Genomic DNA, 286,680 nt, shown 5'->3' on the forward strand with positions numbered 1-286,680 from the left:
CACTACACCTCAAGATAGAAAGTCCTGATATTTCAAGATAAAAAATCCATCATTTTACTTCAAGATAAAAAGTCCTAATACTTCAAGATAGAGAGTCTTAATATTTCAAAATAGAAAGTCCTAATAGTCCTAATATTTCAAGATAGAAAGTCCTAATATTTGAAGATAGAGAGTCTTAATATTTCAAAATAGAAAGTCCTAATATTCCTAATAATTCAAGATAGAAAGTCCTTATAGTCCTAATATTTCAAGATAGAAAGTCTTAATATTTCAAGATAGAAAGTCTTAATATTTCAAGATAGAAAGTCTCAATATTTCATAATGTTGTAATGTTTACTCAACTACTGACAGCTTTTGCTTTACTGCTCAAGGCTTGTTTCTGCAACAGCTCATTGAGAATCAGATACAATAAAAACTACTCAGGACATATTTTCCTTTGACATTGATGCAGTATTAAACGAGATCGTTGCAATGTAAGTTAATAGGATAAATGTCCAGCTTGTATTTACGTTCATAAAAGTGCTTGTTTAGCTGCTAACAGACTCAGATTAATATTCTAAGTGTCTGACAACATTATGGAAAAGATTTCTAAGGAGGTCGACCTTTCTGTTAAAGATTAAGATCCTTTTTAAAACATAAAAGTCCGCGAAATTGCGTTCGCTAAACGCACCAGACTCCATGTAAATAATCAGTGATTTTAGCATCGTAAAACATGGCTTCTAAAACCTCTCTGAGCACCGCTGGCTCTGGCGGTCTGGAGCCTGCGTGTGTTGGGTGTGCGATTATCGGCGACGTTTTGTCAGTTTTTTCTTTCTTTCATACCAATTTCGGGTCTTTCAGTCACAGTGAAAACCGGGGACATTTCCGGGGACAGATCCAGCCGGGGACAGGTAGCCAAAATCGGGGACTGTCCCCGGAAACCGGGGACGTCTGGTCACCCTATGATAGGCGTGTTGTTGTGTTTGGCGGTGCCGGTTAGCGGGTGTGATGAACAGTGGCCATAACAGTCACAATAAAAGACAAAGGAACAGTGACTAGTAATAGTAGTTTATAGGAGTTCATGGCATAGCAGGGCACTGCAGGGCGTTACAGGGCACAGCAGGATATAACAGGGCGTCACAGCACGTTTAGCAGGGCTAAGTCGACAGCTGCAACCATGATTTTGGTGCCTCCCTAATCCAAGGAGACATGCTGGGCGAATAAGAACATGCGGACCGTAGTCTATGCCCTTGACATTCCACTGCTCCGTTACCGCTGGAAAATCTACCGGATTTCACTCATTTAGGCCGGGTATGCGTTGCTTTGGGCTTCCTTTGTGTTGGCATTTTAAAATCTAGTCGATGTATGAGAACTGTGGTTAACTTTTTCTCAGATCTCTGCAAGGTAAATCCAGACAGCTAGCTAAACTATCTGTTTAATCTTTTCTGTTTTCTGTTGCACGACTAAAACAACTTTTAAAGGTACACATGTTCCACCAAGCGGCACCGCAGCTTTTCTCTGATGCATTAGTTTTAATGCAGCGAGTGTTGGGTTGTAGGTAAATGTGCTTATAAGTATACAGTATGTGTGATTGCCATGCCTTTAGTTTGCTGATAACCTTTAGTTTATCTTGGCTTCATGGGTCAGGAGTACACACATTGTAGTAATCAGACAGTGAAATTTATATATATATATAATATATATAAATCTCAAATCTAATCAATGATGGTTCACAAAAACGGAAATCAGTGTCCAGACTAGCACAGGCCTTATACAGTAGTACACAGACACAGATGCCAGCACCGATCATGACATTTAATCTGGTTTCTGCAAGGCTAGGTTTTTACACACTGTGCAGTATATTTGGTTTGGCAGATTATAAAACTGCTCATAATTTTTCTGCCTTTCTCCCTCCTAGTTGGGACGGCTCTCACCATCCTGATCTCAGTCACCACCGTGGCTGCCCTGTTGGTCATGTCCCTCTGCTTCTGCCTTTGGAAGTGTTTCTTGCGCAAAGAAGGTGAGATCATGTTTGTCAATGTCAAGGTGTTAGGAATGAACGGAAAGCAAATCATCTTTCCAAGTCATACTCCTAAACACCTTATGGGTACACTCTTTGAGTCACTTAGATAAAGTGTGCAGAAGAAAGTGGGGAGAAAATGTACAGCACATATATCTGGCATACAACAAGAGATAAGAGAGCAATTAACATAGGAGCACAGGATTATAACTTGGAAAATGTTTTTTTTCACTTAAAGGTTTTGTTAAGTGACTTATTTAGAGTATGGTTTTGATTACGTTGGGATTGGAAAAACAATCAATGGTTTTGTGGCACTTGTTCGCTTTTAGTTTTGCACCTTTCCTGAAGCTTTAGTTGATCTCTCGGATGTGGCTAATTTGGGAAAAGTTCTACAGATTTACATCCAGCCTATCGCCATTCTCTTAAGAAGTCATTAAGGGCAATATAATGTTTTTTTATTGAGTGAGTAAGTTAAATGTATTTATTTAGTTCTTTTCTCAGATAAAATCACAAAGTGCTTTACAGTGACATAAACACAAACAAAGACAATGTAACTTATTAGAACTAAGGGAGCGAGCTGAGGAACCTGGGTGAAGTAGTTCAGCGTGACTGTGCAGTGCTCTATGTAGGAGTGAGAATTTTAAACTGAATCCCAGATGAAACAGGGAGCCAGGGAAGAGACTTTAAGAACAGGGGTAATGTGGCCTTAGGGTTCTCTACCTATGGTGGGCTTTGGCAAAGTGCCCGGATGTCTACAGAAACAATGAAAAGAACAGTGGCTCTACAGAATGTGCTAATGAACTAGCCTCTGTTCCACTATCTTCCGTAACTCAGTGCATTCCGCGTTTCTTTCACCTGTCTTTCTGAAACAATGAAGCATGTTCATGGGGTTTACGTTGCATATTCTGAGACAAATTACCGTACACGACAGCAGTTGCTATAAGAAATTTAAATCTTCTCCTGGCTGGCCTCCGCTTTAAGAGCGTGCCCCTGGGCGGGCATTCTTAATTGGTTTTGTCACTAATTGAGGAATTAGAGACGCAAATGCAGGCGAGGTGTTCCAGGCAGTTAAGGCAGTTAAGGCATGAAGTGAGTGAAGTAGCACACTGTTGAGAGAGACTCTATTCTAAGGCTGCATTTTTAGTTTTTAGCATAGTGATAAATGTCAATGGGATTTTGAATGAGGTTTTCTTACTTCTGGAACAGAGCCCTGGTTTACTTTGGATTTTTTAAACGAGATGTCTGGAAAAAAACAGTAATATTAGCATAAACTAAACTTTAATGCTGCACTAATCAATATTTATATACTGTATATTAGCAGTGGATCTGCAGTTCCACTCAGCTCTCTATGGAGCCCTATAGTCTCCTTTAGATAGAACAGGCAGCTGTTAACAACATTACCAATAAATCAACTGTATCTGCCAGCGCTAAAAATAACAGAATGAAAAATTAGCAACTACCTGGTGAAAATAATGCAGCATTTAAGATGTCTTTCTCTGTGGTTGTTCAAGCCAACCGGAGATATGTGAGAGCGTGACAGCCTTTTCACCTTTTTGCTACCTGCACTCCATCTGCACTTTATCCGCATGTCCACTAAATGTTTTCTGTCTGTGCAGAAAGGAAATCAACCATGGATCTGTATAGTACTACTAACTAAACTTCATACTCCAAAATAACTTACAAAATGAGGAAATACCTGCATATCAGCCTGGTGCCTTAATAGACAGGACAACTGAGACAGGATCTGGAGTGATGAGGTCTGGTGCACACCTAATGTTTAACAGCACAGTAGCTGACTGTCACTTAGTGTTAGCATCGGGTTGGATACCCTACTCTATTTTTTACGTGTTGTTGAAATGCAAAGGTTAGTTGTTAGTCTAAAATAATTAAAAATACATTAAGTTATCACTGTCCAGTAACATTTCACTCTTTTTGTGGCTTTCCTGGATTTTTTTGTACTTACAGCAGATTTTACAAACCAAAAAATAAGTGAACACAACTCATGTCTGTGGACCCTGGACTCTTTCCATTCACTCACAGAAAAACTCTAACTATAACTATATAACTGCATGATCCAGACCTCTTTACTCCAGATAATTGATTGTGCAAGCTCAGACAATGTAACTATCACAGTATACAGTGTTTTTTTATAATCCGACAGATGAGACATAATATTTAGTCAAACCAGTATGAATCTAGCTCAGTGTAGCTGTGATGTCTCTGAATACAGGGCAGTCAAACAGTTTTAGGTTTGGAGGGAATGTTGTCATTACTAGGCTTGCCGTGCTTTTCATAGCTGCACCAAGTCAAATTTGAATTTCCATTAATGGAAAATGTAAACGTGAGAAAACCTAAACATGTATAATGCATTCTTCCATTTTGTGCCATACTTTTCCTGCTCTCTCCGTGCATTTCTTTTCAGCTGATTAATCTGTCAGATGAGACCAGAGGCTAAAAAGAAAAGGCAGTGCTTCTCAGAGCCGACCTTGCAGAATTGTTGCCCTGTGTTGTCATCATCATCATCATCCTCATCTTGGTAAGAAGGGAAGATGTTCTGATACACCTCTATACAGTAGAATGTCAAATACAATCCTATTGGTGGACGCCAACAGTACCACGACATTCAGCTCTGCTCTTCTTCCTCTGCATCTGACTTTTACATAATCTCCAGGCTGTCTTCACATGGAGTCAGTAAGGAAATGTTGAGCGGTCCATGTTTTTCTTTCTAGTTCTGAATTGATTGAGGCGATTTTCTGCACCACATTCCAGAGTCACTGTATGAGAAATTAAAGTCCAGTGGTTTTGCTGTTACAACATATTGCATGTCCTCAAAATACTTTCCTGTTTGTCTTTTACCTGGTCCTTAAAGGATAAGTCTGGTGATACCATATGGTTCTTATTCAACAAATCCTATGAAAAGAGTAAAACCAACAATGAATTGATTCAACTAACAAATGTGTAGACAAAGTCTAATATAGCATACCTCTGCAGTGTTGTCTAAAATCTATTAAAGCACATTTACGAGTCACATGATGCACCGGTCACCTGTACATGGGCACTTTTTAAGGATTCACATTCTATTGTTTCCCAACCAAAACCAACTAGAAGGACTAACTAATAGATATATTTGGCATTTACATTGCAATTTAAAACAAAAAAATAGGAAAATACAGAATATGGTCAGCCTTATCCTTTAAATAACATAGCTAATTGAAACTATGAACTCATCATTACAGTAAGTTGTTCCTTCTTGTACCTCAGCGAAATCCTTCCATTGCTTCCTTTTATTGTTAAAGCTGGGAGAGTCTTCATTTGTTCAACTAGGGCTACATAACGTTTTTTTGTTTCAAAGTGTGTGTGTGTGTGTGTGTGTGTGTGTGTGTGTGTGTGTGTGTGTGCGTGTGTGTGTGTGCGTGTGCGTGTGCGTGTGCGTGTGCGTGTGCGTGCGCGCCTGCCTGCGCATGCACATTTGTTAGAGGTTAAATTCTTTGGTCAGCTGCTTGAATCAATTCCCTGAGGAAGCAACACTGAAACCTTCTTGGTACCCCTGAAAAAAATGCATGTACTGCTGCCCGTCTACATTGTAGGGTCCGGAGAGTTCATCTGTGTGAAGATGGCAGTGAGTTGGCTAAGGGGTTTGATAGTGGTTAAAAGACCAGAAGAGCCACGCTGTGTCCTTCAAAAAAACCTAAAACCGCATCTGGTCATTTGTACATTGCTCTGGATCAAATTGGCACATAAATGCCTAAAATATAATGTTAGGAGGCTTTTTGGATATCATGTTTGCATGTGTAAAGGCAGCTTTATGCTGAAATAGCCTTGTGTATCAAAGCATATGATATGATACGGCTTCCATTCATCACATTCCTCCCTATTAATAAGAGTTAAGGCAGTATTCCTCTGTCTGTATAATTTCACAGTATCCATATGGCGTTAAATATGAGCTCAAAGCTTGCTTTAGAATAATTCTAAATTGTGGTTTCAGAACATTTGCTAAAAATAAATTTAAATGCAGCATATCCATTCCTGTACAGAGTCACTGCAGTCCAATAAAAGAAGAAAATATGAAACGATGCATTATGACCAACAATGTGAAGATGGTGAAATGAATACAACAAATAGAATAATAAAAAATATTTTAAAATGATACATTTCTGAATCTTTATTATGCATAATCTTGCATTGCCACTCTTTCAACATTTTCAGCTCAGCTTTGTACCAGAAAAACATGACATTCCTTTCTGATGTGCCAGACCTTGCTGCCAGATGCTCATTTTTGGGGGGGGCTTTTTCATCCCAAGCCAGACGGATCATGGTGGACCTCATACATCAAAACACACAAACACACACGCACACACACACACACACACACACACACACACACACACACACACACACACCACACACATATATTGTGCACACACATTCACTCACAGCGCCTGCAGCACTTGCCAGTTCTGTTCTGATGTATTCATAACCTCTGGAATAACATACAGTTATACATTTATTAGTTCTGTTGCATATGTGTGTGTTTTTTTTTATACACACACAGAACGTAAAAACTAATAATAATAGACTTAGTCGCTTTACTTGGTTATTTAAAAACTAAAGTTGTTAAATATAAATTCCCAGTCACCAAATGGACAATGGTCGAAGTGCTGTAGAGTCCACACTCTCTAAATGACCTCAGACTCGATCTAATCAGGCCTGTCTCAAAGGCCGCCTTCGCACAAGCCTCCACGCTCTCCATCGCTCTGCCGCCTGAACCAGGGCTTTGTCCACCACAGAAAAAACACAGTTACCGAGTGTGTTAACAGCTGCGTGTGTGTGTGTGTGTGTGTGTGTGTAAGAGAGAGAGAGAGCGGGAGATAGATACTATGAGAGCAGAACTTGTGTGTGGGCTGTAACTACCAGACACCAATGTCGAGATGAAAAATTCCACTCATGAGACAGAACAGAAGTTCACACAATGTTCAGGACTCACGTACAGCATGTAGACTACATTTCATCTTTTCACAGTATACTGTAAGAAATATAAAAGCCAAGTCACATTATTCAGGAGCATTTCATGACATTTTCCACATGCCATTCCTTAGTGAAAGGACCTTTTGTGAGCATCTGTAAATGGATTACATCACAGGGAACACAGTGCTCCACTGAACATCATCTAAAGAAAACTGAATTAACAGTGTGTCAATATGACACACTGTGTGTTATCAGTATGATGGTGGCAGTGGTGAGTTATTTATGGTCTAAATGAGGAGGGCAATCCCTGCTTTTCTGATTTTGATCTCAAATCTTTCAGATTCACGAATGAGATTTTTCACTCAGATGTTGAATTTATTTGACGTGGAAGGAACCCAGTCACAATTTCCCTGGGTAAGAATCTTAAAAGTCACCAGACTGGAAAACAATATTATGGAGTTTCTGATTCATTGGCCAGTTAGTGATCTAGTCAGTTACTCAAAATGTAAATGTTTGGCTTTGTTTTCCAGTAATCGCCCCAAATGTCAGCAAGATTTCCTCTCTAATAGCTAATGGTCATAGAAGAAAAGTTAAAAATCACATTTTGATTATGTCAGGCTTGACAGAGACCATAAACCCATGATCTGTGACATATCATTGTTTTTAATGTTTTTCTTTTTATGGTAATTTTTTTTTTTTTAAGTTCTTTGCTATCCTCCATCCTCTCCTCTTTCTTCGTCTCTTTATGATATTTAACCTGCTGAATGAGTGACCACCATAATGATAAGGCCACTGCTCAAACAGTATCTCAGTATGTGCATTATGTGGTTGTGCAGAGGCGGAACATCTGCTACCAAAAATCGTGTCAAGAAATTTTCGGATAACCTCTTTGACTTCCTGCTTATTAAAACTAAACCACACTCGTGGTCACTGGGCCAGGTACTGTCTTTCAGTCGATGGCAGTGAAAAACACTTTGGGCTGGGTTTGAAACAGAAAATGTGTGAGATAATCTTATCTTTTAGTCTCTTAGGTTGTTTTCTTCAACAAAGAACTGCAACATGAGCAGACCAAATTATTCTTTCTTTTCTTTCTTTCTTTTCTTTTATTCTTTTTCTTCACCTGAGAGGAATGCAAAAATGAATATCACATAGCACATTCATGACCTTTCAAAGAACAAAATGTTTCCACAATCACAGTCACAGATCAGCCAAGGATTATATTGCTATGCTGACATTTATTTTTGAAAAATATAGACACCTCCAAACTTCATCGTTCAAACTATGAAATCAGACCGAAGAATGCACAATACTTATTCAGCGAGTCTGCACATGACCGATCTACTTACCCACCGGCTTTTCTACACAAAACACCAACGCTTTATCCAACAAAGTTAAATCAGTCAAAAATAAGTCGTGTAAATTAAATGAAAGGAGGGAAAAACAACAATGCCTGAAACAAACCTGAGAGTGAGAACGCTGCTTCTGGTCTAGCCTGGTTAGTTTGATACGGCCGTACTGTGGATTTGCGTGACCACATTCCTCATCCGTTCACTTCTTCTGCAGCGTGGTTGATTGCTTAACTTCTTTGCCTGTTCCATGACACCACCTCACTTGTGTACATTTTTTCATCCATGTTTTCATCTGCATGCATCTATGGCAAATCCAATATGTTCAGGAAACACTGATGGTAGCATACTGTGTTTTTATTTTGTTCACTTGCAGAAATTTTTGTTCTCTGGCAGGTATCCTAGACGGTGGTTGACAACAGCAGAAATTGCATGGTCTGACACTTGACTTTTGCCACAGCAGGCTGGTTCCCATTGGTCATCAGGGGAGGTGGTGATGGTGGTCTTCTTGCTTTACTTTGACAATAGGAGTCATACAGGACAGAAGCAGAAGGAGCACTCGCTTTAGGTAGGTCTAAATAAGACAACCAAATATTCTTGCTTGACAACAATATGACTCTTGAACATCTAGGTCAAAGGAATAGTTCGACATTTGCCAAGAGTTAGATGAAGATCGATAACAATCTGATGTTTGTAAACTAAATATGATGCTAAAATCCTGCAGCATGTTAGCTTAGCTTAGCATAACAACTGGAAACGGGGTTTGCCTGACTGTGTCCAAAGGTAACAAAGAGGCCTACAAGCAGAATGCTTATTAAAAAAATAAAATGAGCTTAATATTGTGTGTACAGACAGTAGAGTCCCTGGTTTCAAGTTTGTCATCTACCTCTCAGCAAGAAAGCAAATAAGTTTATTTCCCAAAAGTCAAACTATTTCTTTAAGTAGGCCTAGCAACACAAGATAGCATTACCTGTCTTTTTGATTGGTTTAGGTCAGTATTCCTGTAACAAAAACATAACACAAATGCTCCATTGTTAGGTTGTAAGATCTAGAAATGTTGTCGTAGTAATTCAGACTGTGGATAAAAAAGGGTGTTGAGACTGTCAGTGTGGCAACCAGAAGAGCCACGCTAGCACAGATGATGAAGTAGGGCAGCCAAGATACATCTTTATCAGTCTTGGTAGCTCATCTAAGAACATGAACCAGATCAGTAGTTACTCTTTATCAATAAAATCTTTATATGTATATATTATTTACATAATTTGACATTTATCTTACATGCATTATTGTCAGAATTTCCCCCCGCCTGGTTTAGAGCTGTAGATTAAGAAAACAGGCCAATATACAATTAATACAATTGCACATCTTGCATTATATTTTGGCACAGAGGAAGCAAATTCTGCCTACTTGACACTGAGATGTTGATGACATGACTGATCTGCTAAGACTCTCCTTTTAAAACGCATTGGCCCAGGCTGCTGTCATCAATAGAAATCTGTATTGAAGTCAGATATGAGATGAGTTTATCCTTAACGTGTTTGTCATCCTGTGTTATTTCCACATTCTCTGTGTAATTCATCCGTTCACATTTGTTGGTGTCAAACCGTTTACACCAGGCGACACTCATTGATTCTCCACAGTGTTTGACTGGACATCTGACTGTCAGACGTTGTTGTGGAACAGTTTTCCATGTCGTGCCTCGCTGGACCATCAGCTCAACTTCACACAAGGAAACAAGTCTAAAATAGAAGCATCATTTCAGAAATTAATGCATCAGAAAAGTGTATTTAAAAAACTACTAAAGTCTCACAAACACATCTACAGTATGAATATTCCATCAATGGAAGAAATGTAGTTACATGTTTGAAATATATGTATTAAAAATGCAATTGCTATCATTTAAAAAAGAATGTAACATTAACAATATTATTGCCATATCAATACACCCATTTTTTCCTGTCTCATTGTCTCTTTGTCATTTAAGTCCCTCTGAAAAGTCTTTACCCGCTTATTCTACAACCTGCTATCATCTTTCCCTGCACTTACATATAGGTACCAAATAGGCCTATGTACTGATACCCCATACATAAATAATAATATAATAACACTGTAATTTACAGGCTATAATCTAGTTTAGTGTAACTGTATTTAAGTGTAACGTTTTTCCTCGTCAACTTAATGAATACAGTCTATTCAAAATGTCCCATCATGCTCTCTTGAAAGACATATCACAAGAAAAAAAGAGTATTAAGGCTTACCTTGACCTCTCCCATAGATGCAGACAAATGTAAAACAGTTAAATATCAGCAGATGGGTGTTTGCTGGTCTATCCATTCTTACTGATGTGTTTATGAACTGAGACCTTACAGTTTATTTTAAAGTGTAGCTACTGAATGGGCTCATTTCCCTTATCAAAAGATTACCACTTCCTGTCCTCCCACATTTATTCAGAGACCACTCTGCACGTGTGTACTTCAATATGTCATGACATAACATATTTGACGTGTATTGTCTTGGCAATTCAATTCTGCAATATTTCAATTCTGCAATTCTGCTTATTTACACAGATGTAAGTCATCCTTAATGCAAACCTGAGACACATTGTTATCAAGGTCTTTAACATGGGTGGAGCTAAAGCCCCCGAAATATAACTGGTGATTTCTCTTGGATCAGAGCACTGTAACTCGGCTGTTCTGCTGATTTTCCCAGCCCTTGTCCCATGACCAATTGATGATTCCATGATGACTAAAATTCTGATACCAGCACAATTGTTTTTTAAGAAGTGGCAATGGAGCCAAAAAAAAAAAAGTGTATTGCATTCTGTGCAACTCAGTGAAACTAATAACGAATGTGATGTTTTATTTAGCAGAATTATATTATGTTCAATCGTATCTAATATTTCCTATATTTCTTGGCAGATTTTCTATGATGTATTCTGATAAAATGCCCACCCTGTCCTCCCTGGTTGTTGGTCCCCCCTGTGCCACCCCACTATAAAAATCCTTGCCCTGGTTATTAAAGTAGGCTTGTCACTTATTGTCAGGGGCTGGGGGTCACCTTTGTAAAGTGAACAGAGTGTACTATAACCAGTAACACCCCTACTTTGTCCTAAAGTGGCTCAGGAGCCTGGCGGGCGTTGTGACACCCTGGCTACATAGTCAGACTGAAGCCTTCAATGAAAAAAACTAGACATACACTTGTTTTCATCACAGGTGTGGATGATTGGTGGATATGGATGTACTGCATCATCTTTGATAGTAATATAGCAAAAGTGTTTTTATTTTTTTTTATTTTGATGCAACCAGTAGATGGTGTAAGAGGACATTTACTTTCCTAAAGTAGACTGAGTGCATGTCCTTGCTCAGTGGTATGGGAATCACTTAGACTGCTACAACAGCGCCCTCCAGTGTGTTCTACCACAAACTGTGTATCAATAAATGGTTGTGTCTGGGTTCAGTGAATGTACAGTAGGCCTGCAATGTAAATTATTATCTCAAATATGTAATATTAGACAACGGAAATGATCGAAACTTTCAGTAGAGAATCATAGTTGCCTTTTGAGACTTTCCTATATTGCATTTTGCATGTTACAGAAATATCTATGGATGATCGTTACGTCCATAAAGGTATATTTGCCTACTCTTAACAAAGACACAGTTTGTAAAGTAAACTGCACTTTCCACTGAACTTGAGAAAAGGTCAGTGACTTCCTTATATTCAACATCGAGAACATTTCCACAATCATGCAAATGAGACAAACAAAAGCATACAGGCAAACATTACACTTTGATGGGGGCAGCTTGCTGCAGATCTACTCACCCCTTGCAATGTCTAACATGCAGATAGTTTGGTTTAACTTGCAGATGCTTTGTGTTATCTTCTGCTAAGACTAGAAAAATTGACATCTTTCAGTTTCTTAGAAACAAAGTCTTGACAACTTCTGGCATCACCATCATATATATCATATTTTGTATAAATTGCTGGACTATGTTCTCTGCATGTGTGTGTGTGTGTGTGTGTGGTGTGTGTGGGTGGGTGTGGTGTGTGTGTGTGTGTGTGTGTGTGTGAACCACCCCTTGTATTTGAGGTTTTCCTCTACAACAATAATGTTAATGCACTTGTGTATGCATTGTGTGTGGTGTTAGAAACAATCAAGCACAGGAAATCAAGATGACACACAAAAAGGCTGTTGTGCTCTCTCTCTCTCTCTCTCACTCTCTCTCTCTCTCGACCTCTTTTTTCAGGCCTGTGTGCACTCAGATACAGCACCAGTGAGATCAGTGAGCTTAGGGTTGCGACCAAGCACTGGTACTTTTCACCTGCTAACAATTACACAAAATTCATCATGGGAAACTGCACTTCGGGGTAAGTAATCATCCTTTCGATGCACATACAGGACACTAGAACATGCCACAAAACAAATTTTTCAGCAGAGGATAATTACGCTCTGAAGTTTTCCTGAGAGTGCTGCATACTTTATGTTCAGACAACTTTACAACAAGTGTGAACAATTTAGTAGAAAATATTGGCAAAACCATTTAAACAATGTTGCATTTGGCCCCATGCCAAGCAGCTTCTGCATTTACTTCAGTAAGGAAATAGTGCTTGCAGGATAAGAATAGACTCAGTTCCAGCCAGCGTCAAACATAAAGAATCGGCAGTGCAGTGCAGTGTATCATAGTGTGCATTTGTTATAACAGATACTGAGATATTGACCTAGAAGCATGCAAAGTTCCACAAATTCAAGTGTGTTTTATAACAGTTGGTTATGGACAGCTGTGGGTTGCATGTGTAAAGTACTTCCTGTTGAAGTGCAGATTGTCATCTGTTAAGCCATCAAGGAAACACTGTTGTGGGATAAAACCTACACCTCTTGAAAAAGCTGTTGCAGAAATTATTTGATGTTTGGTATGATGTTTCATGCTATTGTATGATGTAAAATGCATTTTATTTATCACACACTAATGGGTTTTATTTTTCTGTTTAATGCTCTGGATGATTGTGTCCTTATTGTGGTCTCTTCATTTCAAATTATTCTACTGTCAGGATAAAGAAGAAAAGGAAAGGTAAAACTACACGTGTAATGGTACTTATAGTGCATTTGTAATGTATGGTTTTTAATTATTTTAAAATATTTGCATTTTATCTATCAGGGAATTCTGCAACAGATGGAAAAATCAACACAGATAACAAGGTAGACCTGCCCATATCAACGTTGGGTCTATTTTTGTATGATTTGTTTGCATACATTTTCATAGTTGTCAGTCCCAGCTTTTCATGGGACCTCAGTGTGTTCCCTGTGCTTTTATGATAGCCCTGTCAGAGGTGTTGACTTGTTAGATTTACATACTGGTGCATGTTTTTGTGAGCCCTCTGCTGTAAATGAAACTATTAGGCTGTTTATTTCATCTGCAGGAAGTCATAACCACTACCCACATTAATAAAACTTGCTGGTAGCAGCAGTGCTGTCTAAAACAAGTATAATTATGAATGTTGAGGAATGACATCTAACTCTGTGTATTATCTCATGACAGTCCAACGAGGAAGTAACGTATGCCTCTATAGACCACAGCTCCGCCAGAGGATCAAGTAGAACCAGAGCTACAACTGACGATGATTGTGACTATGCTACGGTTCATGTCCCAGCAGGCCTTCAACCTGAAACTGTGTCTGAGTGCTCATCTAAAGACGAATGTGCAGACGATTATGTGCTCATGGGTTAAAGTGAAACGAGAAGTTGATCCTGGCTATTGCAAGATGCAGGAAAGTGTCTGTTAATGTAATCTTGATCTTCAATGAAAAATATGTGATGAAATGAAGAAAAAAAACGTTCACGTTCACGTAAACTGGTTGTGGAGCCCCCCAAGATGTTTTGCTTCACCTTTGAGGTAAACTTAAGGCAGAAGACAACCGTGGAGTCCCTTTCTCGAGAAGACAAGGTTGCGTCATATTTGACCTCTTTACAGAAGGAGCTCAACTTCAGGAGTAGAATTTGTAGTTCTTCAGTCTGATGTGAAGCATCATAACATTAGCACATAATCTGGAATCAGTTAGTCAGAGAAAACTGGGCCTTCTCACTTACACCTTAATAATTACACCATGACCTGAATGATACTCTTATATTATAGCATATTTAATTTTGTTGGCATGTATATTTATCTGCAGTAAAATGTGTCAACAAAATTGGTGCAATAGGTTTATGTATATGCTACAAATAGATTTCTGAAACTTTTTTTCCAGTATCTGGAAGTAGTAGACTAAGTGCAATGAAACGGAACTGTCCCAAATGCATACATAATTTTTTAGCCACTCATGTAAGAGATTTTATCAGTTTTGAACATCACAAAAACAGCTAAACCAGAAGCGTCTGACAAACAATTGTTAGTTACAACATAATGTGAATGACTGAGCTTCCATGTTAAAGCCACTATCTTTTGAATTGTGTATTGTTATTTTGATGTTTTGTTTTTTAGAAAAAAAATGGTCTTCAAGAGTGGTGTATTTGGTGTGTTCCTCTCAGTTTTCAATGTGTGTGTGTGTGTGTGCTATAAAAGTGGGAGGTGCTTTTATTTAAAAACTTTGTTTATTATTCTATTATATTACTCACTTGCATCACTAAAAGAGAGGTTCCATGCTACATTTCAAAGAGCGAATTGTTCACCAAAAATGGACAAGTGTAAAACCTGTCCTGTGGACAGCAATGCGTTGTCAGTTTCCTCTTTTCTCTTCTAATGATCAGTGTAGGTTGATGCCTACAATGTAATATCACAATTCAAACACAATGTCTAGACCAGGGGTTCGTAACCTGGGTTCGATCGAACCCCAGGGGTTCGGTGAGTCAGTCTCAGGGGTTCGGTGAGGTCAAGACACACACCCGACTCACATGATTCGGATGACACGCCGCGCTTGGCCATCATCAGAAGGGTTCGGTGAATACGCATATGAAACTGGTGGGGGTCAGTAGGGCCTACCTCCAACAAGGTTAAGAACCACTGGTCTAGACCCTGGCTGTTGATTAGGGGACGGTGGATTTTCTCCCCATCACTTCCATTGGAAGCACACAAGGAGGGCATCTCCTAATTATTGGGAGGAACTGATGTAGCAAACATGTTCCGATATACATATTGGCACCTGACAATTGTTTTAACACATACCGTTAGCATTTATCTAACACGGACTGTGATACAGCACATAATCATGATGGTGCATGTTCTGAGCTCCACCAGATGGCAGAACAGACGTTTTTTTCCTGTTTCCATTTCCCAATCTCTAGATCAGTTTCTTCAGAAACAGGTTTACACTCATAAGAAGACTGAACCAAAATCCAAAACTCACCATTTATTTTAAACGGTCCAATGCTGATAATCGTCATAGAGGTAACAAATGTATTAGTTTGCTGCATGTCTACAAAGAAATCATCTTGACATTTGTTCTTTTTAAATATCAGGTCTAACCACAGCAGGAAATCAATGTGATGTGTAGATCACAGACTGCTTTTTACACTTGATCCAAAATACATTTTAAACAACATCCTGTACTTGTTTACTTGTTCTTGTGTAGGCTGCTATTTTTAATGTTCTTTATAATTTCTTAGAGCTTAGCCACAATAAAACCAATGTGTGCAGATGCGTTTTATTTTAAACAGATACATAATACATTAAGACAGTACATGGATACTTAACATTATATTGTCCACATCATCTCAAGGCAATTTCACACCTGTTACTTTGGACTTTCACTGGTTTTACTTGCAAGAATCTATTAAACGGTGAGCATAAAAAGTTCTGTAGTCTTGGCGCGCTAAGTCCGGCGGAAGGCAGGATTCTTTGCAATTCAGCGGTTCATTGCATTTGTAGTTTATTATTAATATTATCCATGACATGTAAAACCAGTGGGCTGCATGCTGTGCATTAAAGCGCCACTGTGTGACACGTACACGCCCTGTTCCATCAGTCAAGAGTTTTGTTTTGAGTAGAATTAAACGTAGAGGCTTCCCTGTCTTATCGGAAGTCTTTCATCTCATTCTCTATCTTTACTATTTCACCATTTTTCAGTTTCACAGCCTTCAGCCTTCAGAGTGTGATGCATCGTTTTATGTGAACAAATCTGCAGATGAGCAATAGATAGAGTTCACACGTTGAACATAGCTGGCGTAAGGCTCCACTTCCTCCACATCTTCTGTCTGTAAAAACCAGAGAGAACAAAGTTTAACAACGTACCGTATGAGTAAAACACACAAACCTATAAACTGCAGACATACAGAAAGATTTCCTACCGGTGGAGATTTAGATGGTGGAGTTTCCGTCCACTGGCATCGCCTGGAGAAAGATGAATGACAAAACCAGCTCAGTGATTCAACAAAATAGCTTGCAAGTAGTCACTGTAATTCATTTATTATCACAGGAAACATCTTACTTCAATGTTGTAAGTTTCTTTTGTGCAAATAATAAAAATCCTGCCAAAAGCGCAATGATTACAGCAACAGTAAGGATGCCCAGCCAAGGACTATAACCTGCAGTGAGAGTGGAGATTAAAGGTTTGTTAGTGATCTGCTGGGTGTTAACACAACACATTGCATCTCTTAACAAAGTTGTAACTACCACTATAATGTGAAACACCAAGTCAACATGAATTAAAAAAAAAAACATAAAATGACTTGAAAAATGTAAACATTTAAAAGCGGTATCCACTTGCAAAAGCCTGACCTTTTTTTAACAGTTTTTTTGGCCTCAAAATGTGTTCCTCTTTCCAGTACGGGTGCCTGATGGCACAGCTCAAGTTTTCTTTATCCATTTCCTCGAGCAGCTCCAGGCGACTTTCTACTGTAAAAAATCCATCTGAGCTAGTTTCCACGGAGGATGAGTTTCCCGCATGACTCCAGCTGATGTTGGCAGCGGGTTTTCCTCTGTCAGCTTTGCACACCGCCACCATCTTGTTGTCCTTAAACTCTAACCAGGCTGATATACTGGGACTAACTGGGCCAGGGGAGACCAAACACAAGAAATGAGACTCACAGAGGGCTTCAGCTGGCTGTAGTTCAACAAAATCACTTACACATTGTAATATGGGCTGAAATATGTTAAATCAGAAACTGAATTTGAATCATTGGGGCCTGAGAACCAAAAGCGGCAAAAGAATTATTTTTCTTTCTTTCTTTCTTTTTTTCTTTCTTATTCCGGCAAATTAATTGCCTTTTTGAGGGGCTTAATATATTCGAAAACTCTCCAAATATGGCGGTCAAATAAAGGCTGGTGAAAATTTACGTATTTTAAGGGTTTCGGGAATAGAAAAATTAAGAAAATTGAGCCCACTGCAGTATTGTTACCGTAGTTACGAAACTTGGTACAGATATGTAGCATGGCAGGTCGGACATAAAACTCCACTGGAGCCATACCCTGAACCCAACAGGAAGTCCGCCATTTTGAATTGAATGTTCGAAATTAGTGCAATTTTGGCCATTTCCACATGTCGTACTTTAACAAACTCCTTCTAGAGATTTCATCCGAACGACTTCAAACTTGGTGTGTGTCATCTTAACATGTTAACGAGGAAAATGTATTAAAAGAAAAACTTATATATATATAACTTTGTTATAGGGCATGGCCGTGGCGGGAAGGCCCTTTTGTGCAATTCACCTTTTAAACAGGAAGTGGATGTAACTTGCGTGTACATTGTTCAATTGGGTCAAAACTTTTAACGATTCATCAGAGTCCGACCCTCACGACGTATACACGCCGATATTGGCTCAAAGTCATAACGCCCCCTAGTGGCAACGGGAAGTAGGCCTAAAAGACAAGGTGCTATACTTCAACAAACTCCTCCTATAGATTTCATCATATCAACTTCAACACCTTAGCGATGAAAAGCCATTAAAAGAAAAACTTCTCGTGAAACAGTGTGGGTGTGGCATGGCGGCCATTTTGAGTGTTTAGCGATGAAGGAGAAAGTGGCTGTAACTACAGTGTACATTGTCATATCTGCTTGAAATTTCCCACAATCAACATCAATTTGCAGTGTCTGAGTGCTGCATAAATGCACGGTCGCAAGGAGCAGCGTACGCCAGTAACCCCGACACGCGCATGTTAGCGAGGGCCCGTCCAACGCTGCTTGCAGCTTCAAGCCCACATACGGACATACATACGGACAAAAAGTATGGTGGTGGACTGGTAGCTGGAGAGGTGCCAGTTCACCTCCTGGGCACTGCTCAGGGTGCCTTTCGATGGGCAGCCCCGAGCATTAGTGCATGTATAGGTACTGAGCATGTGTGCGTATTTCAGGCCTGCGTGTAATGTGCGTGTTTAACAGTTTCAATTGTAGTTTCCCCTCGTGGGACTGATAAAGAACACATTATTATTATTGCATCGAAAAACTGAATGGATAGTTTGAAATTGAAGTTGTTCGTTTGGAACTGAAATCCAATAACAATATGACCATCAATGGAAATTCAACTCTCTGTACAGTATATCTTCACATTCAGTCTCACAATTCGAATTCAGTTCCTTAAAATTTAATTTCAAGTTACTGTGACAAACATCCGGGTACTTGAAGGATGAAGAAAGAGCAATCGAACACAGATCAGTGTGTCTCTTTCGCGCTCCAAAATCACCCACAATCCTATGCTTTGCCGGCTTGTTATAAAAAAAAAAAAAAACACAATTGCGGAAGTAAGCGTAGCAAAGCATCGCTGACGGCGCAAAAATCATTTAAATGTAAGTAGCCTACCTTTAGTGTTTTCTGTACATTTGTTATCACAGTTAACGTGTTATAAAGCGAAACGCCTTAATGCTGGTACAAATCGTCATTAATCATAATAAGGTAGATAACGTTGTGCTAACTGAACCTAGCATTTAACTTTAGGCTGTTAGCCTGTTCGCTGTCTTTTGTGCCATTTGTGTTTGTAAAGTTCAATGTCCGGTGACATTTTCATTTATTTTTACATGCTCTACATGAGATTTAGAAATTGGTAAATTTATCAGTTGTAGCTGAGGATTGTAGGTAAATCTGCACCTTGTTTACTTTACTAGCAACGTTAAAACGGATGAGTAGATTCCCACGTAAAAAGTGAAACGTTACGTTACAGCATTTATAACGGTGAACGTCTTTTTCTTGTGTTTGCTGTCTTTTAACAGGGAGTAAGGAACAAACGGAGGATGGAAGCCACAGCAGCAAGTTGGCCCTGGTTTTACTCAAAATGGTTGAGGCGTTAGGACAGTCTGCACCAGTGGGACTGTCCCGATCCAAGAGGACAAACCAGGGCCAGGCGCTGCACTGGCATCACCAGAAGGGTGAGACGAGGGACAGAGAGAAAGCAAAAGACAAGAGAGCAGGGAGACAGAGGCCAAAGAGAGATGTTATATTGAATAGATTGGCGTTTAAAAAAAAAAAAAAAAAGCATTAAATAACGGCTTGTCTGGTCTAGTTAGTGTGGATAAAAACTTTTCAATGTTATTTCCCAAATATAAGGTACAGGAATCAAAAAATAATGGTGCTACCTTTAACTTGTTGTCCTGGTCAATTAACATTCGTTTTCATACAAAATGGCCTCGATAGCTGAAATGTCATTAGAATTAATAATTTGGAAAAAAACATCAAAAATGACCTATACTTCACAAATATGAAAAATGTCAAAAAAGCGAAACTTTCTGTCAAGGTTGACGGAGACACACAGGGTTAATAATTTGTGGGTATACATGCTCTAAAAAGACTAACACTATGTGCGTCTATCTTCACTATAACATTTATTCAAACATTACTATATACTGTACACACAAGTGTATATTTAACATTAAGCGGCGATAAGACTCAGCTGCCGATGATGGTGTTGCTTCTAGACAGCGGGCTGAAGGAGAAAGCTTTAGGTTAGTCCAGTAGTTGTCTAACCTGTCCTGATAAGATTAAAATTGTTTCACAAGCATATTTAAGCATTCTGTAGCATGAAGTAACTTTATGTAACTGTAGTGGTGTAGTTTCTTCATCATGGTCTCAACTGAACTTAAACTTAACTGTTGACCATTTAACATACTAACACCTACCTTTATTGTGTTAGTGGGTGTTTTTTCAATGGTGTTATTATGACTTCATTTGTTGGTTAAAGCTCGTGTGTCTACAGTACTATTTAACCTTTCTCACATGCAATTGACTGCATATCATGTGGTAGCTCATTAGCTGGTAGCGGTTGTCTTGCAGTTTCTGTTCATATTTTGCACCGCATTTGTTTGAAAGCTAGAAGCTACTGAACAATGAGCTAATGTCACATGTAGGCAGTAAATTACAAGCTAATGTAAACTGTTAGCTACTGTAAGATTAGGGGCGGCTGTGGCTCAGTGGTTGAGCGGTTGCCTGCCAATCGGAGGGTTGGTGGTTCGATCCCCGCCCCTGCAGTCATTGTCGAAGTGTCCTTGGGCAAGACACTGAACCCCGAGTTGCTCCCGGTGCTGCGCATCGGAGTGTGAATGTGTATGAGTGTTTATCTGATGAGCAGGTGGCACCTTGTACGGCAGCCCCGTCCACAGTGTATGAATGTGTGTGAATGGTGAATGTTTCCTGTAGATGTAAAAGCGCTTTGAGCAGTTGTTAAGACTGGAAAAGCGCTATATAAATACAGCACATTTACATTTACATTAATGAATGCAATTCTTCTTAACCAGTAATTGTTATGACAACTACAAACACAAAGTCTCACGAGGCTTTCATTTATTAACAAGGGATAAAAAAGAGATAACGACTACTGCTGACATCATAGCCTGTTGGTGTTGTTAATGTTACCCAGCATTGCACGTTGCGGTCTAAGTTGCCGACAGTAGATTCTCCTCCTGCAAGCAGACTGACTCTGATTCACAGCACAGTTCACAGTTCCACAACCATCTCATCCACTGTTTTGAAATGCAGCGTGCACAAATGACGTGCACTTGCTAGCCTGTTGCGTTTACGTGTTCTCCAAATGCAACAGAGGAGCCTGGCCTAGTACTGAACGACCTGACGTGGAAGGACCATAGGCAGTTAAAGAAAGAAAGTAGGACCACCCTCAATTTACATTACTTTTGGAAGATGTATTGTTTGGATTCACTCAACATGATAGAAAGCTTTGTTCAGAGTATTACACCATAAATCTAATTTAATATTTTGACCAAATTTTATATACATAAATCAAAGTTTTTGAAGAAGAAGCCAAGCTTTGTTGAGCTGGCTGCTAATATTAAACAATACATTGTTTCCATTTCTACCTGTACAAACAAAAAAGCTGTTAGATCATATGACCTCTGTAAGCTTTACAAGATATTTGTATGAAGTGTTTTGCTTGTTTTGTTTTTTCTTTTTCTTTAGTAACCCCCTGGCTCTTTTAGAACGTAGACTGTTAAGATGTACAAAAGATGTTCCTTCCTTCTGTATGTCCTTTTTCTTCAATAAAATTTGGTTAAAAAAAAGAAAGTAGGACCAGTCCTACCAAAGAAGGATCCTTGACTTTGAGAAACGTTGTCTACCCTGTCTATGTGCCTATCTATTGATCTGCGCTCTATTACTCGTCCTGCATACGTCAAGTACCCGGATGTCTGTCACGGTAACTTGAAATTGAATTTTGTGAACTAAATTTGAATTGTGAGAATTGAATGTGAAGATATATAGTTGAATTTTCATTGATGATCATATTTTAATGGATTTCAGTTCCAAACAAATAAATTCAATTTCAACCTACACTATTCAGATTCAGTTTTGCAATGCAATGATTCAAATTAAACCATACAATTTCAAATTATGTGATCCAAATTAAGTTTTTCAATGCAATTATTCAAGTTTAGCATCATTCAAATTCAAATATAAATTATTCAAATTCAGTTTCTGTTGGCACATATTTCAGCCCGTATTGTAGTACCTAACCATGCAAGTATAAGTAAATTTGCTTACCTATATTTTATATTGACTGTGAAATAAAACTAGTTATCAGCCAGTGCATTAATCAGAGTACAGAGACATTGTGTAGAAAGGCAAAATGGTTTGGGGGGGGGGTTTCAAATGTTACTTTTTCAGAGACACAGCAAAAAAGGAAATCCCATCAGGCTATTGCCCCAATTTTGCAGTGGAAAAAGGTTAAGTAGCCTAATAAATATTCCAAAATCTAGGCACGTTAAACAAAAATTGCTGTCTTATAAAATATTGAGTGAGTGACATTTCTTAAAGCTGAGCTTTTAAGAAATGAACCTTATTGATTACCTTGAAATCATCTATCTTTGTGAGGAGAAAATTCCTACCTGTGATATCCACGTAGATGAGATAAATGTCGTTTCCTCCTGTGTAAACAGACTCACACTTGTAGACCCCCACGTCGTTATTGGAAAACTCAGGGATGTGCAGGTATGACTGAGCGCTGGATGTGTTCTGGAGTGACTTTCCATCGTTGCAGAAGTCATCACTTCGGCCTTCATTAGTATGCCCGATCCTACATTCTTTGTTTTTTAATGTTATAGTCCAGGTAACAAACATCATTTCGTTCCATGTTTTATTGCTGCATGTCAGGTTCACTTCACTCCCCAGGTTGAAAACTGAATTTCTGACAACTGGAAAAAAAAAGAATGGAAGGAAGAAAAGTTTTGAACGCACATAATGGTCTAATGATTGTGCCGATGACATAGTTTGGGTTTATTCTTATAAATATATAACAATATACACAGCACGCATTTCCTAACAGAGTCTACATAAGGATCCTAAAAGGATCAATAAAGAGAATTATAAGTCTAAGTCTAACAATGCAAACGAAGCAAAATCAAAACATGTTTTTATTTAATTTGTATTTTAAGAGCTACTGAAGTTTAATTACTTTTTCAAAGTGGGCAAACATTTGGTAAAGCTTCTTGATATTTCATAATGACATTCCAAAAAAAACTAACAAATTATAACTAACCCTTTCTTCTCTACAAATAACTTGTTTCAAAATGTTTTTAACTCTTTCAAGTCATTTCAACAACAACAAAAAATGCTTTTGAAATCGGGATTAATAAGGAAAGGAATGATAAAAATGAACAGTGTATTGACATGATTTTGTGACTTAGTCTTACTTCGTAGTCTTAGTCTTATTTATTCTGTTACTCATACGGCGAAATAGCTGGAGAGAAAAAGGGTGAAAAGAGTTTACCAAAACCTTTAGGAGAAGAAGTGCTGGAGTTCACAGAGATACTTTGATTAGTTCCTGAGAGAGCTGGAGGTGGATGTGAGTAACAGAAAGCAGCTGTTAGTGATTCATTTAAACGTGATTCATTCAAACGTGTTCAATCAGCAGTGCAACAATCAAAGTGTATATCTGTTATTGGTTATTTAGATAGTTAAGGTCTGAAGGGATTAAAAAGTGGTCTGACATGACCAGGAGGGCTAAATCACAGACGACACACTACAAGTATTTACTGTCTTCAGCTTTTGTAAAACAGAAAGCGTAGCTGGATGAAGGAAAACCTGAACATATAAAAAAGGCAAATGTTGCTGTCATGATCTCCCCCATTTGCCTGTCTACACCATAGAATAAGTTAGTACAGTTAGTATTGATTCTCAGAGAAATTAATTGAAGAATTTCCGTGTTCATTGATTGACATCACTGTGGAGTGTTATGGGGGTCTGAGACTTGTTTACGTCTGACAGGTGTAAGCAAAACAGCATGCTTGAGTTGGGATGTCGAAACCACAGATCTGAAACAGATGGGTCTCCTCCACCTTTCAAAGACCACACAGCGGAGAAAAGCTGCCTCAGAGCGTTTCCCTGATCTGAAATCATGCTTTCCACGGAAGAAGTGGCAGTGTGCTGCTCGTTCATGTGTTACGGAAGATTTTCCTAGGTTATCAACTTCTGCGTTACCCCACCTCCGGGCATGTTCCACTGACTGCCTACACTAAATCACACCACAGACAATGTACTCTAACAGAAATCTCACTCTAATGCAATCTCATTGTATGACAATACATAAAACATATTTACAGAATTATAAAGTACCACAAATGACACATTCCTACAGAAAAAAAACTATCATTTGTTGTTGTAGTAACATAAACAATGTTGCTCAGTATATATATATAATATATATATATATATATATATTAAGACCTTACAAATTCATCTTCGTGGAGGTGCAACTCTAAAAAAAAAAAAGCATGTCTATATATTTAAGCTGTAACTGTAAGTGCTTACACCAAATACAAGTAAAATGTCTTAATGTTCAAACCTGGATCCTGGCTCCATGCTTCAGACAACGAGAAGATAACCGCGGCACAAATCATCATATCCCTCATCTCTAGTTGTCGTCGGGATCCTCTGTTAACTGTCAACCACAGAGCCTCTCACACCAGTAAGAAACACATCAGGTCTGAATAGCGTAGTTTAGCCTAGGCTATCACACATTTACCCTAATTTGGGAATTTCACTTTCTCTATTTAAACCCAATAAGCTCAGGGTTTGATTAAAGCAGGTTCTACACCCAATCCAGACAAACTGAACATCCTTGACACACCTCATAATAAAGAAATATAAAGGGCATGTGACTAACTAATCCCTCCCTCGTTCTTTCTCTTCCCCTCTCTCCAAACGGCTTTCCACCCAAAGCATCTGCATTTTTCTCCCACGTAGGATGACATCTGTCAAGACAAGAAGACACCAGTTTCCTTTCACATGATCACCCTTTTTTCAAAGCAGTATGTGTGTGCGTGTGCGTGTGTATGTGTGTTTGAACACTCCAAGCTAGACAAAATTATAAAGCAGATCCGTTAGGCACAGTCCCAGTATGTATTTGTATTGTATCATTCATAAAGCCTTAGCCCAACATGGCTTTGACTGCCTTACTTTATATGAATACATAAGAAAAACTAATACAACATAATTCAACAGCCCTGCAATAAAGCCTACCTTGTCAGCATGTAACATGAGTAACATTCAGGTTTTGTTTGAACTACAAAAAAGTCCTTTACATTTTGGAGGCTGTAGTTTAACATATTGCATTGTACTGAGAGATTTTTCTAATATCTAGTCAATTTGGACAAATATAGCACCTCTAGCATATGGCACATCAAATTTAAACCGCAGCACAAACTATACAGGCCCCAAAGTTAAAGCTGACTCAACACTTTTCTAAAAAAATGTTTAATCAAAACACAAACATTCTAACCTTCCTGAAAGTTTAGAGTTATTATGGAGAAGAAATCTTTCTTGCTGAGTAAGTGTAATTGGTTGTGGTCTCATATCTGCTGGTATATAAACTGCATGGTACACAAGGGTTAGCCAATGCAGAGTTGCTTACATGTGCTGTTTATGGAGCATTAATGCGGATGTAGATGTTACTACATACTCCATCCCCTGTTTGCAGATCAGAGATTAAGTGACAACAAGGCATTATTCCGTGTATGTGGTTATGATCTGCAAGCTCTATGTGAAATTTGTGGTTCATGAGTACATCTTGCAATGAGACATCCTGATATTAACTGCATCATATCAGAGCAGAAAGGGCGGATGAAAAGTACATAAAATCTTCTGGTTAAACACTGATACAAATCAACCCCCAAAGCCAGAACAGTCACAGAAAAGACACATTTACGGTAGTAATATTTGCAGTAATGCTTGCTTATACCAGGCACATGGCCGTTCTCCTTTTTCTAAGCTCTATTATTAGACAGTGTATTTAACATACCATATATAGCAGAAGTTCAGCTGACTGTGAGCTGGCATATTTGGCACTAAAACTAAACTCAAAGCTTTTCCACAGAATTGCAAAACCTTCCAGCTATGAAGTAATGTTGCTTTGCTCAGCTGTGTTCCTCAAACACAACAGAGCTTAAAACACAAAAACAAACAAAACATCTTAAAGAGTGGATGGATTAGGAACTTTGAGAACTAAAATACTCTCTGTGCCATCTTATGTGCGTGCGTGCATGTGTGCGTGTGTGTGTGTGTGTGTGTGTGTGTCTGTGTTCACTGTTTCCCTCTGATAACCCAGACTTCCTGTTGATGTCAAAATCAACCTTTTTTGCTACCCAAAAATTTGCTCTGGAGGGTAAAGACAAAACTGAGATGTATGAAGGAAAAAGAATAAACATGTCCTCTGAAAATGAATAATAGGCACAAACAGATACTGATGCACATGTGTACCTACTGTAGAAATGGTTTAGGCCTACCCAAAGTAAGAAGTGACTGCTGAACATTTCGGAAAAAAAATCAAACAACTGTAATTATACTATTAAAACAGACTGTAGCCATTCAAACACCTGATTTCTTTTTACATAACCAAATAAACACACTAACACATTCTACAACCTGGTCTATGTGCCAGAACTAATGGATGCCAATTTTTGCCAGTAAAAGAAATGAAAGCAATGCTATCCATGCTAGATATGCCACCTCGGCACACGAGGCGCTTGTTACTGAAACAATCTCATGGTTTTGACTTTTTACTCTCATAATTATAACTTTTTATCTCATCATTTTAAATTTGTATCTCCTAATTTTAACTTCATATCTCATAATTGTAACTTTTAATCTCATAATTTCAACTTTTATCTTTGTTCAGACTTTGTATACAGTATGTTTTACCTTCCATCCCATACTTTTTATCTCAATTGTGACTTTTTATCTCATCATTTAGACTTCTTATCTCATATTTGGGACTGCTTATCTCGTAATTTCGACTTTCTCTCTCAATTTTTGTCCTACAATTTTGACTTTTTTTATTATAATTATAATTATAATTAAATTATTTTTATCTCACATACCATGGAGATACCTTTTATCATCAAGACTAAGTTTTGTTTTTTTTTACTGGCGAAAATGGGCTTCAATAAAATGCTGTTTCAGAAAATACATGTTGCAGCGCTGCACCAAAATATTGTGACTGCAAATATTGATAAATGTCAACTAGATGTACAAATACAATAGAAAAAAAGAATATTATATATATATATATATATATATATATATATATATATATATAAAATATATTTTCTTTAACTGCACTAGGGTTGTATCCACTTCACCAAAGGAAAATGCAAATTCTGAAGGTGGGGGGAGCATCCAGGGGAGGATCCGCTGTTTCCGTTCTTGTTTCTTCGTGTTTTCTTCAGTTTTGGTACTGAGAAGGCTGAGGCTTTTACGATGCCCATGAGCCTCAGCCACCGTTGCGAGGAAGTCTTTCTTTTACAGTCTATGTTCTCTTAATACATCCATTGGGGAAGTAGTCAACGAGTCAGAGCTGGAGCAAAGAACACTCACTTCGTCGATGCAGTTGGAAAGAGAACATTTACCAAGAAGCTACTGATTTGAATCAACTGAAGGTGTTCTCGCCATTTACCTGACTATTGTTTTAGCTTTTGTTACCGTGGCATCAGACTGCATTTTACGTTAAGTGATTGGATCGTTCTTGCCGAATCACTCTTTTAGAACAATCCTAATTTACTTCTTCCCTCGCATGTGTTCCACGCATGTATTATATGTTTGTTCGGTACATTAGCGGCACATTTGACTTTCATTTGACAAAGAACAACCCCAAACGCAGTTACCCATCATCTTAGTTGCATATCGGCCAGTGCTCCAGCAACTGCCAGCTGCTTCCGTTTTGCAGTTTAGTGCAGAAACTGAAATAACGCCTCCCACGTGGGAGGCGTTATTTCAGTTTGCCGTCTCTATGGTTACATAAATACTGTAACGTCCATGGTCGTCGTTGCATTGGGGAGAAATTAAAGAGAGAGAAAAAAACACTGGTTTTAATTGAAATTAGAAAATGAGTGTATCTGTGACTTGCGCAATTCCTAAGAAAAATGATACTAGTAAAGTTATTAGGCGGCAACGGGCTTATGACCACTTGTACGGTAAGTAAACTTAACTAACTAGGTAGCTAACGTTAAACCCCAGCTGGCGCAAGCTAGCTAACTAGCTACAATTTGAAAACGTGCTAGCTAGCGTTAGGCTGACTCATTTGGTTGACATTACATGAACTGTTTTGCTACAGATCCAGTTTACACAGTGTCATCGGAGGCAGACCATGCCAGGTCCACACTCAAAGCCTATGCATCTAACGACCGAATCGTAAGACGTTTTTATTGAAATATTGAACCGTGTATCGTTAAATGTAACGTTATTTATTTTCTTTTACACATTGAACACTGAGCTTAACTCCTTTTTCACCTACTTCCTGTTTTGCTACCTCTCCTCTACTATGACTGACTCATGGCCAATGTTGTTTCTCAGTTGTTACTGTTTACACATGAGGAGAAAAAAAGGACTAAATGTGAAATGCACTCACAGACTGTATTTCTCCCTCCCTTTATCAGAGGAGAGTACCTGAGTTTGGGTCTATGTTCAGTAACCTGTTCCACCACCCACGGTTTACTGTCCAACTGGACCCTGCTGACCCAGTACCGGCCTTTATTGATCGGCGCTGGCGAGGCCACACAGAACAGCGCAGAGAGGCACTGCAGCAGCTGGCTGGGTAACACCAACAGACACCATTTAGTTGAGCAGCAACAGCAGCTACTGACTTACTCATTATCATTACAAATATAAAATGTGTCCCTTGGTATTATCTTCTTGACAGAGTTATTCCAAGTGCTCAGTCATGGCAGAAAAGGGAGGAGTGCCATGTGACCGGAGCTGATCGCTGGAAATACTTTAAACGGTTTGAATAGCCTGCCTACACACTGAATCTGTGAATATATTGGATAACAATCATTCTAACTCTGTTGTGCATCACTTACACGACCTGATATTATGTCCACCGTTAACTAAAGATAACCGCCACAGTTCCCACATTAAATATTGACATAGTTCCATTTTGTTTCCTTTAGCCCTCTGATTCCTTTTGCACAGCAGGTTCCCCCAGATGTGATTTTTGCATTGCCTAAGTAAGTTCAACGGTTTCTCACGCTTCTTATTTTGCCATTTCGATTGTGACCTTTTGCTGGTCGAGGGTACATCCTCCTTTCCACACTTTTTGTCTCATCAGAGAAGACTTTGTATTAACTTGTGGAACAAATGCTGAGCATCAGCCCACCCACTTCACTGTGGGGGTCCAGACAGACTACAGGGAAAGTGAAACACAGACAGACCCGTACAGCCCTGAGTATGTGGTACAACATGGAACAACTCCCGCAGAGCTCCTGCAACTGGCAGCTTTGACTTGGGGTACATCAACTGTTGAGATCTTCATTACATAGACTATACTTTGTTCAAAACATACATGCAGCCTTATGCTCTCCATTCCCCTTAGGTCATGGTCTACCTGCAGGCCTGGCAGAAGTGGAAATGATAGAGCGGGCACGTGCCAAACGAGCTTGGGAGGCCACCCTTCCTCCATTGAATGACCTTAGTCAGCTGGACAAAAGGAGACGTATAATGGAGGAGATGGAGGTCAGAGAGTGGGCTTTCAGAGAAGGAGAAATCGAGAAGTGAGTGACACTCACGCTTTTTTGTTATCATTAACTGATAAAGACAAGATAGGACAAATAGAGAGGTAACTACAACACCACAATTACCACTACAGCAAACAATAAAATCCCCAAACTTGTGTAGCTCAGTGCATTACTGTCTCTTTGTTACTACCACTGGAGTTGGAAATTTGCTGACACATGAGTTTGAACAAAGTTCTTCCATTTTAACAGTTTCTCTTATCACAATGCCACACACAAAGTACTGTGGCTGAGACTGTTAATCTAAGAACTGATTAAGCAGTCTTGGTGAACCCTCCTCCCCCTTGTTGTTCCTGCTCTCTGTACAATGCAACTTCTGCCCTTCTGTAATGCTCTCAATTTCTGTGGGTCCTGTCCAGGTTGCAAAAGGCCCGTCTTGCTTTGCTGAAGGACCTCTTGAGGCAGAGAGATGAGGCCCAGAAAGAAGTCACAAACGAGAGACTGAACCAGATATATATTAAGCACCAAAAGGACAAAGAGACCAAGCTGCACAAGATTCACAATGACTACAGCAGGTGTAAGACAGCCGCTGCCTCTTCTCTAAGATAATATCCAGATCATAAATGTATTATGTAAGGCTTTGTTTAATTCCTTGTCATTTATCTCCTTTTTCATTGTTGTGTTGTGGGCAGCCCTGAGAAAACTGGAAGCTAAGAGGAGAAATGTGGAGGGGAAGCTAGAGCAACTTGGCATTGTCAGAAAATATACAGGTTTTCAGACATATCACCCTCGGAGCCGCAGGGATACATTTACCAACAGGAACACCCACAACAATGAGTTAAAAAGCCACTACTTAGACACATATGAAGGTTTGAATCTAAATGTTTATGGACAAGTAGAATTAAGTGGATAATCTCCATACTAGCATCAGAGATTACAGTATAATTTTATTTAGAAGATAACTTTTAACAAGTTTGTCATCATCATAGGTTTGCTACAGCTCGAGGCAGGACTCTCTGCCTCAGTCAAGCAATGGGAGAAAAGACCTAATCCTAAAGTCAACATCATCAAGAATGTGATCAATCACCCTACGAGCAGAGAGGTAGAACTGATGAAGAAATATAAGGTAAAGCAGAAATCAAGCATATCACTTAAGTTCTAGATACACATGAATTTACAAGTATGGTTCTGCAGGCCCTGAGAGAGGAGGAGAAGGAGCAAGTGTCCAAGGAGTCTTCACGTTTTCTTGTCAAGAAGAAGAAGCCTGTTCCTCGTCCTTTCACTCCCAGAGTTGGGGAGCCTCCAGAGGTCAGCTAATATCTCTGACTGTAATTGACGCAGACCTTGTTCATCCTAAACGTTTAATTTTGTTGATGTTAATTCGTTTATACGTCCCTTATTAGGAGGATGAGGAGATAGAGCTTGCAGTCATCAACTTGCAAAAACTACTGAGAGGAAGGAGTATCCAATACGAGGTCTGAACCTGTCTATATGCACGTGTGTGCGTGCTTACCTGCATGTGTGACTTTTATATGCCTGATGTGCCTACAAAAATGTTTGTATGTTTCAAACTGTAAGGACATCTTTATTCATGTCTACCTGTGCTGTCTTCTGACAGATGTTTAAGGGCAAGAAGAACCATCTGGATCTTATTCAGGAACTAAGGACCGTCCACGCCCTGCAGAGGGAGGAACAAGAGCTACAGAAAGCTGACAAAGGGCTCGTAATGACCCTTAAAAAACAGAGAGATACACATAGACACAAGGTGAAACATACAGACACATTCACATACAGAAGTTAACAAACTCCAAACAATCTCATTACGCCTTTTCTCTCCCCTCCCAGGCTGCTCAAGAAGAAGCATCTCAGGCCAGAGTGGTTGGTGCAGAGCTTGAACGCCTGTTTTACGCCTTGTCCAAGGATTTGATTCATCTCCAGGAAGAGCGCAGGATCCATGCCTTTACACTACTGGCTGAGAGAGACCGTCGCCTACGAGAGGCGGAGGAGAGTGGGAGGAGACAAGTGGAGGAGCGCAGACGCAGAGAAGAAGAGGAGATCTTCAGACAAGTGCGTAGATTAATTCAGTCATTCAGTCATTTTTTAGCCATAGTAATAGGAAGTGTGTGTGTGTGTGTGTGTGTGTGTGTGTGTTGTGTGGTGTGTGTGTGTGTGTGTGTGTGTGTGTGGTGTGTGTGTGTGTGTGTGTGTGTGTGTGTGTGTGTGTGTGTGTGTGTGTGTGTGTGTGTGTGTGTGTGTGTGTGTGACATATTTTAATGCATGTTTTGTGTCCTTAATGCCTCACAGGTGGTGCAGGTACACCAGGAAACTGTGGATTTGTATTTGGAGGACATCATCCTAGAGACCTTAGAGCAGACAGCTGACCAGCAGGCCAGAGAGGAGATCCACAGGAGAGCAAAGGAGGTCAACGACATTGCTTATGCCATGGAAGAAAGGTAATGGATTCCTCAGCATGTCTTCTAATGTTTTGTATTTAGAAATGTAAACGATAATAATCAACAGGAATCATTTTTTTTATGTGTGAGTAGCCAGAGCAATCTTCAGTCGGAGGAGATTGTGGCAGAGTTGGTGTACAGTTTCCTTATCCCAGAGGTCCAGAAGATCACTGTCAGACAAAAAGGTTTGGGAGATTTTTATTTTTCACACAGAATTCAAAATCTAAATGATATTATGATTATAAATAGACAGTATTTGTATCAACAATTAGAAATGGGTAGAAAAGGAACCACATTTATTAAAAGTGAGAGATCATTTATCTCTTACTTTTAGGACCCTTTCTCTTAATAAAAACAAACAAAACATGAAAATGGAATGATAAAGTTAAAGGTCAGATGCTTTGCTCACTGGTCTAACCTTATCATTTCTCTCTTCCAGTGCTCCAGAGTCAGCATAGACACTTGCAGGCAGCTCGGAGCATCATTCACAGAACTGCAGAACATTCTGGGATCCTTCCTAGTACTCTGGAGGCCCCACAGTTGACCTGTCCCTCTGAAAGAGCCTCCAACCAAGTCCTCGAGATGATTAGCCATGTGGAGCAGGAGAAGGGGAAAGAAACGGAGCAGCACCACATTCAAACTGAGTAAAGAGAGGACTACAAATCCCCAAAAGTACTGAGATGTAGTCTAATGTCTAAATTTGTTTATATTATTAAAGTAGTACTTAAGTATTAATTCATTTCCATAATCATAATTTTAAGTTTAGGGCTCAATTGTAACCTTTTGATTATTACTTATTATTACATATCTAGAATTTACAGTATAGTCCCACCATATCTGACAGGATCAAGTACAAGCTCCATTTCAATCTGGGCAGTTGGGCTGCTGTGGGGGTATGGAGGATTCAGGTGTCCCTGATTAAGCACTTCTGATTTTAAGTTGACAGAGAGTGACTTAATAGATATCTGAGGATGTTTCAGCGATGCATTTTACAGAGGGATTTATTCATTTGGTGACTTGTTTACTGAGAAGAAAATGTGCTTTATAAAGGCATAGAAAGTTCTCACGTTATTACGATCTGAGGTCAGTTACATTCTCTATTATCCTATACTTTGATTTAACCGTGACAACTAAAGTATGTCCATCAACATAAAAGCCTTATAGAGTGATTGTTGAGGGCAGAAAGACTCCAAACCATAAACTGTATATTAAACAGTCTATGCTCCAAACCAAACATCCAATGGTGTTGTAAATGGTAGTGGATTCCTATCAAGTTGTGGCGTTAACTGCCTAGGGTGCGCATCTTTTGCTCAGGCCTGTCAAGATGTCCCACCAGGCAGGCACCTTCAGCAACAGCTCAGCACTGGTTTAAGAAATAGAAAAAAATAGAAAGAAATAGAAATGAATATGACATAATCACAAATCAGCTTTATTTGCCATGTATGAGGATACATACAGGGAATTTTGCAATTACAAAACATCATACAAAACAAACAACTTATCCAAAGACAAACCAATGTGTGATTGTACAGAAGTTACTAAATGTGGTCACTAAATAGAAACCAATGTACTGCCAACAACACAAAATAAACTTGGTAGGACGTATGAAACAGAAACTCTAGTTTACCTGTTTGGTGATGTACATGATGTACAGCATGTGCAATGTGCATAAGGTCAAACTCCATGAGGAGAAAATTAACTATTAAACACGTGTATAAAGAGAGAAGGCATGTGCTACTATGTGTGTTACAATCAAATCAGATGTGGGAAACAAAGGGACAGTTGCCTTTATTACTTCATACTTTACTACTACTACTTTTCTATTCTCTCATAGAAGCCCATACAATATAGAATAATCTTAGAGTGGCATTAAAAAGAATTTGAAGACATTTTACAACAGAGCTTAGGAGAAATTCAGCTCTAAAGTCAAAATACATTGTAACACATTTGTTACATATCTGTTTTCTCATATTAAATATTTTCCTTAAAAGGTTTGCTAAACATGTCAACACATTTAAATAAAATTTAGACGTATATGATTTTCAAACATGTTTAGTCTAGTCATTGCACCACGATGCCCCAGCCTTGGCATCGGGCCCGACCCGCGGGCTGCAGCCAGGAAGGCGCTGTATTTGGAGCGACTGGCCCTTTATCAAACAACAAACAACCGGGCCAACAGGAGTAGCTTACTGTAATGAGATACTCCTTCTCACCTGTTGAGTGTGTAAATCCACCGGGAATTAAGCTCTGCTAGGCAAAACCCCGTGGACTACAGATAGCTGTTGGACATCTGAAATCACCAAGTCAGTGGAATTTTTATTTATTTATTTATTTATTCATTCAGGACAGTGCACATTGATGAACATGCACAACAGTACATGTAAATGTGCCAGATTGTAGCCCAAGGGCTAATTTCCATCTGCAGTCCATGAGAATGATCTCGATCACTGTTTGATTAAAACTTGACCTTTCGCCAGGCTAAGGAGAGGTACGAAACTATTTTACACTTTGTTTATTAACACTATTGCAAATATGTATTTGCTGCACGTCAAGTCGAATGCATGTCGGTAGTCGGTAGAGGTGCGTTGCCCAAACAAATCCTTTTTTGGGTATCGATAGCCTACATGTTTTCTAAGGCGCTCTATCACACGGATGTGTAAACGAAAGTTACTCGTTGGTTGTGCACAGTGTAAGGCGTGTTAAGATTAAGATATTTATAAGATATATAAGCCTATACATACATTTAAATAAACTTTTCTACCTCCAGCGTCACACGCTGGCCACCGATGAAATGGCTCCAACAAGGTGGAATCGCATGAATGCCAAAGTATAACCAAGTCTGCAGTACTGTACTTAATTCAAAATACATTCAGTGATGGTTGCAGCTTAAAGCAACACTATGTAACGTTTCCCGCTTCAGGGCCCCTACAGGTTGGTAAGCGGAACTGTCCCATCATGTCTCATTGGAACTATACATCCGCTGCTCGATTTGGCAAACTTGCAGAGTGCGGTTATAGCCGGTGGATGTGGAGCTAGATCATCTTTCTTTATGACATTCAAGAAAATAAATGATCTGAGAGAAGAAGAAAAAAAATGTGAGAGAAAAAGTTATCACACTGATAGCAAAAAAGCATTTTATAAGAGAAAAATCAAATATTTAAGAGAAAAGGTTTTTATACCAATAGCAAAAAATAATAAGATTTGAGACAAAAAAAGGTTTCAATATAAATTTTAAATTTTAAAAATTATTTCTGAGAAAAACAACTCTCTCAAAATACTTTTTCAAACTGTCAAATATATATTTTTGCTATCAGTGTGGAAAAAAAATTATCTAAAAAAAGGTTTTCTCTCAAAACATTTGTCGTATTCTCTTCTTGACGTTATTGGTCAACGCTAGCTTGCTATTCCACCGACACTGGCGGTGAGCTCCAGGGGGGTTGTGCCGCTGCTACCGGGTGTGCGGAGCTTTCCGTTTCCCACTGGTAGTGATGGCCAAATGAAGCTTCATGAACCAGTGTCTTTATTTTCTGAGCCCACTAGATGGCGCTCTCTGTTCACCAATTGGTTGAGAATACACTGAATTGCAATGCCTTAGGCCTTTCTCTTAAAACCAAGAGCGCCATCGAGTGGACTCAGAACATAAAGATACTGGTTCACAAAGCTTCATTTGGCCATCACTACCCACTGGAGCTCCGATCAGATCAGGTCGAGGTCGGCAGCGAAGCTTTCTAGCAATGTTTCTACGCTGGTGGAGCCCCACCGATGGCGGTCCGTCTGCGGCTGCATAAAGTGTTTAGATAACTAAAAGGTATTTATTTAGAAGTGGGCTGGCTGCTAGTTAGCTAACACTAGCTTCCGCACTCAACTATGGCAGCTCATCTATGGTGACAGTGGTGTAATGATTTAGATCGCCTCCTAAGACAAGACGGTGCTCACCTGACTGGCCTAAAGGAACGTGGCCCCGCCCATGACATTATTTTCACATCGAGAGAAAAATCATCAGCAAAAAAATTGCATCGAGAGCAAGGACTTAGGTTTTGAGAGCGAGAAGAAAAACGTTTTCAGAGAAACCCTTTTTTTTTTTTAGAGAATTTTTTTTGATACTGATAGTAAACAATATATATTTGAGTTTTAAAAAGTATTTTGAGAGAGATTTCTTTTCTTTTCAGAAATTCTTTATAAAATTTATATTTAAACTTTTTTTAGTCCCAAATATTATAATTTTTTGCTGTTGGTATCAAAACTTTTTCTCTCAAATATTTTTTTTCTCTCATAAAATTCTTTTCTGCTATCTGTGTGATAACTTTTTCTGTCAAACATTTTTTTTTTTTCTCTCTCAGATCATTTATTTTCTCGCATGTAAGAAATAAACAAATCTAGCTCCATAGTAGAGAGCCACCAAGCGAATGCTGACGTGCCGTTCACCCTGTTACGAGTTGATGTACCACTGAAACGATTTTGGAAACATTATTTTAGGGTACGAAAAGGTCTCTAGTGTTGCTTTAATGCTCAACAACCCTGAAAAAGGCTGGAAGTTCCAGGCTGGATAGAAAATCACCTGTAGAGGCTAGAAAGACCCGGAAGAGACCTCCGTAACCGCTAACTCGTCAGGTTTTAGACACAACTTCTGGTGAGTCGCCAGCTGTTATGGTTATTAAATGATTAAACTATGAATCAGAGGTGCTGTTTAGGCTCGTGGGCTTCGTCGCTTGGTCTCAGAGGGTTAAAGGTGCTGTAGGTACGATTGTGAAGATCAGGATGACAGACGGTGTAATGTGACTTGTGGAAGAGTGTTTGCCACAATGTTGTTGAACTAGTGTTGTCGGTTTCTTTTCTAAAGTTTAAACTGAATGCATTCACTGTCTTCCAACTTTATACTCACTACCTTTGGCAGGCCAAATTTAATGTAATTTATACTCTTTATTGATCCTCTATGGGGAAATTGCAATAGAAACTCTGTTATTACACACTCCAAACAGGCCTGAAATACACACACATGCTCAGGTCCTTTTACAAGCACTAATGGAGAGATGTCAGAGTGAGTGGGCTGCGACTGCTGAACAGGTGCCCTGAACGGTTGAGGGGTGTTCGGTGCCTTGCTCAAGAGCATCTTGGCAGTGCCCAGGAGGTGAACTGGCACCTCTGCTGCTACCAGTCCACACTCCGTACTTAGTTCCGTACGGGCGACCGTCCGGTTCCCAACCCAACTCCCTACAGACGGAGCTACCGCCACCTCCTTTAATGCTGGTACTGAGGGCACTGACTTTCACAATGTTCATGGGATATGTACAGTACGCTTAGGAAATAATTCAGGTCACACAGAAGAGTATTCTGATTGGCCAGCTGGTGTCTGTTAAAGATTCACGTTACGACACTAAAAAAGGGTGCAAGGTATGTTCAAATGTACTAAACCATAGCAACAATGCGTATTCTTCATGCTACATTAGCACAGAGGATACAGTTACTCTGCCATATAAAGACATCTTATTGTGACAAAGTTTTCACATTGAGATATTGTGGTTTAAGTGTGTCATATCTTGGGATCTTAAAAAATAAAGGCATGCTTCTTTCTTTCTTTTTTTTAAATAAAGACATGAAATGCCCATGCCCAAAAAACTCTTTGATGTGGCAGAAATTCAACCTTTTATTTCACATGTCACTTGTTTACCAGGTTTGCATTTAAAACTAATGTGATCTTTAATACTTAGGTAAATATTGATCTCAAGGAAACAATATGTTGTGATAGTAATCCTGATAATAATTGTCCATATAACCCCCTTTATGTACAGCAAATACTTAAAACAAACTTCCAAAAGCATTTGACATCCTGAAATATTCAAAGCCGTCCCATCACAGCTGAGGTTACAGACGGTTTGAACTTGTACAGGTTGTTACTGGAAAGACGGGAAACAATGTTAATGGCTCTGAAAATGGTAAATTTAGCATAATGGATCTTTCCCCGGTATTATTTTATTCAGAACAACAACTCAGGCTTATTCCACTTCAATCTGGTTGTGTGGTGTGAAAAAATAGTGAGTTTAGTGGACATCTGTAGCCCCCTCCTCCCCACTGCATCACGTTGGATCTTTTTAGTGTGAAATAGATAAAGAAAGTGTGTGAATATTAGTAAATATAGATAGATAGATAGTAAATATGAGATAGATAGTAGATAGATAGATAGATAGATGAAGTAGATAGGTAATAGGTAGATAGATAGATAGATAGATAGATAGGTAGGTAGGTATAGATAGATAGATAGATAGATAGATAGATAGGTAGGATAGATAGATAGATAGATAGATAGTAGTAGATAGATAGATAGATAGATAGATAGATAGATAGTAGTAGGTAGATAGATAGATAGATAGATAGATAGATAGATAGATAGATAGATAGATAGATAGATAGATAGATGATGGAGATAGGTAGTGATAGATAGATAGATAGAGATAGAATAGATAGATAGATAGATATAGATAGATAGGATGGATAGTAGATGATAGATAGATAGATAGATAGATAGATAGATAGATGATAGATAGATAGATGATGGATAGATAGATAGATAGATAGATGAAGATGGATGGAATAGAAGAAGATAGATAGATAGTAGATAGATAGATAGATAGTAGATAGATCAGATGATGATATGATAGATGATAGATGCTAGAATAGATAGTAGTATATATAGAAGTAGCATAATACTTTTCACCCGAAGGACATACTATAATTTTTCATAGGATCTAATATAGTTTAAAGTCAAGCAAAGTCCCTATTTCATTAACATGTACCAAGTACGCACTGTGAGTACATTAGATAATTCCCATGTTTGGATCTCTGTACATTTCACTGTCTGTACCCTGTTTTTCGTTTCACGGTCAATGTCACCACCTCGCAAGTGGGTTGAGGAGAAGGTTGTTCTCATGCAAACCACGTCCCTGTTTTCTCCAGGTAGCAGCAGGTCTTCATCCCTGTCCATGATAACCCATTATTTATGAACCCTGTAAATATTTCAACCCTAGAAACGGTGTACATTTGTACCCAGCCCATCTTTGGATTAGTAGATTTGTTTGTATCTATCAGACCGTCCAGATGTGCAGCAACCCAGTGTGATTGACACGCTTCATGAAAACTTGGCACTGACAATACAAACCTGGATTTACTGTAAGAGGACAGGACCAGAAAAACAGTACGACATCTACTGTACATGGACAGGACCCGCGGAATGAGCTCTTTGATTTAAAGCAAAGTATTCAGTTTTTGCTGTACAAATGTGTGGAAATACAAAAAAGATGCATTTCCGTCATGTGATAATCTAAAGCAGAGTCCACTAGGGTGTCCTCAGAGTTGCTGCAGGGGGACCACCAAATTATTGTTTCATAGTTAAAAAAAATTAAAAAAAATATAAATACAGTATATATATTTAGTATACTGTATATATATATATATATATATATATATATATATATATATATATATATGTCTGAAAATATGCATGAAAATGAATCCAACATATTTGTAAAGATTTTTTAAATATAGACAACATGGATGATAGGCTAGAGCTGGGCAAAAATCATATATCTCGATGTTGATATTGTGGCGATATTTTGGGGTTGACAATTATTGCTTTCACAAAATATGCACACAATGAGATTTTTGATAAATAATCATCAGTTACGTTGATATAATAACTACGTAGGTAAAGGCAAATCTTAGAAGTTTGAACAGTGTGGTGTGTTCAGAAAATTACATCACTCTACTGTAAGGCAGCCTTTAAAACCAGGAAAAGACAACACCCGTCATATCAGGATAGTACGATATCCAAAATGTACGAATACAAAGTTTGTTTTATTTACTGGTTACAGTTCTGGTGGATTTGCCATATATGTGTTATTTGTTTTGCGTACATACAGTAAGTACACATTGCGCGTGTCTATGAATGAATGTTGACGTAAACTTGTGAGGTGTGATGTTTTTCTTAATTTTGAGAGACCATGGAGTATGTACAGTATTTTCTCAGAGAATGGAAAGAGCTGTAGTTGCAAAGACAATCTTTGTGTTTCATATTTATTACCTCGGGTTGTTATTTAGTATTTTTAATTATGTGCAATTATGTGAAGCAAAAATGCTCTGTAATTATGGTAAATAAAACTGCTCCACAGATTGAAGTGTTTGATGGCGCCTTTATGTCATTAACAGCATAATAAGACAAACACTGCCGCACTGTGGTCACACTAAGACAAAGGTGATGCCAGCTCAAAAATCGTGTCTGGTTTGTACAAACTGTTAAAGAAATGGTCCTAAGAATAGTCAACATTTGACCATTATAGTCAAAAAAATAAGTAGGACTTACAAACAAAAGACATTTCCAAGGTTTTAGTGCAAGTTTATATTTTTTACAAATATTTTAATTTGCTGTTACTGTTTTTTTTTTTTTTCAAACTCAACAGAGTTCTTATATTTCATTGCTCAACTAATATATAGCATTACTGTACATGTAGAGATGGCAGAGTTGGTCGGTCAGTCCACCTCTTGGGTTCATAATATACTGAATCTCTATCTCTCTGTCACCATGACATTATGTGCAGACATTCAGCCCAGAGGATGAAGCACACTGATTTTGGTGTTCCCTGTTTTTTTCCCTCTCGAGCCACCATGAGGTTTCCATTTGTGGTTTTGAGTGAAATGTGTCAACAACTATTAGATGGATTTCCATCCAATTCTGTGCTGATGTTCCTTTTCACTTTCACTTTCCCCTGACTTTTTTATCTAGCGCCATGATTTGGTCATTATTTCAGTGTGTACATACATGCAAGACTAACAACATTCCCATCAGCCTCATCTTTACTTTGTGTTTAGTGCTAATTAGAAAATGTTAGCAGGCTAAGATGCTAAACTAAGATGGTGAACATTAGACTTGCTAGACGTCAGCATGTTCACTTTGACATTGGTAACTTGCTGATGTTAGGATTTAGCTAAAGGCACAGCGGGGCTTTGAACTAAATGCTAAATACAGCCTCACAGCGCTGCGATGACTAGCTCTTGTTATCATATAAATATCAACATTTTTAACATGAACATTTGGAAGAATCACACTCCAATACAATACAACTTTTTCATGTAGTGAGAGTATTGGGGGGAAAAAACATTGTATTTTAAATCAACTTTTTCACAGTTTTCCAAACGACATATGTTAAGCGTGTAACGTTAGCTGCTGCTTCTGCAATTTGTATCGGAGAGCAAGTCTTAACACTTAGAAACATTTAGAAAACATTTAACAATCTCACTTTTCTTAAAATATTAAAATATTGACCAAGATACTCTGAACGGGTTTGATATTGACCATGATTTTGCACTCGCACTAAAAGAAGATGGGACAGACAAAGAGGCTTGATCATTTCCAGGCTATCCTACTCTTTATTTAATGCAAATTACAGTACCAGGGAACTATTCCTCAGAGCACGCAGAGGGAGTATTTACAGAGGTGCACATGTAGCATACCTTCACAGAACAAAAGAAAAAATGAAATAAAAATGTCAGTCACAAACAGAGGCATTCAAGTAGTAGTATTGTTATACAGGATGTTTGTGGTATTTTTTTAATGATTTTTCTTTAACCCCAGTTAGCATATCAAGCTAGTATATATGCTAGTACTTGCTCATCTTCTTTTTTGGTAACCTTCGTGGTGTTTTATTGAACTGGAGTTAGGGCTAGGGTGAGGTGGTCAAACTTTCTGGTGTAGCAACACAAAATAACAGCAAGCAGGAGACACGAGAGAGGCTACATGACTCAAACCCTTAGGTGCTACTGAATCCCGCTCCTAGTATACAGACAGGAAGGAGAACAAGTAAGAGGACAGAGGAACCACCAAATATCCAGAGAGAGAAAAACAAAACAAAACAAAACAGATTACATTACTGCCCCTGAGGATGGCTCATCACAACTACATCTTAGTTGGGCTTTGGTAACGGAACAAATACTGTGACTGTACTGTATATTTACAGTATGAGGCCTTTTGAACCCCTGCCGCCATCCACAACGACCCCCCTCCAACCCACTTCATGCCCCGGAGCCCGTGCCAGGACTGTGGTATACAGGTTTGTGCGTGCACGTGTTTCCAAGATAAAACATCTATTAAAATAAACACTCATCTGCTTGTATCTTAAGTCAAGGAAAAAAATCCTTAAAATGTCTGTATACTGCATTAAGTGTGCAATAAAGGGGAAGCTGTGCGAGTGGAGGTGACTGAAAATCAAGTGGGAGAATGCATGTGTTGCAGGACATTCAACAGCACCGAAGGGAGAGTCACAATCGGGGGGGGGGGGGCAAGGCGAAGGTGTATGAAAGCAAAGGCACTCCAAACTATAGTTACACTATACATGACTAGTTCTTGTTACAATAATACAGCTGTCATCTACTGTACAGATAAGATTGAACATATGGCTGGATAAAGCTGATCATCATCATCTACAATATCCATGAACAACATCAGTTTTGCCTTGATTGTTTTGTTTTGTAATTATTATTTTTTTTCATTTCATTCCCTACCTTTTGTCATCTTGTTTTTGCTCATTAACAGTACATGGGTCTGTGTGTGTGTGTATATATATATATATATATATATATATATATATATATATATATATATATATATATATATATATATATTATACACACACACATACGCATATACACACACACACACATTCATACCTTGGCAACATGAAAAAAAGAATGAACATAACAACATAAAAACATACAAGTCAGAATTTTGGTGAGGTGCATTTATACTGTATATACAAATCAGCTCTTTTTTACGTGTGTATTCTCTGTAAATAAGATGCTTCAACACTGTACCGAGTGGCTCTATGTGCGGCAGGTGGAGGAGAAAGAACGCTATGCTAACACTTCAGTCAGTGGTCACAACATGAGAGTCAGAGGTGAGCCAAGGAACCACCGCTGGGACTTCTAAAAGAGTTGAGGAAACAAAGTGTTAGGAAAACATCTTGAATTCTTCACAGAGATGGAGAGCAAGAGCTAGATGGGGGAAATGTTGTGTCTAGACACTGCACTGCCACAGAAACATTGTTACAGACAGTCAGTGCAAAGAAGGGGAATAGAGCAATGCCCTAAAACCATCTAGACCCTTATACAGACAACACGGGAGAACAGGGTGACTGCTGGAATCTAACAACACCCTAGCAAAGAAAACAAAAAACACCACCTTATCTACATCTATTGTCATTAGGAAGCAGCAAATATTGCCACTGCTCTGCCAGATATGAGCTCACCATAAATGATTTCTGAACCATTGTAGTTAATATACATATATCTATATATACTTTTTATACATAAGGAAAAGTAATATATAAACTGTGTATGTATGCGTGTTTGTTTTGTATGTATATATTAAAACAAGCACACAGGACCAGATACATGTCATATCCATTGCACATGGCAATCCAAAAACATCTGCCCAGGAGTACAAAACAAAAATTAAAAACCAGGTCGAGTAAAACTTTTCAGACCATTTAAAAACGACCCTGGGCAAAAAAAAATTTAAAAATAAAATAATAATAATAATAATAATAATAACCTGTCCAAACGGTACCCCTGCAAGTGGACTGCTTTTTTCCACATACATCAGGATCATCATGCACCCATGTGTGTGTATGTGTGTGTGTGTGTGTGTGTGTTTGTGTGTGTGTGTGTGAGTTTATGAGTGTGTACGTGTGTATACCCGTGCGTGAGCCTCATGCCTTGTCTGCGGAAGTGGAGGTGAGAAGAGAGAGGGTGGGCTGACCCCCGGGTGATCCTAACCATACTCAGACCATGCACTACAGGAGAAACCAAAAGGGGGGGGGGAATCAACCAGGGGACACATGGGGTCAGAGGTCAAAGGATGAGGATGCAGAAAAATGGGACAATGTGGTGGAGGACAAAGGAGGAAGACCATATAGGGATGAGGGCCAAGGGGGGGACAGCTTAGGACTTTTTCTACAGATTGTCCTCTTACAAACATAGCAGACTAGCATTGTGTATACATTTACAGTGTACTTTTATCCATAGTACAGTCGACAACACCTCTGGCCCTGCGCTTTCCTTCCCCCATTGAAAGGGCACTGGGAGACGCCTTTGACGGAGGATGGAGTAGAGTTCATACAGCTAGATGAGGGGCCAGTCAGGGATAAAAGAGGCAGACTATGGATGCGTGGTTTGCGGTCATGGCATGGGGCTGTTGGCTAGCTGTTGAACCCGGGCTGCTTCAGCATCGCTCCGCTGCTATCAGGGAGGAGAGCAGGGGAGAGCAGAGCTGAGCAGAGCGGAGCTCACCCCCTGCCCGGGGCAATGGAGAGGCCGTGGGTCGGGGCTGAGACCAGGGAGCGGGGCGGGTCGTCTGCGGGCTCAGGAGGTGGAGTTGGAAGCCGAGGCAGAGGCGGTGGTGGTGCTGGGACCTCGCTCTGTGCTGCTGCCATCTGTGGACAGGAAGAGGAGATGATCAGTTCCAGTTACACACAAATAAGTGAGGAGATTAGTAAGTAGGGAACGAGTTACAGATCTACTGCTGTGAGTCAGAGCGTATGTGCAGCAACACCTGTAACGTCCAACTGAAGCTGCTCCGTGATTACAGGTTGTACTGGGCTCCCAGGCATGCATTGGTGAAACTGAGCCAGTATGGTTCAATGTGGTGGAAAATGTGAAATGTGAAAAACTTCCACAGCAACTTTTATACACCAACTTTTAGCACAAGTTACATTCTACACAACTTGACACACTTCAAATTAAATATTTTAACCACAAGAGCTTAACACTATATTTCAAGACAGCAGCAATATAAGTCCAAACCAGTATTTCCAACAGATAAAAAGAGCCTTGAAGCTGCAGTAAAGAAGTGCCTGTTAAAGGAAGCATGCCTCTAACCTGTAGTGACAGAGGTGTTAGTTGGGGTAGAGGCAGTGGCCTGGCTGCGGGCATGGGCAGGGATGAGTATGGAGGCCAAAGAGGGATTACTGGATAACTCTGAAAGAAAAAGTTACCAGTTTAATAAAGTTCATGCAACTCCTGGATAGATAATACATGTTAGCCATCGATGGAAGCGGTGACTTGTACGTAATAAAAAAATAAATAAAAGAAGCTAGGAATATATTCTAGTGGGAAGAGGTATCTAATGCTTAATAATGCTAAACAGTTTGAGATATGTGTGAATAATACTGTTGAAAATCTGATGGCAAAAAAAAAAAGATTAGGCTGAGGCAAACAGCAGAAGTTCAGTCAGTGCCAATATCTTTTTGAAACTGGAACAATGACTGCATTAAACGCTTAGTTGCTCAACAAAAAAATGTAGTAGCAACTATTTTGATTGAACTGTTAGTCATTCTGTTAAGCAAATATTTTTTTCTGTTTGTTTTAGTCGTCTATACTAATGAACAGAATATCTTTTGTCTGTGCGTACCCTGGGTGGTGAAATTGAAGAGGGAGGGCTTCTCTCTCCCATTGGGCAGTTTGACGTTGGGGTCGCGAAGCTCGTCAAAGAAGGAGTGTGCGCAGGCCTCTAGAGGGGTGAGGCGGGCCCTGGGGTGTACTCCAGCAGCGAGAGCACAGGGCGATGGCCTCTGGAGGGTACGCGGCCGGAAAAACCCGAACAACATTAGACACAAACACAGTTGTCAGCAGTGTTCGCATTAAGTCTGCTCTCAAGTTTACAACAACACACCCCACCAAAACCACACACACACACCACACACAACACACACACACACACACCACACACCCCACACACACACACACCCCACACACACACACACCCCCAAAACAAACAAACAAACACACAAAATGAACTTGGCTTGAAAATGAAATAAATAATAATTTATAAAGCCTAATGTACTCAGTCAAATGTGAAGGGTGTTGTGAATGAATGAATGGCGTTGACTGCTGAAGCAGTGAAGTCGCACTGACTGAACGCAGTTACACAGAGCGACCACAGCACGGCGCCTGAGAGGCCAACAAGGACCTGCTGCAGCCTGCTGATTGGATGACTGTTATCCAATGCAAAGGCTGAGGGTGGGACTGCTGAGGGAAGCCAGATGTCCCTTTACTGTTTCCCACCTGTTTTATTTTCACCATGAATTAAAACAGCTAAACTGTGAGCATAAAGTGGAAAACCTGTCTTTCATAAACTGAATGATAACCCAGAGCAAAGTAAGGACCGGCTGAGCAGGATGGACTTTTGTGGTTCAAGACACGGTGCTGCAACTGAGATGACACAGGTTCAACACTTAAAACCAAAAAACATGTTTAAGAGCCAGTCAGAAGCATCTGCCAAATAAATGTAAAGTAACGTGATGTAATTACCCATAGCATGCTACTGTTGAGGGGTGAAAACCTTGTGCAACAAATTGTCAAAAACTAAGGAAGAAACTCTTTTTATTTAGCCTGATGGACATTTTCAGTTCAAACAGCAGGATTTGAAAGGATTTTATGGCATTTCCTTAATCTACGACCTCACCTGAAAAATGTAAATGTGACAGTTGCTACCTTTCTCAAGGCTGTTCAATAAGAAGCAAAAACAAGAGAACTCTTCATATTATATAGTAGAAATCTTAGAATGCTTCACATGCATAAGAAAACTATTAAAAAGAGTGTTAACGGTGTAAGATTAAGTCTTTGTCTGTGTTTTAGCAGTCATTCATAATGGCTCAGAGCGGGCTATCAAAGGTGCTCTAAGCGATGTCACGTGTGTTTTAGGCTACAACATTTTTTAGTCACCTACAGCGAACATGTCCTCACTATCCGCTAGCTGCCTGTCCCCTGAACACAATGTAAAGAAACGTGGCCTCTGTAGACAGCCCAGGGTCCACAAACGGCAACAAAAACAAAAACGTGCCAACCTGCACCACGAATCATAAACAGTGTTAGAGCTTAGAGCCCCTTTAAGGCCTCATGCAACTCTGTTGGGTGGATGTGATGGATGGTTGGGAGCAGCATGCAGGTACGTTGACAACACACGCATGGGAACGAGAGATGCAGCAACAGTGAATCTTAGAGAAGTAAAAGGGCTCCTGTACCTGTTGACTCACCTTAGTCCAAGGGTGTGCCTTAATCTGGGGAAATTTGAACTCAGTGTAGTTGGGGTTCATCTCACGGATCTGCTCTCGGGTTGGAGTCCCGAGAACCTGGTAAGAACAGGACAGACAAGAGCGTGACATAGTGTGTCTTTAACAGGAATTGATCATCACTTGTGAAAGAGAAACAGACCCCTTCATTATTTTTACACCCTGTGGGTCACACTGGGCAATACCTTTATAATTTCAACCAACTGATCCACCCCACTATCACCAGGGAATATTGGTTGTCCTAGCAACAGCTCTGCCAGCACGCAGCCGGCTGACCACACATCTAAAAAGGAAAAAGCAGGTCACAAAAAAGGAGTCAGATACAAGCAAAAGAAGGCCAGAAATGACCACGCTCCTCTGGATATCTGGCAAATAATACAGAACATCTGATCACTATTGTCTTTTTACAATGTTTTTATATTTCACAATCAAATACAATCCCGAGTAACATGTAATATAATGTATTTGCTAAGCTTACGCTTATTTAGTGTCTTAAGGGTTAAAGTGTTGACTGTGACCGCTGGAGTCAGCCTACCTATGCTGGACGTGTAGTCAGTGGCACCAAAGATGAGCTCCGGGGCTCGATAGTAGCGAGAGCAGATATAGGACACATTGGGCTCTCCGCGGACTAGCTGCTTAGCACTGCACACAAAATCAAAGAACATAATCATTATCATCACCATATTCTACTGCATGTTAGCCAAAAGAAGGGATATACAACCCTAAAGAAAAGCCTGAAAGACATTGGGATTCACACAGAAGAGTGTGTGAGTGAAAACCGAGTATTGCTAGAATTGTGAAGGAGCATCCAACATATTACAATCCCTTTCAGTGCTAGGAAAAACCTGACTACTGTAGCTAGCTACCATAAATGTAGGCTACTTTTAAAATGCCATATTTTCCCTCTGGGCGCTGGTTAGCGTAACAACTCAACATTAATTTTGTTGTTACTTGTTAATAATGTAACTGTTATTTATTTGTGTGTGTGTGTGTTCGGTGACTTAAGTCTACTTATTATTTATTTAAGTACTTTAAAACGTTATTCTAGTGTTACATTTCAATAATTTTCAATTTAAAAAAAACTAAAAGAGTCTTTTTTGATGGCATTTTTCAGTTTTTCAAGAATCGGTTTAGGAATCAGAATCCCATTGCAAGTACGGGTTCGGCATCGGAATCGTAAAAGTCCAAACGATACCCAACCCTAGTCTCACCTGCCGAAGTCACAGAGCTTGAGCACGGCAGTCTCTGGATCCAGCAGCAGATTCTGGGGCTTGATGTCCCGATGACAGATCCCAAACGAATGGATGTAGGCCAGGCTCCTGAACAGCTGGTACATGTATAACTGCACACAGAAACACATCAGATTAAGCACACACAAACAGCAAGCTTAGTTTTCAGAACAGGGTTAAACTTTGGAAACAACCACTTAAGAACCAAGTGCAGCCCAGTCAAGTACAAAACATTTTATCAGCAAATGTTTGGACAATAGCATCTCACATTGCCTCTTTAAACTCCTAAACCTTATTTTTATATTATTTTTTCAGGCATTTTATGCTTTTCTTTTCCATAGCACAGATGAAGACATGAAAGGGGAGAGAGAGGGAGGATTGACATGCAGTAAAGGGCCGCAGGTCCAATTCGAGGAGTAAACTTCCCCGTATGTGCGCCTGCTCTGCCAACTGAGCCAACCCGGCCACTACTAAACCTTGTTGACAAGGCCTTGTACAGATAAAACACAGATGTGTCTGCAACTGCAAATCCTTTTTTCTCCCCGCTGATTCTATCAGAAACTATGGATTTTGGTGATTACAGATATACAGTGTGTGTACAAAAATTGATTCTCATGTCCTTTGTGCAAAATATGTTTAGCTACCAGAAATTCTTTTAAAAACAACATTTCAAATAAAAGCAGGCAACATTTTTATATATTAACCGGTTTTCTTGTGAGATGACAAATATTACTTCAATGTGATAATACGGTAAGCCAGCATGCAAGGTGCAAGGTCTCCCCCACATTTCCTGCACTGATTAATTTTAATAGTTGTGTAGTTAAAAGGTTAACTGAGTGCTTCCTCGGCTGTGTGGGACTAATTAATCAGCGGGTTTTCCAATTACGGTTTTTCACTGAGATAGGAACATCATTTGAACTGAAGAGAGGAAACGTGCAGCGTTTGCCTTTGCAAATTATTCTCACATTTGCATCTGTCCGAGTCGGGGAGATATTTTATAAAGTGACAAGTGATTGGTGCACAGTGTGGAACAGAGAGATCATATTTGAGGTGGGAAATGGGAAATATGCAGTGCTGTGAAAATACTTGCATATAATTTACTGTATTCTACTGAGATAGTATTGATGATGTATTTCGATTACATCTTGTGTGGGAGTTTGATTAAATATATAGTGTCTTTCCCAGTTTGCAAGGTTGTGTTAATAAAGTGGAGACACACACGCGCACCCACTTAAATACCTTGACATAAACCATGGGCAGAGTCTGTTTGGCTCGGCTGTAGTGTCTGGCCACTCTGTAGACAGTCTCAGGAACGTAATCCAGAACCAAATTCAGATACACTTCATCTTTCTGTTGGGGAGGAGCAAAAACATGAACATTAACATGAAAAATATTTTAAAAATCTATGATAAATTGCAATGTCAAGCAGAAAAGTTAAACACTTAGCCACCTACAAATGTGCACAACCATGAACATTCCAGCTGCCTAATATGTCAATTGATTTTGGAGAACGTGTTCTTTCCACCCCTTCCTCTTCTCCCTGTGTCTGCGGTTAGCTCTTTCCTTGCTGAAACAAGCTGTTTGTGAGCAGATGTTTTTTTTCGCAGTCTTTCTGGGAATCCATTGTGTAGGATTTGTCCCCCGATGGCAGGAAACACAACATGTGTCATGACGTCCTGTACTCCAACAGTGGCCGCAGATAATGATATAATTTCCTGGTTGGGAGGGGGGGGGGCTGTTTTGGAGGGCAGGGTTGTGCACAATCTACTCTTGAGCACAGTGACCCTAAAAGGATGCTGTATCTGAGGCTTTTCCACCCAATTATTCTAGCACTTCCTTTTTCCTTTAATTCGGACCTGAGTTAGCTGGCACTGAGTCATCGGGTGTTCCTTGTGAATCTATTCTTTGAGATCAAGTCAAATCTTGCTCATAGCTCATGCTGAAATGAAACCGTTTGTAAATATTTTTAGACACAAAACCCCTAGATTCACAAAGCGGCTGTCCCTGATGAGTTATTAGGAGTAACCTAGACTTCAGATGACACACTTTGCCTGATTAATTGGATAAATTCATGAGTAAGGGTGATTTAATCATCATTTTATCAATCATTTCCCTCAACAGCATTTAAAGGATAAGTCAAGCAATATTATAGACTACCAAAACCAACAATGGTTAAGTCAATCCCTAAATACCTTTTGACCTCCCTGCTCTGCTTGTGACACACTGCCCAAAGCCCATTGGTTCCTACTTTTTTTTATTTTTCAAAGGCTCATAAATACATTTGTAAACACCATTTTGTATCCCCATTATATAGCCAGGAGTGTTTTGAGTCATCCTGGCACATCTGTCACTCATCTTTAATGAAATGTGTTTAGTGGTCACTCAGTGTTTGAGAGGATAGCACTATTGAGCTGGATGTCCTTTCTCATGGAACCAGTACTGTTTCCAACCATTAACCACACACCTGTGAGATATACTGCCTTGAATTAATATGACAGGGCTTCAAGCCTAACTTAATTTAATTATTCTCTCTCGCCTATTCGGTCTGGGAACGAGTGTCCACATCCCTTTGCCTCCCCCATCTGTTAGCAGTGTTAACACTCTGCCCGACATGCAGCGCGGGCGGTGGATGGAGCCGGCTCCCTGCAGGTCTTCAAGGCACAATGAGCGAGCTAGGCCCGTGAAGAGCTCTCCCAGACAGACTGTGTGGTATAATTCTGTCAGCTCAATGCCCTGCTTTGTACTGACTGCTCGCTCCCTCTCACACTCAGACAATTAGACACATATATGGTGACTGAATGAAATGGGCCGTGAGGACTGTGAGACCCAAACGGATAGAGATATCAGTGACGATGAGCAACATTTCTGAAACAGCTCTCAGACACGGGTAGCTTTGTTTGCACACTCATCCGTCACTGGCATCACCCTCCCCCGACACTCATTCTCTGTGTGTCTCTCTCCTCCAGCCGTGTGTGTGTGTGTGTGTGTGTGTGTGTGTGTGTGTGTGTGTGTGTGTGTGTGTGTGTGTGTGTGTGTGTGTGTGTGTGTGTGTGTGTGTGTGTGTGTGTGTGTGCGGCGCGCACCCACAAGCAAAACACTCATTGATAACAATTGTGATGAATAGAGGGCCGCCCTGCCTCCTGCTAGCACGATCAAAGCTATATTTAGCCTAGCAACAGCGATGACTCACTTCCTGCCTTACTACAAAGCCACTTCCTTTGCGTGTTCCCAGATGGTTAGCAAGGCGGGGATCTGATTGGCTCCTTTGTCACGCCTGGCTCAATAATTCAACCTCTAATTTGCAGATAAAAACTGCTTGCACCTGAATAACGTTTTTAGCTATAAATCAACATCGATTGCTATGTCACACTGTGTAAGAGTAGGATATCGATGGAATCTGTGCAGAAGTATACTTATTTTGAAACACACCAATAGTTGCAGTTGCACTGCATCATCAGCCTACGGATCTAAGAATACGTCTATAATTATGTGCTATGGCCACAGTCAGGCTCTGTCATTGCCATAAACTCTCACTTAGCAAATCCTGTAGGTCTGCTGACTACACACCAAACCTGGATCACTACCTGGAAGCAATGCTGTTCATCCACAGTCTGTCTATTACCATCAGTATGTGTATTGTGTTAGAATAGTGGCCACTAGAGAGCAACATTGGGATGGCAAGGGTCACATTAACCTGCTAGAGGGCTGCCGGGGCAAAAATAAGTTGTGGACCCACCCATCCCCCTACTCTCTGTGTACTGTGTATGTGCCCAGTCATCTTCAAATGACCAACTTGAGGCTATGGCGCAGCCTGGTTATTTACTCAGCCTAAAAATGAGATCTCAGTGGATCAAACATGAAAATACAAAGATGTGTCAGTTCTGCTTAAACTTGACATAAACTTGTCAGCACATGAAAACAGCTCAGGCAGTTCCATCCCTCTACTCAAGGTTGGATAATCAACCACACAAAGTGTAAAACAGCTACAGGGGAACTACAGGGGCCCCAAAAGCCCCAAGTGTCAATATATATGTACACTAGGGATGAGCGAGTACAGCATTATCTGTATCTGTTTACCACATGAATTATCTGTATCTGTACTCGGACTGGGAAGTGGACAGAATGAAGTGGGTCGGGTTGTCTTGAAATGGGCGGGGCTTTAACCGGTATGTTATTTTGAGCATGCAATTGATATGAGTTGATCAAAAATTGTTATATGTATTGCTGTTTAGAAAACTATTTACATGACAGCATCAGCATTGAGCTTCAGATCAATGGTGTTGTCATGGTAACAAACAAACTATATACAGAACAAGTTTTGCAACAACGAATACAACACATGCAGTTGCAATTATGAAGTAAAATGTAATGAACAAGAGTTTTCATACTCAGTATAACTTTCTTTTTTTAACTTTTAATTTTTTTATGATCAGTGTGATTTTTTTTGTTTTTGTTTCTTTTTTTTAAATTTCCACACCAGGTATGTGTGTGTGTGTGTGTGTGTGTGTGTGTGTGTGTGTGTGTGTGTGTGTGTGTGTGAGAGAGATAAGAGAGAGACACACGAGAGAGAGAGAGAGAGAGGAGAGGAGAGAGAGAGAGAGAGAGAGAGAGAGAGAGAGAGAGAGAGAGGGGGGGGGGGGAGACTGTGTTCTAACGGATCAAATAGATTGAATAAATTAAAAAAAAAAAAAAACTCTGACGCAAGTCGCATTCTAACCAAGTACCATGTCTGAACAAACCCCACGTTTACCAGAAATCTACTGGTTAAGTAAGTACTACAAACCGAAATAAAAAACAAACCTGAAGAAACCCTAAACGTTAACGGAAAAGACCCGCGGACCTGAGTGACTGAGGGAGAGGGAGAGAGTTGTTCACTTCTCAGTGATCTTTCTGACTGCATATTTTGAAGAGGTAAAACTTAAACCTCTATTTGCCTACCTGTCTACATTGTTTGGACCTGTGGCCTTCTGTTTGAACAGTATTGTACAAGTCGTTAAAGGGTAAAAGCACACTGTGTTCGTTGAGCACGCCACATGCCAGCAGTTACATAAGACTACCTGGGCACATGCTGGCAGCTACAGCTGCAGCAGTCCTAACCTGGTTCACAGCTGCACCCAGCACGAACCCTCCCATCAGTATACCACTGGCATCTACACACACCTGACCTTATCTTATCTCAGTCTTGCCTACACATCTGTCATCTTTCAACGTTTCTGCAACTTTCCATCCATCCCCATACCTCCCGACACAGGTGACATTACCTTTTGCCTACTTCCCTAGCCCTCCCCCCTCTCTCAAGGCTCTATGGGTGGTAAATCCCCATACCAACAATACGTTGCCAGTCTCCATAATTAGCCTGGAGGGATACCGTGAGGGGGAGGGGGGGTGTCACCGCTGTCAGTATACCAAGAATTAGCTGCCATTCCCAGAGGTCAGTGACCACATGGCATAAGGCAAAGGGTGGGAACTGGGTGGAGCTTACAGCATGGAGGGGAAGGCTCAGGTGAGTCTATAATTAACCGATACCCCCTGGTCTGACAAATAGATGCTGCCTACCCTACCCGTCTCTCGGCCCTCTTTACTGCCACCCACCCTAATCCTCACCTCCCCTCTATAAGCCCCCACAGCTTGCCTTGGCCTTGGTAGGTGTGTGACATGGAAGCATTCCTAAGTGCAGAGTCATGGGTATAGTCCTATCAGCGTGTCTGCCAAGTTCATGTCTATATTTGACATGTGGACCTCTGCCTGCTTGTCAGCTAGTTGAATGTCCAGCCTTGTAGTCTTTAGGGGACCTCCAATGTTTGACAGAGACAGGCAGCATGGCCGGGCCACGATCAAAGAGAGGGACTTCCCTGTCACAATCCACTGTCTGCACTAATGAATTTGTTAAGGCCAGAGCCTTGTCTAGATGGGAGATGGTGCAGCTGACAGAAAGAGAGTTCAAAAGGCAACACAGGCAATACAAAAAAACTCAAAGAGGCAGAAAAAGTCCCAGGAAAAGAAAACACAGACTACGGCTGAAAAACAATGGCATAATTTCTTACTATTGTGCTTATTAATAGTCATGACATTCCTGAACATGGGAGAAAGCTCAATTATTTTACTACTCTGATTAAAACCAAGGAATCAATAATGTAAAACATTCAATAAGCCCAGTGAACCTTAGAAGATGAAAAAGCGAGTACTTCAATAAAAATATAAACTTCAGTGTGGTATTAAACATTTAAATATGCAGCCCAGAGACAAACCTCAAAACACACTCAGCCAACTGACCTTGTCTCCACTGGAATAGAAGAAGTAGCGCAGGCGGACTATGTTGCAGTGGTCCAACTTCCTCATGATCTGCAGCTCACGGTTCTGCACAAAACAAAAACACAAATGACACCTTACATTTTTTCACATTACATCTAGGTTTCATGCTCATGATTCAAGAAGTGAGTCTGTGGACCTTATGGAGTCCTTGAAAGCTTTCTATTGGACCCACAGCACAATGAGGGGCAATAAAGTGTTATCTACCTAGAAGTTAGTTACATGTCACTAGCATGGTTTAAAGGTCCCATGACTTGGTGCTCTTTGGATCCTTTTACATAGACCATAGTGGTCCCCTAATACTGTATCTGAAGTCTCTTTCCCAAAATTCAACCTTGGTGCAGAATTACAGCCACTAGAGCCAATCCCACAATGAGCTTTCCTTAGTATGTGCCATTTCTGAGTCTGTAGCTTTTGAGGAGGAGAGGGGGGGAGGTGGAGGTTGGGGGTGTGGCCTTGACCAACTGCCACTTTGCTTGTTTGAAAGCCATGAAGCCACTCTCAAGGGTGGGCCAAATTCTCTGGGCGGGCAAAGCAGAGAAAGGGGAGGTAACCTTGCCCCTTATGAGGTCATAAGATTCCAGCTCGGCCCATCTGAGCTTTCATTTTCTCAAAGGCAGAGCAGGATACCCAGGGCTTGGTTTACACCTATCACCATTTCTAGCCACTGGAGGAACATATATTAATGTTAAAAAACTTCAAACAGTGAAATTTTCATGCCATCACTGCAAATTATTTGGTTCTTACCAAGATAGAAAAAAAAAAGTTATATTTAGAAGTGTAATTTATCTTGTTTTAAGACTGAATTTCTTATTTTAAGGATTCAACTTTACACTATAATCTTAAATCAAGCAAACTTGTCAAGTGAAATTATCTTGCTGCATGGACAGATAATTTCACTCATTTTGAGTACCTTTTCCTTCAGATTTATAGTTTTTTATCTTGTTTTTAGACACCCCTTTTTTGCAGTGATGGCACCTTTACCAGCACGGCTGTATTATGGCCATACATATAGTGCTTTAAAAAACTTCAAATTGGCGTGTCTTGTGACAAAAAACACATATGCCACTAATCCCCTGTGACACAATGATCTTATGGTAAGCCAACTCACTGTCACAAGCTCAACGTGCTAGTTTGTCAGGAATTGAGATTTGAGAAAATCGAATGTGGTGGCAGCTAAAGAATGCTGATAAATGGTTGAAAAGGGTAATTTATTGCTATACAAAAGGATAAATCTCACAGGCTAAAACGGTATCTCACAATTGCATATTGTAGGCATCCTGTCTGTTCACATCAAAATCAGCAATAATTGCAAGGGGAGGAAAGCACCCGGAAAGCAAAACGAGTTCACAACACAGACCCAGAGCAGAAACATTTTGAAGAAAAAGATGCAAAAATGAAAGCATTAAAAGGAAAAATTGCCTTGAGGCCCTGTAGTGTGACGAGCCACGGGCTCTCACAGGGCCACTAGAACGAGATGTAAGCATTGAACCCTGGTAGAGCACTCCATCTATATTCATATACAGTGTGTTCATGCAGGAAATGGTTGTGCATAAGGACTTCAACATTCTCAAGGGAGGGCAGGAATTTAAGCATTACATAAAGCTCTAACAGCTTCATTACAGTTCATATTTTATCCCCTTCTGCATGTCTCCTCCCCTCCCCCCTCTTCTTTATTGCATTGCTTTGTGTTGACTTGTGTAACATTTGGAGAGAGTGGACTCCACTGCAGAAATTGCATGGGGAATGGTCACAGAAAACAAAAAGAAAGCCGAATACAGAGACACAAGTTAACATCAGACTGTGGAAGAGTAGTAGAGTCACTCCATAATAGTCTGGCTTTTGTTTTTGAGTCTGTGAGCAGCTTGAATAGTAGAATGAGGGGTTTTGTACTATTGATTGTTGTACAAAAGCAGCATGGAGCACCCACACTGCAGTGACATGCATACTAATATTTTTAATATGAGATTTATTACAGCAAGGCCATCAGGATGTGGAATTACATAATATGATCACATGTTTGTCCATCATATTTGCATAAATCTGCATAATATGAAAGCTAAAAAATTTTGGTTTTTTTATATTTCAGATTATCCTTCTCTGTCTACATCAAAGTGTTTACATGTAGAAACTCAATGGAGTCGAAAATATATCTAACAAGAATGTAATCAGCTTACAGCCTACATTTATTGAGTAACTCCAACTGACTAGTGTGAGTGACTAACCAGTAGTCTAGGTCCAGGTCCATAGTCGGACTGCATTTATGTAGCGCTTTCCAAGTTGCCTCTAATTCTCTCACACATATCTTTAGCTTTAGAAAAACCCTGGACTTTTCAAATTGACAAAATAATAGAAAAGCTGCAGCCCAAAATCAATTAAATGTTGTAAAAAAAGAAGGAAAAAAAGATTAGTGGAGTCCAAGGTGACTCTTTAAATTGCTTGTTCCTTCTGACCAACATACTAAAATCCAAAGGTATTCAGTTTACTACAATAAAAGATAAAGAAACCAAGCAAATATTCACATTTGAGAAGTACATTTGTTGTATTTATCTTAAAAAATGACTACATTATTTGATTGACTGATTGGGTGACTAAGGAGATCCCCTATTATGTGGGTCAAGGCCATGTTAGCTCGCAAACGGAGATACGCTGCTGTCCTTCCACACTTTTCGGCCACTTTATGAGGACTCAATCCCCTCTTATTCAATTTTTAACAGAGCAGGGTGAGTCATCTGTCCACTAAGCAAGACCTCATTGTGTCGGCAGCAACATCTTTTAGCTCAATTGCCTAGTATAGACTATCAACCCAGCCTAATTCACTTACAAGCAGATGGTTCCCACAGTCCTGCCCATGCATTTTCACCCCTTACACAATCATCACAAACCCAACACAAACACCACCACACACACACACACACACACACACACACACACACAACACACACACACACACACACACACACACACACACACACACACACACACACACACACACACACACACACACACACACACACACACACACACACACACACACACACACACACACACACACACACACACACACACACACACACACACACACACACAAAAGTGACATCATAGTGTGTCACAGACTAGCCATCGAAGACATTGTGCACTGCAGGCAACGCCCTCATCTTCTTGCAGTGGCTTAGTGGGAGTGTTTAAGGGTGTGCCTGTGTGTGTGTGTGTGTGTGTGTGTGTGTGTGTGTGTGTGTGTGTGTGTGTGTGTGTGTGTGTGTGGTGTGTGTGTGTGTGTGTGTTATGTGTGATAAAGATGGTACCATATGGAGGAGGAGCAGCAGACAGGCTGTTCAGTATAGCCCTGCCCAGCTCCAGTTATACTGCAGTCATTCCTGCTGACCTGTCATCATCCAGTGTGTCAGCAGCCCTGCCAGCAGAGGCAGAGAGAGACAGATGGAAAGAAAAAGAGAAAGAGAGAATACCTCAATTGCAAGCTGCTAGGAGTGCTACACCTTCATGGTGTCAGTGTATATCAGACAAAACAACATTCAGTTTCTGAAAAGGTTAAGAACATAGAGGAATCACATACCACTCACTCACTGTTTAACTGGTCTGCTTTGGTTGATAGTGAATGTAGACAGGGGATCAAACTTAAGGATAAGGGCAGTATCATTCTATATTTTTCTTATTTTCTAAAATACCAGAAAACACTAAACCAACAATGTACAACGCCCTGGTCACTCCAAGAAAAAACACAAAATATATGATGCTCCAGTGGCTTGGTAATTAAGTGACTGCTCACGCAGATAGTTGGTGAACTACTGTAGCTGGTGAGCTAACAACTAACACGCGGGCCTGCCAGTAACAAGCTAGCATTAGTCATGAGTTTCTTTCCATTTTCTCTGTACTAGACGTTTACTTACCTCTGGCCTTTTGTTCTCAGGGTTGTACATTATTTTATTCAGTTGTTGGAGACAGGACAAAGCTCTCCAAGCCTGCAAAGTTTCTAAATGTCAGTTAGCATGTCTGTAAGCTCAGTCACTAAAAGGACAATACGTTCACACAATTTATTCAAGTCTCTTTTGTTGAGCAGTTAATACTCTGAAAGCTGACCCAGCTTTTGATATAGCTTTAAAATCAGTACGGTCAAGCGTCTCCTTCGGAATGTAATGATTTCCGTCCAGGCCTTTAGTCCATCTCTAAACACTTTGATTTCCCTGTCCTCTTGTCTATGAGCAGTCTCAAGCCGGTTTGCTACTACTTTATCTTTAAAAAAATAACATGCATAATTTAATTTTAGAGTGATATCCTTAACAACCAAGGTGTAGTTTTTTGCCAAAGTTACTTAAACTGTAAATGTATTGGGAACTATATATAGCTAATACACATTTGGATCTCCAGTGTTTACAATAGCAGGATAGTGTATGTGAGATTGTGTCCATTATTATTGTAATGTCACGTCACCCATTGAAACAATGTGACTCAAAAGGGCTGTTTTTTAAGATTATTTTTGGCCATTTTGGCCTTTGATGGATAGGACAGGAAAGTGGGAAGAGAGGGGATAGACACACAGCAAAGGGCCACAGGTCGGATTTGAACCCTGGGCCGCTGTGGCAAGAAATAAGCCCCGGTACATGGGGAGCACACTCCGCCAGGCAAGCCACCAGGGCGCCTCTCAAAAGTGTTTTTTAATACATTTTGGAGAACAATATGACACAGGGGAGTACGCTTTATCAGGCTTTGACTGCACAGACAATACCATTAGTCAGATACATTGATGGTTTTGGTCTTTTCATTGTATTTGTTGACACATTGTATTGTTGAATAAGAAAAAAGATACAGAAAATCAACAAACTTGCCATTTACAGAGTCATGCGAGCCCCACTACCAGCAGACATGTTCTCACTCTGTGTGCATGTGAGTGAGTGATGGTTCTAATGTGCGCCCACATTTTCCAATAGGATGATATGTGATCTCTCCGATGGGAGTAGAGAAGGACCTATCCCATAAGGCACCAGGAGCGGATTGTAAACCCACCAAGATTAGGCTTGTTTGAGATGAGCCAGGTCTGTGCAGAATCGATGACCGGCGTTCGCGGCCCGTTGCACGCCGGTTAGATTTGTGTCTGACTTGATCTCGACTTGCTCTGACGTCATGCGCACGTGGGCAACGATAATGGGCATGAGATCAAGGCAGCCACAGTTCTGACATGCAGCCAGCGCAGTTGCTGTTCGCTGACTGCAAGACCCAGGCGGACCCAGGGCATGCTGGTAAACGCAGGCCTCTCAGCTGATTGGTTCACAATCAACTCAACATGAAAAATAAAAATTATGTCTATAATAATAGCCGCCTGTATATATATATTCATAGTACATATTCACCTGTAAACTCTGTAGACCATTAGTATATTATGTTCATAGTACACATCTGTAAAATTTCTACTTATAGTTATATCCACTTGTATATTATATTCAGTACATATCCAGCTGTAAATCTTGCTCACAATACTTGTTATCTATATTTTATATTTATAGGACAAACCCATCTGTAAAATTCTGATTATAATAGTATTCATTTCCATATTTATTCACTTATGCACTTATGAAACCATTGTATATATCCTGCACTTACTGCTATTGCACTTCTGGTTAGACCCAAACTGCATTTCATTGCCTTGTACCTGTACATGTGTAATGACAAAAAAGTTGAATCTAATCTAATCTATTGATTTTGAATTGGAGGGATTTTACCTGCTAATTTAGGCTCATTCTGTCCAGAACACACGTGTGGCTGATAGTAATGTTAAGAAGTCAGAGACTAAATCCGTTCAGATCACGGATCAGCTATAGAGTGTTGTTAATTCAAAGCAGCAACAGAATGCATGTAAAGCATTTTGAGAGCTACTCTGTCATAATTAAAACAACTGGAGACTGTGCAACAGCTGATATATGTGTCTGATAACATTTTATTAAATCAAAATCGGACCACAGGGGTTATGTCACTTCCTGTTCAGCATGAAGGCTGCTAACTGTCTATGGCTGGAATCGGCTGGAAACTGTCCGACTTTACCGCAGTTTTATTATCCCCGTCCCTGGCGGCTGCCGACATGGCTCTTGTCCACTGTACAGGTGAGCGCAGGTTCATCTCGAACGAGTCAATGTCTCACACAGTCCATCACCTACAGCCTACACAGACCTATTCACGTGATTACCCTGTTTGTCCGTTGTGTGTTGTTGTTGTGTGGTCGGTTTGTGTGTGTGTGTGTCTGTGTGTGTGTGTGTGTGGTTGTGTGCAGTGTGTGTGGGTGTGTGTGTGGTGTGTGTGTGTAAGACGTAGTGGTATGAGAGAAAATAAAGCGCCTAGACTGAGACTAGCATTCGCTCACTTCACAGATTAACACCAAAATCAGACAGGAAAAACTTTTAAAGAGGTGAAGAATAATAAAACACACAAAACACTAATTGGCTTGCACTTAGCATCATGTGAGGGGCTTGCATATTTGCCTTCATTTTCGTGACAAGCTGTTCACAAGGAAGGACAGGCCGGGCAAGTAGGAGACAACAGAAAGCCAAAAGAAGAAACCAACCCGTGTGATCACAGCTGACCAGTGTTTAAAGACGCAACCTGCTAGCGTTTCATGTTAACCACAGGCTAACAGGAAGAGCGGGATATAACTTCATCATGGCCAGCACACAGTCACAAAGTGCATGTGTACCCTCTGACCAAACGTGTATTTTGTGAGAGATGGTCGACCCACACACCATTAGGAAACAAACTTTATTTTATCAGGTTTTGAATAGCAAAAGACTAGCACCTACTAAAAGAACTGTGTTGATGCCCCAAAAAGGTTAAATCTGGGGCATTGAGCTACTGTAGTAATTAGCCCAACATGCTAAAACACAACAGATAAACACATCTGACTCAACTTTGACAAAACTTCAGTGACTCTCACAGGGGCATGAAGCAGGAAGGTTGGCCGTCTAGGAGAAACCTAAGCTTGTCCTGCCTTTGAATGAATGAATGAATGGATGGATGGATGGATGGATGGATGGATGGATGAATTGGTCGTAACCAAAGGGTAGGGTCAGAAGCTTCAGCTGAATGAATGCGTGTGTTTTTTTTACTTTATTGACAATAGAGCTTTCTGAACAGCCTGTGGAGTAGATCCATAGACAGTTAAAGAAATGGGCCAACTGATCCCGTTGCTCTGGACGGAGACCAGTGAAGGAAAATAGAAACACTTTTCCGGTGATGGCTAGGCGTTTCTGCGCAGCCTCCAACTGAGCTTGACGACGTAGATGTGACGTGAGCAACCTGTCTGAAAGTTGTAAGTCTTCTGGTAGCTGTGGCAAGAAAAATCTCAATCATTCCCAATCAGCAGAGACGGACAGCGTAGGTATACGTATGTGAGGAGATAACATAGACACAGGCTAATTACTGCTAACTAACATGGTAGTTAACGTTAGTAATTAAACCTAAACAGCTGTTGTAAGTCCAAACTGTCTGCAAGCTTCTCCTGACATTACGGTGGTTTGTCGACTATGCAACTGCAAGTCGCATGGTTGTGACACAATCGTCCTCTTGCCCATTTTTACAAAAACGTCAGCTACAGAGCCATAACGTGAGATGCGAGGTAATGGAGCCGTTCATACACTGTTGTGTTTCTTTAGAAATAAACAATGCACAAACAGAATCTTGAAACGCTTCAGATGTAAAAATATTCACTGTCAAAGTGACGCCAAAATGAATGGCAGTCAATGGGATGCTAACTGCAGGTGATGACTTGGTAGCACTAAAATGGCGCCATGAGAGAGGAGAAGCTTTACCCCAAGCTTAGACCCCAACAGACCCCATTGATCTATTGAATAGATCAATGGAAAGGAGAGAAAGCAGAGTGGCCGTAAATGACAGCAAAACTCGGGAAAGACTCTCACATTGAGCTGAAATGGAAACACTGTGCTGCAATCTTTTTATACAGTTTATGGCTGCAACATATGTTGTGAGGTTTAAGCTGATGTTTGTCGGGGGTAACACCATTCACTTTACCGGTGGTACTGATAATAGATAAAGCCACCTTGTCTTGAGAAGCTCAAGCTTGCTGTTTTATTGTTCGCTTTTAACTCACTTTACATCAACTTCTGATATATGGGATGATGGATCTGATAGGTTTTAAAAAAATAATAATAATAATAAACCTACCTAACATAGGTATGTTATTTTTAATGAGTACATACATATATTATGCTATTTTTAAGTATGGCTTGTATTGTTGTTTTCTTTCTTCATGTACCTTTTTGACATGCTTTGTTGAATTGTTAATTGTCAGTTGTTTGGTATTACCTGCTATCATAGAGCTTGTCAGCGTATTAATGTTCATGATGTATAAATATGGATGTTAGTAAGTAATCAGTGAAGTAGAATTGAAAAAAAAAATTGTCATTATTAAAACTTTTGTGGCATGGAGTAAGTGTAAAAGTGTTACCGTTTCTTACTTCATAAAACTTACACATCACTCAACAGGACAATTCGTACAAAACCAATGGCGAAGGGAATGATTACCACACAACTTCATAATTACCGTAAAGACATGAGAACAGTATCAATTCTCTCATCTAATTCTTAGCAAGAAAGCAAAAAACACCTACTTTTCAAACTTTTCCGTTAAGGGGCCTCTTACCAATTTCTAATCTTCTCTATTATAATTACAAGATGTTTTAGAGCCTAAATCCTTCAAAGAACAGAGTAAAGGTGTGTATGTCTTTCACCGCACATATGGAAAACATTATAGTCACACATTGAAGTATTGCATCATCTTAACTGTGTACTTTGGCAGTAAATGCTGGGCCTTGTTTTGTAAAAAGCCAGGGAATGTGCAATACAGACACAACAAACTAGTCTTTTGCGTGTAAAAAGGGGATCAATGCAACCCTGGACATAACATTCACAAACACAAACCTTTTTTTCCCCTATGGCAGGTGAAGATCTCTGCTGTTGAATTGTACTGTATTACACTGAGAGGACTTACTAATAACTTGTCCAACTCAATTAACCGTGTTTCCCCTACAAAGCTAAAAATCCATTGTGTTTCTTCTACATTCATCCTGCAGTGACGCACTGCGGTGAGTCCCTGAACGAGGCAACCGGTTAGTTCCCATCTGTAACGGCAGGCTTGGAAGTAAACAACAGGCTAACGTGCTGATGGATTCGGTGTTTTTGCTAGGGCTGGGTTCCAAAACCTGGTGCTAATATGGCACCGGTGCTCAAACGACAGGTATCTACCGAACCAAATAGCCACGTGGATTTCGGTGCCTCCTTTCAGTGCCACTGAAATGCCTGCGCTTCTATCTGATGCTCCGAAACAGACTTTACAGGCAACAGAAGCATTGCTGCTTGTGATGCTAGATAACACTACACTTGACAGCAGGTAATGTGAGCCTACCATTAGCTAGTAGCTGGATTACACACACAATTACCATGCTGACAGCTAACGTTAAACGGTGTGAAAGTGTGACTGTAGAGGATTGCAACAAGGGGACATAACAGTCTGCAACTGCCATTGTCGGAAAAATACCACAGAAAGTTCAATTAAAACTGGTAGCCTAAGCCCCGTTTTGTCAATCTGTCGATTAACAGCAATTTACTGGTGAAATAAGTTTTTGTCTTTACATTATTAATAAATCATTTAATTTTGACCACATTGCCTTAGCAATAAACAAATCGTTCTTTAAAGTTGCTGTCTTCGTTTTGTGCTACACATACATTGTTTTTTTTTCCTTTTTAAGTAGCGCTAAAAAACACATTAAAACAGAAGAATAGCTTTCGGAAAAATAGCCTTTTAAATGCTACATTGCTTGTAAGGAAATAACAAGTAACAGGTTACAGCCACTCGCTTTATAATTACATATTTTTAGGTGGATGTAGGTGTACCTGTAGTGTATACGTCATCGAGTTTTACTCGATGTTTTACGAGTCATACGAGTTTTTATCAGACATCATAATGACACTGGTCAACAGCACGTATTTTGGTATTACCCAATAATATGACAGTTGCAGGCACCATAAACTTAATGAGAATCTAAACAGCTGTCCTGAAGGCTTGGCAGTCTCAGGTCTTTTATCAGTGAGCTGTGAGCTAGCAGCAGGGACACTGAGGCAAGCCCCCCCCCCTTAGTCAGATCTATTCAAAACACAGAAGGAGGATCCCAGCGGGGCTTTGCAAGGAAGGAAATATGATGTTTCCACGGTGGCAACTGAACTAAACTTGACAGATGAGTGTAAATGGGTTCAAGTTTGTTTGTGGGAGATAAGACCCCTACCACCACTGCCATAACACACACACACTTCCTTTAAGAAAATACACATATTAAAGCAAGAATGTGTCATCAGAAAAAAAACAAAGTTTGGCCTTTGTTTTTTCTTAGTTGGTCAGCTTCACTGATTTCTCTGTTCTTGTGAAAGATCACTCCATTTGTGCCTCTTTCACAGTCACTCAGTCACATTCATTAATTAGAGAGTATGAGTGCTTAATCATTTATACATGCTGCTTTTCTCTGTCCTCTTGGGTCTTGCTTTTAGTTGATAAGAGAGAGAGTTGAGTAAGGTGAAAAATGCTTTGAATTTGTGTGTGCATGTTTTACCTTAAACCTCTTGTCTTGCAGGACCTTTTTGATGGCCACCATCTCTCCGGAGTCGCAGAGTTTAGCCTGATAGACAACGCCGAACGAGCCGTTGCCAATGACCTTAGTGTCCGTGTAGCTCACTTCCTGTGGCCGGTCGGGGCCTTGGCCTGGGGTGGCTACAACTGTTGTTACCTTGCCTCCATCTTTATCCCCTAAAGAGAGAGATAGAGAAATGCAGATGCTCAAAACAAAGTAGTGCTATGCACAAATCCAGGTGTGGTAGAGAAAGAAAGAGCAATGTGACATTAGAGATATGATAGATTAAGGTACTGTAAAGCATTACCAATGCCAAATAATAGTACAAAAAACCAAGGTGACATTTTCAAATAGCTTGTAGTGTCCCACCATACACTACAAAACCCGAAGACATTACATTTACAATAATATAAAAACCAATTCATCAACCAATTCATCATCTGTCTTGTAGCATCTATTGGCTCAATAGCCTCCTTGTTAGAGAAGCCTATTTGTTGTTAGGCTGCAGGTTTGAATGCCTGCTTACACATTTCTTGGCTGAGAGAAACAAAACAATACAGTCTCCTTCTTTAGCCACAGCCAGTTTAACCCCTCATTTGTTCCAGCAGTACTTTCTTGTGGTCAACAGCTGTGGTAGTAGCGATCAGCTCCCAGCTGACTGGCTGAGTGGGAATCATGGCGAAGCGCAAACAGAGCCTGCAAGCTCCAAAGCTTGTCTCTGTAAGTGAACGTGAAATTTGTTTGCAGTGTTTAGGTCTACTTTGAGTAGTAGGACATTAGAGAGCAATTATCTAGAGGAAACAATTAAGTGTGCAACTGCTATCTTACCCGCTACAGAGAGAAAGACACTTGAATTCTGCCAGTTGCATTGCCTGTTTAAACGCTACAGATCATTATTTTTATATAACAGGAAGTATAGGTCCTTTTATCCAAATCAATGCATCAAATATTAGCATACCTCAGGGTGAGCTTTCTGAGACTACTGCCATAAGACTCATGGTCTTGGACAGATTCACCAACCACTGTGTACAGACAGACCAATGCAAGTCCCAAGATTAATAACAATGGAAAGTCATAAGCTAATAAGACTGTGAATCTGATGCTAATGCACTATAGATCGGAATCTGATTTCCCATGCCCCTCCTCCCCTTTATGCCTTTCTCTCTAGTCAGTCAGGAGCTGGCTCTGCTACCCTGAGATCCCGACGTGGAGGCCTTTCCTGTTTAAGAGGGCTCTCTCCCCCTCCTCCTCACAGAAGTGTCAAGGACCAAAATTCACATTAGCTGGCAGTTAAAAGACCAACTGGCAAGATTGTGTGTCGTGAGCCTGTCCCTTTATTTCAATCCCTTGACAGGCTCTCAAATTAAAACGCAAAACTTTTGCACAACCTATGCGACTAAAGCCGACCGCAACACAGAGTCAACCCTCTCAATCTACATATTAGTCTCATTAGCATTGCTCTTTCACACAAGCCGTAGCAGAAAAAGGTGTGTAAGAGCTCAAACACCCACACACCTTAAGCAATTAAAAGTCTTTGTGAAATGTATCTAAATTTAGATTTGAATGAACCCATTTGTCCACAGTGGGTACTGAATCATATTGATGGGTGGATTAGTGCTGCATAATAACAGTGACGTTCTAGATCATGATGTTATTTGACAGAAACTTTGTACGGCACGCAGTGGCAGCAGGACACTTGAGGACACTTGTAGGTCACAGCGCCCTGTCCATATGAGAAGGAAGTAACCATCTAATGGTGACTTCTGGCAGTATCAGTTAGTCTATGTGGGAGTATTTTTTTAGTGTCTGTGTGAGTTTTTGCAGTAACAAAGCCTATGTGTCTATGTGTGAGTTTTTGCATTAAAAAAGTGATTGGGTTAAGTAAACCTACATGGCTTAAAGTACTTGAACACCAGAAAGTTGGCCTTTTTGTCCGAGACAGTAACACCTCAATACCTTTACCACTGTGTGACCGGTGAGTGGTCCAATTACTGAAGATGTGATTATGATCAAACAGTAGGGGAAGGGAGTATAAGGGTCTGAGAAACCAACAGGACCGAGTCTAGAAAGAGAAACTGAAGAATGATTCTGTAATGACAGATATAGACTTTCCAGAGAGAGAGAGAGAGGAGAGAGAGAGAGAGAGAGAGAGAGAGAGAGAAAACTATGACTGCCTACATATTCCAGCAGGACCATTTCTATGACGCCTCTGCACTTCCTCAAACCGTGAGAAACACACACAGTTCACAGAGAGATCTTACACTGGTGCAACTCAGAATAACCAAGCAATCAGATTGCAGTTGAATGATTTGCATTTCAAGAAAGTCTGATTGGAAGTCTGTGTGAAGCATGAGCTTTCAACACTAATCTGGCATAGCCTTAACACCTTGAACTATCAATCTTCACACAGATTTCCCTCCATTAGGATATACTAGTAAAAAACAATCAATGATGATGAAGATTTTTTATTTCACTTGTTCCAAGCTAAAAGCACCTTTTTATTAAACTGAATTATCCCTAGTGAACCTCCTGTAAAGTTAAGCGTTAAAAATGTCTGTTAGCCTCACATAAAATGAAGCAACAATGTAAATCACAGCCTCTACAGAGAAAAGCAACACCTTGAAACGTGGGCTTGCAGCATTGCCATAATTACTTTGTCAATTTGCCTGCCGTGAGAAAATAATTAGCGTGACAAATCACAGTGCAGGATTTCCTGTACATATGCTGTATCACTTAAGTAAAAAGTGACACAAGAGGGACAGCTGCTGCCACTTTCAGCCAGAGGCATCAATACAAGTCACCAGACTAGCTCAGGCCACAACATGTGTACACCGGTGGGGCCAGAAAAACATCACTGTTGAGCAGTTGCAAGACACGTGGGACCAAATCGTATCAAAAGATCCTAGCAGTATGATCCAGGTTTAAGTAAAGGAGACAAAACATTTACTGCTATATTATAAACACAATTATTGGTAGACACAATTTAGAAAACGGAGTCAAAAGTGGGTGTATTTTCCTGACTGACGCAAAATGTATTTGACACACTACCCACAGCATATATTTTCTACACATGCACAAACGTGAATTTTACGTGCAGAATTTTTTCACAGGTTTGCAGTGATATACAACCACAGGCTTTGAAATTACTGCACACTATTTTACAAGCTCAAGATTTTATTGACCTTCATTGGATATGTATAATATGTCACAAAAGGTTAGATTTTATTTCCATCATTTACACTTTCAAAATAACAGAAAACAAAAAAATGGCGTCTGCAAAAGTTTGGGCCTCCTGCAGAGTTTATAGCTTGCACCGCCCCCTTTGGAAAGCTGAGACCAGACCGTGTCATGGATTGTTCTCAATCAACGTTTGGAAAGACCAGGTGATGTCAATCTTAAGGTTTTAAATGCCCAGACTCATCTGACCTTGCCCCAACAATCAGCACCATGGGTTCTTCTAAGCAGTTGTCTAGAAAACTGAAACTGAAAATAGTTGACGCTCACAAAGCAGGAGAAGGCTAGAAGAAGATAGCAAAGCGTTTTCAGATGCCAATATCCTCTGTTCAGAATGTAATTAAGAAAAGGCAGTCATCAGGAACAGTGGAAGTTAAAACAAGATCTGGAAGACCAAGAAAAATATCAGACCAACAGCTCAAAGGATTGTGAGAAAAGCAAGTCCAAACCCACGTTTGACTGCACAATCCTTCCAGAAAGACCTGGCAGACACTAGAGTTGTGCTACACCATTCCACTATAAAGAGATACTTGTACAAACATGGTCTTCATGGAAGAGTCATCAGAAGAAAACCTCTTCTACGTCCTCACCACAAAAATCAGCATTTGAAGTTTGCAAATGAACATATAGACAAGCCTGATGCATTGTGGGAACAAGTTCTGTGGACTGATGAGGTTAAAATAGAACTTTTTGGCCGCAATGAGCAAAGGTACGTTTAGAGAAGAAAGGGCACAGAATTTAATGAAAAGAACCTCTGTCCAACTGTTAAGCATGAGGGTGAATCAATCATGCTTTGGGGTTGTATTGCAGCCTGTGGCACAAGGAACATTTCACGAGTAGAAGGAAAAATGGATTCATTAAAATTTCAACAAAGTTTGGACGCTAACTTGATGCAATCTGTGAAAAAGCTGAAGTTAAAGAGAGGATGGATTCTGCGAATGGATAATGATCATAAACACACCTCAAAATCCACGGTGGATTACATCAAGAGGCGTAAACTGAAGGTTTTGCCATGGCCTTCACAATCTCCTGACCTCAACATAATTGGAAATATATGGATAGACCTTAAAAGAGCAGTGTGTTACAGACAGCCCAGAAATCTCAAAGAACTGGAAGACTTTTGTAAGGAAGCATAGGCGAAGATACCTCAAACAAGAATGGGAAGACTCTTGGCTGGCTACAACAAGCGTTTACAAGCTGTGACACTTGCCAAAGGGGGCGGTACAAGGTAGTAACTCTGCAGGGTGTCCAAACCTTTGAAGACGCCGTTTTTTTGTTTTCTGTTATTTTGAAAATGTAAATGAAGGAAATATATATTTAACTTTTTGTGACATATTATACAAAAGTCTGATCTGTCATTTAATTCATTTTGAAGATTTTTCCATCTTTTCCTGGTTTCTTTATGCACATTAATACAATTTCTTACCTGGGGTGCCCAAACTTTTGAGCCCCACTGTACACAGTACGTTGTGCCAACTCAGAAACATGCATGATTATAGCTCAAATTAAAAGTTAGCAGTAACATACGTATATGTACTGTATATAAACTACAGCTTCATTAAAACAGTGAGGTTAAAGAAAGCCAATGACTTTCGAGCCCCACTGTATTTGCCCAAATAATCCACCATTATTATGTGTTCTAACAAACTATTTTTTTTGTAAACTGCCTTAAGATTGACTCTCATATGATATGATCTCTGAGACAAACAATTTGAAGGAACTCAAAGCCAGAACACTTATGAACATTTCTCATTTAGAGAACACATTTCATTTAGGCTATATTCGGAGGACCATTAATCGTATGGGTGCACATTTTCCTTTTGGAGTTTATTTAAAAATGTCTTTTGTTCGACATAGGAGCCCAAACAAAGAAATCAATTCCAACAATTTAATACTAGAATCCTTCTGACATGAGCCACCAACATTTAAGGTGCTATGGGGTAATAAATTGCAGTGTTCATTTGTGAGCTAACATTATCCATGGATTCAATGAGGAATATTTTTCACACACACAACTCATGTTGTATCACTACGAGTCAATGTCACAGCCTGTGCACCTGCCAAACTGTCAAAGTGTTCCTTCCTCTCTGAAATTTGGCAAACACATACAATCCTACATTAAGCGTGTATTAACAGTTTGGCACAGTTAAATGATAATATCACACACACACACACACACACACACACACACACACACACACACACACACACACACACACTGTGACCTCAAACACTTTGGCTGATTACTATCATATTACTATTACTATATTAATCATTTCCAACTAATGCACTTACTTAGGTTAAGAGACTGTGTTAGTATGCCGGATATATTATTAGCTATCAGACTACATAAATCACAGTATGTGACTGACTGGACTGCAGGGAAAAGTGACATTTGTGAGGAATGTATTAAGAGATTTGCTAAATACCTGAACAACTAACACAGGGGAGCAAAGGACGTAGAGTGTTAATGTGTGCCGGTACTAATGCAAAGTGTTCCACTACTGTTGCCAGGCTGATGAGATAATGCTCCACATTACAGGAACATCCAGTTACAGGAATGTCCCCGCTGACACAGATATTTGGCTAAGCAATGTTGGATCAAGACATCAAGGTATCAATGGGTTTTTGACCAGACAGGATAGAGCTGCCTACATCTTAGATATAACAGTGGTGTGCCGCCTGCAGAGCCACACTGACTACACCCAATGAACTCCACAGAGATTGATTGATCTTCCCCTATCTCCATCCCTAAAACTCAGCTCTCTTTTAAATCCTGTGAGTGATTCTGCTGGTTCTTGTCTACAAGTCCTTTCCGTTTCATTTAGAATCAAAGAGTATAATTAGTTCATTTTGTCCCATCATCACACAGGGCCAGTGACGAAAGGGGGGGGGGGGGGGGGGGGGGGAGGAAAAAGTGGAAGAGAGAGCTGTGCTTTGAAATGCTAATAGGTTACTTATTGTTTCTGGACAGCTGTCTCGCCCCAAATAACAAAACCAAAGAATGCTCATGTGGCTGTAGGCTAACATACGTACGTACGTACGTACGTACGTATGTATGTATGTATGTATGTATGTATGTATGTATGTATGTATGTGTGTGTCTCTAAGTAGGAGGGGCAAGAGCATTCTCTCCAGGATCATACACTTCAACGAGATAATCAGCCAAATTATTGTGTGTGTGTGTGTGTGTGTGTGTGTGTGTGTGTGTGTGTGTGTGTGTGTTAGTGAGGTCAGGGTAATGGTTGATGATAAAGTAGATAATAATGGTAGATGATAAAGTAGATAATAATATTGTGACATGGCATTTTAAATTCTGTCAAAAGTACAATCATGACACATCTTAATTTGCAAATCTGTTTGACTGAGTGACAAATCATCTTCTTCTCTTCTTACTGTGAATGAGCAGAAATTTGCCACCAATTGTCATAAGCCCGTCAACTTTTTGATCAAAATCAATCATAGTGAAGCCAAAAAGTAGAAAAACAAGCCACAGTTGAACATTAGCATCCCTTTGAATTTTGCAACTCCAGCTTTAGCCTTTCCTGACTGATAATCATGTTTTGACTTACCAGATGATTCTCTTGCAGAAAAACTTTTTCAGGTTGAGAAAACCCCAGCGAAACACTTGTGTAAAGCTCATACAATTTTAAGTCCACAAGTTCAAGCTCACATTTGGTGCTAATTATGTAGCTTATGTCTGAACAACAATAATGCCAAAGACCTTCAGAGTCCGACAGTACTTTTACCTGACCTATTGACGAGCACATTTGAAGCGCTGTAATTTCATTGTATACCCAATGTGTAATGACAATAAAGCTTCTTTTCTTATTTCTTTAACTGTAGAGCATTCTCCTTTTAACAGCAGCATGTGAACATTACAGACTGACAGGAACACACCAATGCTTCAACACCCATATCTGGAGCAAGTGGGTGTGCAATGCATGTGTGTGTGTGTGTGTGTGTGAGTGTGTGTGTGTGTCTGAGTGGTTTCCAGTGCCAAGGCCTAGAGGAGAGCCTCAGCCTCACCCTACTAACACACATCATCATCCCATCACAGCCCTGAAGCACCACCAACATTCCTCAACAGCCTAATTCTTTTTCCTCACAAGATAAGAAAAGGTATGTACAGTAGATGTCTCCACACTCAGTACAGTCATCATTAATGAGGATAATCTCATCAATAATTAATTTCACTTAGCCAGAACAGTCTAAAACACATTTCGTCATACAACTGTAAGGATAATTGTGTTACTAGTGTCATATCTCTATATCCGTAATTGATTGTCATATAGTCCAGCTCTAATTAGGACAACCTGAACTATCTGCAATTTAGCACACTTACAGGGTGATAAAATGCTTTCAGATGCCAGTTTGCAAAAATTGAATTATACAGGTAGTGGAAAGGTGATAGTGTGAAATGCTTTGAAATAGTAGCAGTGGTCATATAAAGCAGAAATTTAAAAGAGATATGTGTATGGAACAATTACATCTCTACAGCCAGTCTATAACAAGCACGGTGCCACTGCTGTGGCTTCCAGAACAGGATACTGTCTGGGTGTCACATACAGGTCCAGTCGTCGCCACGTCTGATTTCGAAACGGCCCATAGACTATCGGATCGGTGAACCAGCCCACCCCGTGATCACGTCAGTTTCACCCGAGTCAACTATGGGCACACCATCCGCTTTGACAGTTGCTTAACAGACCGGCCCTATCGCTTTAACTCAATTACGCATATGGTTGGTGATATGTAGTAAAGCCGCTATTAGATCTAATCTACGTTCAAATGGACAATAATCAGACAGGATCTGCAGTATAAAGAGAAGGCTTGATTCTTGCCCTGGGTCGGTGCCAACCCTACCCTCCTCTGGCCCGGCTCGGCCCGGCCTGCTAACCTGGTCAGGCTGGCCAGCCCCGGGGAGGCGCGTCAGAGCGCAGCTGTGTGTGTGCTCACACCGAGGGGAGCGGTGTGTGCGTGCCACTCAGCACCGGCCAATCTCAGTCAGTGACACAGATATATGACAGGGCTAAGCTATCGGGAGCTAACGTCATGCTCGCTTGACACATTTTCTGCTTGGCTAGTGAGGAGACATTTAGCGAGGATATGTAACCCACACTGGGCCTGGTGCATGCAGAAAAGGTAGGCTACTCTAGAATTACAGGGGTGTACTTACTGCTGACTTTCATGCTGCCGAAAGCCGAGGGCTGCGGCACTGGTTTGCAGCTCTCCGCGAAGGATGTGGTCCTGGGCCGACCCGACATGATCCAATCCCTTTGATTCTCTCTCGACTCGGAGACTGTGACTTGCTAAACGACAGGGCCGATCGTTTCGTCTAAACTTCTCATCCAAAAAGGATGAAAGTAAATGAATATCACTTTAATTCCCAGGGAGGACAGGCAGAAAGCGATCCCTTTCTCCTTTACTCTGGTTCCTATCACCTAATAAACTACCCTTTCTTGCCCACCAACGGTCAGTCAGAGCAGCATTTCTTCCTTATATTCCAGGTTTTCTTTCAGCGGGCCTCTGAAGACACGTCTCCGACTAAAATAGTCATGAATCTGGCCTCTCCCTGTGCCCCCCCACCCCCCCGATTAAACCCAATTGCGATTTCTTTCTGGATACAGAAGCAATTTCACAAAGATGAAGAAGGGTGATAGCAAATATTAAGAGAGCTGATCCAATGCGGATCAAAGGTAAATGCGGCGTTTTCTTGACGATTCGGGACACATGCAGTTCCTCTTCATATCCCGATGTGGAGGCTCAATGATCCGACTGCCATGGCGGCTCCCTCGCTATACCCTAGCCTACAGACCGTCCAACGGAAAATCGGCCAGTTGCCACAGTCTTCCTCAACGAATAAACGGGTTCAAAATCCGCCCTCGTTGCCGTCAAATTTCGGCTTCTTCACCGAAGCTCCGGGGCAGCGACCTCTTCAGAAAATGATGGTCTTTAGGTACAGAGTGCGACGATACTGAATTTCTTTTTTTTTATTCCTTCCCCATAGGTTTCGGGCTCGCTGCCTTTGTCGCTGCGCACGTTAGCTACGCCGTTTCCGTGAAAGGTTACAGGGATTGCTCCGTTTTCACGGAAGGAGGTTCACGCTGTTGACGTAAACCGCGACGGAGAATAGAAAAACTGTGAACGCGCAAACGGCGAATCTGGGGTGGCCGATTTAACCAATCAGAGAGGGTATCCTTCAGAAATGGGCGGTAACCGTACTCATGTGATCCTATTAGAACGCTCCTCTTGAGCACCACATGGCACAATTTTCTTGGCACCGCCCTCACGACTTCAAAGGATTTTTCCCATGCCGCGACAGGGACAGTGGGCGGATCTGCTCCCATGATTGATGACTTTGTCGGCCAATGGAGCTCCTGAACCAGACTGTCAATTCAACTGGACCCATGCTGTCAGAGGTCATACAGCACTGTTGCTATGTTAAAGGTCCCGTGACATGGTGCTCTTTGGATGCTTTTATATAGAGCTTAGTGGTCCCCTAATACCATATCTGAAGTCTCTTTCACAAAATTCAGCCTAGAGCCAGCCCCACAATGAGCTTTCCTTAGTATGTGCCATTTCTGAGTCTGTAGCTTTTGAGGAGGAGGAGGGGGGGCTGGGGGTATGGTCTTGACCAACTACCACTTTGCTCATTTAAAAAGCCTTAATGTCTCTCTATCATAGGTGGGCCAAATTCTCTGGGCGGGCAAAGCAGAGAAAGGGGAGGTAACCTTACCCCTGACCATGACCTCATAAGGGGCCAGATTCCAGATTGGCCTATCTGAGCTTTCACTTTCTCAAAGGCAGAGCAGGGCTCGCTTTACACCTATCACCATTTCTAGCCACTGGGGGACCACTGGGGGACCATAGGCAGGCTGCGGGAACGAATAATAATGTTAAAAAACCTCATAAAGGGAAATTTTCATGCCATGGGACCTTTTTAAAAGTCACAGAAGCGGGTCAACTATTGCACTTCCAAACTTTTTTTATATATACACGCAGCCCTCTGGCACATCCATTTAGTTATTGTCAAAATGTTTAGTAAATTTAATAACATGTGTTTGCATACGTGCATGGCTGCCGTCATATAGGTTATTTTCCCCTCTAGGCCTATGTCTTTATTGTGTATGTGGTAGTCTACTACCCAGAGTGCCCTTTATAAAGAGTTAATGAACTGTAAATAAATGACTTATCACATCGCTATATCCATCACTTTGCATTACCCTCATTCCCATGACTACATACATTTGTTTGCACCACAACTTATTATATACATATTGCAGTGACGTGTAAACACTTTACACACAATTAGTATAGTTTCCTTAGTAAATAACGTGCAGTTTCCTCTTTCAGTTTTACTATTACTCAGTAACTATTTTATACTCTAATACTGCCTATTATATTTTATTATCAATGATACATTTTTCTTAATATCGTTACTTATGTATACATGTTACCAGTGTGTGGTATGAATGAAACTCTCATTCCTTTGTTGTATAATGACAATAAAGCTGAATCTTAAACCTTGCTCATGCATGCAGATCAGCTGCTAAAAACACATTTTGGGTTTCCAGGTTGTGAAAAATTCCTTTCGCTGGTATTTCTTCTTCAAATCAAATCAGGTTTTATTCTCATTGCATGAATACAGTGTATTAAGAAAACAAAATTCAAGGTGCTGCTCCAGATCAGTGCTTTATATGTTTGGTAATCACATTCTTGTAAATGTTGGAAGCCATTCATTCTGAAAATGTTGTGACTAGTAATGTTGTTAATAAATTAACTTTGGTTCCGATCCATTGGAACCGTTTTTGTAAGGGAAAAAAAAAAAAAAAAGTTGAGGAAATGTTTTTATTTTTTTTTACAATCTGGCAACCCAAAATGTTCTTAGCTTTAAACTGAACAACAAAGCATTAGTAAATACTTTATTAACCATTATTAAAGCCATTAGTCCCTCTATTCTTTCCTTATGGACTATTGTGTTATTTTGAGAAAAAATGATTGAAACTATTTTTATTCCACAATCAGTAATCCCATCTTGAACAGAATGCAGGTCACTTGGCAGGAAAGTCTTTCCTCCTGCACAGTGATGCTGGTACTCTGTCTATTGTGTGGTTTATTTATACTCTGTTATGCTCTATATCAAAGGGAATTTCTCCCAGGCTACACTTCAATGGCTCATATGCAGAATAGAGAGCAGTAGTGTCTTCTAAAAAAAAGCAGGCTGGGGGAAAGTGTGGGGGATTAATACAGACTCATTTTAGCCCCGTCTGTTCATGCTGTGGTGGCTCATTTTCCACAGTTTAAAACCGGAGGAGATGCCAAAGTTTCTTTTTTTTTTTTTTTTTTAAACAGGGCTTTAAAATCAAAGGTCAGCAGGGCAGGCTTTCTTTCTTATGCGCACACACTCCAGACAACTGTACCTTTGCACATTAAATACTCATTGAGTCAGGACAATAATACGAAGAAAATATTGAAGTGTGTCGAAGGGATAGCAGTGACCTGTTTTCTCCAGTTGCTCTGTTGTGGGCATGCTGTCTCAAAAACCAGCTATAGATATAGAAAGCATCAAATAACAAATGTTGAGCATAGTAGAGGCAATCTAGGAGAAGCAAAACTTGAACAAAACGCAGACAATACAATAAAATGGCATAACAACACTTTAAGGAATGTGTATGAAAAAGCAAAACAATAAAAAAATGTGGACAGAAACTAATTATGTACACAAAACACCTTATTATAAATATTCAAATAAATACAGCTATTACACAATAGCTTATGTTTCACTTGTTCTGTGAAAACCTTTAACTTTGATTTCTTTTTATTTCTTACTCTAAATGTCAGACTTTTTTGGAATGTAAGGAATTTCACCGGACAGTGGAAATATACAAATAATGCCATAAGTAATATCAAAAAGTAAACAGCATCGCGTGCTTCTGAGCTACACAAGTTTACATACATCTAACAAAAGAGCCACTCTGGCCCACAATGAAAGTTTCAAGAATACCAACGTTCTTCTTATACAGACTGCAAAACACATTCCTACTGAAAGCTTCAGTCAAATGATCTCCCATTCGAGATGCACACTATGCACAACGAGCTTTGCACCTGCTTTATCCTAAAAGCTAATTTTGTGCAACCTTTCTTAGGACATGAATTCAAGTGGTGGAAAAAGGATAAACATGTAAAGTGCAGTGAACCTGTGCTTAGACAAAGGTGGGTTTGATGTCTTCTTTAAATACCACGGGGTGGGGGGAGCGGTACAGGCTGGTGTAGCCTTCATACTCGCTGTCACAGGAGTCTGAGGAGCTGTCTGAGGACAGTAGCGAGCCTCGCTGCAGGCAGGAGTCACAGTAGGGACGATGGTAGTAACAGTAGTCTGTTGAGCTGCTAGAGTCAGAGTCCCAGTACCCACAGGAGTCTCTAATGTGTCTATGGTGCTGCTCATTATCACCACCCGCTTCCACATCAGCTGGTGCTTTGTATTTTGCACTGGGCAAGACTGAACATCTGTGGAACCTTGAAATATGGCTCCGACATTTTCTTATCCCTTCATTCCCTTCCGCATCTTCCTCCTCCTCCTCCTCCTCCTCCTCCTCCAGCTCAAGGTCAGTATTGTGAACCTGGAGGAGGGTACCATCCACAGTGACACCGTCAGTGTGCTTGCCTGGATTTTGGTGTTCACAACCAGCAGCCTCTGACCCTGCAAAGAAGCAGGGTGGGTCCAACCCTCTTCTGGGGGAGTGGAAGGGCGGCCGACGTTTCCTCATCGTGTAGGGGGAGATGCTGGGGTAACGGAAGAAAACAGGTGGATGAGGGGAGCGTGGTGTCCGCAGGGAGAGAGGGGAAAGTGCGGAGGCTTCAGTAAATTTGAGCTGAGAGGGCGTTCTGGATGTCTGACCGGGTGATCGAAGTGCGATTTCCATGACTGCGTCCACACTCAGCTCCTGGATGATCTCCTGCAACTGCTCACTGCTAACAAAACCAGTCGGTCTGGCATTTGTTCCCAACCGGGATGTTAGCCCACTCTGATTGTTGAAAGTTTTAACCTGAGAGGGGTTTAGCCCTCTACGGGATTGTAGGGAAGTGACAAAGTGAACTGTCTCCTCTGTTGTCCTGAGTGAGCCAGGGGACTGAAGGGACACATGCTGTTTGAGATCCTCCCCTGTTCCCTTCCCAGCTGTGTCTCTGGCTGTAGGGCCAGCGGCAGAGACACCTTTCTGGTTTTTAGTATTATGAATATCATCCGAGAGAGGAGAGGAAGCAGCAATGGGGGATAAGGAGCTTGTAGCAGCGGGTGGCTCAGAGGATGGCATAAGAGCAGCAGCAAGGTGAGAGGAGAGATGTGGCGGCAAGAGTTCGGATTTAGTGTCTTTCTGAGGTAGAGAAGAAGAAGAGGGGCCGTCAGATTGAAGCTCTGTGGTCTGAGTGGAGGTGGAGTTGAGGTTGGTGTTGGAAGAGTCCATGTCCTGGTCCTCCTGTGGCCTGCTGGCTGACATGAGTCGCAAGAGTTTATCCTTGGCATTGTACACCTGCTCCTGCAGGCTGTCAATCACAGCGTTCTTCTGGAAATTGCAACAGAAAACACAAGCTTTAACACTCCGACACATGGAGAAAAAAAAAGTTTGCACATGTCAGCTACCTTTTGGATGTTTTAAATCGACACAAACAGCACAGTCAAGCTCTGGGAGAAAATTGTCACGTATAAATTAAACAGGCGGAGTTATTTTTGATTGGCCTGTTGAAATTACAATGTTGTCAGCCAATTTCCATTGCTATTGCAATTTGATGGTTATATGCACGTCCCAGCTAACAGACACCACTAATAAAAGCAAAATCTGTCTGTCAACATTTTTTTGAAGGATTGTTGCCAGTTCGAGACCACTGTTGGCTTCACTTGAAAAGGTATCATGTCTGATGAATTATCTTGCTTAAATCTGGAGAAATTAAATGACTAAATGTATTTGATGACTAAAAATACAGAATAACTCAGCAGTAGTTACAGTAACTGAGATTAATGCACAACAAAGCCTAAAAAGCTCTTTTCCAAACATAAAACCATGGCAAGTTGTGTTTTGTATTTAATAAAATGTGCTCTGTTATTTCCATCTATACTTTATATGTGCAGAAATCACCAGAAATAATAAGTAGGAAAATTAACAACATATTAATTTATGCCAAAACCAATATCTGTATCATCATCACATTATAAGAGAATTCCAGACCAAGGACCAAACTGACATAAATAATTATACTGAATGTTTTACAAGATGTTTTTATTGAATGGTAGTTTAAGTTAAAAAACAACAACAACATTACAGTACCTCGTTAAGGAGTTTTTTCATGGAGTTGTTCTCTCCCAGCAGGTAGTACATCTCATCCTGGCTGTACACAGAGGCCTGGCTCTTACTGGGGCTGCTGAAATACTTGGCCATCTGACTTGGGTTGTTCTGGTCCTCTTCAAACTGCCGCCACTGGGTCAGCTGCGTGAAGGTGAAACAGCATGTCATGCTAACTTTTAGCTGTAGATACATTACACACACCAGTAGGAAATGTAACCACGGTCATTTGACACAGGGCCCTTGACCAGGTGTGTTTGAGCGTATTGCTCACGACCCAGGTATTTCCTTCCTTTCCACTGAAGATGCATTCCTTATTGTAACATAAACCCACTGCCAGACAGGTAGAGAGCCATAAAACTGTTTGCAACATCCTTTGTAGTTTTGACTCATTCACACCTTCCGTGTGAGTCACAATCCACTGATAGACATGTCAAATTGTCACGCATACAGAACAGAGGTGTGGGCACCATAGTCACTGATAGAATTACTGCTTTTGTCAAATCAAAGAGAGAAAGTCATACATCTGTCATGTATCTGTCTATCTAGAGTTTTAGTCTGGTTGACTGTTTTTCCATGTTTTCAGACATAGTATCTTATAATTAGATGACAATCCCCCTCCGTAGTGGTTTCTGCTTTAGAGATACTCCAAAAGTGCCAGTGTCATCATTACCAAAAACAAGCAGATGTCAGAGGATAAAGAAGAAATCTTGCACTTTATCCAAAGCTTGCAACTATAAACTTTTTTAGTTTTTGTTTGATGCATTTTGTATGTGTGTCTTGAGTCATTTTCCCTACCTGAGGCACAAACAGCATGCAGTTGGTGGCAAGTGTGCAGATGAAAATGGCTCCAGCCACAGTGCTGTAGACAAGGTTGGGCCACGCCTGCAGAAAGATGGACACAGGGACGGCCACCGCCGAAAAGAGGGTGACCAAAGTGACGGTTGTTATGATGGTGGGAGACTGGTTGACGGGAGGGTGGCTGACGTTGCTGGTCAGACCAGCTAGATAAGTCCCATAGAGGAGAAGACAACCCTAAGGAGAAATGCGGGGACAAAGTAAACACAAAGGCCACAGAAAATGTTAATCAACAAATCCATAACAAGAAGGAACTCAAAGCAGTCTTTTTAATTTTTTTCATAATTTCAATAGAATAGAGATTACTTACCTTCTGAACAGCAATGATGATAACCCAAAGATCTGAGTATACAGAGGAACAGGTGTCCAGCTGAGTCAAAGAGTAGGAAATGTCTCTCTCCACCACCTAGATCAGGAAAAACTGTATCATAGCTGAAACCTGAATATATTTGGCTATTCATGAACAAGTCTATAATTAAAGCCATAGTGCATAGTTTCTGCCGCACCCCTGAGGAATTCTTAGTAATGACAACAAAACTGTTACCGCGTCCACATGATACAAGCCTTCCGTGACCAAGCGTAAACTGTTCTGAAATCAAACAAAACAACCTGTTTTACAACTTGCTTTTCGGCTCCAATTAAATTCTACCTTGACAACAGCTCCGACAGATCGTGAACACCGGATGGGATCTGTGAGGTTCCAGGCGGTGAGAACCAGCATGTCCACCATGATCAACAGAGCCACCATACCCATCAGCTGGATGTCTCTGATGATCTGAGACAGAAAATAAAGTCACCAATCATGTCACTGTCATACAGCTACCAAACAAATTTAATAATTGTTTAGCATTTTCATCCATATCACTGGAAGACACCAGTTAGGATACACTGTAAGGCTTTTATGGAAGTGATTCATAAAAGAAAGTTCTAGAAAGGACATATAAGCATGCAATAAGGCTTGGGAATGCTCTAAATTGGTAAATCCTCAAAAATCAATACAAAATAAAAATACAAAAATATTGGGATATATGTGCCAGAATTATTTTTTTCTAAATGACAGCAGTAGTTAGTGAAGATTTTTTTTAAAAATTTTTTCAAATGAATCCAAACCAAAAGCAAACAACTTTGGCCCATGGCCTAAATCTTCCCTGATATCTCATAAGATTATTTTTGGATATCCTGTAAACTCTTAAAGAAACATAGACACAAACAAGTGACAAAATATGGCATCCTAGGTGGATGGAATAAGTAGAAGATTTCACACACAACCACCAGGAGGCAGGGGGAGCATGCCTACCACTCTCTTGTCAGGTACTCGCTGGGTGAACACTCTGTACAGTCTCCACGTCTTCCCCAAAATTGGACCAAACACCAGAGTACTGCCGACACAAAGAGTCCACACCCGAGCCTGTAGGAAAGAGCGCTACATTATTATCCAACATTGATTTATTTAAGAATATAATGAAGCATTTACGGGAGACTGCGGGGCTTACTTGCAGCACGGCTGTGGATGCTGCCCCTTGTGAGTGTGATCGCTCGCCAATGGCAAACAGGAAGCCGCTGCTGTAGGTGAGGACACTTCCAAAGAGAGTCAGGACATTCAGGTTGGGACTGGACATCTTCACTATCCTGATAATACAACATGTGCAAACATACGCACAATAGATCAATTCATTCACTTCATTCAACATCTCTTTGGTGTTCATGGATGTGTCTGACGTTGTGGTCTACCTGTTGTTTTTGAAGCGCAGGGTGAAGAGCAGGAAGCAGAAAGCCAGCAGGATTCCACCGGAGAGCAGCGTCCACACCACAGCACTTAACACCGGGGACAGAGACCGCCTTGGGAGCTCCACTGCCATCTGCAAACACACGTGCAAACCCCTTCAAATCAAGTCTAAAATATTACTGTGTAGCTCATATACATGGGCCTTATTTGATTGCTTTTGATGTTCTGAACCCTCAGTTCTGTAAATGATAGCCAAGCAAAGAACAACAAACAACAAAAAGAAGCTCACAGGATTCAAATAAGTAAACAAACTTTATTAAAGCAAACAGAGCCACAAACATCATGCTGGACCTATGCTAACATTTTATTTGAAAATGACAAAATGATAATGAGTAGTTGAAAGCATGCAGGCAACAGGAAGGGATAAAAAGCCCGATTTCAGGCGTTGACAGGCAAGATGATCAGAGGAGCAGAGTTGACTCCGCCATGATTACGTCGAGGGTTAAAGTAGGGGAAAAGTTTTTCATTGAATGAGTATCCAGTGAATGAGTAGATGTGTGAAGCAGAATCCACGTCGTAAAAAGACACTTGCCCCCACTCCATATCTACATACACCCCGAGTCTCTGGGGCTTCGCGACCAGCGGCACACGGGTAGGAGTGCTGCTGAGGGCCCAGTAGCTTTGGTCCTTTCTCATCCCCAGGGCCCAGAAGCCTGTTTCAGGGTTTAATGTATTCCCTCCTTTTCTGTTGATAGATTGAAGCCCAACTCCAACATCCCACTCTGTCTTGCCTTTCACCTGGACCTCAAAGTACAGCCTTCCAGAGGAGAAACCCTCCTTTCCCAAAACACTGACACCGGGATAAAATCTCTCTGGGTTGTCGGGGAGGTTCAGTGCTACATCACTATGATGGACCTGTTTTTTGTTTTCAGACAGCATCAATTTGGGATGAGCTGTATGAGGGTCCAGAGTCACATCCACAGCACACTGCTGAGCCCTCTGAAATTCAATCTCACATAACCTCTTCACCTCAGCCTTTACTATCTCCTCCAGCTGACACGCTACTCTCCTGACTGCTCTCCTCACCGTGCCCACATACACAACACTCTCTACGCAGGTGTCAGACCAGTCTTTGGTTGCTGGCAGTGTGGATAGAGCTGGAAAGCTCCAGATAAGGTAGAGGTTGTCTTTGGTGTGGGAGAGCTGCTCCAGCTCAGCGTTTCTCTGTCTCAGCTCATCGATCTCCTGCTCCAGTCCCATGATAAGTCCCCTGGCCCTGCCTTCAACTTGCTTCTGCTTTGCACCAATCAGCTCCACCACCTCAGCTTGACCTCTCTGGAGAAAGTGGAGCAGACTGCTGAAGACTTGCAAACTCTCCTCAATCTCTCTTTCTGTGTTTGCTCTGCTGAGCTCAATGGTTTGATTGATTTCGCTGATTTTCTCAAGTCGAGCGTGGATCATTTCTTCCACCTCTGCATTTATCCTTCCAATGTGAGCTTTCCTGTCTCTGCTCTCATCCTCTATAGGTACAGTGTGATGACCACTGTGGTCTCTCTTAATGCAGATCTGGCACACATACGTCTGGTCAGTTTTACAAAACAGGTGCAGGAGTTTTTCGTGCTTCTTACACACTCTGTTTTGCATGCTCATCATGGGGTTGATCAGGTGGTGGTTCTTGAAGGTGCCTAGAACATGATGGGGCTCCAGGTGAGTCCCACAGAAGGAGGCCAAACAGTCCAGGCACGATTTAAGAGCCTGGACTCCTTTTCCAACACACACATCACACAAAACAACATCTTTATGGCCTGAATGTTGGGCCACGTTACTGGCTTCATTTTCATCTTTCTTTTTAAATGACTTCTTGAACCAAGAAGCCACCTCCGATATGAAAGTGTTAACTTTGAGCTCAGGCCTCCTGCAGAACTTTTGCTTGCACATGGGGCATTGCGACAGATTAGTGCTCTGCCAGTATCCTTGTAAGCAGTCCTTGCAGAAGTTGTGCCCACAAGGAGTAGAGACTGGTTGGTTCAACAAATCCAGACAGATGGGGCAAAGAAGCTGCTCTTCAGTGAGCACACTGCCAGCAGTAGCCATATCTGTTAACACATCCAGAAAGAAAAGCAGGTGGGATTTTATGAAAGAAGTTGGCTCTGGTCCTTGCATGTTTTTCTTCCCACTATACTGTCAGGGTTAGAAACAGTTGTGCCTGGTGGGCTGTTTACGTCCACAAATAGTAACATATGCATGGTGTTACATTTCAAAGGATATTTCACTCTAGCTGAACCGTTTTCATGTCCACTAAACTCAACAGACAATATTGATAAAGGACTTGTTAGGACATTAAAATAAAATAACATTACATTGAAATACAACCTTGTCAAATAATTCATAACAAATAACAAAGCAATCACAGTGCAGCTCAGTGTTCCCTTCCTCCTTAGGTGAAGAGGACATCTGCACTTTGAGAATAACAAATGCATAAACCATTTAGCATTAAAACAATGAAAAGAGATAACTTACCTCTCCTTTATGTGGCATAACACCAATAGGGAAAGAGTCAATAGGAAAGTGTTTGTGTTCCCTGACACAGTGACTCTACTACTTAAGTTTCTATTTGGAAAGACACATTAGATTTTCTTGTGCCCGCCTCATGTTGCTGAGCTCCGCTCACTCTCCTCTTAAAGGCGCCAGTGACTGAGACAATACTAAACACAGCCTCACTCGTCAACTGCTTTACATTTCCAGATCTCTACTATTGAACTGACTCATGAAGTGGTATATAACACATTTCAAGAATGTTTTAATAAAGTATTTAATTTGTGTGGGTGTTTTCGATGACAGAGATTCCTCAAATGTTTGGCTATAGGCCCACGTTATCGACGGAAGTGAATGTGTTGACAAAAAAAACTGCGTCCGGTAAGCTAACTAAAAGTAATACAAAAAATGTCTTTTATATTATAATTCAGCTTTGTATCATTGATGTGTTTGATTTGTTACAAGCACTGTACAAGTACTGTCTAAAGTAAGACTAAATATTCAATGGAAGTTTTTAGATGTAGACTATGATGGACCAAATGTAGGAGGGCCAAAAATATTCTGATCGTCAGCCATGCTGGATTTCCTTAAACTATCTCTTGCCTACGTGTGTGTGTGTGCGTGCGTGCATGTGTTTTTACCGTGCTGAGACTGCATAGTCTCTGCAGAATGTCTAGGCCCTCCCGCCTGTACACTCCTGAATGGATGAAGCAGAGAGGGGAATCACACTGGGAGGTGCAGTTCAGCTGTTCAGGCTCCATGACTGACCCCAGTCTGTCCAATTTCACACACACATCCTGAGGAACAGATAATATGACGGATATGATGACATGTGACAATTAAGCATACAACCCTTTGTAAAACTGACCCACAACCATTCAGAGGGCATATGCAAAAATCCTTTGTCCTCGGTTTGGTCATAACATTTTCACTGCACCTTTATATATCTTAAAAGTAAGAGCACTCACTGAGCTTCGAAACATAAGGCACTGGAACACATTTTGATGTGAAGTCCTGCTTCTATTTCTAGGTCTCACAAAATAGTTGTACGACTTGTAGCCACCACAGTGTGGTGCTATGGCAGAAATCTCAGAGGAAAAGCGATGGCCGCATGGATGTGATTTTACAATGCATTGATATTACACAATGGAAAAAGCTTGAGATCATAAACAGAAATAAACCCAACAGTTAATGTTAATTTTGAGGCTGAAGTTAGGGTTAGAATAAAAATGCCCAGATAAAAGTGTCAGAAATTCATCACCACAGAAGTGAGAAGCCTGGACTGTGCCTGTGTTACAGGAAGCCTGTGTTTTTCTGCCTTAATCCTCAATTTCCACCAGCCAATATACCAAAGCAATACAATTTGCTATTTCGGTGAGGCCCACACAATCTGCAATCAGTCAGTTTATTTAAGGCATCTGAGACTGAAGAAATACACTTTGGAAAACATCACCAAACAACTGTTTGTCACTCTTGCCACAGGCATTTTTATAAGGCTATCTGTGCTGCACTGACATGTTGCAGTTTTAATTATGCGGCATGGCATGACCCGATACTGTGAGCTGTAACTAGCACAGACTGATCGCTGTAAACGCTGCAGTGACTCAGCAAGTTGTTGAGTCCATGTAAAACCACTTGTATCAATACAACTGTCAGACAGGTGAGTGTTACCGTGTTATTTGGCAACACACATCTTGTCATTGTCTGTAGAATGACTAAGATACCCAAAGTGCTCTGGGATAGTTGGATTACAGGGTTCAATCACAATAGAGCAGGGTGGGAAATCGGATTTGAATGTTGGACGAAAACTATTTGTTAGTCCTTCCAACATAAAATTAAGATATTCTGTATGAAAGATTTCCTAGGTGAAGGTCTATTGAATAAAGCCACAGTGACTCATTTCCAGAAATGAATGGTGTCAACAGAACAATGAAGCCCACCGAACAGCCTATCTGGGAATTGTCTGGAGTTCCTGTTCGTGTCCTGTCGTCACTTTCCAAGTTTAGATCACAGTTCTGCTGCATCCCGCAGGAAAAGCCGGCAGAGAGAGGCATTTCCGCCTTTTTTCAGAATCCTGCTTCCATAGTTTTCAGTTTGGGAGAAAACCTACCACCCTCCAGAGGTCAACAAAGGTCAGCAAACATCCAGCCATGGGGGTCACTGTGTAAGCACCGAGAACAGGGCCCTTCCCAGGATGAGTTAAGTTTTATGGACATGTTTTGACAGTTCAAAATAGTCATGATTAGTGTCTTTTGAAGACCTTAAGGCTAAACCACAAGTAATACCTTAGCTACCTGTGGCCTTGGATGTCTTTCTTAAATGTAGGGCGGGCCTTACCTGTGTGCAGCTTATAGCTTTCACTTGCTCATTTGCCCTTGGGTCTCACTTTAAGTCTAATTTTTCATTAAAACTATCTGCAATATTTTACCCATTACTGACAACCTCTGTGCCTAGACAGAATGGAGTTTTATATGGCCTTTACCATAAAATCTTTATAAAAGAAATGGAGTGAAGCCCATTCATTGTCCTGCCAGTCTCTTTGTTTCCCTTTTAAGATTAGAGAGGGCGTTACCAGATGTAAAGCCTAGAGCCCAGTTCAGAGGCCAATATTGAAACATTCCTCCTCAGTCAGTAATCCGTTTAAAAGTTTATTCTTTAAGCTGAGTTAGAATGCAATTTGCTGGGACTGAAATCCCGCCTCAAGCCTGAGCAACGTCATTTGTGGTTACAGGGTGCATTTAACAGCCTGGTTTTATATTAGTCACCCCAATTTGTCATTTGGCCAGATCTGGAGAGTCTGCATCGGGGCTGCATGTGATCACTTCAAGCAAAACACCTGACGAAATGCGTCACAGTGGAGATGTTACTTTTGGTGTTAAATTGAAACAGGAGTAGTAGCCTACATAACTACAATATGGGAAGATCACGATGTAGACTTAAAAATGTTACAATAGTATTATGTGGCGGATTTTTTTTTTATTATTATTAATCCTTTATTTAACCAGGAAGTCCCATTGAGATTCAGAATCTCTTTTACAAGAGAGACCTGGCTGGATTAATTAAATGTAGGCGATCCTGTTTGGTGGAAGAGATGCGTAAAAACGTGCTCACCCTCGACTGCATAGATGCAGTTGCACGGTAAAATATCAAACCTGTCAATCAAATTGCTTGAGACGTAGGCCAGTAAAAGAAGAAAGAAAAAGAAACCAAAAGAAGAAAAGTTTAAAAGAGCCAACCTCGGTCTCCAAAGCGCACAGAGGATCCCATCGTCTCGTCCCGCTCCAGGCTCCATCGCGCAAGAAACTTTATAGTAATAAATGGAAAAAAACGAATGGATGCTATGTTGTCTAACATAGCTACAAATATCCCATGGCTACAGACTTGTAATGAATTCCACGACTGTGTCCGTCAAACTGTCATTCCACAGCTCGAATAGATCCTGTCACTCAGAAAAAGCTCAGCAGACTGACTGAGTTTTCATTTGAGCTTTGAGGGAAGGAGGCGTGTGTGTCAGGGACAAGGGGTGTGTTCGTGTGTCTGAGTGTGTGTGTGTGTGTGTCTGTGTGTGCGTGCTCTCTACCCCTCTCTCTTTATTTGTTATGCTTTCCAGCTCCAATTTCTCACCAAAATGGGTTTCAGAGTGTGATATGATCCATGTGGTGCAGGAGGGTTGAGACAGTGTGGGTGCATCATGTTGCAGGAGCGCCGGGGGGACTGGGTAGCATATGGGACAGGGCGGCGCACTCTGTATCCACAGTGCAAATAAATACACTGAATAACAGCACTTGTTTTAATGGAAAGAGAAACACACATCATCTCTATTTTGTTTTCCAAAAGCAAGCCTACATTATGGATGGCAGAGAGATTGTCAAAGAAGCTGGTTGGCTGGTAAATGGCTGGTAAATCACTTCAAAAGACAAAAAAAAAAGAGTTTCTAGATGACTGCAGTGATCCAGCAGAAACATTTTTGCATTTGTTCCGCCAGCCATAAGAAGCATAAAGGTGTTATTAAGTCGTCACAGAGATTTATAGTGGTGAGCCTACACATACAGGGTCATTCCTGATGAGGGAGTGTCACCACCACTGACAGCTGCAAGTGGGGAGCAGAGAAGAGAATATATAGATGTTAATTCATCTAGTCACCAACCCCACCATTCAGTGTCACACACACACACACACACACACACACCACTGTCTTTGTGTTTTAGCCTGGTGAGAAGGTCCAGTATGACGAATTTTACTGTAGAAAAATGAGAAAATACTTTTTATTTTAAAATCTGTAAAGAGCTGGAAGCGATCACGCGTCAGGTTAAGGATCACAATCATTCACATAATGCATTTATGTAGTCAGGTTAGTGAAATTGCCATGCTGTACCTGACAACAATCTTATTAAATGTAGGCTATAACTAGTGGAATCCTCTGTTAAAATGGATTGATCAAAATTGTATAAACAGTCAGCATATCAAAGATGAAACATTCTAAGGAACAGAAATAGTAAAATCTGGAAAAAGAAAACAGCCTATAACTAACTAACTAACTAATTAACTAACTAACTTGTGCTTTCAGGTCAAATAACACCACGTTAGCACGCCACTGAGGACCTGAAAAACTGCTGTCAGCTCTGTTACATCCAAAGCGTGGCAATCACTCTCAGGTTTCCCCCAAGATCAGGTTCAAGATAGACCGCACCAGTGGCAGGTGGACTACACCAATGCTCAGATTACCAGGAGTTTGAATATTTAATCTGGGGACACGGAACTGTAACTCAAAAAGCAGGAGTCAAAAAACTGGATGGAACCGGACACGTGTTGTTCTACTGAGGTTACAGGGGATCAATTCTACCATTAAGATGTTCTAACTAAAAAATACAGTTGTCACAAACAGTCACCATCTGTTTCTGGACAGCCATATTGTGCACATGTATCGACTGGAGGTCCACCAACCAAAATAAAAAACAAGCAAAGCTTTTAAGCGGGTGACACACCATTTCCTGTTGAACCACTCCTGACAGGCAGCAGCACCGTTTCCTGACGTGGAAGCATCTGCAGCCGTGAATCAACATTGGACCACACTGCCATCCAGTCCCACTATTCTGCAGTGTTTGAAACTGTGTGGGTGTAAATGCATTGTTCAGTGTGTGAAGCATCTCCACCCCGCTCCAGCCCTACACTGCCCTTGCCAGAGCCAGGACGCTCCCCTGTGACATGCCCAGGTTTGCCCACTAACATACCCAAAGACAAATCCCTCTCTGAAAGGCTGCAGCTCCTCCTGCAGTGTTGCTATGGACCTGGATTAGCTGCACAGGATCAAAGCTCCCCTGCGGGCTCCAGTAGTGTTTCTATCAAAAGCAGTGATAATGATAAATGTGTGTGTGCAAGGGGGGGGGGGCTTTCAAAATTTATTCAAGAGTTTAACTGGGGAATAAGCAGCATAGCAACTGGTGATGCAAAAACTGCCAGATAAGATGCTAGGTGACCCCCCTTGCGAATGAGTTGAAAGCTTGTATGCAGTTTAACATATTACACCAGAAAGTATAACATATCAATAATTTACTTAAATTAATTATTTTTTTGGCCACTTAGACGCAATGGTCACTAAAATATAGTGAAGTTGTCTACACAACAGATACATTTTTTAGAGCTGTGTGTGTACACAATAATTCCCTCTAATTTGAGCTCTGTTTTGATCACCACCATCTGAGGAAAATATTGTCTCATTAGCTGCTAAATGCAGACAGACAATGTTAGCAACCAGCAAATGAACTAAAGATATTTAAAGTATTTAAATTGAAGTTGTACCTAACAGTGAGACTTTACGTACTTCAGTTTGTCAAAAGTTTAACAATGATTTGAGTGTGAAAGTCTTGTCATGTTGTTAAAAAAAAAAATCTTAACTTCAGGTACACTAACAATCTGGAACTTTAAACAGTAGTTAGACAAAATCAAGGTCCGGCTTCCTAGCTTTTCCCACGATTTTCAACCACAGTTCTTATCTCTCATCAGTTTGATGGGTAATCTCCATGACAGGCGAGCAAAGATGCAATTTAAGTTCAAGGAAAAGCTGAAGAAGATTGAAGTTGAACCCTCAGGGAAAGCAAAAAATGGACCAGTTTTATTTTTTTCTTCTTTTGCAGTAGTGTCAATTTAAAAATGTTACACCCTTGGTGTCACAGAGGTCTGCGGGCTACGGAAGAAGATTAGGGCCACATGTGAACAAAAAGATTTGAGTTCTTAAGGTTTTTTTTCTTTTTCAGAATTCTGATTCTGACTTTTTTCCCCCTCAAAATTCTCCCTTTAAACTCAGAACTCAAATACATTTTTTCACATTGGCCCTAATCCTCCACCATAAGAGGCTAAGACATTTATATGAACTGCAACATCTCTGATTCAATTCCATCTGGTCACTCTTCCCATTCTCTCCTCACATTTCTTGTCTGCTTCAATACCATCACTATGGAAAAATGTCAAAAAATATCGCACAGCTGGAGCACATTTTCTTACATTATGAGGATATTACACTGTCAAAGAGTTTGTTGAGATGAATAAATACGGGAATGATGCTGGGTTAACAGTGACTGAGACAGCATACATTTTTCAAAGCTTCAAGTTATTCACCATAGCAATCAAGTGTCAACACAGTGGTGGATTATTCGCCAACCACTTCTTTTCTTTCCCCCTGTGATCACCTCCCCCATCTCCTCACTGCTCTGGCCTTTTGTACTTGTAGGATTAGCAGTGCAACTCTGAAGACAACGTCCGATTGTTATAAGGGCATCGGCAGCGTGTGTGGCTGCCGTGTGTAGAGGCTCAACTGAGTGTAAATTTAAAACCTGTCATGTCTGAGGTCTGGCATGCATGTAAATGCACATCGGCTATAATGTGGGCTGATGTGAGCAGGTATGCCTTTGACGTGAGGGTGATAAGAGGCTTAGAGTATAAAAAAACGCGTATGTCAAAGAACTTTGTTCTTAGATCTGCAGATCACCTGCCAAATGGGTGCACTGTATTGCTCACTGTCACTGTGAGTCGGGTGCCCCCATGACATCCAGCAACCTAAAACATAATATAATGGAATTAATTCTCAAGTACAACAGGAAACAAGATGTATGAGAATATGATCACACAGACACACATTGACCTTGCAGATGGCTAAACCAGGGACAGCATTGTAAGACCTCATCTGCTTGTCACAACTCCTTGCTTCCAGTTCATCATGGTTGCATTTGTGAAAGCACCCTCCTGTCAAACATACAAAAACATGCAGAGTGTAAGCGCACGTGCACACCGGCGATGTAACATTGTTCCACACAATGTGCCTATAGTTTCCTAGGTGCCTGTTATTGGTAGACAGGCTCTATCTGCATGGGTTTTAAACACAGTGAAAAAGAAGGGGAAAGAAACAACTGGAACCCTGCTGTGTCTTTGTCAAAGACCATTTTAAACAAACGGAACATATGAGACTCCAAACACCATCCTTGCCAGCCAGGCTGAAAGAAACAGTGAGGTGCAGAGGAATTGAATGAGATGCTGAGATAGGAAGTGTGAAAAGAGATGAGAGAAGAAGAAACACAGTAGTTAGTGGCTCTTGGCAGGTCATGTTAAAGGATTAGTAGATTGTGCGAAGCAGAAGGCACTCGTCCTGGCAGCTCTTGGTTCGAGGTTACAGGGAAGGTCTGTCAGCATTCAGCCTCGAGAATCAACTCACCTTCATATGCAAATGACACCCGGGGACATTCAAACTGCAAAATGTTTGGAATGATTGGTTTATGGATTAGCAAACTTCAAACTCTTCAATAGTTCTTGTGCATCTTTTGTGCACAACAACCACATTATATTATATTCATAAATGTCTTGCCTTTTAGCAACTGGCATTGAAAACTTCTAATGCCATGGAAACTTAAAAAAGGTTAAACCGTAAAATATGAATAATTTCTAAATTCTCCTAAAAGACTAAACAAATCACAAAAGGCCACAATACAAACACATTTGAAAGATATTATAATCTGTCTTTATTATTTCCATTATATACTGTACAATCTACTTACATTATCTGAATGGGGTACAAGTAAACACAATTAATTTATTTTAATGTAGTTTCTGTTCAAGTGCCATCTATTCTGCAGGTCATTTAAATATGTAGTGTTTAACATTTGGAAAATTATTTCTATAAAAGTACTTTATTTTGTTATAAAAAAGATTACCTGTAATGTTAAGCAGAGTACAAAAATCAATTAGAAAATGAATTTAATTCTTAATGTTACTCTTGTCACATTTCAGGGTGCATATATCACATTTCTGCATACTCTGTTTCACTCTAACACTAAGGTCACGATTAGTAAGGCACTTACATGCTCTAGTATAGGTGTTACTGTAACAGAGAGGAGCGTTCTTCTGATTTCTAAACATAAGGTATAATGTGAAGCCAGTTATTTTTACCTCCTCACTCATAGACAAAACCTTCCTGGGATGCTAATGACATCTCCCAGCTTTCCACCCAAGGAAGGCAGAGCAGAAGTGTAACCAGGAACAGAAACATCCATTTCCTGTTAGAAATTAAGGATTCTGTCTCAAAAAGAATCAATTCAGAAATAAATTATCTAACTGTGGGCTCTATTCACACTAACATATTACTCTTGTACTTAGAGAAAACTGAAAGCGCTGAACATAAACATGAAGGCTGCCACTGTGTTTTGCTTAACAGCTACTGTTTCCGTGCCAACACAGAGAGGTTTTCCCTGGTCCACCCCATAGCCACTTGTGAGTAACTGGACAGGCTTTCTTCCACATACTTGCAAAAACCATATTCTGGATTCATTTTAAACGACAATGCCAACATGGCAAAAATGTGTAAGGCTAGTGTGCACACAAAACCAGATAAATCTTGATTTTTTGACATTGTGTGGGATAGCTTAACTGCACAAAACCTTTGTCCATTAGGACCACACGCAGTGCAAATAAGGCCATATCACACATCGTATTCAATCTATTTAGAATAATGTAGTGTAAAACTAATGATATAGTGTCTGCATACATATTTAAAAAACATTCTAACAATTTTCCTAGTTGGCATGGCAGTTTTGAAGCTCGCCAGGTAAAATAAAAATCTGTGTGTCATCAGTAGCTGGACAAAAAAAACTACATTGCTCATATCCAAACATTGAGAAAATGTTGAATAATGCGCTTGTGCTACTAAGAAGCACAAAGTGTGGTATGGAAGATAAAGTAAGCTGCCCTGAAAAAAGAAAAGAACCCTGCCGCTCCATTAGTCTTCACTGAGTTTCAAATGCACTCCTATCCTGGACGATGAGACCAGCACTGACGGACTGTGGACCTGCATGGCTACATGGGAAATGTGAGCTTTCCTTAACTCATGTTACGTGAGTGATGTGTTGTGAGAGAAAGTTTCATAAAAGTGGAAGTTAACGCGTTTTCAGAACACCAGGAGGAAGCCGTTCTCCATACAGCCATACAGGCTGACTGACTGTTAAACAGTGTTACGGTTTGTGTGTGTGTGTGTGTGTGTGTTTATTGCCACATTTCCACTGCATGGTGGGGCTATACTCAACTTGCTCTTTTTTGGTTTTTCATTTGCAAAAGTTGTGAGTAGTACCTGGTACCTGGTACTTTTTTGGTACCACCTTGGTATGGTTCCAAGAGAGCTGAGCCAATACTAGAAAGTGGAATTAAAACACTGCGCATCACTGATTGGTCAGAGAGAACTGTCACTAACAGCACAAACCCGCCTTACAGCTAACCTACTGTCAATAGCGACTGCAATTTCTTTATTCACTCACCCCATATTTAAAAAAAATGGCAGCCCACAAAACTACGCTGTACACTTTGTTCACTACGCTGTACAATTGACAAAGTGCAGACATTGTTGCCAATGAAAAGATCCACAAGCGCCGCGTTGAAGATGACAGGCCAGGGCAGTTTCACATGGCATTGCTATGGCAATCAGCTGAGAATGCTGCCGAGACTGAGGGGGTACTATCCGCAGCGGAAAACAAATTGAGAAAAGCACCTGGTACCAACAGTGAGTTGAGTGGAGTCAAGTTGAGCTGAACCATGCAGTGCAAATAAGGCATGTGTGCAGTAAAGTCTGACGGCAAAGTTCATATCTGTATAAATGTTAAACACAGTGACAGACTGACTCGTCCAAAGGGTCAGGGGCTGCTCCATGTCATACTATCCCAGAAGCACCCTCTGCAGGCGGTAAGCAGGCACGCTGCTCTCTTCCTCCGACTCCGCATCACTCTGGGGGTTGGAGCTGCAGGGAGAGGTGCACTCTGGGGAGCACAGGTAGTGCATGAGGGGCAGCCGGTACTTTCCACAGAAGTCCACAAATTTGATCTGCCGCACACAGGAATCAAAGTAGACGCCTGGAGACAGTAGATAGTGACAGGAAAAACAAAGCCAGGTTCAAGTGGCAGGTCAGTGACTTAAATTATTTTGTGCAGACAGACAGATAGATAGATAGATAGATAGATATATGCACATGAATGCTATCAACATAGTACAACAATATTCATCCATTACATCATCGTCATAAACTGTAAGCTGTACACCCAGGTAGGAAAAAGTAAAAGGGAAAAACAAACACAGGATATGTTATCAAAGTGGTTCTCAACCTGGGGATAGGGACCCATATAAGGGATCACAGGACAAAATGAAGGTGTTTCTAGATCATAGAAAATAAAATGCTTTTCCCCCCCCTCTAATCTTTGCTATTTTTCCAGAGCAGTAAATAACTAGATATAGTTTACTTCTTCATGTCTCTAAAAAGTATCTAAACAGCACAAGGTAGGGAAAATCAGTTTTGGTTAGAACTGGTCAAAATTGGCAGACACGCAACTGGTGACAAGGAGTCACAAGTGAGGAATTCCTTATTTTATGGGGTCACAAGCCAAAAAAGGTTGAAAACCCATGCGTTTTCACATGTTGGTGGAAAAAGGACAGAGCTAAAAGACAAATCTTAACATGTCATAGAATTAAAAAAATAACCTCAATCTGTGCATTCCCTTCAAATACTTTGAGAAAAAAAAAGGGTTTTACCGGCACACTTGGGGTTGGGGCACTTGCTAGCCAGGTCTAGGTAGCGCATTAGGTTTGACGGCAGGTCGTATGGGTAGTAGGGAATATTTCGGCTCTTGACGGTACGTCCTGCCAACTCTAGCAGTGACGGAGGGTCGTAGGTCATCTCCTTGACAAAGCGCACCACCAGGGGATTGCCACGGAGACTGAGCTCTTGCAGGTGCACCAGGCAGAGGATCTCCCTCGGCAGGTAAGTGAGCAAGTTGTTGTGGAGACTTAAAGATCGCAGCGAGTGGAGCCTGGAGTGAGACAGAGTAAGGTTTTCACCAACAACAAAAAAACATGACTAGGGGAATGTGCAATTTTGAAATACGCTGAACATTAACATATGGCTTTTTACTGCAGGTTCCACTGGTAAGATAGGGGTGGTGTATGTGCGGTTACCTGGTGAGCTGCGGGGGGACACTTTGGATGCGGTTGTCACATAGGACCAGGTAGCTGAGGTAGGGCAGGTTAGCCACTTCTGGAGGAATGGCGGTGATGAGGTTTCCACCCAGATACAACAGCTCCAGACTAACAGAACAAAAAAAGTCAATTTTGAGTTTGCTATGTTTAACTCATGTACAGAATATCACACACACTTTCACTCTTTTTTTTGTTGTAGATGCTCTTATCTTATGAGATCTCAAATTAAAAGGGAAGACTTTTTTCCAGCTTCAATATTTGCAGTTTGTAATACAATTTGCTGCAGTGTCAAAGTCAATGTAGCCATGTTTATACATAAGAGGAAAAGATGTTCTAAAAGGAAATTGTTCTAGCCAACAAAGCTGAGTGACCCCAAGTTAAAACTAATACATACCACAAGGGGGAGCTAAAGATGCACTGTCTTGCTAAAGAGTGTGTGCATACACTCAAAAGTCCAAAATCATCTTAGATTCTCAGTTTTTTTTTTTGTACAGTAGACACATTTATTTAGGAAAAAGTGTGCAAATATAATGTATGCAATACATTTGCATTTGTATTCATGTGATAACAAATAAAAACTTACATTTTAGACAATAAAATTGATACGAGCATGAAGACAACAAAGGACCCTGGTAGGTTAATGGCGGTATGGAGCACACAGGGTGGTAATTGGGAGTGAAACAGAGACAGGGAGAGAGCAATGTATGGCTGGTCAGCAAAAGTAAGCTGTCAGGCCATCTGCCTGCTGGAACTGATGACACAGCGACGGTGAGACAGGAAGCCATTATACTGTCCTTGGTGGCTAAGCACTGAGCAAGCCCCCTCTGTAAAGGGAACTGAGACTTTTAAGGTCTGCGCACTGACACAAATCAGCCACCAGAGATCAAAAGGATAGTTATGGTGTGTGTGGGGGACAATATAGAAAGCTCACAATTTAAGCCTTTGTCCTGGGCCATTCCATCCAAAACACACTGGGTCAAGGTTTCTTCTCTAAATACATCAAGACATATTATATCATGTAGTTATATAGTAGTCGCCCATGCTTAGGCCTAGTCTACAAGTCTATGGGTATTTTTTAATTGCTTTTTGTGCGCGTTTCTGCCTTTCCTCAACACACAAACTATGTTTTAGGTCACTCTTTTAGAAACGCTGTTTGTGTGTTATCGTGTAGACGTGGAAAACAGAGTTTTAAGCTTGTAATCTCAGAGTGTGCGCTGCTATCTCCTTTGTGAGGAATCACAAAGGAGATAGCAGCGCTTCTTGTAATGGCAGATGTAGCAAAAATAGTGCTGGCAACATGCTTGAAAGCAGGATTTTTTGTATTGTGTTGTATTTTGAAACAGAGGTGTCAGTATGCGCTATGGAGGTCACTGCTACATAATCCAACACTACCGCAACACAGACCCCCCCCCCCCCCCCCCCCCCCCCAGGGCCACGTTGCCAGTCTTGGAGCTTCGGACTTGTAGTTGGTGGGTTGTTGTATAGTTACAGCTTTTTTTTTCAGGTTTCTGATTGGTCAACATCCTCGTACAACTGGGGTTATATCGCATCCTATTGGCTTGGCATTCTCTTTACAGCGCTTCAATTGTGTGCGTTCAATTGTGTTTTTATGTGGGCGGAGACTTTTCTTAACTGTATGTGTGGACGGGATTGTTTTCATAAAGAACAAAGAAAAAACCCTGTTTTTAAAAATGCGTGTGGACTAGGCCTTAGACTGTAAGTCTTTTGTAATTCAAAATAAGTATGCTTTATGACACAAAGAGAAAAACTGATTTGTCCTCTGTGGAAAAGGTCAATTTCTCACAGGCTGCACTTCCTGTCATTAGTAACTACTGTTACTTTGTTTGTTTATCTCCAAAACTGTCTATGGTTACAGGAACAGCAATTATTAGTGAGCAATTATCCTGCACACACTGTGAATCATGATCTTTACAAGATAAACTGCCTGGAAATGACCATGACACATACAGATAGACATAAAAGTGGTATGGGAAATACCATTAACTCCATTAATATAATACAATTTTGTGTTCTATTTTTGACTTATATTCAAATTATATTTTATACAATTCTACAGGTTGCCTGAGTGTGACTGTGAAATAGATACTGTAAACAGTTTAAAAAATATTGATGCCAGGTGGGTCAACTCCTTTGACTCATGCAAAACAGCAGGTTAAGAATGGCTGAAGTGGTTTTATAATACTTTCTACAAGACAACCGACAAAAGGGAATTCAAAGCTTTCCATATGGAGCATGAGCTGCAGCATACAGATAAAAGCTGACTCCGGCATGTACCAAACACTTAAAATGTCAGGGTGAACTTTTGCAACGTACCAAAGGTAAGGACTAATGTTTGGCTGCAGGCCGAGATGGCTAGAGGGATAACACTGAATGTGTAAGTGTATGCTCATGAATCACTTTAACAAGCCTACATTGTGGTTGACGTAGTGCTGCAACTAACAATTATTTTTCATCTGATAATTATTTTCTAAATTATGCGATAGCTCGATTTTAGCACAGTGCAAAACAAATAAAGAGATACAAACTATTTACTGTTGATCAATTATCAAAATAGTTGATTACCTTTTGTTGATCTGCTTTATTTCGGCTGTACAGTTTATTGTCACAGAAGACAAAGAAAAAGCAGGAAATCAATTTGTTTGACCAATGACTTCAACAGATCAATTACTTATCAAACAGCACATTCATTTTATGTGAGTTGACTAATCGATTAATCGACCAATCGTTTAAAAGGTCTAAAATGGTTATACATATATTTTGATTAGCTGGTGGTTGCAAGTTCAAAAAAAGAACAAAAAAAGTTCAAGTCAACAGTCCCCCCCCCCCATTGTATGTGAACGCATGCATTTAATAATTACGGTAACCATTGCGACATCACTTGGTTTCCATGCTATGTTAGGGTGACCATATTTTGAATTCCAAAAAAAAGAGGACACTCGGTCGGCCTCAACACACATTTTAAGACAATTTTCTTAGAGGTTAATGAACATTATACCTCAATGGTCCAAAAATAACTTATGTAATAAAATAAAATCTTTAACAAAATAATAATACGCTTTTCAAATAAATAAACAAATAAATAAATATGAAATAATGTTCTAAATATGATCTATTCTGTGTTAGCTTCAAAATCCTGCTTTAACTAACCATCTCCTTTTCAATGTAATAAGATAAGGTTATTCGGTGTCCGTGTGAGCTTTGAGATCTCCAGCACCTTTATTAGAAACTGAAACATATGTGTTAGCTTTGCACACGGTGCACTCCGCCTCCCACTTGTCCCGACCGGGACGGTAAGTGGAAACAATTTTTGCAGTTCAACTGTGAAGCTGCACTTACGCTTCGGCATTTTCTGTGCAACCGCAAGGCAGCTTCTTTTAACTGTCTACGGCAGCCTCTCGGGAATTACAAGTACCGTAGTATTGAGTGCAAAGCGCCAGTCAATTTAAGTACACGCTTAATGGTCTCATCATAGAAAATCATGGACATTTTCAAGAGTGTATAACCCCCCTTCCCCTGGACGCCCCGGACAGTACGTAAAAAGTGGACATGTCCGGGCAAAAGAGGACGTTTGGTCACCCTATGCTATGTCCCAGTTGACTGAAACGTACCACCAGCTACCACAAATAATATGGATAACGGTAACGTTATTGTCATTGGTATTTAAACTCGACAATTTACTCAGGGGTGGGCTAATACAAAAAAATAATAGAATCGGAAGGGAACTTAGTTTACTTCTTCATTGACCAACCGGGTCCATTATTAACGTATACGTGTTAACGTTATGGATTATCGTCGATTATGGCCAACTATAACGTTAACTACAAAGAGTGTAGAAGTAGGCTAGCTACACATTAACATTAATTGACAGTAGGCCTACCCCCTTATTGCTCAATACCTGGCCATGCCAACGATACTCTGACATTTACCAATGGTTGTAAGTAAGGACAGCTTCTGACGTTACCCTCCATTACCTACCTGGTTAGATTTTCTATCTCGTCAGGTATACTTTTCAGTCTGTTTCCGCCGAAGGAAAGCGACTGCAGACGCAGCAGTTTCATACACTGAAGTGGGATCTCCTCAAATCGGTTTCCACTAAAGTTCAACACCTCCAGCTGCAGAGAGCCAAACTCTTTGGGCAGCGAAAACTCGTCTAGGCGGTTGTTCTTGGCTATCAGGGTTTTCAGCCTCGTCAGTCGCGTAATGCCCTCACAGATGGCCGACAGCCCGTTGTTGCTGATGTCCAAAAACTCAAGGTTGCAGAAAAGGCTGACCGACGAGGGTAGCGAGCCTAGTCTGTTGTAGTTCAGGTAGAGCTGCTTGGTGTCCCTTTTCCTCTCGTCGCTGACACTGTTAAGGTTGAAAGTGGTCAGACTCAAACGGGAAAAGTCAAGCACGCTGTCGCTTGCTACCGCTGCTCCTTCGTGAATCTCCATGTTGGCAATTTTAGCGTAAAATTAAAACTCTAAACAAAATCTTTGCAGAAGTTTTGCTGTAGGTTAGCTCCAGGACTTGTCTATTTTTGACACGGAGAAGGGAAATATTTCTAGACAACCGCCCGTAACATTTAACCACATTTCTAATGAAAATCTAGGTCACTAATTTAGTACTAAGGAGAGGCTATTGTAGCGACATGTACCAACATTGAATGCGAATGTCACTCTGCTACAACACAGCCGTTCTTTGACGAGAATATTTGCTGCTATGTTTAGAGATTGGCTCAATCTAAAACAAACCCCGCCCACGCAACCGTTGATTGGTTAGTCTTCAAATCTGTCATATTACAAAAGTATTAATTAAGAGATTTGTTACACGTTTATGGCACCGTTTATTGACTTATTTTATAACTGTACAATACCACGCTGTCGTGTTTAATTGCGCTGTTTTCCATTTGTGCAACAACGGACTAATAAAGGCCAATGATCCATCATGCCAACTGCCCAGTGCGGTCTGCCATTACGCAACACCCCTCTTCTGTTACATTACGCAATACTCTGCTGAAGATGTGCATAGAATAAGAAAAAGGTAGGCAACCGGATAACTTGGTTCTTCCCACTGTATTCACATCTAACCATAGGCCAGTTGTCACATCTCTATTCTGTTCACGGAACTACGAGGAGAATAAGGACACATTGAAGGGGGGGGGCACTGTCTGGCCCTTACAACTTATACTTGAGTGTATGTAGCTTAAATGTATATCTATTTAGCACAATACAAAGCATTACAAACACAGGGGTAACAAAATAAAAATATTTAAAAAAAAAAACAGAAGTTAAACAAAAATATTAGTTAAAAAAAGCAAGGCAACAGGCAATATAAGACTATACACATTGATTAACTGACTGGAGAGACTTTAAATCACTTTGTGTGCACAATTGAGAAATGTACTCAGAGACTTCACTGTGTAGCACCTGATACAAAAATATTGAATTCTAATGGCAGATAAAAGCATACACATACAAAGGGACAAAGCCGTGTTGTGGTGTATGGTTTTTATTGGCATACATACGTACATATTCCTTACAGTCTCTGCACTTCTAGTGAAATATAAAGATTTAGCTTGAACCTACTAATGCAACTTTCACACAGACATTTATCAGAGATAGAGTCACAAAGCATTAGTTTACTGCTAAACTAAACTCATTCATTCCATGCCACATGACATAATTGCCCACGTGCGGGCAAAGGTAGAGACCTACACTTTTTGCAGGTCTAAGGCACTGAATTTTTAGTCAATACTCCCAATTTAGGATACAGGTTTTTAAACAAATAAAACACGTTAAACAGACCAAACTACTCTCAACACACACACACACACACACACACACACACACACACAAATAATGCACCCAGTTATTGATGCGTCTATGCTACTTTAGCTGACAGTGAGGCTAGTCCTTCTGTTAGAGTGATTTTGAAAGCACAGGTATAGTGTTGTTGCTGGGTCCAAAGTAATGTTTTACTTGGAGAATTTTGTACATCATTCAAACACTTCATCAAGACTTTGGTTTTAGTTTTCACCATGCTATATTCAAAGATCAGGTCTCATCTGGGTGCAGTTGTGCTGCTCCATATTGATATTAGAATGTTTAACCAAAAAAGAACCAGAGAGACTTGCCTGAGCATAACATGGGAACAAGATGAGTTCCAACTCAAGTCGATTAACATACTGTACATAGAAGCAAACTATTTTGCAGCAAAATTAATACTTTTGCAGTAAGATACAAACACATTTCAGGCTTGTGATGAACTAAAGCCTAAGAAAGCTAGACAGAAAGAAAAGACAATTGCATTGGTCAAGTAGTGGCCTATGGTGGCAGTTCTAAATGGCAAAAAAATATAAAAATCACTAGTAGCTATACCCTCTTAAACCAGGTCCTTTTAACCAAGCTGGAAAAACACGCTGCACTACGTGTCAAGTAGTCAGCTATCTCTCTACTCCGATGAAACAATGACTTCCATATTCCAAAACAGTGACAACTTGACAGTTTTTTTCATAATAACTGTAAAAATATAAGGATTGTCGTAGAAATAGCCCCAGGGCTGGTGTAGAGGCGCAGTAATACAATCAAAAATGACAGTACTGAACACAAGGGAATCCTATGATACTCTTTGATAGCCCCTGAATCTAACAAACATCAACACAAACACTTGTAAAACATGTATAATAATTAAAATAGCAGAGAAACATGAAAAAGTCAGTCTAATAACACATGGCCGCAAGGTCAATCAAGTATGGAGGAAGGGGGATGACATGCATCCTCTCCTTCATTGCGTCCTTTTTTAGGCCTCCTTTGTGCTAGTCTTCATCTTCTGAACTGTTTCCTGTATTTCATACAATGAAAAGAGTTGAGAGAAACATTTGTATAAGTATCTATGAGCTTTTTGTTTTGTTAACAGTTTTGGATGAACACACATCACTTGAGTACTTGATCCATTTAAGGCAACATTGTATTTTGAAGCAAGGTTATTATGACTGAATTTAGCGTGCACCTGATCACTCCAAACCTGTTCCCACAGAGCCACATTTGTTTACAATGGCATTATAAGCTGCCCTTCTGGAGTACAGAGTACATGGCCTCGAGCCAGAGCCCCAGTCCTACATTGTTAGCCTCATACTTTCATTCACCCCTTTAAGCAAACACATACACACAAGAGTAGACATGCCACAAAAATATCATGAATGTAGAGGTTCCAGAAATGTACATAGCTTGTCAGGTCAGGTTCTAGAACTTGGTTCTAGAACTTCACTTTTGGGCTAGAGAGGTTCTAGATCACGATTATTCGTCTATAGAGGTACTAGAAGGAACAATGGCAGCATTATTCCAATATGTCCTAGGTGATACCAAGTCCCTTTTAAGGCTTTTTATGTAGCCTGTGTTAACTATCATTGTGCTACCTCATTATAGGCTATGTAATACTTCAATTTAGCATTGCACTCCTATAACGTTGTCAGACTCTCAATGGACTGTTTTGTTATTCAACACATTCTTCTTACTTGTCAAAACCTGGTGCCTACATTACCCACAATGCAACTTGACCACCAACAGTCGCATTTTTTAATTTTCAAACTTTTAGTCTTCAACCCCAACCGGCGTTGACTTATCACTTCAGCCAAAATTTTAGACTCCACACAACTCCCTTCATAGTCATAAAAAGGCTTGATACAACCATTTTCACAGTAGTACTTCACAAGTCCTGTAAGCATACTTTGATGTGTAAAGTTGTTTGTGTTCCCCTTCGAGACGGCTAGATGCTGGCTTTCCTAATTCCAGCAATGTATTATTCCCTCTTAAGGCTTTATGTGCCCCAAGGCATAAAGAAGATGGTAACAGGTAACATATTTCCCTCTTAGGAATAACTGATTATATAACGTTATAATTTGGAATCATCTACACAAAATCTTAGTTAAGTAGATCCCTTTCGAAAATCTAAAATAAAAGGGAAAATATTAGTGATAATTTCTTCTGCCATCTGCCTTCTATTTCATATCCATTTCATAGTTTTATTGACCTAATTTACAAAACACTTATTTATTTCCCAGCTTTTGATTTACTGTTTCAGTTTTTAAGCCAAGAGTCATAAAGCTGCTGATACCCTTGCTCACTGAGCTATGTTAGGTTGGTACTCACACAATCACATAAAAATGTACCCCTACCAATTCCCATGTGAATTATTTTGTGCTGGCTGAGGGGTTTGATTCGTATGCTCTTTGTCCAAAAAACACATTGCAAACAATCAAGGTTATACCCTGAAGGAATCTAAAAACAGACACTTGTTATGGCTCATGTGAGTGACATTTCATGGATCTCATAACCAAGCGGAATCCTATGAGCAGTGGGCAGCTTTGAAATACACTTTAAAAGATGTGACTATGCCTAGGTGATTTGTCCTTTTCTGTAGGGAAATCCTGACTATACTACTAATTCTGATTTATGTTGACTGATTGATATGATGAGTATGTTACATTTTTTATTGCTTACAGGGGTTTTCAGAGTGCAAAGACATACCTGGTGCTTGTTGAGCTCAGCCACACGGAGGTTCCACTCCTCCTCAGTCATCTCCGCCCCAGCATCTGCTGACTCATCCACAGCTGCTGTTTTGTCTAAACAGATAACAAAATGGTCATGGGGCATTTGTCTTAATGTGTGAGTGTGTGAATAGAATGATCAAAAGAATAAAAAGGAAAAAAGTCCCATCTTGTATTTCAACTTACCAGTGCAGGTCATAGCAGTGCAGACCCAGTTACCACATGCACAAACACATCGGTTACATTCTACTTGAGTCTCTGCTCCGTCCTCATATGTCTCATCCTCCAAGGCGCATTCTGCAGAAAGACACATGGCAAAATATTAAGCCAAGACCACAGATAATAGACTGTGGCAGAATGTTAATAGAAACAGCATTGCATTGTAATCCATGACAAAGGCTTGTCAGTGTTTCTGAACACCACATCATTAGTCTAGTAGCTTCGTTTGAAAGTCACAAGTTTATGTGCCAGAGATTAAAATAAATAAATCAATTCAAGACATGTTCAGAACATTCAAGATGTATATCATCTTCTTTCAGGCTTGAAGGTCTTGATTTCCATGACCAAAGAATTCCTGTACACAAATTCAACCAAGAGTGTGTGTGTGTGTGTGTGTGTGTGTGTGTGTGTGTGTGTGTGTGTGTGTGTGTGTGTCTTTGAGTCTGGACAAGCTCAAGATTACAGTGCTCCATAGCTAACTGTAAAATGGTCGCCAATGCTTCCTGTGAACTTTGTCCCAGATATATCGTATATCACATGACTGAGCAGACTGAGGTGAAAACTCAAACTAGTATGAAAAGCAATTTGAGGCATTTCCCTGCAGTTTGCTGGGTGTTGGGATTGCCTGAGTGAGTTAGTTTCAATGAATCCATACACTAAGTCTACTGGTGTGTAACTTTATATGACGTCAAAGTACACAAACAAGTACTCACTCTTCTCTGGTGGATTGAAGCCAGGCTTCAGGCAGTTCAGGAACTCATCAAAGCTCAGTTTCCAGTCGGCGTTTTCATCAGAGAGCTCAATGAGGGCATCCACACACAGGCTCCTGGGAAGCACAAATATACATGCAAACATTAAATAAATATCTGATGGTCCATACAGTGGCAACATAACATTGCTGAAAAAATAAAGAATTCAGAAGAAATGATAATTGGTTTAGAGTGTTATATCCCATGGAGCACAGGGGTTTATGCCAGCGCAGGCTCCCACAGGAGGCCTTCAGTAAAGTTTGCACTGTTTAGATAGAGTTCAACGACTTTCACTGCATAGCTTAAAATAGCACAGCAGCAGATTTGGATCTGTATGTGCAAGCACTACCACAGGGAAAAATGCCAACAGTAGCCTTTTTTACTCCACCCTGCCCTTAAAAACACTCTTGTAAGCATGCAAACTGACAAACAATCACACTGACCTGAGCAGCTTGTTACTCTCTTGGTCTGCATAGGACTGCAACTCCACAACTGAGTCATTCTGCTGGATGAATTTGAGCAGCTCTGAGGAGTCCAGCTGAGAATCACCATTGTCATATGACTACAAAAAACATGGACAGACATGAGAGAGGCACGGTTAACGACATGCATGTACAGTAGAATATGAACAATAAGACTAAAATTTCACAATGAACTTTTAGACTGCCAGATACAAACATTACATCTTCAGGGGTCCCACTATATTGTGATCAATTTGTCATGTGCTTGGAAATATTACTCATTGTTTTTCACTGTTAGACAGGTCAGTCAAATGGGTGTGGGTACATAAAGAATTCATTTTTGGCATGCATTTGTTTTGTTTTTTTAACCTTTAATTCCACAGGACAGATGAAGATGTGAAAGGGGAGAGAGCGAGAGCGAGAAGGGGAATAACATGCAGCAAAGGGCCACAGGTTGGAGTCGAGCCCGTGGCTGCTGCGTCGAGGAGCAAGCCTCTACATATGTGCGCCCGCTCCACCAACTGAGCTACACCAGCCACATTTGCATGCATGATTCATTGCTCATAATAAATTAATATTGTAGCCTATTCTGATTTTCCATACTTTTTGTCATATCTATAATGTTGAATGATAATGTATATATTGAAGCCCAAGTGGGTCGAATGCAAAAAAACGCCCAAATGTAAAGTGAGACTCTTCCTGCAGCTCTTCATCTCCCTTTTTTGTCACACAGGAAATGCATACGCAGAACAGCCAATAGGAAATAAAAATGACCTATGATTGACATTTGATGGCTAGATTTTCTACAGACTGAATACAGAGCCAGGAGGAGGTGCAGAAGTCTAGTCTTGTCTCTTTGACCACTTTAATTACCTTGTGCTGAAAGATTATTTTGGAATTTTTGCTCAAAAGGCGCCAAAAATTAAGAGCCTACCACAGTTTTCAATGTGGCCAAAGCTTCAAATAAAAAGTTAAACATATTTAAAAGAAACCCTTGTGATCCAAAATCATCTGGAACTGAATAGCCCAATTCAAGCCTGTTCGTGACTGGTACCGACAACGTTCAGTTTTAGTTTTACTATACACTGTTTTTACCTCTCTCATGTCTCTCAAAATAGAAAGTAGTACCAATTCCCAAATGTTTTATATAATAATTAGCTGTCTTCAAAATAAACATGCTGTACATAATAGGGTAGGACTCCAGCTTACAGTTTGCTATTTTGACTATTTTTTGGTGACGGGCTTAAAAAGACAAGCCCTCTGACAGAGTGTCTCAGACAGAGGGTGAATCCAGGTGCAGCAGCAGCAGCACCAGGGGCAGTATGAGAAAATGAAGTATTGTTGAACATTAAGGCATGTAAATAAGTTCTAGTAGAAACACAAAGTATAAGTAGGAACCTGAACAGTATATAACAGGTCTACTTCAGCCAATGCTTTTGAAATAGTTTGGCAGTAATAAATAAAGTTAAAGTAATAGTTGGACCTTGAGATGCTATATAAACTTAAGGGTAAGTATCCTCTCAAAATATGAAACATATTTGTATGGTTGTAAACTGCTGTTTACACAAACTGTTTTTAAAAGCCTTCTGTTCTTCTGCTTTAATGCCATTCATGTCAGCCCATAGAGCGGCAGGGGTCCTCCTCTGCAGGACCTCATTAAACAGAATTATAACCATCAGCTTGAAATGAATACTTAGACACAGCTTTATGCATCAGGGTGGTTGGACGAGGCCTATAAATATAAATAAATACACTGGGGTATTCCATTTAAAGAATGGTGAAGGAGCAATTGTGTGCACTAATTGAGACTATGGGACCATTCTGTCCTGTTCAGAGAAAAAAAACCCACCTTGAAGTATTTGAGCAGGATGTCAGAGAAGTTGGATCCCTTGGCAAACCAGCCATCTGGGACAACCTCAGTCTGCAGCCACTGGACCACACGCCTCCTCAGCTCATTGCGGTCAGCAGCGTAGCAAACCACTGCAGGGTTGGGAACATATCCATAGGTCAAAAGCACTAATAACTAATCCAAAGCGTAACATTTATCTTACAGGCTATATCACAATTGGCCCCTGTCCTTTTGTGCATGTGTCAGTATTAGCATGTTCTTTAAGTCCTTTCCATTGGACTGTACAATTCTGTTATTATCATAATAGCCAATCTTAACACCAGACCAACCCAAAATGCATCTATAAACCACAAATTAAATCCACTGTCTCACTTTCAAGTCTGCAGAACTGAATATATAAAATATACACAAGAATGAATATATACAAATATGCAATACAAGCAAGAGTGCACACACACACACACACACCCACACACACACACAAAAACTCACCAGGGCTGGCAGCTGCCTGCTCTGCTTTCTTCTCTACAGGTGATTAAACAAGAAAGAAAGAATATAACATTTGAAGCAAAAAAAAAAAAAAAAAATCAATTGAACATTGTTGACTTGATTCAGATAATTGAAGATAAACTCTGTCTGTCTCTGAGCACTTGGCCAAAGGTCTGCAGAGGAAAGTATGACACAACTACTACCACTGGGAGCATTGAAAGTTCACTCAAGAAAAGACGCTTATATCAGATGCATTAATAGATAAGTTAAGGCTGAGACAGGAGTCTGCCATGATGTGTGCGTGGCATTATATGTTGTCTTTTTAACCTCACATATCAGTTTCATTAATATCGGCTAGTTCAGAGATCACACAACCAGTTCAATTTAATGTACCTTCCGCTAGCCAGCCTAGTCTTTCAAACCCCCCAAACCCCCCAGTCTACCTGCCTGTGATTACAGTTTTATCTGCACTTGACAGGTTCAATCTGAATCTAATCTAAAGTGTGGTCTGACAAAAAAATGATAGAAAATCATGTTGGGACACAAAACATAAGAGCTTACTGTCCACAAGGGGCCATTGCTGAAAGAACCAAACAATAACAAAGTTTGGCTTTAGTATTTGAGCTTCCACCGTGCATTTGACCCCCGACTCCCCAATACAAAACACTCAGGAAGAGGGATGCCCTGATCTGATATGCCATATTGGTATTGGTATCAATACTGACCTTTACACTGACCAATTTTCCATAAATGCAGTTTCTTAGTCAATGGCCTTAAAAAGTCACTTAAACCACCACCAGTTAGATCAATTGAGTCATGGAAGGCCCCCATGACAGTTTTTAGCTCAAAAGATGTCCGTGGTCTTATATTATCTTACAGAAAAAGTATTCTATTGAGTTCTATGCATTGAGGTATATTACATTTAGAAAAAAAGAGAGCATTGGTATTGAATCAGTGCTGGGTCAATGGTTACCCTGGTGACAGCAGCTAATAAAACTACTACAGGGGTTGAGAAGGAACTTTCAATCTAAACTTTGAGGTCAACATAGATGTTGAAAAAAGGACATCTACAATACAAGGACCACTGGGCAAACTCCATTTGCTGAGAAAGATTGTGTGATACAATGGAAAGCTTCATAACAACTCCTGGTGGACCCTGGGGTGAGAGAAAGTGACATCTTGTTTGCTCATATCTTGTATCTGTTTATCCAGTACTTGGAGTGACAGACACACATGTTACAAGAGGACCATGGGGACCAGAGGGGGTCCCATTCTGTCCGCCAGCTATTTATGGATGGCGAAGCGCTCAAATGCACTGGTGTACCCTTTCCTTATTTAAAACAGAAACTGAATGAGCCATTTGGTAATTGCAAAATGATACATATACAGTACATATGAATTACATATATAGGTGGCTTTTTTGCTAGTAGAGAAGTTTCATCATGATTTAACCAAAATGTCATGTGCTGCTGCTCGTACCATGGCAGTGTCCATCATGGGCCACCTGTATCTTCAAGCCAGTCAGACAAGCATCCCTGTGGAGCTCACAGTGATTCCTGTAGGTCTTACCATTGCTGCCACACACTGACCTCTTGTGGGGCTTACAGCTCTGGAAAAAGAGAAGGAGAGGGAGGTGGAGAGATGTGAAAACTAGGGAAAAATTTAATTTATTTCTTTAAGATGAACGTCTTTTTTTCTTCTTACATTACTACTCCTTTCTTGTGTGAAAGTAATGTCACATGGTCTCTGCAGAGCTGCACATCCCAACACTTACCTCTATACACAGACAGCTGGGCTCCCCTTTCTCTGTAACAGCACACTCTCTGCCGGCCCCACAGAACACATTTGCACACACTTTGCTCTTGCTCTGCAGCTCCTGAAAGAAAGTAAACACATTGTTGGCACTTTAGAAATACCATTGCAGCAAGATATCTCAAAAACAGAAATTGTCACTGTCATTCATAAATAACTACTCTCTTATAACCCCTGACTTGTGTCATTTACCCCTGAATTAATTGGTCTAAAACATATTTATCCATAGGTATTCTCCCTAAATATATATTTCCAACATTTAGAATTTATTTTTTGCACAACACCTTTTCCACCACTCCTCCCTTTCAATTTTTTTTTATTTTGGTAAATAATTTAACAAACTTGCATAACTCCAAAATAAACAGTAAGTGTAGCCTATTTGACATAAATTACTTCTTGAACCTTTTAATTTTAGCCAATTTAAAAATTGCATGCACATGTCAACTCTGAGCCAACCTTCAAAGATTGATGACATTTCCCCTCAAGGTGGCGCTACCTCACCAGCAGGATAAATTAAAATGGCCATGACTTTGTGGTTTACGTGTTTGACTCACTTGAACACATTGCATCCTTGTGCAAAGCCTGAGTATTCCTGAGACTGAATTTAGATTTTTTTAAAAATATGGCTGCAATCTTACCTATCCAGTGTTACCTTACCGATTATTCTGTATTTCAATTTAGATTTGGATCAAGTTGCATATTTTAAAGGTCCCATGACTTGGTGCTCTTTGGATCCTTTTACATAGACCATAGTGGTCCCCTAATACTGTATCTGAAGTCTCTTTCCCAAAACTCAGCCTTGGTGCAGAATTACAGCCACTAGAGCCAGTCCCACAATGAGCTTTCCTTAATATGTGCCATTTCTGAGTCTGTAGCTTTTGAGGAGGAGAGGGGGGGAGGTGGAGTTGGGGGTGTGGCCTTGACCAACTGCCACTTTGCTTGTTTGAAAGCCATGAAGCCACTCTCAAGGGTGGGCCAAATTCTCTGGGCGGGCAAAGCAGAGAAAGGGGAGGTAACCTTGCCCCTTATGAGGTCATAAGATTCCAGCTCGGCCCATCTGAGCTTTCATTTTCTCATAGGCAGAGCAGGATACCCAGGGCTCGGTTTACATCGTTCCCTATTTCCAGCAACTGGGGGACCATAGGAAGGCTGGAGGAACAAATATTAATGTTAAAAAAATTTCATGCCATGGGACCTTTAAAATCCAAACATTTCTGTTGTTGAAGTAACAGATTATTATGATTATTATGCTTTCCAGTAAATGCTTTATCCCTGTTCATGTTTTATTGCCTGTCCTTTTGATTAAAGTCTCTGGAGAGCCACTTACGTTACCACTAATGTTGCAGACTAAGTTCAAGAAGTGACAGCTGACCATACTTCACTTAGAAATGCTGATAAAGGGGATTACACAAGGCAATGCTGCAAATTAAAACAGATAGAGTGTTGACAACAGTTTTAGCTCTGTGTGTAAGTGTGCTAAGGGAAGCAAAGACTGAAGACAGAATGAGAATCATAGGTAAGCATGATGAGACCTTACAACACTACAACCAAATGTGTTTTGACACTTGCCTTTGTCTCTTTGTTTGTTTGTTGAAAGATATCGCCAGAGGACTTGCCAAACATGGAGTTCACTAGAGCTACAAACCAACCAATCATAAGATGCCAAGCGGAGCTCCAAGAGTTGCTTTATGATCCTCATTACCTCCTCCTTTCCCTATCTGTGTGTATGTGTGTGTGTGTGTGTGTGTGTGTGTGTGTGTGTGTGTGTGTGTGTGTGTGTGTGTGTGTGTGTGTGTGTGTGTGTGTGTGTGTGTGTGTGTGTGTGTGTGTGTGGGTTGTGTTTGCGTCTGTACAGGGTGTTTCCACATCTGGAGTCTGAGCTGTGTTTTCCTTTGGGCCCATTCCCATGCTCTGAAATCTTTTCTCCTCCTTGTTTTTCTAGACTCCCCTCCTCCTCCATAAGCTGCAGTTTCCTGTAAGAGCGGACTCAAAGTTGGCCCTCTGTGTGAGCGCACGTGAGCTGGCTTCCAAGCTGCTGTGTGTGTTGGTGAGTTCAAAGTCTGGTATTTAGGTTAAACTATTGCTGGATTCTTGTGACCTAACTCTCATAAGCTCACCAATGATAGAATATAACAAGATGGATGCAGGACTGGGAGAAGGGACGCAGTCACATGCAAGCATCCCAGTGGTGAGAGGAGAGGGTTTTGCTTCATTCTATGCATGCTTTAAAGACAGGCACACACTTGCACTCCAAAGTTAAGGTCATGAAAATCTTCAAAGCAATTCATGTGGCTTTGAGCGTGGTGGACAATTCAATTTGTTAGACACAGCTGGGCTAGGAGCCTGTTAGAACCTGTAGAACCGCCGATGAGAACATGAATAATGGATGCAATGCTTCGGTGAAAATGGTATAAAACGTAAAGCTCTGTCTGTCCAGCTCTCTCCGAGCATCTGAGGATCCCTGACATTCAGCTTTTTTTTCTCCAGATTATTCAAGTGGGTTGTTGCTATGGTGAGAGCATGTACAAGCTCCTGTTGTTGCAAGAGCACAGAGATGTCAATCAAAAGAGGGAAATGGAACCAAGCCCCATAATGAGATCACAGCCCAGTGTGTTGTTCAGAATTTATGATTGACAAAGACTGTAGAAAACAACCGACAAAGCCACTATAATGACCCTAAACCAACCTTCAACAAACCAGGGACAGGAGAGTTCCTTATGTGGTCATAAAACATGCCTGCAAGGCGCCTTCATTGTTGCAATGAACAAGACAGTGCAGACACACATCATCATCGAGTACATTAACTTGGTTTAGATTATAATTTGGAATATGGCCTTTACATGGAACCTAGATAAAGCTGGTTATTTGACTCGCTGTATACATCATTCTAATTATATCCAGGTTTCCGGTGCTCTAACTCTGACATATCCTTGCCACTCATTCCGGGAGCAAGGACAATAGAAATTTTAGCTATTAAATGTTAGGTATTGGTATTTTTGTACATGATGGCTAATAAGTAACAGCAGTACAGGAATGTAAAAGGTATGTTTTAGGTGATTAAGACACAATGTTATCCCTAAAGCATCTATTAGTTTATCCGCCAGAAAGCACTAACCCACTCAGTACATATCATGGTCACAGAAACAAAAAAAGTGTGGGAAACATTTTTATTATGTTTCTTGCTGAGAGTTAGATGAGAAACTCTTAACACTCTGAGATCTGTTCGCGAAATATAAAGCTAAAGCCAACAGCAAGTTAGCTTTGTTTAGCATTGAGGCTGGAAATAGGGGGAACCAGCTAGCCTGGCTCTGTCCTACGGTTAAAGAAAATCCCCAGCACCTCTTAAGCTCCCTAATGATATTTAGTTTGATTAGTCCATACAAACGTAAACCACAATTTGCAGTTACGGGGGTTATTTGCCACACTATTTGTTGGGAGCAGTGACTTCCTGGACCCTCTGCTGGTTGTCTGGTGACATCACAGTTACATTAAAACTCTACTAGATCCAAAATGTTAATTAGTGAGTTTTAGAGGTGCTGATAGCCAGATTTGTTAGTGTTGGATAAACTCAGACCAGCTGTTCCCCTGTTTACAGTCTTTATGCTAAGCTAAGATAACCGGCTGCTGGTGGTAACTTCATATTTAGCGTACGGTCACAAATTTTCTTTTAGCATTTCCCAAATTGTTAAAGTATTCCTTTAAGATTACCAGTTTTAGAAATGAAAATTGAAAAATTGAGAACGCTCATTCACACATGGCATACTGTCATTAGTACTAGATACAGTAAGGTGTTTTAACACCAAAGTATCCCAATTTATATCATACAAACAGCATAGTCAGGTGCCTCAAAACCAAGATATGGGGTTATTTGGGTTTCAGAAATTAAGATGATGATGTTTACATGACACATAAACACTTAACCAGGATTCTCCACAAACCCCGCCATGACTGCGATGCTTAAGCACATGCAGACACACTCATTAACCCAATCACTATCAGACATTGGGACAAAATTTACAAACTCAGCACAAACGAAAACAAACAAACTCGCTGTGGGTGTCCTACTTAAATAACATCCATTTTTCATTATAGCCAACAAATGACGCAGTTATTTATTTCTCTCCCATTTAAAACCAATCACAGGAGCCAGAGCGCTGATAAGTAACTGGTGAATCATAACAGATTAGGCAGAGACTTTCATACAGAAAGCTCCCTCAAGCATAAAACGGATTGTATATACATTTTCCCAGCTCATTTTTCTTGACTCCTGGCCCTTTTCCTTCACATTTTCTCTTTTTTTTGTAAGGAAGTTAAACTTATTTAAATGTTTAGAGAAGATAAAAAGATTTGTGGGATATTTTTCAAAACCCCTAAGTGCATAATTTAATTCCCCTATCTCTGTGTGGTGCCTCTCAATTCAAGTCTAGTGTACTTTTATTTCTCCTCTGCTGTAATTCTCCCTGTCTTGTCATCTTCTTCTCAGTGCCATGCCCTTTTACGGCTGCAAGAGACATGCCAGTGATCCGTGACCAGTTTTGCAGAGCTAGATAGAGGAAAAATGTGAGCACAGAGATGAAGAAGAGGACGAGGAAGATGTGCAGAGAGTCTGACTATTACTAAGAAACAGGTAGATGTGGAAGATACAAGAGGAGAGGCAGGGGTTGTGTGTGCTCTGAAGTCAATCTCTCCCTTGCACTGTGTTCAATGGCTTCATGCTGAGACAGACTGGAGGTAAAGGGCAACGTGTTCTTGCTTCAGTTAAAAATTTAAAAAGCCTATTTCTACTGCTGATAAGAGAGCAGGCAGTACAACAGCAGCAAGGCTAAATCTGCACATAATAGCACATGGAAAACACATTAGAACATCTATTTGCATGTCTTTCTACATCTGTGACTTTAGAGCCATTGTAAATCCATTCCCACAGAGAAACCTGCCCCTCATTAGCATAGACAACATTGATTTACTGATTGTAAACACCCTTACGTGGATTTACCTACAGTGACAATGGACTAATGGATGTTACTTCAAAAAATAAATACATTAAAATATAGCACTTAACCTTCCTGATAATGAATTGTACAACAATATGACTTTCTATAGCAATCAAAATCAGTAAATCAGCTTGATCGGCTTACTGGGCGCATAGAGCTTCATTTAATGGAATCCAATAAAACAGCCCAGCAGTAAATCCTGTTTATATTGAATATTTCTTGAAACTGCGTTAGAGAGATGTTGATTCAGCGCTATGCTTTTTGTGGAGCGTGTACTTTCCAGTGCTGTTTAATTGTATTGCATTATGAAAAGGTGAAAGGTGGTTTAGCTTGAGTAGCATCAGCCTCCCTATGACAAAATTTCAACAATATTTGTTGACAAATATAATAAGTTTTATAATAATAGGATTTGTCGCAGGGCTTTTTTTTTTTTACAAATTTGTTAAAGGCAGCTAGATGTATCTAGCTGCAACTTAGCCCAAAAGATACAAATGTTTGACAAAACATTTTCCTCTTTCCCCTAAGGTAGAGCAAGCCTGGTAAGTGTTATTATGAATAAAATATTATGATATTTGACAACTTGAAATATTAAAATAAAATGGTCCCAGAAGGATGCAAGAATATGAAGGAGTGAGTGTTTCTATTAATTCTGGTCACTAGGATAAACCCAAGATAAAAGCCTTTCCGTTTTTACACTCAGAACTGCTTCTCCCTCGGTTTTGTAACTGAATAAAGAACAACGATCTGAATGGAAGCAGTTAATCATGTTTGAATTTTATAACAACTAAGGGCATTGTATTGAATGAATTAAAAACTGCTCAGATGTTTTACGTGGTAGCTTACCCCCCAAAACTCAGTTATTCATCAAAGAAATGATATTTCAAAAATCATTAGAGAGTTACAACGATGCTGACATGAGCAGATGAGGCAATAAATAAATAAATAAATAAATAAATAAATAAATAAATAAATAAAATCGAGGCAGGCATTAAAGCTCCCATCTGTGTCCTGAAGGCATCAATCTGTCTCAATTTAGAGATCTTTCTAGCTGGCATTTATAATCAGCAAAGATTTGTGCTTAAAACTGAATTATAATATTGAACACTTTATTTGATATGGTTGTCATTACAGCTACTGGGAAATTATGTACACAATGGCATGAAAGGAATAGTTTGACATTTTGGGAGATGCATGTATTCAGTTGCCTAAAGCACAGAATATCAATACCACTCTCAAGAATATTAACATGAAGCTACAGCTAAGAGAATAGCTTATCATAAAACTACAAATCAACTACCCTGGCTCTTTAAGGCATACGGACATGACGGTGGTGTCACTGGTCACCAAAAAACTGTTTCACCAAAATGAACTACTTGTTTATATTTTGTGCAGTCTGTCATGAGAATACACGTACACTGTAAACCCGAATGCTCAAAATAGTTAATTGGAATAAGTACTGTACACTTAAAATTTGTTAAGCGGATCTACTTACTTAAAACTGTGGAATGCCAGTAGCATATACTATCTTTTGAGTTTAGTAAACTCTTTATTTTTTGAAGTTAATGTTGCTGAGTTATGGTTAATTAAAATGACTATATAATAAATATTGTGTTTAGTGAACATGAAATACTGAGTTGTTATACTTACAATTATTTTAAGTAATGTTAATTTAACATCTTCTTCAAGTTGCATATACTAATAATATTTGAGTTGGCTTTAATTTTCTGGTAATTGGGGTGGCCTCTAACTCACCCAGTAAGCACGGTCGCCCCACGTTGGCCGAGTCCTGCAGCGGCCTGGGTTCCAATCTGACCTGCGGCCCTTTGCTGTGTGTCACCCCCCATCCATGTCTATCTACTGGCAATAAAGGGAAAAGCCCCAAAAAATAATCTTAATTTTTTTTTTCTTACTGGTAATCAAAAAATCTAAGTTCACAGTACTCCAAATATTTAAGCTCTAACAACCTCAAACTTTGTAGTTTAAAAACACCATTTAATATAGAAGGTGTATGTGTGTGAGAAACCTCATGTGGCTGAAAGCCTCATGTGGCTGAAAGCAAAACACTAATAGTGTTTGTTTTTACCTACACTACACTGATTCCATTTCCTACAGCACTTACTTCACTACCGTGAGTCTCAGACCGACAGATGGACAGACAAATGCATGCACAGCATGGCGACTTCTCCCTCACAGCCTCAAAATGCAACCTACTGTTTGACAAGGGTGTAAAGGAGGTGAAATGAAATGTGAAGGTGAAGGATGTAGACGAGAGACAGAATCAAGATGGTAGGGGGTGTACATTCCTTAGCTTTGTTTGGCCTCAGCTGGGGTCCGACAGAGTTTATCTTGAGCCAAAAATCTCCTCAGTATCTAGGTCAGAGAGGTGCCCCTGCTCTCCCCCGTCCCCAGCATTTCCCAGCTTCTCCCTGTGTTGTCTTTCCAGCTCTAGATTCTCTAGAATGGCTCATGCTTGTCAGCTTACAGAGAAGTGGGCTCATGCCAGGAGCGACGAGAAGACAAGGAGGGCTCACACCAAACAGCTTGTCTCCAACTACCCGTGAAGACCTTCCTCTTTTTTCCTTTTTACCCTCTAACCGGGCCTTACCAGAAGAGAAGTGTCCTTTAAGGACTTCAATACAAGCTTGTGTCTAAATTTGTAGCAAAGGGGAGAAACATAACAGAGTATCATCATCTCCGGTTTTGAATCATTACAGAAAGCTATAGCATTTTCCCTTAATATTTAGGCTTTCATTCTAAAATTCCTTGCATTGTCTTCCTTCTGAATCTATTCAACTGTACACTTTGTAAATATCAAACCTGGTTCAGTCTCATTTCATCTGCACTTGACAGTCTCTTCAGACCAGAAACAAACTTATTCAACACCTCAAAATGACATGTTTCCTTTGAACTGTCTGCCTAGAATTTCATGGATTCAAATGACAATAAGCTGATAATTAAACTGGCATGATGTGTCCTTGGAAAAATGAGGCCAAAGTAAGACTAATTTGAGTGTGTAATAAAGATATGAGCTCTTTGTATAAGCTCTTTGGGTGGTCTCAAACACTCCCCGGGGGTACAGGTCTGAGATTAAACCTGCAGAAACAAAAGGGACCCTTAGTAAAAATTAGTTTACACTGATCTGCCTGTTTTATTCCCCTTATTCAGTGTAAAAGGAATGCACCAACGGACAGGATGACATCACCCCAGTCTGCAGCCTCTTATTTTACACCCACAGGCCCCGTTATTCATGAGGTAAAATGTACAAACTACACCCTGAAAGATCAAGACGAAATGAAAGGTAGAAAGACAGACAAAAAGAGAATGAAAGAAAGGAAGGGAGGAAGAGAGAGAGAGAAAACTGAAAAAGTGAGAGAGATAAAGACGAAAGAAAGGCAGGAAATAAGTCACGTTCTGGGCAGAGACACATCTGCTAGCAGTTAAAACGTCAGCGGAGAACATAAAATGCTATGAACACAGCACCACCCCCAGCCTCCCCTCCCCTGTGCACCCTGTTAACACACTGCTGGGACAAAAGTGTCCCCTGTCTCTACCACCTGACCCACAGAAATTGTCCCACCTTCATCCATCCAATCCTCTAAACATCTATTTTTCTCTCGTTATCATTTTCTGCATAAAGTAACAACTGTGCTTTTTTTGTTCACTTCTGTTCTACCTAATCTTCCCTAATTTCCTTCAAATTCTTTGCCCTCTTTTTCTCTCCATTCACTTCGTCACCTTTCCCTCCCCTCTTTCCCACCCCAGCTCTGTTCTAGGGCATTTTTCCACTCCCAGGAAAAGAGAGAGGAAGGGAGGGAGGGCCCATGGTAGGCTAAGGCCAAGGGAATGAGTAGAATCCCTGCCTTCTTTGAGGCCAGCATTGGGGCAAACGGCTGGAACATGTTTGTAAAAGGAAAATGCTCATTTACCAACTGGAGAATGTGTTTAGTGTGTGATGTCATTTAAAATCGGTTCTGAGGCTTCAACCTTCATGTCAGACGGTCAGTGGGGCCATGATGATACATCCGTTCAACTTAATCTGTATCTTAATTTTTTTTTCATAGTCCCATACGCCTTGTTCAACTTTGACAAATAAGCATGAGATGGCCAAAAAAAAGTCAGGATTTAATTAAGCTAAAATGTTTAGTCAATTAATTATTTAATAATTAGTGGATGGACAGATAATTAAACTGCAACTATTTTGATAGTCGATTAACTGTTTTTCCAGCAAAAAATGCAACATTTCCTGAAAAAAGCGTTAGGGTTTGTTGCTCTTCTTTGCTGTGTGCAATAAACTGAATACACAGTAGGTTTTGGACTGAAGATGCCACCTCTTGGAGATGGAAAACAACGGCCATTCCTTACTATTTTTTATACTATGGACATTTACAGACAAAAAGATGAATCTATTTCTTTGTTGCAATCCTAAATTCAGTGTCAATTGTGCCAACGTACTCAGTGATCCTATATTAATTTATGTACCTTGTGTGTTGATCATATTATTAAATAATTTATTTTTGGTATTTCTACTTTGAATTTGATCATAAACAAGACATCTGACCACGATGATGCATGTCTGCTGTGTGAGCACGCATCTCAGATCACAAGAAAATTTTATTAGTTACAGAAACACATTCAGAGTTAAAAGCTACAGCAGTTGTCTTGTTAATGAGAAAAAAAATGAACAGTGACATTTGGAAAGAACAGTTAATATCTCATCCCACAGTGACCAAGCAAACTGCATGTCAGATGCAGGGCTTGATCTCAAGGTGCAACCTCTACAAAGGCTGCTAGTTACAGGACGATGTCTGGTGGAACCAAATGGGTAGTATACGTTTTTGACAATTTATCGTATCAGTAAACTATTTTAGTTCCTTTTTAAAATTGCCTTTACAAAGTGCCCAACAATTATTTAACAGGTCACACTAAAGTTGTGGATTTATTGCCTTTCACCATGAGCTACAAAGGAAAACAATGGGAAATGGTCACCCTTTATAACCGGGATTCAGGAGGCTTCTTTTCCTGAGTGAACTGATTCCGCACCTATACGTACGTTTAACTTTTAGTATGAGTAAGTTAGCATGTAACATATTCATTATCTCTTACTCATAACCCCTTGAGTATACTTTCATGCTGCTCTTTGTCATTTGTGTGTGTGTGTGTGTGTGTGTGTGTGTGTAGTGCCTTTGAGTGCACAGTGCTGGTAATGAGAAGATACCAATACAGCTGGAAAGCAAAATGAGGACTCCTTTTAAGCCAAGCCAAAAGTGAAGAGAATACACTGCAGGGACATGAAACACAGTACACCTCCCTCTTTCTGTCTCACTACACAAGTCTTACCTCACCCCCAATCTCCCCTGCTATAATTGCATGACTGTGGCTCCATCTCCTTTCGGTTTTACATCACTCTATATCACCGCCCTCAACAATCCCTGCGCAGGATCCATGACTGGATGTTGGGCTACAGTAATTAGAGCAGGCTGATACAGACAGAGGACACAGCGTCCCCTTATGCTCATGTTCCCTCCACCTGGGCAGATATTTTTAGCCCACCTTGAATGAGGGAGAACAGGCATCAACATGGCAACGGTCGGCTACAGATCCAAGGCCTCAACAGGGGAACCAGCTTCTTCTTCTTTTTCTCCTCTTCAATCTGTCTTCCTCTCAACTCTAGGACTGTCTTTAAGGAGAGGATAGCGTGTCTAGCTAATTTGTTGAGATGACTTCCTCTTGACATTTGTGTTTTTCATTATCCAGAGATACTGCAGATAACTAAATTAACCATTGTGTCATTCCACCCTGTCACAGTGAATGATACAGTATAAAATAATAACACTGCATGCCATAAAACAGAAAGATAAACACTTATCCCTCTCTGTTTATATGCAAGTGTGTGTGTACACGTCCTCAGAGGCTGCAAACTCTTATGACTTTCTGTATGCCTGCATCTCGACCTCCTTTACATATCAAGCTTGAGTAAAACATCAACATTTCAACCATAAGATGTATATCTCCTTCCTGTCTATACACACACACACACACACACACACACAAACTTTGTTGACCTCTTTTAGACTGCGCACAGGAATACTAGTTCAGGCCCTTCCCACAACAACAGGCCATATATTATCAGGGTAATTACCTTTGGAGAATAGATGCCTTTCTAATGCCTCCCCATTAACTTTGTGGGTACACTCAACAGACACTGCTGTGTGCTCTGTCTCCACCATGCCATACCTCACAGATCATGACCATGAATTCAATAAAGGCGCACACAATGGCCCATTTTCTAGCCAGCGAGCAAATGTAGGGAAAGGTCAGCAGGGAGGACCCGCATGTCAGGCTATGAGTGATGTCGTGGCTGTTGAGACACTAATGTCCATCTGCGTAAGGCTATAAAGACAGACTAGACAGCAGACAATTGGTTTATCTTGTGTTTCACGTTTGGCATAGCTCTTTAAAAAAAATCTATCCTCTAGGCTACAGTTATTCCCCCTGGTTATTTCCTCAGCATGCAACTGTTGTTCAGGTCAACAGCGGAGTCAACACAGAGCCAGGTGTTCAACAGCTGTGTCTGGTGAGGTTAAGACCGTCAAACACCACCTGGTGTGTGTGTGTGTATGTGTGTGTGTTTCTGTTTCTTAAAGGAATAGTTTGACATTTTGGGAAACTGACTTGTTGGCTTTCTCACCAAGAGTTTGATGAGAAGACTGAAGTGGTCGTCCCTCTGTGACATCAAGCCAGCCTACCTAATATTATCTCTGTGTTTACTCAGAGGTTGGACTACTTAGCACTGCAGTGTGAGAGCCATAAGGTGAGTATTCTCACAACTCTTGAGAACACTCACCACCCCAGTGTATAGACAAACACACATGCTCTCTGAATGACCACCCAAACACGCTGTTTGCTATTAGAGCAGCTGCCAGTCGGCAGAGCGTTTGACACTGAAGCCTCCTACAATATTGATGAGGGTCATCAAACCCCAAGGCGAGCAGGGCATGTGAGATATTCACAAACACACTAGCAGCTCCTTTTTTTTTTTTTTCCTTTTTTTTCCACAGCTGTCTGTCACTCTTGTATTGTTCTTATGGCAGAGTTCTTCACAACACACACACAAACATATCTAGGAGGAGCCTTTCTACTGTGGTCCAGCAGGATGCAAAATGTGTGTGTTTGTTTCAGGTTGCAGCCAAAGAAATAAACATACACATGGCTATCAAACTGCCATCAATATGCACAATAATTGTCAGGATTAAGAATGATGTCACTATTGCAAGTAACTGTCCCAGTGGCAATTTAGTTAAACTGGAAGCCGATTTGTCTCCACAATGGAGCTCATTATTGCGCATGAGTGGTAACAATATTGGCATAATTGGTTCTCTTTAAGAAGATAAATACTATAACAAGCTATAGGCTCTGCACAGTCATCTGTATAAATGTCTGATATATATATATATATATATATATATATATATATATATATATATACCCCAGCACCGTGTCTGTCGGATGCCAGACTGATTCAAACCCTTTTCCAGATGTGTTTTTCTAGTTCGTCTAGCTTTGTGAACAACGCTGCTGTTAATGTTAATGTTACTCCATACGGATAGCTTCGTACAGAAAAGTGTTCAGTACAGATTTAAGGCATTATTTTGGTAGGCTACACACGTCAAACCACACAAAACAAGGATTATAGTTTAAGGGTAAAAAAAAACAAAGCCGTTAATGCTAAACTTACCTCAGCGTTGGAGACAGCCACGGCCAGCAGAAGGAGAGCAGCGACACTTCGCAACATCTGGACACGAAAAAAGAAAAAGTAAGAGTTTAACACGTAGGCTACTTCCATCCGTTTCCACACCAGTTCCTCAGCACGTTAAGGAAACTTGAGGCAAATGCTACTTTAGGGTACGTTACCATTTTAGTTAAAGCTGCTCGGCTCGGTTATGTGCACGGAGGAGGAGGGGAGCTGGTCTGGATGTTCGGTCGGGGCGAAGGCGAACAGGAGATCCGTGATTTCAAGAAATTCGAGGAGCGCTGAGGAATTTGTGCCAGCCCGTCAGTCTCTCCTCCTCCTCTCCCCGCCGCGGCCAATCAAATGCAAAAAAAAAGAGTAGAGGAGGGGAGGAACAGAGGAAAGTGTGTGTGTTCTTAGTAAAACCATAGTCCCTTGAAAAATTACCTTTTTTGGGAGGGGGGGGGGGGGGGTTATCCAGTAGTTTTTTTTTTTTCTCCAGCTTCTTTTTAAACTAATTTGTCTTCTGGCTTTGGCAACTGCCACACGCCGAGAATCAAAAGCAACACACCTTCACCGTTCTGTGGGGGTGTCGCGTTAGGTCACGGCAGTTGACTAGGTACTAATCGGCAATGGAAAAAGGAGGACGGGGCGCCGCAACCGAGTCGAGCCGAGTCGAGCCGAGTCAAAGCGAGCTAAGTCGAAGCAAGTCGATACGACACCAATAGCGCACCTCCACGATCTTAATCTTAGCCTATATAAGATAGTTTGCTGTAAGATAAATTTGCATGCATCCTGTAGTCCATTTTTTTCTATATTGCTGAAAAAATACAAGAATTATTATCTTTAATGGTCATTTTGGTTTCACCAGTAAGGTAAAGCTGCATTATTGCTTTTGACCCAGTAGGAGGCAGAAGAACTTCAGACCATGCTAACAGATGCACATCCTTAGATAAAACTAGTATGGGTAATGCAAAAAAGTTTCTGTTTCTGTATCTTTAGCTGTATCCTGGCACAGTGTCATTCAGTTAGATGCATCTATAGAAGTCCCGATGTAGCCTACTAAAAGATTAATGTTCAAGGGTCCTTATGATTCCAGTATTTCAGGATTACAAACCACCATTTTGTGTCCACCTCGCGGAACACTGAATTTTGAAAAGAAAGAAGCAGATGATTTTTTTTCCACTGCAAGCCATCAATTATATATAACTTCATCCCCTTTGAGGAAATATACCTGTTTAAATAGATGCTGTGATTATTTGGCATTCTGAGGCTTTTTGTATAATCGTGTGTATTTAAATGGGTGGGTTCTAAATTTCTTTCTTGAAGAATGAGCAGTGAAAAACAAGCTGAATTTAGTTTTCTGCTGCATGCATATATATATATATATATATATATATATATATATATATATATATATATATATATATATATATATATATACATACAGTACAGGCCAAAAGTTTGGACACACCTTTTCATTCAATGCATTTCCTTTAGTTTCATGACTATTTACATTGTAGATTATCACTGAAGGCATCAAAATTACAAATGAACACATGTGGAATTATGTGCTTAACAAAAAGTGTGAAATAACTGAAAATATGTCTTATATTCTAGTTTCAACGGACCTGAACCCAATTGAGATGGTTTGGGGAGAGCTGGACCGCAGAGAGAAGGGAAAAGGGCCAACAAGTGCTGAGCATCTCTGGGAACTCCTTCAAGACCGTCGGGAAACCATTTCAGGTGACTACTTCTTGAAGCTCATCAACAGAATGCCAAGAGTGTGCAAAGCAGTAATCAGAGCAACGGCTACTTTGAAGAAACTAGAATATAAGACATGTTTTCAGTTATTTCACCCTTTTTTGTTAAGTACATAATTCCACATGTGTTCATTAGTAGTTTTGATGCCTTTATTGATAATCTACAATGTAAATAGTAATGAAAAGAAAGAAAGCGCATTGAATGAGGTGTGTTCAAACTTTAGACCTGTACTGTCTAAATATATATATATATATATATATATATATATATATATATATATATATATATATATATATATATATATATTCTATTGTTTTATATAGTCTCACTTATTCCATGACCTTTGTTGGCCTCCCTGTTTTTCCAGCATGCAGGAAGCTGTGTGAAAGGAGAAACAAAGTTGTTTGTTAGTTGCAATGTTTGTTAGTTGCAATGTTTGTTAGTTGCAATGTTTGTTAGTTGTATTGTTTGTTAGTTGTAATGGCGAGGTATGAACAAACTGAGGTAAAAGCGCAGACTGCCTGTTGCAGGGACTGACAATGGTGAATTGCTTTTCCGTGTCATGCATATGCATTAATGGGAGGGTGAAGGGGAAAGTGGGAGTTTCCCATATAGAGATGGGAGGGGAAGCGTAAAGTGTACCTAGTGTGTGTTCTGTGTCAAATATAAAAACTGCAAGTGAAAGCGCGCCTCTATTTTGCTGTGCAAATTCTCCACCTCTTAAAAGCAGGTGTAAACCTGCTGCAAGCGGGTTTCCTCGCATATGCCCCCTGGTGAAATGGCAGCAGTAATCCGAGCGAGATGAAGCCATAGGCCAAGTAGACAAGCTGAAAAGTTTTTTGCCAGGTCGATCATACTTTTTCAGTTAAGTGAACACAAAATCATTGAGTTACAGATTAAGCAGCCATTACAGTTACTGGAATAAATCAAAGATGACAATGAATCTCCGACTCAGCGTTCACATTCCATTCAAGCAGTTGTTAAACTCCTCGCTACATTACAACATTGGCATCAGGATCATTTCAAACAGTCATCAGCAGTGGTAGTACCGCAGTCTGCACTCAGTCGTATCATAGCACAAATACTTAACGCTTTCGCTCAATTGCGCGTTTTGCGCGCAATTTACGGTATAGTGGGAAAGGCTGTGTTTCCCGATGAACTGCAGGTTTGGTAAATACAACATAAGCTGTATCACAGAACAGATGCTTGGAATGAGAAAGGCTATATTTCTTGTTCTGCTGCATCAAGATCCTTTTTTCTAACTGTTCAACAATGTTACAGAATGAAATCTAAGTCTGTGGAGTATTCTTTTTAACACACAGTATTGTAAGTGTTTACTGATGACCCATTTTATTAGTTTTCCCTTCGTTTTTGCAATGCAATATCTGCTTGCAGCAACTGCAGTGTGATTACTGTGTTTCACTGTTTTATTTCTATACTCACCGCACAAGGTTACGGTAAGGGACAGGTTGTCATCTTGGTTACATTTTGAAAAAGTCTAAAGTAAGTTGAAGCACAAGATACTGGTTTCATGAACACTTAACTGAAACCACAATCTTGCCTGAACTTAACCACGTGCAACTCCCAATGCAAACCCTGGTCTATGGTCTCCTGTGCTTTGCACGTGTGTATGTGTAAAATCAGCAGTAAATGTTTCTGTTCCTAACCACTTACGCGGACTTTACCTTTTTTCCTATTCATGTCCACATCCATCAAAATAAATAAATATTGTATATTATTATATAATACATTTATTAGTAAATAAATAAATCAATTGTAAAAGATGCAAAACAAAATGTTTTTAGGAGCAGGTGGATTGATATGTAATGCAAAAGTGTAGATATGGTTCATCCTGTCATCTGCTTTCTCTTACTCTTTGCCTCACAAGCACATACAGATATGTGTGAAATATTAAACACAGACTCCAAAAAGAATGCACATTTACAGCCGATTTGCTTTCACCATGTTCTGCAAGCAGCTTAGAGGAGATGAATACTTAATCAGACAAACTGTTTAATCTCTCCTCTTGCTGTAACGTCCAACAAACAATAAATATTCTCCAAGCCGTCGGAGTAAAACTGCTCTCTGCTACCCTGATTTAAATTCATGCACTGTGCACATACATACAAGCGAATCATACAGTATTCAGAATGGAGAACAGAGGCATTTGGTCCTCTGATGTCTCCCGTGTTCTGCCAGGGGCTTTCCGAGAGGCATCTCAAATATTCACAAACATCCATCAATGCCTGAAAGGGTCAGAGCCACGATCACAGAATCACACACATACACACACTTGCAGGCAAAAACACACAAGCAAACGCATGCATACACCTTCAATTTTTTTATTTTTAAATCACGTTGTTTTTTTTCCAAGGCCTGCAGAAGTGTAATTCAAAGATGAGTGTGTGTGTGTGTGTGAGTGAGTGTGTGTGTGTGTGTGTGTGTGTGAGGTTTGAGGGTTCTTGAAGTAGGTGCATTTGTGTGTGGGAGGGCCCCACAGAATCTGATAATATGATCATGCTTATGCTTAAGGTTTTACTCTGTAGTGCTCACAATATTGCTCTGCCCTCATGATTTCCCGGTTGCAAATATCTACATATATAACATATGTTGTTGTTGAAAAGCAGTGTTGTCTTTTTGTGCTTGTTAGCCTGGCCTCTTCTCACTCAGTCTCTAGTAAATATGGTCAAGAGCGCCTAAACGAAAAAAATAAAGAAAACCCTTCAGTATATACATTGCACACACACACACACTCACACACACACAAACTATATATACAAACTCATACTGCAACATGAAACACATATATGCTCCACAGGGTATACAAAGTGGGAGGGGTCAAGTGTATACAGTATATGGTGCAAACCAGCACAGGTATTACAGCAGACGTGAAACATCTATAAACACTGATGTTCCATCACACACACACACACACACACACACACACACACACACACACACACACACACACACACACACACACACACACACACACACACACACACACACACACATCCTCAAATGAATTGAAGAGGCTTACGTTTTTTTTCTTCTGGCTGACCTTTGCAGCCCTTTGTCAACCTGTGACCTTTAAATTGAGCTTCATCCTATAATCAACTCAGCTTTAAGACTGAGAGAGACAGTGAGAGATAGAGAGAGAGAGAGAGAGAGAGAGAGAGAGAGAGAGAGAGAGAGAGAGAGAGAGATGACAGTGAAAAATCTTACACAGTAACCTTTTATTATACATCACACAATTTACAGTGTAATTCCATTGTTCTACCAGTTCTTACTGGCATTTAAATGTACAGTGAGGGAAAACAAGACTATGGAAAACAATTGAGTCTTTTACAGAAAAGGAGAAATAAATTATACTCTATAAGAATATTTGTACCCCATAGGTATATAGACATGCATAATTATTCTGAACATGTCGACCTACTTCTTTGCTCATGTGAGGAGAAGTATAGGAATAAGGTGATTACAGCCGCCCCTGCTGGTACACAGTACAACTAAAGCACTTCCTCACCATTCACTGCTTCAAAGCCCTCAGCTTTTTACTCGTTACTCACCTCCACCACTGCTTTCCCTCTCCCCATACATAATCAACTCTGCTTTGAAAGACTGGGGCATGCACAGCCCAGTGTTTAGTATGCTATATGCAACACTTCCTGGCAATTAAATGACAATCTGAAAATAATTTTTCTGCATGTGTCACCTGACGGATCGAAAACCTCTACGTGCAAGTTTCCTGTTGCTTTTTGTTCTTGACAACTGACTACGTGGAGAGTGTCTCTGGGCAGAAATAAGGAAATAAGAGTTGTCTTTGTGAAGCCTTTGAGTGTGTGGGCGGTGGATGTATATATATATATTCCTAAAAACATCAATTGCATCAAGGAGCTTAAAACCAGAAGTTAATATCAAGTCTATTTTTAAGCAAATTCCAATACTTTAAATACAATTAAAATGCAGCATGATGTAAGTTAAATAAAAGCTTAAATTAAGAAAATTCAGTGAATTATAAATTAATTCATGTAAAATGTAATTTTCTATTGTAAAAGGATGAAATGATACATAATTATGATCAAATAAAAAATGACACACACAGCTATTTACTTTTAAACGTCACTTTTTGCCACGGTACGGTTTTTCATGTGACATTTGCAATAAGGTAACTACAGAGAGTGCACTTTTTGTTACTTGAATCATTATGACTTTTAAGGCCCACACAGGAGTTTTCAGTTAGCAGTTATAGTAGTTTCAGTTAAATTATAGTTATGTATTGCATATTAGACTTTATATCCCAAAATAGCAAGAGCAACACAACGAACAGGAGAGTCAGGGTGTTTTTCCTACAGTGACATGTCAAAACGGCTTCTTAGAGAGGGCCTGTGTCTGAAAGTCTTTTGATGCTTACGGTTTGTGGTTTCACACTTATAGTGCAGTGCAATATTTGTTGTATTATATTACATAGAACTAGATCAGAGCCTCCAAACATGATAAATGTGAAAGCTCACTCCTCTATGGTCATTATGTGGCTAAAGTGTGTTCAGCACTATGCAAAAAAGGTTTTCCTGCAGTTGAACATTGCACATGTATGTGCATTTTTCATTTCCTTTTATTACATGACCTTCAAGAAGGAGCAAGTTTCAGGTCTCAATTCCAACCTTATGACATCCAACTGCATACACGCGGCACAACTTTATACTGCAAAAAGACCAACATGTGCATTGGTTCTGAGCAGCCAAATCAGCTAACTAACTAGCAACAAACCACTTCCTCTTCTTTGCGCCTCCTCCACAAATACATCTCAGCGCTGATGTTGAAATTTCATTCTGTGTCTGATGGTCATTATGTTCAACCGAGACCAAGCAGCTCTGCTCGCCGTTCGACTATATGTTATGTGTCAGGTCTTTGCAGGTACAGTGAACAGTTGTGGTTGTGATGCATTTTCTGTTGATTCAATTCATTTTTGTATTTAATTTAATTGTATATTGATTGATTGTTTCCCTCAATGTTAGAGATTCTTTCAGGCACAGTTGAGCACAGGAACATGCTGGTGTCCAGGGGAGACCCCGTCATCCTCACTTGCAACATATCAACGACAAATGCAACACAAATCACCTGGACCAAAGGCAGATTTGTTTTTTCTTATGTAGTCTTCCTCAATTTGACTTTTTCAAATTTCACCTTTCACAATATAGACGTAAACCTACCTACAAAGCTGAATATTTCTAATGTTCAGTATGATGATACAGGACTATATAAATGTGATATTTCTGACAAAAGAGGTTCCTGGACTATCAAGTGGAATTTAACGGTGTCTAGGGAACCTGAAGGTACGTAGGGTACAAAACAGGGATCCTCATCTCTTTACCAGCCGTAGTGTATTTTGAAGCTCAAACTGCATGCTGCTTAAATTAATTCACATCTGATTTTGTGCAGAAATCAGTCCATTGTGGTCTTTTCTACACATACTCACAGCTGTAACTGGATTACTATGTGTCTTCACTTCAGCTGTCTGCCTCTACAGGTGAGTGGTACCTTTTAAGCATTGAGTTTGTACAAATTGATTTGACTCTTCCCTGCTGCAGAGCAGTTTTCTGGACTAGGAACTTAGGTTGATTTTAGTATAGAGCTAAATCCCAGATATTGTGTGTGTATGTATTAAAAGATTAGATTAGATTATACTTTATTTATCCCACGACGGGGAAATTCTGTTGTTACAGTAGCAGCATAGCAGCAACAGCAAAAGTGTCAGTTAACGTAAATTACAAACAAATGATAATTTCTGACTCACCCCTATGTATCATCCTACCTCTTGGGCCCGTGACTCATAGACAAGGTGGCTCTTTTCATTTGTATGCTGATGATAAGCAGATGTTCCTGCTTGTTAGATACACAGACCTTGGAATGTCAAAACAGAGATCTATGTCATAGGTTCCCAGCACATAGCAGAACAAATTCTGCTACAACTCGTCCCCTATTAGACAACATCAAGCCTCGTTTGACAGTTTGAGTGGCACTCCACAAAACTGGTGCAAACATATTTTTATTATCTTAAAATATGAAAAAATATCTATATGATCCAACTTAACTTTTAAAGACACTGAGACAATTTTACATACCTCCATCTCATCCCGCCTGGATTACTGCAACAGCCTCTATACTTACTTGAACCAAAAATCTATGAATTCAGACTGTACAGAACGTGTTTGCCATGCCTTAACCAGAACCAATCTGTGATCACGTTGCTCCTACAAAACATATCAAACTGCTCAATGCAGCAGTGTTGAATAAAAGGCTTTGCCTACATAAGATATACGCTAAGGTTAGAGATATTTCCCAAACTAAATCAGGAAATATCTAATCAAAGAATAAGTCGAAAAGCTGACAAAGAGCTGACAAAGCTTTCAACATCGACTTTTGAAGCACTTTTCACTACTCTGCGCTATGGACATTTTGATTAAGGATTGAAGTTGGAGATTTGATACCCAGCCATCTGATTATCAGTATTTCTCCACCGTCAGTTTCATGCCTGGCCGTGTTGAAGGTTTTGAAACATTTAGACCTTAATGCTGGGAAAATAAATGTACACATTTCAACATAAAATATGACTAAAATTAAGCAAAAGAAAAAAAGAAATGTAAAAACTCAAAACATTTGAATAATGTATTTTGGACTTTTGTGGACGGGGCCCTAAAATCCTGGCTAGGGACGCGGTTGCTACGGAGCTTAGTCTGTAGTTAGCCTTTCTGAACACGTGCATGAGCTTTGATGCATCTATCTTTAGTGAAGCTGCACAGAGACTGTTTGTATGTTATGATGTCAAGATTCATGCAAACAGAATAACTATAAAGACTTGACAGCTGATGCAATTTAAGCAAACTATTGCTTAAATTAAAGCATTTCCAACAAAAGCATTGTTGTCATACAAAAGCATGACCACATGATAGTGAATGTAAGCCTATAATTGTAATCACTATAAAATAAAATAAATAGATAGTAAAAAAAAAAACGTGTTTACAAAGTTTACAGGAGTCAGTAATCTTTTTGTTACACAAATAAAAAAAACTAGTAGAATGTCTCCACAAAGGTAAAGACACATTATTGCCCTTTGCTACATTTGTCATGATTGGCCAGCAATCAGAATCAGCTTTATTCGCCAGGTATGAGTACACAAACGAGGAATTTGTCTTTGGAGCATCGTTACTCACACTGTGCTTACACATACATATCAACCAAAACAGAAATATACGCACTAATATATACACAATATATACATACTCAAACAGCAATTCTATTCAAGAGCACAGCAACCTGATGTTGTCAAACAGTATAGGATGTATTACTCACATCTGAGTACTCCTTCCATAACTGTTTGTGGATAAATTGCCATTAGAAGACTTTCAGTGCATCGTTCTTGTGCTTACCTTTTGAAGTTTATCACTACAGAAAACTCAGGGCCAGGACACCAAACCAGAACCCAGTCCAGGAGCAGTTGGATCTTCAGTCAGAAGAGGTCAGAGGATCTTTGTCATCTTTGACACACTCACATGTCTCTTCTTTTTGTATTTATTCTCTGAGACAGCGATGAACTTTATTTTTTTTACTTCCTATTTCTGTAGGTGGGTCTCCCTCAGCCGCAGGGTGTCACAGACGGTAGATCTTTCATGGGCAGGAGTCAGTACATGGAGAGGCTCAATTCAATCTACGGTCTCTAGTCAGCTGACAAGGCATTTAAATGAAAAATACAACATTTGCGAGATGGATATTATTTTCAGGAGTTATGACGCTGCGTTGAAGCGAGGTGCTGCCCCGCCTCTGTCCCCGTGGTCAGAGCCAGAGACGGAACGGACAACATCTGTGTCCCAACCATGGACAGTAAAAGAAAGTCCCATCAGGTGACGTCAGCGCGGACAGCAGTGTGTCCGAGCGGCTGACAGATAGAAACATGTCGGGAAGTAACGCTGAGGCTTGTTACACATACTATCGTATATATAATATCATTGCATTTTATCAGCCGTGGAGAGGAACTGTGTCTGTAGTGGAATGGCTTCGAAAGACGACCGTGTCTTTTACTGAGACCGTTTGATCAACGTGTTGCAGTTTTACAACTTGGAAAATGAGCAACTTAAGCTCGACAAACATGTTTTGCATCTAGCGTCCCACATTTGTCTAGGTAAGCTAGCAAGAGTACACAGCAGACAACTTCCGTGTAGGTTGCTTCAAAATAAAAGCACTTTCTGTGACGTTCGCAGTAAAACTAAGTTCCTGTTAAATAAGGTTATGTACCTTTTCACATATCAGCTGTAAATCAAGTACTGTAAATCATTTAAATAGTGAGTTTTAATCACACTACAATTGACCGTTTCCTTTAGACTACCTTAGTTTTAAACTGAACAACTTTAATTTTTTATTCAAGTACTTTACAAACATTTTACAACAATTCTGTACTTCAATACAACTGTAAGGTAGTTTTAATTGAGTATTTTCATTTTCACCTACTTGCCTATTCTACGTTTTAATTATCTATTTGTATAGCTTTGCTTTACATATTCATACACATTTTACAAATTATTATAAATTAAATATGATGTATTAAAGTGGATAAAGAGGAGATTTTATTGATCCAGTAGGGAAATTCACAGGCTAGCTGCCGAGACAAACTCCCGGTGTTATTTTGGTGAAAGTAACTCAAAAGCAATGCAAAAGTAGTGTAACACATTACAATTTAGAGACAGTAATATTGTAATACAACTAGTTACTCAAAAATGACAGTAACTAGAAATCTATATTACATTTTGGAACTAACTTGCCCAACACTGTTTATGAGTTGTATGCTGTGTTGAATGTTTTCATGTCTGTCAATGTCAATGTTTGCTGTAATGAGAACAAAGGAATCTCAACTCAACAGGCTTCCACTGGGCTCCATGCCCCCTGCTGTTCTGTGATGGAATTACATGGTGTATTTTAAATTACAATAAATTGCATTAACCCTCATGTTTTTTTTTTAATTCCCCCCCAAAATATGATTGATTCCACACAACACACATTGGCAAATACAAATATCTACTTTCATTAATTTTGGGGTGTCCTATTAAATTTTTCATTTGGTTTTGAAATAGTTTTAAGTAAAAGTTGACATATTCCAGTCTGTGTTTATCTATCAACATCCATTCCTTTAATTTTTGTCTAAATAATTCCTAATTTTTTGTTTTTCTAACTCAAATATTAGGTTTAATTTCCCATAAATTAGGTTTATTGAACTTAGATTCCAAAAATAACTCTAAAACTAAAGTTAATAAGTTATTGTTGAGTGTCAAAAGTGTTGAAAAATGGGACAAATATGTGAGAAAAAGTTAAAAACATCAATTAAAAGTGTCAACAAAAGTGTTGATTTTCAATTTTGACATGAAGACAGCACAAGGGTTAAGAGACTACAGTCAAGTAGAGTTTTATGTTCAATTATTCCAGAGGAGGACATCTCTGAGTGTGTGTTGCTCTGCTGTTTTACTCACGGACAGGATATTTTGTAATTGTAAAGTAAGTTCTTGTTCTTGTAATAGTGTCAAAGTGTGTTGTGGTCAAAATAGTGAAGAATGCCTTAAGTAGAAGCTGTTGACCCTTCTGGGGCAATGCATATGTACTCCACTGAGCAACTGCTCCTTTATTAGTTCAGGGTATTCTGTTTCTTATACAAGCATCAAAAAGTAGTTGACATGTTGACATGAGCGGTGCTTTTCCTGCAGTTGAACATGTCTGTTATGCGCATTTTAATGATGAACAATTAAATTATTGTTACGGTATGTGATTTTTATTTTCAACATGCTCTAAATGTACACTTTGCACCTTAGGTCTGAGGAGCCAAACAGCAGCTAACCACTTCCTTTTCTCTGCGCCTCCTCCACAAATACATGTACAAAATGATGATGAAGTTTCCGTCTTAATGATGGCCATTATGTTCAGCCTGAACCAAGCAGCTCTGCTCTCCTTTCAAGTATTAATTATGTGCCAAGTCTTTGCAGGTACAGTGGACATTTGCTTGTTTATGTTTAAGATGCAATCTTATAGATTTACTTACAGATTTCCTTTAATATTGATTGTTTCCTTCAGGCACAGTTGAGCACAGGAACATGCTGGTGTCCAGGGGAGACCCCGTCATCCTCACTTGCAACATATCAACGACAAATGCAACACAAATCACCTGGACCAAAGGCAGATTTGTTTTTTCTTATCTAGTCTTCCTCAATATGACTTTTTCAAATTTCACCTCTCACAATATAGACGTAAACCTACCTACAAAGCTGAATATTTCTAGTGTTCAGTATGATGATACAGGACTATATAAATGTGATATTTTTGACAAAAGAGGTTCCTGGACTATCAAGTGGAATTTAACGGTGTCTAGGGAACCTGAAGGTACGTAGGGTACAAAACAGGGATCATCATCTCTTTACCAGCCGTAGTGTATTTTGAAGCTCAAACTGCATGCTGCTTAAATTAATTCACATCTGATTTTGTGCAGAAATCAGTCCATTGTGGTCTTTTCTACACATACTCACAGCTGTAACTGGATTACTATGTGTCTTCACTTCAGCTGTCTGCCTCTACAGGTGAGTGATAGTTTTCATTTTGTGCTGTGTGTGCAAATTGTAATTATAAAATTGATATAGTGTATTTGCTTTATTTTGGAACAGTTCAAACTAATTCATGTGCCTTTTCTTTATCTTCGCTCATAAGGACTTCCTCCACCCGACCCCATTTGTCGTTATGTATCCGAAGTGCAGCCCTAGTTGCTTTGTAACACATTTATGTATTTTCTACTAAATATATTTCACACAGTATACTATTGTTTATCCAATTTAAATAAAATAAAAAACTGTTTCCATTGCATCATGGTAATTTTAGATGACTTTAATGGTTTACTGGGACATAGAGACCCTTTCTATGGCAGACATTTTGAAGTGTCAAAGTAGGAAGATAAGCGAGATAGATAGATCTATTACATCATGGCCCAGTAAGTCGTGCCAGTCAATGCACACACAATACCGGAGCCCGGGGCTGGCTTAACTAAATGGAATCCAGCCATCATGTTATTCATTTCACCTTTACTTCTCCTGCTTCAACAAGTCAAAAGGTCTGCCGTGATACGGGTCTATTGTTGCCACTATGACAAAACATTTTTTTTAGTTTATAATTTTCTCCTTTTAGCAAGATACAAAAGGAACTTTACAAGTTATATTTAAACAAGATTTCCCTTTTATTATTTAATATTTTATAACCGTGTGTCATATTGTTTTGTCATGTTCTTTATATTGTTATGTTGCAAAACTTTCTCAAGAGATGTTTCTACTTATTATAATAAGACAAAGATACTTATCTCATTAAAACAAGATTGATTTGCAATAAAAGGGTGTATGCTGTAATATCAAAATCAGAAATGCTTTATTGATCCCTGCGGGGAAATTGGGTTGTGTTACATTTGCTCCATTCTAAAATAGAGATTCTTGCTGACATGAGAAAGAGATCCCGTCCAGTAAACAAACTTTAGAGAATGTTGGAAACTTGACAGTGCATTATTGAACAGATACACGAGTCTTCACACAGGCTTCAAACAGGCTGCATGCTTGACTGTTGGAATGGGAAAATCTTAGCCACATAAAACTGACAGATTTTAACCAAGAGATTATCTCGACTACTGTAGGTCAATGCAGCTTGATTGGGCTTCTGATCTGAGAAAATGAAAATTAAAAGACAGAATAAAAGTGCAGCTGTCTCTAGCTTTTTAGCAGCAAATTTTTATAAAACGAAGCAGAACACAGAAAATCAATACGGGCCAGAACAAATAGACTCAGGGATAGATTATGTCCCAAAGCTGTCACCATACTCAACCTACACTCAGACTTGCACTAATGTATTGTATATTTATGTATGTGTTATTAATGTGTGCACTTTTAGAGAGTTGCTCTCCAAATGTCATTATACTGGTACAATGACAATAAAGGCTTTCAATTCAATTCAATTCAAAAGGATAGGGATAAAAGAGGCGAGTAGAGTCAGAGGCAGAAGAGACTGAAAGGAAAAAAGGGAATTTGGGAATCAGAAATTAGAGAAAGAAGTCTGAGAGATGAAGAACAGGGTGAGTAAGATGAGACAAGATCAGAGAGAGGGACAAAAGCAGAAACTAATGGAGAGAGACAAAACAGTTAAGTAAAAGAGCAGATCTCAAATGAAAGCATCAATCAAATTATCAACTTTGCCTTATGTAATTATGTGTCTAAAACAATTGGAAGGTTATGAGGGTTCTCATTACTGGTCACAATGTATCCCTGCAGAAAAAATTGGACCAAGACCCCAAACCAGGACCAAGAAAGCTGGGCCTTGAGCTACGCTCAGTTTCGTGTTCAGTTTGGAAAAGAGGTTAGAACTTTGTTTTTACTCAAATTATGTTGATCTCATGCCTCATAAAGCATTTCTCAGCAATCTATCCAAATTGATCTGCTCTTTTGTGTCTTGGAGTTATAGTGAGTTAATTTCCACTTTCTGTCTATACAGGTGGCTCCTCCTGCTCCTTCCCAAAGTTGTGCAGAATACACAACACAGCCCAGACAGAGGGAGTCGGTTCGTCTAGAGGCTCAACTCAATCCTGACAAGCATGATGTTCAGTATAAAGCTGAATAGCAAACAAGAGGTGTGTTGAACAGAAGAGAGACAACACATTTGATGATGGCAACTGCCCTCCTTGGTGACCCATGTAAAAAAAAAAGTGCAGCCGTCACATGCTGGTTCCCTTTACTTCTTTTAACGCCAGCCCCGCAGACAGCCTGAGTCTACCAATTTTGTGTTTATGACTTCAGTATTTTATTATAATTATCTTATATATACAGAAAAGATGGTATTGTGTGTTACATGGTGTGTTGTAACTCAGCCAAAGCATATGTATACACATATTGATAGCTGTTACCAAACATGAAGCTCACATAGTATTCAGACAGACAGGGTCACGCAGTGTGATAGCGGTGACACTGATGTATCAACCTTTTCAAGCCTTCCACTTTGTGACACTAGAGGGCAAGCATAAAATCGGATTTCTAATTGAAAGTCTTGATCTTCGTGGCCGGGTTGGTTCGGTGGGTGGAGCGGGCTCGCATCTGCTTGAAGGTCTGTGCCTCGACACAAAGGTCCGGGGTTAGGGTCCAACCTGTGGCGGTGTCCTGCATGTCTTCCCTCTGTCTCCCCTTTCTCACCTAGCTGTCCTATCTAATAAAGGTACAAAAAAATCATATTGATCTTCAAGCATACAAATGAGTCTGAATCGTAAAATGTTTGAATCTGTATGTATTGTAATGTATGTGATAAATTGACCAAAGGCATAGAGCAGTAAAAGTCAAATTTGTGTTTCTGATGGTTGTGTTCAGCTTACATGTTCATTATATTTGATTTGATGCTTTTTGGCTGATTTCTTTGGCGCTATGATATTGTAATGTAATGGTGTCGAGTGGCCAGCAGATGGTGAAAAAGTGTGTTATAAAGGGTCCACGATGCCACCGTTATGTCACGTTACAGCAACAAGAATAACTTGTAAATAACTTGTAAATAACTTGTAAATAACTTGTAAATAACTTGTAAATAACTTGTAAAACTTGTAAGTTTAGGCTTTACATGGTTGAGATGGATGAGGTATGTATGATTTGCTAAATTGTAGGTGTATGGTTGTTAGGAAAAGAAGGAACTTGGGACACTGCATAAAATCAAGATGTAGAAACTTGAGTCGGCTTCCCTCAGGATGGGTCAAAAGAACATGATAACACCTGAAATCACTGGCTGAATAAAATCAGAAATTATATAAACAACGAGCACATTTCCATTTACATAATATATGTCAACATATAAAATATGTCAACTCTTCCTCTGTGGACAAAAGGCCAAGACAATAAGAAAGCATTTTTTACAGCTAGTTTATTCTGATATTAAAATCTAATTAAAGATTTAAAAAAATTAAAAAAAAGCTTTGAGGTAGGCTACTAACACTTCACTTGAGTATTTAAATGTTATGCTAATTCATTGTTGTGGTTTGGGGTTTTTGTTTGGGGTTATTTTCCCGTCTGGCCTTCCCTGTGTTTTCGTCCCGGTTTTCTCCCTAGTCTGGTGTCATAGATTCAGTCTTATGTTTCCATGTGTGTGTTTGTTATGCTTCCGCTTTATTTTGGTAGTCAGCTTCCTGTCTTGTCTTGTCTTGTCTAACTTCACTTTGTTTGTCTGATTGTCTAGCCCCGCCCTAATGTGATTCACCTGATGTCTCACCTGTTCCCCATTACCTCGTTACCTCTTGTATTTAACCTCTGTGTTCCCATTGTCTTGTGCTGCACCATTAGTTTAGTCCACGAGCCCGTTGTGCTACATGTGTCCTCGCTCCCGGAGTTTTCCCGTCCCGTCCGTTTGTTTTTGCTCTCTGTGAGTATTCCCCTGGAACCAGCCCTGCTCTGTTTGTGTGTTTTGGGTTTTTTTGATGTTCCTTGGTTTACCTGTTTTTGGGGACTTTGCCTTTTCTGTGTTTTCCCTTGGACTGCAATAAACACGTTTTTGGGTTCTACCCGCCTGCCCCGCCTCTGCTTTTGGGTCCTCCTCCTGTTATGTCCCGTAACATTCATACTTCAACTTCACTACATCTAAGAGGCAGATCCATTGTACTCCATTAAGCCCTACATTTGTTTGACAGCTGTATAGTAGTTAATACTTACTTTGGAGATCGGAAGAGTTGAAGATTATACACACTAAACATCAACTGCGTGCAAAAATACGTTTTAGAAATACTGAGGTCCAAAATCCCTCAGTTCATCCCTCGTGAGTAACTTTTTAACAATTTGGTTAAGTGATTTGAAGTTTTAACAGTATAGATTTGAAGAAAAGTGAGGAAAGGGTTGTTAATGCATAACAGCAACAAATGCGACACTTTTTTTAAACAACAAAAAAGGCTAGATCTAAGGCCTGATTGCAGATGAGTCCGTTTCCCTCATGCGGTGGCAGGCAGAGATCCACTGTGCTTCAATAACACACCTCTCTTTCATTTACCCTTGGACGTTTTCTTAACAATGGGTAATATCTTGTACTAGGCTGTTTATATGCAAAAAGAGCAACAAAACAATTAGAGGCAAATATGGCAGTAAATTGTAGACTTGAAGTTGGCTGCATAATCAAAGCCGAAATTAAAAAGAAGCGGCAGGAGGACTGGAGCAGGGAATCTAAAGCTAGAAGGTTCGACAGCAGAGATCTTCAACAGGAGGTCTGGGACACGTTATTATGAAACCCACACAACTTCTAGGCAAGACCCTTCAATAGCATTCACTGGCCAGGTCTGGGACCCCCAGGGGGTAAACTATTTTATAAATATTAAACTGGAATAAAATAATGGATCTACTCTAGCAGTCCCTACCTTCACAGGTAAAAGCATTTTTTTTTTTATCTTCACATAAAGGGTCTTTTAATAGCTGGAACTGGTCCACCAGAAGTCAACCCACAAGCAAAATGTGAATCCTGTAACAGATGTCCTGGTGTTACTGTCAGGCCTGCTGCTCCTAGGTTCTCTGTCTCCCCCCTCTTCCTCTCGGTCCTAATTGCAGGAGTGGAGTCTGGTGTACGAGAGTCAGGTTCCAGCTCCATCTCATCTAGCACAATCCATCTCTGCTTTATACAGTATCCCGGCTGATTCCTCCACTCTGCATCAGATCATAGTCACAACAACCACAGTTAGTCTTGCTCATGACTAACCTTGCTATCTGTTGAGTTATGTGTGTATTTGCCTGTCCTTATCCTTTCTCTTGTGCCTCCGCTACCATTGGAACCTGACTCCTTCCATCCACTGTACCCACCAGTAACTGGCTTACTGTCTTCCTCTGACAGACTCGCTCCTTCCCGGAAACCACCAGACCTGTTCACCCTGGACGTGCTTTTTCCCCTCAGAAACCTAGACTCGATACTTCAGTACTTTAAACAAACCAGTTAATTCACACTCCTGGCTCTGCGTTCTGTTCACCATTCAAACCTAACAGTTGGCACTTCAGAAGTATGTACTGTAGTAGGCATATCATTTATATATTTTATTGGCTGTATGCATGTTTTATTGTATTTAAACTGTTAGAATAAGATTTTGACATATGGCCTTGTATGGTTTTTAGTTTTCATACTTTAAAAATGTCAGTGCAGTAAATATCAGGTATATTTGATTTAATCATTATATTGAATAAGTTATTTTTTCCTTTGCAATTTGTGATCATACTTTTGTTATGAATTTACAATAACCCTACAGATTAAACAGCACCTAGTGCATTTTCAATTACTTCAATGACTTAATTACAAATTTATAAAATTACCACTGTCTTCTTGAGTGACTACAATACTGTATGTCCCTATAGTTACTTCAGAAAAAAAAACAAATTGTAGTTCTATAGACCTTTATTGCACATTGACATGGGCATTAAGTTATTTTTTAACATATTTTTTAGAAGTCAGTCTCAACACAGCAGCTAGCTACGTAAATGTATTGCTCTGATAAAATACTGTATAAGAGAGGGCCAAATGTTAAAATGAATACTGACGTTGTTACGTCGCTGGCGGGTCCGTGTACGTTTTGATCGTTTGTTTTTTTGTTTGAACCACAAAACGAAATAAGGAGAAAACCACCGTTTTTCGTTTGTCGTTTCAAACCAAAAACAAAGAGACGGTAAAATGAGAGCCGTTCTTCCGTTTTGGTTTCTGAAGTCAAAAAACGAAAACGAGTAAACCAATTTCAAATAACGGACCGTTTTTTGTTTTTTGAAATTCTTATTTTCATTTCTCCGTTTGAAGATCTACATTACAAGAAAGACAGGTGGGCCGGAAGTAATAGTAATATAGCCTATAAAAATAAAAGCCAAGTTTTTTAAACGGGTAAATTGTGCTGCACTAACGTTATACCAGAGTAACGTTAGAAGAAAAAAAATCAATCAATAAATAGGCTGATATGAACCTGGACCCAAAGAAAATGTTAGCAACAGTAGTTTATTATAGTTATTTAATATCGAGCCTATCCACGTGCACATCACCAGCCCCGTTTAATGAGCGCATTGTTTGGTTAAATACAGCTGGTAATAGAGGGTAGCCTGAGAACTTGTGTGTGCAGAGTTGGTACTGTTAGCGCTATATTAAATAATTAAGTTCATATTTAATGTGGTTTCCCCACAATGGACCAAACTGTTCCCCCTTTCGACCAGCAGATGGCAGTATTTAAATGACTGACTGTAATGTGCCTATGGGAACTGTTTTAAATCAAGATTACTGATACAGATGTATTTGTTGTTGTTCACTTCATTTGGTTTTTGATTTTATTTGTAACCTAGCTATCACCATCATCATCATCATCATCATCATCATTATTCACCCCAATCCCAGAGTTAAACCTGCATGCCCTTCTGTTTTAACCTGATTCTAACACTGCTATCAGCTTCTTAGCAGCTCAGACAACAAACTCACATCAGAAATGTCCTGATGTAGGCCATCTGGGGTTCCTCACATGAGCTGCTTGCTTCCTCATCCTTCCACAACATTTCAATCATTTTAAGGTCAGAACTTTTGACTTGGCTTTTCCAAAACATTCATTTTATTCTTCTTTAAGGTAGGTGGGTAGATTTATTTTGTCACAATATAACAGGTTATATAGTATGAAGTATAAATTGAGTTTGTAACTCCCTTCTCTCATAGCAGAAAATATAAGTTAATATACTGTAGAAGCAATTATAAAAATGGTAAACAGAAATAAACTCTAGCTAGTGGAGCAGTGCTGGGGATGAATTAGAATGTGAGAGTCTGAGAGCTTTGGAAGAAAAGCTGCTCTGCAGTCTGGTGGTGCGGCAGCAGAAACCTCCATATCCCTTCCCAGAAGGCAGCATGGTGATCAGGCTGTGGCTGGGGGGGTACTGTCCTTTAGGATCCTTTGGGCTCTGCGTATGCACCTCACTCCCTGATATCACTGAAGCTGGGGAGATGGGTACCAATGATCCTCTGAGCAGTTTTAACCTCCCGCTGTAGAGCCCTCAGGTCCTGGTCCTGGTCCTGGTCCTGGGCTGTGCACATCCCATGCCAGTTTGGGATGTTTCCAGTCAGGATGCTTTCTATTGCTCCTCTCTAAAAGCTGACAATAACTTGGCGTGGGAATTTGGCTGATGTAGTCAGGAGTGTGTGTAGTTTTTATTTTAAGAGGGTTGTTGTTGGGGGGCCTGTTAAATCGAGTTATGTTCATCTGTTGCTGACCATCGGGGTGATGTCATTTTAGGCAAATGATAAATTATTAACTTGTTCAAATTTTTTTCTATTATGTTCACTTGCAGAATAGTTAAGTTTAGTTGAAATGTCCCTTTGTTGTTAATCTATTGTTATTTTATGCAAATAATAAATGAATCAATTTATTTATTAAAATGTTTAGATTATGTTCACTTGCTTGTTGTCTATTACACACACTAGAGCCACACCCTCCACTGGACTATAGGCCTATATGTGAGACATGTTTTTAAATTTGTGAGTGTCACAGTCAACTCCTAAAACAGTTCACGCAGTATAATAGCACACATGGAAATCAGCCAAACATTATGACGAGAAAGAGCTCATTTTGGTTAGTAGGCTAATGACTTAAGCAGCAGGGCTGAGAAACGTGATTTGTGAAAGCACAGTTATAATGAAAATAATGGAAAATGTTTAGCTTTCCAAAGTTACTGAACATAAAACTTAATTTCTCTTTCATCTTTATATGACAGCAGTTTGCACACAGCAGGCATGGTGCGACACCTACTGGTCTGTTTTTGTAATCGTTTTGAACTGCCCTTGATGGTCCATTACGTGGAAACCACAATAAAGATACATTTAATTATTTAATATAGCGCTAACAGTACCAACTCTGCACACACAGGTTCTCAGGCTACCCTCTATTAGGCTACCAGCTGTATTGAACCAAACAATGTGCTCATTAAACGGGGCTGGTGATGTGCACGTGGATAGGCTCGATATTAAATAACTGTAATAAACTACTGTTGCTAACATTTTTCTTTGGGTCCAGGTTCATATCAGCCTATTTATTGATTGATTTTTTTTCTTCTAACGTTACTCTGGTATAACGTTAGTGCAGCACAATTTACCCGTTATAAAAGCTTGGCTTTTATTTTTATAGGCTATATTTACTATTTCTTCCGGCCCACCTGTCTTTCTTGTAATGTAGATCTTCAAACGGAGAAATGAAAATAAGAATTTCAAAAAACAAAAAACGGTCCGTTATTTGAAATTGGTTTACTCGTTTTTCGTTTTTTGACTTCAGAAACCAAAACGGAAGAACGGCTCTCATTTTACCGTCTCTTTGTTTTTGGTTTGAAACGACAAACGAAAAACGGTGGTTTTCTCCTTATTTCGTTTTGTGGTTCAAACGAAAAAACAAACGATCAAAACATGCAAAGGCCAGTAAAATGTTTATGAATTTTGTAGCGAATCTGTCGACGTGGGTAGCCGTTGAGGTTTACACGGCATCTGGACAGCCTCGGAAACCAGTAGGTGGAAAAACCAGAAGGCACATAACACCGGTGTTCCGGTTTAACGAGAGTCCATGTTAACTGGCGACCGTCAGCCAAAAGCGTCTGTTGTTGCCGTAGTGACGACAGCTGTTGAAAACGGGAAGAGAATACGTAGCTGTCCGCGTGAATGCCTTTTTGTTAAGTTGTCGTTAAAATGTTCAACATAACGACGTGTTCATTACTTCTCTGAATTCTCTTTGGAATCTAGTCTGAGGAAACTTGTCCGTCGCGTTAGGAACGTGGTTTGCTAGGGACAACAAACACAGCGTTGCTCTTCCTGTTAATGTCAAGAATACGTTTTATTAAATACACCTATTCGTCTTCAGAGCCTGTTTAAGTAAACACGTGTCACGTAGAAAAGTATTTAGCGCTTTTAAAAGTGGAAAAAAATGAATGTACTAATTTGGATTCGAACTCGTAGCTGCCTATGTGAGAAAACATATAAGTTTCAGCGGCCTAACGCAGTGCGCCATAGCATCGCAACCGTAAGTGTGGGGCATGGTTTTATATCAACTTAAACGTTACACAGCGTCTCTTAAAATGAAGAGGCAGCCAGATCAACTGGTGACCACACCACACTGCGTGCAAATAACTCACAAGTTGCTCTTGCTCAGAAATTGTCTTTACTTTGTTTGATTCCCACAAAATACACGCCTTTTTATGTTTGTCAATTGTAAGCACGTTTAAATCCACCTGAAACTCAAATGTCCATCTCTGACAAAACTAAGTCTCAGCTATCTCATACATCATATCTTTAAAACAGGAGGCAGTCAGATCCAGTTGTGACCACTGTAGCCTTAAGCTACTAACATTAATATAAATTATATAGGCTATTTGTGTTAGTAGCTTCAACTTGAGGTTATAGGCTACTTAACACCTCCTTTGGTCACCACTCCTTCCAGTTCTCAGCTGCAGATGACTGAAATGAACTACAAAAAAACCTTTGAAATTCATAACCCTTATCCCACTTACTGACTTTAAAGTACGGCTGCCTGCGCACCTGTCTGATGACTGTACGTGCTTACTGTTCTGCATCTGCACTGTACTATTCATTCAGCACACACGTGTATGTGAAATCATGTTATTTATTATTTGTTTTGTCAGAGATGGACATTTGAGTTTCAGGTGGATTTAAACGTGCTTACAATTGACAAACATACAGGGCGTGTATTTTGTGGGAATTAAACAAAATAAAGACAATTTCTGAGCAAGAGCAATTTGTCAGTTATTTGCACGCAGTGTGGTGTGGTCACCAGTTGATCTGGCTGCCTCTTCATTTTAAGAGACGCTGTGTGACATTTGAGTTGATATCAAGTCATGCCCGGTATCTTTTGATGCGATGCTATGGCGCGCTACGTTAGGCCCCTAAAACTTATATGTTTTCTCACATAGGCAGCTACGAGTTCGAATCCAAGTTATTACTCATTATTCATTTTTTTTCTACTTTTAAAAGCGCTAAATACTTTTCTACGTGACACGTGTTTACTTAAACAGGCTCTGAAGACGAATAGGTGTATTTAATAAATCGTATTCTTGACATTAACAGGAAGAGCAACGCTGTGTTTGTTGTCCCTAACAGCAAACCACGGTCCTAACGCGACGGACAAGTTTCCTCAGACTAGATTCCAAAGAGAATTCAGAGAAGTAATGAACACGTCGTTATGTTGAACATTTTAATGACAACTTAACAAAAAGGCATTCACGCGGACAGCTACGTATTCTCTTCCTGTTTTCAACAGCTGTCGTCACTACGACAACAACAGACGCTTTGGCTGACGGTGTTTCGGTTTAACTGGTTTTTGAGTTAACTGGTGATAGAGGCAGATGTGGTGTAGGCGTGGTCTCTCAGGACCCATTCCCGACTAACCAGGAAATAAACATTATTATCGCTTTCCTTCTATTTCACATTTATTTGTCAGTGTCTTGTGAAACTTTACGATAAAAACGAGTTGCTGAGCATTAATTCCTGCCCCGACAGACATTTATGCAAACACTTGCCGTTGTCGTTACGAACTATCATCCGTTGTCTGGCGACTGTGTCTCTTACTGCACGTCACGGTACACCCCGATCGACTTGTGACTATAACACTTCACCGTTAAAGCACTGTTTCTGAAATGTAAGCAAACTGGTGTATTATATAGGCATACTGTTGGAATGATAAATGTGTCGATGTATGTTAGCGGGGGACGTTTCATGTTATCTGTTATTTATTTGACCCTATCACTTCTATGTTTCGAAATGGGATTTTTTCATATAGGCCTACTGACTCAACTCAACTTCAGATATCATTCATAGCATGATGTATGTAATATTTAAGGCATAGTGAAGTTTTGGATATTTTAAATTACACTATCTGGAATGTTTTTGTAATTATGGATATCTAAACTTAAAATAACTATTAACAATTGGATTGTACATATCTGAAATTGCATTGTTTCCTAACTATAATGTTGCAACTATTCAGAACATTCATAAGATTGACTTTCTACAACCAACACTTGCTCGAACTCCGGCACTTCAAGTCAATTCTACAATATGTGCCAGACACCCAGAGCAATAAAAAATACGTTTCTCTCCGACCCACTGTGCTATATGCAATATGCGTTTCAATAAGCGAGAGGTATCATTTGTATCTGGATGAATGAGTAGGCATTCTGCACATTAAGGAACGTGATTGTAAGGTTGCAACTTAACATAACCCATCGTAGCCTACATAAATATAATTACATCTAGCCTATAAATGCCTATGTATCACAACGTAATCTGAGCGGATGCACATGTTGCCACATCTGCATTCAGCTGGGTGTAAACCTCATATGTAGCTTATGTTTTACTTACAGGCTGTATTGAAATGTAACAGATATCAAACACGTAATCCATGTTGTAGTAGGCCTACTGTTATTAAATTAACTTGTGATGCCGTTGCAAGAACGAAGACCACAACGTAGGTAGCTGCAGTGATGCCTGTTTGAAATACTGCAAACGTCAATAAATCGACAAAATGTTCATGCTGTCATTATTTGTGTCATAATTGTGTTTAAAGTAATGGTAATGACGTTTAGCATTGAGTCAATGTATTTCCTTTAACACGACCTAGATCTTACATTGCATATTGAGTTTGAATTTGTGCACCATGTTGACGTGTGGAAACTTTGGTTTTATTTTCTACAACACAGCTGTTGTGTTGCCCATGTTAAATATTAGGTATTTGTAAGTGTAAATGAATCGATATGAGCCTATGACCGATGCTAGTACTTGTTGTGACACAAGTTAATCGGAGCGCACTGAGCGCTGTTCTGCTTATTTCAGCGGTCTTTATTTGTGTTCCATCTGCAGAGTCAGCAAACACTTCAGAAGGTTTAAATAAACGTCATTACCAACACTTTAAACACAATTATGACACAAATAATGACAGCATGAACATTTTGACGATTTATTGACGTTTGCAGTATTTCAAACAGGCATCACTGCAGCTACCTACGTAATCATTTCTGCGGAGTTTCTCATGGCACACCTACACCACATCTGCCTCTATCACCAGTTAACTTAAAAACCAGTTAAACCGAAACACCGGCCCACCTGTCTTTCTTGAATGTAGATCTTCAAACGGAGAAATGAAAATAAGAATTCCAAAAAACAAAAAACGGTCCGTTATTTGAAATTGGTTTACTCGTTTTTCGACTTCAGAAACCAAAACGGAAGAACGGCTCTCTTTTTACCGTCTCTTTGTTTTTGGTTTGAAACGACAAACGAAAAACGGTGGTTTTCTCCTTATTTTGTTTTGTGGTTCAAACGAAAAAACAAACCATCAAAACGTACACGGACCCCACTAGCGGCCTCGAGCTCTTCTGTTGTGAAAGCATCTTTAGGTAGGGGCATTTTCTAGTTGCCTTTGTTTTCGTGGTTTGTGTGGTTTTCTGTTGGTATCGTGTGGGTTTGGTTGTGTTGTGTGTATATGCAGCGCGTTTGCCGAACGCTGCTCACGTAATGTCAAATTATTAAGTTTTTTTTCTTTGTGCATCGCGTTTGTCTGCTTGGTTACTGCAGTCAGGGCTGTAGCCTACGGAGCAGCTGCTGGATGTCTAATAAGGAAACTCATGACAACAACATGGACATCGTGTTTCTCCAGAACCAACACTCTGCCTTTATTGGCATTTACACTGATTCTGAGGACAGTAATAGAAGGTAGGCCTTTTTTTTTTAAACGATCATATTACTGTGGCAGTAACGGAGTTAAAACCTTTAACACCTTGTCCACATCCGTTACAACAGCATGTTTCCCAGCATTCATTTTTTTTGTTCCCAGAACGTTCGTTTTTGGTTACAGCGAACGTTCTCGGAACGTTCCCCTAACGTTCTCTAAAAGTTCGAACATTTCGAGAACGTTGCAACCTTTAGCGAACGTTAGGCGAACATTTCGAGAACGTTGCAACCTTTAGCGAACGTTAGGCGAACATTTCGAGAACGTTGCAACCTTTAGCGAACGTTACGGAACAGTCCCTTAACGTTGCAACCTTTAAAGAACGTTAGGGGGACGTTCGCTGTAACCATAAACGAACGTTCCCAGAACGTTAACAAAAGATTACATTCCCCTAACCTTTCAAAAAACTAACACCCGTACCATTTGTGTGTATGTATGTACTATACACACACACGTACATACATACAAAAGTTATATTAGTAGGAATGAATGAACAGGAAAACATGATGGCATGTACAAAACTTTAATTCAAACAACAACAAAAATAAGATGTAGTGCAAATGTAGTGCAAGATGCATAAAGAAGTTTGTTAAAGTGTGTGCAAAATAAATCACTAAATTTTTTAAATATATATTAATACAAAAATTTAAAAGGGGCTCCATGGTTTCACGGCTCAGTCCTTCTCAGCTGGCCTATAAAGAAATAAACAAAAGTTAGACATGTAATACTAAGAATGAACACATTGACAAAAGATTTTTTTTATGAACTTTATATGAACATCACGCAGAACTTCAATTTACCGTCTGTGTGTGTCCTCGTATAAATATTAACAATGTCCTCGTATAGATAAAAGTGAGGGTAGGCTACACAAATAAAAATTGTTTTATTGAAATCACAATACAATAAAATACAATTCAGAGGCGTGATCACGACAATAATGATTGTCTGTCTTTGAAGAGAGACAATCATTATTTATTACAAGCCTCTAAATTACTTACACTTTTATTGGCAGACATAGCCTACTAAGCCAGGTTTGACTATGTTCAAAATAGTGACATAGGCTACAAAGAGGGTTCTTTTATTGGACAATAACCAAATTTGCACGTGTTATCTGGCAACAAAGGATGACACGAGCCTGAATGCACAAAAGTATTTTTTTAAACCAAGTAACTAAAACGTGATGATGAGATGTAACGGTTAGGAGTGAAACAGTGTGGAGAGTGTATGTAACGTGTGGATTAGTTGTAGTGAGTTTAAATTTAGCAAACCAAAGTCCTTTCCTAATGCTCTTCAAAAGCACGTGTTCAAACAAAGACCCTACTCAACTTCTCCCAACTGTTTTTGTTTTGAGTACATAGTCCAACATTTCAATGTGCCAGATTTAGCCCTGCATGGCGCTTTTCCACAGCGTGGGATCTACTCGACTCGACTCGCCTTTTGTGGTTTTCCATTACAAAAAAAAGTCCCTGGGACCTGCTACCAGCTACTTCTTTTAGTAGGCTACTACCTCAGTCGAGGTTCCAAGTTTATTTTTCTTTATTTCTTTATTTTTTTTTGTTGAGTTTTAGTTATTTATAGTCCACAAACTAATGCAATTTATACAGTTGAAAATGACAACAGAAAGCCCTTCTGACTACATGGCTGCATTGCTGGCTTCCTACATGTGCAATCATGCTGATACAGCTGACTGGCTCAAAGAAGTAGCAGTAGAGATTGTTGGACAGCTGGCACAGCATAAACAAAGAGTAGGCCTATTTCTATTTACTAAGTGTTAAGAAACAAATGCACATTTTGCACAACCTGCAAATCAGTTTGAATTTTTAGAACTTTTACCAAATGTGAAACCTTATAGCAAGTTGCTGTAGCCAAAAACGAACGTTCCCGGAACGTTAGGAAAACCTTCCAATTAACCAGCAAACAACCAAAATACAACCAAAACAAACCTTCAGGGAACGTTCCCGCAACCAACCTTATAACATTATCACATCTGTTCAAATTATTGGTTTGCATCACCTGTTCACCTGGGTTTTTGGGACTTTGGCAGAGATGGGGTTATCCTGGGAGTAAACACTTTCTGTTGACCGCCACACTAACACACTAATTTGGACTCACAAAGAATCTTAACATTTGGCACCTGCAGTGCTAGTTGTATTTTGAAGCAATAAAGCACTGCAATACAATCGCGAGCGCGTCACAGTGGCCCTCGTTTTATGAAACGTGTGTACGACCTAAAACAGGCGTAGGGCGGGCGTATGACGATTCCTACGCAAGGCAAGACCTTTATCAATTTAAACGTAAGCGTAGGACGCAAAATAATCTCATGTCTGGTCTGAATTTGTGTACGCAAGTTTTTGAGTCTGTGTGGTCTTGCGGTACAGCAATAAGTTGATCACTTATAAACTCTGGTACTGTGTGATTATTTAAATATAGGTAGACCTACATGTAGGCCTAAGAGATTGCAATGTAAGCCTGTTTATTACTATTAGGAGTATAGCATTAAATAAACTTCAGCTGGTGTCTGATTTACTACGGCAACTCTGTAGTAGTAATTACTTACTAGACGTGATTCCTAAAAGAAATAGGCCTTATACTTATTTAATGATAATTACATTATTGAAGACTGGAAGTGCCTGAAACGATGATAGTTAGAAATGTAGGTGAGTCAAATTTAGGTAGAAATGGTTTATTTCAATATAATAGCATTCTTCTTAAAACAAATACACTCCTAGTTACCTTAAAATTCGCAAATGAAAAGGGGAAGTGGGCAGATGTGGTAAGCGATATAAGACGCCAGGAGATCGGCTTATGCTGCTGTATCACTAGTGGCATACCATCAGCCACTTTTCAATCTCTGCGTCACTCAAGCCAGCTAGGTTTCCAAACCATCATTTAGAAAAATCCTGAATTTCTCCTACAATTTTCCTGAATTCATGTGTGTTTATACTTGTGTTTTGAACCTGATTGTCTGATGACGTTTTATGCACCTTACAGCTCTCCAGGTTATTGGAGGAAACATAACCGTTGTGCAAGGAGAGACCGCTATCTTACCCTGCAAACTCATCGACACCACGGAGCACCTAACCCAGATTTCATGGCAGAAGATGACCAGAGGAAACCCCATAAATGTTAATTTCTTTACCGTCTTGGACGTAGATGGACCACAGTTTGTCAACGGACGGGATGATCGATTTAAATTTATCGGGAACTTTAAAGAAAACATTGCAACTCTGCAGTTATCCAATGTCAAACTGATGGATGAAGGCACCTACACGTGTATCTTTACTTTGTTCCCCAGTGGAAATCACAAGACAGACATACCTCTAAACTTGCTTGGTATAACGTTTATTTTTTTTTAAAATATGTGTTTGTGCAACAGAATTGTTCTTACCGTCATGCTTGCATATTGACTTTTATATGTACTGGAACTTTCCTAGTGCCTCCGGTCTCAAGCCTGGAGGATAATCATCCTACTTTGGGAAATGAAGAGGTTTCCCTCGTCACTTGCATAGCTGCTAGTTCCAAGCCTCCTGCACTGGTAAGGTGGCTTGTGGGTTCTCTGGGAGAAACAGTGAGGGAAACGACCAACTTCACCCAGCATGCCAATGGTACGACTACCACAACCAGCTCGCTGTTTGGAGTACCTACCAAAGAAGTCAACGGTCATTCTGTCCAGTGCGTCGTCACCAGTGCAGCCACGTTGGAAGAAGAAACCTTGTCCTTCGACATACAGGTCTACTGTGAGTATACTTACTCATATTACTTATTATATTATTTTTTTGTTATTTATTAAATTCTCCATCATGAATGATGTAGTTTAATTCCTTTGTTTTACTGCTTGTTACTGCTTTTTATGGTGCAAGAAGGCTCTGGGGTCTCATTTACAGTGATGGGAATAACGGGGTTATAAAATAACAGCGTTACTAACAGCGTTGCATTTTCTTTAACAAAAAGATACATTTGTGCTAAACATGTAAACTGATTTTTCACAAGAAGTCAGTCATTGGAGAAAAGCTCATGGACCGGATCAGTTTCATATTATGCATTCATGCTTGCAAAGCCACTCGCCATCTACATCACGTCTGTGAAATGTGCAAGAATAATGTGCCATGTCACTCTTCATTTGAAAAGGTTACTATCAGGGATTCTAGTTTTGCTTAAGTGTATTTTTATTAGTGTATGGCCTAAACTGAAACAGCTAACTAAAGTGTAAAGAATTTCTGCCTGTCTGTCCTTTTGATTTGTATTCGACAACTGTTCATCTGACTGACTTATGAACTATAAATGTTAACATTAAAAATGTACGTGTAAATTTTATTTTTTAGCAATAATAACATGATCCGTACTTGTGCTTGTGCACTATGACATGTCAGATGTATTGGTCAGCACCCAAGGAGGCAAAATGCCTATTGTCAAGTTGTTTAGAGGAAAGGTTGTAGAAAAATCTGCTTGCAGCACACCAGAGGCCAAGCCCACAGCCCAATCCGATCAGGCACATTTTGAATGGGCACTGCACTAGTAATTTAAAATGGCTAAAACAACCAGATTCTTTTGATGAACACAACCAGGGGAATCCTTTCCAATTCACCCAAGTGTGAAAATGCTTTACGACAACAGTAAGGATCAGAGCATGGAAGTTATTTCCTAATCTACGGGGAAAACAATATACAGTCGTGGTCAAAAAGTTTGAGAATGACACAAATATAAATTTTCACAAAGTCTGCTGCCTCAATTTTTATGATGGCAATTTGCATGTACTCCAGAATGTTATGTAGAGTGATCAGATGAACGGCAATTAATTGCAAAGTCCCTCCTTTCACTAAAAATGAACTTAATGTTAAAAAACATTTCCACTGCATTTTAGCCCTGCCACTAACGGACCAGCTGACATCATGTCAGTGATTATTTTGTTAACACAAGTGAGAGTGTTGATGAGGACCAGGCTTGAGATCACTCTGTCATGCTGGTTGAGTTAGAAAAACAGACTGGAAGCTTTATAAGGAGGGTGGTGGATGGTGGTGCATGAAACCATTGTTCTTCCTCTGTTAACCATGGTTACCTGCAAAGAAACACGTGCTGTCATCATTGCTTTGCACAAAAAGGGCTTCACAGGCGAAGATATTGCTGCTAGTAAGATTGCACCTAAATCAACCGTTTATCGGATCATCAAGAACTTCAAGGAGAGAGGTTCAGTTGTTGTGAAGAAGGCTTCAGGGCGTCCAAGAAAGTCCAGCAAGCGTCAGAACCGTCTCTTAAAGTCTATTCACCTGCGGAATCGGGGCATCACCAGTGCAGAGTTTGCTCAGGAATGGCAGCAGGCAGGTGTGAGTGCATCTGTACGCACAGTGAGGTGAAGTCTTTTGGAGGATGGCCTGGTGTCAAGACGGGCAGCAAAGAAGCCACTTTTCTCCAGGAAAAACATCAGGGACAGATTATTATTCTGCAGAAGGTAGAGGGATTGGACTGCCGAGGACTGACAAAGTCATTTTCTCAGATGAATCCCCTTCCCGATTGTTTGGGGCATCCGGAAAAAAAGCTTGTCTGGAGAAGACAAGGTGAGCGCTACCATCAGTCCTGTGTCATGCCAACAGTGAAGCATCTTGAGACCATTCATGTGTGGGGTTGCTTCTCAGCCAAGGGAGTTGGTTCACTCACAATTTTGTCTAAAAATACATCCATGAATAAAGAATGGTACCAAAACATCCTCCGAGAGCAACTTCTCCCAACCATTCAAAAACCGTTTGGAGACCAACAACGCCTTTTCCAGCGTGATGGAGCACCTAGGCACAAGGCCAAAGTGATAACCAAGTGGCTCGGGGAACAAAACATCAACAATTTAAGTCATGACCAGGAAACTCCCCAAACCTTAATCCCATTGAGAACTTGTGGTCAATCTTCAAGAGGCGGGCGGACAAACAAAACCCCACAAATTCAGACAACCTTGGAGAATTGTTATGCAAGAATGGACGGCCATGAGTCAGGATGTGACCCAAAAGTTAACGGACAGCATGCCAGGGCAAACTGCAGAGGTTTTGAAAAATCTTTGAAATCCAATCCTTGTGTCATTCACAAAACTTAAAAAAGGGAGAGCTATCAGCATGCAAGATGAGAATCTTGTTTTACGAGGATTTACAACACTGCACAAATCATGATCTGTTCACACGCTTCTGTCGTTAGCTTCCACCGGGAAGCTAATGTTAGTTTAGCTAATAGCTAATTTGGCTAAATGTGCACTAACCGCTGTCTTGCATTCTCAATAGTAGGCAGCTTCCATGGTAAACCTAGAAAGCTGTTGTTTTCTGTTAAATTCCAGTCAATTTCAACATGTAGCTCTGTTTTTTTTAAATGTGTAGTGCTGTCAGTAGCGAGAAAAATGAAAACCATTGGTGCTGTCTACACCGAGTTATCCTCCTGTCAGAGTTGGCACCTAACAGGCTTATACAGAGCAAGTTTTAAACTTGTTTTTAGCCTCTAAACATGCTCAAAATGTCATTACTAGTGCCTAGCCATGTGCAGTTATTCCTTCCAAGTGAACACAGTGAATTTAACTGCAGTAGATGTGACAGAAAGGCATAAAAGTTGTGTTAATTCAGCTACTGCATATACCTCTGTTTATTTTCCTGTTTTTTTTTCACCATACATAGAGATTGACATGGTGTCATTTTAGTTAGCTTAATAGCTAGTTTGATTTGCATTGAGAGATGATCTTATTGAACGTTCCCATGCCTGTCTCTATGTGTGGTGAAGGGTATGTGATGATGTGGCGCTATTTTAATTACAAAGATAAAGGGAACTTTATCCGGATGCATAGTATCCTGGATCCATGAAGTAACTGGCCTTTAAAAATAAAATATACCTGCTTCTATGGGAATTTAATATAGGGTTGTGTATACTTATGCCCCCTGTATTTTAAGAAAGAACATTTTTTTATTTACAATACATTATTTGTTTACAAAGAAAATTGGTGTCTTTAAAAGGTTGGATTTTCCTAATTTGTTTAATTAAGATCAATTTCCAAGATGTGTTTTTTTTATTCCTCTTTTTAATCAACTTTAGCATGGGTGTGTAAACTTATGCAAGCCACTGTAAATCACAATAGTGTGCAACAACAGCATCTGCGCCTAGTGGGTGTGAGCTGTTCCTCACCATTAACTACCCACGCAAACCCCAACTCCCAAGGCAGGCAAGGCAAGGCAGCTTTATTTGTATAGCACATTTCAGCAACAGGGAAATTCAAAGTGCTTTACACAAAATCAGTTAAACAGATAAAGCACAAGTACAAACAGTTAAAAATCATAAGCATTCAAAACTAATAAAACACATTAATAGACAGTTAAAAACAAAATAGAAACATTAGGACACATAAAACACAAGAATAAAAGTTACAGTGCAGCATAAGAAATTTAAAGAAATGAGCAGTCATTTAAAGAAAGGCAGCATCAAAAAAAAGGTCTTCAGCCTTGATTTAAAAGAACTGAGAGTAGCAGCGGATCTACAGGTTTCTGGGAGTTTATTTATTATTTATCTATTATTGTAGCACAATGCTTTACCACCACAAGTGTGTGTGTGTGTGTGTGTGTGTGTGTGTGTGTGTGTGGTGTGTGTGTGTGTGTGTGTGTGTGTGTGTGTGTGTGTGTGTGTGTGTGTGGTGTGTGTGTGTGTGTGTGTGTGAGGGAGAGAGCAAGCGGATTATTGCATGCTATGTTCGTACAAGTTATTGATAACTTTGGCTAAACTGAACACTTCTTTGTCACTGACATGACCATTGATTGTAATACTGCCATGCCAGCTGTCCCTTTCACACAGACATCCGTTTGTCTCTGTTACAGCTCTGTGAAAACCTTCGCTGCCACCGCAACAACTCTGTCCTCCCGTTCTGTCTTTGTAGCCTTCACACAGACGGCAAAGCGCAACAGTCTCGTCTTAACCTAACAGGCCGTGTGAAAGGAGCTACTGATTTCTTAACTGCTGTTACAGGAATGACTAGTTTGGGTGCGTCTACATTTTGTTTTTAGAATGTACAGCGTATCCAAGATCCATTTATAGAAAAAAAAATCAAAAGCCTGTATTTCTCAACTTAACAAATATCTACAATTCACAAGTCCCTTAACCATTACAGCTGGCAAGCGCTGGAGTCTTCATGTTTACACGGAACTATTTTTTTAAGATTTATCTTTACTGAGGCTGCTGTTTCCCAACACTACGACAGAGTCAGTAAATCAAGGTGAAGCCTATTCATCACACAGCCAGGTTTTATTAACGGACAACAAACAGTTGAAACTGTATAGTGGATTATTTTATGGCAGGGCTGGATTCTGTTACTAGCTCACTTTTGGGATAGTTTCATGGAAGGGTCGGGTGGAACAATGGAGAAGTGTTCAGTTTGTTGTTGTCATGAGTAGGAGGGGAAATTCCACTAGCAACAGAAGATCAGTTGTACTAAAGGGTCCATTTGAGCTTAAAGGAGAATTCCTGCTCTGTTTTTTTTTAAATGTGCAGTGCTGTCAGTAGCGAGACAAATGAAAACCATCTGTGCAGTCTACACCGAGTTATTAGTATTAGTATATCCCTGAATTAACGCTCATTTTCTCTTCCTCTCTGTTTCTTGCAGTTTCACCCACTGATGTGAATATCAGTGAAAGATCTAAAGGCTCATTTGAATGTGTGACTGAAGCCAACCCAAATGCAGACTTTATCTGGAGCAGGTAGAGTATTTGTTTACAAACACTAAAGCAAAGAATAAAAAGACATATTTGTGTGTTCAGTGTCCTCTGTTCATGTAATTCACATCCTGCTTGCATAAGGTGGGATATTTATCTGGTTCCACTGTCTCCATGTTTACTATTTGAAGCCAGTGCACTGCAGAGTCATTATTGTCTCAGGAATGGAGCTGGACATTACCAGTGCCCAAAAAATGAACAAAGCAAACTTAATCTTCCAATGAGATCATTTAATTTAAATCACAAACTACTCCAGCACATCAGCCCCAGTTAAAACCGTAAATTATTGTTTACACTTCAGTTATTGTGCAGAATAAACATTAAATATATATATATATATATATATATATATATATATATATATATATATATATATAATTACAATAAAATAAATATATATTTATAAAATATAAAATGCTATCTGGTGAGTCAGAACAACAACACATCTATCCGTTAAGAGAACAAATAAATAACTAATTATTGAAATTCAACTTTTGGTACAACTCAACAGTTTGCAACATTTTTCTGACTTGTGGTTGTATTTATTAGGCTGTCCATTGTCATGCTGAGCCTTGTTTGTCTGTTTCAGAAAGAGCCAGCCGTGGCCCCAGTTGGCTGTCAAAGTAGATGGTGCAACACTACAGTTCCCGAGTATGACCTCTGACCTCAATGGCCTCTACCAGTGTGAAGCAAGTAACCCTTATGGAAAAAAACATAGTTACCTCTATGTGCATGTGACAGGTGAGGTCTGGTTTAATTTGGCTTTGGGTTTGTCAAATGAAGTTGTTTGACTCTGTAATTTGTGTCTCTTATTTTTTTAAAGTGAGTGGTTAAACCTATGGAAGAAGGTTGGACATCCACGGCTGGAGTTGAATTTATTAGGATTTCTCCCGGGACACACTAGAGAATGTGGTAGCACATTAAATTCCACCACGGTAATAACATGGTAATAGTGGGATAACAGTATGAAAATAAAGAGGTAATATATAGGTAATAACATGTAATTACCAAGGTAATAACAGGGTAATAAATCACAGTAATAATATGTAATACTGGGGTAATAAGGTGATAAAAAGGTAACAGATATAATAACATGCAATTACCAAGGTAATAACTAGGAATGGTTCAATGATAACCATATGTATATCCGGGTAGTTGTAATAGAGTTATATTAATATTGTAATAACATGATAATAATGAAATTCAGCCACCTTTTATGTTCTAAATATTTCCCTTTTGTTTCAAGGTAATACTTTACAAATTATGTGTAATCTTGTGTCTTCTTACCTGGAAACATGTCTGGTAGTTTCTGGTAGTAGAAGCTTTGCACCCTGGGATTTGGGATGTCTGCTGTGAAAAGGACCTCTCTACCTTTTCTAATGAAAACAAGTTCTGCATTTAATGTATTTCATATTTAATGTACACTACCGTTCAAAATGTTGGGGTCACATTGAAATGTCCTTATTTTTGAAGGAAAAGCACTGTACTTTTCAATGAAGATAACTTTAAACTAGTCTTAACTTTGAAGAAATACACTCTATACATTGCTAATGTGGTAAATGACTATTCTAGCTGCAAATGTCTGGTTTTTGGTGCAATGTCTACATAGGTGTATAGAGGCCCATTTCCAGCAACTATCACTCCAGTGTTCTAATGGTACAATGTGTTTGCTCATTGGCTCAGAAGGCTAATTGATGATTAGAAAACCCTTGTGCAATCATGTTCACACATCTGAAAACAGTTTAGGTCGTTACAGAAGCTACAAAACTGACCTTCCTTTCAGCAGATTGAGTTTCTGGAGCATCACATTTGTGGGGTCAATTAAACGCTCAAAATGGCCAGAAAAAGAGAACTTTCATCTGAAACTCGACAGTCAATTCTTGTCCTTAGAAATGAAGGCTATTCCATGCGAGACATTGCTAAGAAATTGAAGATTTCCTACAACGGTGTGTACTACTCCCTTCAGATGACAGCACAAACAGGCTCTAACCAGAGTAGAAAAAGAAGTGGGAGGCCGCGTTGCACAACTGAGCAAGAAGATAAGTACATTAGAGTCTCTAGTTTGAGAAACAGACGCCTCACAGGTCCCCAACTGGCATCTTCATTAAATAGTACCCGCAAAACACCAGTGTCAACATCTACAGTGAAGAGGCGGCTGTGGGATTCTGGGCTTCAGGGCAGAGTGGCAAAGAAAAAGCCATATCTTAGACTGGCCAATAAAAGAAAAAGATTAAGATGGGCAAAAGAACACAGACATTGGACAGAGGAAGACTGGAAAAAAGTGTTGTGGACGGATGAATCCAAGTTTGAGGTGTTTGGATCACAAAGAAGAACGTTTGTGAGACGCAGAACAAATGAAAAGATGCTGGAAGAATGCCTGACGCCATCTGTTAAGCATGGTGGAGGTAATATGATGGTCTGGGGTTGCTTTGGTGCTGGTAAGGTGGGAGATTTGTACAGGGTAAAAGGGATTCTGAATAAGGAAGGCTATAACTCCATTTTGCAACACCATGCCATACCCAGTGGACAGCGCTTGATTGGAGCCAATTTCATCCTGCAACAGGACAGTGACCCTAAACACACCTCCAAATTGTGCAAGAACTATTTAGAGCAGAAGCAGGCAGCTGGTATTCTATCGGTAATGGAGTGGCCAGCGCAGTCACCAGATCTGAACCCCATTGAGCTGTTGTGGGAGCAGCTTTACCGTATGGTACGCAAGAAGTGCCCATCCAACCAATCCAACTTGTGGGAGCTGCTTCTGGAAGCGTGGGGATTACCACAACAAATTAACAGCTAGAATGCCAAAGGTCTGCAATGCTGTAATTGCTGCAAATGGAGGATTCTTTGACGAAAGCAAAGTTTGATGTAAAAAAAATCTTATTTCAAATACAAATCATTATTTCTAACCTTGTCAATGTCTTGACTCTATTTTCTATTCATTTCACAACGTATGGTGGTGAATAAGTGTGACTTTTCAGGAAAACACAAAATTGTTTGGGTGACCCCAAACTTTTGAACGGTAGTGTATGTTTTCTCTGTTTCATAGCATTTAGTTTTATATTAGCCTTCATTTTACATTTAGTTGACTAACATTGCATTCAAACACCATGCAAAAATCCCTTGCTAAATGTGTTTTGATAGGATTTCCCAGCAGGTCCTGGGTATAAGAAGAAGCAACAGACACATGAAATGAACATGACCAGAACATTTCACATGTTTGAACATGTGTGTTATGTGACTTGTGAATGGATAGTCAAATATTTGTAAGCATTTAAATAATACATAAGAATGTGTAAGCACGCCATGATCCTGAAGAACTTGACGCCACTCTCAAAAACTGAAGCATTTAGTGTACCAAGTTGTCCACTTACTCTGAACATACGATCAATCCTCAATCATTAAATCACCATTCCAACAACTCAGCTGTTGTTGGATGTTTTTCCTCTACAGTTTCCACCATCTTGTGAAAACTCAGACTGTCAAAGGAGCTGAGACAGCTCAGTCAAAAACGAAATAGGATAAGCTTTAAGATGGGATTCATTGCAGGGTTGTACCTTATGAACTGGCAATTTATTACAGTATATTTGTATCTGTTTCCTGTGTTCTTTCTGTGTCCTGTCTTCATACAGATGCCAGCAATACTGGTTGGATCTTATTTGGTCTTTTGCTGATTAGTCTTTTGCTGATTGCCCTTGTTGCTGCGGTTTGGTACTTTTATTACTCTGGGAGATTTACAAGGTACTGTATACAGTAGTACTGCACAAGTGTAATTTACAGCACTGCTAATTATATAAACATCTACTGGATATACTATATACATTTTTTAGTTGTATGTTAACTGTTGATTCATTATCCAGGACAGGAGAGCACACACGCGGGGAGAGGACAATGGTCCCAACAACTTGCAACTCACCCGAAGAGCCTCAAAGAGTAGAAGAGGAAGCAGTAGAGGTAGAGGAAACATTGATAATATTTGTTTTGCTACAGTGTATACTGCCTCTTTTTTATTATCCGCAAAGGATAGGATCTGTGTGCCTTATAAAAATATTTTTTGTGTGAATGACTATAAGGTGCAATATGTAATACTGACAGCTAGTGTTTAAAATACAGTACAAATTAAAAATACTGGAAAGAGTCGTCTCCCCCGCCCCCTCCTCCCCAGGCTCACGGAGGTTGCCAGGCTGAGACCGCAGCATCCACAACAATGTTGCTAGATGCTTGTCTCACATAGCCAGAAATTACTTCACAGCACAGCAGAGTAGCTAACGTTAGAGGCTGGCTATATTGACAGTCATAAAAGCTCGTCCTCACGCAGATCTCTGTACCCAACTAACAGACATACTTTTTCGGCTTAGAATAAAGAGAAATAAATAAATTTAACAGTAACTCACTGGCAACAATTGGCCAGAAAGTTACTGTAAATTATTATGTGAACCATTGGGTTTGACAGCAGCAACGAAGCAGTCTCCATCCTAACCCTTAGTAGACTGGCAACTTTTTTCCTTCCTTTGTCGACTGTGGCGTGAATATGTTGCTGGGCAGAATTCAGATTTACTGTCCATCACATTAACAATGTGTGTAATGTAAAGACATCCAGACGCTCAATAAGCGATGCCCAAACGATAGATGTGCAAAGTATTCTTCTGTTATAAAAAACTTTCAAAAAAGTAAAATTTGGTGGCCCTCCTTGCAATAACTCTGGTTCTTTGATAAACTGTTATAATAATTAAATTAAATTAATATAGCCAAAGTAGGAAAACATAATATAAATTATATTTACCTGTGACCATAATAATATTGAAAAAGTAAGTACTTGTAATGGAAAATTAAAAATACAGATAATAAAGATACACAGAGAGTGTGTTTGGTGAATGAAAAACAGGAACAGAAACAACAACATTATCAGGTAGTGCAGGTGTTGTAGAGTCTGACCGCGGTACCTCTCCTTACACCGTGGGTGTATCAGTCCGCTGCTAAAGGAGTTGCTCAGGGACCCCACAGTGTCATGTAGGGGGTGGGAGGTGTTGTCCATGATGGATGTCAGCTTAGCTAACATCCTCCTCTCCCCTGCTTTCTCTATGGGGTCCAAAGGACAGTCCAGGACAGAGCTCGCTCTCCTGATCAGTCTATTGAGTCTGCGCCTGTCCCTTTTGCGAGTAAGTAAACAACTCAGGTACTATAGCTATATAATTCCATGTGAGTACACAAATGTTGAAATGACATAAAATGCCCATATTTGTAGCCGTGATAAATTAACCTGAAGCTAATGCTTACCTGTTCAGTAGGAAATTAGCTCCTTAAATTAACTCAATGTCCTTTTAATCTTTCAAGTACATCTCCAATATCTACCCGGGGTTTGTTATCTCTGGTTTCTAACAACTGTTAGAAACATGCCGTTTTTTTTACGTTGGGTAGTCTATCTCCGTTAATCCCGGTTGTTTGTTTGGTACTTTCATGACTGTATTAACATTATAGTTGTAGCAAGCTGGTTTTACGTTTTTACAGGTTAATCTGGCAACCCGGCCTGGCTGTCAAACTGGGTAGCTGATAACAACACACAGGCCAAAACAAACAGAAATTCCTTCACGGAACGGAAATTACAAAAGGAGAAAATACTGGCATCAGCATTGTGGTCAGAAACGATAGTCTTTCAACTTAGCATGTTTCCTTAATATCTGATGATGCATTGTGGTCATTTTTGGATTTATTAAAGTAAATATATTACATATTGGACCTTTAATATAAAGCAGAGATCTTCAACAGGGGATCTAGGGATCAGAGTTACTGCACGGAGGGCGTAGTTATTGTTACGTTTTTGAAAGTTTCTATAATGTGAGACTGGTGCGTCGTCGGATAAGTAAATCACAAGTTTCAAAGAAACTCCCCAACACTGACAAAATGTATAAACTATTACATACATGTAATAGTAAGCTTACTGTAAATGGACTGTTCTTATATAGTGCTTTTCTAGTCTCAATGACTACTCAAAGCGCTTTTACATAGTAAACCATTCAGGAACCATTCACCATTCACACACTGTGGCTGAGGCTGCCGTATAAGGCGCCACCTGCTCATCAGATAAACACTCACACACATTTACATTCCGGATACCGGATTGAACCACCAACCTTTCGATGGGCGACCGCTCTACCACTGATCCACAGCTGCCCCTGTGCTAGAGCGTCATCTGCCAACATGAATGAAGGGAGTTCCTTTGCAACTTTTGAAAGTTTTTCAAGAATTAAAATGTCTTCACATGAATCCAACATATATAAATCCCTATATAACTCAGCCTAGTTGTAAAAACAAACAAAAAAGATATAGCCTATAGGTAAGTCACTGAGATTCATAGATAGTTATTCCAAAGGATTCCATCCATCCATCCATCTTCATCCACTTATCTGGCATTGGGTTGCGGGGGCAGCAACTCCAGCAGTGGACACCCAACTTCCCTTTCCCGAGCCCCATTAACCAGGTCCGACTGGGTGATTCTATGGAGTTCCCAGGCCAGGTTGGAGATATAATCTCTCCACCTAGTCCTGGGTCTTCCCTGAGGCCTACTCCCAGCTGGACTTGCCTGGAACATCTCCCTAGGGAGGGGCCCAGGAGGCATCCTTACCAGATGCCCGAACCAACTCAACTGGCTCCTTTCGACGCAAAGGAGCAGCGGCTCTACTCCGAGCTCCTCTCGGATGACTGAGCTTCTCACCCTATCTCTAAGGGAGACGCGAGCCACCCTCCTGAGGAAACCCATTTTGGCCACTTGTACCCTGGATCTCGTTCTTTTGGTCATGACCCAGCCTTCATGACCATAGGTGAGGCTAGGAACGAAAACTGACCGGTAGATCAAGAGCTTTGTCTTCTGGCTCAGCTCTCTTTTTGTCACAACAGTGCGATAAACGGAATGGAATACCGCACCGGCTGCTCCAATTCTCTGACCAATCTCCCACTCCGTGGTCCCCTCACTCGTGAACAAGACCCCAAGGTATTTAAACTCCTTCACTTGGGGTAAGGACTCATTCCCTACCTGAAGAAGGTACTCCATCGGTTTCCTGCTAAGATACATGGCATCAGATTTAGAGGTGCCGATCCTTATCCCAGCCGCTTCACACTGGGCTGCAAACCGATCCAGTGAGTGCTGAAGGTCACAGGCCGATGACGCCATCAGGACCACATCATCTGCAAAAAACAGCAATGAGATCCTGAGCCCATCGAACTGCAACCCCTCCCCAACCCTACTATGCCTCAATATCCTGTCCTGTCGACTATCGGCCAAACCCTCCTGAGGCCCCTACTGGAGCCCTATACAGGACTCCATTCAAGGTCTCCAAGAAGGCTGTATATTCAGAACTCTTGTTTGGTGTTAATGCACAAACAGTCAGTTTTCCCTCCCATTACCCACAGGCGTAGGGAGGCGACCCTCTTGTCCACCGGGGTAAACTCTAACGCAGCAGCGCTCAGCAGGGGGGTTGTAAGTATCTCCACACCCCCCCGGCGCCTCAGACCCTGGGCAACTCCGGAGTAGGACAGAGTCCAACCCCGATCCAGGAGTATGCTTCCAGAAAAGAGATTGTGCATAGAGGTACCACTAGATCTAGAAGAGAACTGGTAGCGCTTCACACAAGTTCCGGCTCCTTCCCCCACACAGAGGGGACATTCCAGAGCCAGCCTCTGCTGCCTGGGTCTGGTCCGTCGAGGCCCCTGACCTTCACTGCCACCCATGTGGCAGCGCACCCGATCCCATCGGTTCCTCCCACAGGTGGTGGGCCCATGGGCTGGAGAAAGAGGTGCCATGTTGCTTTTTTGGGCTGTGCTTCTCCAGGTGCTCGCTGATGAGCCCTCTGTCCGGGCCTGGCTCTAGACGGGAGCCCATTCGCTTCCTCCAGACAGGGTCCCTCGATCCCTTCCTCGCTTTGTCATAGGATCTTTTGAACCATTCTTTGTCTGGCCCCTCCCCTGAGACCACTATGCCATGGGAGTCCCTACCAGGAGCACAAAGCTTCCAACAACACAGCCCTCAGGTTCCTAGGGACACACACACCTCTCCACCACAATAAGGTGATGGTTCCCAGAGAGATTCACTGTGCTAAATGTATGTTTAACATTAAACATGATTTATAAAATCATGCCAACAATTCTTTTATTAGCTTAGGATTCTATGCACTGAAAAAAATATGTATAAAGGCTTTAGGTTGCCTACACATTATTGTAGGCCCAGTTTAATATGCAACTTCATTTTGTACAATATATGTAGTAGAGGGTCCCTGCTCCGTCTCACTCACAGTTAAAGGGTTCCTTGGCTTAACAAATGTTGAATGCCCCTTATTTAAAGTACAACTGTCTATCTTTTCAGTGTATTGTTTTTCTTAAATGTTCTTTTAGCAGAAACCTTAAAACTCTTTTTAGATTCTTTTGGAATTAAGCTCTTGGTTTTAATAAAACATTTTGAATTGTCTGCCATAGGAATCTCTTTGACATGCAAGGCAACAACAAGCTGGACGACCGTTGGACTGGCGTATGTGTCACTCCTCACTCAGCTGGTTAGTCAACATGGTACAGTGTAATATCTATTGCTAATAGCATTAACATGATTCTATAAAATGCTGTACAACAAAAGCAACAAAATGGTAAATGAAGATTGCAAACTGTAGGTAGAGAATGAGTCAACCGAGTCAGTGCCAACAACAGTATCTATGCAAATATGGCTTGTGACTGTTTTTCTTATCATTAACGGTACTGCAACTCTGTTTAACCACCAACTGCATTAACGATTGATAAAAGCAGAGGACTATGAAGCATTTATGCCTGCACACAACTAGGTTGAACAAGGTTTCTTGCCAAGAAATTATTCATGAGAAATTTGAAAAGAAAACTTGAGAATAAGCAATGAATACATACTACAAAATACTGTATTGTGGCGGAAGAGGCTCAACACACTTAAACTTGAGATAAAAGGCACAAATTGACAAAACAGACATATTAAGAAACGTTCTGCAACACTTTTTTTCATTTGTTCGTGCTTTCAAACAAATCAATTTGGAGAAACACTATGTTTTTTTATGAAAGTGCTGTAGAAGTCTGCTAAGTACAATTTATTACTTTGGTTGTTTTAGTATTTGAATGTTGCCACTCTTGTCATCTTTGACAATGTTATTGTTGTTTCTTTTCATATTTTTAGCTTTTTTGTCATTTCAATTTCTCATTCCATTTTGCCCTTGAGTTATTTCATGAATTATTTCCTGACTGAATACATATATATATATATATATATATATATATATATATATATATATATATATATATATATATATATATACAGTACCATGGCTGTCCTCTGGGAAAGCCAACTGGCAGCTACATCTTTCCTGAGAACCTCTACAGATGACACACAGTCTATATATGTTATAATATTAAACATGCACTGTATGTAAGAAAAATACTGTCAGATTAGTGTAGGGACACTGGTGTAGTGTGTACAACAAAACATGTTATTTGCCAAGCCCCCAACGGATTCTGTTTATACCAGCACTTAACTTAAACCTCTTCCTTTATCAAGTCGGTGTCAGCATGCACAATGCTCCGAAGGTTCAGTCACATTTAAAAATCCCAGTCATTGCTGTGAGCTGAATTTCTGAAACCCTAAGGCCCTATCCTGACCCGGTGCAGTGCAGCACAAAGCCCAACGCAAATGTTGTGTGCAGCACACAAACATGCAAAAGAATAAAAAGAAATACATTTAACTAGTAAAATGATAGGATCTGCTTGCATGCTTTTACTTGCACAAGCAGATTAGTTTCTTCTCTTGAAAAACTTACCTCGCTCCCCCAGGAGTCACATCAGAGTCATTTATTTCTGTTACAGCTGTTACACTCACAACTGTAGATATTGTAGTTACAACAATATCCTTTTACCATATCCCCCTAATAAACTCATCAAACTGTTTTGCAGGTGCAAAACAACAAACCAAATATGCCTTTTTATTCTGACGAATAAACAATGTACGCTTATTTCTACTAAAACTGTAAATGTGTGTGTGCAGCAGTTGGGTCAAAAGGTTAATATAGCACAGTTTATAATTACAAGCTTTGTATAAAACAAAAAATAAAAACTTAAGAAGAACTTCTGAAGACTTTTCAAACACATTTAAACTATGTAAGGAATCCTTTATGTGAAGATTGAGTATTTAAAGCAGCTAAATGTGCAATGAAAATGTTTAATTGGGTTCAGTTTTGACAATATTGTAATTATTTATAAAAGATAAATTGATTGACATTGATTTTACACATCAAATATTAATGGTGTTTTGAATTGAAAACAAGATTAAAAGATTTAAATCAATGGGGAAATGCTGTTGCACACTGTTGCAGCAGCAAGGGGAAGGGATGTCACTTGGCATGGGTTGGGTCTGATGACTTCAAATCTGGGGGGTAGAGTTAGAAGATAGTGAGCTTACCATACTTTTGTAGTCTGTCCTTATTTTCTTTTAAAGCCTTAAATCATACATTAATTGTGTGCTGAGTGTTTTGCTTTTTGCACTAATAGGTTTAGGAATTTAACAGTTTATTGTATCCGTTAATGTTTATGGTCATAGTTTAATATTTGCTTTATTATGCTGTAATGCTTTAGCATTCGTTGAAGTAAGAAATAGTTAGTTGCATCTGTAGTTTCCCGACTGATGTCAAATGTCATGTGCTTTGTGGGAAAATAGTCATTGTTTACTTTTTAACCTCTGTTTTGGTGGTAGGGCAATGTTCAGCTTGTCAATTACTCTTCCTTTGTTCTCCAAATAAATATAATAAACATTACAAATGCCTCAAGTATTTCTATATATACAGTGTGTACACAGTTTGGGTTGGTCAGTGCTTGAAAAGTAAACACAGTATTCAGGATGCATTGAGTTGACAAAGCAGTAGAACAGACTACAGCCTCATAACTGGAAGTAGCAGCTGTCTCAAGGTCAGTACCAAGGAAACAAACATGTCCTTGTCCTTGCAAGTCTTATGGATAGTAAAGTGATGTGACACATAAGACTGGTGATACAAAAGCATCCATTTCCCATTCTTTTAAAGGATAGATTGGTGGTTAAGATGTTTTTTAATTTATGTCTTAATGCAACACTCACATCCATATGTACATTGAGTTACTGGACACTACAATCATTAATTTCAATAATCATTTGCAGAGCCCATTTCTCCATTTTAAATATTTTGTTTAATCAGCTTTCACTTGAGAGTCAGTCACTCAAGTTTTTGAAAGTCTAATACCAAATGACTGGAGAACCCCTTTAAGCTCAACTACCATTGTTTACAAAAATCACAAAGAAGCTAAACTTTAATGGGCTGTTGAACATTTACTCATCTTCAGTTCTCCCTGTCTTTGTAGCTTTCTTACCTTAATGTTGTCTTTTACTTGGTGCAGCAGTATACCGTTTACTGATATTTCATATTTCAATTGTCTTCCAAATGCTTACTGATTTGTACCCTAAATCAGTAGGCTTAATGTATAATCAGAAGCTTAACTATGGGTCTTATGATGTCTTATGACATATTTCCAGCTGCATCACTGCAATTTATTTAAAAGTGTGTTACGCACTAATATTTCTTGCGTGGGATATGGTTATATTTAGGCCATGATCTTGAGCATCTGTGATAGTATAACCATAAACTTTATGGAACATAGTAAAAAATACAGTAAAAGGACTAAAGTAATTCAAAGTGAAATTTAGAGAATAATTTAGAGAGAGGATGAGAAAAAAAAGGTTTTAAGACTTTGTTTATATTTCATAAAGGATGTTTGTTTTGTAAAATGAGCAGTTTCACACATGTGCCCACTTCCAGTACTCCATTTCCATTTTGTTCTCTCTCTTTGGACTGTGCTTCCTGTCAGTGAGCCCTGGGTTTGCAAAAGTGAGGCTTATTATAGCCACGTCGTTGACCTTCCAGGCAGTTTTCATAAATATCTTCTTCTTGGTTCTGTTGCTGAGAAAAAAAGGGATAGTACAAAATTCTAAAATTCTACATGTTGGTTTACAACAAAACTGTAGCTCAGTTTAATGTGAGGATCTCTGAAAAACGTATTGTAATAGGAATTGTCTTTAATTCACTTTGTTGTAATTCACTGTGAACCTCGCAAATGGCAACGTGATTAATACAATAGTTACCATTTCTGCAGTGTGAGAATGATCCCTGAAAGAGAGACATTTTGTTAAAACTCGAGCAGCAGCCTATGATGTCATTAGTCATACGTCTTCTTGAGCAAACAATCACATGTTGGATGTCACTTACTCTGAACGTTGTTTGCGGACTCTTTGCAGAATGATGAAAGCCAATGCAAAGGTCAGGCAACACACACAAGGAACAACAGCTGCCACAGCAATCACTAGCTTGTCCATATTTCCAGCTTCCTCATGCTCTGCAGGGATTAAAACCGTATTAAACCCACTATAGACTAAGTCTAATATGCAGTTAAATTAAGCGCAACTTCATTTAAAAACAGTGATATTTGTCTGTGTGAGGTCATTTTCTCATAAAGGAAATTTAAGTGGTGCTTGCATATCCTGTGGCCTCTAAAAATGTCCCAGTCACCTACATTGTGTGCCATGTTATACTCTACAATATCCAAGCTCAACATAATATATGAGAAAAACACTGACAGTTTAGCAAAGGGAGTTATATTTCTCACTGAAACGATTGTACACTATGTTTAACAGTAGGCAAACCTGGAAACAATACCAGTGTAGCCAGCCATACTGTACCTATGTGGTTCTTTTTTAACTGTTTCACCTTATTCACTTTAGATTATCGCACGTGTGTGTGTGTGTGTGTGTGTGTGTGTGTGTGTGTGTGTGTGTGTGTGTGTTTGTGTGTGTGTGTGTGTGTGTGTGTGCCATGCAGTTCCATATTACAGCAGTATCACAACTGTTGGCTCTATTGTCCTTATTAACCCCACATTCACTCTGTTCCTTTTTTTCATTGAATGTCGTTTTGCTTTTGACAAAGGGATTACTTATGTTTCATCTAATCTTACAAGGACATAATATTACCACAGATTAGTTTACCTGTTATTATCAGATCCCACCTCCTCTGATCTTCAATTCCTTTAAAGGTGTTGATATCACAGGTGTAGTTTCCTGTATGAGACTTCTGGACTCTCTCTATGACCAGTGCGAACATCTGGCTCTCTGACATAGACATACTTATGCTCAGGTTGAGAGCTATTGTACTGTTGTGTAAGGCAGTCTTTGGCTTGTAACTAAACAGGATATTCTTATTCATTTTCCATGTCAGCTGAACCAATGTACTGTTTGACTCGTAATTGCAGGGCAGGGTCACTTTGGAGCCAACCACCTGTGAGATTGTGTTTCCTTCTGTGAGGGGAATTAGATGATAGGTTTATTTTTACTTCAACCATGTTGTCATGTCACACTTTATGCTACAGTAAAAGCAATGTTTCTTCATTTTCTTAATAAAAGTTAGATAAGAAGATTGATGCCACTCCCATATTAAGTCTGGTAAATATATAACTGCTACCAGTTGGTAAGATAAGCATAAAGATTGAAAATGAGGGGGACTGCTAGCCTGGCTCTGTCTATAGGTAGCCACATACAAGCACTTATGATCACAAATGTACACCTTATATCTTGAGAGTGGTATCAACCTTCTCATCTTGGCAAGAAAGTGAATTACCATATTTCCCTAGATGTCAAACTATTCCTGAAGCTTATATTCGCTGTCAGAGTAAACTGAATTTACCTGCTGGAGAGAAAATCCAGAACATGTAACATATCAGAGAAAAGGTCCTGTTGATGCCCAAATATTTACAAAAAGCCTCCATCCCACCTTGAAACAAAGAAATTTTCATTGTAAACATCATGTTTATGTGGGTTGGTCAGCTCAGAAGGTTTAAATGTAAATATGGTATAGGTATTTGGTATTTTGCCAAAATATTTTAGTTCTTATTCACACTTTGTTTACCAGGAAAGCCTCACTAAGATCAAAAATCTCCTTTTCAAGAGTATCTCGGCCAAAATGTGCAACAATAACAATTAAGTCACAGACTGACAAAATAAAAGTAACAACACAAAATATGTCACATGATCAGTATCAAACAAATGTGAGTGCAGAAGATTAATGAAAAGATCAGCCCACATATGATACATTCTGATAGATATAGCAACCACACTTACTTACCGGTAGTGAGTATCGCAGCTGCTGTTTTGTCTCTTCCTGAATACCTCAACTCTAAACTACAGCTTTAATGTTACTAAGACAAAAAAGGAATAAATTATATATAATTATTAAGAATATTTTAATCTCAATTTACTCATTTCTGCGTGCAATACTGTTGCAGACATGAATGGGAAGTTTCAAGACTAAACCTGGCCAGACCTCCCACACACACACCGCACTAGAAATGGTTTCCATAGAGGAAGTAAATGTCATGACTTTGGTGGTCTCTCGCAGAGATGGCAAACGTACTGACTTCCTGTACTCAAGAAGAAGTACAAATAAAAGTAGAAGTACTGATAGAACTTCTTTACTCAAGAAATAGTAACAAAGTACAGGCTTGAAAATATATATTAAGCTTTATTGCAGACACAGGTCCATTTAACACATCAAACAGTATAAAAAGGAGATTCAAACATACTTAATAATTCCATATTTGCCTATAGGATGTACAGGTTATTGCACCAATGTCATCTTAATCTAAAAGTGTATCTATAACAGCTTTTCAGAGGACTGACAAAGGCTTCAATTATATGGTTCTCTGACTTGTCCAGACGACACATACAACTAAACATCAGTTGTCTTAAGAGTGCCTCGCAGGTTGGCACTCTAGTGGACACAAACAACTGATTGGCACTGTGCCATACTCTTTTGCTTATAGTTCGACCACAGTTGAGCAGTATATAGCGGTGTGATGTAGGTCCTAAACAAAGAGCACTTCATAGAGCCAGAGCACATAGAAAGCCTCCTTCGAAGCATGTTAGCTTGAGAATAAATTTTACATTGCTGTCGGTGGAGGTCTTTGTCCTCCGTCCAGTCATTGGATATGACATGACCTAAATATGTGTTTTCCTTACATGCAACAAGAGCACTATCTGACAAATAAAAGGTTGAAAAAGTCAATTTCCCTATGTGCCTTTGTCATAATTAAGGCCATACTGAGAGCACTCCTTCAGCATCTGCTGCAGCCCAGCACTACAGTCGGGTCCATAAATATTGGGACATCAACACAATTTTAATCTTTTTGGCTCTATAAACCACCACAATGGATTTGAAATGAAAAAAACAAGATCTGCTTTAACTGCAGACTTTCAGCTTTAATTTAAGGGTATTTTCATCCAAATCAGGTGAACGGTGTAGGAATTACAACAGTTTGTATATGTGCCTCCCACTTTTCAGTAAAGCACATCTCGTTCATTTCATTTCAAATTCATTGTGGTGGTGTATAGAGCCAAAAAGATTAGAATTGTGTCGATGTCCTGATATTTATGGACCCAACTGTACATAAGAGGATTACCAACATTGTTGCCCACAAGACAGACAGTTTTTAACCTATTTAGCTGATTCGATAAAGTAGGAGGATATATAAAAGTAAAGGTAGCCTTGCAAATGACACAAAATGGTACTAGAATGCAAGCTGAGACACTTCAGTGAACATGGAAAAAAGGCTCTTTATATGCCATTGCCTACATCTTAAATAGATGTCTGCCGATAGGCCTAAAACATCACATATATGATTATTGTGACAGAGACTGGGGCTCCAGGTTAATAAGATTCTGACTTAGTAGCAAGATGTGAATTCAAAAGTTATTCTGTGAGAATTCACAGGTCCAGTTTTTCCTTTTTTAATCTTTCCATTAACATTTAAAGGAATCTACATGTACAGTGGTGTGAAAAAGTGTTTGCCCCCTTCCTCATTTCCTGTTCCTTTGCATGTTTGTCACACTTAAGTGTGTCGGAACATCAAACCAATTTAAACAATAGTCAAGGACAACACAAGTAAACACAAAATGCGATTTGTAAATGAAGGTGTTTATTATTAAAGGTGAAAAAAAATCCAAACCATCATGGCACTGTGTGAAAAAGTGATTGCCCCCTAAACCTAATAACTGGTTGGGCCACCCTTAGCAGCAACAACTCCAACCAAGCGTTTGCGATAACGTGCAATGAGGCTTTTACAGCGTCCTGGAGGAATTTTGGCCCACTCATCTTTGCAGAATTGTCCTAATTCAGTTACATTAGAGGGTTTTCGAGCATGAATGGCCTTTTTAAAGGTCATAACACAACATCTCAATAGGATTCAGGTCAGGACTTTGGCTAGGCCACTCCAAAGTCTTCATTTTGTTTTTCTTCAGCCATTCGGGGTCGGACTTGCTGATGTGTTTAGGATCATTGTCCTGCTGCAGAACCCAAGTTCGTTTCAGCTTGAGTACACGAACAGATGGTCGGACATTCTCCTTTAGGATCTCTTGGTAGACAGCAGAATTCATAGTTCCTTTTATCACGGCAAGTCTTCCAGGTCCTGAAGCAGCAAAACAGCCCCAGACCATCACACTACCACCACCATATTTTACTGTTGGTATAATGTTCTTTTTATGAAATGCAGTGTTCCTTCTACGCCAGATATACTTGGACACACACCTTCCAAAGACTTCCACTTTTGTCTCATCGGTCCACAGAATGTTGTCCCAAAAGTCTTGGGGATCATCAAGATGTGTTGTGGAGAAATTGAGACGAGCTTTGATGTTCTTTTTGCTCAGCAGTGGTTTTCTCCTTGGAACTCTGCCATGCAGGCCATTTTTGCCCAGTCTTTTCCTGATGGTGGAGGCATGAACGCTGACCTTAACTGAGGCAAGTGAGGCCTGCAGTTCTTTGGACGTTGTTGTGGGGTCTTTTGTGACCTCTTGGATGAGTCGTCGCTGCGCTCTTTAACGGCCGGCCACTCCTGGGAAGGTTCACCACTGTTCCATGTCTTTGCCATTTGTGGATAATGACTCTCACTGTTGTTTGCTGGATTCCCAAAGCTTTGGAAATGGCTTTATAACCCTTTCCAGACTAATAGATCTCAATTACTTTCTTTCTCAATTGTTCCTGAATTTCTTTGGGTCTCGGCATGATGTGTAGCTTTTAAGGATCTTCTGGTGGACCTTACTGTGTCAAGCAGCTCCTATTTAAGTGATGCCTTGATTGTGAACAGGTGTGGCAATAATCAGGCCTGGGTGTGGCTAAAGAAATTGAACTCAGGTGTGGACAACCACAGTTATAGTATGTTTTAACAAGGGGGGCAATCACTTTTTCACACAGGGCCATGATGGTTTGGATTTTTTTTCACCTTTAATAATAAACACCTTCATTTACAAATTGCATTTTGTGTTTACTTGTGTTGTCCTTGACTATTGTTTAAATTGGTTTGATGTTCCGAAACACTTAAGTGTGACAAACATGCAAAGGAACAGGAAATGAGGAAGGGGGAAAACACTTTTTCACACCACTGTATGTGTGCATGCTCAAAATATGGCTTCTAGAAATAAAATAAAGGATAAAATATGAATTACTAAACATATATTAATTAAGAATTCCCCCGTATTTTTTTAAAATAAACCATTCAATTTGGCACTTTCTGGAGAATTTTGTGCAAAAAAATGGAGAAATTGAGTCATACATGATATGTGCAAAACTGCGAGGTTAAGAGCCTATGCATTGTTGTAGTATCAACAGAGGGCAATTAGCATTTACATTACTTTTAATCAGTCATCACTTGATTACACATTGTATTATCTTGTTACGATATAAGAAGTGGCCCATACATGTGCCAAACCTAATGTGCCACGTGAAGAGACAGTGCAGTACATGACAGCAACAACAGCTGAGATGATTTGGGTTTGTGGTGACCAGGTCCCCTTCAAACAAACTTCCGTTTCCCATTCTCTCTCTCTTTACTAGCCTACTACTAGTACAACTCTCTCACACACACATACACACACACGCCGAGTGATTAGATTGAACTCGGTATTGATGACGCGAAAAATAAAATCGTAACTCCACTGAAATTATTTGAAACTAACGTGAGCATGTTTTGTAAAATGTAAGGAGTAGAAAGTATCAATATTTGTGTTCAAAATGTAAGGAGTAAAAATAAAAAGTCGGCACAAAAATAAATGGTAAAGTAAAAATATCTGAAAAATCTACTTGAGTACAGTAACGAAGTAAACTATGTGTCTGAGGATGCAGAACATGTTGTGAACCTTTACTCAGACTTTTGTTGAAGACATTATATTGCAGAAATATAGCTGTGCTGTACTTTTCTACCCAAATGACCTCCTGAGTATGAGAGGCTTTAAATCATATAGCACGTTTTATTTTTTTATGTTTTGCTGTGAGGCAGAAGTGCTAACCACTTAGCCACCGTGCTACCCATTAGTAGTCAAGGGCAGGATGTAGCCTCTGTAATGCAATAAAGTGAGGCCACTCTTCCTGTTGGACTTGCTGGCCAAGAGCGTCTGGAATGTGTGCTTCTGTTCTGTACTTTTCAATCCAGACCTATTTCTTCATGTTTTTGTAACATTGGTCGAGTATTGAGGGAGAACCCTGTAAAGTAATCATATGGGGCAATTGCAACTGGAATGTGGATGCACATTGCAGTAACAGATTGAAACAAAAGATTGTTATTATAAGTGTCTAACTACATTATGGAAAGATAGAGAAGCTGCAGTTATCCTGCCGTGTTTTTCTTTGTAATTTACTGATGACCGATCCAAACAGTAACGTTATAACATTACCTCTGCTATGTCTGCAGCTCTCCACTCTTGGAACAGCATTTTTCTTTAGGGAAATGTGCTTTGATAAAGGATTTCTTCCCCTCTTTCACTGGAAATAATGTTAGTCATCTAGGTCAAAAAGGTCACTGCAGACCTGATTGTCTGCAAGGCACAGCATGTGGACTGAAATATTAGGATCTATTTGTAGCTGTATAGCTAGCACAACTAGCCACAACTTTAGCCCAAAAAGTAACGCCTATGAAGCCCACAGGACGTGTAGCTTCACATTTTGTTGGCACAATTCAAAATAGCCAATTGATATTTGTTAAATAAATTGTTAAGAAAACACTAAGCTAAACTTTCTATACTTCAAAACAACTACCTCTCCCCAGCACTCCTTTTTCCATCTCTCTAACTTACGTTCCACATGTGGATGAATAATAACAAGTGATACGAAAAACTCATAGCTTGACTCTGGAGAAGTTAAGAAGGTTCGGGAGACAGAAGCATTTTATGAACTCTCAGTCTAGGAGTCTTGGGATTAAGCACTACAGTTTAACCACAATGAAGTGTAGTACTGCCGTCCTAACCCTGAGGTACTCTGCATTCAAGGTTGGGTTATGCAAAAATAGCGGTGTTGCCATAACAGATGCAAAAACACAGTCCCACCTAAATATTGTTGTTTGGCAAGTCCAATGTTTTGCCCCTAGCCTGTTTTCCAGTGACCTTCATAGGATTGACCTGATGTTAACTCCGTTTTTCCCTTGTCTCATCTTACTACCACATGGTGTTTTTCAAAATTCCACCCCAAACGGTTCCACACCACTGTCTTCCAGCAACAAGTCACCCCAACACAAGATTTCCCTTTAAGCAGTCAGACAGAAGACAAAGATAACTGTGCTGCTTTTATCACAACATGCATAAGCAGACCCACCCTTCTGTAACACCGCATAATTATTGGGTGGATTTCTAAATGTGCATTTACTCAACTTAGTGGGCCTGCTGGCATTACTTGGTTTCCACAAACCCTCAAAAGTCATTCTTGTGGCTTGTTCTAGAAACTAGAAGCATCTCATCCATACAAGTCACAAATGGCCGGTTGAGTTAAGAATGGTCGGACAGAAATGTCAGAACAGATATCAGTATATATAGTTTGCCGGTGTTGGGGCGACATCCTGCCCTTCTAGATTCTTTCAGGAAGAAGGGTTCAAGTCCGTAGGTTGGATGAAAGAACGTTTAATACCATGGAATATTCCAGAGACAAGGTTAAAGAGAATTATGCATCCATAGCTCTCCCTAAGTTTGTCTAACTCTTTTCCCTTTCTGCATGATCTTATGTGTACCTGGGTCAGTTCATTTGTTACCACGTGACATGTTTGTGCGCTGTGTTTTGTCTTCAGAAGGTTAGTGCCAAGCAGAGCTTGGCCTGCAAAATAGATAACAGGTCTCAGACTGCTACTGGAGAGGACCTTCACCCTATAACAGGTCTCAGACTGCTACTGGAGAGGACCTTCACCCAAACACAGGACGTGTCCCTAACCACCCTTGGCCCTGCTTTTCAGAATTAAACTCACTAGGCAGAGCTATGGTTGGACACATTGTACCAAAACAACTTATTAAAAGGTCACAGTGAACTTTATGAACTATCACACTGAAACCAAGAAGACTATGTGTAATGCTTTTGCTCTTTAGCTCAAAATATAATGAATTTAACACACATGATTAATATAATGCACTACGTGAATATAATGATGTTCATGCACACATGATATGAATATATTTAATTCCAACAATCCCCCTTTTGGTCCCACCGGGACCACCTTTGTTGGATACCTATTCAGTGATCAAAACAAAACGACAAGCGTCCCGGCACCAATCATGGAGCATCCCAGGACACATTAAGAAGGTTTCCACTCCCCCTTTTGATCTTTTTTAAAAGATCATCATTAACTAACCACCTACTGAACAGATCCCGGAAATTCTCTACACAAAATCAGAATCACAGTCACAATTACAACAGATATTACAAATAACAATGCAAAACGCTTCATTTGGGAATGGAATTTCATCTTGACTGTTGACTGGGATACCTTTATACCAGATTCAGAACCTCTAACCTGGGCGTTTTCAACCTTCACTCTTCGTCAACCTTGTGTCCACTTCTTTCTTCAACCAGGGATTGGACTAATCACCTGGAGTTGGAGCTTGGGAGGGGATTATTCTGCCCCTTTGCTGGTCCCTTTGCTCTTTTCCGCTCTTCTCTTCGTCCGAAGGGATGCGTGCGCCTCCTTCCAGTGCGGCTTGCACTTCCCTCAGTGTCCGTCCTGGCTCCTCCGCTGGCGTGCACTGACTCCAATGATTCCATGTTTCCCCCTTTCTGCGTAGTTTCACTGCATGGCTGGTGCGTTCAGTCACCTCGAATGGACCGGTCCACCTGGGTTGGTTCCACTTCCTTTTTATCTCTCTGAGGCTGACCCAGGCAGCCTGGGGGAATGTGTGGGCTGTGGATCTCTCACCTTTCTGTTTGGAGAACCTGGACACAAATACTTGTAAATCATAAAAATAGGCTTTGGGCAATCTTTTTACTTTACTTTCTGCTGGCCCAGTAGCCGCCGGACCAGGAAATTTTCTGCCTTTTTCCAGCTCAAATGGGGTGAATCAAGTGGACCTGTTCACAGAGAAACAAATTGTCATTAGAGCAATAGGCAAAGCATCAACCCAATGCATCCCAGTCACACTGCAGATTTTGCTCAGTTTCTGCTTTATGTTTAGGTTCATTCTCTCCACTTTTCCCTGTGATTGTGGATGGTACACTGTACCAAACTTATGCTGGAGCCCCAGCATTTGTTCAACTGTTTGTAGGTCTGAATTCTTGAAGTGGGAGCCGTTGTCGGACCTTATCCTAGAGGGGAAACCATGAGTGGGGATGTAATGGTTGATTAGACATTTTACCACTGTTTTGCTGTCTTCCCTTTTTGCTGGCCAGGCTTCAGGCCATCCTGAAAAAGAGTTTACTGCCACCAATAGGTATTGGCACCCTCTGCTGACTGTCCCCATGTCAGTAAAGTCAATGATTACCTCACCCATTGTTTCACATGTCAGTGGGAATGCTCCCATTTCTGGTTTCACTGTTGGTTTTGGGTTGTACAGCAAGCATGTCTGTCATTCTTCTACCTAGTTTTTTGTCATGTCTTTCATGTGTGGATGCCACCAGTGACATAGCGCTCTGTCCAGCTGGTTTGATCCCACATGTCCTAATCTATGTGTTTCAGTCAAAGTCTGTCTGGTAATGCTAAGAGGTAACAGTACTCTCCTGTCAGGTCCGCGCCAGATTCCGTCCACCTCTCTAGCTCCTCTGTTTTTACACTATGTTTTCTCTTCTGGGGTGGCTTTCAAATGTAATTCTTTTAGGGTGTCTGGTGTGTGTTGGATTTCATCCTCTGGCCTGCACACTAGTTGTCTGCCTGCACGGCTGTCGTATCCTGCACTCCTCTTAGCTGCTTCATCTGCCATCCTATTTCCTTCTGCCTCTACTGACTTCCCACTGTCATGCCCCCTACATTCAATCACTGCCACTCCTGCAGGTTCCTGTAAGCGATGCACTAACAGTTTAATTTCCTGTTCATGTCTAATTGGCTCTCCTGATGCAGTTACAAACCCTGTTCTTACCCATTGCTGGAGGTTTAAGTGACAAGCCCCTACCACATATGCTGAGTCAGTGCAGATGTTTACCGTTCGCGACGCTCTAGGTCTAACGGGAGACAGAAAAAGCATTAGCCAGATCAATGCATGTGAACCATTTTTGTGTAGGCAACAAATTTGTAAAGGCCACATAGGGATTTGGAACGGGGCACGTAGGTGTTCCCAGATTAGCATTTACTTTTCTCAAGTCGTGCACCATAGGCCTTGTATTGTGTGAGAAATACTTTCAATAGCCACTGGTTTAATGGGGTACTGAGGCTGTCTGATCGGTAGCAAAGTTTTCATTTCAAATGTGACAGGTTTACAATGCACCAACCCTACATCTGTGGAGCCAGTACTCCATGGATTCAGGAAGTGAGGTCACCGGGGCAGCCGCGTCAGGGTGATCAGTCATTTCTCTACCATGTGACCTGGAAATGAGACAGTTCTCCAAAAAAGCAGTATCATGCACATATGGCGGGAACATGTGGATGGAGTATGTGTCAGTGCTGGGTGAGTAGAAAACAACGTCAGTTTGAGTGCGTCTAAAATCTTTAGCAGCTACTGCAGATTTAACCATTGGGCCTAATTCCTTAGCTTGATGTTTGGGGTTTATTGCCTGAGTAATGTGGGGAACAGATTCACCTGACATTTTATACCAGGACATTTGTTCAGGGGTGAGTTCTACCTCAACAGCTACACCTTGGTTACCTGCATAGATGCTAGTGGATTTTAAATCCCACTGTTTACCAAATAGGTTATCGGAAAACTCATTATAATAGAGAAGGTCATTTTCTCTGTCATAATGGAGGGTGAGGTGTGGAGGGTCAGCAGGTGGTACATACGGACGGAGGCTGCAAATCCAGGGTTTCCATTGATGTTAGGCAGACAGGATGCCAGTGTGAGTGGGTGTCTCAGTGAACAGAAGAGGAAGTAAAACAGGCAGCTTCTGTCTTTTCCCAGCGAAGCCTACAACAGTCACAAATCGTTCTGATAGAGGTGCATTATTTGTGTCATTCAAAGTGGAGTAGGAGCATCTGAATCCACTAAAAAATGGATAGTCTTTCCCACCTACTTCCACTGCAAGGAGAGGTTCTGCCAAAGCCCTCTCCGTAGCTTCCCCTGGGCCCCCTCAGTACATACCCTCATACCATCCTGGAGCCTGGTCACCTTCCTGTGTCAGGGGATACTGGCCTGGGTGTCCGTAGCTGGGAGCAATGGTGGGGTTTGGGCCTGGTGCCCCCCTCGTTGTCCTCTGCCTCGCCCTCTCTGCCTTGGTGGAGCATGTGGGCAGGCAACTTTCCAGTGGTCCATGGCCCCGCACAAGAAGCATCCACTCTGTCGAAGTGGTTGGGGTCTGTTGAAACGAGTTGCAGCCCCCCCTGTATGTACCCCGGAACTGACCTCTGGATGGGAAAAATATCCCTGGGGAGATAGGAAAGCAGTAGGATAGGCTTGCTGAGGAGCAGGAAAGGGAGGAGGGATCTGGGGGATAGGATCACAAGGGAAAGGGGAGGGGTTGACTGGAGGGTATGGGTTAGAATTAGCAGGCATTGTGACAGACATTTGTTACTGAGCATCTTTTTGTTAAGTTTAGCTTTTGCTTCTGCTAACTGTAGTTTCAAAATCTGTGTCTGCAGCTCTGTGTTTTACTCCCCTTTTTGTCAGCTTTACGTTTAGCAATATCTAAATGATGTCTAACATGTTTCCGCCACACCGCATCTTCACAATCATCATCTAAATCTGGATTTTCTTCCAATTTTACACACACCTCTGATGGCAGCCCTGCAAACACCGCCTTCCTGAACCACACAGATGTATTGCCCTTTTTCTCTGGATTTTTTCCTGTCCCTTAATTCTTTCTCGCGCCTTCCCTCCAGAGTGTCCTACTCCCTGCTTGTGGCCTGTGTTACTCTGTTTCTTGTATTCCTCCAGCTGTTCAAGCCTCATTCTCTGACTGAATGGAGCATTCTCATAACTTTCCATTTGCTGCTCTGAGAGTGCGCGTTCCTGTTCTACAGAAGGAGAGGAGCAGAGAGGGGAGGGGCTCGGGGGCGCGCTTGGCTCTGTCTGTCTGGTCTGGTGTCCTGAGTCAAGGAAGAAAGTAACTGTGCCGCTTGTCACATCTATTATTGGGTATAGTCCGGGGGTCTGGGGGCCTTTAGTTCGTCAGTCTGAGTGTCGGATGTAGCAACATAAGAGGGAGGCTTAATGTCATGTCTGGGTTCTGATTCTGTCTTGTTCTGAAACATAGGACCTTTGGCTCCCTTGACTCCCTCGTTTTTTTCTGTTTTGTCTGACATGAGATGACTCACACTTTGGCCCATTAATGCTAATTCATGAATTTTCAGACCCTGGGCCTCTAATTCTTTTACCTTTTTCTTGAGTTTGGATCGTGGTATCAAAGCCTTTGAGTCACCCAATTGTTTCTTACATTCTTCTAACTCCTGTCTATATCTATTTCTGACTTTCCACAAATGTGCCAATAATGTAGTTGTGGTGTCCTCTGCGTTATCCTGAACGAGAGGCCACAACACTGTCTTTGTTTCTTTTTTAACCTTTTCCTGGTCTTTTTCAGCTGTCTTATCTGCCATTCCGCGCATTATCAATTCCATTTGTTTTTTCCACGGTTTATAGGGCCCGCAGCCTACGCCGGTAATTATATGATCTCTTTGGGCCTCCATTACTCCAAATTTATGATTATTCTTATTATTTCTTATTATTATTTTATTTATTTTTTACAGAGAATTACTTTAAACTTGAGACTACCTTTCACACTAAATAGTCAATGTTAGTGCTATCCTTCATGATCACCTCAGTGTCACTACCTTTCACGACTCTATTTTTAGAGATGTTACTTTTCGCCTCTGACTCTTCTTCACACTGATTTAGCCAATATAGTGCTGCCATTCATGTTTACTTCGACACTACCCCTTCACACTTTTTCTTTAAAGTGCTACCCCTTGAGTCTGACTTTCCTTAATTTATTTTTAAACTTGAGACTACCTTTCACACTAAATAGTCAATGTTAGTGCTACCCTTCATGATCACCTCAGTGTCACTACCTTTCACGACTCTATTTTTAGAGACGCTACCTTTCGTCTCTGACTCTTCTTCACACTAATTAAGCCAATATAGTGCTGCTTTTCATGTCTACTTCAACATTACACATTCACACTTTTTCTTTAAAGTGCTACCCCTTGAGTCTGACTTTCTTTATATTATCACAACAAAATTAGTCACAATATGGTACGTTCCTAGAATCCAACCTCTATGTCTTGATGTCAAGATTAATCAAAATACCTTTCTAAATTGTCAACCAGAACCAAGGACCTCACACATTCAATTTAGTTTTCTCCAATATAGCAGATTTGATATAAACAGGTTCTGCTTACCTTTTAGGTGGGCGCCCTTGGTGAATGATCAGAGTGTCCGGTTCTGGTTGTTTTGTCCAATGGAACCTCTTCCTCCTGGCTAGCTCGCCAAAATGTTGGGGCGACATCCTGCCCTTCTAGATTCTTTCAGGAAGAAGGGTTCAAGTCCGTAGGTTGGATGAAAGAACGTTTAATACCATGGAATATTCCAGAGACAAGGTTAAAGAGAATTATGCATCCATAGCTCTCCCTAAGTTTGTCTAACTCTTTTCCCTTTCTGCATGATCTTATGTGTACCTGGGTCAGTTCATTTGTTACCACGTGACATGTTTGTGCGCTGTGTTTTGTCTTCAGAAGGTTAGTGCCAAGCAGAGCTTGGCCTGCAAAATAGATAACAGGTCTCAGACTGCTACTGGAGAGGACCTTCACCCTATAACAGGTCTCAGACTGCTACTGGAGAGGACCTTCACCCAAACACAGGACGTGTCCCTAACCACCCTTGGCCCTGCTTTTCAGAATTAAACTCACTAGGCAGAGCTATGGTTGGACACATTGTACCAAAACAACTTATTAAAAGGTCACAGTGAACTTTATGAACTATCACACTGAAACCAAGAAGACTATGTGTAATGCTTTTGCTCTTTAGCTCAAAATATAATGAATTTAACACACATGATTAATATAATGCACTACGTGAATATAATGATGTTCATGCACACATGATATGAATATATTTAATTCCAACACCGGTTAAGTTTGTCAACCAAAAGTGCCCTGAGAGTGGAGCTTGGGATGGGCCAAGATTTCCCTTCAAAGAACAGCTTCACTACATTTAAAGCTCTATGATGACATTTTATAACCATCAATAAGCAAGGGCGTAATTTTCACTGGGGAGGGAAGGGCATGTCCCTCAACTTTTAAATCCTGTCTAGCCGCAGAAATTATGACGAGAGAAGATGGGAGTTGAGAAGAAATATTAACATGCTCATCTGAGTCACATTTAGATACTACCCTGCACCTAAAGCAATGAACTTAAAAAAAAAGTGCAATGCTATTTATTGGAAACATACAAAAACATTATATTATAATGTCGCAGGTCTCTATCAATGAAACTCCAAATGACCAGATGTAAAATAACACACTGATCCAGACACTAAAATACAATCTAGTTCTTTTTCCCTGTTATCTCAATTTTTGTTCCTATTCAAACCGGTTTGAACCAGCTTTTGACTGGTCCACAAATCCTTTTACAATACTGCCCCTTAGTGGTGACTTAGTTATATATATTTATTTATATTTTCTTTTTATCTTATCCTGTTGTAAAACAAGCAAACCCCTGTGCACTTAATGTTTTAAGCCTGTCCTGATGGAGCATGCGTTATGACTCCAATAAGTCCAAAGTGGAGTTTGCATTGTCTCCCTGTTCTGACATTATTTTCCTTCCACAGTCCAAAGACATGTGGATCGGTCAAATGTAAATGTATTGTCCTTTGATGGGTGTGAAGTACATTTACTCAAGTACTGTACTTAAGGACAGTTTGGAAGTACACTAGGTTGAGCATTTCCATTCTTTATTTCATACTTCAAAATGTTAGTATGTATGTATTTTCCACTCCACATTTATTTACTTATATATTTATTTGACGGCTTTAGTTGCTTGTTACTTTGTGGATTCAGATGAATGAAAATTAATTAATCAACAAATAATTGAGGATTTCTGCTTGATGAGTACTTTTACTTTTGGTTCTTGAAGTACATATCGATGCTAATACTTTGTAATTTTACATAAGTAGAAAGTTTGACTCTTCCTTGTGAATGTAAATGGACTGTTTTTATATAGCTCTTTTCTAGTCTTAACAACTACTCTCTACTACGCAAAGCACTTACACAGTACAGGAATCATTCACCACTCACACATTTACACACTGTGGCCAAGGCTGCTGTACAAGGTGCTACTTGCTCATCAGATAAACACTCACACACATTTACACTCTGATGCGCAGCATCGGGGGCAACTCGAGGTTCAGTGTCTTGTAACAGTATTTCTATTTTATTTATTTATTTATTTATTTATTTATTCATTCAGGACAATGCACATTGATGAAAATGTGCAACAGTACATGTAAATGTGCCAGATTGTAGCCCAAGGGCTAATTTCCATCTGCAGTCCAATAGGCAGGTTGGAGTTTACGCAAAAGACATAGGATAGTAACATTTAGATATAAAAAGAAACAATTAGCGGTGGTTACACGTTTGGTTAGCTCTAAGCCACAGCTTTACCTGGCTCTTAAAGGAGACCAAAGTGGGACGCTCCCTTATAGCTGGAGGAAGTGTGTTCCATAATGCACTACCTTTAATAGATAGTGCATTATGGCTGATGGAGGTTTTTCTGAAAGGAACCTCACAGTCCCTGTTTACCACCGCTCTGGTGATCCGCATTTGTCTATATTTAATAAACTCCAGCAATGGGGGTGGCGCCAGACCATGAAGCATTTTATAAATTAAGCACAAAGAGGAAAATTTACAATAATTATCAAAACTCAGTAAGTTATATTTCTCTAAGATATTGCAATGATGATAAAAGAGAGGTTTTTTATCCAGAGTCTTAAGCGCCTCCTTGTACAGAAGCTCAACTGGTTTTAGGGTAGTAGTACCCGACATAGACCAGCTGGTGATACAATAGTTCACATGTGAAAGTATCATTGAATGCAGGAACATCAGAGCAGCTGAATCTGATAGAGATCCTCTAATTTGTTTAAAATTATGAAGATTCAATTTAATTCTTTTGGATATCATTTTAACATGGTTTTTAAAAGAGAGTCTAGAGTCTATAATCACACCTAAATATTTACATTCATTAACAACTTCCAACTCTTCTGTGCCCAACATCACTCCCAATTGAGCAGGCATAACAGTGGAAGATTGCTTCTACACTGCAGATTTGCTTCTTTCAGCAAAAAAAGAAAAAATGTCCCCGTATGAAAACAGTCCGATCAGGACAAGGAAAGGCCAGCAAACACTTTGGACTTACACGGAATCTCTTGCCACCTGAAATTTCGTTTTAGTAAGTTTAGGTTTTTTTGTGCGTGCGTGTGTGCGTGCGTGCGTGCATGCACTTAGCATAGAAACCCTGACAGTGACACTTCTTGACCACGTGTGACTTTTTATTGCATTTGTTCACATTCCAAAAGAAGATACTGCCACACATCTATCAGCAAAGAAGACTACAAGTTAGTAAAAATGTTTTTTTTGTCTTTTTTTAAAGATTAATCATGTCTTCTTACAAACATACAAGCAATGCAACAGTCTTAAAATACAAAAAATCATACATTACCAGTCATATTGATGTACACAAAGACCAGCATCATGCTTTAATTGTAACACTGTGAAATGCTTAAATGTGTTCAACAATTTGGTGATTTAATGAAGGCTCATTTTGTTTCATATTACACAGCATTGGATTATGGGAGGCAAAGGGATGTCTGGGGGTTACAAAGGGGTCACAGCTGCCTTCTCTCTGAGTTCCTCTAAAGCCATTTGATCATACCCCCAAAAACGCACGTGTGTGTGTGTGTGTGTGTGAGTGTGCGTGCGTGTGTGTGTGTGTGTGTGTGTGTGTGTGTGTGTGTGTGTGTGTACACATAATGGCAAAAGAATGGGCGAAGCCTGCACAGTTTGAGTGTGTTCATGTCCTCAAACATGCCACTTTATGCCCTAATATTTGAACATCATGAACATTATCATGTTTACACTTGAAAATAAAACTCAGATAATAAAAATAAAAAAGAAGCAAATAAAACATCAAATTCACATAGGTCCCAGAGCAATGTAAGCACTTGCTACAATCTTACAACATTTGAGAATTTACATATACAGGTAAGGCACAGAAAATCATACAGTGGCAGCTGTTTGAATTAACAAAGCCAGAGAATGCGAGAGGAAGATTTGTGATAAACCCAAGGCAAACTTTAAGGCTTAACGTATACTTGCCAATGATTCCCAAAAAAATCATCTTTACTCAGACAGATGCACAACACCGCAGTGAGGGAATTTTCTTCTACTATATTGTGTTTGTGAGATTAAATCAATATTGTAATCACAATGAGAACTTTTGTGATTCATCTAGACAGTGAAATAACTGAAAACAGCTGCTCTGCACATTATGTGCATTTTCAGACATGAGATAGGGTATTATGTACAGCGGGAGTTGCCCCTAGTTGTTTGTTTCCGTTTGAATTTGAAAGCATGTCATGAGTATTGTTGTTTTCCTACGGGGTAAGGACCTACTATGGTCACATTAAAATCAAGTAGAAAGATTTTTTCACAGCCAGGTCAAGGATGCTTGTTTTCATTGATGTGTGGTTTCTTTTTATTGTCTGGCCTCCAACAATACTTTGTGCTGATGGTGCATGATCTTTATCGCCCGGACGCCTGTTTGTACTGCACGAAAAGAGAGGATTTGGCCTGAGGTCGCTACTATAGTTCATTCTCTGATAGGGCAAAATGAGCCCTGTTTTCTGCCATGGTGCCAACTGATATCACAGTACACAGTTCTACTTAAATGCTACAAAACATGAGCAAATCTAAAATGAAGATATGCAGAATCACATTGAAAAAAGACATTCAACATGTGGTCTTTTTTGGGGTTTTTTCCTCACTTACTAAGCTCTGGCTGTGCTATCTGGTATATAAACATGAAAAGGAGAGAAATACTCTGAAATTGATGCACATCTCTCTTCACTTGAAAGAATCCTGTGTAAATGGATGCATAGATGAGGTGTTATGAGGGTTAAAGGCCTTGCACAGAGTCTAAACCTCTGAATGTGCAAAAACAAAGGTATGCTCTTCATAACCTGAAAATGGACTTTTCTTACTCTTCTCAAAGAGCTGTATACCTGTAAATGTACCAGCACTTAATCGTGTGGTTTGTGTATGCGTGAGCCCTCTCACCCGTGCCGTGTGCAGCCACATGCTGCACATTTGCAGTATGTCGCTGTCTGAATGGAAATTTAAGTCAGTGCCTAACTACAGCAAAATTACTGATTTGCAGACACACAAGTATATTATAACTCTCTTTCCCCTGTCTACTCAAACCCCATGTACACATGTCTAATCTTTCATTGTATATGATTAAAACTCTTTCAATAGAAAAAGATGTTTTTAAAAATTGAACATGGATTTTCATCAAGTAAAAACATTTCCCCCCTGCATGTGTCCTTTCCACATTTTTTAAATATAAGAACACGCTTAATAAAAAACCTACTCCTCCCCTCTTTAACCTCTACTTTTTATATTTCATTTTTATCACAAACACGCAGATTTTTTGTCTCTATGTAGAATTGTTGCTTGTGTCTCAAAGGTTTTAATCTATCCCTGTATATTTAGTTTTTCATCCATTGGTTTTTGACCAGCCTATTCAAGAGTTGTGTTGTCTTGAGTTGTGTGCGTGTGTATGTGTGTGTGTGTGTGTGTGTGTGTGTGTGTGCTCTCTCTTATGTTGAACTTTTTGTGTGTGCAGGTGTACATGTGCTCTCTCTCACAGGTTCATACGGTGAGATCGTCTGACCTGGCCCTGCTGCTGGCTTTGCTTAGTCGGCTCAGCGGTCTGGTGTCTTCTATCGTATCCGTGGCCTTCATTCCTGCCCCCTCCCCTTTCACTGCTTCCTCTACCTCCACATCCTCATCAACAACTTCCTCCGCTCTCTCTGCTTCCACCTCCGGCGGCTGCACCTCCACTGACTCCTCCTCGTGTAATGTTACCCCCGCTATCTCAGTGGTCTGGGCATAGGAGGGCAGAGTCTCATCATACACCTTAGAGATGTCCCCCATGGGAAGCACCTCCTCCACCTTCTCCTGCAGCCCCTGGAAGGGTGGGGCCCCTCTGCCAGCCTCCATGCCCACCTCAGCCAGTGGGTAGAGGTGAGTTATGGGAACTTTCTCCTCCTCCAGCAGCTTGTAACCTTTTGCTCTCTGCAGGGAGGGTACAGCCATGGGGGGCAGGCTCTTCCCTTGTGGCGGCAAGGGGGCCGAGCCCTCACCTTGGGCTGGGGCGGGGGCCGGCTTGCGAAAGACAAAGCGAATCTTCTTCAGGCCCAGGTGACTGATCTCCACAAAGTTGAGGAAGAGTGAAACACAGGCAACAGCCAACATAAAGATGATGAAGACGGTCTTCTCCGTGGGACGAGACACAAAGCAGTCCACTGTATTGGGGCAGGGCCAGCGGCTGCATTTGTACAGCGGCAAGATGCGGAAGCCATACAGGAAATACTGGCCCACCACGAAGCCTACCTCAAACAGTGTCTTGAAGATGATGTGGCAGATGTAGGTCCTCAGCAGTGTGCCCTCCAGCCGGAACTTCTTGCTTCCCTTTGTGCTGGTCTCCTTAGTGGTGCGGACACTTCCCTGGTCAGGTGCCAGAGGGAGACGCTCCTCACTCAGCTCTTGCTGCCGGCTAAGTTCTGCTTCTTCTCGCTCTTTGCGTTTCTCCTCCATGTGGACATGGTGCACAGCATGACCCACATACACCAGAGATGGAGTGGACACAAAGATAATCTGCAGCACCCACAGGCGAATGTGGGAGATGGGGAAGGCCTCATCGTAGCACACATTTTCACATCCGGGCTGCTGTGTGTTGCAGACATAGTCAGACTGCTCATCGCCCCACACAAACTCTGCCGCCGTACCCAGAATGAGGATACGGAAGATGAAGAGCACCGTGAGCCACACCCGGCCGATCACCGTAGAGTGCTCGTTAACTTCCTCTAAAATATTACCCAGAAAGCTCCAGTCACCCATGATGGGTCCGTAGCCCTGCAGAATGAAGGGTGGGGTAGGAAGGGACACAGAGGGAGCAGACAGACAGGGAGGGTGGGGTAGGCAGGACAAACAGGGGGAGGGGAATAGACAGTGGCAAAAGTAAGAAATGTAGAAAAAACTCTAATTTGCCAAAAAAAATCAAACATATAAGCCATCATTGTATGCTACCAAATGTAATTCTATTAGAAAACCTGAAAAATGTAAAACCTCTAAAGGGTGTTTGAGTCCATTCTATTCCCATTAAAATTAGATTAAAACATTGAGTCAAATATTAAATAAAACATTAAAAAACTTAGAAAGGTATTGATTTTGTTGTTACACTGTTTACGATGTTAAACAAAATGGTGCAAACCAAAAAATACCTTGCTCTAGCTCTTTAAACGGTTCCACACAAAAACTTCCCGATAAAAACAATAAAGAGAGATCAATAGGTAGAAAAGAGTCCCTGCTTCTGTAAGGTATGATATAGATTAAAATGTAATCAAATGGGCAACTTGCCACAGCTGCGGCTCCGGCAAAGTTGAGTCCTGTCCCGTTCTCTTGGCACCCAGCAGGGAAAAGTGAACTTTTTTCTGCCCTCTTTCCCACCTAAAGCCCCGTCCTTGTCGCCCCACTGAGCAGATGTGAATGAATCGGCTCTGATGGTTGGTTTTTAGTTTCCTGCAATATTTAAGCTTGGAGCCAGACGGCCTTTATTTGCTGGGCGACGTGTGGTGACGCAGGAGACAATAGGATCAACAGAGCCAGAGCGGGGATGTATGGGAGCAGGCCTCAGGCTCCCACTCCAACATGGACACCGTACGGCCAGGGCACCGAGTCCACAGAAGAGCAGTCCAGCTCCATGCATGCAGTTCCCTCATACATACGTATGTAGAAGCACAGATACAGTAGATAAAACAACAACAGCATCTGATGTGCCTCGAGCTGCACTGCCAGGCCTAACATTAGAGCAGGGAGGCAGGTCAGTGACAAACTATCGGCTCAGGCAGGGATGAAAGATAGTTTATGTCCTCCTGAATTAACACTGGACATTGTTGTTTATACAGCTATTCAGTATAGGCAGCAGTAGGTTTTATTTCAACTATGGGTTCAAAGAAGAGAAATTCTCTAATGTTGAGCCTATTATTTTCTGTTTTCGTTTAGAGGAGCTGGTGTCCCGTTCTTTATGCATGAGCTTTGCAACACATCAAAACTACTAAATAAGTCTGAAAACAATGATTTGGATAATTTTCCCAATCAGATTTTCAGACCGTTATATCTGCAACAAAATTCCTAAATCCCTGACAAAACATTTACTAGAATAAAACTGGAGAAATCAATGTAAATATTGATAAAATAGTCCATCTTGCTTTCTTTTCCAGGCTGTTGAAACAAAGTTAGCACGTTAAAGTGAAACAACAATGGCAATTGTTGATCATCTTCATACAAGGAAATGTCAGGGTTTTATTGGGCCATTTCATGCAAAATTTATATTCCTGAATTGTTGTACAAAACAAAATTCCACTCACTCTCCACTCATCCCAAATCACTCAAATAATCTGTTTTCCTTGTGAATATCATTGAATCTGCCAACCTCAATAGCCAAAAGAAGAATACCAGTTGTTAACTGTGCAACTAAAGGGGAGACATGTAATTCAGAAGCAAACTTTTGATTAATACGCAGAAATGTCCATAGTTGTGAGTTTTTGTTTTTTTGAAAATCACATTTAAGCATTTTGTTTCTTATGTAACAACACATTTATTTAAACAGTGCAGTTTTTGCATTTTAATTCATAAATTCTCACTTGACCATCACTATTGTTATCAAATGTGAGTTTTAACATCGTCGATAACTGAGTCTCCCTCTGTGTGCGGTTGTGTGCGTGTATCATCATATCTGAGTCACTTAGCTGGAATGTGAAGAATGTGAACCATCTAGTGAAAGCGCACGCTGAAATGTCTCTATTATTGATGTTAGTCAAACTTTCCCAGTCCAGGGAAGCAACACATTCAGCAACAGTCTTTGATCTCCGATTCATTCCACAGATGTTTGAATAGAAGAAAAGCTACCGCAGAGCATAAAGAAAGCTGACTAAATATGTTAAATTCTCATTATAAAATCTCCTCCAGGTTTGCACAAATGCAATGATTTACCTCTAAAATATTAGGGATAAATTGAATAATGAAAAACGTCACTTCTTCTTGGACACTGACTGCAGATCTGATTCATAACACACGGGCAGGTTTTTTTTGAGATTATTTGTTGTGCGTTTTAATTTATTTGTATAAGACAGGTGAAGACATTAAGGGGGAGAAAGAGGGGGAACAACATGCAGCAAAGGGCCGCAGGTTGGAGTCGAACCCACGGTCGCTGCGTCAAGGAGTACGCCGCTCTACCGGTTGAGTTACCCAGGCTCCCCACACGGGCATCTTTGACCCAACAAATGTATTGTATGTAAATACATCATTTAAATACATAGTTTGGTGTATGTAAAGATATAAACACACACAAGTACAGCAATGTAATTCCTGTGCACCTCGAGAATTTTATATGACCGTATAGTGTTATTTATTATAACACTGCCATATTTCTTGTCCTGCCTATGCCCTACCTGTCTATACTTGAATATCACATTGCACTTTTGTGCTCTTTTGCACTTCTGGTTGGAAGCAAACTGCATTTCTTTGTCTTTGTTGTTGTACTCTGCACTCTGCACAAAGTTTAATCTAATCTAAACTTTTTTTCTTTTTTTTTGGGGGGGGGGGGGGGGGCACAATTGATTTGGCGGTTTAGAATCACTGTAATATAATCAATAAAAATAGTAATACTTTAATAAAACTAGTTATTTAACAATTATAATATTTTGAATAGGATGAACAAATTGAACAAATTAGTTTAGAGGTTGTTAGTTTGAGTGTTGGAGGTTTACAGCTGCTTCCTTAATAGTATAGTGTTACTGGTGACTTGTTTGTTAAACTGGGAAACGTTCTGCTCTGTCACATTTATAAGATAATGGTGTTGAGAGTTTTAAATAAAAAAATGTGGCTTTATTAACATCCAACAGCTTTCCTACGTCCATATGTTTTAAATGAGTCTGTCAGCCAATGGGGAACAGGATGTTGTTGTTACATTAGACACATACATTATACATTATACATTATACATTTACATTTTACCACACATTGTTTTGAAATGCAGAACTCAACAATGTGATTTATTTGTGCCAACATTTAATATTTCCATTTACAAACAGTTGGACTTTGGAAAAGTTTATTTGAAGAAAGCTTTTGTTTGTCTGCGATCTAAGCTGTTGAAAACGTGTTCTCCCAGTAAACCACGGATGCACCAAATTGAAAGGAAGGAACAAAACAATTGCATGGCAGTCTTAAACAAGACAGTTTGTTTACATTCACGCAATTCATTTCCCTTTGCACAATCTAATTTCCAGGTTCCACAATTGTTTTATTTCCCCAGGACCCAATGAAGTTTGAACAGTGCTTTTCTGTGAAGTCTGATTTGCCTTCAAAACTGGTATTTGTAAGTTGGAACAAAAACACATATAGTGCTTTTAATTAACATATTTATATTTAACCTTTAGTTAAAAATTAAAAACGTTTTTTTGTTTAGAGTTAGTGTTTAGTCTGAATAGAAAACGTGTGAACTGCATAAATGTGTCTAATGGTTTGCTGCTTTTTAAGGCGTACGATTCACAGCCTCCATTAGGTTTTAAGGAATCTGTCCGATAAGTCTACTATAAATGAATAATTTATAGTTTATAATAGGAAATGGCAATCTTTTTTCAATTCATAAATAACAAGGGTAAAGAAAGAAACAGCATCTTTTATTCAGTCATTGTATTTGTATTTGTATTTTAATCAATTCCTCATATGGACAATGGAGGTGGCCTCATTCTATATCAACCTGTATCAGAGGTAAAAATCAACAACCAATATTCAATAGAAGTCACCACTCCTTTTATGGATGGATCTTCACTCTGCCCATAATATCATGGCCAACCCTCGCTGTATCTCACCCAATTGGGTTGTCTGTCCTAGGTGACATCACTGGGCTGGTGAACTAGAAAGTCCACCTCTTGATGCCTGGTCTCTGATCTGTGGGTTAGTGGCAGACTTGGCCTCCACACTGAGCTTCACTGATCCCACAGCTTTTCACAAATAGATGATGTAATCTCAGAGCAAATAACCAGTACAAGATCTTGTTAAATGTCCCCAAATCACTTTCTACAGTTTCTCTCTGAATAACATAACGTCCAGGAACATCAGTGTGTATGTTAGCTGATTGGAAAGCTAGAACCATTCTCCATATATCCAGGAGCAGGGATATCTTCTCATTTAAAAATGTCCCCGACAAAAAAGCCCAAATACTCGCTCTCCTCTGGGCCCTGGATGGCACATGAGCTCAGTCCGTTGGGTCGGAGGATAGAGCTCTGTTCAGAGCTCTGTGGAAGTATCAGGGTGTATCCACAGAGCTGGGGGACCAGGGGACTCCCTTTAAAGAGCTGTGTGTTGGTATAGTTGACGCTTGCATGCTAAGCCCTACGGTGGGCTCGTGAATGGCACCAGGATTTTACACAAAGACATGATGTCATGATGCAGGGTGCGGACTCTATTGAGCACGTGCAGTGAGCCGTGGGGGCCAGATTAGACCTCCGAAGCAGGGCACCAACTGACCGTTAATCAGAATGCTAACACGCTAACAAACATATCGTACGGCGATCTGCCTACGGCGGAATGGTGCCACGCGCTTCCTGCTCACAGGGCCTTTGACAGACAGGAAGTAACTGAAATCTTACTAGTGTAACAACCTTATCAATGTGCTGCAATTTAAGACACACATTTCACCTAACAATGTGCTTTATGGGATTGTGACACGTGGTTTGTTTTTGCCTCCTGGTGACCTCTCACACGATGAACATCTCTCATTGCTCCCTAAAGGTTTTTTAGGAAAGGCATTTTAGGAAGGAGTAAGTTTCTTTTACTGGACATAACCTTTTTCCTTCACTCATGTCCTATGTAGTGAGCATGTAATGATGTCCTTTTCAAAACAGATTTTTACCTTCTGATCTATACCTAAAGTACAAGGTAGTTTCTGTTTGAGGGTTCTGGATACAATCTTCTGCAGCGGTGCTTCTGGTTTGGCCACATCAAGGGTCATGTCTTTGTTGCAGCACATGGTTGCTCTGTCTCTTTCCATCTGCACCCTTCTCAGGACAACTGCAGCACAGATGGAACTGGCCGTTCCAAATGGCATATATGCAAGCAAACGTTATTCACACTGCACCTTTTGGAAGAGAAGTTAGATATACAGCATGATATATTGGCACTGCTGTGCTGGTGTTCATTCAGTTGTGGTTGACAGTGTGTGGGCTCTTTCTCTAAGCTCTGCTCAGAGGATAAGAGTCAATGCAAACTTTAATGAAAGGCGAGGAATCACTCTGACTTCAGTAATAGCTAACTAATATTAACTCTCATTTAACGCTCAAAATAATTGCTTGAAGTGTCTGAACCTCCTTTGCATTAGTGGAACGGCTCAAATATGCTGGTTATAAATCCTCCATTGAGTAAATGATTCAGCTTCAATAGATCACACAAATTAAGTGTGTAATGCATGAAGACCGCTGTATCTTGTGACCTCAGCATTTTTAGCTGACAGCGAAACCCGTTTCACAGTACATCCTAAAAGTACAGCAGAATTGTACTGTACCTTTCAAGATTATCTAGCAGCTGGAGCAATACCTTACATTAAAGAAAAAAGACTGGCATTACTCTAGATTTATTTCTCATTGCTAACAAATGTTGAAAAGAAACCGGTTACATAGATTCCTTTCTAACAAAGGTTCTTTCTCTAAAACAGCTGGGAGCTGTAGTTTTTACAGCAATTACAGAGTAACTTTAGGATTAATTTAAGTAATATGTCTATTTAATTCATGAAATAACTTTACTTTGCGTGATGTAGTTGTATGTCAGTAGCCTACATTAAATTGCGTCCCCCTTCCATTTAGCATGGACATTTTATCACTTTTAGTCCGTTTTGGCCTACTATTTGCTTTTCCCTTGTCCCCCTGTACTTGTGTAAAGCATCATTGGGTTTAATGAAATGTGCTAACTCAATAATATACAGTGAGTAATACAGCACCATAAAAGAAAAGACCTTTGTGACAGCAGGTGTGGGAAAAAAAACACACTAGAATCAATGCAAACTGAAAGTTGCATATGTAGCCACTTTAAGTATCAAAATTAAAAGGATACATATTCTACAGAAAAAAGTATTAATGTGTATTAGCCAGTTTTCTATTATATCATCACACGTTTATTGTGTTTTTAGCTTTGTGACAATGCCATTTCCAGCTGATCCATGTTTTTTAAAGTAGTTCAGACAATTTTTTCAACACACTTCATCTTTTAGTTTTTAGAAAAAAATCCTGTTCAAAATCAAACTTGTAGACTGATTAGGAAGGATATGAAAAATTGTAACCTGAAAAGTAGCATGCAGTGCTTTTGCATTGAGTTATTACTACTTTTACCTGATTCAAGTAATTACTTGTTATATTGTCTTATATTTATATTATATTACAATGAATCCATGACATGGATTGCATTAAATTATATTGTTCAAAATTGATATGACCACACAGCATTTTGAGGGAAAAAAACAAGCTCATGTGCCCAAGTGCTTTTTGTGTCTTTTTTCTCGCTCACTATTTTAATTGTCTGTGTTATACATAGTGTCACATACACAGAAAGGAGGCATTCATAGCGGGTTTAAAGAGATGGTATCAGCGATGCCCTTCACAGATACAACTTGACCTGGGGGCAGCGCTGAGTCCCATGACATAGCACAACACTAAGACCTCAATGGCATAAGGCTTACGCTTAAAGATAGAGATCCACTTGTTTCTAAACACGTCTTTGTTCGGTGTTCAAACATGAGTCCATATATATTTGTGCCCATATGTGTGCCATCATTTGTCTTTGTGTTATAGTGACCTACTGCCTCATTGACAAAAACTTTAGGTTTTCTCTTTTCATTAGTCATCGGTTTAGAGCCACTTCCTTTTGTTTTGAATGGAGCTATTAGATGTCAAAAGACCAACAATTTGCCAAGCAGCTTTCCTTTGTTACACAACCGCTTTTACACAGACCTTTCTCTCTCACTTTCACAAGTGTGAACATAATTTTCCGACAATTCCTCATTTCCTCTGAGAGCCAAGCAGTCGTTTATTTCCTGCGATGGTGAGAAAGTTTGAAACTCAAAGGCATCCAAAATTCACAAGACAAACAATGGTGATACTGCGGCTACTCGCTTCGATATAAGACAACAAAAACTGGTGAGAGGATTGATAAAAGCTGCACCTTAGGAGCTTGACCCTGTAATCTTAAACTGAGTCAGAAAGGTACAGTATGCCAGTCAGAGTGAGTTTAGATACATGCTTATATGTACTCACATGTGTGTACAGATACACTCAAATGAGGTACATAGATGCGCGCACACACACACACACACACACACACACGCAGAGAACATAGTCCCTACAACATGTGTCACATCTGGTCCATTGTTTTTTTGAGGGCAGAGTTCTTGCCGCCCAGCTGGACTTGGGTTAGACCATTGTGTTTAGGAGGTCAGATTTGTTGAATTTGGACCAGCCCACTGTCCCTCCTGTGCTCAGCCACTCACACAGACGTTTAGAGCATGGAAGTGTATAACCAGGCCTGTTAAACACACTTTACTACAGGAACTGGGGCACAAAACAAAATTTTAGAGCTAAAAGAGGAACATGCGTCACTATGAATAAAAAGTGTTTTTCAGAAATTAAAGTTTGTTCCTTAGTAAATATTTTTCACCGCCTATTGTATGACAGTTTGTTGGAGAGTTAAGTACAGATTGATTGTTGGTAAGATTACAAAAGAAAGCGGTGTATTTGATGGGGAGGAGATTGGACTGTTTAGACTCACTACCTGCATTTGTGCTTAAGGTTTCCCCTTCCATGTCCTGCTACAACACAAGTCTGTGAGTCTGGTGTTCAGATCTTAAATGCATGTGATTTTTATCCAGGGAAGTTTGGTGAACACATTTGGATTTAGTGCCTGCCCTTTCCTGGATCCTGTGAGCAAGATTTGAGACACCATCAAATGTTACCAACAAAGAACCTAGGGTCCAAGTCGGGACCAACACCACCAAATAGTAACTTAAAATTATTAGAAAACAGTAGAGTTTTTATGGGGAAAAGTGTGCAAAGGGCCTGATTTTGTGAAACTACTCCCTGCACACTCCCTCATTGACACGTTCAGTGGCTCATGTAGCACCCAATGTAACAACTTGTCAGGACCATCTTAAAAATGGCATGATGCCTATCATCCCGTGATCAATACTTTGTTCAGCTTGTTTTATGCTGTTCATTTGTTTGTGCTTTCATTGTAAAATTTCTTTCAATCCTATTTTCTGATCCTGTTGTTGCTAAATGTAGCTCAGCGTAAATTCTATCAGGGAGATTCAATAACTTTATCACTTATATCCTATACTGATCAGCTGTTTTGTGGCGCTACTTTCAGTTAAACCAATCAGTATCGGTCATGTGTTTACAAGCCAATCACAGCGGGACATCCCTGTTGTAAAACTGTTCTCTCCTCTGCGGCTGTTAGATGTCATTTCAGGAAGAGCGTTTCAAGTTTAATTTCAAGTTTTGATTCTTTATTTTTAATATACTATTGTAAGTGTGTTCATGTTGTAAAGCAACTTAATTCCCTTTTGTAACTGTTGTTTATAAAAGTAAATATTATTTTATTTATTAGTTGTGCATGCCCCAAGGCATCTCTACAAAACAAAAGAGAGCCAACTACACGTGTAACATGCTGGTCTCATACTGGCAGCTGCATGTAGTCTGGGTTTAAGATAGAGAGAGACGGGAGGGAGGGACAAGGCATAAATTGTTCTCACCAGTGAAGTAGGAAGTGGAAGGGCAGCTTCCTCTCTGTGTAACGCCAAGAGCACCATGGGAGGGAGAGGAGAATTGATGTGCACACAATGGAGAAGAGGTGGGTGAAGGGCAGACAGGAGGCATTATTGGAGGGAGGATGTAAGTGCTGCCTGGATGTAAGAAGCTGGATGAGAGAGAGTGAAGTTTAGGATGACTACTGAGAGGTTGAGCGGATGGTTGGAGACAGGCAGGAAGGTAAAGGAACAGCTCTCTTGGACTCCTGTATATTAGCATTGTTTAGTTTGTGTAGCTTGTTGTTCCCACTTTCCCACAGCTTGACTCATCAACTTACTGATTTCCTCGATGTTTCCCATAATGACTTACTGTAGCCTGGAAACTAGCTCATGTTTCATTGGCTCTGGCAAATAATAGGCCCCCCTCCGATTCCAACAGATGTCAGGCCATCCAGAATCTGGACGGACCAATCACAACCGTTTATCTCACATGGGGCAGGTTTAAGACAATGACAGAAGAGCGTAACTCTTGGAAGTAACTGGCTTTTTCATTCCAGTGCAATGCACCAAGCTCACGAAATTCAGATCTAACTATGTATTGCATATTTCTCGGTTAAATTGTTCGTTTCACAGAGGCAATTCAAAGTGCCTTACACACACAAATAAAACTCTTCAAGCAATTTAGGAAAGACAAAATAAAAATCAAGATAGAATCAAGAGATTTTAAAAAAAAGTTAAATGAATAAAAATACAAATAGACCAGAAGCACCATTGTAGTGCAATCCAGTGAGGATTACTTTAACTATAAGCAACCCTTTACACATAGAAATAGCAATAAAGAAATATTGATTAGATTAGATTAGATTAGATTATACTTATTTATCCCACGCGGGGAAAATTCTGTCGTTACAAGTAGCAGCATAGCAGCAACAGCAAAAAACAGAAAAACAAAACAATAACACACAAACAAGTAAGCACGAAAGAAATACAAGGCAAGAATACAAGGCAAGAAATACAGGCAAGAAATAGACAATGAAAATATGGTAGACTGAGTAAGTAAAATGCCGTCAAACAAAAGGATTTTAAAGTGCGGTTGCCATGATAAGAGAAACAATATTGCGGTGTAAGTGACGTTAAAAATTAAGTTAAGTTGAATGTGTAATTAGAGCAAAGAAGCAAGAGTCGGTAGCATAATTTAAATTATATTAACCTGAGACCATAAATATTGAAAAGTAAGTACTTGTAATAAAATAATATAAATACCAATATTAAAGATAAACAGAAAGTGTGTGATGTAGATGGGAGAAAAACAGGAACAGAAACTACAACACTATCAGGTAGTGCAGGTGTTGTAGAGTCTGACAGCGGCCGGGATGAAGGACCTGCGGTACTCTCCTTCTTACAACCGTGGGTGTATCAGTCTGCTGCTGAAGGAGCTGCTCAGGGACCCCACAGTGTCATGTAGGGGGTGAGAGGTGTTGTCCATGATGGATGTCAGCTTGGCTAACATCCTCCTCTCCCCTACTTCCTCTATGGGGTCCAGAGGACAGTCCAGGACAGAGCTCGCTCTCCGGATCAGTCTATTGAGTCTGCTCCTGTCCCGGTCCGAGCTGCCCCCCCTTAGATTAGAACAGCTTCAAGATGTGAGACCAAGTCTGCATGGTCATATAACATGCTAAAATTACTCATTGATGCTCAGGACACTGCTGCCCTGCAAAGGCAAAAAAAACCTAACTTGCTAGAATGTGAAACTAAGAAAAATGACTTTAAAGTTTCTGTTTTGTTCAGACAAAAGTTTACAAACTAGTTGTTATAATGAAGAAATGTTTGTATGCTTAAAAACTAAGCTCAAAATTGACCTTTGACCAGGAACGTGCACAGGTATGGGCTGTTGTTCCCTGGGCAACTGCCCGTTTGTGTTGTGGTGAATGGGGGGAAGGAGGACCCAAAGGCAGAGGAGAGCAGGCAGGAGGGAGCTTCAAAAACCGCTTTATTGACACAGTTCAACAGAAACAGGGAGCGAAAGGCAAAAATCCAAAAAAAGTCCACATCCCAAAAACAGGCGCAGGGCAGGGAGACAAAAACAGGGTGGACTTCAAAAAGGAAAACTCACAAGGGCTAACCAGGGAAAACTCACAGGGAATGAGGCGGGAATGAGACAGGATCGAAGACTCTACCACATGGACGAGACGTAAGAATCTGGCACGAAACAGAAGAAACACTGGGGTTAAATAAATGAGGTAACGAGGTACTGGGGAACAGGTGACACATCAGGTGAATCATATTAGGGTGGGGCAGGACAATCAGACAAACAAAGTGAAGCTAGACAAGACAAGACAAGACAAGACAGGAAGCTGACTATCAACAACAGGAAGCAGAAAACACAGACACAGAGAAACATAAGACAGAATCTATGACACCAGACCAGGGAGAAAACCGAGACAAAAACACAGGGAAGGCCAAATGGGAAAATAACCCCCAAACAAAAACCCCAAACCACAACACGTTTGTCCTGATTAAATTAGCTGCCCATCTGGCAAAAGAGCCTAAATAAACTTTTTTTTCTTCTTTTTTTCTTTCTTTTTTTTGCATTTCTGGCCGCAATTATTGCGATAATACGCCCATCATTACTTAAGTTAAATCAAATTAAATTTAATACATCATTCAATCTTGCTTTCAGATTTCCTGGGCCCCCAGTCACGTGACTTTGTTTATGTTCTCCGTAGACTGATATTCTCACACACGGAGCAGCGCAAACCCTTCTGCCTTCATGTGAGTTTTTAAAGTTATGGCTATTATAACAAATGCCCTGTGAATAGTAACCAAGATGCTACATTATGACGTATGTTGCAGCTGCAGGCTAACGTAGCTACATTACTTCCGTTACATGAGTGTGTGTTCTGTAGTGAAGAGAACCCAAACTGGGAAGGTTTGGGCTCTTGAATCATGCTAGGTCATACATTGTTTATTACATTTTTTGTTATGAGATGATAAATGAATGTCCCAATTAGTTAATGTAATAAACTTTGCATTAAAAAAGTGTAGCCTATTGTTAGTTTTGTGTGCTTAAGTATGCCTTCACAACAAAGACAACTGAAGAAAAAGGAGAAAGAGCTCAATGAAGCAGCTAAAAGATCTGAAACTTTGCAGAACTGAAGCCTGGATTAAAACTGTAAGCAGACCAGCTGTGAGAGAAGCATTTGATAATGTCAAACAGCCATCCCACATTATTCATTTAATGTGAAGTAGGCCTATTTGATCTATTTTATTAAGTTGGAGAAGGCTAATGACTCAACTATTTCAATAATAATAAATTCACCGTAAATTGTGTCTGGGGCGAATATGGCATTGTGAATTAGTTATTATTTTATGTATAAAGAGCACCAGTTCACAGAGCATTTAAAAATCTGGGGATCGAGTAAAATAATTTTACTAGCTGTAGTGATGTTGTAGTTGTTCTTTATAATATCTATCTACTGTATATATCTCTATATCTATATATGAGAGAGAGTGAGAGAGAGAGAGAGAGAGAGGAGAGAGAGAGAGAGAGATAGGTGAACCAACAGCAATAGTGTCAGTGTTCAGTTTCTTTCTTTATTTTTATTTTTATTTTTTGGGGGGGGGCTGTTGCCTTTTTCCAAATTAGAGGAATAGCCCCTCCAAATGTCTGCATGCCCCTGCCTCTGACCTTTGTTTGACAGTTACTGTACTCTGCCGTTGTATTGTGCAAAAAATAAGAAGTTGTGCAAAGGCAAAAGGCAGTAACTGGCATATAATCAATATTTGCTTGCTCTTCACCATAATTACAGCAATTCTACCATACTAACATCCATTATAAGAACACCTAACCAAGGTCTAGTCATCATGGTGTTTGTTTGAAATTATGTAGAAGACTATGGTTGTTCCTATTTAGTGCTATGATGATTAGGATAGTGCGGCAACACTATCACAGTATGACAGATAAGTTCATTTGCAGTACAGTACGGATAAATACAAGAAATATTTTCTCAATAAAGTTAAATTAATTATAATTGAATACAAAGGGATATTTATTTGAATGCAAGATATAGAATAATAATTATTTAAACCAAGACAACACGGGCCCTATTTTTCACACGGCGCAGAGCAAAACCCGACACAAGTGTCTTTGCTAGTTTAAGACCGACGCAGTTGTCAATTTCCCGTTCAGCGCCCTGTTGTTTAAATAGCAAAAACCCTCCTGCGTCCATCTGTGCACCCATGGGCGTGCTGGTCTTACAGGGAGGTGTGTTCAGGTGGATTCTGGGTGTATTGCTATCTTGAGGCAGCGTGAAGTGATTGGGCCATTGACCAACAAAACGTGGTCTGAGTTTCATTGTTATTTTAACAGCAAATTAGTAAAATGTGCCTAGGCTTGTGCACACTATGCCTATTAAACATACAAGGACACACATGGAGAAGACTACAGGCAAAAATATATTATGGTGCAAATCCGCCATCATAAGAACAATGCACCAAGGTACAAACGCGCCTGGCTTTTAAAGTTAACGGGAGATGACACTCTGATTGGTATTAGTGTAAAAAAAATGTTAGCTGACGTTGTTGTTCAGTAGCTAGCTCAGAGATTATCGGCTACTAAAATAAATGATTTAATGGGGGGTTGGTATAACTGTATCCGTTTTACGTTCTCATTAGGGGCTGAGTACCCCTAAAAGTCTGATCCTAGAATCGTCCCTGACTAAGCGTTAAGGGCCACCAAACTGCTCAAACTGCTCAAGATGCACAGTCAGCAAACTCCACTATGATTGCTAGCCTACTTTTAAATTCTGAGATAACAGAGTCAACCAAAATTACGAAATTACTTTTACCATTTAGATTTGTGTAAGATAAGAACCTTCAAGAAGGAAATATGGCTCAAACAAGTTTGGATTGCTGTGGATACAGCAGATGACGTGCATTGCTATGGATGATATCTTTCATGGATTATATCGGATTGCATGGAAAGGAAGGATGTGTATTTAATAATTGTTTTTTGGCGTCTGATGTGAGGCTCTGCTAAGTGAGAAGGTGTGTCAACGTCGGCGCTAAGTGACACAGATTAAATTTAGCTAGCTCCAGGCTGTCACTGACGTTGACAGGTCTGAACCATCACCACTTTATTTCAAAGATGTGTTGTGTGTGTGTTACGTGGTTTGGTGACAGTTAAAGAGCGACAAAGTATAACAAAGCCAGAGTACAGTAACATCACGGCAGCACAGTAACATCTCTTTTAATGCCTGGCTAAAGAAAGTCAGAACACCTTAAGTCAACTTCAGCATGCCAGAACATAGGCCAAGAGCCCTAACAGCTGTTACGGCGTTCTGCTGTCGTTTCTCATATGATTTTGGAAGTTACGGTTTTCATAGCCCTTTATTTTCTCCTTAAAACAATCAAATTGACTCACGATATTTAGTCACATGATAAAGGAGATCTCAAATACCCCGAAAATGACACTAACTCATTTTTGACCAAACAAAATGTTACGGCGTTTTGCCTTTGTAGGGCAGATAGGCCCTGGGAATATCCATATGGGAAGCAGTCAGAAGTTGTTAATGGATTTATGCACTTATGAGAAAACAAAAAGATTGTGAAAGGAATTGGGAGATTTTTGATAAAACTGCATGAAGGGGGATTAAGAGTACCTGAGAAATGCAATGTGAGAGGGAAAACTGGGTGTGCAAATCGCTCAGGACAGGAAGAGCTGCCTGAAGGGCTCGAGGTAGATTTCAGAGGAGGGTAACACCCTCCTTGTCTCTATCGCAGGAACACATGGCCTGACACAGGATGATTTCATGCCTCCCGGTCCCCAAAGTCAGCCAGCCGCCCAACACAATGTTATCTACGGATAGGAGTGCCGGCACACACGGTCACACAACCATCCACCTGCGAACACCCACAAGAGTTTCTCACACATGTTCAGTGGGTAAGAGAAATGATTTACAATTTAATGTTGTTTCCTTAACTGAAGCAGAGTCACTTTAACAATGACCAGGACCAAAAGGAAGTCATAAAACATTGCCATTGTAAAGTCTATAAGACAGAGAACATGATAAGCTGCCCCAAAAAATATAAAATGATGATGATTTTATTTAATTTGTCAAATCCGCTGTAAAATGGCCCTTTAACTTTTATTTATTTGATTCAGAATCATTCCAGTTAAAGGTTCAGCAGGGAGGAAGGGGCTGTATTGAAAGCCTGAAAGGCTTTTTGGTTGCCATTGGCCGGGGACTACGTGTCGCAAGTCTGCTGGACCTGATGAACAATTCCGTCCTTTCATTCACTGTTTGTTTTCAGGGATGTATGGTGGGCACATAAACACACATACACCCCTTGTCTGTCTTCAGTCGTCGTACACACATAAAACATATACGTTGGACAAAGTCAATCTGTTCACACACGCATGCGCGTGCACACACAGCACCCGTCTGTCCTCATATTAGTTGTCTTGGGCAAAGGGTCTTGTAGATATCCCTCTTCCTGCATTTGTTTAGGCGGCTCCTTCTCCACGACTGCACACTGGGATGCTGTAACTCCAAAATATGGCATTAAGAGTCCAGAGTTTCCTTCGGCTCTCTCCATATCTTGATAACCTTGTTCTTAGTAGGGCGTAGGAGGAACTGACGGTTTTGTTTGCTTTCATTTTGTTAAACTAAAAGTTATGACTCTGCACAAAGAAACATTGTAATCAGTTATAAAATCCTATGATATAAACATCAATACATCTGCAGCCTTGCTGATACTGGATATTTGAGGCCAACAGGTTCTTTTCACAGCAGACATTTTGACTTGTAGGAAAAGTCCTGGGGACAGGCTATTCCAATTAACTGTGCTGTGATATACCTTGTAAATGTTGAGGAGGCTTTACAAACCTGGCATTATCTGGGTCACACTCAGTAGGCTGATGCATGTATGACCCATGTATGAACCAAATATGCCTTCATGAGCTCTTCATCATCAATGCCTTCTGTCTGGGACAGCATTTCAGTCAGCCACAGGGTTACAAATCAGCTGGTAAGAATAGCATCAGTCTAAATATGTAGACAGTGTTCGAACAGAGTCTCAAGTAACAAAAGTCTGAAATGCACGGCCGACTGTCTGCCATGTCAGCTTTTTGCAGTCCCTCACCTGTTGGCTCAAAGCTTTGTCACCCTATAATGAGTAGACAGCACAGATCATCGTTTTGCCGCCTGTCACCATGTGCTGTCTTCTTTGGGTCGGCTTGTCAATGGAGCAGCACTGGTTTATCAATAATCTGGTTTAAAAGGTAAAGATATTGATGAGATGAGCAAGAGAATTGGTGTTGACGTTCCTTTACTGTCACAAAATAAACAGAGATGAATGCACTTATACAGTTGGTGTCACTTGTCCTGAGATAGTAGGAACCTGTCTCCCATACTTCATAAAAGATTTATAAATGGTAACAAATGGATGTATTAATTGATAATAATTAATCTTCAATGCAATATCAATAATCAAACAATTATTGCCTGATTAGCCAAAGCCTGACACAGCTTTTTCCTCTGTGCCATAGAGCTCCATTGTTGTTGTCAAAATGATTGAAAACATGTCAATGAGGCGCACTGTAGTCGATTGCACATACGCTGCCCCATCATGTGTACTCTCAAACAATCAATATGTGTATTAATCAACAGCTAAAAATAGTTCCCTTGAACCTGAACCCATTCATTCAGGGCCAAGGCCACACACAGGGCTGAAATGTATGGAGTAATATAGAACACCACCAAACTGATTCTTCCAATTTATTTTTAAGTTTTAAGATGTTAAAAAGTTGGAAAATAAATTGACAGTGTTTCAGATGCTCTGTAGCTTCACATGTGGTGAAACTGTCCTTTACACAAATTGGGCTGGAGGAGGATATCCACCGACCAGGCGACAAACCTTTTCCTTTTAAAAATGACTTATTGCGGAGTTAAAAATCATTGATATATGGTTTATTAACCATCCATAGAGCCCTTAGATTCATCAAGAATGTCTGATTAGAAAGTGTTATCCTCAGTTGGTTCAAGTGCTTAAGCATTAACACATATGCATTTTAATAAAAGGAAAGTTAAGAAAGAAAAAAAAACAGACCTGACGACTGTGAAAAACTGATGTATTGTTTTTGCATTTCATTAATACAACAAATTATATAAAAGAGAAAAGTGTTCCCAGAAGACTGCCATGCGAAGGAAAAAAAGAAAAAGGAGAAAAAGGCCAAAATAAATGAATAAAAAACAAAAGAAGGTATTAGGAAAGACAACAGGATGTTTTTGACTGAGTTTCATGCTACCTTTTACTGTCATATTAGCAGCCACCAGTGCATTACAGAGATGAGTTAGGGGGGTGCTCATGAGTTTGTGATGGCTGTTCAGGAGCACGTTTCTATCAAGCCTGGTTTCCCTCAGTCGGCGGTAAGGCAGGGCTGAAATGGGTTTGTGTCACAAGCAGAATGGCAGGCAGGGGTCAGGCTGGTGGGCGGGCAGGGTGGGTTACACTAATGCATCCTGGCAGTGTGCGCTTTTTCCATCAAAAAAAACACTCAAGTACACATACACTATGTTCACACACTGGGGAACACATGAACATACAGTTGTTGTCTCCCTTCTCTTGCTCTTAATCTCTCCGTAACACATACACACACACACACACACACACACACACAATCAGTCCTCATCCTGGCATCGCTGAGAAGCTGCAAGTGATGAGATTAAGGGAAGTCGTGGAACATCACTTCTTTGTTACTAATCACTTCATGCTGATTTTCTGTGTGAATGCTGTTCCACTTCTAAATCCATCCTGATGAGCAGCACAATGGAAAAGTCAGAGTAGACTTTAAACTGAAGAAGGCTACATAATTAGGAATAAGTAACAGCTTTTCCATCCCTTCAAACGTGCCATTAATCGGTGTAGCTGACTGAGGCCTGAGGGGATGTTAGGTGTGCCATGGATTTTTGTTTAAGGAAACTCGGAAATCACAGGAAATTCTTACCGATGACCAGCAACCTTTTTTAGATGCTTTAGAAAAAAAAGTGTTTCAGCATTAGTCCATGTTGATGTATCACATGACACTGTCCTCACAAAGATGCTTAGTTTTGTCTTGAAAGAGCAAGAAAGAGAATGAATCCAACAGATAACCAGATGGAATATTTTTGGAGGGTTACAGCAGAGATGAGGTATCAGTATGGAGTTAGATTCCTGCCAAAGGTTGTACACAAAAAATGTGTTTCACACAAATAAAGTTGTTTGTACATAAAAAATGTTTGCACACAAATAAAAGTTGTTTTGCAAACTGTCTTCAAACGTTACACCACATAAAACTTGTTTTACAAACTGTCCCCAAACGTTGCACTCAAAATATCATTTATAAATTGTCCCCGAGTACAAACGGTCTCTGCTCGCTCAAAACAGCCTCTCCTCGAGTACGAAACAATTCCACACCCCTCTGTGGCAAATTTCTGCCAAAAGTCACATGATACATTAGGAGTAGTTCTGATTTTGTGACAGCAGGGAGCGCTCTTTCACAGCTAACACCATGAGCACCCACAGGGGAGTTTCCAAACTTTCACGGTGAAATATTAATATCTGACCCTCTGGTTAGCTTCTCCCTTTATTGTGGTATTTTAAATAGATAGAACCAGAGTGGATACCAAGATAAGGCATTGTTAACAGATCATAATTCGGGTTTTATGTTGTTGTTTTTTAACAAAAAAATAACTGTCTATTGTATAGGCACTTGAAGCCTACAACAATATTTGATTTGAAAAGTAACATGGTCCCTTGCCGTGACATAGCGGTGCCTTTAACTGAAATTGTAAATGCTCTATCTGCATAGTTATGGCATAGTCAGATATTAATATTTCACCGTGAAAGTTTGGAAACTCCCCTGTGGGGTGCTCATGGTGTTAGCTGTGAAATGCCGTCTGTCTTCCTCAGCCAAACCGGGCGTTTCAATTGTTTTGAGAGCGCCCCCTGCTGTCACAAAGTCAGAACTACTCCCAATGTATCATGTGACTTTTGGCAGAAATTTGCCACAGAGGGGTGTGGAATTGTTTCGTACTCGAGGAGAGGCTGTTTTGAGCGAGCAGAGACCGTTTTGTACTCGGGGACAATTTATAAATGATATTTTGAGTGCAACGTTTGGGGACAGTTTGTAAAACAAGTTTTATGTGTGTGTAACGTTTGAAGACAGTTTGCAAAACAACTTTTATTTGTGTGCAACACATTTTTTTATGTACAAACAACTTTATTTGTGTGAAACACATTTTTTTGTGTACAACCTTTTGGCAGGAATCTAACTCCATATATCAGGGTCACAGCTCCCGGCCAGAGATCTGGCAGGGTTTGTCATGAGATCCTGGTTGGTTTGGTTTCTCCTGCTAATTATACATAAACATTTGCTCTGCTCCGTGGTCAAAGGCGCAGTTGTTTGAGAGGAGAATTTAGCCATTCAGTGAGTAGACATCACTGATTTGGCCATGACATCAGCAGGGGGAAGAACATTAAGTAAAGAGCAAGAATGAGGGGTGTCTTTGATTGCACTTAAGTAACAATTTACTGTTCACTGAAATAAAGGAATAGTTTTGATTTAATTTTGGGTAATACACATATTCACTTTCTTGCTAAGAGTTAAATTAGAAAAGACGAAGATTAGCAAAGTTTCTTTAAGTCTCTTTAATTTTGATTTTATTTGAAATGGACATCGCAGTAACATTATAATTGTGACATACAGTACATAAACACAAACAAACACTGTTACGAAATACAGTTGTCTGCAAGGGGATTGGGCGTGAGAACAATGTTGTTTCTCTTGTGAACCGGAGGGTCGCAGGTTCAAGTCCACATACAGACCAAAGTATGGTGGTGGACGGGTTGCTAGAGAGGTGCCAGTTCACCTCCTGGGCACTACCAAGGTGCCTTTGAGCAAGGCGCCGAACCTCCAACTGCCTGGAGTGCCATTCCATGGGAAGAATGAGGGTTGTCTTTGATTGCACTAAAGTAAAAAGTTACTGTTCACTGAAATGAAGGAATAGTTTTGAAGCCCCCTTACTCTGACATCTCTCCATTTAGTGCAGGTATAGGTACTTGGCATGTGTGTGTAATTCAGACCTGTGTGTAATAACAACAGAGTGAAAATTGTAATTTCCCCTTGTGGGACTAATAAAGGATACGTTATTATTATTATTAATAGTAATAACCGTGATTCAATACCTTCAATAAACCCATTAAAATTGTTTAGCTGTTTAGCTTTACGGTGCTAAAGCTTTCCTGGCTCTGTCACAAAATAACAAAATCCCAATGAGTCTTCAAATTAAACAATGAAATACACCCTTGGTCCATGATCTTCAGTATGGCAATTTTGTGACGCTGACCCCAACACAAGACAACATGGTCGTTCCAAAAATTCATTCAAACCATTTCCTAATATTAATTTGCTATGGTGAAGGTTTGGTTAGGTTTATATTTTTGCCTTAAAATAACTACTTTGTTAAAATTAGAGAAACGCTGTGGTTTGAAATAGTTGCCAAACTGTGACTGTTTCTAGTCTTAGAGCTAAGCTAAGCTAGCAAGCTTCTGGCGGTGCCTTTACATTCGCCAGACAAACATGAGAGTGGTTTCATTCCTTTACTCTAATTCTGGGCAAGAATGTCAACATGCATATTTCCCAAAATCTTGAACTATTTCTTCCAAATGAATTCTTAAATAGAAAGAAAAGAGTAAATTTGACACAAGTGACAGATGTAACCTTGGCCAAATCAAAGAACAATGCAAATGTAGCATTAAAGTCACACCTCTAGTGAAAGTACATTAGAATTGGCTGTCCGTGTGTGACTGCTCATATGTGCTGTTTGCCCTCACCACATAATTACTGCCATTTGAATACACGTTGGCCTTTCAGCAAGGAGAAATCAAACCTAAAAAATTCCCATTATATAATGCAGCATGTATCTGCAGGCTGTGAAGCAGAGAGATTTTCCTGGGTTAATACTCACACCCCATACGGCAGACTAGGAACAGAGGAGGAAGCTGTGCTCTTTGAGTTTTGTCTGTGACACTATGTTCGCATCCCAAACTTCAGCAAGTGGCTTCAGACCTCGTGCTGGCTCCTCTTTTAGAGAAGGAATGAGGCTAGAGAGACGAACAGACGAACAAAGCAGGTACAATATTTACACCTGACTTCATGACTGTTTCTTCTGTGTTTATTGGTTTATTTGTAGCTTCTGGAAATCCAGATTGCTGTGAATTGTCTCCAAAATAAAGCACAAATCCATTCTTTTACAGTTTGTCTTTGCTTGAACATACTTCAGAATCATTAGAACAAAACACAGAAAGGCTTTAAGCATCTAAATATTAGAATTTAATTGTTTGTAAGCTTTTTTTAAATCTTGCTTTATAGGAATTTCTCCATGCCCGGCACTGAACACAGCACAGACAACAGAGCTGTAAACCTAAAGGATCACACAGTAAATAGGAGCACTCTGGACGTTTACTCTGAGCGGAATTGCCATTGATCCCAGAAAACAATTCCACTTCCCCTCCCGTTGCCGAAGAATGCTTCCCAGCAAAAAAAAAGAGCACCATGGTTGTAAGAAGAAAGGGGGAGTGGGGGGGAGGAGATGGAGGAGGAGAGACAGAAGGGAGGGCCGTGGGGGGGAAACACTCTCTTGTGATGCCCCTGCTTTTCTTCTTGTGCCCCCTGAGTGGACCAACAGTTTGGCGTTGGGACGATGCTGAGCTCAGACGCCATCCTCAAGAGCCAGATGCTTTTGAGGTTCACAAGAAGAAGAAGAAGGTAGTCCCACCATTGTACTGAGCCTGTGGTCCTCTGCTCATTTCTGCATCATCACCTGCCGTTTGTCCGTTGATTTTAAGGAAGAAGTGTCCCATCAGATAAGGAGCCGCTACAAAAAAAACACAGCCTTCCAGACAACTTTCCTGCAGCAAAAAAGCAGGTAAGCCAGCAAGTTATCACAAAACTACAACAATTGAAATATTAAAATGATGCAGACATTTAGAGAAACATTTTGAGCATCCTGATACAAAACTGCCGGGAAGGCAGGCACAGCTGTCCCCCCGACTCGCTCTCACTCCTTTCATCTTGCTCTGTCTGTCTCTCTCTCCTCGCTGCTCATAACTCTCATAAGAGACAAAGATATTCAAACAAAGTGCAGCACTGCAGACCTTAAAACACAGAGCCACCAGCAATGTGTACATACTGTAAGATGAGTTGTTACCTCTGTGGAGTCTCAGGGACACAGGCTGTTTATACAGTTGTACAATAATCTGAATTGACAAAATGTGTAAGGACATATGTATTAGCTAATTTGCCAAAACGTGAATGCTTGAAAATTGGTAAAAAGAACTAAAAGGAAAATGCACACAAAGGGGGTGAAAGCAACACACTGATAAGTCTGATGCAATCTTTTTATTTTAAATTCTATAAACTAGTTTTAGGAGAAATATTCAGATTATTTACTTAAGTAAATGTATTAAAATCCCAGTGTCAAAGTCTTGTAATAAAAAATGTGTAGAAGTGTTATCAGCGAGTGTGAATGTAAAGTACTTAGTGTGTAGGTAAGATGACCTTAGTTATTGCTACATTGGTATATACCGTACCATTGGATTATGACGACCTATACATTAACGTGTAAGGAGCATTTTAATGCGCTGGCTGAGGTGGAGTTGATTCTGCCCATTTTATACTATTGAGTAGTTTAATTTACTGTGTTTAGCACATGCAAACAATGTATTATTTCTACGCTCATATACGTGTTTTACCATCTATAAACCTGAAAAGTAAAAGTAACCGTAGCTATCAAATTTAGTACAAGTACAAGTGAAAAGTAGCAAAAATTGTAAATATTTGTGCAAAAAATTACCTCATTACTGTGCTAGAGGTACAGTATATATGAGTATATATGATTCTAGACAATATTTCAAAAAGCAAATTATAACTACAAATTATAACAAATCTTAGACTCAGTAACTTCAAGTCTTCGATCTAAGTCTTTGTCACTGTTCTCTTGTTTGAAACTAAAGAAATAGCAACACTGAAAAAAACATTAATGTAAATCCCAGCTCCCAGTACAGTCATAAAAAATACTTTATATTTCAGTGGAATCAAATACAACGAGCTAAACAGCAGGTGATTCATGTAAAGCACCAGATAAAAGATTACAGCCTCACTGATCAAATGATATTGTGCCCATTATCAAAAATGGATTTACATCACTAACTACTAACATAGTCTCCAAAATAAATAAAAAAAGATAAAATACAAAATACAAACACAAGACACACATTTAATCTGTCACTCCCCCAAAATAGCAGACATCCAAGAATTTTAGTCAGGAGTGTGTTAGTCAGAATTGTCCTCCATGAAACACCTTGCAGCTGTCTGGCCTGAGGGCTCCAGTGTAATGCCATATGCAGCAAAACAATAGATCATAACATGGCTGTGGGTCTGTGTACAGTAGTGGGCAGATGAAGAGCCAGACAGCCATGTAAGGTAGCAGGCAGCACATCGGCCCGCCGGCTTCTGCTGGTGTGAGTGATATATGGCAGCCTAGATCCATGCTGGCCTGCAAGTGGTGGCAACAGGTGACTCGCATGAGTGGGAGGTATTCTCCCCCTCATCCTGCATCAGATCCAGTTTGTAGGTCATACTATCCCTAAGTCACCCTCCACCATGCCAATACTGCTAAACTTAAACATGCTTTTCCTTGATTGTAATCCCGGCACACATGGGAGAGATACACACACCACCCCTGCCTGCAGCCAAACTGCTGCAACGTATACTGTGATTGACCTTCAACATGTGTTAAAATTCAAGTTTAAAAGCCATGCTTCATTTATATTAAAGCATGGCTTTTGAGTTTGAACCTTGACACATATGTGGAATAAATAAACCTACTGTTTTCTTTATTAATCACTACAGTATGAAACCGCGTCATTCACAGAGTCAAAATAACAATAAATAACAATCACTAAGCTGAATAACTGCCGCCTGGGTATGTTTGGCATCCTGTATGTAGGTCTGTTGATGTCAGCTGAGACTGATGCAACCTGTGTATAAATGCGTTGGCGCAGAGCAGTTGTGGGGTTGGATTGACATTTTCCTTGTGCTCCGCTGTGGCTGTGCACTGAAACATTGCTGAGCTGTCACACCACTGTAAAGTGAACTGTTACTGGCAAAGATATGTTGGTCATAGAGCTCCTGGCAGGGGCTTTTTGTTTGGAGGTCATTATGAGCTGTGTTAGAGTTGGATCTACCTTAGTAACTCAATCAGGGCATCTCTTTTTAAGGAGAGAAAAAATATTTACGTATATATAGTCGGACAACCACACAAACGGCATACAAGAAACGATAAGTCAGATAACAATCAAGTGACAAAGGGAATTTTAAAAAACAATTACAAAAGTCATAAAAACTTCAAACATAAAAGCATTATATCCAATAAGGTAAATAAAAGAACTTGAGAAAAGTTTGCAGGTCATTTAATTAATAAAAGGGGCAGCTGAAATATTTCTTCTTGGGTTAAGTAGTTAACTTGTACAGGATTTTAATGAGGGAAGAGAAATAAAATAGCTTGCGAGCTTTAACAGAGAGTTATAGATGAATATCATGAGATGATTATTCATTTTAAACCGTCCAACTTTGTGATACAGAGAGCAATGATGACTGTGAAATGTACAATTACTGATAATGCATAAAGCATATTTCTCCAGAGATGAACATACTACATAAGTCTTTTTAGTCTTTCTTGAAAATTTTGCAGAGATAAAGTAAAATGGTTGGTTTCCTAATTTTGAAAAACAAAACAAAAAAACACTACCAGAACATTAGAAGTGATTAAACTCCTGACATGAGATTGCAACATTAACAGTGGTCAACAAAAACACACCTCAACAAGAATGTATCAGGTAATACAATTCTCAAAACCACATGTATTGTTATCATAATTCACTCAATGCAAAGATTATGCAGCCATAAAGTCATAATATACAAACAAATCTGATCTGGGAGAAATGATCAGGCCATGTAGTCATAAAGATGTCCTATGAACAGAATTTCCTGAGGCCAGCCAGCCACATTTGGCTCTCCACATTTTTTTTAAATGGCCCTCCAGTGTGAACCTGTGTGGCCAAATTTGTCCCTCTAGAATATACTGTATGTCAAACACTGTAGACATTTTCCAAGAAAATAAATTAGTTTTCTTTCTTACTTTCTAATGAAAACAATGAATTAGTATGTCAGGTAATGTGGTTTTTAAGCCAGCGAGGTGAGATCACTTTCGAGATTGCTGAAAAATGTACCTCATCCCTAGCAAATCCTCTCGGACACACATAAAAGTACTTAATGCACAACACCATGTAAACACTGTTACCTCCACTGATGTTAGTCTAAACATGTGCCATTAAAGGGGAGCATGCCAAGAAAATGCATACCTTGCCATCTAAATGCCTGTGTGTTTATGAGGAAAACGCAGAGCAAGCAGTGTATCCTGGTCCTCTATGAGGATCCAGAGTCTGTCAAACAGGGCTTAGTGCTGAAAGGTGCTGATCACTGAAAGAATGTTTAAATCAACCCTGCCCCCTGTTGTCCCTAGCCTGAGGATACACTGCAGGCTGTGGGGAACCAGCTAGTTTTTGGAGAATTCAACTTTTAAACTCATCGATGTTTAATCAGCAGCGGCTTTTTATTTGGTCTGAAAAATCTGTTTTGCTATTCCGAGAGTTAAAAACTCCAAACTGTCCATCTCTGCACTCTTATGTTATGTTTCAGTTAAAGATTGTACTCAATGATTCTGTTAGAGACATGAATCTGAAACCATTTTTTTATGTGCCACTGTACAGCAATAAAAACATCTCTTAATAATCCCATAAAACTTCCATTCAGGGGTTTCTCCAGCCTGAGATGCTGCCACAGTCCTGACTGATTCTTGAACCAGACTCACCGCCCTCTAAGGCAAAATTGAGGGCAATCCAACAGACCAGAGGATTTATTGTTGTGTTGCAGGGCAGAGAAAACACACAACATGAATTCCTGTTGCTCTGCAGTGAGTCACAGCAGCAGCCTTCGCTTCACACATGATGCAGTTTAATAGCTGGTATTTCTCGCTTCTCTGGGCTGCCTGGCTATTATCCAGACTAGCTTAGGGTCAGTGCATGCAGATCTGACTGTAAATTTAAATACAGCCACGTTTAAGAGTTGATACTGAAGTGGTGAAATGACTGTAGTTCTTGGCTACAGTTCATACAAAGTCTACTTTTTTGCTTACATTATCACAATATCTCTCTAGCACTTGTTCCATGGAACTCTCACCATCACAGTTCCTCGGTGCAGGACACACACACAAAAGAACACACAGAGAGAGACAACTCAGTGGTGCATAATACTTCATTTGCGTAGTTTACCATTTTGAAATACGTTACAACCAGATTGTCCATTACTCTGACACAGATTATAAAGAAATATGATAGCCACGATGGTCTACAGGCAAACCAGACCGCTCAGCGAAGGGCTCAGCTGTAACCCCTCCGCCCCCCTGCCTCCTTTTAATACCTTGTTCCTTTTTTCCTTCGGAAATCATATTGTTTGAGATTGTTTCCTTTGAGTACAGGAAGAGGCTGTTGAGGGAAGGAGACAGAGACTAAGAGACCGTTCATGGTGCCCAGAGGATGAATCTTACTAACTTTGGTGATTATCACCTGAATTTCCATCAATCACCACCATGATGTTTGCCTGTGGTTTGACTATTGACTGGGACATGAAATATGGTACAGACATTCATGTTTCCCTCTGGATGATTTGTAATATGTTTTTGGGATGCGTTGACTTTTCATCTAGCACATTGTTTAATTTTTCTTAGCCTTATGACCAAATAACAGCAAAACCAATGACATTCCTATCAGCCTCAACTGTACTATTCAGCGATAATTAGCAAATGTTAGCACGCTCACACACTAAACTAAAATGGTGAATACAGAAAACATTACACCGGTTTAACATTAGTATGATAGCATTCTAGCTTAGGCAAAGCACTGCTTTGAGCTAAAAGTTTAAGTGCATAATCATGAAGCTCTATAGCATGGCTGTAGGCACTTAGTCTTGTTTTTAACATTAAAACTTACATGTTAATGCAACAGTGATAATAATCCAACAATATCATAACATGACACTATGAAAGGTACCATTCTGCAAAGTTAGTTTTGCTGTTGATACTTCTATTTTACACATATATACTAAGTTTTCTTAAGTAAACTTTTGAAGATGGGACTTTTACTTGTAGATGAATATTTTTACATAGTGGTATTACCGCTGAGGGATCTGAATATCGTTGCATCACACCAGTGACAGATCAGTAAACCTAAACTCTTTTCATGTTATCACATTTTACCACTCAATAGATGACAAATGAAGACATTGTTTTACAAAAGTAGTTTTATTGTCTCCCATCTAGATCACTTTTTACCGTATTCTGTACTTGATACCAAACATTTAGAAGCATGTTATGATAATGATTCAAAATAATCCGAGACTATCTCAAAGGTTAACTTTGAATTAGTCCAGGGGTCTGTCTGCACAGGTGAGGAAAGCCTGTTGTCAGTGTTAGATGATAGGAACATGGCTGCTGTTGCTGTAATGTGTACCATCCTGCTATTGTGCTGGCTGGACTTGCACTCCCTTCCTCCTCCAGCTCTTTGCCTGTTTATGATTTACTTCCAGTTAAGCTCATCAGCTTTATCCGAGAAGGGCTTCGCCCCAGTTCACTGAATAAGACGAGGACCCGTTTCACTTACTCATGAATCCAGCTGCTCTCCAAATGTGACCAGTGACCAGTCAGGGTATTATGTGCATGTTGGAAAACAAGTGTCAGACCACAAACTTTCCTGTGCTATGTATTGGTGTATCAGCCTTGGGCGTGGATATAGGTTGAACATTTTCTTGCCCATATGTTCAGATGGGGATGTTTACCATCCCTCCATGCTTCACAGATAAAGAGCACAACGCTCTGATTTTCCATCTTATTGCCATATATATACTTCATAGAGACAATGAGGGAGGGGGAGACAGACTGAGGGTCATTTAGACCAAATCTCTCTCTCACACATAACTAGTGTCGGCCAGGCAAGTCAAAGCCTTGCACAGTGGACTACACAATGGGAGTAACTTATTATGGGAGCAACTGCTCATGGATATGAGGTGGTAAGAGAGAATATTAACTCCCTGTTTGGCTTTTTTTGACACTTTGTGATTGTAGTGATTAGACTGTATTTCCTACCTGGCACACCATTAAAATAATAGTTTGTCTTAACTCACAGCTTTTGAGGAATGTATGCTATGTTTTTATAACATTGCCAAGTAGGGCCGTAACTTCAGATGTGTGACATGTTGGAAAAACATGTCAAACTGTTACTTTTAGCCCTCCTAACAGTTATAACTCATCTGTCTTTGATCTGTAATTGCACAGTAAAAGCTGGCAGTAGGTAAAGGTACAGAATGCATTTAGATGTTGGAGGTGAACCCTCAAAAGAGTTTGATGTGTTTTCTTAACCCCTCAATTATGGAGGTCAGTTACTTATGGCACCCATAAAATTGTCGGTTGAACTGCCTTATAGGGTCATTCTTCGCTGACACTCACCAGCCTGTCTCTGCCATGTTTGGGCCTTACCAAACTCTCCCTAATGCTGCAGGTGCACACACACACACACACACTGAAGAGGGGGACATATCTGATTGACGCTCTCAGATGGATCTAGATTGCAACGTAGGAGTTTCTTATTATCGCAGAGGACAGTGAACATCAAAGCTGATGTTCTATAGTGAGTGAAGTCTGTTGGTCATGGTCCAAAACAAAGATTGCAGCTCATGGCCAGGTCACAGCATTAAAAGGACAAAGTATCCTAGCTTTGACTTGCCCCTTGGTTGCTTGTTACCCTAGCTGTCTGTCATACATAATTTGGAATTGGACATGGGAAATGTAAACACACATATTACAATATTGAGTCATTTTTCTTAAAACAACCTCATTATTTACTTTTACATGACTCTGAACTTCCTCTCTCTCTCTCTCTAGCTCATGGGAAATTGGTTGTTCTCATGCCACGGTGTCCAGTGCTCAAGCAATTCACAGGCAGATAAGCTATTTTTATGCACATGATGCCACACACACATGCCCAGGTCATTTCATCTGCAGGAATATAGAGGACCTACAGCTGTCTATGACTGATTGTCTGTGATTCTATTTTCTCCTTTTTACCGTGAACTCTGTTCTGTCCATCCTCCCCCTCTTTGACTTCACCTTTTCACCTCTAGTGCACTTCTTTCGCACACTCTCTCCTCCCTCTTCAGTCTTTGTGTCTCAGGTGTGTGTTCGGCTTGTGAGCAGTGATGGGGGACTGGAGTCTCCTGGGGAATTTCCTAGAGGAGGTCCAGGAACACTCCACCTCGGTCGGAAAGGTCTGGCTCACCGTCCTCTTCATCTTTCGCATCCTGGTGCTGGGCACAGCAGCTGAGTCTTCCTGGGGCGACGAGCAGAGCGATTTCCTGTGTGACACTCAGCAGCCCGGTTGCACCAACGTGTGTTATGACAGCGCCTTCCCCATCGCCCACATCCGCTACTGGGTGCTGCAGATTGTTTTTGTCTCCACGCCGTCCCTCATCTACATGGGCCACGCCATGCACATTGTGCGCAGGGAGGAGAAGCTGCGGAGGAGGGAGCAGGAGGAGAAGGAGGAGAGGGAAGAGAGAGGGGAAGGCGGAGAAGACCTGGAGCAGGAGAAGGAGTACCTCCAGCAGAAGGAGAACAGAAAAATTATGGTATCTGATGGGACTGGCCGTGTTCGCCTGAGAGGAGCACTGCTGCAGACTTACATCCTGAGTATTATGATCCGCACAGTGATGGAGGTGACATTTATTGTGGTGCAGTACATGATCTACGGGGTGTTCCTCAGTGCGTTGTACCTGTGCAAGGCCTGGCCTTGCCCCAACCCTGTCAACTGCTACATGTCCCGGCCTACAGAGAAGAATGTCTTCATCGTCTTCATGCTGGTGGTGGCCGGTGTGTCTCTGCTGCTCTCTGTGTTGGAGCTCTACCACCTTGGCTGGAAGAGCGCCAGGAAGTGTTTACTCAACAAGAAGATGCAGAGGAGCAAACACATGGCTGTGACGGTGGCCGTGTCTGCAGCCTTGGAGCCCAACAGCCCACCTCTGCCCACGGCCTCCTGCACCCCACCTCCTGACTTTAGCCAGTGTCTGGCAGCACCAAGCTCCATGAATCCCATGACGTCTTTGGCCTCTCATCCCTTCAACAACAGGATGGCGCTGCAGCAGAACTCAGTCAATTTGGCCACAGAGCGGCATCATAGTTGCGACAACATGGAGGATGAGGAAGATTTCCTGAGGTTGAGATACGACCAAGCGCGCACAGAGCTGCCCAACAGCTGCTCCGCATCGCCTCTGCTACACTCCGGCTACATGAAGGACAAACGCCGCCTGAGCAAGACCAGTGCAACCAGCAGCCGGGCTCGCCAGGATGACCTGGCAGTATAGACTCACAACCTGAAATAGTGGCAGACAGGGGGCAGGGGGGGGAGCCTTCAAAACCAAAGAGAAGGGACAGAAAGATCAGTTTAGAAAGACCCAAAGAGAAGTCAATGTGTGATTACTGCAGAGCGAATGGGTAAGAACGTGAGCACAGGCTACCTATGCAGCTCTGGCATTGAAGCCTGACACTTGAATATAGAAGATGGACTAAGTGTTCACTTTAGAAAGAGACACTGAGATCTGTGAGTGGACCATGTAAACTTGACATGTGTGAGCTCTATGAGCGGATAGTGTTTGTGAAACAATCCGTCCCAGAGCTAAAAAAAAACTGACAACCAAACTGCAAAAGAAAAATAATTTTGAATGAGAACAGGGTAATAGGTGATTATTAATACCTGATAATTGCACATTTTATATTTTAGTTAAACAATTAAAGCCAAAAATTAAGAGAGATAAAGAGACTATTAAGTGGGAGTGCCGTGATGCTGGGTGTGAGATGACTTAGGGAAACCATTTCATTAGAAAGCAAAATCTGACACAAATCTCAACTATTCAATAATTCATAGGTTGTGACTTTCGATAACAGAACCATCTGTTTTCTTGTTAACGCTGCAAAAAGTTAGAGAAGCATTAAGAGAAAACAGGGACTTACTATGCAATAAACTGTGAAGCTTGCTGGTATATAAATTGGATTTATTGGTTTCATGCAGCATCAGCAATGAATCAAGGTAAAGTGCCTTAACAAGACGTGTGAAAATATATCTCTTTCCATATAAAATGTTTTCTATGTATATTTTTTCAAAAGCCATTGCCAAGACTCTACATCTAGATCAAGCCATCTGTTGACTTGCTAACCTGATTGCACTACACCCGCAGGTCAGCAAACATAAAATGAAACTAAAGAATAATCCCTTTACAATCTAAAAAAAAAGTGTGTTAAACTGTATTAATTAGCTACATATTTGATAGATATTTGCCTTTGTGTGTAGAATGAGAGAATGTAGCCTGTTTGCGTGAAAGGAATTCAAGGGAAAAGAAAAGGAAGAGGTCATGCTTGAATGCTGTTATGAGGAGATCCGGCCACTAGCTGGCAACATTGCACTTACGTTTTTCCGTTCTCTCCTGGAGCCAATGTGTACATTTTGAATTTGTCTCTATGCAATATATGATTTAGTTATAATGTCTTTGAATGTATTTCATTTAATGTCTGGTTGTTCTTACTATATGCAGAATAATTGAACAAGTTGTGTATGACAGCAGTTTGTAAATGAGCATCTACTCCAAATGGGAGTTTAATCCTACATATTTCCTACAGCAAATAGCATTTAAAACACAGAAATTGTGTCCATCTTTTTTGGTTCTTTCCCACATACCTTTATGTAATAAATGGCATCACTAACCCGTCACAAATAAACAAATCATCAACTCTACAATCTGGTCTGTTTTCCTCAAGGTGTGTGATGAATTCAAGTAGTTGTTATGCAACATATGCAACAATATAGATCAGAGAGAATTTACATTTAGACTAACTTGTACCAAATCAAAACCATGTGGCAAATAGGGAAATATTGTAAACTAAAGGTTAAGTTGAAATGAATAAGAGGAGATGTTGAAGAGCATAGATGAAGGGTTTCCTGCATTAGATGAGAATCCTATCACCACTTGCATTTACCAGTCTATTCTCGCCAGAATGGACTTGCAGGAGACAGACTGGAGAGGCTGTGCAGTATTTACACAAACAATCCCGCCATCTCTGCCAGGAAGCTGAGCGCTGATATCCAACTTGGTCTGTCACAAGCTGAGTGAAAAGCTGCAGTAGATGCTGATATTTTGTTTGTTGCAGATCAGATCCACCTCTGCAAAGTTACCCTCATTTCATCGTCATTGTATAAGATTATGCTATATAGAACACATACAGTATAGGCTATTTGAACAGTAGCCTGGATGATGACGGGTAAAGCTGAGGGGATGCTTTTATGCACTGGTAGGGGTAGTTGTCTGCTCTCCTTATTTATTCAAAGTGTAACCAAGATGAGCATTTAAAGTGACTATGTGTAACTTTCAGTTTGGGTTGATACAAGCGACCCTTTTGGACAAAAGCGGTAGTGTTTTACCACACCTGTTGTTGTAAGGCTCTTTTAGAGTCAGCTTTACTGGGAGGTCAAATAGTTGCAATAAATGTTTTGCTCAGATAGAAAATCACTTAAATACAATAAGAGAATACTTAACCGATGCATCGTTGCATTTCAAGTGTTGCATACAGTAGCCTGACTTAGCCTACTTTGGCTGTATTGTGAGCTAAACCGGGTGTTACTGTGTCAAGACCATAGACTATAAATTACTAATATACAGTCTATGGGTAAGATAAGCCAAAGCATGAGTGAGAGTTTGTAGCAACCAATCTAATAACAATAGGCTAACAATAACTTTGATTAACATAGGCCTTTCATGAAACCTAAGGATGCTTCACACCAGTACAGTGGTTCAAAAAGAAAGAAGTGGGCTAACACAAACACGAACTGAAGATGAATCCAAACTGGGCACAGGAGACATCTCCTGCTGCTTTTTACCTTGCTGGATACTCAAACACAGGCTTTTCCGGTGTTAGACCGAAATCTGGGACCCATTGGAGAGTGTGACTGTAGAGCTCATATACTTTAAAATTAGTGGACAGAGCTTGTGTGACGTCAACCATTGGTATGCGGAGATCTGCCATCCGTCATTGAGTTTGTCGTTACGGGCGCTGCCATCCTGGTTGTGGATGTGACAATGATTTTAGACGAGAGGGAGGAGTGAGGGAGGAGCTGCTTACACTCTACGTTACGTTACACACTTTCACTGACACGTGATAGCATCATAGCATCTAAAACCCCCTCTGCTTTATCGCTGCTTTTAAAATTCAAAAAATGAACATCATTCTGTGTTGCAGAAGACTTCAAACTAGCGATTTAGAAAACCACTCGTTATGGAAATGTTTACTGAGGTAATAAATCAAGTGAGAAGTGGGTCACTTTCTTCTACAGAAACCGACCTCCTTTTGCAACTGCACGTGTCGCCCCCTGCTGAAATTCAAATACAATGCAGGTTTAAGCACTTCTGCATAAAATAACTCGCAAACCGGATGCTTTGTCCATTAATATACAGTCTTTGGTAGAGTCACTCTGCCTGCCGTAAATTATTTTCTGACTTTGTGGAAAAAATCAGACCCAGACAAAGGCATTAATAAAACTATATTTAAAAAGCGTTCTTTTCACTCTTAATCTGGTTTGCTGTTACAGGTCATCTATGATCACCAGATGGAAAATTAAACTGTTTCAGAAACATTGAAAAGTTCCTCGTAGCTACTTTAAGATAGACTATGCTTCTCAGTTTTCAGTCTCTCATGCTGTCTTGTTATAGACAATACTGCAACTGTATAATATTTATTTCAATTGATTGACACATTAGAGCTTGCATATTAGAAACATCTGCATTCAGGATGGAAGGTGGGTATTATTCAGTGGTGAAAGAAGTATTCAGATCATTTAATTTATAAAAACTAAATCAAAATGTAGCTTGAGTATAAGCCGCCAAATCTCCTTTCTGAGTTTTATATGGTAGGCTATTACATAATACTGGACTATCACTTACTACTTTTACAACAATAATTTATAAGGTTATAATATATTTGGAAATTTTAATCTGTAATAGGCTATAGGCTAACTAGTAAACATGGCTGTCAAATTAATGCAGTGGAATACAATACATATACAAAATTTTCTTTTGGAATGTAGTGGAGTAAAAGTATGAATGAAAAACAAGTTTCAGTTTCAGTTTGACTATGAATAAACACAGCATCTCCTCAAGTGAAGTTCCTGTGACTTGCTTCAAAACATTACAACCCTGCATTTTCTGTTTTTTGGTTGTCCCAGGCTAAGTATTCTCTGTATGAATGGAAATGGAACATATTTATAGAAAAGTAGCCTATATTTTGCACGTAGGCAATGCAGTCATGAATACATGTGCATGTGTACAGTACTCCATCCATGAAAAACAGGGCACCCCAGAAAACCACAGGGTAGGCTAATTTGAGCACAGGAATTCACCATACATGTTTTTTTGTCTAAATATGTTGAATATTGAAAGACATAATTCTTTACATCAAAATATCTATATTATATGTCATTCATTTATTTAGTGCATAGTATGGAAGAGGATTAGGGCCACTGGTGAAAAAGGTATTTGAGTTCTGACTTTATTCTTAGAATTCTGACTTTATTTATTATTCTGAGATTAAAGTCAGAACTCAAATACATTTTTCACCAGTGGCCCTAATCCTCTTCCGTAGCATAGACCCACTATATTTCAGAATCAGAAGCCAAATCAGAAGTAGTTTATTGATCCCCAAAGGGAAACTCTGTGTTACAGTTGCTCAGATATTAGAAATATAAGAAATATAAATAAAGAAATAAAGAAATATAAGGAGTGTGGATATTTACATAGTTAAAGGTATAATATGATACAGTATTTACATAAATAACATAATTAAGGTGTTGCAATGGTGAAAAGTAATAATAATAATGATAATAATAGTAGCAGTTGAGTATTGCACACATTACAAGCCAGTGTTATTGCACAAAACAGATAATATTGTCCAGTTTCAACCCCTCTAAGTGTCTGTGTGTCAGACAAAAGTGGCAGATAACATTTCTAATATATGAATATGTGCCTGCCACAGGGGCAAATAGTAAAAAAAGTGAATCCAGACCCTGTATAAGTATGTGAGTCACTACACAAGTACACCCATCTGGAAACGTCATTGTGACGTCCACTTAGTTCCTGTTTGCAGCAGCAACCCAGACACACACCTTCCATTAACCGTCTATGCAACACACTGATGCATCGCCTGTACAGCACATCTTTTCAAAGAAGAAGAAGAAAGATCAGCTTGTGATGTGGCTGTCGGGAAATGTAGTTATATTGTCGTAGCCATCGCATTTACTAGTATTGTAGGGTGGTATTGGCTACCCTACAGTTCCCGAGATGTCCTTTAGATTGAAGCGATGGCAAGAGTTGCCGAATGACAAGTGAATTTATCATTTACTGAACGCTGTGTGTTTCTATCGAGAGAAGTAAGTAAAGGAAGTAGCTAAACTAGCTAACGGCATTTAGCTACATAATTGTGCTTTAGGTTTACGGTTAAGACGGAGGTCAAACTTAATGCTGTCACGTTCTGTTGCAGTTAACGTTATCTAGTTTGAAAGAGTTAACGTTAGCACTCATGTGCGTATTGGTGTTTTCTTAACGTGCTTCATGTAGCGTTGGTAGCGAGTTGGTGGTGTAACGAGTTAAGCAATGTGTGTTGGCTAGCTCAGGATTTCAGTAATGTGAATAGTCCTTATCTTACAGTATTTGGGAGTTTAATGGCACAAGGTCATATTAACTTATATAATATTTCACGAGTGAGGAAACGTTTAAATTGAAGTAGCTGACGTTAGCGTTAGTTGTCATCCGGGTCGTCATACAGTGGGCAGACATCGTTGGACTTGACATGAAGTTTAGTTGGATCAGTTTATCAGGTTAGTACCTAGCTACATGTATAGTGTAGCTGAAGGCAAAGCTAAGTCAGTTAAAGTTATATATTTAAAAAAAAATTGTGGCATTTCATAGAGAAAGAAATCTGTAGATGAATTGGTAATTTAAAAATACAGCTGCCCAAACTAGGATTAACGTTAGTTGATTCCTCGGGAACAATTTAAATAACTTGACTTATCATTTATGTCGTTATATTCTTCTCACATATGAATATTTTGGTGTTTTTGTAGTCTTTGTGAAGTCAATATGTTTGGGTTATCAATAGTCTCTGTCCTAACATATATATGTTAGGACATATATATATATATATATATATATATTGTTATATATATATATATGTATATATAATATATGATGTGTATATGTATGTATGTATAAAGTGGATATAAAAAGCCTACACACCCCTTTTAAAATGCCAGGTTTTTGTGATGTCAAATAATTAGAAAAAGATAAATCATGTCAGAACCTTTTCCACTTTTAATGTGACCTATAATGTGAACAGTTCAAATGGAAAAACCTGTCGCATAAGTGTGTACACCTTCTTATAACTGGGGATGTGGCTGTGTTCAGAATGAACAAATCACATCTTAAATCATGTTAAATAGACGTTATTACACACCTGCCATCATTTAAAGTGACTCTGAATAATCACAAATAAAGTTCAGCTGTTCCAGTTTCTCCCCCTGGCATTGTTAAAAGATAACAGTCAGGAGAAGGGTACAAAATAATTTCCAAAGCATTAAATATACCATGGAACACAGTGAAGGCAGTCATCATCAAGTGGAGAAAATATGGCACAAAAGAGACATTACCAAGAACTGGACGTCCCTCCAAAATTGATGAAAAGATGAGAAGAAAACTCCTCAGGGAGGCTTCCAAGAGGCCTACAGCAACATTAAAGGAGCTGCGGGAATTTCTGGAAAGTACTGGTTGTGTGCTACATGTGACAACAATCTCCCGTATTCTTCATATGAATGGGTTTTGGGATAGGGTGGCAAGACAGAAGCCTTTTCTTACAAAGAAAATAATCCAAGCCTGGCTGAAGTTTGCAAAAACAAACATCAAGTCTCCCAAAAGCATGTGGGGAAAATGTGTTATGGTCTGATGAAACCAAGGTTGAACTTTTTGGCCATAATTCCAAAAGATATGTTTTGCGCAAAAACAACACTGCACATCACCCACAGAACACCATAGCCACAGTGAAGCATGGTGGTGGTGGCAGCGTCATGCTTTGGGGCTGTTTTTCTTCAGCTGGAACCGGGGTGGAGTGAATTATGAACAATTCCAAATACCAGGCTATTATGGAAAAAAACCTTCTAGCTTCCATTACAAAGCTAAAGATGAAGAGGAAGTTAACCTTTCAGCATGACAACGACCCAAAGCACACATCCAAATCCACAAAAGCATGGCTTCACCAAAAGAAGATGAAGGTTTTGGAATGTCTCAGCCAGAGCCCAGACCTGAATCCAATTGAACATCTGTGGGGTGATCTTAAGGGGGCTGTGCACAGGAGATGTCCTGCATGCAATAGGACAGATTTGGAGCACTTTTGCAAAGAAGAGTGGACAAATATTGCCACGTCGAGATGTGCCGTGTTAATAGACTCCTACCCAAAAAGACTGAGGGCTGTAATAAAATTAAAAGGTGCTTCAACAAAGTATTAGTTTAAGGGCGTGCACACTTATGCAACCAGGTTATTGTACTTTTTTTTTTTCCTCAAATATTTAGGTTTGTTTTTAAATTAAATTGTTCACGTTATAGGTCACATTTTAAAGGGGAAAAAAGTTCTGATATGTTTGTCAAATTAATTTCTTTCATCACAAAACCTGGCATTTTAACGGGTGTGTAGACTTTTTACATCGTGTGTAAACCGCAATAATCCCGTGTGTAGACAGGAAGACAATGGTCTAATGGTGTAGAGTGCAAAAGGTGCTTGAATAAATAGAGGGATTAATGTAACTGGCTGCTTTGTATACATGAGGTAGGTGGATATGACAGTATATGCACTTTGTATAGCTTTGTATTTGACAGTGATGGTGTTAACATTAATAACTGTGTGACATTATGATAAAAATAAAGTTATTTTAATCTTATTAACCCTAATGCATGTGTAGTTTATTCAGACACGTGTCTGTTTTGCTCACAGCGCAGCCATGAGGAATCTTTGGACCAAAGCAGGTGTTTTAGGTTCAGTGTCAGTGGCTTTCGGTTCACTACTGTGGTCACAAAAGAAGACTAAACCGGACCAGGTTGGTTCCAGTTGCTCATCTGCTGACACAAATCCCAGTTCTCAATATGAACTTAAACTGGTCCAAGTCTTGTTCCGACATGGTGCTCGAACGCCACTGAAGTCAATACCTGATGTGATGGAGGTAAAACGCTTTTTAAATCAACTTGTTTAGTGCTTGTGGGTGTTAAATGTAGCGTGACATCTGTATGTAATAATTCTTTGTCTGGGCACACTTGTCTTGTCAAAGGCCCAGTGGGTGCCAACGCTCTTGGAGCCTCCAGCCCACACCCACATCAACTATGAAGTGACAGATCTTCATGGTGGCCCCAGACCCCCTGCTCCTGTAGAAGACAGCTATCGGAAAAACCTACTGAACGTTAGTATGTGTGCTGTTGAGTGTGGTCAGACAAGAAAAGAGCTAAATGGAAATAAATTCAAGTGCTGTAACTTGTGTAGTTGGTTCCTGGTAAAAGGCTATGCGGGAGAGACTAGCCAATTACGTACAGTACCTTTTAATAGCAGACATTTAGACCTGTAGCAACTGGAAACATGTCATTCAATTCAGGTGTGCTTGTGCAATCTGCCACAGTTTACTTAAGCTGTTTTCACATGAACTCTGGACTATGTCTGAGGAACTGGTCCTGACATAGTCCAGCTTTACACATTGAGCACACAACAGGAGATTGTCCGTGTCACATGCTTTCTCACTTACTGGAAATATTTGATTTAGGGTTGGCACTGGGTAGAGCGTGCAGCAGACAGGACATGACGGAACCTCGTCACAGAGCCAATCAGCATTTGGTCAGAAACAACCAAACCTTTTGCTGTTCCTTGAATTATTCAGACCATTTCTGTTGGCCCTTACCGACAGACGTTCCCGATCTCGTTGTGTCTGCATTTAGATGTTTTCGTTGCTGTTTTCGTGTAATTCACCCTCCTTCTTCACCGTTTTTTTTTTTTTTCTGGTTTTGCACGGAGACTGTATATTTGGATGTTCTTGCCCTTCATAAATGTGAAGCACCATGTGGATTCAGAAGCCTTTTTTCTCTAGTGGCCACTAGGATTCATTACGAAGCCTTGTAGATGATATTAAGCACATTCATTTATTCAACTCCTCACTATAATGCCACTAAACTGTGTACAGAGTTAACCAGTGATATGTTTGCCAGCCAGCGTGTCCATAGAGAGAGTTTCCTGTGCTACTCTGCTAGAGAGGTTTACTGCACTGCATTTAGCAAAGAAACCTGAATCGGACAATATGGGCTCTTGCCATCCTTGAACCACATTCACTCTGGATTCCTGCATGCCATCGCAGGTTATGTTTTTGGCCACATCTGTAAGTAAAAGCTTATCCTGTTTGTGACTTGGCAGGGTGGCACATTCCCTGGTCAGCTGACCACAGTGGGCATGCAGCAGCTGTATGAGCTGGGCAGGAGGCTGAGGAAGAGATACATTGAGGAGATTCCTTTCCTTAGCCCAACCTTTAGCTCACCCGAGGTCTAGTAAGTGTTGCAAATTGTAAAGGGTAGCAAGAACACAAACACTATCCTGCACACTGCAGTTTTGATACATTGTGGTTAAGAGCACACTACAAAACATAGCCTAAATGCTTAACTATTTTGAAGTTTGCATGACCTTTTTTTGTTTTGTTTTTCTTTCTATTTTTAGTGTGCGCTCCACTAACATTGCAAGGACCATTGAATCTGCCAAGTGCCTGGTAGCAGGGCTGTTTGAGCAAAAACAAAAAGGTATGGTAGGAATACACATGTGCATGATGTGTGTTTTATTCTGGATCTCATCAAATCTGTTTTTTTATAATGTTCTGTCCTATTCAAAGAAATTCTGCCTATATTAACAACGGAGGCAGAATCTGAAATCCTGTATCCTAACTACCATGGATGCAAGCTGCTCAAACTCCTTGCCAGGTACGTAGAGTATATTTTCATACCAGGCCTCAAACATCCTGTGCACAAGCTACTTAAAACTGGAATCTAGAATAATGTGTTGTGCAAAGTGATAGCACAGTTGAGATGCCTCTGACAGGTTGTCATGGCGTGTCTGTGTTTTGAGGCTGACACTGTGTGTGTTCTGTGCAGCCACCGCTGGGCAGAGTCGTCCACTCTGCCAGACATTGCAGCAGATCTGCAGAGCATCCAGAGTGCGTTGGGCATTGCTCCTCACCAGCACATTGACTTCATCCTCATTAGGGACGACATGGTTGCCAGAGAGGTGACACTGCCACATCATGATTCACATGACTTTTATTAGGTCTCACCACAAGCTATCAGAATACATATGATTATTATGAAGGCCTGGCTTGTGGCGGCAACCCAGCAAGCTGCTAGTTATGTAAGATGACAGAGTTCATCAAGTTTCTAGAGGTTTTAACAAGCTAAAATAACAGATTCAGCACGGTTTGAGTCTAAACATTGAAAATACTTACTCTTGGCCGTAATTGAATATATCTTAAAATAATTCCTTATTCAGTCAGTGAAAGAAAGTCATTACTGAATGAGTGAGTCATTTTTTTCAATTGTATATCAGACTATTTCAAATAACCATCTTTTACTGTAAATGTGCACACTGGGGCCACCACAAGAGCTGAAACAAGATGAAGGGGTAACGTTTTTGGCCTTTTCTGTATTTGCTGATTGTTTCCCTCTCCCGCCAAAGCCAAATACTAAAGCCCTATCTAACAATCTGGTTGATTATGTTCAGTTACAACTAATTCAGACTAACTGAAGAATTAAATCAGCACATTTCTGAGTCAATACATCTAAAACCCACAAACAGAAAATAAAGATACTGGTATATTTTACTGTCACTGCTTAATATCTACACCCTCTTTACTGTAAGTTAGCCACAATAGAAACTATTTTGGAAAATAACTGAAGGGGAAAAATGGGGAAACAATGATGTCATAATAAAATGACAGCTCTGAAAAGAGGTCTTGCAAGTTCCTTTTTTAGGTTTGTATTGCTCAACAGCAGAGCTGATACTGACTGTGTCAAGTCTCTGCACATTAACAGGTGCACGGCCTGCCCTGTCCATCAGTGCTGGACAGCTGGAGGAATAAAGTGGAACAGAGAGCTGTGGACATGATCTGCCACGTGTATAAACCCAGCAACAGGTTAGACTCAAAGTCAGCAGAAACTTTTCTTTTTTTTTTCTTCTTTTTTTTAAAAGGGGCCACCTTTAAATATTTCCCTTTTTTGACAGGGAGAACTTGCAGCTGTGTGTGGGACCCCTTGTACAGACATTGTTAGCCAACATTGAGGAGAAACTAGGGGGCATCTCATCGGAGCCAAAAAGGTTGGACATCTTTTGTCACCCATTTGTTGCATAAACTTGCTTGTGTTTGGTCCCTAAATGGTTTACTGTTACAATCCTCTCTCTTCTAACAGGAAGTTATTTTTGTACTCTGCACATGACACTACTTTGATACCCTGTCTGATGTCTCTGGGGATTTTTGACATGAGATGGCCACCATATGCTGCCGATATCACTCTGGAGCTGCACCAACACCGGCAGACCAATAGGTCCTTTGTTAAAGTGTCATACGTAGGCGAGGTAGGGGGTGAGAATGTGTCTGTTTAGTTGATAAGTTGTTGCATTTTCTTCACCTTGTTTTTTTACTCCAAGTCGCTTGTCTTTCTGTAGGATCAACTTATACCAGGTTGTAGTGGAGTCTACTGCCCTCTGGAGGAGTTCAAGCAAGTGCTTTCAGCTTACTCCCTGAGCTCTGAACTCTACCACTCACTTTGTAACAGCACAGAGGGCTTGACCCAACCCTGAACAAACCTTCACAACTCAGCACAGTGCTTACACTCCAACAGATACCAGGCATCTTTTCTTTTTTTTTAATCCTCTGTTCTTACTCCATCCAGCCACCATCAACGTGGGAAACTTTCTTCTCCTGGATTACAGCCACCTTTGAAGATCTTTCAGTTTACATCAGACTTTTAATTGAATAATTCCCGAGCTTCTTGTATCCATGGCAGTAAAATGTTTAAATCAGGTAGATTGTTATGGTATATTGACAATTTTAAGTGCAGAATAATTTGTCAACAAACTCCAGAAAGACTCCAGTCTGCCCCTCTCAAGTCATAAATCTTCTGAAGACACAAATTCATAACTCTTTTCTTTTTAAAGTCTAAGCAATTTGCTAAAATAGCTGGATAATAGTTTTAATTTTGAGTAAATTGTGCAAATGTTGGTGACTATTATTTTCAGCTGTATATTGGTAAACACTTGGTGTTCTAGTATGGATTTGCTGCACAAGGACAGTGTACAGTACATATGATTGACTCAATAAACTACAGTGCCCATGTCCATTGCAATGAAGTAACATACTCCTGCATGTGTCTAATAGTTTTAGACAATAGTGCAGGTATATGGCACAGAGGAATAAACTTATCACGGTTGCTTACACAGGTAATACTTGTTTGTAGGATGTTTTTTTTTCTCTTGGGGATTTGTTGAAAAGAAAGTTATCAGCCTTTTCCTTAAAAGTTCAAATCATTGCTGCAATTCATTCTTACACTTAATTATGGATATTTTGAATGTTCACCAATGTGGCACAAATGCCAGTATCTGATTGCTGATGCAATTCTGTCAATTTGGTTGTCTTCACAATCAAATCTCATATTTAATTACTTTATTCCTTTGGGGAATACTAAGCAGTTGATGTACTGTATCTTATGTTGGGGATAAGTTGTGTGTTAGGGACATGTTATAACCATGGTATAAATATGTAGAAATTGAATATTTCTGCTAGTTTGTGTTAAGAGTGAAACAGGCTGCTGTCTTATTGGGATTTCTTGGTACCATCAGACCACAGTATAATGTATTAATGGATACATGCCCATAATTGACTTGTTACAATAACTGGCATTATACATTACAGTGGGCGTTTACCATGCTCTGCTACTTAAAATATAAAGGTTTGGATTGGTAAATTATAAATAAACATTTTGATCAATGTTAAGTCTCTTTTCTTTGGCTGATGAAACATAAGGGGCTCTGTGCTATTCCTACCAGCTAAGTAAAATTCAGGTTTTAAAAGCACAGCTAGTTTGTTAGTTTGAATTCACCATCATGCTTGCATCAAGTGTGGTGTTCTAGTAGCTTTTATAAGTACCTCCTGATAAAGTGTCAAATTGGCATGGCTGCTTGTCTGTATGACTTGCTCTCTTTGTTCTAGTATGATGTGTGGAATGACAAAGACCCCCTGGTCCACATAACTGACTAAATGTGAATAGTCAAGAGCCACGTGCATCCATACATGCATGCATACACACACATTCCATAGACATGTATATACCAAAACAATATCTTTTATTTGTAGTCCATCACCACAGCCCTGGTAGGCTATTCTGCACCAAAGCCAATGGAGAAACACATGACAAGCTTATACAATAGAGAAAAGAGAGGAAGTCAACTGGATGGTAAGCAGTACGTGTTTACATTTCAGCGTGTCTCACTCTGGACACCACACCTGCCTTACAAAATTTTACCAGATCTACCTAGCTCTAGTTCTATAATACCTGGCAAACCTGCTGTGGCATTCAGCCTGTCCCATTCTGATGACCATTGGGGTTATTGCTGTGGGAATGATAATTACCCAGAGTCAACAAGAGTCAAAACAAAACAGGAACACAAACGGAACAAGAAGAACACACAGCACATCTGGGTATTAGCAGTATTATTCACGCTGACGAAAGTTGATTCCTGAAAGTTTTGGAGCACCAAATCAAATGTCATTGACAACTTGAAATGGACAGGGGACTATCATTGTGCTGCAAAGCTGCCAGGATCCTCACACACACACACACACACACACACACACACACACACACACACACAATGTGTTGCTCTCAATGGTAAAAATAGAGAAAAAAAAGACGCTTTCTGCAGACGGTCCATGTTTGTGCTTTTTTAATAATACTATTATCTTAATGAGGTCATAGTTTGGTTTGTTATACACTGGAGTTACAAAGTAAATTAAAATAGACTAAAGTTCGTATAGCCCACCAATGGTAAACAGTACAGTATTTTTAGGGGGCATTCCTCCCCCCAATGAAAGTTGGGTAAGAGGAGTTGAGAGGTCACTGATAGAATGCCTATACATACAGACACATACTTACATACATACCACACAAACATACAGTCTGTCAAGCGCACACACGCGCACACACACACACACACACACACACACACACACACGTATATACTGTACAGAAACAGTCAAAACAATAGAGCGAGAGACAAGATGGAGTTCCACTAAAGTCTTCACAAAGCACAATTTCTTATTCCTTTCTCTTGTACCACTTTCATGACAAATTTGTTTTTTTTTGTTGTTGAAAAAAGTAGACATATACTGTAGCATCTCCACGCTGACTTTGAATTAGGTTGATTCCTCTTTGATGATGAAAGTCATCTTTATAGTCAAATACTCAAAAAACACAAGAACAGTTTTGTGAAATTGATGCACAACAATCCCATACATTCTGAAGTTCATGAGTCAAAATTAAAATGTTCTTGTGGCAAAAGTACTCCAATCTGGGCCTGTCTGAGTCTCCATTGGAAAAATTCCCACATGACATTACCAGGTGACGGGTTAGCTCCATTCTGTTCATTTCTGGGTACATCCTTTCTTGTATTATACGTCCTTTGCTTGAGCGCAGCAGAGTTTTCTGAACATTTTCCACACACCATCACCTTTACTCCATCCTTGTGTATTGTCCAAGAACATTCTACATACAAGGTTTCTGTTGGATTAGAACATTCCAGGGCCTGGACTGAACCCCATGTCCATGTCGCGTGGCCTCATCTGACCCCCCATCATCATTGTCTGCTGTGGTGGGCCACCCATGCCCTGCAGTGACATCATCATATTAGGTGAGCCACCAGGGCCTGGGTGAGCCATTTGTCTCCCCTGCATCATCCCTCCCGGACCCCCAGGAGACATCATCCGGTGCTGGGGGCCCATCATGCCTTGGCCCATGAATCCTGGTGGCCGCATAGAGTTGTGGCCAGGGTTGCCCATTGGCATGTCTTGGGGGCAAATTCCCCCACCAGGCCCTCCTGGCATCCCCCCCATCCCATGCATGGACATTCCCATCCTCGGTGGTCCATCGCCCATCATGCCCTGCATGGGGAAGCCAGAGGGGTGTGGTGGTTTTCCTCCAGGGTTGTCTCCCCCACCTCGGGGGAAATAAGACAGAGTCTGGCTGGGCTTTTCTGATGGGATTATCCTGGACAAGTCAAACTCAGGAATGCCAGATGCTCCTGGTCGCATCACCTCATGAAGATCTGCATCACTGAATCCACCTTGCATGTTGTTAAACTCTGGCCCTCCTGGGGTATTGGGCTTGCACATACCCCCATCACCCCCTCCTCCATGAGGCATGTTCCCCATCCGTCCTCCCATAGGTGTGCCTTCTCCCTGGAAGCCCATGGGATGGCCAGGAAAACCTTGGGGCCCAGGACCGTTGTGCGGGGAGAAAGGGCCCTGCTGGGAAGGGGACTGGGTGAGGGGGTACGGCTGGCTTCGGTGAGGATAACCCATGCGTCCCTGGGGCATCATTTGGGGGTTTCCCATACCAGGGTCTTGGGGATTTGGTGCTATCATCATGCCATGAGGCATCATGCCTGGGCCCATGTTAGGGGTATTGGGAGAAGGCATCTGTGGGGGCATACCATGGGAGAGGGGCTGGGATCCCATTGGATTCATACCCAGAGGGCTGAGGGCCGACATGGATCCAGCGTTTCCGGGTCCCATCATACGTGGATTGCCTTGGTGATTCATTGCCATGCCTGTAGATGCAAGCCAAAAAGAAGTGATTATGTATTCAGTACATGCACTCAGAAAGCAGATCTAATGTATGTTAATATAAATATGACCCGAGGCGGATGTAACTGAAATAAACTAAATTACAAACAAAAGAAATATTAGATATCTTACCATTGTTCACTGACGGCAGGTTAGGGGAGCGAGCCGGCGGTGAGTCGTCATCAGAGCTGGCAACGGTCTTTATGGCATCATGGTAGAGTGGGGTGGAGCTGGGCATTGCAAACTTGGACATGCGTGACATCATGATGGAGAGAGGGTTCTGGGATAGAGTTGGCTCAGGGGGTATGTTGTACGGACTGCCAGACGGGACGTTGCCTGGGAGGGACATGGAGCCAGATGGAGCCCCTGATGAAGGAGGGGCTGAGGGAGGGCCGTTACCACCTAGAGGACGGCATGATGAAAAAGAGAGATGACTTTTCCTTTTCTGGCTGATTGTTTTTATCTGTGATATGTAGCAATAGTGCGTTACTTAAGACTCAGGGAGATCTAAATTCTGTGGCCACAAGAGGGAGCCACTGGACCACAAGCCACCCAACCCCACCCCTCATACAGATGTGTTAACTTGAATAAGTGAAAGATGCACTTGATAAATAACTTCCACATGTATATTATTTACATTTATTTTTGTTTCAATTTCAAAGGACTAAAATGGACAGATATGTGTTATTAATAATCACTGAGATCAGTGACTGAAAAGCAATACAAATCAAATTCAACACCAAACCATTTACAAAAGACATCTGATTATAACTGAATGCAATTAAAGATAGAATAAAGATGCACTGGACAAAAGACGTAGGATTAACCCATTTGTGCTCAAAGACTATATTCAGCAGGATAAGGAAAATGCTGACTGGTCTCAAGTCTTAAAATCCAGTAGGGACAATTTTTGGGCAGGTTTTATTGGAACAGTACCAATAGGATTTTTTTAGATCACATAAAAAAAATAATCACACTTTAATTAATAGTCAAAGTCTGTTTTTAAAAGATTTGGAAAAATGCTAAGGTTTTTATTAAAAGGTCTTTCATTTATTCGTTTATGTTTTGTATTCAAGTATGAGTTCATAGATACCAAATACTTGATTGTGCTTTGTGTAATTTCTGATATACAGTAAAGACATTTTCTTACCATACTACTACCCAAACGGTTTGAAATTTCTAGTCTTCTGATTTGTGTTTTGAGTGAGAAAACTTCCAAAAGGAAATTCCTAATTTCAGTTGAGGGCACAAATAGGTTAAATATTGAAAGCATAAGAAGGGACAGATGTGCTGCCGAACATAGAAAATGGAAGAAAGAGGCCGTTATACCTTGCTCCATGCTCCCCATCATGTTTGGCGAGGTGATGCTGAGGGGAGGCTTGCCACCCTGAGGTGGTACTCCAGGACTCTGCATGGGTGGTTTTGGTGAGGATGCCCATCCTGGAGAGGGGTTAGGAAGCGAAGGAGACCTCATATGAACAGGAGAGGCACCAGCTGATCCCATCATGGAGTGGGGGGATTTCATTGGTGCTGAGGCTGTAGGAGGTGGAGGGGCACTGGGACCTGTGGGACCAGTAAGCATGCCAGCCAGCTGGGACGGTGTCTGAGGGGATTTAAGGTTTCCAGAGGGAGAGCCCATCATGGGGGACTGCACTTGCCTCAGAGGAGGGGACTTAAGTGGGTTGATACTGGGAGAGTTCCCCCCTCCTGCTTGGACATTTAGGTCTGCTGGCTTGCGGCCCCTCTGACCTTGTGAAGGGCCACCAGCAGGGGGGAGGTGGTTAATACGGCCATTACCTCCTGTTGGTGTAGATCTGTGCTCTGGACCAAAGGCTTGGTCTACATGTGGACCCCTCATTCCTCCAGGCCCCCCTGGGAAGGGTCGCCCAGGCCCCATAGGAAAGTCTCCTGGCTGTGTCTGCTCAGGGAAGGGTGGACCCTGCATAGGCCGGCCTTGTGGACCCATGCTCTCCATTGGAGGTCCTCCACCTCCTCTCATTCTCATGATCTCATCAGGACTCATATTCATGGAGGGATCTCGTAGCTTGGCAGGGTGCATATGAGGTCCTGGGCCAGGGCCAGGGCCCATGCCAAACTCCGGTCCCATTTCCCTTCCCCCCATTCCTTGGAGCCTAGAGGATGGACTCATAGGACCATCACCAGGCATTCTGGGAAACATGCCCATGCCATTACCAGGTTCCATTCCAACTCTTTGGTGTCCCATCATCCTTTGCATGTCCATCATCATACCTGGAGGGATGCCCTTCTCTCCACCCATACCTTGGTGGAACATTGCTTCTTGGACTGACTGAGGATTTGGGAAACGTTCACCACGACCCCCTGGACCAGCAAACATTCCCCCAGGTCCTCCGGGGAAGCCTCGTGCATCTCCCATCCGGGGAGGCATGTCGTCAGGCCAGCCCATTCCAGGCCTTGGATGTCCCTCCATCTCAGGATTTATCATGCCAGAAAAGCCAGGCATCCTCTGCATATGTGGGGGCATACCCCTGGGGCCAGGGCCCATGCGTTCCTGGTAGTGCTCTGGTGGACCACCTGGTCCTCCCCACATCTCTCCTGGGCCCATCTGGTAGGGAGGCGGGGGGCCTCGCATCATGCCACGTGGACCATGGGGGTGCATCATCATGTCTGGAGGAAGTGGCCGGTGTTGCATTTCTTGCTTCTTCCTTTTCTCTTCATAAAACTCCTGCTGTAGCTTCAGCCAAGCCACCTGTTCTGGCGTCATCTGATCTCCATCTCCACAGCCCCCTGGACCCCCCATGTGTGCACCCATTTCATCTTGTGGAAATGGGGGCATATCCCTGGGACCATGGGGTGGGCCATGGGGTGGGCCAAAGGGTGGACCTTGTGGACGAGGTTCTGGCCCACCTGGTGGTCCGAGGCTCTGAGACTGTGCCATCATAGCTTGTAGGGGGCCTTGCTCCGACCTACGGGGTGCACCATCAGGACCTCCATCATGGGGTCCACCATGGGACGGTGGGGGCCCAGCTGGTGGGGCATCACGGTCATCAGGGAAAAGCATGCGCTGAATATCTCGCAATGTCTGCAGGGAGCGCTGGCGATGCTCCAACTGTTCTTGGGACAGACCCTCTGTGTTGGCTTCCATGTTCAACAGCTCCTGGGCCAGCTGCTGCTGTTGTTGCTGCTGCTGGGGTGTCAGACCCGCTACACCAGAGCCTCCACCCTGCCCTCCTTCACCTGCTGTTGGAGGGTTGAGGCCTGCCTCAGGTTGGGGGACGGGGGCCTGGTCAACTGGCGCTGTTGTGTTACTGGGGCTACTGCTGGGAGGATTTTTGGATTCCATGCCTGCAGAAGATGACCCTTCCTGGGGAAGAACACCAGATTGGCTCCCTTGGTTTGGCTGGGGTGGGGGCGGCTCTGCCATGCCAGGTAAGGACGATTTGGATCCAGGCTGGTGGCTCTGATCTTGGCCATGGGACGGGGGTTGCTGGGGAGGCTTGGCGTCATTTCGGAGGGCGCTTGCTGCATTGTTCTTTAACAGAGAGTGACAGAAATTGGATTAACTTATGACACTCTTGTGCAAGATGTTGGTGTACGAAAGCATATATGTGTGCATTATAAAGAACCTGTGTGTACCAAGAGGAGGTGAGCTTTGTCCTTGCTGTTGGAGATGTTTTTCATGTGGAAGGCAATGATGTTTTCTGTATGACCAGTAAGAACTGCATCAGCTGCCCTGAGGACAAGAAGGCAGACAGTCAGATATCAGTCATCAGACACATTACTTTTTTCTGTCTGTCTGTCTGTGTGTTTGTCCCTCCATCTATCATTCCATTTGGAAGACGGTGAGCCAGATGAATGAGTACTAGATGGGACCATGAAGGTAAAATCAAGGACAACAGACTAAGCGAACTACTGCGCACGCACATACACACACCACTGAATCCATTTTTTAATCTAAGTGTATGCTCCCATTGAGAAACACACATGCTTGTGCAGATACACAAAATGGATTTAGGCTATAACTGGGAACATTGGGGGTAGAAAAGAAGGGGTGGGAAGAAAGTATCTTAGTGCCATACACACACACACACAAACAAACAACAACCACTGATGACAGGGGCACAGATATACTTCAGGCAATTGACATTGTTAGTAATTCCATTTAATTTTTAACTGCAATTCCACAAAGGGTTTCACCGTGGGTGTATGTTTTTCTTATGTAAAAAAAGGGTTTAAGTACTGAGATGATGATTTAATTACCCGGTCTAAACACATTAATATTCCAAATTTGTATAGATAAACTTTAACTGTAAAAACTAATAACTACAGTGCAAACACTAGACATACATGCACAGTATGGGCATTGGGCACTAAAGCAATTCAGGTTTTGAATGGCAAATAATGGCTGAGCTACAATTGAAGGAAAGATACTACCGCGACAGATACAAATGGTAACTCTCAGCTTCCTTACTTGTTGGCCATCTCCGTGGTGAAGACATAAACGAGTTTTGTGCCTGGTTTCTGGCCACTAGCAGTTTCTGTTGTGGAACCCTGGCCTCCCAGTGTATTGTGGGAGGGTGTGGAGGAGCGACTGAGTCCGGCATTGGAGGTAGAATGTGTGACGGAGTCCTGGGGCTTCACGTCACTTGAGTTACAGTCTAGAAGGAGACAATAGGAAAGACCATGCCTTTATGACCAGCACAGGCCTATGGGTAATGTAGTTCTACTAAGGAGCTGTCATAAGTCAAGCTGATCAGCGGAGGGACTGCTATGCATGCTTGGATGCACACATTAACACACTTACTGAAGAATCCTTTGTCATCTTCGTCACTTTCTCCTCCAGAGCACCAGTCAGCTCCACTGTATGGCTGCCTCCTCTCTGCTACACACATCCTCTTTACCCTGCTGCTGTCTACACACACACACACACACACAACACACACAAGTGGGCTTTGGTTTATCTGTGCAAGTGACAACAATTTCAATTCAATTTTATTTATAGTATCAATTCTTAACAAGAGTTATCTCGAGACACTTTACAGATAGAGGAGGTCTAGACCACACTCCCAAATTTATAAGGACCCAACAGTTCTAGTAGTTCCCTCCAGAGCAAGCAACAGTGGCAAAAAAAACTGCCCTTTAGGCAGAAACCGGATGACAAGGTACTACAAAGTATATTTTTTCAAGATGTCCAACTGTTGCTTTCTCTAGACGAAGAGAAAATAACTATATGCACAGGACTTTTAATAAAGTAGTGCAGTGGTACAGGATAAAAGGAACACAACAAACGAACTACAAGCTATAATTAGGACGAATGTGTGCCATTTCCCCCTTAATCAGTGCTTAATAAATCTGATAAACCATCTCTCCAGGAAATGAAACGTGTAGTATTGCCAGATGCAGAGCAACAACACAACTGATGCACTGCAGACATGACACTGTTTAAGCGCAGTGGGTTTTCTATCCAACAGTTCAAAGCAGATGTAACCACAGATGTAGTTTTGGTAACAAAGTATGAAAGCCCAGCTACTAACAACTCCTAAAAACATAATCAAGAAAATGATTAACCTTGCCCACCTACCTTAGTTCAACTATTTAATTAATTGTTGAAAATAAAAAAGATTTAAAATAATTTTTAGTTTCTGAGATTTAAATTGACTGACTGTAGGGATGGGAATCACCAGACCCCTCACAATTTAATATTGTCACAATACTTGTGTCACATTACGATATTATTGTAAATTTAAACATATTGCAATATATTTCAATTTATTACTTTTTTCCCCCAACTTCAATTGTTCCCAATTTCATATGATGTCGCCAAAATGAAAGTCTGTCAACATCGGTTTTGTCTAAAAAGATAAATTTCTCTATTTTTCCATCTCACGTCACTTTTATTGTCAAGCAGACAAACTGACCACCACATGAATAATCAAATGCTTGGCGTATCGATACACTTTTTTCCCCCACCCCTAACTGACTGTAGCACTTCACAAGAACTATTTCTACATTTCGGATCCCAGCTTCCTGCTGGACATTAGATGGTTGGATGATAACGAGTACTGGCTGCTGTGGTTCTTACCTTTTTCCTCACTAGTGGGTGTGCCAATGTCGGGCTGTTCAAACGACTCAACTGAGGTGCTTCTCTCCCTTTTGACTTTAACCTTGGAGCTTGGGCCAGAGGTGAGGCCCTGGCCATTCTTCAGCCCCATGCCCCCTGCCACATTCTGAGTCCCTTTGGAGCCTAAGGTCTTGGGGTCGCAGGGGGAGGGCTGTGATTGGCTTCCAGTGCTCCCTGGTTTACCCTGATTGGGCATTTTAGAGTCCATCTGGGTTGCAGTAGAGGGGGACGTGACGGGAGGTGAGCGTACCATGGCCTCCGTCTTAGGTTTAGGGCTGACAGACAGAGGAGAGAGGAAAAGATCATCGGCATAATTAATAGAGAGAAATAGTGAAATGTGATTGTTCTTTTTGCCCTCTTTTTTTCCTTTGCAACTGTTAAACATAATGTAATTATGGGTTCTGGTATGCTTGTCTATGAACTCAATATTAGGTTATTGGTATTAGGAATTCCTTGTGCAGAGTTAAACCCGAAGGAACAGATCATACACAGGCCATCTCCAAACAACTGCTGCTCACTAGTTATGAGAGCAGCTCAGGCAAGCAGGACAATTGGCAGAGAACTCCTTACCACACCCTAATCTCCTTCTCGCTCTCTCACACAGACACACACAGACACACACAGACACACAAAGTAGTATGAAACAAATGCCAACATGTCCAAAAAGCAAAGCCACAGCCTTGCATGTACATTCACACAGTAGAGAGAAAAAAAAATGAAAAGCCCAAATTTTGGCAGTCCAGATAGCTGTTTCCACAAGCTCCAGAACCATGAGTCAGCAGGGAAAACTTGTACTCCCTGACCTTAGAACAGCTCTGGATCATGCATCAAGACCTTTCAGGTGAAAGAATAAAGTGGAAGACCTGATCTCAGAACTGCATTAAACCCAACATACACTTGCTCTCTAAACAACACAGGTAAGACCAAAGTGACATGTTCAGTTTTGTGTCCATCAAGACTCAGTTTAACTTGCAATTGTACGTGGCTGAACGGCCCAATTCATAAACACACACACACAGAGAAATACACACACGCACGCACGCACACTCGCACACACTTTGGTCTATTTCAAACAGAGGGTTGAGTGTTTGTGTTTATTCTCTCTTCATAACTGTTAAAAAACACTGACAGCTAATGTTTATTCATTTTTGATAATGTGAGATGATTTTTGTAATTTATTTGAAACAGGTTTATGTACTTTCTCAGTAAAGCCTGTTTATATGTTAATGATGCGAGTATATCATTCACCAGTTGTTAGTACCCTAACAATACCTAGGATAAAAACTGGATTTTGATTGGTGCAGCTGAAATTTTACTTCTACTTGCTCTGCATTTGTGCTGCTTTTCATAGAAAACGTCAGGATTAAATGAATCATTTTAATCAACATTTAGATCAGCATTTGGCTGATCAGGCTGTCAAAACAATCGTCAGGATCTCACACGATTATAAACACACAAACCAGTGCTTGCTTATTATCACCATCACAGCGCTACACCCGCAGGTGGTCAGTGTGAGTCCACTCACCTCTGCGTGTTGGTGGACGGGGAGTTCTTTAGCCTATTGGAGTGCATTGATGGGGCTCCCAGGACTACAGAACAGGGGGAAGTGATGAGCTGGTGAGGATTGCCGGTGTGTGTGAGCGCCGCTTTTGTGCGCACGTTCCTGGATCCAGGAACAGGATTCCCGATATTTGAGAGGTTTCCCCGACCGTCCTTGGCCTCCTCTCGCTCTTTCTTCCCTCGCACCTTCTTACTGAAATGTGTCGCTGCTGTACCTGCCGCCGCTGGCCTCTCCTCTTGGACCTCCAACATTCTCTCTATGTCCTATGTCTGTATGATGGTGTGTGCGCACGTGTGTGTGTGTGTGTGTGTGTGTGTGTGTGTGTGTGTGTGTGTGTGTGTGTGTGTGTGTGTGTGTGTAAGGAAATGTGTAAAAACAGTGACAATAGTTCAGGAGTCTTTTCTTGTTCAGTGTGTATTTATGAAACTCCCAGAAGGGGGCTTTCAACGGCCCTTGGGCACACTGTTGAGAGAGAAGAGAGAGGAAAAAGAACGGTTAACAAAACTGGGAAAGAGGTCTGAACTGTAAGTGACACTCCTCCCAAAATCTGAATAGTATCAATATACTTTTGTCGGCTTGAAAGGTGGTTGTTTAAAGATGTTCATTTCTATCCTTTACAGTGGCTTTGGTCAGCTTTAAATTTATGTCAGCAGGAATGGAATCGCATTTTCAAAGAATTAAATCAAGGAATTCTTACTAAAAAACATTTTTTATTTTGTTAATTTAAAAAGATTACTATTGGCTCATATCATCAGTTTTAACCTTAATAAATATCAATAATGGTATTGGCCTAAAAATCAGTCAGGTCAGTCTTTGATACTACTAGTACAGTGCCCGTTGAAAATGTGTTGATTGCTTGGCCTGTGGTATTGCTGCTTGTAGAATTCATCAAAACCAAATTGTACCCCAAAATGACTTACAGAAGTACTCCAAACCACTTAATATGCAACTCCAATGTATAGCCTACCACTGACTTACTGTATAGCCTACTTCTCCATCAGAGGAAGACACTGTGCTACTATATTACCTGACAGAGAACATTGCAGATTAAGAATTTAGTCACAAAATATCACAATGACAATGTGAAATCAGACATTAGCATCATTGACTCATGGCAGTGTGCTACCCACCCGGCCCGTTATGAGTGCTAATCAGCACATATCTGCGTTAATCATCAACCAAAAACAGAGCAAGTAGCTTATAGAGACAATCTCATATTTAGAGCCAAACTGTTTGTCTGTTAGTGGTGTGTGTGTGTGTGTGTGGTGTGTGTGTGTGTGTGTGTGTGTGTGTGTGTGTGTGTGTGTGTGCGCAGAGAGAGAGAAACATTGTAGCGTTGTGTTTTCGGTAACGATACTGCATGAGATCACCAGAGTTTAATGACGTTGTCTAGTCTTATCTCTCATACAATGTCCATGTAAGCAAACCGCTGTTGCTCCAGAAAGCAAAGAAAAGTTTGGTTGTTAACATTATGTCCAGTAATCGAGTAACGCCCCCACCCCCACCCGATGCTGTACAGAGTGTCAACATTTTCGAAAAATTGCTGCAGTCAACCTTGAGGAAAGACTGTTCAATACATTAAAGTAGTCTGTGTGTTGAAGCTTGTTCCCCCGTCAAGAACTTTATTAGGATTGTAGTAATCTATTGGCTGTAATAAATTTAGGGTTTTTGTGAGGGAGATATAAATTACAGGCATAACGTTGCAGGTACCCTTGTAATAGGCATATGATTCCCTATATTTAAATGGAAGTATTAACGTGGTGGTTAAATCGTGGTTAAAGTGGTGAAAGTTAGAGGCAAATTTACACAATAGTTTTGATGTTCCTGAATGCTATCTGCTTGTGCTCCAGAAAAATGAAGAAAAGTTACTTTGGTATATCCAGCAATCATGTAACGTTGGATGTAACGTTTCAAGCAGAAAAAAAAAATACTGGAGTCACAGCCGGTAGCAGGCACCCCCTCCCGCTGCAGTAAAGCGTTTTGTGGGCGGCGTCTGCCTGTGACATGCAGGTTACCTTCCCCCGAAAGACAGACACGCGCACATTCTGTTTGTGTGTGTTGAGCATGAGAATTGCATGAGAATCCTGTTTAAGAGAGCGGCCTAGTCATACAGATTACATTGTCATCCTGAAAATATTTGGGAGCTCTTCCAAAAACACCCAACATTGTAACTGGCTCCAGAGTTCCCCTGGTGAGAAGGAGGTGGAGTGTTGAGGGGTGGGGGGTGTCACTGGGAAGCAGACAAATACGCAGACTCCTGCTACAGCAGCAACACTAGTCTCTCGCTGGTTGACGGGAGAAGTGATTTACAACTATCAGGGCCCACATATTACTACTGCACACGAGCAGAGGCTGGGTTCTCCACAGGGACAGAGAGGGGGAAGCACAGAAGAGCCTTGTGTATCCAAATTACACTGATTAGACGAACCTCCAAATATTAAAAAAACACTGACACAGGAGTGGAGGCTCTTCAGAGAAGCAATGGGATGATTGATTGCTGAAATTGGGATTTGACTCCATATTTATTTGACTCTATACATATTTATTTAGAATAGAACTGCTTGAAATACCTCTATTCTGGTGAAATTACATGTTTCTGTTTTGCAACACACTGCGGTGTGCACATACAATCCTAAATGAGTAATTCTGCAGCAGTAATGTGCAGCACACAGAAATCAACAGAAATTTCACGAAAGGGCTTTTGGCTTAAACTATTACCTGGTATAAACGTTCACAGTTTAAATGTTGTGTCTAAATAAGTTCACACCATCAGCAGAACAGACATTTTCTACTAGAGTCAAATCAGTACTTGTTGCTAGAGTTGGGGTTTTGTTAGAGCAGACTTTTGAAAAAAAGTGAAGAAAGACTGTGTGAGGGAGGACAAGAAAGTGGTAAAAACAGAGATGCAGTTTGATTTTGCTGTTGACTGTAATTTGCTCATTAAAGTGATACACTGACTTGCGTAAATCACAGTGGAAAAGACCTGCCACACAGTAGCTGTGAACCACAACACTGTCAATAACATTTAGGAATTTATGCTTTATGCTTAAATCCCCTCTATTATAACATCAGTAAGGTGTAGGGGAAAAGGCATGTCATTTAATTAATAAACAAGAAACTGGGTTCAGATTGCTAAAGGGGATCTCATTTTACTATATCAAAGAACCGGCATCCTACCTCATTCAACCTTACCAAGAACATATGCCCTCCAGGGGTGTTATCTAAACCTAAACCCCAATCGTACACAAATGTGTGTGATATGAGTATGTACACGCATACAGACGCAAACTGCAAGACCTGTCAATCACCTGTTCCCTCCAATCGCACGCTAACGAGGCACTAATTGGGGAGCTTGCTGACATGCCTGTCATAAGGAACGCAATGCCACATACACATCAGGAGGGCACACTGCAGCCCACCGCACACACAACAAAACACCATAGAGGTAATCACAGAGATTTCTCTTTCTCCATCTCCAGTAAATATGCTGAACTGTCTATCACAGCACACACTGGGAGCTGCAGTGCATGAATGTTAATGGGAAAACAGTCTAATGAGGCTCTAAAATTGAGCTTCTTGCCTCTGATATAAATATGAGGTTCCACATGAAAAGAGGGCAGAAAATAATTCAATTAGATTTGGGTTTTCCAATGCGGGTGGCACTAAAAGGGAGCATTTAATTTCATGCTTATGTAACAGTCATCGTACGCTGGCTGAGCGCAGACCTTCCTTGCTACGTCACCCAAATTCCTCTGATGGGAGATGGGAGGTGCTATACCTGTTACACACTGGTAAATTAAAGTTTTGAGAATACAGTGAGGAACCTTGACCTTGCTACTAACCCACAGGCTTGCATTTTTAAAGCAACAATACTACAAAAGACATTCTTTTAAAGAGATTGTGGTGTGTGCGCACACACACACACACACACACACACACACACACACACACACACACACACACACACCACACACACACACACCACACACACACACACACACACACACACACACACACCAACACACACACACACACACACACACACACAACCACACACACACACACACACACACCACACACACACACACACACACACACACACACCGTCAACCCTCATCTCAGCCCTGCTGTTGGCTGTAAAAGGGAATTGCAAATCCCATTTTGCAGTTCAGTCACAATGGAGTATTGCTCTCTCTTTCTTGCTCTCTACCTCCCCTATGCTCTGTACGTCTGCTCGACCTCCATCTCAAGAATTTCTTTAGCCCATTATTTGTTTAGGCCAATATTAGACACATTATTTCCACATCTCCTCACAGTTTTCAGCAAGATTATACAAACACGCAGAGCCAACAGCAAGGAGCTGCACCTCTCTTTACACAAGGGCACAACTTACATGCACCCAACATTCATCAAATCTAATTACCATATATGAAGTCTCAAGTCAAAATGTTGTGACAAGACCACAATAAAAAGAGGATTTATAAGTCTGATGCTCAATTGATCAAGTTGTGCCTCAAATTCCTTTCTGAAAATGCATTTAATATTTCTAGTTTCTTTGTTGAAAAGCAGCCACAGGTAGTAATTATGAGATATTGACACATTCAAATTTTGCACTTTTCCCCAAATTCTCCTAAGGTATTGTTTTAATGCCATCATCAAGGTCTTGAGAGCAAGTGTAATGAGACAGAAGACAGTCAAGTCTTCCGAGGTACTACGGTGTGCGTTTACTTCCCAAAAGTGTCCTGCATTTTTATCTAATAAGAGGCTACGCACTGAAACGTCATTAATTAAATAAGTACAATTGATCGCCGGTGTGCCGGATATTTGAGGTTCTTTCACACAGGTTCTTTTCATCCAACGCATCGGTCTATGACATATTCTGACATGCAAAAACTTTGTAGCAATTCTTGATAAACCTTTAGAGAGTAGAGACATAAAGTCAGTGAAGTGACTCATGAAGTTAGCAAACATTAGCGACTGGTTGTACCCGAACAAAGACAAACAAAAAAACCTGACAAACCCAGAGTGTACTGAATTAAGGACATGTGTTTTTTATTTTATGAATTAAACTTTATTTGTACAAAAAATAAATGTGCTACTATTTATTTTTTGTTGCATTAAATTTGAAACAATGCTGAAACTTTACTTTTTGTAGCAATTTCATCATTATTTTTTGCTAAACATATGACTAATATGAGGATAATATCAATCCCATATTTATTCGGCTGTCTGAAATCAAGTCAAAAGCCCAGTTCTTCCTTGTACATAACCGGTTTCCTTACTAAAACTAGTTCCCACACATACCTCTCTGACTACTAGTGAAGCAGTAACTAACTGCATTAACTCTACTTAAAGAAACTACAACAAAGCAAGACTGCTGATTTCCAAGTAGAGCTGGGCGATATGGAGAAAATCAAATATGATGATATTTTTTACCAAAAACCTGAATATCGATATTGTGGCGATATTGTAGGGCTGACAATTATTGCTTTCACAAAATATGCACACAATGAGATTTTGAATAAATAATCATCAGTTATGTTGATATAATAACTATGTGGATAAATGCAATTGATAGAACAGCTAGAACAGTTTGTGTGTTACATCACTCTACTGTAATGCAGCCTTTAAAACCAGCAAAAGACAACACTTGAGTCATATCAGGATATTACGATATCCAAAACTGAAGATGATATCTAGCCACATATATCAATATAATATCGATATATTGCCCAGCCATACTTCGAAGCAAAGATCTGTTGGACATCTCACAGTACCCTGGCTGAGAAAACACCTGCATGCTCACCTGTTGAGGTGGCTCCCTGAGAGCATGCCACACCCTGCAGATCGCACTCATGACTCATGCTTGGTACATACAGAATGTTAGGAATGCAAAGTGTCACTAAATATAGAGCTGTGACGCCTCATATGTAACATTAGACATAATGCATCTACCATGACAAGAACAGGGGCTCTCACCAACATGACTGAGCTCCAAGCTACACAAATATGTAAAATGAACATTTCCGCATTCTCCTTTTAACACTAACTGCTCCCAAAGTACAATAGCTACCATACATATCTCCATCTGTCTCTACAGCCAGGTTTTCTCTTTTGCTTACCTGAGTGTGTTTTTAGTCCACCCCCCCCCCACTCACTCACACTGTTACTCCCAGCACCAGCTGCCACTCCCCTGGTCTGTCTGTCCCGCATTTGTGAATCAACTCTCGCTCCACCATCCTCGGTTCATCCTTTCCTCTGGTCTGCAGACGATGCCCCTCCATCCCCAGGGAGGCGACATGTGTGTAATGTCACATTTTGTCATGTCATATCGTGGTGACAGACGCCTCGCCGTGTCCATCATAATGATGGAAGTGGCAATGAAAGCAGGAGGATTGGAAAGGGGTGTGATACAGATTCACCCGTAAGAGGACAGGGGGGTTACTACACAAGTCTGTGTGTGTGCCTGAGACACACATGCACACAGCTGACTCACTAGTGACACATCTGCTGGCGTAGCCTGGGCACAGGGCCATGTGTGGCGGCCAGCTCCAGCAGCAGGACTGGCAATCAGCACTCCGGCCTGCTCTGATCTCCGTCTCACACACACAGCCTGCACTTCCATCTCTGTCCATCTGCCCTGTGTCTCTGGATCTCTGGCTAAGTGGGTGTATCTTGCTTGCACACATCTCCCTTTCACATATCTACTCAATACATGACAAAGACACTAGCTAACAGGGGCGGGCCAGAATCAAATACTTAAAGTACCATTTCTGCTGCCAAAAATAAAAGGTAAAGACTACAAGGTTAACATCGCATTTACCTTAAGTATTAAACATAAAAGCTGAACAGTAAAGTGTATATTGCAACTTTTGGACTTTGCAAAAAGCCTAACATAATATACACTTTAATACAGCATTTAATACAAGAAGGTTGGTTGGTCAATTTAAGGCAATTGACTGGAAATTTCTTCTTCTTTAATTATCTCCTTTGGTAGTAGTGACAATGCCAAAGCCAAAATGAATAACCATGAGCAGACCTGACCTGTGAAGACAAACAGGCCAATGCAGTGTGTGCAATCTTGAGGCAGCATGATTTCTTCTTTATCAGACACATAAAATCATGCTCTTTTGCGTAACATTAGAACTTTGTACCCACAAACTGGTTACCCTTCAGTGGCCTGCAAATGTTAGCATAGCAAGCCATGGCTACGGTAGCTACAGATTGAAAGACAAGGACTCTGACTCACTGTCTAACTGTGATGCACTAGAGTTTTCGTACTGTAAATGATCAGTAGTAAGCAGAGGTCTCACAGGTCTAATAAGTGAGAACAGACCCTGGACCCAAGTTGAGCTAGGTTAAGATTATGCTAAGTCATACTCGGTACTAGAGATGGTCCGATACCATTTTTTGCTTCTCAATTCCAACCAATACCGGAGTACTGATTGATACCAGTGTGTTATGTATTGTATTATGTTTCAACAATTGTATACTACTATCCCTGTATGGATGTGATATGATGTTATTTTTTTTCAGTCTGGCTCGGGTTAAAGTCTTTGTGAAACATGAACAAACACAGACAATGAACGCTGTAGAACTTACTTTTATCATCCAGTTTGACAGTCAGAACGGAAAAAGAACATAAACAAACTACTTTAACGTAGATTTTATTTAGGGCTTTATTAGGTGGTATCGGATTGGTGCATAAACTCCAGTACTTCCCGATACCGTTACCAGTGTTTCAGGAAGTATCGGAGACATCGGAACATCTCTACTAGGTACAGGTCTTTGCTCTATGAATCAATAGACACAAACAGATCATCCTAGCCAATTTCCAATCAGCTCTGATTATGTGGTGTTTCAAACTGCAGAAGAAAATGTTTCTTGAGGCAGGAAAAAAAATACTACTATAGCTAGACTACAGCTGTTTTTCTTTTTAGGATGTGTAGAAGCAATACTGGAAATGGGGGCAGAGACAGGGAAATGACATGCCACAAAGCTAGAATCGAACCCAGGACATTGCGGTAATGTGGCATGTGCACTCAGCTACCAAGGCACTCCACTACAGCTGCTCGTTGATTGGTGGCCCAGCATGCTACACCACCAATCAACTGTCTGTGGTCTCTTTTTTGGCTCGTTTGGGTCAACCGCATTTAGGATACGTTCCTAAACGGCCTCAGGTCTAGGTCAGACCAAGTCTGAATCTGTTCATATCCCTTCCAGATTGAGTCACGTTTTTTTCTTAATTTATGCACATAGGGTCGAGGAAGGCTTTCCTCAGGATCAAAATTTTGAACACATGTAGATCTCTAGTAGAAGGACACTTCCTTTCTGTGATTTGTTAATAAAATGTAAAGCAAAACAGAAACTCCATTTGCCTAAGAGAAACTCTGCATACCCCTTATTTCCACCCATCCCTTGACCATGCTCTCTGGTCCGTGACTCCCTCCCTCAATCCTGACAGTCGCTCCCACACTCGGGCCACATTCCTTCCTTGTTCATGCTGGGAGGACGTCTCCCTGTGGCTAAAAGCACTGTGGGAAACCCCAACGGCCAGGCCCTTCAGAGGCCGAGCAGATCATTGAGGAAAAGTGCAAAGGAGGCTTGAGTTACTCGCTTGCTGGTCAAAAGGCTCTTCTTGCAAGCCACTTGCAATTATGTAAGTGTCACTTATATCTTAATGCTGAACCTCACAACACAGAAACATCAAATACCCACATTAGAAACAGCAGTCAATCCAACCCACACTTTGCAAATCTTCCATTTATAGTCCTAAGAACATTAAGCAGGAAAGGAATGAAATTTCAAGATGTGCAGCCCAAATCCTTGTTCTCCATAGATTATTTTTTTTACATTACCAATCACTATACCAGAAGCAAAATGACTTCTCAACCTGTCAGACCATGTGACACAGTTGAGGCATCTTCACTGACCTGGCATGGCATCAAACCAGCATAGACATAGACATTACTTAAAGAAGAACACTCACAAACAGAGAGCGTCTACAATACATGTGCCGTCTCCTCGCCTATCCTACAACAAAATTAGCACTCTGGAGAGAATATGAGCCAGATTGTGTCCCTGAATTACCTCAGTTTGCACTTGTGTGTCATTCCCATGGAATTTTAAAAACACACTGGCTAAGACCTCTTCAATTAGATATACAGGCACATTGTATGCGGCAGTAGTAGCTGTCCTAATAATGTCTGAGATGCTCCACAAGTTTATGGCATCCGCCATTCCCATGAGTCTGAGCTCGCATGCCTCTGAAACTATAAATGCTCGGCAACAAGACATGTCTACCCAGCTATTTCCCACATATTAATACCGGTATGTTGAAAGCATACAGTATAATGCCCATGTAACCCAGGTAAGATGGCTTGAAATGCAGTCTGCCCATTAATCCTAATATTAGAGAAATATTAAACTTCTGTTACTCTTAACACCTTATCTTTCAGGAAAGAGATGATTATGTAGTTACACTCTACTTGTCACACATCTTGTAGGTTTGTATAGCTCTAGTTGCTGCTCTCAAAACATCAATGGTGACTTGAATAGGAGGGGGAATGGGAGAATTAGGACTCTAGAATCAACATTTTTGCCCGGTATGTTTGAGTCATAAGATTGTTTTTTCATTAAATACAAGATGGTTAAAACTGAGAGGGAAGGTGACTACATTCACTTCCTTTGTTTATGAGCATAGACAGATGGCTCAAATTACCAGACAGTGAGCAAAAAAAACAAACATGGAGGATAAAGATGAAATTTGAGAAGTTCAAATCCAAGGTATGGCACTATTTTGGAAGTGATGAGTTTGAAAAATAAATATGTGATAATACTCCAGCTGTTGGTATGAAACCAAATATACTTTGGCAGTAAAACAACCAACATGCAGGCAGATCCAGCATGACGTCATCCAGAACTGAACTGGAGAAGCAGAAAAGGATGGAAATCTGTTGATTTGCCTGCCCAAACTCATCCCAGTAACTGTAACACACCGCCTTCAATTATCTGCTCCACACAATCCAATATTAGAAAAGCAACCAGATAACACCAAAACTCCTATCACACCACATCATTACAGAGTTGTAGCACTCAATTAATCATAACAGGTTAGCATTAGTACCTTAAGAGTCCACGTCAGATTTTAATCAGGGGTCCCTGCTGATTGCCACCTGTAGCGATGGACTTATTTCACAAAATAATTTGCTACATGTAATTTGTTGCTTGTTCACGTCATATTGATTGCTGTAATTGATAGCAGCTGAGTTGGGGAAAAACATCATCTTCGTACAGTTTTATAGTTCTCTTAGCAAAAAAGAACTACACAGGTGTCAACAACCTGGTGGCAAAATGGCTGCAAAGCTAGAATCATTGATGGTTACTAAACAAAATCCAATATTAACCTTTAACTATTTTCCTGCAAAGAAATGATGTTCATAGATTCACTATGGACAGCAGGGTTGATGTTTTACAAGCTTTTATAGAAAATGAAATCAGACTGACCAGAGGTTGTCAAAAATCTTTTAGGGCTTTGGGATATTGTTAATGGCAATGTACCACAGACATTGCAGCTCCCACCTCTCAAATTTACTGATGTTTGCGTTTTGCATCGTTACACTTTGGGTTCTGGTTTTGTCGACCAAACAAATTATCCTAGCTAGCTACCAAACATGACATGTATCATATCTTGGTCATTTTAAATTCTATCAGCAAAAAGGTTAAGATTATAGTTCAACATTGCACTACAATGCGCTATGCCAAATTTGTTAAGTATCTGCCATTAGGGAGGGGACTTATAATCAACATTTGTGTTTTGGCCAATAACTCAATAAATGAAGAAGATTGGCCATTAGTTGGCGCTTTTTTCAAAGTAGAGCAGTTTGGGATTTTTTACTCAATCAATTAAAAGGTGCTCTAAGCAATGTTGGGTGATCTCAGTTCTTGTTGATGTTTGAAGTATTGTCAAACATTGTGAAAGCCAGCTCGCCCTTCCCTGCGCGATGAGGCTTGGACCCCGGTCATAACCGCTTGCAGTTCTAGTAATAAATTATCTTTATAACATCAGTGTGTCATGAATGGCTAAAAATTTGGTAATATAGGTCATTTGATCTATTTTAAGCATGTTTATACTAGTTTTGGTTTTGAATAACAGGCATTCTGTGCTCCTAAAACAACATGGCCTTATTTATTGAACGCTATGATTTTTTATGTTATTTTAAAACCACTATAACATCCTTCCATCCATTATCTATGCCTGTGTATGCTTTTTATTTTTTAATAGAAATTTCACCGTATCAACACCCACTTTATCTTGTTGTAATTTTTATTGTTACTATCTTGCTTCTGCAATTTGTAGCTGGCTCTTTCACAGGTACAACTATTATTTTTAAGGATATACCAATTCCACTTTTTCTGATTCCTAAACACAGGGTATTGGCTGAGACAGAATAGAGTCTAATACTAGTTCACTTTTGTCTTTCTCAACAACAAAATCTGTGTAACCCACTGAGTGGAACTGATTTTAATTTAGTGTGTTTAGAAAATCTATAAACTGTGTGGTCACAATGTTATACTGGCAGTGATATAAATTGTATTTAATGTGGATTGGTCACATCTGGCCAATACAGGATTAATTTGATAAAGTAGCAATAGGTACCAATACCAAGTCCGATCAGATTACTACTTATTGCGACTGACAAGGAAGAAATGACAACTGATTATGACTACTGGTGGAAAAATTGACAATATTTGCAGCAATTAATAGACAGAAATCAAATCATCTGCCTTTAATTTCACAGCTCATACAATGTCCTTGAGCAGTATATTGAATGTAGTACCTCTGAACCCTCTTGTACAAATTGAGGAAGGAAAATGTGTCTTCCGTAAAAAAAAAATAATAATAATAAAAAAGGGAAAAAATACTCTGTTTTTAGTGTTTTATTCTAACATTTAACATTTTCTACAGGCAATGTCAAAGTACTGTACATAATTGAACATGACAATTTTATGTACAGTAGTTCTGTAATGTTGAGCTGTTTCAATTTCCTTGGCATGACAGCATTAAGTCAACATCACTTTCAGAAAACACCTAAAGACATCTTTTTAGACAAGCATTTAATTAGCCATATGGTTTTGAATTTTGTGTTTTGAATTTGTTTTACTGTAAAGCACTTTGTGACCCCTTGTCTGTGAACAGTGCTATATAAATAAAGTTAACTTACTCTAAAATTGTTGAATGTGAACTCGCAAAACTACGATGGTTAAATACCAATTATGCTAGAATTGTTCCTGCTCCCTGGGGGACAATACATAATTACTGTGTTATGGAGGCCTTACTATTATAGTAGTCATTTGGCATTCTATAATTGTGAATGGACGTCTAACTCAGTTAACTAACAACACCAGTTAAATGGTAGTTTATATCCAACGTTCCACTTCCAGGATTCTTTCGTTGCCGCCAGGAATTTTGACAGATCACACTTTTTTAGGCCAGATAGCCGTTACATTCTGCTTTTTTTATATTGGAATAATAAACTATACTTCTACTATGAGGACTATGGTTAACTGCTCCTCAGATCTCTGCAGGGTAAATCCAGACAGCTACCTAGACTACCTGTCCAATCAGAGTTTTCTTCTGCACGACTAAAACAACCTTTGAATGTACACGTTCCACCAAAACAAGTTCCTTCCCAAGGCTATTTTGCAGCGACAACGTGGCTCCGTGCGGCGCATAGCGCCGTCCAAGACGATTGTAAGAAAAATAAATGCCAATAAACCAGAGCACATTTGTCTCTCATTCCAGAATGATGTGTGGACTAGCCAGACCCCAGACGCGAGACTAGATAAATGGGAAGTTGGGCCTTTTTTTTGCTAAATGCAAATACTTACTTTTATTTTACAAACAAAAAAGATCATAATGAGGTAACAGGGTGAAAACAATTCAAGCAATAGAAAATATGGACACACTAGGGTCCAATCTACCATATGAACAGGGACGGGAGCCTCCTGCCACCCACTACATGCAATGAGACAACCCGCCTCTCCAACACATCCCTCCATGTCATACACAACACAAGCTTGGCGAGTTTTAATTAGAAAACCCATGAAGCAAACAAATGCATAGAAACATGAGAGGCCAATACACAGAGGAGAAAAATAAATCCTATGCCGCTCTACAATAATATTCATTTCCGTACGTCCTTCACCTCACTGTGGTTTTTGGTTAACACGGATTAGATAGCAGATAAATAAACAGTGTGGACAGTGTTCTCAGGAAGAGCGCCCTGACCGTGTTGTGTCCTCAGCACGAGCAGATCAGAGAATAAGACCAAACATTGCACTGATAGTCCAAAGCAGAGAGGTCCTTTTCTTCAATCCATTACTCTGAGCATCAAAAGTGGTTGTACAGTGTTAACCACTCTACAACTCAAGGCCTCTCTCATCAGACTGCAGCTATCAATGTAGGCACATCCATAGATAAATGTCAAAGAGATAGTGACCAATGTTAGGAAGAGCCAGTGTCTGGCTTGTTATTGTTGCATCAGAGCAGTGTTAAGCCATTAGGTTACGGCACCAGTCTTTGAATGCAATAAAGAAGTGCTTGCTGCCAGGTGTGATGTTGTAGGAAAAGTAGGGCTTATGTTTTAAAACAGAAATACCGTTATTGTTAGGTAAATATTTTAAATGCTCCAGAGTAAACCAGATCCAATCACTACTTTATTCACTCATTCAGACACCAATTAATCCTAATTTCACTGCATCAACAATAAGAAGACTGATAATTATGCAATTTTTTTATGCATGTGACACACAGCATTGTGGAAATGTTGGCAGATAGTATTGCTTGGTTTTGTTCCATTGTGGGCACTATATAGTGCATAAATGTCACACTCGCAAGTAACATGGCTCACAGTAAAATATACTGCAATATGTATTAAATAGGGAATGGATTCAGCAAATATATTGTGTTCTTGCTGTGATTTATGGTACTTGCATCTTGGCATTTCTAATTTCTAGAACTAAAGAAGAGAAAAATCAGATGAAAAACCGCATTTAGTCAGTCTTTCATAGGTGTACACTTTTGAAAACAGGGGTGATGTGTAAGTATGAAAGAAACTCTGTGATGATGTATGAGGAAAAAAAAAGAGAGCAAGAGTTGAGCTGGGTTACCTCAGAAGCCCCCCTGCCCTTTCAGCAGGGCCTCATGTGGAGAACCAGGCCGTAGGTCCCCTGGGCACTGATGTCTGCTCTCCACTCGACTCCTCCCAGCAGTCAGCCACGGAGGCTGTGCAGGAACCTGGCACGCTCACGACACCTCACAGCCACAAGTCATTCACACCTGGAACGGAGGGAGACAGACAACTTTGCTCAATGGGTAAAACACAAGCAAAGGGCAAGGAAAAGCACTCAGTACCTCGTGTTAACAAGACCAACATGTAGCAAACACAAAACCAGCGCAAAGCTCAGGTCATTAGGGGCAACAGTGACAGTGTATACACACCTTTTTAACCCAGACACTCATTTATACTTCAGTTATCGACCAGTGTACACATAAGGGACTACAAAACAGCCTACGATACTCTGCCAAGAACTTAATTGTTTCTTTGCATTCAAGAGGATATCCTCACACCTCAATAATGCAAAGAAAATAGGGTAGAAGAAGTGCAGTCATAGAAAATAAAAATAAAAATATAAAAACACCCTGAATAATATGCAACAGATGCACGTCTGTGGCAGACAGCAGTGTTGCCTAGCAATGGAAGAGACCAGAGTCCTGTAAGAGGATGGTCTAGTTAAATCTCAGCCCTTAGACAAGAGACTGAACAGCTACCTGCTAACTCAAGAGGTGGCTCTGGAAAACAGCATCAGCTAAAGGATCAGTAGAAGCCAAACTGCAACAAAGCACAAACGCCACTGAGATTTTCTCTTTGCAATTATGATGGAGAAGCCACAGCATTCAGGCAACACGAAGCTGGATACACATTTGCGATACATTTATTTTTTTAATTCTTTAAAAAAAATGTTTAATAAAAAAAATGAAACTCACGAAAGCTAACGCATTAAGACTTAATTAGGGGAGTCAATTCCCAAAATCCCCGGGTATCAGATGTCTTAGGCTACTAAACATTTTTACACTATACGACCTGTGGATTTTTTTCACTCACATCACAAGTCAAGTAAAAAAAAAAAAAAAAAAAAAAAAAAGGTTTGTAAAACTAAAACACTGAACCCATTCTTTGCCGTGTTTACCTCTCTTGGTCTTGCCAAGGTAACAGAGCACAATGCCACACAAGTTACTCACACACGGGCCCACTCGAGGAAGTTGTCCTAAAAATACACAGGCATCTACAAACCTGAAACACTGCAAATAAACGTAAAGCACAACTACAGAGACTAGACTTCTCCCCCCCCCCCCCCCTGAAATCTCAGCGCTTCACTGGACAACTCTTGGCGGACAAAGTAATTCCACGGCGCTTGAAACTCCAGGAACTTTTTTTTTCTTTTTCCTAAAAGAAGTTGTTCCTGTTTCGCCAGAGAACTGGGGGGAAGGGAGGACTTCAGCACTTGCATTCATGGAGCGTCGGCCAGCGCAAACAAAGTCTTCCCCGAAGAGGGAGGCACTGGACGGCGGCTGAGAGCGAGAACAACGACGTCGGCCACAAGCACACAAAAAACACACACAGAATGAGGTTCATCTTGGACCTTTGTCTCCTAATAAAGCAATCCAGCCACTGCTTAGGCAAACGTTCATTTTTCAAGTTCTGCTAGCTCCGTTAACAATGTAACAATTAAATCGTTCGGCAGATGATAGGACTGGCCGAGACAATCAGCAGCCGAGGCCTATAATCTCGCTACGCGTTTATAAATCACATTAAACACATTTCTAATAAAGGAATTACAATACCAGCGGTGTGGTACTCCCGAAGAATGCAGAACATGCATGCTGCATTGTATCCTTTTTTCATTTTCACGAAGCACGGGCGGTCCTCCAGTATAATGGGGTAAAAACCAATATTTCTCCGCGGGTTTCACACCATGCTGAAAACATCGTGAATAATCCGTTTTTGGTGCGCTGGAAGAATCGGCGTTTACGGTTGAAATGGTGCTCACTGTCTGCCAGGCCAGACACGAGGTGGGTTAGCTAGCCAGCCTTCGGGGACGGAGGCAGAGAAGAACGGATACCGGAGTGAGATGTCCCCGGGAGGAGGACCCGCGTGTGCCCGTTGCCAGGAGGCGAGCTCTGGTACCGACACTTTCCACCTGGATTTGAAAGAAGGAACACTTACCTGGAATGTTATCTTAATCTCCGGTTTCCCCGAGCTACGGATTCATATCGTACACTAATCAAATCACAACATTATCACGGTAACATTATAAAATAGAAATATGCCTCCCCCCTTTCGCCCGAGCTTTCCAGTGGTCCTACTCCATTACATCCCAGTCAAGATTTCCTGTCGTCTCTCCCCCTCCGTTCCAGCGCGATGGTTCAGCCCAAATTCTAAGTAGCAATTCTAGGTCAGGTCTGTGTGCCAGTGAGACTGTTACTGTCGGACAGCAGCGATACGCTGACGTCCACTAGATGTAACACGGTACACACTATAGGATATATGACATACAAGTCTACAAATACACTTACCAAACTGTGGTTTAGAAAATTGTAATTGTATTTTATATATATTATGTATATCCCTGTCTTTGTGGATACATTGAACTTCTCCGCATATAATGAACTTGGAAGTAGCATCCAACTTGAGGAAGTTCTCACAGGATAATGTTTTTTTTTGTAAAATAAAATTTTAAAAAAATCCTGCACGTTGGTGTTGAGAGCTGAAAGCCAATTAACTGACTGTTGACTTACATAAAAACTAATCTGTAGCCATTCTCATAATCGATTAATCGTTTGAAATCATATTTTAAACATCTTAAGTTCCAGCTTTTCATGTGACTTTGCTGCTTTTCATTGTCTTATCATGTGATTGTGAATAGGCTACCTTAAGATGTTTTGGACCATTTGTCAAGACAGACACATTTGAAGATGTTACCTTGGGTTTAGGAATTTGCAATGCATTTTTCAGCATCTTCTGATACAATACAACTGGGCTATTAATAAATTAATAATCAAGAACATTATTGGCAGATTACTCTATAATTGTTTGTTGCAGACGTGTGTTACTGTCATTGCTGACACTAAGCCATTAGAGGAAAGAACATTGTGGTTAGTTGTTTGTCCAGATGTTTTTCTCCTTTAATAAAGCAGTCAATTTATCAGCAGCTGTATTAAAATGTCTTTTTTATTTTTTAAGAAGCACTTACTTATGAGCATCTACATTTGTTTTAAATGAGGAAAAAACACAGCTGCAAAGGCTACAAAGGTCTGTAGGGCCAAAGTCCTATAAATAAAATCCTACATTTCCCACAATGCAACCATCTTTTCATTGATCCTTCCCAACTGGAAAATGGCCATGTCTTGTAAACTCCACCTCCAGTTTGTGACTCATGTTTTTGTTGTTGTAAATGTGTAGTCTCTCTCTCACGATGAGATTACCCTGATAAAACTGACCTTTAGTGCAACATCAGTGGAGTTTTTCTTTAAGCCACTTACAGACATCAGTATCTGAATTTGCACTTAATTGACAACAAGTTACATCATCAATTATATAATTGGTTCTTATGCTCAAATCATCATGGTTGTAATGATGCAAACTCCAATCGTGACAGAAAGAAAGAATATGAAAAAGTGTTTTTAATGCAAAGAAGCCTTGTGAGCAATTCACATTAACATAGGTTATATAATATAAGCTAGACTAAGATAAGAACAAGATAAATATTGTTGTGTGTGTGTGTGTGTGTGTGTGTGTGTGTGTGTGTGTGTGTGTGTGTGTGTGTGTGCGTGTGCGTGTGCGTGTATGTGTGTGTGTATGTGTGTGCAGGATGTGGTTGTGATGTAATGATTGAGGATTTTCTCAAGTTTATCACTAGATTTTCCTTCATTCCTTTTCTTTAACCAGGGTTACTCAATGGCATCCAGTTTTAATAGTGTTCATAATGTAGTAGCAAATGACATACAAAAATAGACTGATGCCACTTACAGTAATAAATAAAAATTTGGCTACAGCACACACATTTATCAGATTATCACAAGCCTCAGAGGAAGAGTGAAACATTAAGAACGTGCAATGTGAGAGTGGTCCTTCTTAATATTTAATCAAGGTACATTTCAAATCTAACCCAAATGTATAATCATGACAACTGGGGATTGAATGAATTGGTGTTTAAACTGCACGCAATATTAGCTGGCCTGATTGTGTGTGTGTGTGTGTGTGTGTGTGTGTGGTGTGGTGGTGTGTGTGTGTGTGTGTGGTGTGTGTGTGTGTGTGTGTGCGTGCGTGCGTGTGTGTGTGTTTCTGTACTGAACTGATTTAGACTCTCGAAGTGAAGATGTCTTTTCAAACAGACATTATTCTTCAAGAGGCTGTTTGAGAGTGAATACTTGGTGTGTTCATGGTAGTTTAAATGTACAAGGACACAATCATGAGTGTACAATATTTTTATATAAAGTAAGTTACAGTTAGCAAGCGGGTGTCTTTTGCTCACAAATTTTCAAAATGACAAAATAGGCCCATGGTAACAGCAAGTTTTTAACTCAACACAAACAATAGGGATGTTATGCTGAAAAGTTGTTTAAGTTGTATGTTTTGTGCTCAATATTTGTATTATTTAGGGCTGCACAACAACACAAAACAAGCCAATAACTTTCTGACCCACCAGATACTGAGAGTGACACCAATGAAAAGAATGAGCAGTAATAGCAATAGGCAATACTCAGCCATTGATCAACAAAATATCAGTAAAATGTTCGTCGCAATTACCCAAGTTGAAATTGCTTGTTTTGTCACACCAAAAGGGGTTAACAATCAAACGATCGCGTTTTAGAACCTGAGACTGCTGGATTTTACATTTTTGGCTTTAAATATTTCTTAAATGATTATTTCTTATTACTTAAACTTATTTTTTAGGAAGTATTTTAAGTCTATGTGAACCTAATTACTTATTTGGTTTGTTTGAGAAACCAATCAATTTTCTTGTTAGGTGTGTTAACATACTAAATGTCTCTGAGTACATCGGACATGGCTGTAAAGCATCAGCAACGTGGTGATACATGGTACATAGGACACAATATTGTGGGATGAGATTTTCATATTTGTGACTTTTGACAAACAGGCCATGGCTACGTTGGACATGTTTGTGCATGCTAACAGAGATCAGTGACACACCACAAAGCTCTGTTTCTCCTTCAGTCTTACACTCCCTTCCTCTCTGGTTCTGTGTGTGTACGCGTGTGGGTGTGCACATGTGTGTATGATAAACCCCACTGGTGGAGTAACAGTAGACTGGCAGTATTCCCAGACTGGGGTGCATTAGACATGCACACTAGCAAAGCTCTTCAGGTCGATGTTCTGGCTCTCAAGCACTGCAACTCTCTGGCATGACTAACACAGAATACTTTGGAAACAGGAAAACAAAATACAAATTCTGCCCAATGTTACATTAAAACAACTGGAGAAAAACTGAATGTATTTATTGCACTGTGAGCTTAATGTGTGTATGCCCATCTGCCTGCATGCATGGTGTGTGTGTGCATCATCTGTGTCTGCTTGGGAGTGTGTTTAAGCAGGACACATTGACCATTCACTTATCATATTACCATCTGCATTATTTAAAGCTTCAATAATCAGTCTTATGCTGTGGAGATGCACTGTAGTGAGAGGAAGGATGAGGTGGTGGGTTGGAGGTGCAACATGTTTTATTTTATTGATGAAAACAGTAACTCTGACAAATTAACATTTAGAATATTAACAACATACAGTAAATCAGCTGGCCTCAGACCAGTGACTGTAGGAAAACTGGGACGCCTGTTGAATTTGGGGAACAGGGGTGTGTACTGGATCTTCAGGGATCCCAAAGGGCCTAAAGTTTGTAAATTAACAGGTTTGGTGGCAATTCTGCAAAGAACACCAAGAATGGCTGGGTTATCAAAATACAGAGACAGTGAGCTCACTCACACTGTGGTGAGGTCACTTACCAGAGTGTGGCAGCCTGACCAATCATCAGTCAGACTATTATCATGGAATGCAGTGTTGCTATGAGTAACAGAGACAAGCACTGCCTCGCTGATCCTTAATGATGGTTGATGCACTGAGATGCTACCACTTTGCCTATTCTATTCCACAATATTCCACACACTTTCATCACTAGTCCTGCTCTTTTCTAAACAGTCTTACAATTCTCTTTGTGTTGGTCATGCTGAAGTTGATTTCACACATAAAGATTGAGATAAATAATAAGTATCAACGTCATTCCTTCCTTGCCGTGCCGTCTTTTCCCCTCTTCTCTTTGTTTACTGTCCCCTGCAGCAGTGTTTTCTGACTCTTCCCTGTGGCAGGTGAGTGTAAACAAACCAGAGGACTGAAACAATGTTAATTAACCGGTCATTAGCGAGTCAAGGCAGACCCTGGAGATCTAAGCAGTTGCCCACCCACCTGCGTCTCACCATTTCACTAACTGGACTGTTAATGACTAATCAGAGGCAATAGCGATTAGATTACCTTCTAACAAGAAGGATTTATGATTGCACGAGTCTATTGCGCATATACGACTAAGGCCTTTACAGTGATAAAAGAAACTGAGCTGAGATCCGGTGGTGGAAGAAGTATTCAGGTCCTTTACTGAAGTAGAAGTAGCAATGCAAAAATGTAAAAATACTCCACTACGAGTCCTGCATATCATACGTAGGCTACACAGACTGATGTGCTATTACATCATTCAATTGTCAAAGGGATAGTTAGAACAGAATGAACCCGGCCTCACCAAAGTTTTGCGTTCAGTGTACGATTGAGGAAGGTTCGTATGTCCACTGTGAATTGGACTGTGTACATATTCACAAATTTACAACTTAGACTACTTAGGGCCTGATTGTCTGCGTTCAATAACAGTAGGGCTGTATGGGTTGGCTTGGGGAGAATAGATCTTTATTTTCTAACTGCATGTCTTCCTGATTTGTATTGTATGATGGATTGTTTTACCTTCATCTGAAACTGTCAGGACCTGTAAATCTGTCAATGTTCAATAAAAAAGGGACACTTCTGATTTTTTGAAGTGGGGTTGGATGAAATACTCATACATAGTCAGTGTACAGTACATCCCCTACAGTAGATGATGATGATGGTTGGTGAAGCAGGCAGGAGTACCAGCACAAAAGCAAAGTACTGCTGTGGACGGGGCAAAACGTTTTTTAGCCACCTAAAAAAAGTCCCACCTAAACTAACATTGAAATCATATTTCAATTTATGTTTAATAATAATAATAATGGACACTTTATTAATCCCACAAGGAGAAATTACAATTTACATTCTGTTGTTATTACACACATTACACACAGGCCGGAATTACACACACATGCTCAGTACCTATACCTGCACTAATGGAGAGATGTCAGAGTGGGGGGGCTGCCCATGGAAAGGCACCCTGAGCAGTTGGGGGTTCGTGCCTTGGTCAAGAGCACCTTGGCAGTGCCCAGGAGGTGAACTGGCACCTCCCCAGCTACCAGTCCACCACCGTACTTTGGTCTGTATGTGGAATTGAACCACAACCCTCCGGTTCCCGACCTAACTCTCTACTGCCACCCGACCCAACCCCCAGTTTATGCTGTATTTACAATATTTTCACCGCTTTACCTCGCCATCAGACAGCCTTTCCAGTGAACTGAACCCGTTATATCCATCTATGTTCTCGTCAGTGCCATTAGACCAAAACATTTTACCTTGAAGACCACGGGAGTTGCGGTTATACCACTGCCTCGATCTGTTAGATTTTAGTTTTTTTATTGTGGACTTAGTGAATCAAAACTCACCATTTAAAACACCAAAATCACACAATAAAACTAACTAACTAACCAATCAAGGCAGTGAACGACCAGCAACTCCCTTGTTCTGCAAGGTAAAATTAGGCTTTGAAGAGACCATAGATAATGGATTCAATTCCCCTTTGGAAGGGGCTGTGTGACGGCAAGGTAAAGTGGTGAACATGTTCTAAAATATAGTATGATTTTTTTTCAGGCTGGCTTTTTTTTAGGTGGCCAAAATACGTTTCACAGCTGCTTCTGTCCACGGCAGTACATTGCTCTACTTCCGTGCCCATAATAATGCTCCAGTAATGCTGGCCAGATGTAATTTTAAACATCGGAAGTTGTTGATACCGAACGTATAAGGGAAAATGTTCCACCAAAATATCTTATCTTGCAAGACATTACCTGTTCATAGTGACCACAGCAGTATTCTATGTTGAATGGTTCTGTTTAAGCACTTGGTTAAAGTTGGGTAAAATGTGGTCTGGTTTAATTCAGAAAAAGTCCACAATGACAATAATCACAAGACACAATGTGATTGTTAACATTTGACCAAAACCATGATCTTTCTCTAACCTTACCCAAAGTGTTTTTGCTGCCTAAACCTAACCACAATCAGGACTTAGGATGTGAACCCTGGTCTCTGGTGTCACAGTCCAGCAATTTTACGCCAACCATCCACCTAGACCTTCTTGAACGCCTCCCTGTGACTCTGGTGATTCATAAATTTAGAGCTTAATTCACATGCAAATAAAGGTTGCCTGTGAACATAACCCAGGCAGCGATTACATTGAGTCTGCACATCATAGAAACACTAGAAACATGACACACCAAAAAGGTTGCGAACCACCTGTTAATATATAAAAATGCATTGTATATTTTCTAATCTCGTGTTTTGTTAATGTCTTTGATATGAAACTAAAACCGTTTTATAAATGTAATGGAGTAAAAAGGACAATATTTCCCTCGGATTTGTAGTGAAGTAGGTCTAGAAATTATATTTAAAAAATGCAAGTACTTCCATTACTTAAGTACAATAATTGTACAGTGCAGGGGACCTATGACAATATTTGCGAGTGTGCCGTGCACCCTCCTTCAAACGCCACCCAAACAGACTCTGACTCACTAAGCGTATTCTCTTCCTCTCTCCTATCTTTGTGTATGACTGCTTTCAGAGAGGAAACGATAGATGCAGACATTCCACAACCCATATTCCCCCTCACTCTATCTTGTTGCCATGGGAACCAGAGTAGACGGGAGACAGGTTCATATCGGCCTCCCTCAGGTCTCCAGTCACAGTCTCATTCTTTCTCCCCCCCTCTCTCTTTCTCTCTCTCTCCCTTCCTCTCTCTCTCTCTCTCTCTCTCTCTCTCTCTCTCTCTCTCTCTCTCTCTCTCTCTCTCTCTCTCTCTCTGTGTGCTGTCAGAGCCGGCTGCTCCTGTGTGGGCCACTGATACTCGCTGATTAAAGGAAGTTATAATTTGATTTTCTCAGCAGGCTCCGTTTAATAGAGCAGTTTAACTAAAGCTGTGCCATCCCCAGGGCTTATAGAAGGAGAGAGAGAGAGAAAGAAAGCGTGAGATATATATGTAGAGAGAGAGAGATAGGGAGAGAGTGGGTGAGAGAGTCATGCTAATCCCAAACACTGAGCAATCACCCTGCCACTAAACTCTCCCACTCACTCTCCCTTTCTTATTCTGTTTGCCTATTTTACCTTCTCTCTCCCTCTCTCCCCCTCCGTGCCTCTGTGTCTTTCTCTCTGTGTTTCTCTTGCTCTTCCCTGCACCTATTAATCTGTGCTTCCCTCTCCTCTCCCTCCTCCCTTATTCCTTCCTCCTCCTTTTTACTGAGGCAAACATGGGAGGGTTGGCTTCTCTATGTACAAGCTAGCTGTATTACTGGCCCATTGTGATAATAACGTTTAATTATCCTCTCAGCTAAAATCAGCCCCATCACTCTGCTTCTCTTTCCCTTACACTGCTTCCCTTCCCACTTCTCCCCCTTTCTCTCCTCCCCCACCACCCGTCTGTGATGTGTCTAATACTTCCCCTTAACGCCCTCTCCCCCTCCATGCATCTCTCTTCTTCTCTACCCTGCCGCCACCACCGCTCCCCCGCCCTGTTCTCCAGCTATTTCAGACCCATTTAGCAGGATAAGCATCTTGAGACAGACAGAGGGTTTTTTGCTCTCTTTCAGAGAGTAGCGAGGAGAGGATATGGAGACTGGCATCCTGGTGCCCGCCTCAGAATACCAAACAGGAGCCCGGGCATCTTAATATGCAGTGTGGGACAGAGGCTGAGATCAAAGAGAGGCACAGACAGACAGAGAGATGGGTTGGGGGTGGGAGGGTGGATGTGGGGGGATACAGACACAGAGAGGAGGAGAGAGGCAGAGATGGAGAGAAAGGTGAGAAAAGGAGGGAGTGAGTCCTCTCATTTCTCCTCATCTGAGCATCCTTTCCTTCACATCATCGTTTCTGCTCTGCTCTCCTGCGTCACTCCCTTGACCCTTGGAAAAATCGACTGCTTAATTACCACAGCGTGCAAATCTGCATGCCTGCCCATGCATTGGTGTGGTTTTATTCAAAAGTGTGGATGGTGGAGAGAGTGTATGTTCTTGCATCTTTCTGTCTTCCACCCTCACATGTATGTATATGTTTGTTTCTGTGGGGGGTTGGATGGTGGATCTACCTCTGCCACCAACTCTATTCCCTCTATCTCCTCAGTCAATTAAGATCGTGAGTAGCTGTCCCTGAAGCGGTGTAGACAGGCTAAATGAAAAGGCAGTGGATGTGAAATATGAATCATTAGAATACTGCAAGGACAGGCTGGGGGGAAAGGCGGGGTGGGGGGGGGGGGGGGGGAGCTCTGTTAGAGAGATAAGGAGAAAAAGGAATGGGAGAGGAAGAATGAGAGAGAAGATAATAAAAGATTAACGTCACGACTCTCAGAGTGGTGGAATTTCAAAAACCTTCCAGATCAAATTATTTATCCCAGTCTATAAAGGCAGAGGAAGAGAGGGAAAAAGAGAGCCGGTAGAGGGGTACAGAAGGAAAAAAAACGATTGAGGGGAGGGAAACGGAGTAGACGGTGCTGACAGCAAAACAAATACGGCGTGTTTGTGTGTTGGTTCTAAGACAGAAAAGAGAGAAAGTGCAGGCAGATGTCTGCATTCACTCTGTGGGAGGCTCAAGGCTCTTTGCCAAGGACGGAGAGACAAGAGAGGGAAAAGAGAATAAGAAAGAAAGACGGAGAGAGACAGAGAGGGTAGGATTAAATGAAACCTGCTTCCATTTGATTCTTCACTAATTTGCAGCGAGATGAAGAGCACAGAGAACAAACCACCTACGCAGCACAGCGACACACCAAACCACACACACGCATCACTTGCCTGAGTCTCAATAGAGTTCACTCGGGCACGCTAACACACAAACACACACAGCTACAGTCATCAAAGGTCACTGCCTCGCTGCCATTCTCACCGATGACATTGACATTTCTCTACACGGGCTGTGTAACCCCTGCTTGACTTCAGCTCTCTATTTTTAATTCCCCACTCATGCTTTCAACTGTATTTTCAACTATCATCCTTTTTATTATTTCATTTCCTGAAATGAGAACCATCATACCACCAGTACTCAAGAATACCAGCAGACTGTTGCCCAGATACACATTGACTAAACATTCTTGCACGCACACACACCACACACACACACACACACACACACAGGCGCAAAGTCCTTCCTCATTAGCCCTGATTCCCCCTGAGTGACATCTTTAACAAAAGGATGCAGCCTCTGCCGCCATGGCAACAGCCTCCTCCATCTCTATGCAGTGCTGTTTACATGATGGTATCTCACTCTCTTCTTCCCTCTCACTTCATCTCTCACTTCCTGCATTCTATCACTCCTCTCTTTTTCTCTTTTCTCCTTCACTATTTGTCTCTCTCTTGTCACAATTTCTCTACTCTTCTGTCTCAAGCTCCCTTTCTTTCTCTGGCTCCTCCAGCCTGGCTACCTTGCTATTGCTGTTATCTTTACCAAGCAAAATTTTTATTTTACTCCAAACCCTTAAGGACGTTTAGTAAGACCACCTGCTGGCCAATCAGAGAGTGATATGTAGGTCTGTGTGAGAGAGAGAGAGAGAGAGAGAGAGAGAGAGAGAGAGAGAGAGAGAGAGAGAGAGAGAGGGAGAGGCAAAGAGAAACTATTGTGTGCATCTGTGCAATTGTGTGTGTTTTCTGTTTGTTTTGTGTGTGTGTGTGTGTGTGTGTGTGTGTGTGTGTGTGGTGTGTGTGTGTGTATGTGTGTGCGTGCGTGTGTGTGTGTGTGTGTGTGTGTGTGTGTGTGTATGTGTGTGTGCTTCCAGGAGACTGATATCTAGGCCACGAAAGTCCAAGGCAGCCAGTGTGTCTGGTGTCACAGCAAATCAACTGTCAGCTGTACACCACCTGCCTGCCCACACATGCTCACACGCACGCAAGCACGCACACACACACACACGCAAGTACACCCAAAGTCTGAGGAGAAGAGACTAAGAATAGAACACCCGGAGAGTGTTGCTGTTTCTCCCTCCACCTCCTTTCCTCTCTCTCTCTCTCTCTCTCTCTCTCTCTCTCTTTCTCTGCTCTCCTCCTGCCACCGTCAGCGGTGTTTTGCAAGTGGCCTCCAACACGATAGAAATCTTTTCTGTCTTCCACCCTTTTCCCAGAGCTCGGCCCAGCCCTTCTTTCCCACAGTGAAATGAGTCACCTGCTCTCCTTCGCTCCTCTCCGTTTCTGTTAGGTGTACAGTAGCTGTTAAGGTCTTTTTTTTTTTAAAGGAAAAGCAAAGAGGCAGACGTCATCTATAGCCCTCCGGAGGGTTTTGCTTTTATTGACAGAGCAGGAGGGAGGAAAGGGATGCAAACGGTGATAACACGGGACAGACGCTTCTGTAGCACGATTGATCCGAGGCCAGCAGGGGTGCGTGTGGTTTTGGAGGCCTCAACCGCTAAAGCATCTCTGGGGAGGATTGTTAGATTCGATGTGCATGTTAATGTATGCGACCTGGAGATGCTGGACAAGATGAGCGCAATTGTCCCTGCTTTTAGCACGAGGAATGGTTGGGCCCTCTGTAGCATCTAAATCCACAAAATACGCTCTGTGTGTGGGCACGTACACAGAGAGGCGTGTGAGCGCTTTCTTACATGCAGTGTGAGTGTGTGTGTGTGTGTGTGTGTGTGTGTGTGTGTGTGTGTGAGTGTGTGTGTGTGTGTGTGTGTGTGTGTGCTGCTCTCAGTCTGGTCCCTCTGTTTCTCTGCTGTCTGTGGCCTCCTCTTCCCCATGAATACTAATGTGCTTCAAACCCCAGAGATCAACCCTCCTCCCTTTCCCTTTGCTCCCTCCCTCCCTCCTTCGCCAGCCTCCCCACCTCCCTCCCTCTCTCCATCCCTGCTTTGCTTCACCACAGTCTTCATTAATTTCTCTGCCCCCTTTACCTTTAAACTTTCCCTCTCTTTCGTCTATCCTTTTACACCCCATCTTTTTCTCCTCCCTGAACAACCTCCCTCCTTTCCTCTTTCCCTGCCTTATTTCCTCATCCTTCCTTCCTCTCCTTTCTTTCTATCTCTTTCTTCTTCTTTTCATCCTCTCCTCTCTCCTTTCCTCACCTCTCCTCACATCTAAACCTTCCCCCTTCATTTCACGTTACATTGCACAACTCTTCTTTCATCAAAACCTCTTCAGTAACCTTTCTCTCCTCTGCTATCCTCACCTCTCTACTCTTGTTTAATTTCCTCCCATCTCTCCTTTCCTTTCCCCTTTTTTCTCATCTCCTCCTTATGTCATGAGTTTCCCATTCTTCTCTCTTTTCTTCTCCTTTCCTCACCCATATGTTCCTCTCCTCATCTCTCCTCTCGTCTTTCTGCCTTGTCCCCTCAATTCTTAACAGTACACCTCCTCAAGAGGACATGTAAATGAGGTCAGCACAGTCGAGTCAACTGCACCCCTTAGGTGTGAGCGTAGGTGTGCACCGATGCACACGTGCACACATCAAACATGGAAGTTCACCAATTTGTGTGTGCATTCATTACGGGTTGCGTGTGCGATGCGGTTCAGACCTAATAAAGAATTTCCTCTTTTAAGCTGTATACCAGTGAACCAAGTGCTCCAATTACATAAATGCCTTCACCCCAATACATTTTGACATCCTGAAAATTATTCACGGCCTAATTCATTTAAAATTGCATCCAGTTTCTTGGCCTCCTTTTCTTTTTTTTTTCTTTTTTTTACCACAAGCCCTGGAAACAGATGATGAGTAGGGGTTAGGGATGAGAGGAGCTTTCAGTTCCTTGTGTAACATAGGAGGCTGCTGCTCTTTCTGTAGCGTCCTGCTGACTGGACGTTCTCAAACTTTACTGCTTTTCCACACACAAAGGATGAGTGTGGAAATAAAACCTTGTGACTATCAACAGCAGAGTGTGTATTTGTGAGAATATGAAAAGAGAGAGACAGAGGGATGGGGAGGGGGAGGGGGGGGGAGGGAAAGGTAAGGAAATGGGAGGAAATGAGGAGGAGAGCTTGTAGTTATTTAGAGTAGAACGTTTTTTGGGGAGAAAGAAGCTAATTTCTTGTGTGTTCATCATCAAGACCACTCAATTTAGGTGGTAAACTATTACCGTTTGTGTCAGCAAAGCAGCAGCAATGTTGTGTGTGTGTGTGTGTGTGTGTGTGTGTGTGTGTGTGTGTGTGTGTGTGTGTGTGTGTGTGTGTGTGTGGAGTAATTTTACTTAATGCTGTGTTAAAGTATTCTGTAATTGTCAATTCCTCAGATTTGCTACCTTCCCCTGGATGTTTCTGTTATCAGGCGTCTTCAAGAATGCGGAGATAGCCTTCATCGCCTATGTGTGCATCAACCTCTTCATCAGTATCAACTCCATCATGTCCATCTCCATCCTATACTTTCTGGGTGAAATTTCAATGTGCAACTGTGTGTGTGTGTGTGTGCGTGTGTGTGTGTGTGTGCGTGTGTGTGTGTATGTTTGTTCAGTGGTGGCAGTGGGAATAATGAAGCCTGTGAAGAGGAATCCATCTCAGTCTGCATGTCTCATGATGCAGAGCTGAGAAGAGTCAGAAGCAAAAGCAACAGGCCTACTGGACCCCCGCACCCCCCCCCCCCCCCCCCCCAACACACACACACACACACACACACACACACACATATTCTTAGGACAATAACAGCCTCTACTGGGGAGAAAAGACATAACATGACCACACTCAAACACACCGAGAAAATTACATGCAGAAAAAAAACCACCCCACAGATTGGGTTTGACACACACACACACACACAACACACACACACACCACACACACACACACACACACACACACCACACACAATTAGCAACACAGGATACACAGAGTAAACATTGAAGAAGCTATTCACAATGGCATGCATGCAGAGACACAATTATGCAGATGCCCACATGAGCATCTGTGTATATGCTCACATGCGCAATTCACACTGCAGGACCACTTCAGGTTTCATCATCCTCTTTTCCTTTTTTTTGCCTTCTTTCTCTTGAGAGCTGGGGAGGAGGGGGGACCAAGGGGGGTGTCTCATTCCTCTCTCTTTTGTTGCTGCTGGGGAGAGAGAGCACATATCCATACAGAACGCTCTCTCCAGCCCCATTCACACCCACACACCGCCCCCTCCCTCCTCTCCACACACACACACAACACACACACACACACACACACACACACACAACACCCACACACACACACAACACACCACACAAAGATACAACATCAAAGAGCCGCCACCGCCGAAGGATTACTTCAACCACACACTGGTTTCTCAATCCGGGTCTGTTCCTCTTGTGGAACCCCCCTCTCGCCTGGCTGTACTTGGTATAGCCCAAGCATTCCTGCCAAGTAGCTTTCACACATGGAGGGGAAGCTTGTCTCAAGCAATTGCTGACAAGCTACAAACAAGACAGCCTCCTTTTCGCCCCCCCCCCCCTCTCTTTCTCTCACCCCTTCTACCCAGGTCTGCTCCTACTCTTCTTTCCACCCTCTCTCCATCTCAACCTTCTTTTTCCTCCTTTCTCTCCTTCTCCCCCAAGCCTCCCTCCCCCTCTTCACTCTCCCTCTCTGAGAATGTGGGGGCCCCACTAGCATAAATTGTCAGCTGTTCCTGGGCGTACTCTCCATGGCTTCCTAAACTCACATAAGCCTGTATGCAGTCGCTGGTGGGACAAGGGTAACCCAAGTAAGCCCTGTTGGTTATGAGTCTGAAAAAGTATACTGAGGCCCCCAATTAATGCTGCCATGTGAAGGGACTGAGAGTTTTACTCTATGATAAGCTGCAACAGATACTCAGGCTAATGGTATGTTGGGGTTAACATTAACATGTATGTTAAAGACGATATACCTTATTTTTTTGGCCATTTTACCTAATAAATGTAAACACCTACACAATATTATAAGTCTGAATCTTCATTACAAACAAGCAGTGTCATACTGGTACTGGTACTATCACTTTCCTGCATTCAAAGGGTTTATCCAAAGCCACGACTCAAACACGGGGTCACTCACATTGACTCTAACTCTTTTAAGAGTCAACATTGCTTTAATCACAATCATTAACCTTTTCTCAGTTTTTAGAATTATCACTGTGATGCCCGCTTTGAGGGATAACTAAACATGAGGGTAACTCCTAATTTTATGCTCAGCAAGAAGTTGTGGAAAGGGGTTGTGCTTATGTTGGCTAATAATTACATCCTTTTGCGCACTTTGGTCGCTTGTTGTTTTTGAATGTGCTCTATAAAAACGGTACTTCTACTTTTCCCCTCGCTCTCAGATACTCCACATTGAGGGTGACTGGAGGTTTCCAGGGGTAGGGGTTCATGAGGGTTGCATTGTAGTCTTATTGTTACAGAGCAGCCATTGTTATCCACTAGTGCAGGCTGCCATCTAGTGTCGCGTTTGAGTACTGTTAATTAAAGAAACAAATTAAAACGTGCAATATTCCAGCAAAATGGTTGATCGTTTACTTCAGTCAGAAATAGAATAAAACACATAAACAATCATGTGTTTTTGGTTTTGTTGACAGATACATTGGCTATGAAATAATCAAAGAAATGGGAAGAGATACACTTAAGGAAGAGACAAATATGATTGTGAATGCAATTTAAACAAAGAAGTACCTTCTTCCTCTGTCTGGTTTGATGAGTATTCCCATTACAGCAAATACACCAGTGAAACTTATTTGCTGAAATATACTCTTGACTAGTTTACAGCGTGTGCGAGCTAGAGTCAGCTGCAAAGCAGTTTGGATTTCAGCAACTTGCCTCAAAAACAGCATCAGCAGTTTCAACATGTGTCCATGTGGTGGATGGGATGGGATCCCCCCATATGGGGGATATGGAGAAAAATGATTACAAGTGTGTATGGCAATTTGTGATGCATTACCATCTTCAAAAACAAATACAACCCAACTCAAATGAATGTCAGGTAGTTCCACATTTGTTTACATTTATTCACAGGGCCACCTGCAACACGGATTTTCATGTGATTTTGTGCATGCAGATCTGTAACTAAACGCAATAAATGTCAAAAATGTATTTAAAAAGGCAAACATAGTGGTAAAAGTAGTATGTGCCCACTGTTCTTTGTTGCCACAATATTTTTTCATGCACTGTTGGTGTGCATATCAGATCTTCTTCTCGTGCCTGCTGAGGATGCGCTTGATCGAAACTTTGCACAGTCTACAGATTCTACTTTTTGCCAAACAATTTGTTTTAGACATTTATATGCACCAGTAATATTTTAAAAGGAAATGTTAGATGAATGGCTTTCATGTTGGGAATAAAAAACATTTGACATTTCTCTGTGGATTTATTTATAAATCATGCAACTGTCACTAGCATTGAGACTAATTTCAGTCCAGAGGCAGATGAGATAAACAGTTAACTCCATCTAAGACAACACTTCCCACCCTCTATAATGAGATGTTAGTATTTGCAGCACCTCCAGCCTCCAGCTCACCCCTATATTAGATGCTCTTTTCCACTGACATTACATTGTAAAATGTACATCACATTTTTGCAGTATTTATAAACGGTTTAAAAAAAATCTTCTCTGTAATGCTATGTAATTTTCCTGCACATGCCTCCATCCTTCAATGTTTTCTTGTTACTTACTTTACTCTTATTACTCATACTACTATTGAGAACAGAGCAAAATCCAAATACATTTGATTTAGGTGAGTAATACACACCTACATACTTTTCCCCCACATGCATCTAAATGAATTGTTTGCCTCCCTGAACTCAAAATGCCCAATTGTTGCTATTGTTTTTATTACAATCACTACACTTGTACGTTTGCAGTAGAAGATCCTAAAATTAATTCAATATTTCCTCTTCAGATAAATCTTCATATTAGCTATTAATGTCGTAATCATTTCCTCAATTAATCCTTTGGTCTATGACATGTCAGAAAATGGTTACAAATGTTAAGATTAGTTGAGCCCGAAGTGATGCTTTCTTTGAGCTGGTTTTGTCTGACCCCAATATATTTCATTTAATATTGCACAAGACAAAGAAAAGCAGAAATTACACCCATTTGAGAGGATGTTTAGTATTTTTGCTTATAATGGATTAATCAATTATGAAAATAGTTGATTACAGTAGTTAATTGAGCTCCACTTTTTATAAAGATCTGTAAGAATAAGCTAACATTTCTTTCAAAAAGATAATCAGTCGTGAACAAAAAAACATTAGAAAGAAAGCTTTGGTCACTTTGGCAGCAAAACAATTAAATCAAGAGATATAACCACCTCTCCTTTTAGGTTGGTTCCTCTTGTGACCTGGCTAAATACATTTGGACCCCCACCCCCCCAACTCTATTTTGTTTGAATCCTGAAAGTAATCCAGATTTAATGGTGACACTGCCCTTTGTCTCTTAGTTACAGTAAATTATAAAATACGTAATTAAAGCAAGAACAACAAGATATGAAAAGGCAAATTTTTTATTCCGTCTTTTAAACAGATAGCGATAGACAGCTCATTTATTTCTAAAATCAATTTGTGAAACAATCACTTCATGTGAACACATTGCATTTATTCAGTAGGAGGGGAATTTAAAGGAGAAGAAAAACGACGTGTCTTTTCATGAATTAAGGTGAAAGAGGAGATCAATAAAACATCTGTAATGACACAGCTGCGTTGATTACTACTTAGAAATTCACATTAAAAATGGGACACATTTCCCTTTTTAAAATTGGTTGCCTTAGAAAAGACAGTGGACCACAAATGACCTGCAAATACTCATGCAGTGGTGTCACCATACCAGCCCAGAGTCAAATCCCCGACTCGCAGACTATGAGAGACTAGCAGATCAACACGAAAGGAGGGACAGACTGGTCTAGTCGTGTGAAGGTTTGCACACCGAAAGACAAAGACCCACTGAAACACCCAAAAGGACACTCTCACTCCTAAGACCCCCGCTGACTTCAAGTATTCCCTCCAGCACTTGCATCACTTCAAGTATTCCCACCATGGACTCCAAACCTTCAACTTCATCATCACTTCTTAGGTTTACAACATAAGCTAGGATATAAGTGCACTCAAAATGCATCTATACATACAAAAATAATAACAATAAGTAGCAGTAATATGTATAACAATCACTTTACATTTCATTTTATACACAACTGTGACGTTAAAATCACTTTATACCGTAGCATCACATTCCCCGCCCCCTGAGTGTAATGTTCAAGTTTAACCTTCTGTAACTACGGAAACGTAAACAGGACAGCAACCTTGGTTTGGTTATTTAAATAACATTAGCGATTACGCCTTTCCACAGACCGTTGTGCTTGTGTGACAGATGCATTATGTACAAGCTGCGGATCGATCATGTGCCTCTGGCTTCAGCCTGTGCGCTGGTGTCAGACACTGACAGCCTTCATCCTGGAAAATAAACACAAGGGATTCAAGTGATGAACATGTGATCACAATGCACTGTAGTCTTTAGACAGCTCCTTCTTCAAGAAGTTTAAGGAGTGACAATAGAATACACGCTAGCGACAATTAAAACTTCACTTTTAGACAGCACCACAAAAGACAACAGATGAGCAAACCAAGCTGAAGCACATTAGCCAATTAGCTACGTGTAGCTCAGCCTTGAAAGGTGTCACTTTCCCCCACCTCAGTCTCACTGCTTGAGCAGACCCTCTGGCTGCCTCAGGAACCAGCAGCAATGCAGCTCCGACATTTGTACAACTTGGGGTCATGGGTGCGGATGTGGTTTCGTACATTCCTCAGTCGAAAGAACGTCTTGCTGCAGAGCTACACAGCAGAAATGTTAAGACGAGGAGTTAACAACATATAGAAATGAATAGGAGGAGGACAACAGAAAAGGTTTTGGTTATATTGAGGATACAAATGTAGTGCCATGGCAAGGGACAATTTGACAAAGTAGCTTTCTTGATAAAAATCAGATGAGAAGATTGATATTACTCTCAGTTCGGTTAGCTTCCAATTAGCTTAGCATGAAGACAGGGGAAAACAGTTAACGTAGCTCTGTCCGATGGTAACAAGATCCGCCAACCAGCGTCTCTAAACATGCGTCTTGTTGGCTCGATCTATACAAAGCACAGTCAACTAGCAGAGTACCCAGTTCATTCAGAAGACAAATACCCATCCTAAATCTGACTCCAAATCACGTGTTATATTGCTGGTTGGGGAAACAAAAATCTGCAGGTTTTTCAATCCCTTAAGAGTCGTGTGGCTCTAGGTTGGTAAGGTTTAGGAAAGCTAGTGCTTACCAGACACGGCCAGTGCTTGCCCTCGATGTGCCTGAGGCGGTGCATGATTAGAGCGTCGCAGTCCTTGTAGGAGGCGGAGCACTGCACACAGGCATGGCACGCCTTTGGGACTTTGGGGACTTGACTACGAGGCCCTCGAAGCTGCTTTAGCCTTGCCCGACGTACAGCATCCAGCATTACACAGCTCCTGCTGCTCAGACCAAGTTTACATTGCTGCTGGAGATGCACGAAAAAGACAGTTATTATCCTCAAATTTTGTAGATTTGCAAGATATTTGTGTAAAATCAAATGATTAGATGGAAGTAAGGAATGACAATCTAAACTGTGATGAATAAATGACAATTATAGTTTTTGCAGATACTTAAATATACTATGGCAACAGGTAGAAGGTGACAATAGTAGTTTTCTACACTGCCCTTTTCCTGGAAGCTTTATGGTCCCTTAATAAAGCTGTCATCATAAATCACTACAATCCCTTTCCCTACCTTTGGCATGGTCCGTGCGGCCTTTGACGTGGCAGATTTGGCCAAGGGAAGAGGGCCATTTCGGGAGTTTGGCCTGGGTCTCTGAACCTTGCTTTGGCTCACCCTCCTCTCCTCCCTCTCCTTCTTCACCACAGGCAGGGTGGGGGGGCCTCTGGCTCTCAGTGCCCTGTGGGGGGACTCCTCTGCTCCAAATTTCTCCCCAAGTTGTGATACAGAGCGCGTTAAGCAGATATCCACGCTCTCCTCCTCTTTCTTTATACCTGCCATCGGCCCTCCTGCTGGCCGACAGAAGCTGAACAAAAAGCCGGAGTCCAGTAATTTGATGGGGGGCTTGCTCTGGCGCTTGCCCAGGTCTGGTGAGGGAAGATCAGGGAAAGGTCCTCCAACTGGCAAGGGATCCGCTGGCTCTTCTTTGATGACTTTGTACAGAGGGTGATTGTAGATGGACGGCGCAGGTGCATGCTCTGAAACCTGGAGCCCCCCAGGTTCATTATCCTTCACCCTCGGTCTAGTGTCCATGAGCTCTACCTTCCTCCCCTGCTCTCTGGGCTTACACTGTGTCTTCTTCTCCACCTCCCTTGTTAAGCCCCGCCTAAGCTTGGTCTTTGTGGCTGGCCGGCTGATGTTGTAATGCAGCGTTTTTTCCGCCTCTACAGTGACCTTACGTCTGGCCTGCGTCCCGTGTGAAGGGGGTGATTTGTGAGGTGTGTGGCCACAGCGATTGTTCGATGAGAGAGGGAAACCTGAGAGGGAGTATTCAGTTGGTTCTGACTTAATCCTGACTGCACTTCTCACTAGAGTTTTGTTGGTGTTGCCTCGCAGAGGCTGCTGGAAATGAAGATTGAAACTGTCACCCTTCCTCACTGACCGTCTGAGTTCCCGCCCCCCGAAGGGAGGCCTGGTTTCAGGCTGAAACATGTCTGGTAACAAACCTTTACTTCGCATGCTCCTGTCACTTGGAGGAACATGTCGCGGACAATCTTTGGCCTCTTTGCGGTTATCTGCTCTGTGTTGACTAGACCCAGAGGCTTGGTCTTTACTGGCTTGTTGAGGAGGTGAGTGTTAATGGGGTTACAGAGGGGAAGTGACAGTGTCACAGCACCAAAGGTTAGTCCTGGGGAGGTGGAGCGGGGTTTTCGGCGCTTTGTCAGCGAATAGTTGTTAGCCTTCAGCTTTCTCAGTCGTTTCTTTTGTCTCCAGCCAATCAGATCTTCTGGTCTGGGGAGTAGGGCGGTCCTCTGTAACCCAAGAACATTCATCAGTTTGTACTTCTCCTGTGCTCTCGCATAATCCTGTTCATCCTCTCCAACCTCCTCTACTTCCTGCTTTACCCTCACAGGGCTGCACGCAGCAATCTTTGTGACCCTAGAGTGAGGTTTCCGGTTTCGTCGAGGGCTCTCTGGCATGGCGAGCGATCTCTGAACCTTCTTGGCCGCCCCAGGAGAGGAGCGGAGAAGACGGGTGTTCGATGGCGATATGCGCGAGTAAGTCTGTGACTGTGGGGTGGCTATGGTGTGTCGAGGTGCAGTAGCTTTTTTTGAAGAGGGAGATTTGAAGTCCATAAGCTTCATCCTGTGTGAGGGGCTCAGAGGGAGACCATTATGGCCTTGGGCTTTCGGTGTCCGGCGCAAACTGTGCCTTGGACTTACTTCTAAAGACTCATCTGATGCGTCCAACATTAGACTGAAGCCGTTGTCCATACTGTCCTCTAATCCCAAAACCCTTTTCCTTTTGCCTTCCCTCTGCTGGTGGTGACTCTCATGACATGCACTCGCACCGGCTGAGGTAAAGGCCTTGCCAGGATGGAGTTTCTGCTCCTGCTCTTTCATGAGAGCGGAGCAGGCTTCCACTGCAGGCCACATGCCCAGGTGGCGGGCCATGGCGATGACTTCAGGTAGGTCCTCCTGGCGAACACACAGAGTGGAGGAGTAGGAAAAATCCAGCAGAGACAAAAGGCTGTCCTCGCTAAAACCTGGAAGGAAAAGGGAGCCTTTAATTAGTTATGCTGAACCCTGGTCAATGAGTGAAGGAGATAAAAGCAACTACATAAACAGAGGATCAGAGAGACAGCAAACAAACATGATGGCGGGGACAATGTAACAACTGTTTTAATCAGGGCAACTTCTGCTCTATCTGACGACACACATCATAGTCATACCATGTAAATGAGAAGACAGACTATGACCGTGTCCCAATTCCCATTCTGGATCTTCCAACTCGGAATTTCTAGATCATAACGTCATAACAAATTGCCAAGCCAGGCCCGTTTCAAAAGGACTTGCGACTAAAAATACAGCCTCTTTCAGAAGAATGACCAGTGGATCATCTGCAGCTCTCAGCCTCCTCCAATCCATTGTTTGAATGATAATGAGAGATGAACCTTGTCACCTCGAGTCTTGTGACTGCATACAAACAGAATTTCACTGATAAAATGTATCACATGACTACTACTAGGTCGATGGGAAAGCCACTGCACGAGCAAAAGTAACAGAAACCAGAAAATGTCTCCAACCTGGACATGTTAAATCACAGGCCATTATAGAAACATTGTTGAACTAATCTAACTGATTAATTAATCAAAAGTAGATTCATTGTCAACAATAACGATATTGGAATAATTGTTTCAATCAATTTTCAAGCTAAAACATTCTGGTATCAGCTTCTCTAACGTTAGGATTTTATACTTTGTTATAAGTTATATTTTACTCCCTCTGGCAAATTATAATTGACATTTTTCATAATTTCATGACATTTTACTGAGAAAACGATAATCAAATACTGTGGAGATATTAATATTAGGAGACATCTGGAGACAAGGTCTTTACGTCCAGATCCAGCACGACACAAGAAGCAATGTTTTCTACTGTCAGTTTGGCCTCTAATGTTACCAGTGAGATCTATGTCTGCTTTCAGGCTGGAGTCCATTTCTGTGAAGATTTCCTGGAAGTGATCGCTGACGGCCGCCAGGACAGCTCTGTGGGCAGAGTAGGATCGCCCGTTCGTCCGCAGCGTAATGTCACAGAACAGGCCTGCCTCTCGCTGACTCCTCAGCTTGCTCAGCATGTCGGTGCTGTGTGACACTATCGTCTTTGTGACACATCCTCTTCCACCCAGCTCCTGAGAGATAAAAAGCAGATTGGGGGGCATCATGGTAGGCATCATGACAGGCATCATTATAAGATCGCCATGTGTGAGAAAGCACTTGCGCAAAACATTGCAAGTGTGAGAGCAGGAATAAGTGAGAATAAGAATGAAAGTGTGAAAATTAAGAGGGAAAAAAATGATGGACTGACAAAAACAAAAGAGCTGAAAGTTTGACAAGAGCATGAATTTAAAAAAAAAAAGAACATTATGACAGTATTGTATACCTTTATGTTCATGGTGCGCTGGCTCTTACATTCCAGACAGCCCAGGACAAAATCTCTGATCTCAAAGTACATCCCTGTGAAGAAAATACAGACAATATGTAAAAGGGTCAAAACTCCAGCAACACTTCGACCCTGATGAAAGCCACACAGTAAGTTTCTGGATCTTTGATTGATTCAATCATTAGTGTGTAGCTGTTTCAAATGGATTTACACTTCCTAACAATAAGATAACAATAATCAAATCAGGCAGGCTGTGGAGTTCATACCTTCCCACCAGTAGTTTTCAGCCACGCATTTGTAGGTCTCCTCCAGGGAAAGGTGGCGCTGGCCAAGCCGCCGCCGGTGAAAGGTGTTGAGGGCCTCATGTCTCCGTTCCTCATCCAAAACCTCCCGGTAGTTGATGAAGCCCTTTTCCAACTTCTTGCGGTACAACAGCCCGTCTATCGTCTCAAAGTTGGACGACCACTGTGTTGGAAGTCCACGCCCTGTCGAGTTCCCGACTGACTCCATCTCTCTGGCTACAACCGAGCAGGGTTTGGACGGGCAAAACGTCTCTGCGTTCGCGTAATGAGCATTGGTGTGGGTGCAGTCGCCGGCCATTTTATCTGGTTTTATATTCCGATGTTAATAGTAACTTTGTCCACTCAGTCCTGTTTTTACAGTCCCGTGTCACCCCGGTCCCAACTTCACCCACCAACCTAAAACAAAGTCCACGTGGATACGGTGACAGCACACAACAGACCACCAACCTAACAATAAGTCCCAACAAAACACACCTGCTAAAAGTCTGACATATTCTAGCGGAAAGCTACAAATTAGCCAATTAGCTGGAATTAACCGCAGCGTCTCATGATTCCTCAATAAAGCTTGTTTTTTCATCTGGCGCAGAAGAAGAAAGTCGCCACCAGATGGGAGTCAGCAGCATTTCACTGAAGGGTATGCGTCCTGCTTTGTACCCTAACGTTATCTGTCAGTGAGGGCATCACTTCTCACCACCCCACACAGTTGTGGCTAACATCCCTGAAATATCGATATAGTTCCACTTTCTGTTGGAAAACTATTTGGTCATATTTATTTATGTACAATGTTTGCGGTTTCTAACGCTGCGCACCATCAATATAATTGTTCCGACTGTCCACCGGAGTGTAGCTAGTAGATGCAGCCAGGAGAGTACGTTATCGCGCCAACACCGCCGAGCAAGTGATGTAACGTTAAAGTCCCCAGTTTCACAGCGACCAACGCAAATCGCCCGCCAGCAGCCCGTCTCCCAATTTCAGAGGCCGGCAGTGGCCTCCGGAGCTGGCTGACGGCGCGCAGCCTCACCTCTGGCGTTAACTTGAGATTTCTTTTCGCCAACTCGAGTCGGAAGCAACATGATGACGCAGCTATCAGCTCAGCATCGCCACTTGAACGACCCAAAAGCGAGGTTGTCTCCGCGATCAGCAAGAAATGTTGCAAATCCCCGCAGGGTCCCCTCAAAAGCGTCCCAACTAACTCTGGTTAGGTAACCGACATAGTTCATACCTTTCTCGTTGCTGTAAAACCAGTCCAGCGGTCAAATAGTCCAATTTCTTTAAACTCGTAACCTTCTGTTTGTTGCTAATCAGCAGCCTAACCGAGACGAGGCATCCCCGCCTTCACACAAAGGCCATTAGCAGAAGCTTTAAAGAACTGCCGCTAGACGACTTGGGATTAGCTGAGAGAGCTGCCACTCAAGTTGGTTTTCTTCCCCTAGCAGCAAGGTAGGTTGTTCGCACACGATGCCAGTAGTATTGTAGCATAAATTACTTCACTTGCAGCACTGTCAAAATAAACATCATACACCCAGTGTATTTTCCTCACTTCTAGAAAACAGATGCTATTAAATTAAGATTTATCCCGTTTTTATCTTCTGAAAATGACCTAACGCTAATTAGCTAGAATAAATACTTTCAAATGATTCAGATTTGTAAAATCTTAGCTGTCACTATCATCTCAATGTCAATTACATATACTAAAATAATTACAATTAATTTGGCTGTTATCACAGTATTATAACACAAAACGTAACCCTCTGAAATGTAGCCACAAAACCTCACATGGAACAGAAAAATGAAAACATCAGGATCAATTTACCATAATACATCAGTCAACTATGTCAACACCAAACCATTAGACGTTCAATGCTAAATGTTAGTCATTGTTGCAACTTAAAAACAATGGATATTATTGAATACTGCTGTCAAACAGTCTCAATTTCTTAAATATTATACAAATAGTATTGAGAAAAAACATGCAGTTTATGCATAGTTTGAACTCTCGAGTAACAATGACTTTTATTTCATTAATTGGAAATGCTGTAGGATACTTAAGTAAATAAAGATGATGAAGTCTAGAGTCTGACTTTACACCACAGTAAATTCCACGTGTGCAAGGCAAAATGATGACTGAAGGTACTTTACAGCATCAGTTTACGGTTTCTATTATTGACCACCAAGTTTGGTTTTTACTTCAAGACACCAAACCTTCGGTGTTTATAGCTTTTATACAATCACTTGTACATTCACTGTAAACATCTAAAATACAGAAAGCTGAATTGTAAACTGGGAAGCTGTACATTAAACCACAATTTACACTACTGAACAGAACAGTATTTTCTTTCCGACACTGCCACATCATTAAAAATTACCAGGGGAATGTAAAAATGCATGCAAACACATTTTAATAACCTGTTTAACTATAGGAAATAAAACGTGTGCTAATGAGGTGTGTCCTCTGAGGACAGAGCATCAGATTGTTTACTTGATTCATTTCAAATGCATGATTCTTGCTATTTGTTGGTATCTTCATGATTGAATGCACTTATTATACAGTATGTCACTTCAGATAAAAGCATCAGCTAAATGAATACAATGTTATGATTTATTGCACTTTAAGGATATGTGTGTAAAGGTAAGAATTTAACCGGCTCTTTAAATAAAAGTCTGTGAAAACGAAGCCAAAGCACCTAAAAAAAGACCTATACACAGATTATGGTTTACTGTAAGCGCTAAGAAAGAAATTTACACCCAATGGATCATTTACTGGAAGATTCTTGTATTTTTTTTTAAAGATGCATAATGTTTAAAGGTGACTTATTTTACGACAAAGATAAAAAAAGATTCATTATTTCTCCTGGCAATGTGGAGAACAGTTAGACCTTCCTGTAGCATATTCAAATCAATCTCAAAACATTTAAGTAACAGTTAACCGAATAATTCAAAAAAATCCAAATAGGTAAATTGGAGCTCAGCCTTGATCTTCTGATCTCAGATTTCTTTTTAAATCCCTGAACATCTACCGTGATCATCATAAATGTTCTACCCTTTGCAGCATTCATTTTACAGTAGACCTCACTTCAACTGTAAAGAGGGCTCAAGACATGGACACCATCAAATCAGTTTAGGTTTAACACAAAGACAGCCCAATTATGATCATTTTCCTAAAAGAAAATAACAGTTTGCATAACTGTCAGCTGCTTGTAGTTAAAGCATGAATCCTCCCAAAGCATTGTACTCCATGCAATGTAAGTGAAACGTCCTTTATTAGGAAATGACTAAAAGACTTGTCAATTTTGAGCTATTCACTCAAGCTGCTGGCTAACAGTCTTCAGCAAATTAAGACAAACTAAGAGGTTGTATATTCAAAGCTATATGCAAGGCACTAAACCTTGAGGTGCTCCCCCCCCCCCTTTTCTTCAGGTTTGGAGCAGTGTATTCTTTTCTGATATCGTAGCAGCACACTGGTCCCAGGAGACACTAAGTCTGGGTGCCACTGGTCTTTGGCCGCTTGGACTCTGGAGGCTGGCACACTGGATCAGTGGGAGGAGAGGGCCGTTCTGGAGAAATACAAGTAAAAGGATCAGTGACAGAGTCAGTTACACACGATAGCATGATTCTTTTCAGTCTTCTGCTTTGATGTAAGAAGAAGCA

The 286,680-nt window shown here is 40.6% G+C and overlaps 17 protein-coding genes and 3 long non-coding RNA genes across 38 annotated transcripts in view; 9 read left to right on the forward strand and 11 right to left on the reverse strand.

The window, feature by feature from the left end:
- The window catches only part of LOC116698046 (OX-2 membrane glycoprotein), a 12,556-nt gene extending 6,418 nt beyond the window's left edge, over nucleotides 1-6,138 (forward strand). Inside the window, 2 exon segments of the mRNA XM_032529772.1 lie at nucleotides 1,898-1,999; nucleotides 4,422-6,138. Coding sequence (XP_032385663.1) covers nucleotides 1,898-1,999; nucleotides 4,422-4,429 — 110 coding nt within the window. The 3' untranslated portion in view covers nucleotides 4,430-6,138.
- A 9,788-nt stretch (nucleotides 6,139-15,926) lies between these two features.
- Nucleotides 15,927-24,909, reverse strand: si:ch211-214p13.9 (cell surface glycoprotein CD200 receptor 1). Of its 5 annotated transcripts, none has more exons than XM_032529775.1 (7): nucleotides 24,512-24,909; nucleotides 23,444-23,500; nucleotides 22,557-22,862; nucleotides 17,016-17,285; nucleotides 16,726-16,822; nucleotides 16,586-16,628; nucleotides 15,927-16,492 (listed from the first exon to the last, which is right to left on the reverse strand). In XM_032529775.1, the coding sequence occupies exons 1-7, from the start codon at nucleotides 24,576-24,578 to the stop codon at nucleotides 16,403-16,405; spliced, it is 930 nt and encodes a 309-aa protein (XP_032385666.1). In that variant the 5' UTR covers nucleotides 24,579-24,909; the 3' UTR covers nucleotides 15,927-16,402. The 5 variants fall into 5 exon arrangements, with proteins under 5 accessions (XP_032385666.1, XP_032385664.1, XP_032385668.1 ...); XM_032529773.1 differs by having other exon boundaries at nucleotides 23,438-23,500; XM_032529777.1 differs by having other exon boundaries at nucleotides 23,444-23,491; nucleotides 24,512-24,908.
- LOC116698048 (uncharacterized) lies at nucleotides 18,935-19,701 on the forward strand. The gene is made up of 2 exons (XR_004334099.1): nucleotides 18,935-19,019; nucleotides 19,440-19,701. It is a non-coding gene; the product is annotated as an uncharacterized LOC116698048 (long non-coding RNA).
- A 2,482-nt stretch (nucleotides 24,910-27,391) lies between the features above and the next one.
- Nucleotides 27,392-33,973, forward strand: cfap91 (cilia and flagella associated protein 91). 2 transcript variants are annotated; one of them, XM_032530043.1, is made up of 17 exons: nucleotides 27,392-27,602; nucleotides 28,277-28,353; nucleotides 28,599-28,756; nucleotides 28,862-28,942; nucleotides 29,112-29,168; nucleotides 29,270-29,448; nucleotides 29,534-29,711; nucleotides 30,092-30,249; nucleotides 30,365-30,541; nucleotides 30,662-30,798; nucleotides 30,867-30,980; nucleotides 31,076-31,147; nucleotides 31,291-31,437; nucleotides 31,518-31,739; nucleotides 31,977-32,125; nucleotides 32,219-32,310; nucleotides 32,565-33,973. In XM_032530043.1, the coding sequence occupies exons 3-17, from the start codon at nucleotides 28,623-28,625 to the stop codon at nucleotides 32,771-32,773; spliced, it is 2,106 nt and encodes a 701-aa protein (XP_032385934.1). In that variant the 5' UTR covers nucleotides 27,392-27,602; nucleotides 28,277-28,353; nucleotides 28,599-28,622; the 3' UTR covers nucleotides 32,774-33,973. The 2 variants fall into 2 exon arrangements, with proteins under 2 accessions (XP_032385934.1, XP_032385933.1); XM_032530042.1 differs by lacking the exon at nucleotides 27,392-27,602 and adding an exon at nucleotides 27,904-28,136 and having other exon boundaries at nucleotides 32,565-33,972.
- Nucleotides 33,974-42,935: 8,962 nt separating this feature from the next.
- On the reverse strand, nucleotides 42,936-74,711 carry gsk3ba (glycogen synthase kinase 3 beta, genome duplicate a). Of its 2 annotated transcripts, none has more exons than XM_032530126.1 (11): nucleotides 73,827-74,711; nucleotides 65,399-65,592; nucleotides 54,741-54,824; nucleotides 49,707-49,817; nucleotides 48,450-48,580; nucleotides 47,774-47,880; nucleotides 47,424-47,521; nucleotides 47,190-47,298; nucleotides 45,579-45,761; nucleotides 45,047-45,145; nucleotides 42,936-44,601 (listed from the first exon to the last, which is right to left on the reverse strand). In XM_032530126.1, the coding sequence occupies exons 1-11, from the start codon at nucleotides 73,912-73,914 to the stop codon at nucleotides 44,531-44,533; spliced, it is 1,275 nt and encodes a 424-aa protein (XP_032386017.1). In that variant the 5' UTR covers nucleotides 73,915-74,711; the 3' UTR covers nucleotides 42,936-44,530. The 2 variants fall into 2 exon arrangements, with proteins under 2 accessions (XP_032386017.1, XP_032386018.1); XM_032530127.1 differs by having other exon boundaries at nucleotides 45,579-45,759; nucleotides 47,200-47,298; nucleotides 73,827-74,710.
- On the forward strand, nucleotides 73,257-84,889 carry LOC116698298 (uncharacterized). The gene is made up of 2 exons (XR_004334178.1): nucleotides 73,257-73,792; nucleotides 80,014-84,889. It is a non-coding gene; the product is annotated as an uncharacterized LOC116698298 (long non-coding RNA).
- On the reverse strand, nucleotides 77,290-88,589 carry gpr156 (G protein-coupled receptor 156). Its single transcript, XM_032530125.1, has 10 exons — nucleotides 88,342-88,589; nucleotides 85,747-85,902; nucleotides 82,576-82,703; nucleotides 82,338-82,473; nucleotides 82,142-82,252; nucleotides 81,494-81,619; nucleotides 81,155-81,250; nucleotides 80,785-81,021; nucleotides 79,972-80,130; nucleotides 77,290-79,212 (listed from the first exon to the last, which is right to left on the reverse strand). The coding sequence occupies exons 2-10, from the start codon at nucleotides 85,864-85,866 to the stop codon at nucleotides 77,854-77,856; spliced, it is 2,472 nt and encodes an 823-aa protein (XP_032386016.1). The 5' UTR covers nucleotides 85,867-85,902; nucleotides 88,342-88,589; the 3' UTR covers nucleotides 77,290-77,853.
- A 5,401-nt stretch (nucleotides 88,590-93,990) lies between these two features.
- On the reverse strand, nucleotides 93,991-101,315 carry LOC116698292 (leucine-rich repeat-containing protein 58). Its single transcript, XM_032530130.1, has 4 exons — nucleotides 100,601-101,315; nucleotides 96,584-96,712; nucleotides 96,161-96,438; nucleotides 93,991-95,487 (listed from the first exon to the last, which is right to left on the reverse strand). Exons 1-4 carry the CDS (start codon nucleotides 101,056-101,058, stop codon nucleotides 95,294-95,296), a joined length of 1,059 nt encoding a protein of 352 aa, XP_032386021.1. The 5' UTR covers nucleotides 101,059-101,315; the 3' UTR covers nucleotides 93,991-95,293.
- Nucleotides 101,316-102,097: 782 nt separating this feature from the next.
- LOC116698294 (follistatin-related protein 1) lies at nucleotides 102,098-123,879 on the reverse strand. The gene is made up of 11 exons (XM_032530131.1): nucleotides 123,634-123,879; nucleotides 123,458-123,514; nucleotides 110,694-110,795; nucleotides 110,399-110,528; nucleotides 108,923-108,955; nucleotides 108,431-108,561; nucleotides 106,564-106,682; nucleotides 106,085-106,197; nucleotides 105,339-105,449; nucleotides 105,133-105,227; nucleotides 102,098-103,447 (listed from the first exon to the last, which is right to left on the reverse strand). The coding sequence occupies exons 1-11, from the start codon at nucleotides 123,634-123,636 to the stop codon at nucleotides 103,406-103,408; spliced, it is 936 nt and encodes a 311-aa protein (XP_032386022.1). The 5' UTR covers nucleotides 123,637-123,879; the 3' UTR covers nucleotides 102,098-103,405.
- A 6,123-nt stretch (nucleotides 123,880-130,002) lies between these two features.
- Nucleotides 130,003-134,123, forward strand: LOC116698296 (uncharacterized). The gene is made up of 5 exons (XM_032530133.1): nucleotides 130,003-130,132; nucleotides 130,234-130,551; nucleotides 130,658-130,745; nucleotides 132,668-132,734; nucleotides 132,841-134,123. Exons 1-5 carry the CDS (start codon nucleotides 130,057-130,059, stop codon nucleotides 132,934-132,936), a joined length of 645 nt encoding a protein of 214 aa, XP_032386024.1. The 5' UTR covers nucleotides 130,003-130,056; the 3' UTR covers nucleotides 132,937-134,123.
- A 959-nt stretch (nucleotides 134,124-135,082) lies between these two features.
- On the forward strand, nucleotides 135,083-137,971 carry LOC116698295 (uncharacterized). Its single transcript, XM_032530132.1, has 5 exons — nucleotides 135,083-135,240; nucleotides 135,335-135,634; nucleotides 135,741-135,828; nucleotides 137,551-137,635; nucleotides 137,771-137,971. Exons 1-5 carry the CDS (start codon nucleotides 135,162-135,164, stop codon nucleotides 137,894-137,896), a joined length of 678 nt encoding a protein of 225 aa, XP_032386023.1. The 5' UTR covers nucleotides 135,083-135,161; the 3' UTR covers nucleotides 137,897-137,971.
- A 48-nt stretch (nucleotides 137,972-138,019) lies between these two features.
- On the reverse strand, nucleotides 138,020-148,383 carry LOC116698299 (uncharacterized). Its single transcript, XR_004334179.1, has 2 exons — nucleotides 147,644-148,383; nucleotides 138,020-138,475 (listed from the first exon to the last, which is right to left on the reverse strand). It is a non-coding gene; the product is annotated as an uncharacterized LOC116698299 (long non-coding RNA).
- Nucleotides 148,287-168,540, forward strand: si:ch211-214p13.3 (poliovirus receptor homolog). 3 transcript variants are annotated; one of them, XM_032530128.1, is made up of 10 exons: nucleotides 148,287-148,674; nucleotides 148,853-148,990; nucleotides 151,998-152,339; nucleotides 152,441-152,743; nucleotides 157,615-157,708; nucleotides 158,313-158,464; nucleotides 161,353-161,461; nucleotides 161,581-161,674; nucleotides 162,815-162,879; nucleotides 166,187-168,540. In XM_032530128.1, the coding sequence occupies exons 2-9, from the start codon at nucleotides 148,903-148,905 to the stop codon at nucleotides 162,842-162,844; spliced, it is 1,212 nt and encodes a 403-aa protein (XP_032386019.1). In that variant the 5' UTR covers nucleotides 148,287-148,674; nucleotides 148,853-148,902; the 3' UTR covers nucleotides 162,845-162,879; nucleotides 166,187-168,540. The 3 variants fall into 3 exon arrangements, 2 of the variants coding, with proteins under 2 accessions (XP_032386019.1, XP_032386020.1); XR_004334176.1 differs by lacking the exon at nucleotides 162,815-162,879 and adding an exon at nucleotides 158,547-158,658 and having other exon boundaries at nucleotides 148,289-148,674; XM_032530129.1 differs by lacking the exon at nucleotides 162,815-162,879 and having other exon boundaries at nucleotides 148,288-148,674.
- A 250-nt stretch (nucleotides 168,541-168,790) lies between these two features.
- Nucleotides 168,791-172,168, reverse strand: LOC116698297 (uncharacterized). 2 transcript variants are annotated; one of them, XM_032530135.1, is made up of 6 exons: nucleotides 171,913-172,168; nucleotides 171,475-171,561; nucleotides 170,781-171,089; nucleotides 170,008-170,134; nucleotides 169,884-169,908; nucleotides 168,791-169,701 (listed from the first exon to the last, which is right to left on the reverse strand). In XM_032530135.1, exons 2-6 carry the CDS (start codon nucleotides 171,554-171,556, stop codon nucleotides 169,606-169,608), a joined length of 639 nt encoding a protein of 212 aa, XP_032386026.1. In that variant the 5' UTR covers nucleotides 171,557-171,561; nucleotides 171,913-172,168; the 3' UTR covers nucleotides 168,791-169,605. The 2 variants fall into 2 exon arrangements, 1 of the variants encoding a protein (XP_032386026.1); XR_004334177.1 differs by lacking the exon at nucleotides 169,884-169,908 and having other exon boundaries at nucleotides 168,792-169,701; nucleotides 170,004-170,134.
- Nucleotides 172,169-187,203: 15,035 nt separating this feature from the next.
- On the reverse strand, nucleotides 187,204-191,152 carry LOC116698246 (gap junction alpha-8 protein). Of its 2 annotated transcripts, none has more exons than XM_032530061.1 (2): nucleotides 190,720-191,152; nucleotides 187,204-190,351 (listed from the first exon to the last, which is right to left on the reverse strand). In XM_032530061.1, exon 2 carries the CDS (start codon nucleotides 190,334-190,336, stop codon nucleotides 189,086-189,088), a length of 1,251 nt encoding a protein of 416 aa, XP_032385952.1. In that variant the 5' UTR covers nucleotides 190,337-190,351; nucleotides 190,720-191,152; the 3' UTR covers nucleotides 187,204-189,085. The 2 variants fall into 2 exon arrangements, with proteins under 2 accessions (XP_032385952.1, XP_032385951.1); XM_032530060.1 differs by having other exon boundaries at nucleotides 190,856-191,151.
- A 20,813-nt stretch (nucleotides 191,153-211,965) lies between these two features.
- On the forward strand, nucleotides 211,966-222,291 carry gja5a (gap junction protein, alpha 5a). The gene is made up of 2 exons (XM_032529302.1): nucleotides 211,966-212,257; nucleotides 219,625-222,291. Exon 2 carries the CDS (start codon nucleotides 219,700-219,702, stop codon nucleotides 220,858-220,860), a length of 1,161 nt encoding a protein of 386 aa, XP_032385193.1. The 5' UTR covers nucleotides 211,966-212,257; nucleotides 219,625-219,699; the 3' UTR covers nucleotides 220,861-222,291.
- Nucleotides 222,292-225,720: 3,429 nt separating this feature from the next.
- On the forward strand, nucleotides 225,721-233,002 carry acp6 (acid phosphatase 6, lysophosphatidic). Of its 3 annotated transcripts, none has more exons than XM_032529298.1 (11): nucleotides 225,721-225,965; nucleotides 228,575-228,800; nucleotides 228,906-229,034; nucleotides 230,030-230,160; nucleotides 230,327-230,406; nucleotides 230,496-230,583; nucleotides 230,755-230,887; nucleotides 231,688-231,788; nucleotides 231,878-231,970; nucleotides 232,063-232,228; nucleotides 232,319-233,002. In XM_032529298.1, the coding sequence occupies exons 2-11, from the start codon at nucleotides 228,582-228,584 to the stop codon at nucleotides 232,451-232,453; spliced, it is 1,275 nt and encodes a 424-aa protein (XP_032385189.1). In that variant the 5' UTR covers nucleotides 225,721-225,965; nucleotides 228,575-228,581; the 3' UTR covers nucleotides 232,454-233,002. The 3 variants fall into 3 exon arrangements, with proteins under 3 accessions (XP_032385189.1, XP_032385192.1, XP_032385190.1); XM_032529301.1 differs by having other exon boundaries at nucleotides 225,788-225,965; nucleotides 228,580-228,800; XM_032529299.1 differs by lacking the exon at nucleotides 225,721-225,965 and adding an exon at nucleotides 226,002-226,412.
- Nucleotides 233,003-234,987: 1,985 nt separating this feature from the next.
- Nucleotides 234,988-260,633, reverse strand: bcl9 (BCL9 transcription coactivator). Of its 5 annotated transcripts, XM_032529297.1 has the most exons (11): nucleotides 260,443-260,633; nucleotides 258,326-258,494; nucleotides 244,118-244,615; nucleotides 242,554-242,867; nucleotides 241,276-241,383; nucleotides 240,943-241,129; nucleotides 240,108-240,204; nucleotides 239,014-240,003; nucleotides 237,822-238,584; nucleotides 236,625-236,894; nucleotides 234,988-236,476 (listed from the first exon to the last, which is right to left on the reverse strand). In XM_032529297.1, the coding sequence occupies exons 3-11, from the start codon at nucleotides 244,402-244,404 to the stop codon at nucleotides 235,437-235,439; spliced, it is 4,056 nt and encodes a 1,351-aa protein (XP_032385188.1). In that variant the 5' UTR covers nucleotides 244,405-244,615; nucleotides 258,326-258,494; nucleotides 260,443-260,633; the 3' UTR covers nucleotides 234,988-235,436. The 5 variants fall into 5 exon arrangements, with proteins under 5 accessions (XP_032385188.1, XP_032385184.1, XP_032385185.1 ...); XM_032529293.1 differs by having other exon boundaries at nucleotides 237,822-240,003; XM_032529294.1 differs by lacking the exon at nucleotides 260,443-260,633 and adding an exon at nucleotides 260,061-260,402 and having other exon boundaries at nucleotides 237,822-240,003.
- A 19,323-nt stretch (nucleotides 260,634-279,956) lies between these two features.
- On the reverse strand, nucleotides 279,957-284,382 carry si:dkey-229b18.3 (zinc finger and BTB domain-containing protein 18). The gene is made up of 4 exons (XM_032530380.1): nucleotides 282,997-284,382; nucleotides 282,731-282,804; nucleotides 282,251-282,479; nucleotides 279,957-281,334 (listed from the first exon to the last, which is right to left on the reverse strand). The coding sequence occupies exons 1-4, from the start codon at nucleotides 283,328-283,330 to the stop codon at nucleotides 280,223-280,225; spliced, it is 1,749 nt and encodes a 582-aa protein (XP_032386271.1). The 5' UTR covers nucleotides 283,331-284,382; the 3' UTR covers nucleotides 279,957-280,222.
- A 1,888-nt stretch (nucleotides 284,383-286,270) lies between these two features.
- chaf1b (chromatin assembly factor 1, subunit B) overlaps nucleotides 286,271-286,680 on the reverse strand; it is a 7,738-nt gene continuing 7,328 nt past the window's right edge. For all 3 annotated transcript variants that reach the window (XM_032530377.1, XM_032530379.1, XM_032530376.1), the window contains exon 14: nucleotides 286,271-286,586. In XM_032530377.1, coding sequence (XP_032386268.1) covers nucleotides 286,507-286,586 — 80 coding nt within the window. In that variant the 3' untranslated portion in view covers nucleotides 286,271-286,506. The remainder of the gene's footprint in view (nucleotides 286,587-286,680) is intronic.

The sequence above is a fragment of the Etheostoma spectabile genome, chromosome 11 (assembly GCF_008692095.1).
Source record: "Etheostoma spectabile isolate EspeVRDwgs_2016 chromosome 11, UIUC_Espe_1.0, whole genome shotgun sequence".
In the NCBI taxonomy this organism is placed as follows: domain Eukaryota; kingdom Metazoa; phylum Chordata; class Actinopteri; order Perciformes; family Percidae; genus Etheostoma; species Etheostoma spectabile.

What these genes read in the sequence shown, in the direction of transcription:
- si:ch211-214p13.9 (XM_032529773.1), bottom strand. Translation starts at nt 24,578, where the DNA reads ATGAGGGATATGATGATTTGTGCCGCGGTTATCTTCTCGTTGTCTGAA. An exon ending in TTCTTCTCCTAAAGGTTTTG is followed by an intron (nt 22,863 to 23,437) that starts GTAAACTCTTTT and finishes TTTTTTTTCCAG; the next exon opens with TTGTCAGAAATTCAGTTTTC. An exon ending in AAAAAAACTGTTAAAAAAAG is followed by an intron (nt 16,823 to 17,015) that starts GTCAGGCTTTTG and finishes CTCTCACTGCAG; the next exon opens with GTTATAGTCCTTGGCTGGGC.
- cfap91 (XM_032530042.1), top strand. Translation starts at nt 28,049, where the DNA reads ATGAGTGTATCTGTGACTTGCGCAATTCCTAAGAAAAATGATACTAGT. An exon ending in GAGTTGGGGAGCCTCCAGAG is followed by an intron (nt 30,981 to 31,075) that starts GTCAGCTAATAT and finishes GTCCCTTATTAG; the next exon opens with GAGGATGAGGAGATAGAGCT. An exon ending in GAAGGAGTATCCAATACGAG is followed by an intron (nt 31,148 to 31,290) that starts GTCTGAACCTGT and finishes GTCTTCTGACAG; the next exon opens with ATGTTTAAGGGCAAGAAGAA.
- gsk3ba (XM_032530126.1), bottom strand. Translation starts at nt 73,914, where the DNA reads ATGTCGGGTCGGCCCAGGACCACATCCTTCGCGGAGAGCTGCAAACCA. An exon ending in TCTATTCCAGTGGAGACAAG is followed by an intron (nt 49,818 to 54,740) that starts GTCAGTTGGCTG and finishes CCTCCCCAACAG; the next exon opens with AAAGATGAAGTGTATCTGAA. An exon ending in TGACTACACGTCCAGCATAG is followed by an intron (nt 47,522 to 47,773) that starts GTAGGCTGACTC and finishes TTTCCTTTTTAG; the next exon opens with ATGTGTGGTCAGCCGGCTGC.
- gpr156 (XM_032530125.1), bottom strand. Translation starts at nt 85,866, where the DNA reads ATGGAGCCTGAACAGCTGAACTGCACCTCCCAGTGTGATTCCCCTCTC. An exon ending in CATCCACAGCCGTGCTGCAA is followed by an intron (nt 82,253 to 82,337) that starts GTAAGCCCCGCA and finishes TCTTTCCTACAG; the next exon opens with GCTCGGGTGTGGACTCTTTG. An exon ending in CTGTCGGAGCTGTTGTCAAG is followed by an intron (nt 81,251 to 81,493) that starts GTAGAATTTAAT and finishes TTCCTGATCTAG; the next exon opens with GTGGTGGAGAGAGACATTTC.
- LOC116698292 (XM_032530130.1), bottom strand. Translation starts at nt 101,058, where the DNA reads ATGGAGATTCACGAAGGAGCAGCGGTAGCAAGCGACAGCGTGCTTGAC. An exon ending in GAGATAGAAAATCTAACCAG is followed by an intron (nt 96,713 to 100,600) that starts GTAGGTAATGGA and finishes TTGTTCTGTTAG; the next exon opens with TCTGGAGCTGTTGTATCTGG. An exon ending in CCCCAACCCCAAGTGTGCCG is followed by an intron (nt 95,488 to 96,160) that starts GTAAAACCCTTT and finishes TACTGTCTCCAG; the next exon opens with GCGTCTACTTTGATTCCTGT.
- LOC116698294 (XM_032530131.1), bottom strand. An exon ending in CCAGCTGTCTGTGTATAGAG is followed by an intron (nt 110,529 to 110,693) that starts GTAAGTGTTGGG and finishes CTCTTTTTCCAG; the next exon opens with AGCTGTAAGCCCCACAAGAG. An exon ending in CACTGCTATGACCTGCACTG is followed by an intron (nt 105,228 to 105,338) that starts GTAAGTTGAAAT and finishes TTATCTGTTTAG; the next exon opens with ACAAAACAGCAGCTGTGGAT.
- LOC116698296 (XM_032530133.1), top strand. Translation starts at nt 130,057, where the DNA reads ATGGTCATTATGTTCAACCGAGACCAAGCAGCTCTGCTCGCCGTTCGA. An exon ending in TATGTGTCAGGTCTTTGCAG is followed by an intron (nt 130,133 to 130,233) that starts GTACAGTGAACA and finishes CCTCAATGTTAG; the next exon opens with AGATTCTTTCAGGCACAGTT. An exon ending in TGGATCTTCAGTCAGAAGAG is followed by an intron (nt 132,735 to 132,840) that starts GTCAGAGGATCT and finishes CTATTTCTGTAG; the next exon opens with GTGGGTCTCCCTCAGCCGCA.
- LOC116698295 (XM_032530132.1), top strand. Translation starts at nt 135,162, where the DNA reads ATGATGGCCATTATGTTCAGCCTGAACCAAGCAGCTCTGCTCTCCTTT. An exon ending in TATGTGCCAAGTCTTTGCAG is followed by an intron (nt 135,241 to 135,334) that starts GTACAGTGGACA and finishes CTTCAGGCACAG; the next exon opens with TTGAGCACAGGAACATGCTG. An exon ending in GGTGTCTAGGGAACCTGAAG is followed by an intron (nt 135,635 to 135,740) that starts GTACGTAGGGTA and finishes GATTTTGTGCAG; the next exon opens with AAATCAGTCCATTGTGGTCT.
- si:ch211-214p13.3 (XM_032530128.1), top strand. Translation starts at nt 148,903, where the DNA reads ATGACAACAACATGGACATCGTGTTTCTCCAGAACCAACACTCTGCCT. An exon ending in CATACCTCTAAACTTGCTTG is followed by an intron (nt 152,340 to 152,440) that starts GTATAACGTTTA and finishes GAACTTTCCTAG; the next exon opens with TGCCTCCGGTCTCAAGCCTG. An exon ending in CCTCTATGTGCATGTGACAG is followed by an intron (nt 158,465 to 161,352) that starts GTGAGGTCTGGT and finishes GTCTTCATACAG; the next exon opens with ATGCCAGCAATACTGGTTGG.
- LOC116698297 (XM_032530135.1), bottom strand. Translation starts at nt 171,556, where the DNA reads ATGGAGGCTTTTTGTAAATATTTGGGCATCAACAGGACCTTTTCTCTG. An exon ending in GTGGGATCTGATAATAACAG is followed by an intron (nt 170,135 to 170,780) that starts GTAAACTAATCT and finishes TAATCCCTGCAG; the next exon opens with AGCATGAGGAAGCTGGAAAT. An exon ending in GTCCGCAAACAACGTTCAGA is followed by an intron (nt 169,909 to 170,007) that starts GTAAGTGACATC and finishes TCTCTCTTTCAG; the next exon opens with GGATCATTCTCACACTGCAG.
- LOC116698246 (XM_032530061.1), bottom strand. Translation starts at nt 190,336, where the DNA reads ATGGGTGACTGGAGCTTTCTGGGTAATATTTTAGAGGAAGTTAACGAG.
- gja5a (XM_032529302.1), top strand. Translation starts at nt 219,700, where the DNA reads ATGGGGGACTGGAGTCTCCTGGGGAATTTCCTAGAGGAGGTCCAGGAA.
- acp6 (XM_032529298.1), top strand. Translation starts at nt 228,582, where the DNA reads ATGAGGAATCTTTGGACCAAAGCAGGTGTTTTAGGTTCAGTGTCAGTG. An exon ending in CAATACCTGATGTGATGGAG is followed by an intron (nt 228,801 to 228,905) that starts GTAAAACGCTTT and finishes GTCTTGTCAAAG; the next exon opens with GCCCAGTGGGTGCCAACGCT. An exon ending in ATCTCATCGGAGCCAAAAAG is followed by an intron (nt 231,971 to 232,062) that starts GTTGGACATCTT and finishes CTCTTCTAACAG; the next exon opens with GAAGTTATTTTTGTACTCTG.
- bcl9 (XM_032529293.1), bottom strand. Translation starts at nt 244,404, where the DNA reads ATGTTGGAGGTCCAAGAGGAGAGGCCAGCGGCGGCAGGTACAGCAGCG. An exon ending in GATGGGGAGCATGGAGCAAG is followed by an intron (nt 236,895 to 237,821) that starts GTATAACGGCCT and finishes GCCGTCCTCTAG; the next exon opens with GTGGTAACGGCCCTCCCTCA. An exon ending in CCTGCCGTCAGTGAACAATG is followed by an intron (nt 236,477 to 236,624) that starts GTAAGATATCTA and finishes TTGCATCTACAG; the next exon opens with GCATGGCAATGAATCACCAA.
- si:dkey-229b18.3 (XM_032530380.1), bottom strand. Translation starts at nt 283,330, where the DNA reads ATGGCCGGCGACTGCACCCACACCAATGCTCATTACGCGAACGCAGAG. An exon ending in TGAAAACTACTGGTGGGAAG is followed by an intron (nt 282,805 to 282,996) that starts GTATGAACTCCA and finishes TTTTCTTCACAG; the next exon opens with GGATGTACTTTGAGATCAGA. An exon ending in AGCGCACCATGAACATAAAG is followed by an intron (nt 282,480 to 282,730) that starts GTATACAATACT and finishes TTTATCTCTCAG; the next exon opens with GAGCTGGGTGGAAGAGGATG.